At 33.7% G+C, this 280294-nt stretch overlaps 30 protein-coding genes, 1 long non-coding RNA gene and 1 pseudogene across 124 annotated transcripts; 22 read left to right on the top strand and 10 right to left on the bottom strand.

Annotated features, from left to right (window-relative positions):
- Positions 1-2292: 2292 nt before the first annotated feature.
- LOC132799698 (pentatricopeptide repeat-containing protein At4g31850, chloroplastic-like) lies at positions 2293-34501 on the bottom strand. Its single transcript, XM_060812155.1, has 6 exons — positions 34134-34501; positions 30888-30898; positions 30268-30478; positions 28185-28319; positions 2570-3233; positions 2293-2418 (listed from the first exon to the last, which is right to left on the bottom strand). Exons 1-6 carry the CDS (start codon positions 34499-34501, stop codon positions 2293-2295), a joined length of 1515 nt encoding a protein of 504 aa, XP_060668138.1.
- A 2648-nt stretch (positions 34502-37149) lies between these two features.
- On the top strand, positions 37150-49671 carry LOC107412088 (protein BONZAI 3). 3 transcript variants are annotated; one of them, XM_060812330.1, is made up of 17 exons: positions 37610-37749; positions 38211-38546; positions 38899-38946; positions 39212-39360; positions 39475-39523; positions 45582-45638; positions 45833-46012; positions 46117-46251; positions 46367-46428; positions 46562-46658; positions 46750-46864; positions 46989-47065; positions 47257-47394; positions 48005-48169; positions 48262-48375; positions 48480-48576; positions 49126-49671. In XM_060812330.1, the coding sequence occupies exons 2-17, from the start codon at positions 38544-38546 to the stop codon at positions 49242-49244; spliced, it is 1605 nt and encodes a 534-aa protein (XP_060668313.1). In that variant the 5' UTR covers positions 37610-37749; positions 38211-38543; the 3' UTR covers positions 49245-49671. The 3 variants fall into 3 exon arrangements, with proteins under 3 accessions (XP_048325143.2, XP_060668313.1, XP_060668314.1); XM_060812331.1 differs by having other exon boundaries at positions 37636-37749; positions 38199-38546; XM_048469186.2 differs by lacking the exon at positions 38211-38546 and having other exon boundaries at positions 37150-37749.
- Positions 49672-51167: 1496 nt separating this feature from the next.
- LOC107412084 (disease resistance protein At4g27190) lies at positions 51168-58202 on the bottom strand. Its single transcript, XM_060812329.1, is given in 6 exon segments — positions 51168-51796; positions 51956-52919; positions 53039-53521; positions 53718-55180; positions 55183-56641; positions 57987-58202. Coding segments are annotated over 4 exon segments (4218 nt in total). The 5' UTR covers positions 56522-56641; positions 57987-58202; the 3' UTR covers positions 51168-51796; positions 51956-51986.
- Positions 58203-64581: 6379 nt separating this feature from the next.
- On the bottom strand, positions 64582-68327 carry LOC107412075 (cyclin-L1-1). 3 transcript variants are annotated; one of them, XM_048469209.2, is made up of 8 exons: positions 67855-68327; positions 67648-67729; positions 67141-67281; positions 66610-66788; positions 65931-66171; positions 65293-65710; positions 65116-65151; positions 64582-65019 (listed from the first exon to the last, which is right to left on the bottom strand). In XM_048469209.2, exons 1-8 carry the CDS (start codon positions 68004-68006, stop codon positions 64955-64957), a joined length of 1314 nt encoding a protein of 437 aa, XP_048325166.2. In that variant the 5' UTR covers positions 68007-68327; the 3' UTR covers positions 64582-64954. The 3 variants fall into 3 exon arrangements, with proteins under 3 accessions (XP_048325166.2, XP_048325165.2, XP_048325168.2); XM_048469208.2 differs by having other exon boundaries at positions 65931-66201; positions 67855-68326; XM_048469211.2 differs by having other exon boundaries at positions 65931-66201; positions 67141-67300; positions 67855-67872.
- A 500-nt stretch (positions 68328-68827) lies between these two features.
- LOC107412073 (probable protein S-acyltransferase 17) lies at positions 68828-72239 on the bottom strand. 2 transcript variants are annotated; one of them, XM_016019775.4, is made up of 11 exons: positions 72021-72239; positions 71778-71941; positions 71554-71647; positions 71010-71104; positions 70723-70890; positions 70536-70608; positions 70380-70432; positions 70190-70281; positions 70052-70104; positions 69826-69951; positions 68828-69389 (listed from the first exon to the last, which is right to left on the bottom strand). In XM_016019775.4, exons 2-11 carry the CDS (start codon positions 71924-71926, stop codon positions 69111-69113), a joined length of 1182 nt encoding a protein of 393 aa, XP_015875261.3. In that variant the 5' UTR covers positions 71927-71941; positions 72021-72239; the 3' UTR covers positions 68828-69110. The 2 variants fall into 2 exon arrangements, with proteins under 2 accessions (XP_015875261.3, XP_024926072.3); XM_025070304.3 differs by lacking the exons at positions 70052-70104; positions 72021-72239 and having other exon boundaries at positions 69826-69896; positions 71778-72014.
- A 240-nt stretch (positions 72240-72479) lies between these two features.
- LOC107412074 (uncharacterized) lies at positions 72480-76362 on the bottom strand. Of its 3 annotated transcripts, XM_060811869.1 has the most exons (8): positions 76345-76362; positions 75653-75978; positions 75260-75478; positions 74661-74747; positions 74148-74294; positions 73371-73397; positions 73155-73250; positions 72480-73057 (listed from the first exon to the last, which is right to left on the bottom strand). In XM_060811869.1, the coding sequence occupies exons 2-8, from the start codon at positions 75881-75883 to the stop codon at positions 72857-72859; spliced, it is 1008 nt and encodes a 335-aa protein (XP_060667852.1). In that variant the 5' UTR covers positions 75884-75978; positions 76345-76362; the 3' UTR covers positions 72480-72856. The 3 variants fall into 3 exon arrangements, with proteins under 3 accessions (XP_060667852.1, XP_060667853.1, XP_015875263.3); XM_060811870.1 differs by lacking the exon at positions 76345-76362 and having other exon boundaries at positions 74670-74747; positions 75653-76029; XM_016019777.4 differs by lacking the exon at positions 76345-76362 and having other exon boundaries at positions 75653-76026.
- A 528-nt stretch (positions 76363-76890) lies between these two features.
- Positions 76891-78076, bottom strand: LOC107412076 (histone H2AX). Its single transcript, XM_016019781.4, has 2 exons — positions 77721-78076; positions 76891-77298 (listed from the first exon to the last, which is right to left on the bottom strand). Exons 1-2 carry the CDS (start codon positions 77922-77924, stop codon positions 77077-77079), a joined length of 426 nt encoding a protein of 141 aa, XP_015875267.1. The 5' UTR covers positions 77925-78076; the 3' UTR covers positions 76891-77076.
- Positions 78077-84146: 6070 nt separating this feature from the next.
- LOC107412081 (gibberellin receptor GID1C) lies at positions 84147-87093 on the top strand. Of its 2 annotated transcripts, none has more exons than XM_016019786.4 (2): positions 84147-84568; positions 85521-87093. In XM_016019786.4, exons 1-2 carry the CDS (start codon positions 84530-84532, stop codon positions 86517-86519), a joined length of 1038 nt encoding a protein of 345 aa, XP_015875272.3. In that variant the 5' UTR covers positions 84147-84529; the 3' UTR covers positions 86520-87093. The 2 variants fall into 2 exon arrangements, with proteins under 2 accessions (XP_015875272.3, XP_024926082.3); XM_025070314.3 differs by lacking the exon at positions 84147-84568 and adding an exon at positions 84592-84985.
- A 2160-nt stretch (positions 87094-89253) lies between these two features.
- Positions 89254-91574, bottom strand: LOC107412071 (uncharacterized). Its single transcript, XM_016019772.4, has one exon. It carries the CDS (start codon positions 91401-91403, stop codon positions 89484-89486), a length of 1920 nt encoding a protein of 639 aa, XP_015875258.3. The 5' UTR covers positions 91404-91574; the 3' UTR covers positions 89254-89483.
- A 2419-nt stretch (positions 91575-93993) lies between these two features.
- On the top strand, positions 93994-100193 carry LOC107412072 (nucleoside hydrolase 3). The gene is made up of 12 exons (XM_016019773.4): positions 93994-94196; positions 94714-94893; positions 95048-95158; positions 95340-95654; positions 95770-95946; positions 96034-96315; positions 97448-97570; positions 97874-98068; positions 98221-98474; positions 98565-98733; positions 99253-99555; positions 99719-100193. Exons 1-12 carry the CDS (start codon positions 93996-93998, stop codon positions 100022-100024), a joined length of 2616 nt encoding a protein of 871 aa, XP_015875259.2. The 5' UTR covers positions 93994-93995; the 3' UTR covers positions 100025-100193.
- A 5084-nt stretch (positions 100194-105277) lies between these two features.
- LOC107412077 (nucleoside hydrolase 3-like) lies at positions 105278-110703 on the top strand (annotated as a pseudogene).
- Positions 110704-113290: 2587 nt separating this feature from the next.
- On the bottom strand, positions 113291-115343 carry LOC107412065 (histidine-containing phosphotransfer protein 1). 2 transcript variants are annotated; one of them, XM_048468622.2, is made up of 6 exons: positions 115021-115343; positions 114731-114843; positions 114570-114638; positions 113852-113923; positions 113689-113761; positions 113291-113562 (listed from the first exon to the last, which is right to left on the bottom strand). In XM_048468622.2, exons 1-6 carry the CDS (start codon positions 115084-115086, stop codon positions 113515-113517), a joined length of 441 nt encoding a protein of 146 aa, XP_048324579.1. In that variant the 5' UTR covers positions 115087-115343; the 3' UTR covers positions 113291-113514. The 2 variants fall into 2 exon arrangements, with proteins under 2 accessions (XP_048324579.1, XP_048324578.1); XM_048468621.2 differs by having other exon boundaries at positions 114731-114861; positions 115021-115328.
- Positions 115344-125095: 9752 nt separating this feature from the next.
- On the bottom strand, positions 125096-131923 carry LOC107412079 (autophagy-related protein 18h). The gene is made up of 9 exons (XM_016019782.4): positions 131412-131923; positions 129137-129577; positions 128529-128942; positions 128030-128275; positions 127163-127945; positions 126904-127079; positions 126292-126413; positions 125672-126205; positions 125096-125485 (listed from the first exon to the last, which is right to left on the bottom strand). The coding sequence occupies exons 1-9, from the start codon at positions 131589-131591 to the stop codon at positions 125481-125483; spliced, it is 2901 nt and encodes a 966-aa protein (XP_015875268.3). The 5' UTR covers positions 131592-131923; the 3' UTR covers positions 125096-125480.
- Positions 131924-133920: 1997 nt separating this feature from the next.
- Positions 133921-140855, bottom strand: LOC107412080 (receptor-like cytosolic serine/threonine-protein kinase RBK2). Of its 4 annotated transcripts, none has more exons than XM_025070289.3 (9): positions 140096-140855; positions 138740-138881; positions 138262-138624; positions 137796-138047; positions 137558-137715; positions 135562-135641; positions 135354-135489; positions 135102-135251; positions 133921-134506 (listed from the first exon to the last, which is right to left on the bottom strand). In XM_025070289.3, exons 2-9 carry the CDS (start codon positions 138801-138803, stop codon positions 134336-134338), a joined length of 1374 nt encoding a protein of 457 aa, XP_024926057.1. In that variant the 5' UTR covers positions 138804-138881; positions 140096-140855; the 3' UTR covers positions 133921-134335. The 4 variants fall into 4 exon arrangements, with proteins under 4 accessions (XP_024926057.1, XP_024926059.1, XP_015875269.1 ...); XM_025070291.3 differs by having other exon boundaries at positions 138740-138841; XM_016019783.4 differs by having other exon boundaries at positions 138740-138907; positions 140096-140854.
- A 9919-nt stretch (positions 140856-150774) lies between these two features.
- On the top strand, positions 150775-153074 carry LOC107412067 (probable LRR receptor-like serine/threonine-protein kinase RKF3). The gene has a single exon (XM_016019769.4). The coding sequence runs from the start codon at positions 151002-151004 to the stop codon at positions 152928-152930; it is 1929 nt and encodes a 642-aa protein (XP_015875255.3). The 5' UTR covers positions 150775-151001; the 3' UTR covers positions 152931-153074.
- Positions 153075-154920: 1846 nt separating this feature from the next.
- On the top strand, positions 154921-157105 carry LOC107408827 (probable LRR receptor-like serine/threonine-protein kinase RKF3). Its single transcript, XM_016016247.4, has one exon. The coding sequence runs from the start codon at positions 155073-155075 to the stop codon at positions 156990-156992; it is 1920 nt and encodes a 639-aa protein (XP_015871733.3). The 5' UTR covers positions 154921-155072; the 3' UTR covers positions 156993-157105.
- A 2057-nt stretch (positions 157106-159162) lies between these two features.
- LOC107412068 (sugar transporter ERD6-like 5) lies at positions 159163-162975 on the top strand. Of its 3 annotated transcripts, none has more exons than XM_048469070.2 (18): positions 159163-159447; positions 159669-159731; positions 159844-159933; positions 160097-160156; positions 160269-160334; positions 160432-160497; positions 160583-160658; positions 160845-160909; positions 161087-161179; positions 161354-161434; positions 161516-161600; positions 161695-161738; positions 161814-161876; positions 161965-162018; positions 162128-162181; positions 162306-162365; positions 162452-162566; positions 162664-162975. In XM_048469070.2, the coding sequence occupies exons 1-18, from the start codon at positions 159283-159285 to the stop codon at positions 162789-162791; spliced, it is 1428 nt and encodes a 475-aa protein (XP_048325027.2). In that variant the 5' UTR covers positions 159163-159282; the 3' UTR covers positions 162792-162975. The 3 variants fall into 3 exon arrangements, with proteins under 3 accessions (XP_048325027.2, XP_048325026.2, XP_048325028.2); XM_048469069.2 differs by having other exon boundaries at positions 159165-159447; positions 161965-162024; XM_048469071.2 differs by having other exon boundaries at positions 159218-159367; positions 161965-162024.
- Positions 162976-164581: 1606 nt separating this feature from the next.
- LOC107412082 (sugar transporter ESL1) lies at positions 164582-168099 on the top strand. 11 transcript variants are annotated; one of them, XR_007239321.2, is made up of 18 exons: positions 164582-164854; positions 164943-165005; positions 165105-165194; positions 165303-165362; positions 165497-165607; positions 165691-165756; positions 165838-165913; positions 165999-166063; positions 166164-166256; positions 166355-166432; positions 166542-166626; positions 166752-166795; positions 166880-166942; positions 167038-167097; positions 167196-167237; positions 167423-167482; positions 167569-167699; positions 167803-168099. XR_007239321.2 is itself a non-coding variant. In XM_048469064.2 (18 exons), exons 1-18 carry the CDS (start codon positions 164708-164710, stop codon positions 167919-167921), a joined length of 1392 nt encoding a protein of 463 aa, XP_048325021.2. In that variant the 5' UTR covers positions 164582-164707; the 3' UTR covers positions 167922-168099. The 11 variants fall into 11 exon arrangements, 8 of the variants coding, with proteins under 8 accessions (XP_048325021.2, XP_048325020.2, XP_048325019.2 ...); XM_048469064.2 differs by having other exon boundaries at positions 165525-165590; positions 167585-167699; XM_048469063.2 differs by having other exon boundaries at positions 165525-165607; positions 165687-165756; positions 167585-167699.
- A 5489-nt stretch (positions 168100-173588) lies between these two features.
- LOC107412045 (sugar transporter ESL1) lies at positions 173589-177715 on the top strand. Its single transcript, XM_048467899.2, has 17 exons — positions 173589-174004; positions 174122-174184; positions 174543-174632; positions 174735-174794; positions 175009-175074; positions 175153-175218; positions 175305-175380; positions 175465-175529; positions 175697-175789; positions 175940-176017; positions 176130-176214; positions 176434-176477; positions 176561-176623; positions 176714-176773; positions 176865-176918; positions 177181-177240; positions 177334-177715. Exons 1-17 carry the CDS (start codon positions 173840-173842, stop codon positions 177568-177570), a joined length of 1425 nt encoding a protein of 474 aa, XP_048323856.2. The 5' UTR covers positions 173589-173839; the 3' UTR covers positions 177571-177715.
- A 6381-nt stretch (positions 177716-184096) lies between these two features.
- LOC132799054 (sugar transporter ESL1-like) lies at positions 184097-189745 on the top strand. 10 transcript variants are annotated; one of them, XR_009634657.1, is made up of 17 exons: positions 184098-184546; positions 184635-184697; positions 185009-185098; positions 185201-185260; positions 185495-185560; positions 185643-185708; positions 185824-185899; positions 185985-186049; positions 186217-186309; positions 186454-186531; positions 186645-186729; positions 186949-186992; positions 187077-187139; positions 187256-187315; positions 187407-187460; positions 187670-187776; positions 187872-187891. XR_009634657.1 is itself a non-coding variant. In XM_060812374.1 (17 exons), exons 1-17 carry the CDS (start codon positions 184382-184384, stop codon positions 189629-189631), a joined length of 1212 nt encoding a protein of 403 aa, XP_060668357.1. In that variant the 5' UTR covers positions 184098-184381; the 3' UTR covers positions 189632-189745. The 10 variants fall into 10 exon arrangements, 8 of the variants coding, with proteins under 8 accessions (XP_060668357.1, XP_060668358.1, XP_060668352.1 ...); XM_060812374.1 differs by lacking the exon at positions 187872-187891 and adding an exon at positions 189608-189745 and having other exon boundaries at positions 187717-187776; XM_060812368.1 differs by having other exon boundaries at positions 184099-184546; positions 187717-187776; positions 187872-188215.
- LOC107412053 (sugar transporter ERD6-like 5) lies at positions 189547-193627 on the top strand. Of its 9 annotated transcripts, none has more exons than XM_060812361.1 (18): positions 189550-189906; positions 190116-190178; positions 190282-190371; positions 190483-190587; positions 190799-190864; positions 190946-191011; positions 191098-191173; positions 191252-191316; positions 191489-191581; positions 191719-191796; positions 191903-191987; positions 192081-192124; positions 192203-192265; positions 192342-192419; positions 192516-192569; positions 192903-192962; positions 193059-193173; positions 193270-193627. In XM_060812361.1, the coding sequence occupies exons 1-18, from the start codon at positions 189748-189750 to the stop codon at positions 193386-193388; spliced, it is 1479 nt and encodes a 492-aa protein (XP_060668344.1). In that variant the 5' UTR covers positions 189550-189747; the 3' UTR covers positions 193389-193627. The 9 variants fall into 9 exon arrangements, 8 of the variants coding, with proteins under 8 accessions (XP_060668346.1, XP_060668344.1, XP_060668348.1 ...); XM_016019755.4 differs by having other exon boundaries at positions 189551-189906; positions 190483-190542; XM_060812362.1 differs by having other exon boundaries at positions 189551-189906; positions 192360-192419.
- A 1106-nt stretch (positions 193628-194733) lies between these two features.
- Positions 194734-203893, top strand: LOC107412055 (sugar transporter ERD6-like 5). 27 transcript variants are annotated; one of them, XM_060812391.1, is made up of 31 exons: positions 194751-195300; positions 195518-195580; positions 195686-195775; positions 195893-195952; positions 196192-196257; positions 196339-196404; positions 196492-196567; positions 196652-196716; positions 196908-197000; positions 197138-197215; positions 197322-197406; positions 197499-197542; positions 197625-197687; positions 197788-197847; positions 197944-197997; positions 198360-198419; positions 198515-198629; positions 198715-200692; positions 200893-200955; positions 201058-201147; positions 201578-201640; positions 201727-201792; positions 201879-201954; positions 202044-202108; positions 202271-202363; positions 202444-202506; positions 202594-202653; positions 202751-202804; positions 203147-203206; positions 203360-203453; positions 203548-203893. In XM_060812391.1, the coding sequence occupies exons 1-18, from the start codon at positions 195148-195150 to the stop codon at positions 198831-198833; spliced, it is 1410 nt and encodes a 469-aa protein (XP_060668374.1). In that variant the 5' UTR covers positions 194751-195147; the 3' UTR covers positions 198834-200692; positions 200893-200955; positions 201058-201147; positions 201578-201640; positions 201727-201792; positions 201879-201954; positions 202044-202108; positions 202271-202363; positions 202444-202506; positions 202594-202653; positions 202751-202804; positions 203147-203206; positions 203360-203453; positions 203548-203893. The 27 variants fall into 27 exon arrangements, with proteins under 27 accessions (XP_060668383.1, XP_060668382.1, XP_060668374.1 ...); XM_060812393.1 differs by adding an exon at positions 201250-201309 and having other exon boundaries at positions 200893-201147; XM_060812397.1 differs by lacking the exon at positions 201578-201640.
- On the top strand, positions 200397-203681 carry LOC107412046 (sugar transporter ERD6-like 5). The gene is made up of 11 exons (XM_060812154.1): positions 200397-200591; positions 200893-200955; positions 201727-201792; positions 201879-201954; positions 202044-202108; positions 202271-202363; positions 202561-202653; positions 202751-202804; positions 203147-203206; positions 203360-203411; positions 203548-203681. The coding sequence occupies exons 1-11, from the start codon at positions 200397-200399 to the stop codon at positions 203679-203681; spliced, it is 951 nt and encodes a 316-aa protein (XP_060668137.1).
- Positions 203894-205867: 1974 nt separating the features above from the next.
- Positions 205868-210296, top strand: LOC107412047 (sugar transporter ERD6-like 5). Of its 2 annotated transcripts, XM_016019749.4 has the most exons (18): positions 205872-206412; positions 206612-206674; positions 206769-206858; positions 206960-207019; positions 207271-207336; positions 207418-207483; positions 207570-207645; positions 207735-207799; positions 207963-208055; positions 208214-208291; positions 208389-208473; positions 208684-208727; positions 208812-208874; positions 208963-209022; positions 209120-209173; positions 209529-209588; positions 209703-209817; positions 209905-210296. In XM_016019749.4, exons 1-18 carry the CDS (start codon positions 206245-206247, stop codon positions 210021-210023), a joined length of 1425 nt encoding a protein of 474 aa, XP_015875235.3. In that variant the 5' UTR covers positions 205872-206244; the 3' UTR covers positions 210024-210296. The 2 variants fall into 2 exon arrangements, with proteins under 2 accessions (XP_060667760.1, XP_015875235.3); XM_060811777.1 differs by lacking the exon at positions 209120-209173 and having other exon boundaries at positions 205868-206412.
- Positions 210297-212103: 1807 nt separating this feature from the next.
- Positions 212104-212964, top strand: LOC132799697 (sugar transporter ESL1-like). The gene is made up of 4 exons (XM_060812153.1): positions 212104-212290; positions 212474-212536; positions 212610-212697; positions 212828-212964. Exons 1-4 carry the CDS (start codon positions 212117-212119, stop codon positions 212962-212964), a joined length of 462 nt encoding a protein of 153 aa, XP_060668136.1. The 5' UTR covers positions 212104-212116.
- Positions 212965-213112: 148 nt separating this feature from the next.
- Positions 213113-221568, top strand: LOC107412049 (sugar transporter ERD6-like 5; the record flags this gene model as incomplete). Its single annotated transcript, XM_048468737.2, has 11 exons — positions 213113-213187; positions 213274-213339; positions 213427-213502; positions 213596-213679; positions 220235-220278; positions 220366-220428; positions 220519-220578; positions 220690-220743; positions 221086-221145; positions 221271-221322; positions 221378-221568. Coding segments are annotated over 11 exons (825 nt in total), but the record flags the coding sequence as incomplete, so codon positions are not given.
- Positions 221569-222663: 1095 nt separating this feature from the next.
- On the top strand, positions 222664-226805 carry LOC107412050 (sugar transporter ERD6-like 5). 6 transcript variants are annotated; one of them, XM_060811774.1, is made up of 18 exons: positions 222664-223003; positions 223177-223239; positions 223343-223432; positions 223549-223608; positions 223826-223891; positions 223975-224040; positions 224129-224204; positions 224288-224352; positions 224529-224624; positions 224782-224859; positions 224973-225057; positions 225246-225289; positions 225374-225436; positions 225532-225591; positions 225699-225740; positions 225927-225986; positions 226100-226214; positions 226314-226805. In XM_060811774.1, the coding sequence occupies exons 1-18, from the start codon at positions 222839-222841 to the stop codon at positions 226445-226447; spliced, it is 1428 nt and encodes a 475-aa protein (XP_060667757.1). In that variant the 5' UTR covers positions 222664-222838; the 3' UTR covers positions 226448-226805. The 6 variants fall into 6 exon arrangements, with proteins under 6 accessions (XP_060667757.1, XP_060667756.1, XP_060667755.1 ...); XM_060811773.1 differs by having other exon boundaries at positions 225514-225591; XM_060811772.1 differs by having other exon boundaries at positions 225514-225591; positions 225687-225740.
- A 1212-nt stretch (positions 226806-228017) lies between these two features.
- Positions 228018-233012, top strand: LOC107412052 (uncharacterized). Its single transcript, XR_001580916.4, has 5 exons — positions 228018-228338; positions 228467-230931; positions 231033-231096; positions 231686-232494; positions 232622-233012. It is a non-coding gene; the product is annotated as an uncharacterized LOC107412052 (long non-coding RNA).
- Positions 233013-233954: 942 nt separating this feature from the next.
- On the top strand, positions 233955-239367 carry LOC107412044 (disease resistance protein At4g27190). 4 transcript variants are annotated; one of them, XM_025070193.3, is made up of 4 exons: positions 233955-234211; positions 234377-237268; positions 238034-238912; positions 239045-239367. In XM_025070193.3, the coding sequence occupies exons 2-3, from the start codon at positions 234398-234400 to the stop codon at positions 238910-238912; spliced, it is 3750 nt and encodes a 1249-aa protein (XP_024925961.2). In that variant the 5' UTR covers positions 233955-234211; positions 234377-234397; the 3' UTR covers positions 239045-239367. The 4 variants fall into 4 exon arrangements, with proteins under 4 accessions (XP_024925961.2, XP_024925955.2, XP_060667720.1 ...); XM_025070187.3 differs by having other exon boundaries at positions 234367-237268; XM_060811737.1 differs by lacking the exon at positions 233955-234211 and having other exon boundaries at positions 234220-237268.
- Positions 239368-239811: 444 nt separating this feature from the next.
- LOC125418212 (disease resistance protein At4g27190) lies at positions 239812-245169 on the top strand. 4 transcript variants are annotated; one of them, XM_048469348.2, is made up of 4 exons: positions 239812-240324; positions 240492-243390; positions 243839-244681; positions 244801-245169. In XM_048469348.2, exons 2-4 carry the CDS (start codon positions 240523-240525, stop codon positions 244807-244809), a joined length of 3720 nt encoding a protein of 1239 aa, XP_048325305.2. In that variant the 5' UTR covers positions 239812-240324; positions 240492-240522; the 3' UTR covers positions 244810-245169. The 4 variants fall into 4 exon arrangements, with proteins under 4 accessions (XP_048325305.2, XP_048325303.2, XP_048325306.2 ...); XM_048469346.2 differs by having other exon boundaries at positions 239813-240324; positions 240502-243390; XM_048469349.2 differs by having other exon boundaries at positions 239815-240324; positions 240502-243390; positions 244804-245169.
- Positions 245170-248532: 3363 nt separating this feature from the next.
- On the top strand, positions 248533-250180 carry LOC132799696 (putative F-box/LRR-repeat protein At3g28410). Its single transcript, XM_060812152.1, has 3 exons — positions 248533-249315; positions 249408-249569; positions 249992-250180. The coding sequence occupies exons 1-3, from the start codon at positions 248533-248535 to the stop codon at positions 250178-250180; spliced, it is 1134 nt and encodes a 377-aa protein (XP_060668135.1).
- Positions 250181-253312: 3132 nt separating this feature from the next.
- On the top strand, positions 253313-264534 carry LOC125420781 (sugar transporter ERD6-like 5). Of its 15 annotated transcripts, none has more exons than XR_009634642.1 (10): positions 253327-253649; positions 253900-253962; positions 254283-254329; positions 254441-254500; positions 254757-254818; positions 254919-254965; positions 255095-255811; positions 259252-259323; positions 259426-259598; positions 260292-264534. XR_009634642.1 is itself a non-coding variant. In XM_060812344.1 (7 exons), the coding sequence occupies exons 1-6, from the start codon at positions 253439-253441 to the stop codon at positions 254922-254924; spliced, it is 507 nt and encodes a 168-aa protein (XP_060668327.1). In that variant the 5' UTR covers positions 253313-253438; the 3' UTR covers positions 254925-254965; positions 255095-255811. The 15 variants fall into 15 exon arrangements, 11 of the variants coding, with proteins under 11 accessions (XP_060668327.1, XP_060668328.1, XP_048323813.2 ...); XR_009634641.1 differs by having other exon boundaries at positions 253329-253653; positions 254240-254329; positions 260292-264531; XR_009634640.1 differs by having other exon boundaries at positions 253330-253962; positions 254240-254329; positions 260292-264532.
- Positions 264535-280294: the final 15760 nt, after the last annotated feature.

Below are 280294 nucleotides of genomic sequence, written 5' to 3'. Positions count from 1 at the left end.
TGGTGTTTCAGGGTGCAGATGGATTTTTGAATTTGAGGATGACTTTGTTTTCTTCAAATTTTGGTGGCCCTTTTGAGCATGATTTATTTCTTAAAAAAAAAGCCTCAGTTTATTGTAAACCTTATTTTTTGTAAGGTTGTTCTTCAAGGCTTTTTTTTTTTTTTTTTTTTTTTTGTCTTTTTAATTTCCTCCACCTTTTTATTGTTTTTAATAAATTTTTCCTGGATTTCCATGTCACTTTTTCTGATTATTTTGTTACCGTGTGTGGGAGTTTTCTTTTGTATTTATTATTTATTTTTTGTAATATGACCCTTTCATGCAAAAAAAATAAATTATAAAACAAAGAAAAGTGATTTCCTTGCATTTATATGTATAAAAGTACTAGTCCTACAACAGTAGGACTACAAGATCAGAATCAATTTAAGCAAGCAATGCTAGTGAACATATCAGCTTTTTTGTTTTTTTTTTTTTTTTTTTTTGGTTTTTTGTTTTTTTTTTTTTTTTAACTGTCTCTCTTTTCTTGGATTCCTTCAGTTGCCGTACTGTGAACCTTGTACAGAGAAAATAAATTAATTAATGAGTACAAAGGTCTCCCAATTTGATATAATTGTGTCATTCACAATCTCCCTCACAAATATTAAGAAATTGCCATTTCTTGCTTTATTACACCCATATCCAAATATTAATCCTATTGTTTTGATCTAGAATCTGCATCAAATATTAATCCTATTGTTTTGGTTTACAATAATTCTTTGATGTAAATTTGGTCAATGTGATTTAAGGCAATCTATAAAATAATGCATAGTAAATATTATTTAAACAAATTAATAAAATATGTTTATATCTTGTTTTATGAAAAGTTATTAATTGAAAAAATAAAATAAATATTTTATTGAAACTAAGCCTAAATCAAAATTAATAGCTAAATAGATGAAAAAAAATGATATGTTCTTTTAAATTTTTTCCAGGGCACTTTAAATTTTATTTTTTTGTTTACCTTTCTATTTTCATAATCCTAAAATACCTTTGTATCAAAATTAAATATTTTTACATTTTTTTTTTTTTCTTCACCCGGCTTTTCCTTCTCCTTCGTCACTCTTCTCCTAAAGCTGGCTCACCTCTTCTCATTCATGAAGATTTCTTCACTTAGTTGCCTTTTTGCCAAACAACCTGGTTTCATCTCTCAGATCACTAAAATTCCATACATACCTGTTCAATTTGATGGTTCGGAATTCAAAATTAGGGTACTGTGAATAAAGAAGTTTTTAAAAGAATTAGGGTATTGCGTTGCCACCTCATTACAAAAAATTCCTTTTTCTTCCACGCAATCCAATACCCAATAGCCCAAACCCCTCTCCATCGTCTTTTCGTTTCCTCTGCCTTTTGTTTTCTTAAGAAAAAAAAAAACATTACATTACTCAAAATTTTAATTTAATATCCTTTTTCAACCTTCTCGTTGTTATTTCTTTTTGCTCCTTTGGTGTTTCTTCAACCCTTGTTTTATGTTTCCGCGAACCAGAGAATCAGCCAAACTGTTTTTCTAGATTGTTAAGGCTTCAGAAGAAGCTGCGTACGTCAGATACCTCTCAGATGATTTGCTGCAGCCAACTACAAAACGGTCTCACAATGTCTCGACCAAGGAAGTCATATTCTGGAAAATTTTTAAGTGCCAACAATTCAAGTGTTCCCTGCAGCTGCTCTAACACCTGCACTAGCAGCACCAGAGATGAGAATGAGTGAGTGGTCCTGAACCTCCTTTCATTTTGTCGCTTTCCATCATTTTTTGGGTAGAAAATTTGTTAGTATATGCAGACTTTCAATTGTTGCAGTAATTATGATGAAGTATCAAGTCTGTATGCAACTATAATTAGTGCCAGATTAATAAATTCCATAAGCAAGGAAATTTATCTTGTTCTATTGCTTTCTTTAAGTATTCGTCAGAAAATCAGTCTTCAATATTGCAGACTGAGGGAGGAATCAGAAGCCCTTTGTTGGAGAACCCGAATATATCCCCCTAGAAAGGTAACCATGCCGAGTAGATATTGGTAAAATGCATTAGAAGGTTCTTAAATAGTCATGACATGAAGGGGTTAAAAAAAAAAAAAAATGTTTAGAGAAGAAAGAACAAACTTCTGAACAATAATAATTATAATTAATTTCTCAATACCTTTGTCAAAATTTTGTGTTCATCCTTGGTCATAATGAAGGACCTCTGTTTGTGTCAGGAAATCACTCTAGATTTTTTGAATAATTTCTTAGATGCTATATACATAATTTTAAATGTTTTGAGTTTCAGGCCAAGGTGTTATTACTCTTTGTACTGACTCTTTCGAATGTGTTAATGGATGATGCAGGCTTGCCGGACAAGGCATCAACAACAAGATTCGCATTCGGTTGGGTGGGTTCTTCCCTGTGGTACTGTCAAATAGCTGGTGAAAATCTGAGAGTTTTGATATGTTTGCCTGCATTTGGGAAGCTTCACAAAAAAGTATTGCAGATGCCTTCTGTGGGTTTGGGTTATCAAATGTTGAACTAAGCGAGCTTGTCTTGTCCTGTGCGTGTTATGTACTATCAGACCTATCTCTATGCCATGATTCATCATTTTATTCTTAATTCTAAAAGCCTCATCTAGATTTCCTTGTTTTATAAGCCCGTCAATCAAAGAACTGTAGGCAACTACATCAGGCTTCATCCCAGCATCAATCATTTCCGAAAATACCAATTCTGCATCAGTCAATCTCTTTTCCATACAATACCCATTAACAAGAGTCGCATAAGTATAATTGTCAGGGACCAAACCCTCCTCAATCATTGACCTTTTTATCTCGACTGCCTCATCAACACGCCTTGCTCTACACAAACCATTAATAACCAGATTGTAAGTAACCACATTTGGATGGCAATTCTTTTCACCCATTTCCAAGAGGAACCTTTGCGCTTCATCAACATTCCCGGTCTTCAAATGTGCACTGATTAAATTAGAGTAAGTATAAACATCAAAGTTCATCTCCATCTCAGACATTCTATCAAAAACCTTCCAGAACAATTCCATCCTGTTAGTCTTCAACAAGTCCCTCAGCAATAAATTACAGAACAATAAAGTGGGCACAAATTCAAAATCTTTCAGACCCAAAAACACATCGATGGCTTCAACCAACAAACCCATTTTCCTATAACTATCAATCAACGTCTCAAAAAACAAAGAATTAGACCCATCAAACTCCCTATAACACCTACCAATGGAACCCAAAATATCAAACGGTAAGGCAACAAATAAACACAAATCACAAGTTTCAATGTCTCATTGTACTATATTTGTAAGTATTTAAAAATAAAAATAAAAACGCACATAGGTCCACGGCAAGGCTAAAAATCCACACAAAAATAAACCCACACTGGTCCCACGGCAACAAATAAACAAAAATATTCAACCAATTACCTCGGACAGTGCTGAGAGATGAGATGAACTTTTGTTTGGCTTTTCCATGGCAACTTTGGTTTTTTGTATTTGTGTGTATTCGTGTAAAAACAATTTTGTTTAGAAAAAGTAGATTTTTGTTTTATTTAAAATATAACAGGATATGTAAGTAATTTTTTTTTTGTTTTAAAGTTAAAATAGATATTGAAGGGTAAAAAAAAAAAGATATCAAATGAGGGGGCAAAAATCGTTAACCTCGTCCCTATGAGGGTATTGCCCCAAATTCCCCTAATATAAACGTTGCAAAATCAACACCAAATTTTTTCTACCCTAGCTTAGCTTCCTCTATACATTCCCTTCATCGGTCTCAAAAGTTTTCTTGTAAGAAATCCATTGTCCACATTTTTATCTGCCTTCTGGAGCAGGCAAATTGATAAATGTTAACTTCGCTTTTTTTGTTTTTTTGTTTTTTTTTTTTTCATGGATATTCGCATACTGTTGGTGTATGATTAGTAAACAAAGTCAGTCGTGGGAAGAGAGAGAGGGGGGGGGGGGGGTGTGGTGGTGGGGGGTGATGTGTGTGGAAAGAATTATTTTATTGAAAATAAACTTTGGTTCCAAGGCACTTGGAACCAAATAATTTTGGATATTCTTATATGGAATTGAAGATTATGATTTTTGGTGTAAAAAAATGTAGAAGTGTAATAGATTATGGGTGATATGGTAGTTTGTAATGTGAGGAAAACTAGAAATTTTGAGTTGCTGCAACTATCTTTTGATTAATTACTAGACTATTGACTCTAATATTCTGCAAGACTGATCTGGTGTGAAATGAAAATAAGGAAAAAGAAAAGAAAAGAAAGACAAAAATATTTTACGAAGACCTTTCAAAAAAAAGACCATAAGCCAGTTTCTTATACAATATACGTTGATTGTGTAGTTTCCGTTTAAAAGTCAATAACAATTATTTGTCCATAAATATATATATATATATATATATAGTCAATAACTATTTTAATTTGTGTGTGGAAAGAATTATTTTATTGAAAATAAAAGTACAGCAAGTGATGGAAACTTTGGTTCCAAGGCACTTGGAACCAAATAATTTTGGATATTCTTATATGGAGTTGAAGATTATGATTTTTGGTGCAAAAAAATGTAGAAGTGTAATAGATTATGGGTGATATGGTAGTTTGTAATGTGAGGAAAACTAGAAATTTTGAGTTGCTGCAACTATCTTTTGATTAATTACTAGACTATTGACTCTAATATTCTGCAAGACTGATCTGGTGTGAAATGAAAATAAGGAAAAAGAAAAGAAAAGAAAGACAAAAATATTTTACGAAGACCTTTCAAAAAAAACGACCATGAGCCAGTTTCTTATACAATATACGTTGATTGTGTAGTTTCCGTTTAAAAGTCAATGACAATTATTTGCCCATATATATATATATACATAGTCAATAACTATTTTAATTTGACTTGACTAGGCAAACAAATAAAATTATTCACATTTGCTGCCGACACGGAAACTTTTTGGTTTGATCTGATTCTCTTTTTTTTTTTTTTTTTTAATATGTACTTTTACTTTCTTAGTTTTTTTTCTTCGACCAGAAAGTGTTTCATATCTAAGTGGGTATAGAATTATGGTAAATTCTTTTAAATTGCAGTTTGTTATCATCTACTCAAACGAGTACTTACTTTGTTTGTTCGTCTTTTTTATTTTATTTTTTAAATATACTTTAACACAAATAGTTATATAAAGAAGCAAAAATCAATCTGAGCGTTGAAATAGAATATACGTTTTCCATAATTTTTTTTCTTATTTTGAAAAAAAATACTCCTTATATAAATTCCAGGTTTCAGTGTTTAGGCCACGAGACGTGGTGAAAAAGTTGTTCCCGGAATTCTTATCTTTATTATAATATAATATGTCCATAATAATATTATTCAAACTGAAAAGTTGGTCAAGTCTTTGTCAAGTTTTTTTTTTCTCTTCAATTTCTACACAACAGCCCCTTTATACTAATCCAATTTCTATCCAATCCATACAATTATAATATTTGGGGTCATATATACATATATAGCTATTGCCTCAGATTCTGAGTGCCACAAAATCCCTTTCTTCTTCTTCTTCTAGCTCAGCAAGTATGTATGTTTTATATATTTATTTACTTTTCTTTATGGCCTGTCCAAACCAAGCGTCAAACATGGTTGTTGATGGTGGCTTGTAAGATTTTTTTTTTTTTTTTTAAACCTATTATTATATTAAACACACTCCCACACTACCTAACATATGCATATGCGTCTGCATTAGAAGAATAATACCATTAATGAACGTACGTATTACTTACTTGGTAGGAAAAGACAGTCTCAATTAATTCATTTTGATCAAAGTATTTTGAAGTTGATAATTAAATGCTTCTTAATTTTTGTTGCTCATACTCAAATTCAATTCGATAGGTCTTTCACAATGTCTGAAAATGTGCCTTTTCCTTATCGTGGACCTCCATCTCCGACTAAGCTGAGCTACAAGGAGTCGGTCGATGCTGTGACCAAATTAAAGTGTCCCGAATGCGGGGACTCTTTCTCTGGCGGCGACATCATCAGCCGCCCCGGTTGCCCTGGCGACTGTTCGAGCTGGTATCATCTAAGCGTTGCAAGACCATGGCATCAAGCAAACAGCCACGCAGCTGTTCTAATTGTGGAGGCCAACTCTTTTTGAACTCCAGGACAGTACTAAATAAGTTCGAGATAGCAGTTTTGCCGCCGCCGCCGCCGCTTCCGTCCTGCACCACATCCACACCTCCCTCATCACCTGACTCATACGCAGCGGACTCACCACCGCCCACTTCTCCATTTGAACTCCTTTCGAGCAGAAAAAGAAGAAGTGCAACAACCACAGATGGTGTTAATTAGCCTTTTTTTTCTAATATCGTTTCTTTGTTTGTTTGTTTTTTTATTTATTTTGTTAAATCAGATTATTGCTCCTTTAGAGCAGCAACTGTAATTAGTTGGCTTTTATATTCAGTCCATTTATTTTATTATTATTTTTTTTGTGGGGTCAATTTTCCTATTTCACAATCTTTAGTGTTCAGTTTATACTTTCTATTAGGGGTGGGCAAAAATCGAACCGGACCGATCAAACCGACCAAATCGACATATTTGGTTTGGTTTGGGTTGGTTTTAATTTATTAATCGGTTTGGTTTGGTTAAATATATAAAAAAAACCGAAACGGTCGGTTCGGATTGTAGGTTGGATGAAATTTATCTAGCCCAACCCGCACCAAATCGATCATCAATTAAACTAATATTTTATTTTACTTTTATATATAAATATAGTATATAATTATAAAATAAAACTATTATTTTATTTATTGCGAGAATGGGATTGAAGAGTGTGGAAGAAGACTTTTTAAAATAATTTTTATTTTTATGGATTGTTAGTTTATTTAATTATAAGTTCATTTTAAAATTTAAGATTTCAAATATGGATTGTATTCTATTTTATAATTAATAATGGTTGTAGATTTGTTATAGAATTTATTTGTTGGTGTATGATGTATTTGTATAATTAGGTTGTAGTTGTAGACTTATATTATAGTTATATGGTTTTATTTTGTATTATCTTACTTGTATTGTAGTTGTATGGTTTTATGTTGCATTGTAGTTAATAGTTAGTTTATTTGGTATTTTTGCTAATTGAATGTATATTAAAATTATTTAATTTAGATATTATTTAATTTAGATAATAGCTTGAAAAAGATGCTTAATTCAAAATATAATGCATGAATATGATTGAAGATTGATAATTAAAAAGTCCTAAAAAAACTTTATACAATTTTGAACCCAATGTGTATAATTTTTATCTCAAAATAGCATAAATAAAAAAATTTGGGCCGAGATCCAAACCGATCTAAACTGTTAACCCAACCCAAACCGACCAAGGATCATCGGTTTGGTTCGGTTCAAGTTGAACATGGTGGTCGGTTTGGTTTGGTTTCGTATCCAATCCAAACCGAATTGGTCAGTTCGGTTTAAAAAAATCTATAAAATCGAACCAAATCGCACCGAGCCCACCCCTACTTTCTATGAAGGATTGAGAAGTGTGTATGTTTTTATTCTTTATGTTTTATTTATGTTTTTTAAAATTCTGCTGTCCAATAGTTTATATATATTTTTTATTTTTTATATTTTATTGAAACAAAATAAAAATTAAAAAAAAATAATAATAAATAATGCAGCAATTACAAATTTAGTACTCATATTTAATTCGTTATGAAACATATAGTAATAAAAAAAAGCTCCACTTTTTTTTTTTTTCCTTTTTTTCATAGATATGTTGGTGTATCAGTAATCCAAGTCAATTGTTGAAAAGAAATAAAAAAAAAAAAAAGGAATTATTTTATTGAAAATAAAAGTAGAGCAAGAGGTGGAAACATTGGTTTCAGGCAGCTCGACTTAATTTGGTACTTAATTACAAAGAGCGTATTAATTTGGTACTCACTCATGTTTGTCTCCATTTTCACGCTTCTCCAAATGCTGTTGCCTCTTACAGATTCTCAGTCCAACAAAATCCGTTAGCTCTGCTCCTTTGGTCCATAATAATGGACACAGAATTCCAATCATATTAACTTAAAAAAACGCCTAACCTTATCTAATTAAAATACTAGTTAGTGAATTAACCTCACCCTCCCGGCCAAAAAAAAAAAAAAAAAAGAAAGAAAAAAAATACTAGTTAGTGGGTCTTTTTATTTTTATTGGTAATAACCAAAAACAGCAATTTTTTTTTGGAAGGCACAGTTGCGGTATAATATTTTTATCCTGTCTTTGATTTTTTATTTTGTCTATTTTGATTAGGCAATAGATAATCCACACGCTTCGAAAAAGAGTTCCTTTATTCCGCTGCTTGGACTCGAGCCCTATGGCTTTTGTCGTGTAATCATACTTGTCTTTTAAATTAATCACATTTCTTTTTTTTTTTTTTTAATGAATTTGAGTGGTCTTTTTTCACCTTTTTTCTTATATAGCATTCCTGCCCCAACTTATTTATTTATTTATTTCTTCCTTTCTTTTTTAATTTTTATTTTATTTCTTTATTGTTGAAAATATATATATATATAACTATATATCACTACGCGAAAATTGATATCTAGCGACACTTATTTAGCGACGCTACGAAACAAACACGTTTGAAAAAATAAAATCGCGATTCTGAGGTTAATGCGTCAGTAAAAATTTAATAAATATACGACGTACTATATAGATTGTGCGTCGCCTGTTCTCTCCTCCACTTTTTTTTTTAGTTCTTTTAATTAATCTAATTTTAATTTAACAACAAATAACCCATAAAGATATTAGAGCAACATAACTGAGGTTGGTTTTTTTTTTTTTTCTTTTTTGTTATACGTGTAACAGGCGACCCACTAGTAAGATTGTGCGTCGCCTGTTCTCTTTTCACTTAATTTTTTTAGATCTTTTAATCAATCTAATTTTATTTTAATAATAACAATCAATAAAAATATTAGTGCACCAAAACTGAGGTATTTATATATATATATAGTTAACAGGCGACGCACCAATAAGATTGTGCGTCGCCTGTTCTCTCTTCACTATTTTTTTTTTATTTTTTAATAAAATCAAAATAGGACCATAATAAGAATTGAACTCAGATCCTCTTACACTCTCAAGAAATCATCACACCATCAAGTCAAATAACTTGTATGTACAAATGCAACAAAAACTGCTTAATATAATGTTAGGCGACCAATTACTTAAAGAATGCGTCGCCAAATATATGAACAGGCGACGCATTCTTCAACAAATGCGTCGCCTATTCTTTTTTTTTCAATTTTTTTGTTTAAACATTTAAAAAAAAAATCAAAATAGGACCATAACAATAATTGAACCCAAGACCTCCTACACTCTCAAGAAATCACCATACCACTAGGCCAAATCACTTATATGTACTAATACAGCAAAAATTGGCTAATATAGTGTTAGGCGACGCATTATTGAAACAATGCGTCGCCAAATACAAGAACAGGCGACATATTCCTCAACAAATGCGTCCTAAAATCAAAATAGGACCATAACAAGAATTGAACCCAGGACCTCCTACACTCTCAAGAAATCACCACACCACTAGGCCAAATCACTTATATGTACTAATACAGCAAAAATTAACTAATATAGTGTTAGGCGATGCATTATTGAAACAATGCGTCGCCAAATACAAGAACAGGCGACGTATTCCTCAACAAATGCGTCGCCTGTTCTTTTTTTTTTTTCAATTTTTTTGTTTAAACATTAAAAAAAAATAAAATCAAAATAGGACCATAACAAGAATTGAACCCAAGACCTCCTACACTCTCAAGAAATCACCACACCACTAGGCCAAATCACTTATATGTACTAATATAGCAAAAATTGGCTAATATAGTGTTAGGCGACGCATTATCAAATACAAGAACCGACGTATTCCTCAACAAATGCGTCGCCTGTTCTTTTTTTTTTTTTTCAATTTTTTTGTTTAAACATTTTAAAAAAATAAAATCAAAATAGGACCATAACAAGAATTGAACCCAGGACCTTCTACACTCTCAAGAAATCACCACACCACTACGCCAAATCGCTTATATATACTAATACAGCAAAAATTGGCTAATATAGTGTTAGGCGACGCATTATTGAAACAATGCGTCGCCAAATACAAGAACAGGCGACGTATTCCTCAACAAATGCGTCGCTTGTTCTTTTTTTTTTTTCAATTTTTTTGTTTAAACATTTAAAAAAAATAAAATCAAAATAGGACCATAAAAAGAATTGAACCCAGGACCTCCTACACTCTTAAGAAATCACCACACCACTAGACCAAATCGCTTATATGTACTAATACAGCAAAAATTGGTTAATATAGTGTTAGGTGACGCATTATTCAAACAATGCGTCGCCAAATACAAGAACAGGCGACGTATTCCTCAACAAATGCGTCGCTTTTTTCAATTTTTTTGTTTAAACATTTAAAAAAAATAAAATCAAAATAGGACCATAACAAGAATTGAACCCAGGGCCTCCTACACTCTCAAGAAATCACCACACCACTAGGCCAAATCACTTATATGTACTAATACAGCAAAAATTAACTAATATAGTGTTAGGCGATGCATTATTGAAACAATGCGTCGCCAAATACAAGACGTATTCCTCAACAAATGCGTCGCCTGTTCTTTTTTTTTTTTTCAATTTTTTTGTTTAAACATTAAAAAAAAATAAAATCAAAATAGGACCATAACAAGAATTGAAGCCAGGACCTCCTACACTCTCAAGAAATCACCACACCACTAGGCCAAATCACTTATATGTATTAATACAGCAAAAATTGGCTAATATAGTGTTAGGCGACGCATTATTAAAACAATGCGTCGCCAAATGCGTCGCCTGTTCTTTTTTTTTTTTCAATTTTTTTGTTTAAACATTTAAAAAAAATAAAATCTAAATAGGACCATAACAAGAATTGAACCCAGGACCTTCTACACTCTCAAGAAATCACCACACCACTAGGCCAAATCGCTTATATATACTAATACAGCAAAAATTGGTTAATATAGTGTTAGGCGACGCATTATTGAAACAATGCGTCGCCAAATACAAGAACAGACGTATTCCTCAACAAATGCGTTGCCTGTTCTTTTTTTTTTTTCAATTTTTTTGTTTAAACATTTTAAAAAAATAAAATCAAAATAGGATCATAACAAGAATTGAACCCAAGACCTCCTACACTCTCAAGAAATCGCCACACCACTAGGCCAAATCACTTATATGTACTAATACAGCAAAAATTGGTTAATATAGTGTTAGGCGACACATTATTGAAACAATGCGTCGCCAAATACAAGAATAGGCGACGTATTCGTCAACAAATGCGTCGCCTGTTCTTTTTTTTTTCAATTTTTTTGTTTAAACATTTTAAAAAAATAAAATCAAAATAGGACCATAACAAGAATTGAACCTAAGACCTCCTACACTCTCAAGAAATCACCACACCACAGGCGATCCTTCTTGAAGAGAATACGTCGCCTATTCTCTCAATTAACAAAAACAAAAATTTTGAAAGACATGCAAATTTTATAAAGAATAAAGGTGTACTTGAAAAACAGAAAAATAAACAGCAATCTTCGATATTTTGCTTCGCATTTTTAAGAAATATTTTCAGTTTTTATTTGTAGTTGAAAAATAAAAATATTAATCAAAGAAAAAAAATGCAATTGGGAGAAAAGGCGCGTTGTTGCCATTTTTTGAAAATTTTTGGCGCGTTTTTAAATTTTTACGCGCTCCTTTAAATCCATTTTTTCTTTTTTAAAACTACATCAAGTACACCACCTAATCGATATTAGATTTGGAAGCAATCTAAGAGAGACTTGAAGAGTGAGATATTCCAGGTTTCATTTTTCATTTACCTACGTTGTCGTCGGCCGAGAAGCTAGATTTCTCTTTGTCGCCCTTGTGATTTTTTGGTTTTCTTCTTTCTTTATCTCCATCGTTTAGGTGAGTTTCTTTTTTCTTGACATGAGGTGGGTTGTTTTTTTTTTTTTTTTTTCATTTTAACTGCAGCTTAGGTTCATTGGGTTTTATTAATCTTGCTTTTTTAGAAATTATGTTTGTGATATTGCTTGACATTATTTTGCTAAGTTCAACAAGTATTTTGTGTTGAAGATTAACTTGAATCAAGATGATCTATTGTTTTAACTTCACCACAACATTGTACGGTTGTTGAAGAAGATGTTCTTGGAGATACAAAGATGGCTTACAATCCATTTGTCATATAGTTGCCAAGTGTCGATGAAAATGATAATGAGGATGAATGTGAGAGTGACTATGTTTGTAATGACTGTGAGGGGAGAAATGTGATTCGTCAAATCTTAAGAACAATGGTAATATTTTTTAAATTTTCATTTATACTAAATTACAAATTTAATAATGATTAATATTTTATTTATTTTGCATAAGTGCTAATAACTTTTTTAATGTTTCCATCTGCAGTATGAGGATGTAATATCGTCAACAAGAGGTCAACTTCCATCTCAATGAATATGCATTCATGGAAGTTTAATTAATATTAAATTTGTTATGAAAAATACAATAGCTTACAAATTATGTAAAAATATATCAATGAGATGATATTTAATTTATTTGATAATTAATTTGTTATGACAAAATATTTATTTAAAATTTTTGTATTCTATTTATTTTGGATGAAGCTAGTTTTCATTTTTTTGTATTTTAATTATTTATATATTTTTACTATTTTAATCACTTTTCACAAAATTTTAAAAAATTAAAAAAAAAAGAAGGGGCGACGCATTAAGAAATAATGCGTCGCTAAAAGTGTCGATCCGTCGTTAAATAGGCGACTCTATTAATGCGTCTCTAAATAGGCAATTCTACTAATGCGTCGCTAAATAGTCAATTCTATTAATGCGTCGCTAAATAGGCAACTCTATTAATGCGTCGCTAAATAGTCACTTTATTAATGCGTCGCTAAATAGACGACTCTACAAATGCGTCGCTAAATAGTAAACTCTTTTAATGCGTCGCTAAATAGGCGACACTAATAATGCGTCGCTAAATAGTCAACTCTATTAATACGTCGCTAAAAGTAAATATGAGTCGCTAAAAACTCAAAGATAGGCAACTCTTATAATGCGTCGCTTGTTGTCTTACAGATTTAGCGACAAGAAGTTAGGCGACACCGTGCGATACGTCGTTATTTATTTTGTGCGACACATTTATTGCGTCAGTTATCAACGCGATTCTAGTAGTGTATATATATATATATATATATACGCGGTCCTTGTCCTTTGAAGTGGTCTTACATTGTTTTGCTTTTGCTTTGTTTTGTTCACGAAACTAGGTTGCCAGTGGGACTACCGAATATGACCTGGTCTTCCCGGAATTAACTAGCAAAATTTAATTAATTAAAATTCTTCTTTACAATTTTGTAATAAAATCAGGACTTCTTTGTGCTTTTTGAGAGGTTACAAAACTAAATTCTTTTAACCGTTAAAAAACACACACACACACACTAATATTTTTAGCCAAACACTCCAAAATTGCTTTTGTTGTTTTAAAAGGACTTTTTTACGAGCACTCCCGAATAAACTAAATGTTTATAGTGTCCTGGAGCTTGTAAAAGAGGATGTTACTTAGTTTAGTAGTGATGTTATGGAATGAATTTTTTTTTCAGATATGTCTTAAGTTTTGCGACAGTATCTTTTATTTTTTATTGCTCAGAATAGAAAAAAGAATTGAGTTGAGCTTGATCGATAGCATGGATCTAGTGGTATGATTCTCCTTTTATATGATTCTTCTTTTAGGCGAGAGAGATCCGCAGTTGGAATGTGCCCTTTTTCGAGAATCATACCACTAGTCCAAATGCCTATGTTGCTTTTTTAATCTTAAGATATTCTTTTTTATTGTACATTTCCAATCATGACCTTTGCCTTTTCTATTCTTTTATTATTTTTATTTTTATTTTTTATTTTTTGGCATTTCACCATCTTCCTCAAACCCAGCTCACACTAATTGGCGAGGTCCTGAAGAAGATAAAAGAGAGGAGTTGTAGGTCTTTTTCTTTTTAAACTTTTATTTTGAAAGAGAAATAAAGAGGAGGAGAGAGACTATGGAGACGACACTTCTAGAGTTTGTGCTTGGCTTTGAACCCACGTTGTTAGTTCAAAGGCAGCTCAATGGATAAGCCAAGTCAAAGGTCTTCAAGTATGTTGTTCTCACTCACTAACAAATTTTATTTAATCATATGCTGACGGAAAACCAAAATAATTTTTTTTTTTTAATATTTCCATTCTAAAGCTTACTATTTATTTAACCGTTTTAACAAATTTTCTATAGCAAGAAATAATCTTTTTGCAAACACATTAATCTAGCCGTTAGGATTTTTCACTTTAGGACACCAAATTATTGGCTGGGCATGAAATGTAACACCCCGTCCCAAATCGCACCGGAATCCGTGCATGTTGACCGAGGTTGACCGTTGACCGTTGACCGAAGGGGGTCAAAAGTTGACTTTTTGACTCGATGAGAACTTTGAGTTGACTAGGGTACCGTGGCGAAGTGCACGATGCCATGAGTTCGTAGACTGGTAGCACGTCGAAAACGGAGCTACGGTTTGAAAGTTATGAGCAAAACAAGTTGAGGTCCAAACTGTCCAAGGGGTGCCGGAGTTGACTTTTTATTCATGCAAGGTTGAGCTTTGACTCATGCATGGTTGTGAAGTGCTCGTCGATACGAGTCCGTAGACTAGCGGCACGTCCGATTTGGACATGTGGTTTGAAAGTTATGGACCTGTAAAGTTTTTCAAATACTGTATTATTTTAATATTATTTTTACATGCATAACGAGGTGCCACGTGTGATTCAATGAAGGTGGCCATGTGTCACTATGGTGAAATGCCACATATCAACCATGTGAAAAAAAAAATAAAATAAAATAAAATAAAATTATTTTATTATTTTTGAATAATAATACTATTATTAATATTATTTAATTATTTCTTTTTTATTTCTTTTTCTTTTCCTTTTTCTTTTTCTTTTTCTTTTTCTTTCCCCACGTGGGAAAACACCATTCTTTCTTTTTCTTTTTCTTTTTCTTTTTCTTTTCTTTTTCCCTTCTTCCCCGAAATACACACACACACGCAGCTTTTCTTTCTTCTCTCCCGATCGTCCCTCTCTCTCCTGTGTTTCAAATTCCGGCCACCCATAGCCCTCACGCGCCAGCCACCAAGGAAGCCCGCCACCTCGCGAGCTCGGCCGCCAAGTTTCACGGCCATCCGCCGCCGGACGCGCGCCGATCGGGCCGGAGAAGCCGCCGGCCGGCCAAGTTTCTCTCTCCTCTTTTCTTGTGTTTTCCGGCCAGCCCACTCCCAATTGAGCCTCCTATCCCCCTATTTTGGGTCCTCTGAATCCAAAAATGGCCTCCAATCCCAGAAATTCGAAGCGGTTTGCGAGATATGGGGAAGTGAACACCGGCCGAAACTTTCCGACCAAATTCCGGCCACCTCCGGCGGAATTGAGGTCGACGGAGACCGGATTGGTGATCCTCGTCCCACAAGCTTCGATTCGGTATATCATTCGACCATTTTGGTTAAAGTTTGTGTTTGAGCCCCCGGGTACCGGGTATTATTTACCCGAATAAAATATTAATTTATTTGGCTGTCTGTGAATTTTGTTCTAGGAGCACCGGTGAGTCGTAGAATTGATCCCGTAGTGGATCATGGGTTAATTGCGTGCTCCAGGTGAGTGACCCACCTTCAAATTAATTTTGGGAAATTTAATTGATGAATGTATTATGTGTGAATTAAATATTTGGAATTTAATTTCTATGTGCCAAATATTTATTGGATTTATTGTAGAATTATTTATGAATTTATTAGATTTAAGAAAATGCGAATTCTACAAATTTATGCCGTGTGGAATTATTTTATGGTTTTGAGGATTTTGAAATTGGTGTGGTTTTAATGGTAAATTGGGCATGATTTGATTTTCAAATATTTCAAAGAAAATATTTGATTATATTGGTGATTTCAATTTTTATAAAATATGCCCATGGAATATTATGAGATTTGATTATGATATTTCGAGAAATTATTTATGCTATTGGGAAAATGTGGATATTTGAATTGATGGATTTGGAAGTTGGTGGATTTGAAAATCATGGAATTTATGGTATGGATTATAAGGAAATTGTGGGAAAATTCCCGGTTCAAGCGGATGGATTATGCCCGCTATGTTTATGAAAAATGTGAAATTTGTTTTATAATTTAAATTGTGGATTTTATGATTTTTAGATGCACCGTGCACGTACTGGTGTTCTGATTATGTGATATGGTATATGTGATATGGATATTGTGCACACGGATATGATTAGCGCGCAGGTGGGTGTGAGTAGCGCGCAGGTGATATTATGAGGGTGTCCTGTGGATGCCATCGGAGAGGGTGGCCACCCCCCATTGGCCGGGACACCAGGTTAGCAGCGGCGCAGTGGGACGCCACGCGACCGTATGCCGGTTTCTTTCTATAACCTCCTGTCTGGCAGTACCTTGGGACGCTGGGTACTGTTGGCGCCACTGGTATATAGTGGGTGCATCAAATGATTTTCAGAACTGTGTTTTAAAAATAAAATGTTTGGAAACTGTATTGGAAAAATAAAATTAATTATTACTGTTCGGATATTTATTTGATGTCTTGGTTTTCGGGGAATATGAATAAATGGTTTTGTGAAAATGTTTTAAAAGGGGAACCTTTCCAACTGAGAGAATTGTAAGGGTTTTGAGAGAAATTATTATTTCCAAATAATTATTATTTATACTTATTACTGTGATATTATATGGTATAGTAGTAGGGTCGCTCACTGAGATGATTAGCATCTCACACTCTTAAATTCTGTTCCTCTAGGTACCAGGTTGTCGGTGTTCACTCGGAGCGGACTTGATCTTCCTCGCTGTATTAGTTCGTGCAGTACCTTGTTCTTCTTTTATTGCAGTTGTAATATTTCTTCACTCTTGTTGTATTTATCTTGCACTGGGTTGCTGCTGTTGTTTTTTTTTTAAGTGCTGCAATTTGTGGAACCAATTTGTAGTTTGTGGGAGGAATAAGGGGATGTTTTTAGAAGTGTGTTTTCAGTGCAGGTAAATTTGTGGTAAGTAAATCCCTTAGGGGAGGCTCTGCCGGATTTTCCGTTGGAGGGTTCGGTAGGGTTTCCCTGGGATCAGGGCTGTCTAGGGTTCCGGGGAAGGAATTCTGGACGGGTCCTGACATGAAATGAATGTGAAAATTTTACTCTTGGTCAAAATACTTTATTGTGCTGAGACAGGTACTCTTCTTAGTTATATGGCAATATAAGTTGAGTAATTTACCCCTTGACTATAAAGTATTTTGGTAACTTTTTTAATTATTAGGTATATAGATCAAGTTGACTGTTGAATGGGATACACATGCACAATCATTGACGCTGAGCTCTAAGCTTGTACAATGCAAGCAAAAGTTCCTAGATTCATGGAGATATAGAACAACATATAAGTTATCATGCTTGTATATCCACCATTTGAGTCTCCAACAATTATTCCAATAATTACATATCTAATTTGACCTATGGAGGAATATGCAAGTATACGTTTCATGCTTGTTTGAGTAATAGCAATGAGATTCTCCAATATCATGCTAACAATAGCTAGGATTTCAAAAGAAGATGCCATTTGTTTGATAAGAATAAAAAAGAATATCGAAAATTTTACATTTTTAAGCGAAAATTTAAAATCTAATTAGGAGCCAATCTTATACTTTAATTATAAAATAAGTAACTCTCACACTCAGAAGGTCTAGGTGAGCCAACCATTGCAGGGAAGAGCTCCGGTTTAGAATCTGTGCTTGCGAGTTGAACTTGATACAATGTGTAAACGTAAACGAAAACTTTTGATTTGAAAGAAATCTGGATCAAATAGAAGAAAATGCATAGAATTTTTTTTGGTTTTAAAAATGAGAAAAGAAATGTGTTTTAGTTACATCACAAAATTAGGCTTCCATGGTCTCGGCATCAATGGTGTGCATTAATTTATAAAAAATCAGTAATTAATGTGGGCTCACTGGCCTCAATTGAGAGTGACGTTGAATTTTTAATTTATTGACGTAATATATAGATAAGCGAATCACAGAAATTGAAGGAAAAAAATAATACCAAACTCCCATATCATTCCAAACTTGGTGAATAGGAATTGAATTTTATTCCGAAAATTTGGTGCTAACCGAGCGTGCACAGCTACGTCTGCGACTTTCTTTGTTTCGGATGTATGTCATGTGGAAGTGAAAACAGTTAATGCCAAGCTCTATGATTAGATCTGGCAATTTGGATCATGATACGGCGACATGATTTGAAAACAACACGGAATAAATAAGTTTGGATTTATTATAAATGAGTTTGGATCATAATCGGGTCAACCCGTTTAACACGAATATTAATCGTATCATTTTCGGGTTGACCTGTTTAACTCGAAATTGATCCGTTACGACCCATTTATTAAACGTGTCAGTTTCAATCCGACACGATTATACACCTATTACAACCCATTTAAATTTAATTTTAAATTAATATTTTATCACTAATATAATATTTAATAACTAAAAAATATTATAAATTAAAAATTTTATAAAAATAATTTTCTATTACTAATTTTTTAAAAACAAAAAATACATCTTTAATAAAACAAAAACATAAAAATAATAAATAATACAAAAAATTTCGGGTTAATAGGTTAATTTTCAAGTTAACGGGTTAATAAATTAGTTTTCGGATTAATAGGTCAATTTTAGGTTAACGAGTTAATAGGTCAACACGATCCGTTAAAATAATCGTGTTAAACGGATCGTGTCGTGTTGACCTGTTTATAAATAGGTCGGGTTAGTGTTTTAGATATCTGATACGATTAATAAATAGGTCGTATTCGAATTAAATATTTTTGACACGATTATTAAACAAATTAACACGAATACGATCCACAAACGCTAATTGTCAGGTCTATCAATGGTTATGTTCATTGACTATGAAGCGGAGGGTAATTATATAATTTGAGTACACGAAATTTGCGTGTATCTAGTATTAGCCACGTGGTCAGATTGTAGTTTGTACGGCCTGATCTTTATATTTTGCTTGGACCTGGAAAGGACTGTAACAGAATTAACTTGAACAAGCACCTTGCCACGTACCTGATTGAATGGGACCTAGAATGTGCCACGTGGACATGGGTCTTTAATGATGGAGAAAAATATGGTTTTGCTTTTGAACATGGAAAGGGGTGGCCAACAGCAATATCATAACCAAAATATAACTTTCACCCTTAATACAATTTTATGAAATGAAGAAAAAGTTTCAAAAACTAACAAGAATAACAAAACAAACATTTAAATTTATTCATTAATTAAAATAAAAAATAAAAATAAAAGAAAATTTAATGAGCAATGCTTTTATTATCACAGCTGTCCTAATTAATTATAATATTAGAGAAGATAAAAGAAAAATTAATTCTCATTTTACAAAAATTAATTCTCATTTTGTTTTACTTAAAAATTAAACATATATATATATATATATAAAAAAGTGGGGGAAATCAATAAAGAAAAATGCTGAAGATGACCCGCCTGTCTCATGAGTTTTCCCAATATATTGTACATTATTTGACACTTGTCATCAGCCTATGAGAGTATTTTTCCATCAACCTCACCCAGCTGTTTATTAAATTATTGATAAGCTCCTGTTGAGCATACTTGCTGAAATTTAAGCTTTTTTGCTTATGGAGTTTTTCATAATAGATGAACTTCTTTAAAATAATTTAAAGCTATTAATTTATCTACAAGTATTTATTGATGGTTGTCAACCATTTTAATTTACCAAAAAAAAAAAAAAAGCCTTTAACTATATTTGAAAAGAAAAACTTTTGGGTAAAAAATACAGATGCTAAAAAAGCCTTACTAGAAGGTGAATTCAGTTCTTGATTTGTATCTATGTTTGTAGATTTAATCAATATCTTAGATTAATCGCATCTTCAATTATGTCCTTAATGAAATGCTGACAATTTTAAGAGCATTATAAATGAATTTGATTATAAATTTTGAAAAATTCAATATTTAATTTCACCAAAATTCCGTATTTTAAAAATATAGAAATGACAATGTTCGATAATGTTAAGAGCAATGCTCTAGGATTTAATTCTACACCAAATTAAGAAAATACCTTATTATGTATATTCAAATATCAAGATAAGAAAAATCTTCAAAAGGGTGAACGCTATGAACATATATAACCATATATATAATATTTACGAAAAAGAATCAAAGCCATACGCTGCTAAAATTTACATATGCAAGGGATAGAAAAACACAATATACCATATAATTGGTAAAATCCAGGACCTGCTGCTCCTAGTAATCATTGATCATGAACATGTGCAACTCACATGCGCTGTATAATTTGTTTGCTTTTGTTCGATAAAAGGTGCAAAGAATACTTCCCTCCTTCCATTATTATTATTATTTTTTTTGATGAAATAAAAATGAGCCTATGGTGAATATCGTGAGTCTAGGATAATTGAAAATTATGAACCATTAGTAGCGTTTTCAATCCGGTGAAAATCTACGAACTATCCAACCTTCCCAACTTCCCTCCTTCCCTCCTTCCATTATTAGGATTTGTTTGGCGCTCTCTTTTTAATATTAGACCGAAACATGTGCCACGCATGACAAACTTCCCAAAGCTCTTCCCCAATTATTATTAAGCTGACTCCACACATTTGCTAGATGGTGACATTAATTGACCTAACAAGTTCTGACCAACTCAACAAGAGTCCAAAATCCTCTATATTCTTAATTGGTCTACTATGTTTGACACCTTAAGAAAACGTACAGGCCTAACACAACAAAAAAGTTCGGTAGGACTCAAGAAAACCAAAGAAAAAATATAAGGCCAAAATTGGCAATAAAAGTAAACTACTAGCCGATTCAAACGCTTAGAAGCTTCCTTTCATACGTTTTAGAGTTAAATTAGTTCTAAAATCGGACTACTTTGCTTGGCTAAAGCCCATAATACATACCAAATAGTCACGCGGCGTTCTTTCTTTAATTTTCAAAAAAAAAAAAAAAAAAAAAAAAAAAAAAGGAAAAAAAATACTAAAAATCAAAGTGTTGAAATCGCATTGACAGTTTCTTAGTATCGAGTTGACATTAATTAAAGCAAAATTCAAAGACTGACAACCAAGGAAGTTTGCAATAAGATCTAAAGTCAAGATATGGTGTTTTTGTAAAACCACCAGACAAATGAAGTATCTGTTTCTTTTGGGTTAATTAATTAAACGTACGACCTGATTACCAATTGATTTGGATTTTTTACAGGGGACTAAATTGGCAGATTACTGATCACTTCTATGAATTGGATTTGAAAATGAAAGTCTTTTCAAAAACTATGTTCATATCTTTTGCAACTATTTCTACCCCAAAAAGTAAATATATATTTTGCAACTAATTTTAACAAATAGAAACAGCTGCCAAACAGGGCCTAGCCTGCAATGAACCAAAACCAGAGAATAATAAGGAAGCATTTGGCAAATACTTGCTCAATTCTCCGCAGCTCATCAGTTCCTCCATTGCCGTCTCTGCTTAGCGCCTCTTCTTTGGCTTTATCTACTTAATAACAAAACATGTACAGCTGTGAGCTTAGCTTATTCTTTAAGCATATATATATATATATATATATATACACGGAAATTCTATGGTGAGGACGATCCGTATGAGGACCGCAGTATTAGTGACGGTTTTTCATAATATTAACAACGATTTTTTGGAAAATCGTCATCAATACTATAAAAAACCATCACTAATACTGTGGTCCGCATAAGAACCGTCCGTACCATAAACGAACTGTATATATATATATATGTATATATTATTTCCCCGGCATTTTGCTAGTTCTGAAAATGCAATTATAAATCATAATTTCTAGGTTTAGTAGTACTTTGGGAAACAAAAAGGAATGGATTGCATTGTTAAACATTTAGGATATGAAATTATTTTTGCGTCATTCTACAAACTCACTTAATTGAAATTTAAATAATCATCAAGAAGTAATTAAAAATTAAAATAAAGAACCGGAGATTAAAGTTCAACATAATAGAGACAAGCCTTTTTACTCCCACATTTTTCATCAGCGTACATTTACTAAGCAATCCATATATATATATATATATATATATATTATAGAGAATTAAGCAGCCACGTGAAGATGACTGATTGGTTTCTAAGTGGTTATTTTAAGAGATTTTGAAGATCATCCTGTCGCTATTTTCATGTTGCGTATTTCTCATATGCAAACAATGGATGCACCATATAAAAATGTACAAAATTTGTAAATAGTCGAAGTAGTTGAGCAAGTTTGTGTTATGGTTTTTACTTATTGGGCCAAGTGTGAATTATTTTTTAATGGGCTTTGGGTTTTTAATTTTTATTTTCCTTACGGTTTGGTTTTTAGAAATATGTAGGATTTGATCAAAAATTGAAATGTGTATGTTGAGAATTTAATGGTAACACACTCTTTTGAGTGTTGAGAATTTAGAGTTCGTAGGAAACCGGTGAGAAAAAGATCAGTAAGTGTGTTCTTGGAAATATACAAAAATATATTGACTTGCAAGGTGAGTGGTAAAGTAAAAATATGTTGAAAGTTTGAAAAATAAATATTTTAGAGATGCCGTATTCAAAATTTTTGCAGCCATTAAATTTTTGCAGCCATTATATTCTAAGACACGATCGTCATAACATATCTACATCGATGAACGAAAATCATCATAAAAAAACTGTGATACCACACATGACTTGATCAAATTTTTTAGCAAATCATCATTAACAAAGACATACAGATTCTTATTTATATTATTTAATTTTCTGTATTTTATTTATATTAATTTTATCTTATCCCCATATATTTACATATATATTCTATCATATATTTTGATAACAGCTTCCACATGGGCCTCGTTTACAGATAAACCCTCCTTCTTTGGAAAATTTTCAGTTAATTAACCTCTCCCATTTTATAGAAGCATATCACAAGCTCTCCTGTACTACCAACCAGCAGCTTTTGAAAATGATACAAGACCAATCAATAAAAAACAGTCATATACGTGTGGAAAAATCTCGTAATCAAAGGTAATTACTTTTAATAAAGTGGAAGATTGCTTGTTTGTTTCTGAGATTGCTAAGTGATTGATGATGATACCTTGTTTTTATTTTTATTTATTTATTTTTGGTGAATATGGATACCTTAAGTTGTTAGCACATCATCTCAACCAGTCCAAAAACAAAAAAGAAAATTGGAGGAGAAACCGTACACCGATGATTTTTCCAAAGACGTTGCAACTGAATATATTACGTAATTTTTTACTTTTTCTTGTTTAAAAAAATTTGCAACGTACGTGCAATAAAAAAACTCAACTGAATATTATTATTTTTTTCTTTTATAACCATAAAATTTTATATTAAGAATGGGAAATAACTCGAGCTTATTGGGCTTTGTCTACAATTCTTAGCCCAAATCTGCTCTCCCGGCCGAAAAAATCCATTGTGTTCCGGGAGCACAACCCTTTCCTCCCAGATGGGTTCCACCTGGGAGTGCTATTATGGGTCCCACCCCTCTCATTAGAAATTTGTTCCACTTGTTTTTTATTTTGCAGAAAGACAATAGAAAGTGTAGCTTTTTTCCCTTTTTTTTTTTTTTTTTTTTTGGATGAAAAGAAGGAAAAACAGTTATGGAAGTCCTGATAAAGATTATCGCAAGCCTTGATTAAATAAGAGGTTAACAAGTTTTAATCCTATTAAAATGTGTCACAATTCAGTTACATAGTTTAGCACAACTGCCATTGAATTCAATCGTTTAAATATACTTAGGCGGAAAGTAGAAAAAAGTAATTAACTTATAATTTTGATAGTCGTCTCCACTATCCATTTTAGATGGTCAAAGGCTGTCAGATCTCAAATTAGATATGTTTGTGTTGGCAAATAAATAAATAAATAAAAATTAAAAATTAAAAAATAGATATGCTTTGTTTGCAATCATTTTCATTTTTGTTTTGGCACGACCAAACCTTCAAAAAATAAAATAAAATTTTGAGATCCAAAGAGTTCAAGACCGCAACTTGCAGCCAGGATTAACTAGCTGATATAGCCAAGAATTCTCATTTTTATCATTCCCCTCCACTTTAGAGATATATTATATATGCAAGTCCGAAAATCCCTCAAGCAAGGAAACTAAAGTGTTCCCTTATTCATTTACAAGGTAAGCCAAAGTTTAGAAGAGAAAATCTCCAACACATACTAGAAACGGAAATCTGAAAATCACAAGCATGCAAGGGCAAGAGAGTAAGAGATTTGACCAGCCATGTTCTAGCAAATGTACGTCACACAATTGACAGAGAAAAACACAAACACCAAATCAACTAATGTATTTACAAGGACAAAGAGTTGCAAATCTAAACAACTGTCTCTGGTTGTAAGTTCAATCGAGAAGATCGACTGTACTAGCATATCAGCGCAAGGATCACAGAGACACTAATCAACAGAAGAATTCAACAAAAGAATATTCTTCAGAACATTATTAGCCTGCTGTCCTCTATTTGCCAGGTGAACGAGCCAATAAGTTTGTTAGAGTGATTTTCAAGAATCGTACAGCTGAATATAATATGTGATAGATATATATTTATTATCCATTACTAACCTGTAGCACTATAGAAAATATTTTCTCAAATTTACAGAACCTTCCAAACTAGTCTTTCTTCATAACAGATATGCATGTAGACGGGTGCACCTGATCACAAAAGAAACAAGAAAGTTAATATTTTGCACTCAAAATATTTGATTTTCTACTGAAATTTTCAATCTCTAAGTTAGTAATCACTGTATTTATAAACTGCTATAATCCCTGTATTTGGACCCAATTAATTAGTTTGCTCTAACAACATAAATCCAATAGAGCATGGCCATTGTGAAACGAATTGAATCCCTAAAGGAAACCAGAGGTTGTCCCATAAACAAGAGCATCTGGAACCCATAAACAGTAGCATCTGGAACCCATGGAACTGAATATTAAGCAGAGAGGGTAACAAACCACAAAAAGCAGTTGCAAAGGTGAAGTTACTGTTGAAAAATATGTATGAATATATATATATATATATATATAAACATGTGGATAACATAAAACAACGTAAAATAAAATTACATAAAATAATCAAAATAAAATAGAACATGTATGTCCTTGTTAATGGTGATAAGCTCTTTGGAAGTTTGACCGAGGCATGAGCGGTACTACAGTGTCCTTAAGATATTTTTCGCCCACCGATGGAGGTGTTTTGTGACGATACTCTCCCAGGATACAACGGCTGCGAAGATATTGGACACGGCAACTCCAAAATATTTTCTACGAACTTTCAGCGTATCTTCACTTTACCACTGACTCAAAAACTCAATTTTTCTTCTAGAAAAATTATGTTTTTTGTCTGTTTTTCAGGTTCACTTTCTCAAAGGAAAAATTATGTTTTTTGTCTGTTTTTCAGGTTCACTTTCTCAAAATTGAATTTTTTGTGAAAACCCTCTTTCCAACTGATTAGTACGTTGAAAAATCGTGACACCAAAAAGCACTCAACATAGAGTTCTTTTCCCTTAAAATTCTCAACACCTTTTTCAAAAAATTATTTAATTTATTCAAAAAACCATATAAATCTCAAACTCCAAACCGTTTAGGAAAGCAAAATACAAGCCCAAAGCAGGCCCAATACAAATCATTCACTCAAGCCCAAAAACTATAACAATCCGCACATGAATGATTTGACTTCTAAATCAAAACATGACTCTGGTGGTAAAGCTCTGCAGTTGAAACCTATATAGGATAGGTAGATGTTACTTTTTGAACCTTATTTTATGAGACTACATCTACTTTACTGATTAATGGTAGATGCGATATATTTGAACAATTTCATCGTTTGTGTAAATGACAACATAGTTCACACATGATTCCTTCCTGATATACATTAGTTCTCACTGTTGTGTTCATTTTGGCCCTGAACACCTCCCTGGTTCTGCGAGAGTTCTGAACAATTGCACCTTTAACAATTCTCCTTTGAAGTGACCACTCTTCTCTCTTACATACGTGATTCATATTTCCAATGTAATCAGCATAACTATGCGTTGATGACCAAACACACACTTATAGAAATCATTAAAAGCATACTTTATGCTTAACTTTTATCTATCACTGTTTCATCATAGGAATGAGCAAATGATTAACTGTTAGATCTTACGTAGATCTAAATATACATAATAAATTCCATTCAATGCATAAAATACTAACCTCCAAACACAGCTATTGATAAATTAAAACTTTAATCCTGCAAAATACAAAACAACATAAAGTAGTACCTATGGACACACTACTCTCAAACTACTATCAGACCCTTGAAAACCCTAATCTTAAAAAAATACCGTATGGCATGTATCTGTTTGCTTGCCCTAGAGATTTTTTTATAGTTTTTGCAAGTCAAACTTACCCATTAATTTTGACACACACAAAATAATAATAATTTAATAATAATAGTAAAAATATGGATAAGTCAATGGCCTTATAAAGAGGGCTGGTCCTCAAGTCCAATGGGCCAACTGGAGTCTTATAGAGAGTATGTGACCAAGGGCCCTATTACAAAATAATAAAATAAGCCAGTCTCATTAATGGCATAAATAAGCCCTGTCAGTGAGTAATTAATTATACTAAGTCCACAAATTATTTATTTATTTAACATCCTCCCACTTGGACTGCATAATCATAATATATATAATCCAAACTCACTTACTACAGAATCTTCCGAACCGTAATACCATTTCATCTAAATATATAGTATACCGACAGGGCACAACAATATACTAGACTAAGTAGTAGAGATTTTCTCAGTAAATCTCCCAAAAACATGATACAATTTCAACAAAGCACTTTGCATACCATAAACTCAGTCTAGGTAGTAGAGATTTACCTAACCACGTGCAACCGCTCAACACATAATACCATTTCATCCGGACACATTGTGTATCAACAGGATATAACAATAACCCAAACTAGGTAGTAGGGACTCACCATGGTACTTGTGGATCAATATACATATATACATAAACTAAAAGTCTCAACAAACCTGTAAATATAAGGAGCAATAATATGTGTAATAAATCATTTCATAAACAAATAATGATCCACATATATTAATGTATCAAAATACCCAAAGAAATAAATAATACTCAACATGGATATTACTGCAGAAAACATAACAAACTCCCACTGATCCACAGCAGTCTCAACTGCCTAACAATCCCATACGGGACACATGCTCCTCAAATATGCTTACTGATAAGGCCTTGGTTAGTGGATCTGCCACCATACTATAAGTCGGCGTGTGAACAATAGTAATGAGGTTTTCTTCAATTTTCTCCTTTACAACAAAATACTTTACATCAATGTACCTCCCACTAGAGGTACCTTTTAAATTATTAAAGAAAGACACCGCTCCAGTATTGTCACAATACATCATAATAGGCCTCTCAATGGAGTCAACTACTCCTAAATCATGAATAAAATTTTGAAGCCAAACTGCATGACGAGTAGCCTCATAACACGCCACATACTCTACATTCATAGTTGAGGATGATGTCACTGATTGCTTGGCACTCCGCCAAGACATAGGGCTTCTTGCCATGATAAATATATACCTAATGGTAGATTTCTTATCATCCATATAGCCTTTATCAAAAAAGCAGTTATGATATCCATCTGGTGCAACTTCAGGTCATAATGCGCCACATTGCCATAATGATCCTAAAAGAATCTTTTGTGGATACAAGAGAGAATATCTCTGTATAATCAATTCTTTCCTTCTGGCTAATCCTTTTGGCTATAAGTTTAGCCTTATACCTCTCCACTTGACTATTAGAGTCTCTTTTACTCTTAAAGACCCATTTGTACCCTATAGGCTTGTTACCTACTGGTAACTCAACCAAATCCAAACATTATTTGATGCCATGGATTTCATTTCATCTTCCATTGCATCCAACCAAAAATTTAAGTGTGAACTGCTTATGATTTCTTTATAAGTGATTGGATTCGAATCACCACTTTATAAGCTGACCTCCTAGTCTTTTGTGACCTTCTCAAAGACACATTAGCATCTACAATATCCTGCCCTTCAACAACAAGTCCATCTTGATCAACTATTGGTTCATCAACTACTAGATTAATAGCATCTCTATCAGGAATAACAACACTGAGAATGTATACATTTTGTTCTCTAAATTGAGGCTCCCTTGGACCATTACTATCATCAAACCCAAAATCATTTTCAAAATAAACAGCACTGTTTGATTCCACAATTCTGGTGGTGTGAGATGGACAAAAGAATCTTGAACTCCTAGATCCTATACAATAGCCAACAAAATATCCACTTATAGTTTTAGGATCCAACTTCTTAATTTGGGGATTATAAATCCTTACTTTAGCTTTGCAATCCCATACTTGAAAATGATGCAAATTAGGCTTTCTTCCTGACCATAACTCAAAAGGAGTCTTGGGAACAGATTTACTTGGAACTTAATTCAAAACATAAGCCGCCGTCCTTAAACACTCTCCCCACAAGTAATCTGGTAACTATAATTTGCCAACATAGATCGCACCATATCCAACAAAGTGCGATTTTTCCTCTCAACTATGCCATTCTACTGAGGTGTACCAGGTGTTGTATATTGCGTATCAATGCCACACTCACGTAAATATATTGCAAAAGGCCATGGGTTCCGTCCAATCTCATCATATATGTCATAAAACTCACCACCTCTATCAGACCTCACAATCTTTATCTTCTTATTCTTTTGAAGCTCCATCTTTACCTTAAACTCCTTAAAGACAACTAAAGAATCTGACTTCTCATGGATAAGCTCAACATATCCATAACTAGAAAAATTATCAATGAAAGTAATAAAATACCTATAACCACCCAAAGCAGTTGGTGTGAAAGGTCCACATATATCAGTATGAATTAACTCCAAAACACCTCCACACCTTGCTATCTTATCTTTTTTAACCTTGGAAGTTAACTTCCCTTTCACACATTCACTATAAGACAAGTCGGAAAAATCAAGATTAAGAAATATTCTACACTTCATTAATCTTTCCATTCTGTGTCTAGAAATATATCCCAAATGCTTATGCCATAACATTGAGGAATTATTATTAACTCTTGGACGTTTAGAAGCAACAATAGGGGTAACAATAGAATTAATAAAATAATTGAGACTATTATTAAATAAATCAAGTCTATATAAATTGCCATATAAAATTCCAAAACCAACAACTTTACCATCTTTATACATCTCAGCTTTGTTATTTTCAAACAAAAAACTAAATCCTTGACTATCCAAAAATGAAATAGATAATAAGTTCCTCCTAATTGATGGTACATAGGAAACTTTTTGTAATTCTATAACAAATTTAGTGGCAAGTTTCAACTTGATTGTCCCCATGATATCCTCCTTAACTCTTGAGCTATCTCCCATAGAAACATACTGTTCAAAATTGATTGGCCCCTTTTACCTTATCATCCCTTACAATGAATTAGTAACATGAATTGTTACTCTAGTATCAAACCACCAAGTATTTATAGGCACATCAATAATATTGGTCTCAATCATTAAAATATTACCTTTCTTTTATCGCTTTCCTTTTAAATGCCAACAATCTATTTTCTTGTGTCCAACTTTATTGCAGTAGCCACACCTTCCATTGAAGTAGGCTTTCATTTCTTCTATGTGATGAGCTCCATCCTTAGGTCCTTTTGGCTTCATACCAGAAAACTTCTTCCTATTGGGCTTAAATCCTTGTCCAGGCTTGAATCCTTATCTAGGCTTGAATCTTTGTCCATTCTTTTGGAAAACCTTCTCGGACTTATCTACCTGATGTGAAACTATAGCAACAGATCTTGACCTACTTAGCTTAATATCATCGTCCTCATTTACAAGAATAGCAGTCAATTCCTCCAAACTACAACTTTCTTTCTTGGTATTCAAAGTAGACCTTATATTATCAAATTGAGATGGAAAACTCTTCATTATAGAATAGGTCAAAAATTCCTCTCAATGTCCATCTTAAGGTTCCTCAACTTATTATAATAAGAACAAAGTAACATAATATGGTTCCTTACTCCTTTAATTCCACCATACTTCTCATTCATATCAAACTTGATAAACTTCTTTCTTATCTCCTCAAAAAGTTGCTTTGCAGTTTCCACCCTTGGAATACTTGCATAAATAGCTTCATCCATATTATTCTCCATCATCATCGTGCAACACTTGTGAGAATGCCTCCAATCCTCATAAAGTTTCCTAACTGCCTCAGTACTTTCATCAGTTGGTAACTCTGGTGGATCTATCTCTAAAGCCAAATCCAATTTCATAAATGTCAAATTCATAACCAAAGTCTTCTTCCACTTCTGAAAATTTGTCCCATTTAATTTCATCATGGCAGTCATAGGCAGAATATTTGGGGTGCTATTAACTGTGGAAATAGTAAACACAATAAAGTATTTAATATATATAAAACAATAACTATTTTTCAGTCCCTCAACACAAAACAATATCAATATCATTAGGGTCTTTATAGCATTAAAGATACCCTTTCACGGGCCAGAGATAGTCAACCAAATAACCATAGTCAAATGCATTGAACTAAATCACCGGCATGGTAAATTAGAACATACAATTCATGGCATTCAATCAACTTTCACTACCATTCTAGGCGTCATACAAAGCAACTAAAACCACCGACAGGGTAGCCTAGTTACCTATATAGACCCTGTTTAATAAGTAGGAGAAAATAACATTGACAATTTCATGAAATATGTAAATATCAAACATCTCATCCACTATGTCAACATGCATTACATTGGTACACATAATGCAGACAAAATAAGTCTCACGACAGGTGAGTATCTAAAATTTCACACTACTATACCAACTAGGCACAAAACCTCTTTAGGGAAAGCTATCACAATTCAATTTTTAACCATAAATATGTAATTTGATTCAAACAATTTGGAATGGAATAAATAAAAAAATAAAAAAATAATAAATAAATAAATAGGTTGGGTTTCCACCGTATTGACTTTACTCATGGGCTTTAATCCCATTCCCTTCAATAATTTCTCAACTAATTCTCTATTTAATCCTTTGGTTAGCGGATCCATCATGTTATCGTTTAACTTTACATAGCCTATTAATACAACTCTAGTTGAGATTAATTATTTAATAGAATTGTGTCTAAACTTTCATTATACATAATATTTTGTGCCCTGCCAATCGCAGATTGATTATCACAATGTAAACTTATTACCGGCACAGGTTTAGACCATCTCAAATGTCCTTTAAAAATTGGCGTAGCCATTCTGCCTTTTCACCACATTTATCTAATGCGATAAACTTAGATTTCATCGTGGATCGAGCTATCACAGTTTGTTTTGAGGACTTCCACATCACAGTTGGATCCGATAATGTAAACACATAGCCACTAGTGAACTTTGAATGCTTGATATCTGATATCCAATTTGGATCACTGTATCCTTCTAATACAGCAGGATATCTTGTATAATACAGTTCGTATTTACGAGTATATTGTAAATACCTTAGTACTCTAACGTTCCATTTCTAATGATCTTCATTTGGATTACTTGTATATCTACTTAGTCTACTTATTGCGTAGGCTAAGTCTCGTCTAGTACAACTCATCAAGTACATTAAACTTCCAATCACCTTTGCATATTCCACTTGAGATACACTTTCTCCTTCATTCTTGGATAAGTATAAACTCACATCTATGGGTGTTTTGGCTATATTAGTATCATCTTTACTAAACTTAGCCAGTATTTTATCCACATAATGTGTTTCATGAAAAATGATTTCATTCGAAGTTCTCGTGATTTTTATTCCTAAAATCACATCGGTAAACCCCATATTTTTCATGTCAAATTTGGAATTTAACATGGCTTTTGTAGTTTGGACCATATTGCCGTCACAATTTACTATGAGTATGTCATCGACATATAAACATAGATGACATATCCATTCTTTGTATCTTTTATATAGATACATTTGTTACACTTATTTATTTTAAATCCATCTTTTAGCAAGGCATTATTAATTTTTTTTATGCCACTGCTTTGGAGCTTGTTTAAGTCCATATAAGGACTTTACCAATCTACAGACTTTCTTTTCTTGTTCTTACCAATCTACAGAAAGGCTGTTTTCATATCCATTCGATGTACTTCAAAGATTCCGTAAGACAGCGATAGTCAGTACCATCCTTATGGAATTTATCCTCGTTACTGAAAATTAAGTATCAAAATAATCAAGACCTTCTTTTTGCTTGTATCTCTTAATTATAAGCTTCATCTTGTATTTATCTATTGAGCTATCTGCTTTTATTCTCCTTTTAAAAATCTATTTGTAACCCAAAGGTTTACAATCTAAAGGAAGATCTATTAACTCCCAAGTGTGATTTTGCATGATGGAATCAATCTCACTTTTTACAGATTCCCTTCATAAGAATTTACAGCCTCTTGGAAGCTTTGAGGTTCACTTTCTAACATATAAGTAAGAAAATCTAGACCGTAGGATTTTTCGATTCTTACTTTTTTGCTATGTCTAATCTCAACGTCAGTCTTATCTTCATTCTGTTGTTCTCGATCACTATCATTATTATCATCACTAATAGCATCATAAGTTTATTTAGACAAATTCAGTCACTCTTCCACTGTATACGGAAAAATATGTTCGAAAAATAATGCATTTCTCGATTCCATTATTGTGTTCTTGTGTAATTCAGTAATTTTTTACCTATACACAAGAAGCTGATACACACTACTATTCTATGCATATCCTATGAAAATGCAATAAACTATTTTGGGACCTATCTTCACCTTCTTAGGTGTAGGTACTACTACTTTGGCTAGACACCTCCACATTTGTAAATATTTATAGGAATGTTGTCTTCTCTTCCATAGCTCATAGGGTGTCTTTACCTTATTTTTTCGAGACACCTTATTTAAAAGGTCGTTCGCCTGTAAAATGGCTTTCCCCCACAAGTTCTGAGCTAATTAGAACTTATCAGCATTGCATTCATCATTTCTTTCAAAGTTCTATTTTTCCGTTCAGCCATACCATTTGATTGTGGCGAATATGGTATAATAACTTCATGTATAACGCTTTGTTGAGCACAATACTCTCCAAATAGAGTTACATACTCTCTACGACGATCACTTCTAATCACTTTAACTTTTCTTATTGAGTTTATTCTCAATTTCTATTTTATAAATTTCTCTATAGTCTCATCCTTACTCTTAAGCAAGTATACATAGCAATATTTCATGCTATCATCAATAAAGGTGATAAAATACTTATTACCACCTCTTGTTGGTGCAAATTTTAAATTACATACATCACTGTGTATTAAATCCAAAAGTTCATTATTTCTATCAATTGTTTGATATGATGACCTCGTTGATTTTGCTTCCACGCAAATTTCACACTTATGGTTGGAATTAATTTCAAACGTGGGAATATGATTTAAGTTAATTAACATCTGTAAAGAATTAAAATGAACATGTCCTAGTCTACCATACCACAAAATGGAAGACTCAAGCAAGTAAATAGAAGAAGTAGTAGCTTTATTCGTTTCTTTTGGCTTTACAGTCGTTACATTAAGTTTAAATAAACAATTGACTGCATAGCCCTTTCGCATAAACATCTCAAACTTGGACAAAATAACCTGATCTGACTCAAACACTAAAAGAAAATCATGTTTTCTCAGTAGCGATCCAAACACCAAATTATTTCGACTATCCATAACATATAGTACATTATACAAAGTCAGCTCCTTCCTAGAAGTCATCTTTAAGATCACTTTGCCCTCACCTTAGATTTCTAAAGTGGCAAAGTTACCCATGAACAACTTCTTCCCATTCTTCTTTGGTTCGAAGGAAGTGAACATGTTTCTATCTAAACAGACGTGGCAGATCGCACCAGTATCTACCTACCACTCTCTAGGATTAGATTCCACCAAGTACACCTCAAAGGCCACAACGTTAAGGTCAATGTCATCAACCTCTCGAGTGATATGCTCCATCGTTTGTGTCTCTTTGTTCTTCTTTCTTTTTGGCAGCTTACATTCTATAGCTCTATGACCCATCTTGTCACAATTAAAGCACCTGTCTTGAAACTTGATCTTCTTGGAGATTCCTACTTTACACCCCAACTTAGAATCTTTTCTAGTTTTCTTCTTATTCTTGGAGCTCTGACCATGCTCCACAACATTAACTTTCACCACGGCCTTTGAGGATGTTTTATCATATTTTCTGTTATCATCTTCAATGCGAAGCTTGTTAACAAGAACCTCTATATCCATCTCCTTTCTTTTGTGTTTGAGATAATTTTTGAAGTCACTCTAACTTGGAGGTAACTTCTTCAGACCTATTGCCGATACTAAGTAGCAGCCAAAAATTTGTATCCATTTTTCATGATATTATGCGTGGATCAGATATATCGTAACTTCTTAATTATAGAAGCCACTTGTAAGGCTTCATTCATAATCATCCTTTCAACAATAAGTTCTTGAATCAGCACTTGCAACTCATATACTTGACTCATTAATGGCTTCGTATCCATCATCATGTAGTTCAAGAATCGGCCTGTGATAAACTTTCAGGCCCATCATTCTCAGTTTTGTACTTCCGGTTTAGTGTTTCCCACAACTCCTTTACTGATTTCGTGCCACAGTATACTCCGTTCAAGGCATCAAATAAGCCATTCAGGACATAATTCCGACATAAGTAATCAGAATTGTTCCATGCATCCACCGCCATGAGTGTCTCCTTATCACTCTCTTCGTTACTAGGTGGTGCATCTTTAGTTAAGTGCCTCGCAAGTCCCAGCATGGTCAAGTAAAACAGCATCTTCTGCTGCCATCTCTTAAAGTTTGCTCCATTAAACTTCTCAATTCTCTCTGCGTGACTAGCAGGAAGAGGAATCTGAATCTAGAAGTCTAATTGGGCATAGTCCTACTAAGCCATTAAAGCAGTGCTTAGGTCCCGATTAGGTATACCAGCTTGTTTAGCCATTGGTCGGATTTTAGCTAAGAGGGCAAGAGAAGCTGATGTGTATACTGCTTCTTATACGCCAAGGGATAGGGACAAGTTTGAAGGGAAGATTAGAGTAGTAGTTCAATCCCTCATTGATAGTGGGATTGATGTTAAAATTTATCTTGACTGATTAGTTGACTTTCGTTCTAAAATCACACTCTTTTTTTCCAGACCTGTGGGAAGATTTTGTATGCAAGTCATTGACATTTTATGCTGGTCTCATTGCCCCTTCAGTGGTCTGTTGTATTTATGGCACGGTATGTAAAAAAGCCAAAGAAGAAAACTAGAAACGAGCTAGTCACAGAAGAATTAGATGAGTTATTTTTGGAAAAGTACAGTTTCATTCAAGAAAACATAAATCAGGAAAAGATATAGACAGCAAGCATTAATGCAAACCAAAAGCTTACAGATTTGAGCCAATTTGTCTGGATAACCAGAAAAAGCTATTTAATACTCCATCTTGAGTAGACATGAGCTGGTCCATTATCTTACCTCGTAAAAGTCTGAAACCTAGAAGGAGAATCGATTCAATCAGAATTTATCTGGAAAACCTCAACTCTACCATGTAATATCCCTCGCAACTTGCAACAGTCTCAGGATTTCGTTCTTAGCCAAGCCCAAAAGTGTTTTTCAATTGAACAACATATATGTATCTAGCATTGTTAACAACAAGCAGTACTTCCAAACCGATTCTAACACACAAATTCTAAATCCAATCCAACCTAGCAGGCCACTGTAAGATGTGCAACTGCACGTAACACCATTTATAATAGGTTATATTTGTATCTTTTTATTTATAAAGTTTTTATCAAAGAATTTATTTTTGTCAAAATTAAATGGCAATAAATTTGAAGATAAAAAAAAATTCAAAAAGTATATAAATATTAGATGAATATGTATATTTTTGAAAAGAATAGAGTATATTTTTTTGGTAAGGATTTTTTTTTTTAATATTCTTAAGGCCCATATCACAATTAAATATAATCGAACATGATTAAGATAATCTATATAATAATGCATGGTACATATCATTAAAACAAATTAATATAAAAATATTTATATCTTATTTTATGAAAAGTTATTAATTGAAAAAATAAAATAAAAATTTTATTCAAACTAAGCCTAAATCAAAATTAATAGCTTTTTAAAATGGGAAATTATTTTGTGATCTACACTCTGTAGGTTTTTCTATCTTTTTATTTTTTATTTTTTATTTTTTCCTTTTTCCTTTGGGGGTATGTAAAAAGATGTGTGCAGAAAATGGTAAATAATTTTGGATATTCTTATATGGAATTGAAGATTATGATTCTTTGATGCAAAAAAAATGTAGAAGTGTAATAGATTATGGGTGATATGGTAGTTTGTAATTTGAGGCTAGAAAATTTGAGTTACTGCAACTATCTTTTTGATTAATTACTATACAATTGACTCTAATATTCTGCAAGATTGATTTGGTGTATTACGAAGACCTTTCATTCAAAAGAAGACCATGCAGAAAAAAATAGAAAATGAAATTGTATGTATTTTGCATGGAAGTTGATTGATTTCCCGTGAGCCAGTTTCTTATACAATATACGTTGATTGTGTAGTTTCCGTTTCAAATTCAATAACAATTATTTTCCCATTAAAAAAAAAAAATATATATATATATATATATGTATATATATTCAATAACTATTTTAATTGGACTTAGCGTTTAAGCCACGAGACGTGGCGAAAAAGTTGTTCCAGAAATTCTTATCTTTATCTCTTGCCATATATAATATAATATGTCCATTTTAGTATTATTCAAACTGAAAAGTTCCTCAAGTCTTTGTCAAGTTTTTTCTATTCAATTTCTACACAACAACCCCTTTATACTTATCCAATTTCTATCCAATTCATACGATCATATATATATAGCTATTGCCTCTTGCAGATTCTGAGTCCTACAAAAAATCCGTTGGCTGTGCTCCTTTGGTTCATCATAAGGGACATGAAAATTCCAATCTTATTAACATAAAAAAACGCCTTACCTTACCTTTATAAATAACTAGTTAGTGAATTACCCTCCGTATAAAAATAAAAAAATACCAGTTAGTGGGCCTTTTTATTTTTATAGGCAATAAACAAAAACGGCAATTTTTTTTTTTCTGTTTTTTGGAAATTCTAACTAAATAGGCACGGCTTTTTTTTTTTTTTTTTTTTTGGAACGCTTTTAAGTAAATAGTCACGCAGAGACTTGAAAAAAGCCGGTAGCAGAGAGAGAAATTTTGTTAAGGAAAAAGAGGGTTTATAGATTCAGAGTGAAACTGATATTGGGGTTTTTAGATAGGAGAGAGAAAAGAGAAAGAGAAATAGAAAGAGAGAGATGGGAGGGTGCTTTTCGGATGTGAGAGGAGGACAACAAGCCATAGGAGGGACCCAACCCAGGCCCACAGACGCCCATGACAACAAGAACAATGGCGGCCACAACGACGCTATCGATTTCTTCTACAAGTCTCGTGGCTTTAATCCCCTCTTCACACAACTCGAGGTATAATATTTTTATCCGTCTTTGATTTTTATTTTGTCTATTTGTCTTTTTGTTATTTCGATTGTGTTTGATTTTGATTTTGCAATTGATAACCCACACGCTTCGAAAAAGAGTTCCTTTGTCGTCTAATCATACTTCTCTTTTAAATTAATCACATTTCTTTTTCTTTTTTTAATGAATTTGAGCGGTTTTTTTTCATCCTTTTTTTATTTTTAAATTTGCTGTTAGATATCTGGACAGTCTTTTTCTCTATGATTTCTTTGTTTGAATCACTATAGCAGCATTACTGCCTCAATTTATTTATTTATTTCTTCCTTTCTTTTTTAATTTTTATTTTATTTATTTATTATTATTATTTTTTTGTTGTATATATATATATATATATATGCGGTACTTGTCCTTTGAAGTAATCTTATATTGTTTTGCTTTTGCTTTGTTTTGTTGACGAGAATGGATGCTAGTTGGACTACCGAATATGACCTTGTCTTCCCTGAATTAACTAGCAACATTCAATTCAAATTCTTCTTTATAATTTTGTAATAAAATCTGGACTTTTTAGTGCTATCTATATGTGTGGTGATGTGACCGTCATAGATTCCATTGCTTGTACTTGTCCTGGCAAATAAATAATTATCTCTTTGCTACTGTTGTTATCATGGACGAGCAGACACATTTTTGTGATGTGGACTTTTCACGGTTACTATTTGGTATTGTTTGGTTGCATTCCCTAACTACTAAATCATAAATTCTCTCGTATTCTTAAAACCTTGTCTCAAAGAGGTCTAGAGTTAGTTATGGTACGTCCTTTAGAACTGATTGTAAATAATACCTAATCTCATAATTAAAAGGCTTAAAAATGAATTATCAAGATGTGTGTTAATTAAATTAATGCAAACTGGATGAACATGTTGCATTTGGTGTTCAAAATGAACCATTAGATCATCAAGTTGTTGTTTTTTTTTTTTTAATACTTTAATTTGATCCTTGGTATGATATATTATTTAAATGCCTTATCTCAGGGAGGCTTGTATTCTCAACTTTCATCATGTTTCAATGATAGATTATGCATCTAGGTTCACATCCTCTACGTGGTTTTATAGTTTATATTCTCCTTGAAATGTTTTCACGTATTTCAAATCTGTGCTGCAGTTATCTCTATCAGCAGCTAACTTGATTGACCGGGACATCACATCTAAGGTATGTTTCTCCATAACCTTCTAAATTCTAACATATTACCTATGAAATTGGCTTAGAGTTAAGTGAAAAAAAAATTTTAAAAAAAAATTCCAACTAAATAGCTAGTATGCTGCTATATTCTTGCACCACTTTATGAAGGGAAGGTTCTCTTCTCTTCCTTTATATTTGTTTGACTTGTTTTCTTATAATGTCGAGGCTTGCATTAAGTATGATTTGTGCTTAAATAGTTTCTTTCTTTTTTTTTTTTAATGTTATTTCATTACAGAGTGATCCTATGGCTGTTGTGTTTGTGAAGAAAGGTGATGGTAAACTAGAGGAAGTAGGGCGCACTGAGGTAATACTAAATAATTTGAATCCCCAGTGGATAGATAAAATTACAATTGCCTACCAATTTGAGATTGTGCAGCCGTTGGTGTAAGTATTTTGGAATATTGCCGGTACTTACTGTAAAAATATCTTGTTTATTTTATATGGTAGCCTGTTCTGTTTACGTTGCTTAACTCATATTTCACCTTTACTTTTACGCAGATTTCATGTCTATGATGTTGACACTAAATATCACAATATACCAGTGAAGGTATTGTATTTATTGCTTTCTTCCTGTTAGCTCCTGGTCATTTCATTTACTTACATCTTTCTAAATATTTTTATTAAAATCTAGATTTATTTAATTAAATAATAATATAAATTATGTTGAGAGGATTGCCGCTACTCAACTCAGGAAATGCTTAAATCTGGAAGTGCTGAATAATATGTTAAAAGATAATTTCTAATCAAGAGCTAAAATATGAACTCTACTGATCTACACTAAACTAGACCATCCGATATTTCAGTGAATATGCATGTTAGAGATCTTATGGAAAAAATTATCATTAATTAGTTACCTGTATTGAAATCGTTAGAACTATATGTTGTGGTTCTCTGACCACTTTAGAGAAGAAATATGAGAAGAAAATAAAAGAATTCTATTAATCTCTTAAAAATAGAATACAAAAATAAAAACTTCTCTCATGGAGGATTCTCTCGTGGAACCTCTCTCTGCACTCTCCAATTCTCTCTGGAATTGCTCACTCTTCTCTCAAGTTCTCTCTGGAACTTAAACAACTCTCTCTCTTGGAGTTTTCTCTCAATTCTCCTCACTTGGGAGGATTGAGATTGCTCTCTTGGCTTGGTTTTCATGAAATGGTAAGGAGCCTATTTATAGGCTTACAAGGCCACACTTTTCAACATCTTAGCCCACAATTGTTGATCAACAATGGTGGCTGTCAACAATGGTGGCTGTGGTTGGTGAGGCTGTGGTTGGTGAGGTTGTGTGGTTGGTGCGGCTGGACTTCACAATTCTCCCCCTCCAGCCGCATTTAAAACTGATGGTCATCTGCCATCTATTCCAGCTATGTCTCTGCATAGCTTCAGCTTCTCTCGAGCAACAACTTTTGTTAGCATATCTGCTGGATTCTCTTTTGTGTGGATCTTCATCAGTTTCAGCAACTGTTGATCTATTACTTCGCGTATCCAATGATAGCGAATGTCAATGTGCTTTGTACGGGAATGATACATTGAGTTTTTGCTCAAATCCATGGCACTTTGATTATCACAATGTATCTTGTAGTCTTCTTTCTTGATGCCCAATTCTGTGAGAAAACGCTTTAACCACAACATTTCCTTACCCGCTTCCGCTGCGGCAATGTACTCTGCTTCAGTAGTGGATAAAGCAACACACTTCTGCAATCTTGACTGCCATGACACAGCTCCCCCTGCAAAAGTGTAGAGATAACCTGATGTAGATTTTCTATTATCAGGGTCTCCGGCCATATCTGCATCTGTATAGCCTTCTAAGATTGGATCACCTCCCCCGTAGCACAAGCACAGCTTCGATGTACCTTTAAGATACCTGAGAATCCATTTGACTGCTTCCCAATGTTTCTTTCCAAGATTTGAAAGAAATCTGCTCACAACACCTACTGCATGAGCAATGTCTGGTCTGGTACACACCATTGCATACATCAGACTTCCTACCGCTGAAGAATATGGTACTGAAGCCATCTCCTCTATCTCTTCTTTGGATGAGGGGCACAACTTCTTACTCAACTTGAAATGATTTGCAAGTGGAATGCTGACCGGTTTGGCTTTATCCATGTTGAATCTCTTTATCACCCGTTCAACATACTTCTCTTGAGATAGCCATAACCTTCTATTCTTCCTGTCTCGGATTATTTGCATTCCCAAAATTTGTTGAGCTGGTCCTAATTCTTTCATATCAAAAGACTTAGACAATTCTTTCTTCAGCTGACTAATCTTCATTGCATCTTGTCCAACGATCAACATGTCGTCCACATATAGCAAAAGTGCAATGAAGTTTCCACCTGAAAAATTTTTTAATATAAACACACTGGTCTGCTGCAGTCCTTTTATAGCCTTGACTCACCATCAACGAGTCAAACTTCTTATACCATTGTCTTGGTGCTTGCTTGAGGCCATACAAGCTCTTCTTTAGCTTGCATACGAGGTTTTCTTTCCCTGAAACCTCAAATCCTTCTGGCTGCTCCATGTAGATTTCTTCATGTAAATCACCGTGAAGAAATGCTGTCTTCACATCCATCTGCTCAAGCTCTAGGTTTAGACTTGCTACTAAACCAAAAATGACTCGAATTGAAGTCATTTTTACCACTGGTGAAAAAATCTCATCAAAGTCAATTCCTTTCTTCTGAAGAAATCCTTTGACCACCATTCGGGCTTTGTGTTTCACCACCTTTCCGCTGCCATCTTTCTTGAGCTTGAACACCCATTTATTCTTTAGTGCCTTCTTTCCTGTTGGAAGCTTAACCAACTCATAAGTATGATTTTTCTGCAAGGATTCCATCTCATCTTGCATTGCTTGCAGCCACTTTTCCTTCTCTTGAAGAGAAACAGCTTCCTGGAAACTCTCTGGCTCCCCCTCTTCAGTAAGCAGAATATACTCAGATTCTGGAAATCTCTTTGATGGAATTCGGCCTCGCTCAGATCTCCGAACTTGTAAACCACTGGTTTCAGGAGGTGTACCATCATCTGACCGCTGTGATGGCCCTGCAGCTGCTTGAGAGGATTGAGTCTCCCCCTGCTCATTATCCCCTTCTTCCTCCTGGTCTGCTTCTGGTATATCTTCATGCACCTCATTATCCTCTGTGGCTATTTGTGCTGGTGCTGGATTAGGACAAAAATTCTCGGCACTAGAACTATAATTAGGAGACATTCTGGGCTTTTCAATGTCTTCCATTTTCTGGTTTTCTTGGAATACTACATCCCTGCTTCTAATAACCTTCTTGGTTTTCGGGTCCCATAACCTGTATCCGAATTCTTCGTCTCCATATCCTATAAAGATGCATGGAGTAGATCTTGCATCGAGCTTCTGTCTGAGCTCCTTGGATACATGTACATAAGCTATACAACCAAACACTCTTAAATGAGAGTAGGAGGGAATCTTACCCGACCACACTTTCTCCGGAATTTCAAAATTCAACGGTACTGACGGTGATCTGTTGATTAAATAGCGGGCGGCACGAACAGCTTCTCCCCAGAATGGCTTTGGCAGCTTAGCCATACTGAGCATACTTCTGACCTTTTCCATAATGGTTCGGTTCATTCTTTCGGCTATTCCATTATGTTGTGGGGTGCGAGGGACCGTCTTCTCATGTCGAATGCCGTGTCTTCTGCAGTAGGCATCGAACTCCTTGGAAGTATACTCGCCTCCATTATCTGAGCGGAGACATTTCAGCTTCTTTCCTGTTTCACGCTCTACCATGGTATGAAACAGTTTGAAGTAATCCAGTACCTGGTCCTTTGTCTTCAAGAAATATACCCACACCTTCCGTGAAGCATCATCAATGAAGGTCAGGAAATACTTGTTGCCACCTAATGATTCCACCTCCATGGGACCACAAACATCAGAGTGCACCAGACTAAGCAACTCTGATCTTCTCGATGCAGAGGAACTGAAGGAGACTCTATGTTGCTTACCAAACAAGCAGTGATTACAAGGATCTAGCGCAGCATCCTTGCAAACAGTGATAAGCTTCTTCCTTGCCAAAGTGGACAATCCTTTTTCACTCATGTGACCGAGTCTCTGGTGCCACAGATTTTGAGACGCCTCTCCTTCTGCAATATTGAGGCTGTCTGCACATATCTTCACATGAGTCTTGTACAACGTTCCACAAATATGTCCTCGGGCGACAACTATGGCACCTTTCGTCATTTTCCATGTGCCTTTGCTGAAGTAGTTGTCATAGCCTTGCTTGTCTAAGGCTGCTCCCGAAAGTAGATTAAGCCGAAGGTCTGGAACATGACGGACATCCTTCAAAGTGATTGTACAACCAACATTCGTTTTTATCTGAATATCACCAGTTCCCATAATCTTTGCGAAACTGGAATTTCCCATCTTTACTGTACCAAAGTCTCCTGCTTTGTACGTTTTAAAGAAATCTCTGTGTGGAGTGACATGGTAGGATGCTGCAGTATCGACTACCCACTCAACATCTTGGGTTGATATATGAAGGCATGTCTCTTCTTCGGTGGAGCAGAGCGCCACTTCTCCTGTACAAGTGACTAGTGTCTCTCCATCCTTCTTCGGCTGATTACCTTGGAGTCTCTGCTCTCTCAACAACTTTCTGCAGTTCTTCTTCATGTGACCCTCCAGGCCACAATGATAGCACTTATACGATGATTTTCTGCCGTCTGTAGATCTGCCTCTGCTCTTGCTCCTGCCTCTCCCCCTATCTCGACCACCTCTTTGCTGTCTTCCTCTCTCTGTGACGAGGGCATGTGACTGATCCATGCCAATGTCCTTTCTCCTGGCCTCTTCATTAAATAGGGCATCCTTAACCATAGCCATAGTAAGTTTGCCATTCGGGGCCGAATTGCTGAGAGAGACTACCAATGTCTCCCAACTGTCTGGAAGAGAGCTTAGAAGTAGGAGGGCCTGATCCTCATCCCCTAGTTGGTAATCCACAGCAGATAGTTGATTTACCAAGCTCTGGAACTCACTGGTATGCTCGGCTACAGAAGTTCCACTCTGTAATGTGAGATGTACCAATCGCTTAAGCAACAGGGCTTTGTTCCGAGCAGTCTTGGCCTGGTACATGTCCTCCAATTTTGTCCAGAGGGCATATGCATCCGTTTCCTTCGCTACATGATGGAAGACACTGTGGTCGATCCATTGCCTGATCTGACCGATCGTTTTCTTGTTTAATTTCTTCCATTCTGCTACTTTGCTGGGATCGGGGTTTTCGCCTTTAGCTTCTATAGGATCAAATAGATCCTTACAATTGAGGAGATCTTCCATCCGAGGTCTCCAAAGTGTATAATTTGTGGCAGTGAGCTTAACCATAGCTCCCGAAGATGATTCTTCCATTGACATTATGGCTTGACCAAAAATGGAGCTGAATTTGGCAAAACGGAGTTAACCGTTGCGTCCGGAACGGCCGAAAATGGTGGACTTGACTCTTCCGGGGTCAAAATATAATTACCAGAAATTTTGGGGCAAAAATGTAATTTCACAAAATTTCTGAGTCAACCTGCAAATACAGAAACTATAGGGGTCAATCTGTAATTTCCAATAGTTCAGGGGATGCACCGTAATTTCAGAAAACTACAGGGGTCAATCTGTAATTTCCAATAACTCAGGGGCTGTTCCGTAATTTCCGAAACTTCAGGGGCCGTTCCGTAATTTCAGAAAATATTGCTGACGTGGCAGATGATGCTGACGTGGCACCACGTGGCAGATGACGTGGCTGACGACGTGTCGCTGGCGTGGCAGATGACGTGGCAGGGGTTCGCTGACGTGGCTGCTGACGTGGCTGCTGACGTGGTCGTCTTCAACCTCCAGACGGCGCGTGGGCGCGTGGGACGTCCGTTTTCTCTCCGGCGAACTTCGTTGTTCTCCTCTCGTCGGGTACTTTCACCTGGGATTGTCAAATTAATTATTTGAGCAACTTTCCGAAACACCAACTTGAAGAACAGTAGCTTTGTTTCTTCAAATTTTGGACCCAAGCTCTCAACCTGGAGCTTTGATACCACTTGTTGTGGTTCTCTGACCACTTTAGAGAAGAAATATGAGAAGAAAATAAAAGAATTCTATTAATCTCTTAAAAATAGAATACAAAAATAAAAACTTCTCTCATGGAGGATTCTCTCGTGGAACCTCTCTCTGCACTCTCCAATTCTCTCTGGAATTGCTCACTCTTCTCTCAAGTTCTCTCTGGAACTTAAACAACTCTCTCTCTTGGAGTTTTCTCTCAATTCTCCTCACTTGGGAGGATTGAGATTGCTCTCTTGGCTTGGTTTTCATGAAATGGTAAGGAGCCTATTTATAGGCTTACAAGGCCACACTTTTCAACATCTTAGCCCACAATTGTTGATCAACAATGGTGGCTGTCAACAATGGTGGCTGTGGTTGGTGAGGCTGTGGTTGGTGAGGTTGTGTGGTTGGTGCGGCTGGACTTCACACTATAGGTTCAAATTATATTGTGAACTTACTTATATTGTTCTTTTTCCAAATGGGAAAGCTTTTATCTAAGTCCTGAAATTTTTAGCATCTTGTTAAGAGTGGCATAACAAATTTGATGACGGTTTCAAGTTTATGTCTTTCTTCTCTTTGCCTGCAGACGTTGAACTTGAAGGATCAAGATTTTCTTGGAGAAGCCAGTTGTATTCTTTCAATGGTTAGTAGCTTTAGTATCAGTATTGCTAAATAAAAATGTGGTGCAATATGTCATATGTGAGTTTCCTGTATTGTAAATTCAACCAACACTATTTTGCAGCTTGTGTGTATTTTTAATTTCATGAATATTTTCATAAATATGCCAATTTTTTGGGTTTATCCATTGTAATTTTAACATGGTCCTTCCTACGACAGATTGTGACTAAACAAAACCGAAGCCTAACCTTAAATCTACAGAAAGATAATAGGCATGGGGGTTTGAGAAATTTAGGCACGCTAACTGTCCATGCTGAAGAAACTGTTGCTTCAAGGAGTGCTGTTGATATGACATTCCGTTGTTCCCACTTGGATAACAAAGACGTATTTTCTAAAAGCGTATGTTTTCTCAAAGCCACTTTTTTTTTTTATGTCTTCATTCTACTTATGTATGTCGCTGAAAAATTATAAATTTTCTTCCCCTGCCTCTATTTCCCCCTCAGGATCCTTTCCTAAGAATTTCCAGAATGGTTGAGACCGGAGGCACTGTTCCAATTTGCAAGACTGAAGTGGTAGAGAACAATTTAAATCCAATCTGGAAACCAGTATGCCTAAGTATGCAGCAGTTTGGTAGCAAGGCAAGCTTGTGATCTTCTGATACTGGATTAAATTTTTAGTTTACATTATGTTTTTGCCATTGCGAAAGATAGGGTAGCGAAATTCATTGACCTGGTTAAATTTCAAATTTTACAGGATAATCCATTGGTTATCGAGTGTTTTGATTTCAATAGCAGTGGCAATCATGTACTCATTGGGTAATTATTGGATTCAATAGTTTCTAGTTTTGTTTTTTATCTTTTTTTTTTTTTTTCCCTTTTATGGTAATCATTGTTTAGTGTCTGTTGGATGGAAATCGGGAAATATTGATTTTGAAGTTTCACTTTTCAGAAAGCTCCAGAAGTCTGTGGCAGACCTGGAAAAGCTTTATAAAACAAGAACTGGTGCAAATTTTATTTTTCCATCATCTCATCATGGTCATGAAAAGGTGCTGTTTCCTACTTGCGATAATGTTAATAGTTTTTTCAGCTTGTTCTTTAAATTCTCTCTCACTTTTGCTTAATAATCTATCCGCATAGGTTCTGAAGGGTCAGTTGTTTGTGGACCAATACTGTGAGAAGGAAAAATTCAGCTTTCTTGATTACATTTCTAGTGGATTTGAGCTTAACTTTATGGTTGCTGTTGATTTTACTGGTAAGTCTTTTATCTTCATCTCTATCTGCTTCTTCTTCCTTCTTTTTTTCATTTGTTTATTTATTTTTTGGTTGTGGTTATGTATTGGCTGATTTTTTTGCTTGGATTATTTACTTCTATCCAGCGTCAAACGGAAATCCTCACAATACAGATTCCTTGCACTACATTAACCCTCATGGCCAGTTGAATTCTTACCAGAAGGTAAGGCTATGTATCTTGTGGTGCCTTATTGAGCATAGCACATTAAATCTGAAACTTGTATAAATTTGGTTCATTTCATTTTTTTTTGAGCTTTTATTGTTAAGGCCGTATTTTAGTTGATACTTAGGAAAGACAAGGAAATAATTGATCGTGAAAAGGTTTTCTGATTAGTGGATTGCAAATATTTGTAGGCAATTATGGAGGTTGGAGAAGTCATACAGTTTTATGATTCTGATAGGCGCTTTCCTGCATGGGGATTTGGAGGAAGGACTATGGATGGTAGAGTATCACATTGCTTTAACTTGAATGGAGGCACAAGTGACGCTGAGGTAATTGATCTAAGCTCGTAATCTTTGTCATTATTGGTATTGCCTCCAACATATATCGTTTTTTGTTTTCTGTGCTACGTATCATTCACTTCCAACAGTTATGAACCTGGTGCTATTAGTAATCATGTAGTAGTGTGTGATTTGTGTGCAAGTAAATAATAATTTTAATTAAGATTTTATGTGAATGGTTTAGAGGATACCAGTGTCAGATATCTGAAAGATGGATACGGATACAACCTATATTTATATATTATCAGGAAAATTGTTGCTTTGCTTTTGCTTTTATGGCTTTGTAATTTATAGTCTTCTGTTTTCACTTAAGTATTAGTTCCATGAAATGCTTGTTAATTAGAAAGGAGTTCTCCCTTCTCGGTGATACATTTGAAAAGCTCTACTCTAAACTTATGTAGCTCTTTGTATATCCTGACAATATTGGTCTAAAGGGCTACTACTTGCCTAGTTAATGGAGTCGTTCCATTTCTTCTGTATTCTATTTTGTGAGTGCATAATGTGCGAATTGTTCATGAAACTAATTGCTGAAATGTTTAAGAGCCAGCTGCTTGCATTTGAAGTTTTCAATTAGTAACAATCTGTTTTGTTCCTCTGAAAGGTTGGAGGAGTTGAAGGCATCATGGCTGCTTATGCCAATGCTCTACACAATGTTTCTCTGGCAGGACCAACTTTATTTGGCCAAGTGATCAACAGGGCTGCAGAAATTGCAGGCCAGTCCCTCTCAGGCAAAAATAACAAGTACTATGTCTTGCTCATTATAACGGTAAAGACTAGGATTGCCTTTTATATCCATTTCATTTGATATCAACTTAATAGTTATTGTTTGTAATTGCGTAAATGCCACCATATTTTTAGGATGGAGTAATTACCGATCTTCAAGAAACAAAAGATGCACTGGTAAGGGCATCTGATCTTCCACTGTCACTTCTTGTGGTTGGTGTAGGTGGTGCAGATTTTAAACAGATGGAGGTATGCCTTTGCTTGACTAATTTCATAAATATCTTTATGTATTTACTTTTCTACTGTACTGGAGATTGTGAAATTTAAGCTGTCTGAATCTTACATGTGGCAAGATCCTTGATGCTGATAATGGACATCGGTTAGAGAGTTCAACAGGTCGTGTGGCTACTCGAGATATTGTACAGTTTGTTCCCATGCGAGAAGTGCATAGTAAGTGCCTATAATCTGATCTCTTCCAATCTTTTTCCACTTTTTGTTGGTTCGATCTATAACTCCAATCTACAGAAACAGTAACATGATGTGTTCTAAAATGACCTGATGAACTAGATCGAAGTGGTTTTTTAAAGGGATGGGAATGATATGAAGCACTAATGCCTCATATAATCATAATCCAAACTAGATACTGAACCATCGCATCCCATGTTAGGTCCAAATATAGGCCAGAATCTGAATTTGGGACTTGATTGAGTTCTCTGCTCCTGTTACAAGCTGCCTTCTAACACTAGTAAACATGCTTATAATCATCTCAAATATCCAACTCCAGTTTGCTATATTCGAAGACTGCATGCTTAATTTCTCAATCTTTGTGATACTTTCTAAATTTTCTTTTCCATGGAAGCTTTTGTTTTGAGCATTTCACGTTATATATAAAGTGAAAATGATGATTAGTTTCCATTATTTTTTTTTTTTTATTAAAAGATCCTTTTAATCGTTTGGTTGAAATTTGAAGACTAACAAATCCTGTGTGGTTTTGAATAGGTGGACAGATAAATGTTGTTCAAGCTCTTTTGGAAGAGCTGCCCGGACAGTTTCTGACTTACATGCGGAGTAGAGATGTTAAGCCATGCACGACCCGTGCAGCAGCAGCCCAAACGTAATCTTACCGACTTTTAGTTACATATTGGATAAGGAAAAGAACAATGCTAGGGGCACCGAGTATTTTACCAATTTCAAAGTGAGGTGGCAAAATGACATATGGTTATCTTATTAGTTTGTCTTAAATTTCTCACTAATTTTTTTAAAGGTTCACTTATCCTTATACAGACTATTTTATTTTACAACCTTTAGGATAATGATAAGTAGTTTTGCCATATAACTTAGTAATTAAGGTGGTAAAATACACTTGGTGCCTGTAGTCGCTACCTATGGAAAATGGAAAAATATATACCTAGGTTTTGAAACAGTTTATATTAGGTTTGAAATCCAATTCATACATCATGACGGACTGTATAAAGTTTTAGCTCTTGTTTTTTGGTAATTGTATAAAGTTTTAGCTCTAGTAAATGAAAACGAAAGGTTTATATATTTATCATGTACGGTCATCATTATCTGTTTGGTGCCTGGTGTATGTTTTTTTTGCATGCTCTCTCTCTCTGGCTGCCTTGTTAAAATGGTGACGAAAATATTTTCATTTATGTCCAAAATGAACAATGAAGCAAGTACGATGGAGCAAAAGTACACACTTTAATAACAAAAACAAAAGTACACACTTTAATAACAAAAGGAAGTAAGGAAGAAGGGTAAAAAAAACAAAAAAAAAAAAAAAAAAAAAAAAAGAAGTCAATTAAGGTGTCCCACAACCCCAAACGGTCGAAAAGGAAAAGACAGTTATCTCCTGTTTGATCAAATTATGACGTTTGGCTATGTCCCTCTTAAACATCAATATAAAAGTTTTACATCCTTCTTTTACAGCAACAGCCATACATGGATACACTGGAAAAGTGTACAGCATCGGCTTCTGCTACTACAGTTAGTTTCGTCGTCATACTGATCCATGAAAATTAAAATATTTTAAAAAAGTTTACAAAATATAAAAGTTGTATTGCTTCGATAAAGAAATCATTGATGATTTTTCAAAAATTGAAATTCACAAATTATAATATATAATTATAAGATACACCCTCTATGAATGTATAGTGTTGCATCAACTCTGGCAGCATGACTATATATAAATAAATAAAAATTTCTCCTTACGGTGTCCTGTATTTGTCGTAAAAGCAACGGAGTTACTGACGTTCTTTCTAAAGCTGATACTGTAGAACCTTATGTACAATGGTTTTTTCATCTCCTTGCAGTTTGTATTGACTGTCATGTTGATGATTTGTAAGGGGATAAGTCTTTTAGATTTAGTTGGTTTTTTGTATGACTGTGTTACTTTTTTCTTTTCTTTGTTGGTTCCCTCAGAGGTTTCTACTTCAAAGGTTTAAAGGGAGGCCAAATCTTTTGTGTTCTTTTATTTTATTTTTCGATATTATTACTATTATTGTTATTATTCTGCGTCAGCATTGGAAGAGTTGGGTGCGATCTTTATGTTTTGGGGGATGATAGTGTTGTCTTTATTGACTACGTTGATGGCGACACGGAGTGTGTCTCTGCCATCTAATTTGGAGATAGTTTTATGCTTGCTTTCAAAGCGTGGTGTTTCAGGGTGCAGATTGATTTTTGAATTTGAGAATGACTTTGTTTTCTTCATATTTGGTGGCTTGATTTTTGAATTTGAGGATGACTTTGTTTTCTACATATTTGGTGGCTCTTTTGAGCATGATTGATTTCTTTTGATGGTTGAAACTTAGGTTTCTTTGGCCTGAGTTTATTGTAACCCTTATTTTTTGTAAGGTTGTTCTTCAAGATTTTTTTTTTTTTTTTTTTTTTGTCTTTTTAATTTCCTCTAATTTTTTTATTGTTTTTAAAAAATTTGTCCTGAATGTGTGGGAGTTCTCTTTTGTATTTATTATTTATTTTTTGTAATATGACCCTTTAATGCTAAAAAATAAATTAGAAAACAGAGAAAAGTGATTTCCTTGCATTTATATGTATAACTAGTCCTACAACAGTATGACTACAAGATCAGAATCAATTTAACCAAGCAATGCTAGTGAAAATATAAACTTTTTTGTTTTTTACCGACTCTTTTTTCTTGGATTCCTTCAGTTGCCGTACTGTGAAACTTGTATGCATAAAATAAAATAATTAATGAGTGCAAAGGTCTCCCAATTTGATCGAATTGTGTCGTTCACAATCTCTCTCACAAATATTAAGAAATAGTCATTTCTTGCTTTATTACAGCCTTATGCAAACAGCAAAGTGAGCTGAATCGGCACTCAAGAACCTGCAATTTTACACCAAATTTTCATCCACCTTGTTACAGATTACTGCAGTAGGACAAAAGCAGTACAGACTTTTTTAACCAAGTCGATCTTTCGTTGAAAGGCAATATGTAAATGTTTTGATCTAGAATCTGCATCAAATATTAATCCTATTGTTTTGGTTTACAAAAATTCTTTGATGTAAATTTGATATTAATTAATAGAAGAAATTCTAGAATATTGATTGTGATTTTGTTATAAAGTTCATGACACTTACCTATAAAAATCCTGTATGTATTTTCAAATTAGTCAGCTCGCTCATGAAATCACTCAATGCCTGCTTACTACAAACAAACAAACATACAAAAAAAATGAACAAATTAGTATAAGAAAATGATCATTTATCTTTTACATGAAGAAATTTTGAAGTACTTGGAAAAAAAAAAAACATAAAAAAACAAAAAATATATATATATAGAGAAAGAGAATTCGGTGATAAGTACCTACGGAATGAATAATGCATTTCATCTAATGCTAGTCTCGTACAATTTTTTCATCATCTTGTTCTTCACCTTCTTCTGCTATCTGTGCTAGTCTTTGAGCTTGGTTTGTAGGATCAAGAGTTACAATGAGTGTTCCATCAGGGGAAATCTCCATCTCAAGGCAGCACTCAGAAACGCTTAAGGTTTCCAAGGATGGAAGTTTGACATTAAGCATCGAATTTCTGGAGCAAAACCCTGAAAGACTTGGTAGATTTGTAAGTGACAAATCTTTCAAGCGGCTGAGAATGGTTATACTTCCTCCCGCTGCTGCTGCTGCTGATGCTGCTGGTGGGTCTTCATCCCCATCTCCATCCCTTCTGGTGGTGGATACTATTTCTGTCATCCTTTTACAACTTTTAACCGCCAAAGTTTTGAGTTGGTTCAAACCAGTTGCGGCAATGGAACCAGTAAACAAATATCTCATCCCGTCACATAAATCTATAGACAAACATGTTAGATTGTGGAATGAGATTGCTGATGATTGTAGATTCTTCAATCTACGACACTCCTCCACTATCAGAGCTTCCAAGTTTGGGAAAAGTACAAGTGGCCGATGATCATCAGCTGCACGGTGGGAGTGGGAGCTGGAGTTGGAGTTGGACTTGTTGGCATCTGACAGATACACCAGCTTGGGTAATTTAAAAAGCCTCAAGTATGTTAAAGCTGCAAAGTCTCCCCCATTATTAATCTGCCCTTTAGGTGTTTGTTGTTCCATGAATAAAACTTTGTAAAAAGCTCGGTACACATCAATCTTTTGCAGACATGGTAACTTGTCAAGAGAAGCAAATGGAAAATCAGCTGAGGTAAAGTGTACACAAGACAGATTAAGATCTGTTAATGTGGGAAAACACTTTGCTGGAGGGAGTGGACCATACAAAATCTCCTTTCCGCTAAACGACATTACAGTCAACTTGGGGAATGAATCCTGATCAAAATATTCTACACATTATATCATACATGTATACACACGTATCAAAGGCACAAAGTAAGAATTTTTCCAATTTAATAAAAGTGTAAATTTTCCAATTTAATAAAAATGTTTACCTTTTCAATGAAAAAGAAAGGAGTAGTAGTGGTGTGATGGAAAGTTGAAATATGGGCTGCAAAAGTTTCAATTTTCTCACATCCAAAAATCACAAGATAGTCCAATGAGGGCCACTTGGAAGTATACATTCCTGGATAGAACTTTCTAAGTTGTGGCAGCTGTAGAAGTTGAAGGGTTTGTAGTTTTGGGAACATGAACTCAAGGATTAGTTCCTGATTCTGATCATCTTCTTCCTTTGCAATGATTTCCTTTATCGCCATGCAACTTTCTACCTTTAGCTTCACCAGCTGCTCAAGACCTCTGGCCACAGAAGCAGAAAAAACATATTTCAAATTCGTGCACCCCTCGATTTCTACTTTATGCAAATTTCGAAAGTTATCCAACCGATGATCATGAGTGGCTGATAATCTTGAAGAACTCCATATGCTTGCCAGCTTAGACAGGTAATAGATTGACAATTCCTTCAAATTGGGAAATACAACCTGCAAATATCAATATTTTTTCTTAATTAAAACACAGTAAACTTTGTCGCAAAATATAATTTATAGTTAAGACAAGCTAGCTAGCTAGCTAGTTTTAAGTTCTACTTAATTAGAGAACGAAATATATAGCAACAGAATTCCATGCTTAGATAAGCAGATCATCAAATTGAGAGCACATACACATAACCATATTCACCTTCCAATTGAACAGTTGCATAGATGTAGCCGCCATGTTGCTTTCAGAGGAGAAACAGACTAGCTGCGGAAGAGAGGAGAGTTTCAAAGATTGTAATTGACAACATTCAATGGGAAATGTTACTTGATCAATATCGAAATTACTATCTTCTTTTTCCTCTACTAATATCTCCTCCATTATTCCACAAGACTTCACTTCTAGTTCCTGAAGGTGCAAGAAGATATACTTGGCCACATGAACTGGGAAAAGATTCCTCAATCTAGGACAGTTATCAACTTCTATGATTCTTAATTTTCCAAAAGACTCTATTCTGGGCTGAAAATAACATATACTTTCCAAATTGATGAGCTCACTTAGAGATAGTGACTCCAAGTTGAGGAAGCAAGCAGGATGAGAAGAAGAATTCAAATGAGTTGACTCTATGACATGTTTAATACTAGGAGTCCTTTGGATGTCTAGATGTTTCATTTGTGGAAAACCTTCTCCACCGTCCAGTTCAGGAATCATATTAATATTATTAGCATCGTCATCATCTTCCAAAAAAGTCAAGCACACATCTTCAGATTTCTTAACTAGCATCTTCAAACTCTCATCCAATTGATTTCTTGTGAGCCCAAGTTTTAGCATCTTCGAGACATCAGATCGAAGATTGTATATACTCCATCCACTACCAATGGATATTATGAAACTTTCTAACTTGCTAGAGAATAAGTTTGCTGGCAAAAGGCTTGCATCCGGAACATGCACATTCAATGTTGTCAACTGAGACAAGTGCTTTAGCTCTGAAACACTAGCATTTCTTTCTTCCCCTACAGTGACTCCTTCGGCTTTCCATTTGTCAAAGCTTTCTTTCATATTCAACTCTTCTAATATGCTCAAGCTTGATATCACATTCGGTGGAATAACTTCGAGATTAGAGCAATGGCTCAAATCCAACAAGCGCAGACAAGTCAATTGCCCTATTTCCTTGGGCAGCTTATGAAAGCTCAAACTTTTCAAGCTAAGTACTTCTAAATTGCTTAGCCTTCCAACTAGAACTATGTCATTTTCTCCCAAGTTGCTGCATCCATCTAGACATAATGTGTGAAGATTTGTTAAGGAATGAAGAGATGGAGGTAGTGAAAGTTCAGAAAGTTTGGTTAAAACAAGCACTTTGAGCTCTTTCATCTCTTCAAAGAAACTATTTGGGACTTTCGGTTCTGACTGGTAATTATGAAACAAAAACATTTCTAGCTTTGGGCATTGAAACTTTGTAGGAAGCTCAGGGACAGTGCAGAAAGGCAAAGAGATTTTAGTACAATTCTTAAGGAAATCCTCTCTCGGCCATTCTTTCAAATCATTTCCATATGCTAGTGAAAAGACTTGTTGCTCTTTGGAAGCAATGGAGAGAGCAACATCCCTTACAAGATCATGCATTTTGGCATGCTGACTATCATCGCCATCAAGCAACAGACAAGCATCTTGAGGCAATCAACCAGTGAATGCAATCTATCTTGCGCTTCACTCAACGTATCGACATTTTCAAACATATCCAAACCAAAACTGTATTTAAGCAAATCATTGATGAAAATGGTATTTTTGTCCAGAACCATTCCACATAACAAGAACAATAACTTTGTCTCATTATCGCGTAGCTGGCTGTAACTCCACTCTAGAGCAGAGAATGCTTTTTGTTGCATTCCATCCTTATCCAACCTTTTTAGGCATCTCAAGGCATCTTTCCATGAATGTAAGCTTTTATTTCTTAAAGAACTTGCGACAGTGATGATTAGAACCGGCAAACCTCCACATCTTTTGGATACTTCAACCGCTACATTCCTTATAGCGGGATCTTTTACAACAACACCTGCCTGCTTCTCAAATAAACTCCAAGTTTCCTCCTCAGGTAACACTTCAAGCCTAAATTCTTTCTGTGTGCCCATTTCTGACAATATTTCTCGACTTCTTGAAGTAAACAAGATTTTACAATTGCCAATAGGGTCAAGTCCCACATCCACCAAATCAAGTTTTTTCCAAGCATCATCTAAGATTATCAAAATCTTCTTGTCTTTTGAAATCCTATTATTCAAAGCCGATGCTCTTCCAGCTCTGGTTTCTTGTTTTAACTCCAATCCTAGCAGATCAGCAATTTCTCCTTGAATTCTATATGGATCAGGATTTTGTGTCACAACTGCCATAGCTACCTCATCAAATAATTTTCGCACTTGAACTTGCTCGCCAACTTGTTTGGCAAGTGTGGTCTTCCCAACACCACCCAATCCATACACCCCAATCATGTTGATATTAGGATTTGCCAATTCCTCTACGATTCTGTCCACAATTGTGACCCTTGATTCAAGAACACTTGTGATAGATGTTGTCTTTATCCCATGTGGATGAGGAATGTATGAAACAGAAGTAAATCCTGATCCACTTCTATGGAGCTCAGCTACCTCCTCCACGATTCTTGTTGATTTCCTGCTTAGCTCATGTCTTGGCTTTATATTTGGACACAAACCATGGAGACACTTATTATTTGCTCCGCGTTCTTTTTCAAAGAATTTGTTTGCATCTGCAATGACCACATTGACACTTTCGAGCCATTTTTCTACATCAGCTTCGATCATTTCGTTTTTTCTTAGAGCTTCATCAACAGAATGTTGCACCCTATTTTTGAGATTAACCAAGTTGTCAACCTGAGTATGTAGACTTGTTATGTTAGTTTTATATTGAACTACATAACAAACTTGGCGTCCAATTGGTCTAAGTGTGTACTCAGCAACTTCTTGTGCAATCCAAGTCCCAATACTCATAATAAACTCCATATACGCAGGCTTGCTCTTTAGTATATCGACTTTCTATCTCTCTTTTTTTTCTTTTTTTCTTTTTTTTCTGTTTTTTTTTTTTTTTTCTTTTTTTCTTGTGGGGAAAGAATTATCTGGGGTCTGGAAATGTAAACAAAATGACATATTAGAGGATATGTAGCAAAAAATTCCAATTCTATAAAAATCTACCATATGTTTCACACTTTAATTCAATGCTTTGTCCATTTTGGGGGATATATAACTAGAGAATTCGTTTCATGTTAAGTATAATATGATATCTATAATTTTAAAAAAGATGAAAGCATGGCACATTAAGGAATTTATCCAATTGCAAACCAATTAAAGCATTTAGTTTTTTTTCTTTTTCCTTAAAAAATAATTATGATTTTTTTAAATAATAGTAACATTATTATTATTATTATTATTATTATTATTATTATTTGTGAAAAAAAAGTAACATTACTACTTAATAATACCAAAATGAAAAGTCAATTAATAAATATCCAACGGCACAAAAATAATATACATAAACTTTATAGGAGGTTGACTCTACTTTTTATTTTTTTTAATTATTATTATAACAATTTGTGGACGATGAAATTTTACCCAGTGGAGATTTAAATCCTTGATTTGAAAGTGTATCTTCAATTGTTTATTACTGCACCAAGTCTACCGATAGAGAAAGATTCAACTTGAGAACGGTCCATCTAACATCGATATATGGTCTAAGGGTCCAACGGGCTCATGTGTCTTGTTTAAAATGGCCCATTTAAAATAGAAAGAATTATCTTAGGCCCCATTTTGATTGTGTAAAAGTTAATGAATATTTAAGATTTCTTAAAGTGAATTTTTTTAACGTTTGGGACTTTTAAAAGATTCGGAAAACATGAGTTCATGAAAATTAATTAAACTATAAATAAATTTAATTACTTTTATATTCTCAATTTTTCATAACTAACCAAATATTAACAAAATAAACTCTCAGTAAACTAATTTATAGAAAACAAATTCTCTATAAAATGATTTTTAGAAATCAATATCTTTAAAACTTTAACACTACTTTTCAAATAAACCTTAATATTTAATATAAATTATAAAAAAAACTAAATATTTAAAATACCAATATATCGCACAAATTAGATCCTTTACAATGTTTATGTTGAAAATTTACATGAAAAATTTCTTAACGATCAATCATATATTAAAAACGATTGACCATATTTTTTAACATAAAAACTTATCTTCTCTAATATAAAAATGTATAGATGTTTTGTTCATCGTATATAGAATATACACAAGATTGCACAACAAAAAGAAAAAATGAACAACATGTATATTAGGTTTTAAATATCGTGGATGTTCTCTGTTAATATACTTTCTATTGTTTTCTTTTTATGATCCCTCTTTCTAATAACATCACTTTCTCAGCAACCAAACAAAGAGATAGAAAATTAAAGATACATACCCGGGGATTTAGGTGTTGGTACAAACTGGAATGGAAATTAAGAACAAGTCAAAACAAGAAAATGAAGCATTTGGCAAGTCTCTTCTCGATCGGTATCTGTACTATGGCTCAGGCAAAGGACTCAATTGCTGAATGATACAACTTAGAAATGGATGGTAATGACAATCATAAAGGCACCAAAATAATACAAAAGTTATTATTCCTTTTTTTTTCTTTTTTTCTTTTTTTTTGAAATAGCAAAAGATACCCCCTTTAATGGTTAAAAAAATCCTATATATGTATAATATTAATTAACTGGTGTTTTCTTTTTTTAATTAGGAATTATTGTCACTTTAATTGTTAAAAGAATCCTAATTAGTAGTACCATATATCAAAGTCATCAATATTTGACATTTTACCTGATTAATCATTTATCCAGCTACAAAAACAGCCAATTAATTAATTATCAAAAAAGAAAAAAGAACCGATTAATCGATCAACCAGTTATATCAATATATATATATATATATATATATATATATTTTTTTTTTTTTTTTTTTTTTGAGATAAGCTAGTCGTTATCAATATTACCTGTCCTGCACTAAGCTGAATAATCGATCACCCACAAACACGTCGATTATCAATATTTTATCTTTTCTGCTTTTTATATCAACCACGTGGTATCAGCTGCCAGACGCAACTTTTAGGAAAATTATTATTATTTCTTCTTGTAAGAAAAATGCATTTTATAGCACAGGATTCGTGAATTTTAATTTACATTGTTGATAAATAGGGCCATAAGCTGCCCCACATGTAATTGTAGGATCCATGCAGTCCATATGCATTTTTTTTTTTTTTTTTTTTTTGGGGGTTAAATCCATGCAGTCCATATTTGTTCCACTTGTAAACTGCTATATAAATTAATTAATTCTACTTCAATGTCTATACTATTTCTTTAGCCTCCCCTGCATTAATTGGTTACTAGTTTCAAATATTAGTAAATGCTTGAAAATTAAATAATTTTGGGAGTGATATAGTGCAACTCAGTCATCCAGCGCTCAACTTGTGTGGAATGGAATGGATTTCTTTCACATTAATTAATTTATTTGTTTTTAGGGTTAATAGCTTAGGAGTTACAATTTATAACTCTACTTTTAATGCTGAGTTATTAGCATTGTTAGTTCATACATTATATTTATATTTGCATTTTGAATTTTACTTTTAGCTCTTTGGTCCATTCGCATTAAGAAAAAAAATTAGACATGAAATGATCAGAAATAATTTTCTCTATATCTAGAAATTTGGGGGAAGAACAAAATAAAAATAATTACGAATTTAATAAGAAGATCTTACGGTTCAAGTCCATGTTTATTAACTTAGTTGTGATATTCTTCATCTCATCATCACTTCATCATTATTGAAGAATTCTTCTCCTTCATCATCTTTTTCTTGGTCTGCTGAAACAAAAAAAAACGTTTATATATATCCAAATTGGAAGGTCTGATTTGCAAAATTGTGAAACAAAGGGATAATAAAATGCTTAATTTGACCCTGTAATATTTTGATGCCATGTTATTACTCCTTAGTTTTATGAATTTTACTACAATTGCTGTTTTAAATTTAGTAAATGCATTTTTTAACACTAGGAATATAGTGATGTGAGCTTAACGATATATATATATAAATAAAAATATTCAAGGAGGGAAAATTTTACATCTAAGGGGGGGGGAAAAAAAGGTTTCAAGGGGAATTAAAAGAATAATGAAATTAACCACTTGCTCTTCAAATCTCTCTCAGTCCGTACGTATGAAGAAGAAAGAGTACGTATTTCTTTTTTTAATTATGTGTTTATTTATTTACTTTTCTTTTTCGGTCTGATAAGGTATTAAGTGGAAGTATATTCAAAGTAGCAGAAAGAACTGAAATTAAATAAAGGGACAAATGAAAATAATTAAAATAAAGGAAAGGTGTTGACAGGGCAAAGGCATGTTGATTTTTAAGGCCAAAATCATAAATTCGATTCATGAAATGTCCTCCAAACATTCTTTAACAATCAAAAGAAATTATAATATACACCAAAAGTGAACAAAACAAATAATTCAAAACTCAAAAGCGGTTGTAGATGGTAGAGAGCAATTTCCATGGAAAGGCATTTTGCTGATTTATTTGAATTACCATTAATTTTTTGAGCAGTAATCGAAGTCTGAAAGAAGCACAAAACTGATAGGAAATTCATATACCCAAAAATCAAACAACCTTCCAGCTCTATTCTAAGGCTTAAATAAGTTTCATATGTATTTGGTCAAACAAAAAAAATAAAAAAAATAAAAAATTCACATATGTATATATAGAATGATGGTCTGAATAGGATATATTCAACTTAAAAAGTCAATGATTATAGGCTCAATCATTTAAAATTATTAAATTGTGTGATTACATATAATTATAATTGAACAATCTTAAATAAATGAAACTGCTTATTAACAGTTTTCAATAATTGAATCTACTTATTATAAATTTAAAAAGTTAAAAATATTTTTCTGAACTGGATTGTATATATATTTAAGCAAATTTAATTGAAAGGATTTAATTTCTTGACCGTAAAACAAAGAGTTTGTGATCTGCAAAGCCATTTGGTGGCTAAAAACAGAACCAGAAAAGGGTATTTCTTATACGAATGTTAAGTCTAAACACAATAACACACAACAAACATGTTAAACCAAAAAAAAAAAAAAAAAGAGCCAACAAATAGGCTTCCTTTTAGGTACAAGAAGTTCAACTTACAATTTTTTATTTTATTTTATTGGTGGCTAATTAAGACAATACAATTAAGTGTTCATGCATTCAATCACTTTTCTCAAGACTGCCAGTAGTTTGTCAATGGGGCCGGCTGAAGGCGTGGGTCTAGTAATCTGTGGTTCGGGCCCATAAAAGAGGAAAATCTTAAAAATGTTCATATATTATTGCACCAAAAAGAAAATTTATGTATATATATATATATATATATTATCACAAAAAATATCTCACATTAAAATTGCTACATGTAACTTCATACATATATTTATATATATATATATATATATATATATATTAACACTTTTCATTTAGTAAATAAGATAGAATAATTTGCTTTTGGAAACATAACTTTTGACTTTTTAAATTCAATTTTAGTTTTAATTATTTATTTTTATCTTAAATGTTACTTTTTATTATTTATTATTTTTTGTAAAAGAGCATCCATCATATATTAAATTCTTTTAAAAAAAAATTAAATGCTCTATTCTCTATATTTATCTCAAGCTTTAAATATAAAAGAATAATAATAAAAAAAATTGGAAACCTCCATATTAATGAGTTTTTCTATCTTCTCTCACTCTTTTTCTTTTCTTTTACTCATATTTCACATTTAAAAATTTTTAAATTTTATTATATAGTTTACACACTTTGACCCAAAGTGAACATGATCCATTTGTTATTTATTTAATAAATTTATATTCATTGTTCTTATTTTATGTTTATTTTTTGCATGAATTCTTTTCTATAGTTATTTAACGTTTTTGTTGTAGTTCATGGTATAGAACTTTTTTTTTTTCAACGGAAATTCATGGCTTGATCAATCTGTTGTAGCTCTCTTACATGGTTGTTTATGAGTTGAAAAAGATTTTATTATCAAAACTTGAATAAAAATATTTAATTGATAATTTTACATTTTAAAATGAAAAAATAATATAGACAAAAAAAAAATTAATTTTAAAAATTTAATGTTATTTTTGCCTAGGCCTTGATAAGGTTAAGATGACCTGTTTGCCAATGCCTATCTTGATCAATGCAGCCATGGATCCACACATTCAAGTGATTATCATAGAAAGCAGAAAATGATTATCATATTCTTATTCATCGTTTGTTTTCCAATCACAAGAAAACGAGCTAGTAATGCCTTTACAATGCTGATAAACCCATTAACAAGTTCATTAATTAATATATTGTTGGGAATATGTGAAATCTTGATCAGCAAAATTAATTCATATGTAGAGCAGCATATTTTATTTTATTTTCTTAGCTGAGTTACCACCCACCATCACATTAATCATTCATATTTTATTTTCTTATTTACTTGCAAGTCTCTATACCTGTTCATTTTTTCTATACGATTTTTTTTTTTTTTTTTTTTTTATTGTTTGGGTATCCTGAGCTCCTACTCCAATCATATAAGAAATCTGAGGGCTGGGTCCCATTCTAAATTATTTTTTCTTTTTATTTTTTCATTTTTTAAATAGGTTAAAAAAATAATAGTTTGGCTACTCCTACATACATAATATGATGGAGCCTCCAATCCGGATAGTAGGCCAAAGTACAAATTTTTTATCAACCCTGTTATAATCTATAGTAAAGATGAATGAATTATTTTAGAAAAACTAAACCCAAAGGCACAAGCGGAGCATTGGCAGATGGTAGATGTTGATAGAGCCGGCTGCTTGATGCTATCTTATCTCATTGTCTCCTAATCTCTGCTGCATGGTGGCCTAGATCTGTGAACTTCAAAGGTATTGTCTTGTTAATTTTTACCACAAACTGACACACGCACTTTTTTTTTTCCTCTGTCAATCTGTAAAGAGTATTGGTATTTCCGATATCTGGTTAATTGTTTATTTATTAACCAAAAAAAAAATATTTCTGTAGGATTACCATGGTTTTGAAATCATATGGAGATGGATTTCGGAGGGAGAGATATTATTAGAGAAAAAAATGTTTATGAAAATTTTTATTAAGTTGAAAATAAGACAGAAAAGTATTTATATGATAAAGGATAATTTTCAATCATTGAGAAATAATATGTGATAACCACACAAACAAATAACAATCGATCAGCCAAATAATAATAAAAAGCTAAAAGAACAATTACCGCATTTCTAATAATAATAAAAATAATAAAAACAATTATATATCCGTATGATTAAAGAACAAAACTAAAAACTGAAAGGCAAGACGAAAGGAGATTTATTTGCCCTTCCTGTTTTTCCATCTTTATATTTATTGTCATATCCAATTAATAAGTGCGCCCTTTTTCCTAAAGCAACGTAAGTATCGGGGCAGTGCATTTCAATTATCACAATCTTGCCCACTCCTATATTTCAAGGAATACTGTACATAACCAACCGAACAGAAATATTTTTTTCCATCCGAAGAGCTGTTCTTGTAGCCCTAGTGACAAAAGTATAACAAGCAACTAAAGCTAGCACAGTTACCTATGTTACGAACGTACAAGCATAAATAAGAAGTATCACTGGCAGGAAATTAACAAAATGTCGGACAAGAAGGAGCCGATGAATGAAGCCAATCAATGATGCCGAATGCCAGAAGGGATATTTTTTTATTTGATGTTTTTTTTTTTTTTTCCTTTTTAAATCTTTTCTTACAGTTTCTAAAAATTTTTTTTTTTATTGTTTTGATTATTGTCATCATTATTTTTATTTTGTTGGCATAGTTGATTTTGAAGGTGATGAACATGGTACTCTACACCATATGGTCAAGACTCAAAAGCTTGCAATTAATGGTGACAATTAAAACTGACAAACCATGCATATCTTTTGGCTACTTCGACTGCTACATTCCGTATATGCCACCTTCTCAGATAAAATTCAAAAGGAAAAAGAACAGACAAACACTGACACTTTGATTAATAATGTGTATGAGAAAAGGAGTCTGAATAGCACACAAATAAATAGCAAACCTAGAACCACAGGCTCCCTATGACCATGGTATGTATTTTTAATACAAATATATATATATATATATATTCAAAATTTGAGGTTATGTACAACGAGCCTTAACTCCTCTTACTGATTATTTATCTCACTCACAGCTTTTCAAACTTTCTTTTATTTAAAATACATAGCTCCTTTCATATTAACTAATTAATCTATTAATGCTTTATGTATATATGTTTGCGTGTAAAACTGTGACTTAATTTACATCTTCACTTAATCCTTATCTAAACAAAGCCTTCCCATTTCCCAAAGTTCGCATAAAGGATAGGTTCTTGTTTTTCCTCGTCAATATGGAAAAATTAAACCCAAAAGCAAAAGCGGAGCATTGGCAGATGGTAGATGCTGATAGACCCTGCTGCTTGATGCTATCTTATTTCATTGTCTCCAAATCTCTACCGCATGGTGGCCTACATCTATGAACTTCGAAGGTCTTGTTAATTTTTTCCACAAACTGACACATGCACCTTTATTTTTTTTCTTTTTTTCTTTTTTTTGGTTTCCCTCTCTCAATCGGTAAAGAATATTAGCATTTTCGAATATCTAGTTAACTATCTATTTATTAACCAAAAAAAATGTTTATGTGTGATAATGGTTTTGAAGTCAACATTTGAATAAATGAAGGGGTTGGATCGCGGAGAAACACGATTAGAGGGAAAGATATTCATGGGAAGCCTTATCAAGTTGAAAATAAAACTGAAAAACATTTAGATGGTAGAGGGCCATTTTCAATCATTAGATTAATATGAGATAACCATACAAACAAATAACAATCGACCAACAAAATAATACAGAGAACAATTATATCATACAGGCATTTCTTATCAAAACAATAATAATGATAATAATAATGATAAAAACAAAAACAATTGTATGCCTGTATGATTAAATAACAAAGTTCAAAGGTAAAAGGACAAACCGACAGAAATTTATTTGCCTTCTATTTTTGTATTTTTCCCCATCTTTGTATATAATGTCATATCCAATTAGTATTTGCAGCCTTTTTTCTAAAGCAACGTAAGTATCGGGGCAGTATTTTTCAATTATCACAATCTTGTCACTCCTACATTTCAAGGAATACTGTGCATTGCCAACCAAACAGAAATATCTTTTCCAAGTTTCTGGCACTTTTTTTTTTGGGTTGTGGGGACAAATATATATGTCAAGAATGTACCATAGAACTGAAGTACTTCTAATCAACTTTGTAAGTAAAGCAAGAGCGGTTCAAGCGTATGAATGATGTCTATGGCGATCCTTCTCCCATGAAGAATAGCTACGGTAGTCACGATCTGGAATATGAGAAAGGGGGTTAGATGATGCAACTCAATCTACCAACAAAACAAGCTATTATTAATAATACTCGCAATCTAAAGTAATTTGCGTACCTCGTGATGAATGATGTCTTGATTTCTCTGAATTTCCTGCAAACAACATAGAAAATCATACATTCTAAGTCTTCAGTGTAGCAAACAAACAAAATGAGGTAAATTCATAAAGCGAATGTGAAGATTGATATATTTCAAAAGTAGTCCATAAACAAGGAAAGAAACTTATAGACCAACCTAAATCCTTTTTTCTATCCCTAGAACGATGCCCTTGCTCCTTTATTTTATCTCTGTCCATCTCAGATTGCTTTCGTTTTCTTTCCCGATCAGAACCCCTGCCCCTATCACAATCCCGAGCCTTTATACTATTTCCCTCCCGCTCTCTTTCCCTTTCGCTTTCCCTTTCCTTGTTCCTTTCCCCACCGATTTCTGATCTATGATCAGACTTGGATTTCTGCACGGGCTCTTCTTTTAAGTCTCCCTCAACAGGAATACTCTTAGATTCATCGTCACTTTTCTTAGACTCCTTCAGCTTGTTTATAGATACCTTGATAAATGAACCCTTGGATCCATCAGATTCAAGATTAACTGCAACAGGAGGTGCCTTGGAAACAGAGGCATCATCATTAGCTTGTGGGCTACACTGTGACACTTCCTACAGCAGAAAAATGAATGACTACTAAGAAACTATTCTCATAGAGATGATAAATAGCAGCAATATATGATTATCATATTCTATTCACCATGCAGCTACAGTTGGCTTTCCAATGACAGTACACAAGCGTTTCTTCCTCTTCTAACTGAGTAGCAGAAGGATCCACATAATTATGCAATGTAAACCTTAAATTATACATGAGAGAAAGGTAAAGAATTACCTGGACTGGCTGCGACCGTGAATCCCATGACTTGTTAGAAAATGTAAATGAATCCCCATCCTTGCAAACTGGTATATATTGTGCCTCAGGAAGGCTGTACAGGTGAGCCAAAACCCGACAAACTTCATCAATGCCTGATTTATCTGCATTAAATGCTTTCCACCATGGTGGGTTTTCAGGAAGAGGTACCTGAAACCTGCGAGCAGCAGCATATACAACCCCACAAGCCACAACCTCACTCCTGAATCGAACACACAACGTTGTACGCAAACTGCATCCATTAAAGAGTTGGCGTGAAGTAAACAAATTTCTTTTTTTAAAAAATAATAATACTGATAACAATAATAATAATAATGAAAAGAACACCCTTTTAAGGATATTATGGTGAATGCCAAAATCCAATACCCATAAATCAAACCTATCAAACATTAGTAAAAAGTTTTGGGAAACAGAATCATAATATATGTTTCTAAGTAAGTCAAACACAAAAAAAAAATCCTTAACATATATCAAGTTCAACAACTTCCTATCTAACCTAGTGGAACATACAAAAATTGTTTTAAAATGCAAACAACTAAGATTACTAACACTAGAAGAACATATATATTTAAAAAAAAATTTTAAAAAAAATGATAAGTAAATAAACCCAATACCAAGAAAAGAAATAGGCAATACCTACCTATCATTTGCTAGATTCCATGCTTCTTGCCTGAGTTGCCTCAACTCTGGAGGGATTTCAAGAGTGGCAAGGTAATTTGATATGAATTTATGGGGATGTTCCACATGACAAATAAAACCCATCTCTTTCAATATATGTCTTTCTGTTCTACTCAACTCCATCTTTAAGTCTGAATATTTCTGTCAAGAAAGAAAAAATTTTAAGAAAATATAAAAGCGCCTGATGAAGTAATGCATTTAAATATATGCCTTTCTGTTCTACTCAACTCCATCTTTAAGTCTGAATATTTCTGCCAAGAAAGAAAAGACAAATTTTTAAGAAAATATATAAGAGGCATCCACGGGGTAATGTATTTTGGATGCTAAACTAACCAGTCATGCAGAACCAAAAAAATGGTTATTTACATTGATCTCAAATAAGATAATAAAAGTCAGTAAAATTTTCACAGTGGAAGTCTACGGTTTGACTAATCGAATGAAGAAAATAAAAGAAACAGTAGTGCATCACAATGACAAACAAAATGTTCCCAACCTTTGAATAGGGGTCCAAATAGTCAATGGGCAAGTTGTCCCTCCTGCATTCCATTCTGTGGAAAACAATTATCACCTGTCTAGCTTTCCTAGGGCATTCCTCCAGTTTTGAGGCAAGCCACACGCAACTAACAGCAACTTTCTGCAACAAATAACGATTTCTGCAAAAGCATTAGAACTAGCACAAACTCAATGCCATAACGATGCTACTTATACCCAAATCAAACCAAGTTCTACCATCTTCAAAATGTGGGATTAAAACGAAATTAAAGAAAAATGCGATTAATTACAAAAATCGAATTTCAAAAATTCAACACAAGGGCTTGAGGAAGTAAAGCTGTTGAATAAATACAGCATATATACAGGGTTTACATTACCCATCCTTTTACCACCCAAAAATAAATCCCCAATGGTGTAAAAAATTTAGATAAAGTTTGACACTTTCTATGCATCCAAACAAAAGGTTGCCAGAAAAGTATAGAAACAATTACAAAAATAACAAGCCAACCTTGACATTAAAGCGGGCAAACGACTTCTTGCAATAGAAACGGTGGAACAGAACCTGACCGGTCGCCATAACAGCTTGGTCTCTGTTAAAAATTTAAACTTTTTTCTTAAGTAAAACATAAAAAATAAAAATAAAAAAAAGGAAGAAAAATAACATAAACCTATAATTAATTACATAGAAGTAGAAGAAAAGCGGATAAAGGCATACAATTTGAGCAAGATGCCGCTTTCTTGGATGAGATGGCAACCATAGATTCTCAGATTGGTTTCTGTGGCTTCATCTATGCCGTCTTTCCTGGACGGCGAATTCGCGAGCTGCTCATCCGTCAGGTAGAACGTGTCGACTGCCGTGTATATCATAATCCACTTTTCGGCAGTCTAAATTTCCAAAACCTAATTAACAAAAACCCAGAATCCAACCCTTCCCTTTTGTTTCCACTCTCTCTTCCCAATTTAGGGGAACCAAATTCGGATTCTTAATATTCCAACCGAAATATAAAATATAAATAACCACTGATCTGATCTGAGCTCAATAAGCTTCTTCGCTTTTCATTATTCGATTTTCTCAACGATGTTTTCTTTCTTTTTTTTCCTCCTCTTTCCCTCAATTTTCAATTTTCCGTGCCGCCAAACAAAGATCGGCTCGTGACGATACCACACCCGACTACTCCTTTAACGGTGTCGTTTGTTTTTTTATTATTTAGGTCGAATAGAGGGCTTTTTTTTTTTTTTTTTTTTTTTTTTTTTGCCGAAGGCATAGAAAAGTTTTCGAAATGGGTTCTCTTCCGGCCCATCTTCATCATTCACACGGTCCAGAGTAGACCAAAGGCCCTTTTTCATCTTTTTATTTATTTATTTTTTTTTTATCTTCCTAAAATACTAAATTATAATATTATTTTTATTAATTATTTTTCATTTAAATTATTCTACATTTTATTTACAGTTGCGCATGATAAGGAAAACAAAAAAAAAAAAAATTGTTTTTCTACCATATTATTTACAAGAATCAAATTTGGGAAATAGTAATTGCAATTTGCCTACATATTCTTAATCCTTGTTTTGCAATTGATATGGACATTCAATAGTTGAAGGGATCCCAAAACAATAATAACCGAAAGGCATCCTCCAAGTCAAACATTCTTTCTTTACCATATTAAAAGCAAAATAAGAAAAAAAACAAATTCAAATAAAAATATACTGTAAGCATAAATTAATCAAGTATTATTTACATAAAAACACTACAAAAATTAAAACACCCCTATCTTTACTCTCCCAGCCAAAGGCCACAATAGCCCAAGATAGCATCAAAGATCATCAACGATGCTAGAATAGTCCATCAAATATTTGCAAGACATGTATCACAATCCCAAGAAACTCTCTCAGTGGGATCAAGGATTGATATCGTATCAATGGTGGGAGGCAACCATATCCAAAACTAAACATAAAGATGATTCGCAGCAAAATTTAGCCAGACTTCGATTTGGTCTGCGTAAACGATGCTCTTGTTGAAAGGGGGAAGATTATCTCAGAAAGATTTTGAATGAATCCTTTATCATACATGTTACTCTTAACAACAACCTCAACATCTTCCAATGGAGATTTTCGAAAGAAGGATCTCCATTTGCTCTCCGGAGGCTTTCTTTCACTACTCATCCCGTTGAGACTTGCTTTGAGAGCTGCAGCACTTGCCCTTGCTTCATTTAGCTTCTTTTGCCAGCTTACATACTCCTGCCACTTGAAAGTCTGTAGTTCCATAAACAAGTATATCCATGTAAGTTTAAATTTGAGTGTTTCAGCACCAGCTTTACTTCACTTTGGTTACGCTTGCAGCCATACCATCGAATACCAAATTCCAAAGGAACATAAACAGTAATAATAATCACAGTAATGATTTAATCTATTGACAAATCAGCACATCCATTGAGTATAATGTTTTTTTTGCTATAATCTAAAGTATTTTAAGTGAAAATTCAATATCAACATAAGTGTTCTAGTAGATAAGTGCATGGTGTGCCATTTTATAAGCAAAGTCAAATATGCATCCAAAAGTAGCTGCAAAGATTTGAAGCCAATATTTTATATGGCTTTTCTCAAGACAGTGATTATGTTGCAGCAAAAGAAACTTAATGCCTATTCCTAAAGAAAAATGAATAGAACTGTCAAGATAGTAAATACAGACCTCGTTAGTGGTAGTATTTGTGAGACAAAGTTTGGCATGATAACCAAAGAAACCCGCCAACAGCAACGAAACTATTCCAAGAAACACAGTAACAAGAATTTGAGTGTTGTAAGAACTCAGCAACCACTGTTTCCACCAGAAAACCGATTAATCAATACGCAACATGAAAAAGGGTAATCTATAATAACCTCTGATAGAAACATGTCAAAGAACAAAATTAACTCACCTGTACAACATGTGGAGCTAAACTAAAGAAAGAATTTTCTATACCATAATAAACTGCAATGAAGAAAAAGGGTAAACGCTAAATTTAGGTCCACATGCAACAAATCCATGACTGGGTTAAAATGCAAGGAAATTTTACCAGTTAGAATATATATAACTCTCAATTCTTTGGCCCTCCCAACAAGAACCAACACAATGGCTACTGTTCCATACACGCAAATAAGGAAGTGCCTGCAGAAGCACTAAAAGTTAAATGACAGGAAGGGAAAGAAGGCTAGCATGTTGCATCACATCTCCAAAAGCTTGTTGTTGCATAAATTGGAACTCACCATAAAAGAAAAGCCATAAAGTAACGTGTGTTTCTCTCGCCAATGCAATTATTCTGCAATGATGAAAAGTAGAAACCAAAATATAGAATTTAAGATATTTACCAAATAGAATATCCAATCATAAAATCAGGATATGGATTTGAGTTATTTTCAGACCATCCATCCACAGTGATGATCAAAACGAGAAACACAACGATTACATATGCTGCAGTGTTTGGACCTGGCAGGTCTGAATCACAGAAGAAGAAAGAAATGAACAAATTTCCATCAGTATAGATTTCAATAAAAAAAATAATAATAATAATAATCCTCCAGGGATGCACCTGTGAAGAAAGAAACTCACTTTGGTATTTTACAAGTTGAACATTCTTTCTCTGAATAAATAATATTGTCATACGGATAAGCAGAGAGATACTGAGAAACATTCTCAGCCTTCACTGTTCCTGGATCAGAAAAGCTAGTCAATAGAAATAGCAGAAGACCGACACCAACAGCCAACAAGCTTGTGTACCTGCAGGAAAACACATTGCATATAAGGGATTCTTGTAAGAACTGAGAATTATGTCAACAGCGAATCAATACTAAAAAGTTAAAGAATAAAAGAGCAAATCTGTACTCCTCAATATAGACCTGTGAAGTCCACTAAGATAATAACCAGGGATGTAGACAAAGATAGACTTTGCAATTAAGTAATAGATTCCTCCAAGTATTGCAAGATATAATACCTACAGCCAAACAGAAAGACCACATTGAATAATAATCCAAAAGAAAAATAAATAATTAAAGATCAAAATCTTCTCCAAACACAAACATATTCATCATACCCTAAAATCCAATAATTTAGCAAAAACTAAAATACACACACGCACACACACAAAAAAAAAACTGATAACATCTAACATCCCTATCACATAACAACAAAACACACTCAAAAGTGTATGCATCTTCAGAAAAGCTAAACACTTAACCACAAATAGCAAACCCAAACAAGTGAATAAACTCATGATCTCAACAACAATTCAATTCAAAAAAGCAAAAAAAAAAAAACCCTGTATCCAACATATCACAAACCCATATGAACCAAAACCAAAACCAATTAAAACCCAATCCCACATTCCCAAGCAAGACTATACAACACAAAAATCATATAAAGAATGAAACTTTCTCTGTAAACCTGCAAAATTGGATTGGGTCGGTCGCAGCAGAAATACTCAACCGAGAGTACAGCATCGGTTCCCTTGGTGCCAAAAACAACCCCCACAAACCTCCTATGAAAAAAAGACAAAGGAACAAAATGAGAACCGAATCAAATCTAAAAAATCAAAACTAAAATTAAAAAAAAAAAAAAAAAAGGGAAGAAGAAGAAGAAGGCGAGAGAAAAAGAGATAATTGACGTACAGGAAGTAATCGTAAGCGCCGAAGGTGATGAATTGGTGGATGCGTTGGATGGGTGTGCCCTTAAAGATGGGCCAGTGGCCGCAGAGGAAGGAAACCAACACCAGCAATGTAACCAGCCCATGGCAAACCAGAACCCACTGTGGAGCCATTCTTCAAAACTCTCACTTTTTTTTCACAGAAAAGTGAGAGAAAAAACCCAAAAAAAAAAAAAAAAAAAAAAGAGAGAGAGAGATTTTCACATACCACAGGAACAGAGGCAGATTCAGCGATGGTGCTTTCTTGGGTTTTGGTCTTTTGTTTCTGGGTTTTTTATTTTATTTTATTTTATTTATCGGCAGTCGGAAGGTATTGACCTTGACCATATGAATAAATGCAAATTCACCGATTTATTACGAAGCCTTTTATCTCCTCTTGACAGTAGGACTCATAGACGGCACATTCCAACTGACTCTGTTTGTTCCTATTTTTTTTTTTTCCTCCTTCTTACATTGGTTTGTCAGAACTTTTGTACTTTTCAACTTGGATTAAATTTGCCTTTTTCTTTCAATATTGCAAGAGTATCTAATAAATTTAAATTTTATTTTATTTTTATTTTCTATTTTATTTTTCGTTTTGTACTACCATATCTTATAATAATAGCAATAATATTTATAAATAATTAATTAACACGAAAAATGCACTAATTTAATTAGATTGCAAGAATTTTATTTTTTTATTTTTTACATTGAATATTTTCCCATAACTTCTCAAAGTGCAAAACAAAAGCGAAACTGACTGACAAGAGGTACACAGGCTAAGGACAAATGATAGCATACCATAATGGGAATTACTAATTAGATACAAGTTGTTGGAAACTTGGAACGATACTCCTGAGGCAGATAGAATTTTATTTGTAATTGTAAAACTGTTCTGACATTCTATATATAACCCCCAAAAGGTTCTTAACACAAACTGATGTTAAGTTGCCATTCATATGTTATAAATACAGGTTCTTCTGCAGCAAGTGACAAATCTCTACATAACAAAAGAGCAGAGCAGAAAAAAATGTTAGCAGAGCATTAGGAAAACAGCTCATGTTCTTAAATATCTGCATTGCCTATCGTATCCTCAATGGTTTCGATGCAAAATCCCACAGATTTCCCGCTTGACATGGCCTCAGCAAGTTTAGCTCGTGTGGCTTCATGTCGACGCAGTATTAGGACGGTGTTTAGTACAGACCATCTGACTTGAGAGTCAGCTTTCTTTTGTGTGAAGGCCAAGCCTTTAAGCAGCATATCCAACTGTCTCAGGAGCCAACAGATTACATTAGCTACTATTTAAGTTTCATCATATCTGTATTTCATCAAAGAGTAGTCACTTAAGAGAAATCTAGTAGACCTTGTTTATATCAGCAAGACCTCCCTCTGCATGGCCGTATAAAAGATATTCGGAAACCACACCAGCTAGTGCTATACACGAGAATTTGTTGAGTGTCTGGCAAGATAGATAAGTTCCCAGTTATTTTCATTGCCAGCCAAAGTGACACTGTAGGTTATATAACAATATTGAATCTGATTGTTTAGAAGCAGCAGTTTTGAGGGGAAGATAATGTACCGTTGCTGATACTTTTCCACCATTAACCTGCAAGCCACGGAAACAAGTGCTGTGGATCAAAAGATTATAACAAGAATGCCACACCTAAAGTCTGACTTAATCAAAGTTGATCCTACAGAAGAGTCTATTTCATTTGGTACATACAAGCTCGTCAAATCAATAGAACTTTGCAAGGACTTAAGCAATGGCTTTCACAATGATAACTGAAATAATCAAAGTTGATCCTACAGAAAAGTCTATTTCATTTGGTACATACAAGCTCGTCAAATCAATATAACTTTGCGAAGACTTAAGCAATGGCTTTCACAATGATAACTGAAAAGTTATAGCTGAGATCCAAGGCACCAGAAATCCTATGCATTACATTAATGACATGGAAACAAAATAATCTTACTTTTAATAACCAAAATGCAAGTGTCCTATGCTACGTTCCTTAAGATTTCTTTTCCTTGTCACACTTCATAATAAAAGAACACAACCAACCAGTTGAGCTGTTATCCCCAGAACAAAGGCTTTAGATCATATGGTTGACTATGGGTGGCAAGTATTATCTCAATTAAAATAGTTATAACTTCACTTTTGGAGACAATACAGCCAGTCATCAGGCTCCCTTGTAATTGTTTCTTGGCATTACTAACTCTCTCTGAAGATTCCATAACCCTTTCAACATATCAAGGCACTTCCAGTACCAACAAACAAAAAAAATAACAAGACAAGCTTGACGGTATAGACAATGAAAGGAGTAATAACCACTGTCAAACAAAGAAAGGAACATACTTCTTCAAGAAACTCAAAATCCACAAATGCAGTCCCTGCTTGAACATTGAGAGATCCTTCCTTCTTTAAAGCTTCCAGACTAGATAAGGTATATCCCCTGGGAAGAATTCCCACCAAGTAGGCGATTAAAAAGTGGCCAGCTTCATGCTGCATAATGATATCACAAACTGAAGCAATTTGACCTCAATGAAATACGTGAAACGAAAAGAGTGAAGACACACAAACACCCCCCCCCCCCCCCGCCGCGGGGGGCCCCATGGAATATTTAATCGAAAGAAGAAACACAATCCCATTGTTGCCAAATTGGCTATTTCTCCTTTATGAGGATATCAGGGCTCAAAGCATAGAAAGTAAGGAATTCAGAATCAGGTAGAGAAGCAACTAATCCCAGTTTTATATCTTACCATTGTTGTTTGTGAAAAAATTATACGAGATTTAAGACAGTAAAACTATAAGAAACATAAAGTTCAAGTAGGGGGGAGAGAAAGAGAGAGAGAGGGAGAGAGATTTTACTTGAATTACCCTGTTGTGATATTTCTGGCTAAAGGTGTGGGCAATTGTGTCAAGAACCAAGCTACTGAGTCCTCCATTAAACGATGCCTAAGATTTGATGGCACAAAACTGCATATAAGAAACAGTAACCACGGTCCGCTACAGAAGTTAAGCAGTATGTGTGTCAAGCAAAAGTAGAAATACAGAGATAAAGTCATTATAAAGACCAAAAAATGATCAAAACGTAAAACAACTCAAAGACCCATAGCACTTTGGATATAATTGCAACTTCAAGAACCATCCCTTGCAACATAAAACTTTATGTAAAGTTTATAAACATGCTAAAATTTATAGAGAAGGGACCCGAAGTTTGAAACAAAAATATAAGTAGACCATTGGACAGCATATTAGAGGTGAACCTAGGTACAATAAGTGAAGAACAAAAAGATAAATCAACAATGGGCTGAAAATCAGCAAGCAAAATATTATTTAAAAAAAAAAAAAAAACACTCTTAGACATCATGAGTCAGTTTATATAGCTGAATGCCTCAAGAAACACAAGCATTATATAAGATGGATCATAAGAATACTTATAGAAAATATAATAAGTAATTAATTACCACGTCCAAAGTCCAGAGAAACAACAATCCTAAAGAAAGATATAAAACTTGTTGGGGGCTAAACCCAAAAACATTCCATGCAGAAACACCTCCCAAAACAGCAGCAAGCTGAAGATTCCGCTCTATAGAACCAAGAGTCGCATCTACTGGTGATAGAAGAGAAGATGCTTCTATGCCATTCAGCTTTAGCTCATCCAAGGTGTAGAGTCTTTGCGGTACCTGCAAAATGAATTCATTCATTGGACAGAAGATACCCTTGGAACTAATAACTAAATAATACCGAAGAAAATCCATTCAGATAATAAGAACACAAGAGTGACTATTATGCACAAGGAAGAGATAACACCAATAGCAAAAGAAAGAAAATTGAAGGGTCAGAGTCCACAAACTAACCTGCCTAGCAGAACCAAAACAACGAAGGCCACCAGGCTTGCCCTGCAAATCCTTGACGAGTTGAAGTGCCGCCCTCTCATCCCCCTTAGCAAGCACAACATCCACCTGCTCCAACACTTGTCGCCTTGATACACCAACTACCTCAGACGAACATACGATTCCAAAAGAAGGAAACTTCAGTTGGGAATGATATGAAAACCCCGCATAATGATACATCACACTACTCCCCATTCAATGAAAAATCGAATTACATAATACAGTAATTACGAAACCTCTCGGAATTTGAGATGTATTTTGGGACTCGCTGTTAGCAGTCGGCAGTCGTTCTGGACCACACAAAGTGGATTAGATAAAACAGACATAAAACAATTTATTACTAGGAAAAGAAAAATACGTTGAAGGGATAACATACAATATACAATTTATTACTAGGACAAAAAATACGTTGAAGGGGTAACATGCAATATATATATAAATAGAAATTTTATGACGAGGCCGCATAAGAACCGCAGTATTAGTGACAGTTTCTCATAGTATTAACGATGATTTTTTAAAACATCGTCACCAATACTATGAAAAATCGTCACCAATACTATAGTCCACATAAAAACCGTCTGCATTATAGACAGACTGTACATATATCCGTCTATATAAATATATATATATATATATATATGAGATGTGGAGCTTACTGATTTCATCCGTGGTGCTAACTTTTATCTTCAATTTAGAAACAAAGAAAGTTACCCATGCTGATAATGATGTAATGTACTTCTCCCACTTTTATATCAGTAATTGATTCTGCCTGTTTCTGGAGCGGTCAAGAAGATACCTTAGAAAAGTAAAAGAGCACATTAGACTCAAAACTACATTCAAATGTCCCCAATGAAGGTGCATTAAATTTACAAGGGAGATAGAATTTGAATAGCCAGATGAAGACTGACTGAGCACGAGGCAATGGGTCACGGAAGTTAGCTCTTTAACAACCATAATTAGCCTATCCAAGTACACAATAGACTTGGCAGTGATTTCTGTTTGCAATTAGTTTTTTAGGTTAATTAGGTTTAATTGTTCTTTGAATAATTTGAAACACCCCTAGCAGCGAATGCATTCTCATCCATGTTCTAGTCTCCATGCGCAGTGCACTATTGGGTTAGCTCCAAATAACCAAACGCCGAAATTTGCAAAAGTTCGAAAAAAGTTAAATAAAAAAAAAAAGAAAAAGAAAAGAGCAAAGCTACAAAATCAAATTGATCCATTTACCAAAACGCTCAAAGATTCCTAATAGATTCATTTCATTGGCAAAGAAAACCCATGTGCCAAAACATTACAAGGAAGAAAAATGAAAAAAAGAAAAAGAAAATCCATTCATATTACATGTAGTAACAAACCCCGTCCACCAAAAAACTCAAAACTACCCTACACTAAAACTCCTGGGAAGCAGATCCAATGTCTCCCTTCCCTTTTCCCATCTTTTTCGGTAGAAGGGTCTGATGAATATTAGGTAGAACTCCTCCATTAGCGATGGTAACCGAACCCAAAAGCTTGCTCAATTCCTCATCGTTCCTCACCGCAAGCTGAATGTGCCTTGGAACAATACGATTCTTCTTATTATCTCTTGCAGCATTTCCAGCAAGCTCCAATACCTGAATAGAAAAATTATCGAAGACAAAATTAGAACAAAGTTAGAATCTAAATCAATGGAAGAAACAGAAGCAAAAGCATTGTTAGTCGGATTTAACATTTTCATCGATTTCGCACACAGAAAAATTAACACCCAGAAAAAAATAAAATTAAAACTTTTACCCAGTCCAAATACTAACAAATGCAAATGAAAACCCCAAAACAATTCTTTAAAACCCGATCAGATTCAATACTGATTGAATAAAATCCCCCAAATTAATTTTGACTAAAGAATCTTAAAAATCCAAATCCATTTCCAATCAAAGAAACCAAAAACCATGAACAATCAAAACCAACCGAACCTAATTGAAAAACTCAGCAAAAAGGAACCTAATCAAAAACCAAAAAATAAATAATCATAATAATAATAATAATAGAAACACACCTCAGCAGCAAGGTACTCGAGAACAGCAGAGAGATAGACGGGAGCTCCGGCACCGACACGCTCGGCGTACTTTCCAGACTTCAAAAACCTAGCGATCCGACCGACCGGGAACTGAAGCCCCGCCTTGTGCGACCTCGACACAGACTTGGAGGCCTTGGGTTTACCTCTGCCACCCTTTGTAGACCCAGCAGCCGTCGAACTCATTTTTTACGATCTTTAAAGATTATCAACAAATTATACAAGATTCGTATAAAAAAAGAAAACCCTAACCCTAGCTTCTCGCGGACGACAGATCAAAAGCAGTGGGTATGGGACTGAAGAAGATAGGGCGAGCGAGAAAGCCTCTTTGTGAAATGGAACCAGAAGTGGGCTTCTGTTTAAATAGGCATAAAGTCTGTGCTCTGATTGGTCTAGAGGGGTATCACGAGGATTGCCAACGTGGCGACTATATTTGGATTCGCGGGAAATCGGTTTCATTCTGCGATTTTTATTTTTACTTCTTTTTTTTCCCGTTTCGCGGCTTTTCTTCTTAGAAAGGCCGAATTTCCTAAAACGTCACCGTATTGTAAGTTCTTCCAAAATCCAAATCAGAAAGAAGAATTTAATGCGCTTGAATATTCAAACAAACGAAAGAAAAATCCACATAATAATTTGAGATTTGAAATTTCATAGTTTTAGTTTAAAATACTAAAAATGAGAATAAAGTGATTGCTTTATCATGTACTAAAACAATGTTTTCATTCTCTCTTTTTTTTTTTGGAAAAAAAATATGAACAAGTTATTAATTAATTATTTTTCATCAAAAAATTATTTAATTGCTTAATTCAGTTTTTTTAAAAAATATTAAATAATCAAAACAATGTTAAAATACATATTTTTCTTCAGGCCTGGCTAATGAAAAATGAATTGACATTTTTTTATCTAAGGCATAATCGTATAAATTAATGAACTATTTGTTTTTAATTCATATAAAATTTTTTATTTTGTTGTTGTGAATCCAACATTAAATAAATGGTCAAATATATGAAAAATAAAAATAATAATGAGAAGAAGAAGGCAACGGATGGCTTGATGGGTTTGAGAGTTAAAAGACCTAAAAATGAACAATATTTTGAGTAATAACTTTGGTATATGGGCCAGAAACAGCTTATGAGGATGGAATGGGGTTAGTTGGGTTAGGATGCAAACCATCAACAATGTCAAATGATAGTACCAAAGAAAACGAACTATGTTTTCATCAGCACAACGAATTAATTTCTTGTTGCCCAATTGGTTCATGTATTCCATTTATTGCTTTCCCTACCAAAGAAAGATATAATTGCTAAAATTATTGCTTGAGGTGTACGGTTCATTGCATGTAATAATTCAACAATATTGAACCATCGTATCATCACTTTTAGACAACAATCCTAAGTTCACCGAATTAAACTTATAATTTTCAACATCAAGAAAACACTAAAACAAAACAAAAAGCACTTGATGGTTGGAGAAGAAACAAGGGTCATGAAGCATCACATAATTGTGGAGAATGGAAAATTTTCTTCAAATATAAGGGGCTAAAAGTCTAAACATAGTCCATGGGAACAACCATATTCAAAAGTCATTGTGAGATTGGCCAAGAAGCCCATCATATAATTCACCAAAATACACAAAAGCCCATCATATATAACTTTTTTTTCTTCTCCGTTTATTTCATAACATATAGACACAGAAGGATCAGGAATTTTTATCCCATTTTTATATTTTCGTTCCCATTTGTGTCCAATAAGTAATACAATATCATATTTAGCAAGAAAAAGAAAAACTAATAGAATATCATATCATTTTCAAAACAGTTATTCTTTTTATACTTGGTTTATTTAAGTTCTTTATTTTTTGAATTATTTAAGTTATTTATTTCTGGTGTTAAAATAAGATGAGATATTATTAATTAAACAAAAAATAAGAAAATAAAAATTTGAATGGAAGATATTAATGTGAGAGAGAGAGAGAGAGAGAGAGAGAGAGAGAGAGAGAGAGAGAGAGAGAGAGAGTAAATTGAAGAGGGTAGGGCAGGGAAAAGAAAAGTAGGAAAGAACAAAATGCAGAAGAAGACAAAAGAGATTGCAGGGTAAAGAAAATAAAAGAAAAGAAAAAGAAAAGGATGAGGTGTTGAATTATGGGCCATACACATTTGAAGAAAGATGCCCTTATTAGGGGCAATGCGTGAGGAGGATGATACTTTTGCAGTTTGATTGGAAAAGAATTAAAAATTAAATAATAAAAAATAGCCCCATAAAAATCCAAAAACTGTTCCTAGTTGTTGACCTTATTCTAATGCTTCCAAAACCCACCACTGTACCGGGGTGCAATAATAATAGTGAAAGTCCCTCCCCTCGAAAAATAGACTCTATGATAGTTAAGTTCATGGAAAGTGACTTAAGAAATTTGGGTGCTCTAAAAGCACCAGACCACGCCTCTTTGGCTGCTTTGATTCATGACCGAACTGAGAGAAGCTTAATGCTTCCTCACTAAAATAGGCCAATTAAAAAAAAAAGTCTTTCCAAGAACCAAAACCAAAATCAAAACCCACTCAAATTTTATCCTTTTTTTTTTTGGCAATGGAAAGTGGAGCCAAACTGTTGCTTTTGGATTATAGGAAGATAGGTGTGGCAACTTCCATAAACATGACATTAAGTCCTCCTATCTATCTATCAAACCCACATCTATTTACTTTTCTAAAGCTTTTGGCTCTATTAAATTTTAGTCTTTTTCTTTTCTTTTGTATTTTTTAAAGATTACAATATTATTTTTCTTCTTATAATTAAAGAATTTGGTCCACAGAAATTTTTAAAAAAATAATAATAAAATGGCCGATGGGGTAGTATAACTGTATATGTAGTTGGATATTACTGGTATCCCACTACAAGCTTGTTTTATTTTTTTGTGATTGCATAAAATATTTTAAATGAGATTAGTTGCTATTTAAATAATTTTTTATAATTTTATGCATTATGGACAGCATACCAAACCTTCCGTACATATGATATGTTTATGCATATTTTCACTCTAAAAGATATGTAATAATATTATACGATAGAAAGTTAACGACGAATCTTGATTACTCTTCTACTGTCTTTTTCACCACACTTGATACCCACGAACTTACATATTGTCATTTACAAATATCTATATATATATATATATATATGTTCTGCTAGTCCAAAAATAAAAAATAAAAATAAAAACTATATATTATTAAATATGGAAACAAAATTTGGAATAATTACTAGAACAGCCATGGTACGGAAATTGTACCAATACTGAGAAAACAATGTACTTTTTTTATTTTATTAATATTATTATTTTTATTTGTCCTTTAGGCATTCTAAATTTTAGTTTCCGGAAATATGAATTGGTTTCCCCTTTTGCCCAAATCACGCGGTTTTCCGCTTTTGGGCGAACGGCAGAGCATTTGCACACGTGTACAACGAAATAAGAAACACACACACAACTTTCTTGAGTTGGTCCCACTGCCAGTTCATCACTTGGGTTCGAAGACAAAAGCGAGGAGGTCTGATCCTCTGCTTTTGTTCATTTTTTGGTACTCCCCTTAGAAATTCTTTTTTTTTTTTTTTTAACCCTCCGGGATCTGAAAGTCAACACGACCCGTGACAGTTCACGGCCCATATGGCAGCATCATAAAACAAAGCCTTTCTTTGGTTGGCACCAATCATTCGTCGCCACATGTGCTTCTTGGCTCAGAACTCGTGACACGAGACATTATTTTTTTGGGTTAATTACACTACATATTTTTTAAGTTCCTTTAATTGCAACTAGTATATTTAATGTTTCTATGATTATGATTATATGACACACTTTTAAAATTTTTTTTAATTACAACTGAATATTTTTAATTATATCCGTTTAACTTTTGATAAAATTTCATCTATAAAAATATATTATCTTCTCTCTTATATGTCAAGTTAAAATTTTATTAATTACCCTTTGTATATATTAATTAAATATAGATTTTGATTAATTTAAAAAATAAAATTTTTTTAATTTGAAAAAGTTGAAGCTCAATAGATAGTAAGTACAAGAATAACTATCAATTTTTAATGGTACTTTTTTGAATGTTTAAAACATAATTTTTATGTTTTCTACTTTTTTTTTTGTTTTTTTTTTTAATTTGTTTTCAAAACTTGTTTTTGAAAATGAATGGCCAAACAAGTTTTGCCATTTCTGTTTAGTCAAATTTGGATCATCCTTTGGAGTTGGTCATGAAAAAATTTTTAAAAGTTAGCCAAATATGAAAAGATAAGATTGACATATATTTTGCAATAAATGAATGTGGAATTTTAGAACTGAAATTTTTAATTATACATATATATATATAGTTTATTTTCTGTGTGTAACTGTTAAAAGTTGCACAGGCTATCTATGACTATAAAATTTTAAAAATATTTATTGCACTTTATGATATTTAATATGATATATAACTAGTTCTACCAAGAAAAAAAATATGGAAAAGAAAACAGCTACAAACTATAATCACTACGAAAGACATAATTTATAAAAATATGTAATATCATAAGGATGACTCCTGTTATAGCTGTTGAAAACATAAAGTCCACCAATCCCCCAATGCACATATCACAAGTTTGGCCATTTATGTTCAAAAACAAGTTTTGAAAACAAATTAAAAAAAATTAAAAAACATAAAAATTATATTTTAAATATTTTAGAAGATATTGTCGTTATTTTTGTACTTACTATCTGTTGGACTTTAACTTTTTCGAATTAAAAAAATTTTATTTTTCGAATCAATCAAAATTCACATTTAACTAATATATACTAGGAACAATTAATAAAATTTTAACTAATACATAAGAAAGAAAATATATTTTTATGGATAAAATTTTATCAGAAGAGATACAGATATAATTATAAAAATATTAAAATATTCGATTATAATTAAAAAAAAACCTCGAAGATATATGATATAATTATAAAAATATAAAAATATAAAAATATCTAATTATAATTAAAAAAAATTAAAAATATACAATATAATTATAAAAACATTAAAAATATTTAATTATAATTAAAAAAAAATTAAAAAATGCAGAATGAAATTAATCCTACTTTTTTTTCATGGATCGTGAACGTGTTGGATTGGTATTGTACGATGCCACGTGTCACTTCATTAGGTGAATAAACGCATTCATAGTTTTTATTTTATTTATTTATTTTTGGTTCTGGATAACCTAGAGTTGATTTTTCTTTTTATTTATTTATTTACTTTTTACAAGAACAGCTGTTCCATTATGATTTGTTGTGAAGAAAGAGCTGTTGAATTATGATTTGTTGTGAAGAAGCACATTTAACTCTGCCCCTCCGAAAAAATAAATTAAGAAAAGAAAAAAATTCACATATGACGTATTGTTTTCGCTATTCAACTGCATATGACGTTTTATTTTTGGTGGTTTGTGAAAAACAGTTTAATTTTGAAATTTAGATTGAATTAAAATGTTTACTGATAATAATTACATTCGAAAGCAAATGAAAATGATTATTATTATTATTATTATTTTCTCTTTTGGATTTTATCTTTGGTAGGATAGAACGAGGACAATGGTTGGAGAAAAAGACAAACATTTACACAAATATCAGAAGGTGTAGCACTTGCCACGTAAATTAAGTCTCACAGCACACAAGGGTATTGATTTTTAGAGTAAGATGGTACATTAATTATATATATATTTTGCTGGAGTTCAGAGTAGGATGGTCTATCTCGTCGAATTTTGCTATTATTTATATATATTTAAATGTTGCATAGTATATTTTGAGTGTACAATAATTTGTATGAAAGTGTGAAATTTGATTCTTTTTAATTGATAACAATTTAGTGAAACTGGCTGATTGCCGTTGCTTTTCCACTTCTGTTTTTACTTGTTCCCAAGTAACCCCAAAAAACAAAATTGTATGTTTCAGTGGCAGGTTTGTAAATATAGGGTCTAGAAGGGAGTACGAATTGTCATTTAACATCACCGTCAACAGAGTTTAGTCAGACGGACTCCGTTTTGCCCTCACGTGCCATGCCCACCTCCTTCCCACGCCCCCTAACCATTTAATTCACTTATTATTTATTAAATTTTCTTTATTGACAATTTTTTATTTGTTTTTTGTTTTTTAAAAATTTCCAATTAAATATGCATGAATAATAATTAAATTATTACTCAAAATTTACTTTGTCATTTAGACTCAAAAACCCCTCAAAAGAAAAAAAAAAAAAAAAAAAACAATTAACGAAGTTAATTTTTAGATAAGTGGGTCCCACACTACGGTATTTTCTTTCGGCCGATCACTTTGTCTTCTCTACCGTCGCTTGTTCACCCCCTTTGTACTTTAGTAATTTGTCCTTGTTATTCACTAATGTGCGCCACTACTCTTATCGCTCACCTTCCTCCCACCCTTAACACACGCTTCTTCCTCTCTCTTCTCACTCTCTCTTTCTCTCTCCCTCTGTTTTATCGTTGGATTTATCATTTATCGCATATATTGAGGGAGAAAAAGAAACCCAGAGATGATGGATGGATGGTTTCATGGTTCTTAAATAATGAGTTAAGGATGTGATCTTTGGAAGAAGAGGGATAGAATACGAGCTTAAAGCGTTTTCTTTGTTGGTTTTGGTTTTTTTCATGGTTGGGGGTTGAATATGTGAGGATTTTGTCATTTGGTGAAGTGGGTTTTCTCTTGAAGGATCTTTGGTTTTTTAATTTTTTTCCTGAAAGGTTTTGTTTTTTGGGATTTTTGGAACCAGTTTAATGGCTGGAAGTAATGAAGTCAACCTCAATGAGTCGAGGGTATAACATTTCGTTTTCTGTGTTTTATTTTATTTTTTCCATCTGTTTGAGACAGAGTTTGTGTTGGTTATTTGCTATTTTTGCTCAAATATTGAATATTTCGATGGTTTCCTTCTTTTTACTTTTCTTTTTGTTCTGGGTTTTTTCACTTATAATTGAAGTTGGGATTTTGTTTTTGTTCCTAGCTGATTTCGGCTTTGGGTTAGTTCAGATGGGTGTTGATGTTGGACGGGGGATATCTTGGTAGAATTTTTAGTTTAATTTGGTTATGGATTCTGGGGTTTGCAATTGAGTCACTGAAAGTTGAATATTTTTGTGGTTTTAGTTTGGGTTTGGAGCAGTTTTGTTTTGGATTCTGATATCAATAGGGATGTGCTAATGGATTCTCAAACTCGACTTGTTTTGTTACGTTTTTGTGTAAGATTTCGTTTCGAAAGATTTGGCATTTGGTTCACTTTTAGCTTTTGCTTTGAAGCATTCTTTTTAGAGTTTTGATTGGATTTGTTGGTTCAATCTAGGGCTTGGAATCGGTTTGATTCTCTGGTTGAAATTTTGGGATTTGATTAGTTTAATAAGGTTGATTTTCGCTTCATTGTCGAATATTTTTTATGCTATATATGATTTATGTACTTGGTAGACACTTTGAGCGTGTTGTTGACTCTGATCTTTATTCTCTATTGTCGAAGGGCTTGGTTCATTCTTGGTTTTTCCGTGATTTAACTCTGACATGCTTCTTTATTCCATATATTTGTTGTGTATGATTGTTGCAAATCTAGGCAAAAGTTCCTATATTTGTTGTGTATAGTTGTTGCAATCTGGCCAAAAGAACTATTTGGTGCAGATATGATTAGCTGGGTGATATATGAAGTTCTTGATTTTTCTTTTTCATTGTTATATTTTGTTCTGAAAAGATGAGCTTTCTGAATTTTCCCAAACTTGCTGTTCTTTACAGATGGTTGTCCCATTGAATACGTGGGTCCTTATCTCAAACTTCAAGTTAGCATATAATCTTCTTCGACGTCCTGATGGGACTTTCAACCGCCACTTGGCAGAATTCCTGGATCGAAAAGTCCCACCCAATGCGAATTCAATTGATGGGGTTTTTTCGTTTGATGTCATCATTGACCGTGAAACTAGTCTTCTTAGCAGAATATATCGACCAGCCAATGCTGAAGATCCTCAGACCAAATATGTTGATCTTGAGAAGCCTGTGACCTCTGAGGTTGTTCCTGTTATAATTTTCTTTCATGGTGGAAGTTTTGCCCACTCTTCTGCAAATAGTGCTATATATGATACTCTGTGCCGTCGGTTAGTTGGAATATGCAAGGCTGTGGTCGTCTCGGTCAACTATCGTCGCGCCCCTGAAAATCCATATCCTTCTGCCTATGATGATGGATGGACAGCCCTTCAGTGGGTGAACTCAAGATCATGGCTTCAAAGCAAGAGGGACTCAAGAGTTCATATATATTTGGCGGGTGACAGCTCTGGCGGAAACATCGTGCATAACGTTGCTTTAAGAGCAGCAAGAACTGACATTGAAATATTGGGAAATATACTGCTCAACCCAATGTTTGGTGGGCAGGAAAGAACCGAGTCGGAGAAACGATTAGATGGGAGATATTTTGTCACCCTTCAAGACCGAGATTGGTACTGGAGAGCTTTTCTCCCTGAAGGGGAAGATAGGGACCATCCGGCATGTAATCCGTTTGGTCCAAGGGGTGAAAGTCTTGAAGGAATTAAGTTCCCTAAAAGCCTTGTTGTGGTGGCTGGTTTGGATCTTATTCAGGACTGGCAATTGGCTTATGCTAAAGGGCTTGATAAGGCTGGTCAGAAGGTGAAACCTCTATATCTGGAGAACGCAACAATAGGGTTTTACTTGTTGCCTAATAATGACCACTTCTATACTGTAATGAATGAAATAAGTGACTTTGTGAGTTCTGACTGTGCATAGAAATTGACTTTACCAACAAGGCTGCGATACATAACAGAGCTTGACATTATCGCCCGAGGTAATTAAGAGGGTTGTTTACAAGTTTGTGTAAGATTGTGTAGTAATACTACTTACTGTTTTATTGATTGTTGTGGTATTAAGATCCTGCTGGGGGTCTGGTCCTTGGACTACAAAAGGGTCAGGCTTGGTTTTCAGAAGCAGAAGGTATAAATCTGCATCTAGGTGGATCAGGATGCTTTTATTTTGGTGGAATCCAAGTTTCTGATATTGGATATGGATTTGATAAAGCTTTTAGTTGCAGCAGTAGCTGTTTGACTAAGCGTAGCAGTACCACCAAAAACTAAAAGATTACCTATTATTGACTTATGGCCACAAAGAAGAGCAACATAGGGGATTTTGGGGTAACATTTGGTGGCTGATCAATCAGGTCGGTGCCTGGCTAATGATATATATAAAACTATATAATATATTTAGCTAATTTCAAGACATGGATGGAAGAACATCCATGGTATTGTGATCTTTGTAATGTCTATAGATATGTCTTAGACCATATATAAAAATGTTTGTTTTATTATTGGCTTTGGCCCTTGTCTTTGAATTATTTCCTTTTGCTTTTTTAGGCACTTTTCTTTGTAAGGTTCGTGTTTGTTGGTTTACTTGGCAACTGTAAATGTAATATATTTATATAATTTGTGAAATCTTGATAACCCAGTTGCTTATTTTCCTATATCCTATAGGATACTCGTATGTTCAGCAAGAAAGTTTGAATCTCGTTTATACCTTTTTAAAGTTGTGGTTATAAGGGTGAACACAAATGAAAAAGGGAACCCAATGAGAAAATGCACAAGTTTTAATTGGTTAATATGCTTTTTAAGCACACCCTTTTCACACAAAATAAGACCAGTACAATGGGATTGCATGATTGGTAGGCAACAGACATAGACGAATTTTTGCTATTTAATCGAAAATGATTTTGGGTCGTTCTTGTCAGTTCTTGAATGTCTGCTCTACGTGAGAGAGTAGTTTGGAATTTGGAGTGGCAAAAATGTAAAAATTGGCCTGTTTTGAAGAGGAAATAAAAAAATAAAAAAAAGGGTCTCATTATAGTGGTGGGTGGAATTTGGATGTTTTTGTGGGACCACATGAGAATCAAACACGACCCATATAAGCTGGGGAAGTTGCTTTCAGAATGATTTAAGAATTTTAGTATATATATAATGGTAAGCAACAGCTAAGCTTTTGAAAAAGACATCTAGCCCTGCTTTCTAAATTTCCTTTTTAGTCCCTCTATTGGAATTTTGCTCCTTATAGAAAATTAGAACTAATTAACTTTTGAAATTGTCTCATAGTTTTTTTCAGGTTATAATTTAGCTTGTATTAATCTCAAGATTTTGTTTGTTTCCAATAGAAAAGGCTTATACTTTATTAAATAGTAAATACCATTCTTAGAGTTGATGTTTATGTAAATGAATAATAATTAATTTATATTTGCGATATTCAAGGCATTAAATTTTAATCATGAAAAGTTCAAGCAGAGTATTAATCTGGAAACTGAATTAGAATAAGACAAAAGATGATTGATTTAGATGGTTCCTAACTTTTTCTTGCATTTGTACCTCCTTGCATACCTCTTTATGTCACAATCCAACTTTTTTTTTTTTGGGTAAAAACAATCCAACTTGCATATTCTCAAGCATTTATAACATTATAATTATTGTTATTTTTTGTATTTTATGCTATCTATGTCCATTGAAATTCAAATTATACATCCGGTAAATACAAAGAATGTAATTCTTCACTGTAAAAATATTATTTTAAAATTTTCAAAGAAAGTTTGGTAAGAAGTGAGATCCATTTTTTAAGATTCATCTGAAATCACATGTCACTGAAATAACATATGATAAATTGATAGAAAATGTAAGAAAACATATAATTGTGAGGATAGTTATTTATATAAGCCTCCATAATAGGACAACTCATACCGCATACATGGAAGGCCAACGTAGTCAACTTAAAATTTCACACTTTTATATATTGTAATCAAGACTGCAATCAATATGAGTGACCTTACGACCACATACGTTTCTCCACAATATGTGATTTGTAATTTGAAATACAGACATATATATTATGTTTGGAGTCTAAACACCATCAACTAAATAAAAATGAAGACTAAAAATATAATCCTTCCAAAAGTGTTGTATATGCAGAACATTTACATTTTGTTCTATTTCCCATAATCCTTACTGTTTACCATAATTTTCTATTCTAAACCGCAAAGACCAAAAAGGAGTTACAGTAAAACTAGCCCATGTACAGAAAACATGGGAAACAAGAATAAAAAATTATCTACATGGCTCAAATCAGAAAGCACACATTTAAACAATCTGTAATTTTGTCTACAATGTCAAAGATGCCAAACCCAACCAAAACAAAAACAACAATCAATTTCTCGTACAATGAGCATCAAGTTATAATGCCATCATAATCATCTTTGCAGAAACAAAGTAAATGATAACCTAAAAATGATAAATATCACTTTTAAATATGGACCTCAGAACAATCATCCAATTCCATTGGACTAAGATTCCTTCATTTTCTGTAGTTTAAGATATGCCAACTACATGCTTTTCTTCTTGATTTCAGCGTTTTTGTGGACTAAAATCAATTAACTACGAGCAATAAAAATACAATAAGCTAACATCTAAATTTGCATGCAACCAAGCATGAGAAGTAGATAATAGTCAATAGATTCATAGTGCTTCATGTAACAAAGGAACATAGGAATATACCCGCAGGGACTATGGTTTCAGCACTGAAACATTATTTAGACCAAATGAGAAATTAGAAATTACCAACTAGCAGTTTTTGTTTCATCAAGTAGACCTTGATTAGTTAACTTGATCCTAGTAGTAAAAACAACTACGTTTGCTAGTATCAAAATTGACCAGTAAACCAAACCACTTAGCGTCCTTTAGCAACATACGCAACAGATGCGGCGGCAAATATTGTTATTGCTGAAGATACCATAGTCCAAAAGCTCTTCTTCTTATGGGCATCTTTTGCAGAGAGCTGCAGAAGCTCGAGCTGTTGTTTCATGTCTTCCAACATCTTCTCCTTGTTTTTGAAAGCATTCTGAATGGCATCCAACTCTGGTATACATGCTTGAATTACATCATCAAGCTTATGCTCATTGATAACCGCTTCTTTCTTACCATTTCTTTCGAGCTCAGACCCAGAAGAAACAAGGGCTGCAGTGTTCTTCAACATGGTCAATGCCCGTTCCAAATTAATTCCTGCTGATTCAGATTTTGCCTTCCATTCATCAATTCTACTCTGAGCATCAAGGAGGGCACATTGTGCCTTGTCTTTTTCCTTAACCTGCGATTCCAAGCGGCTCTCGGTAACTTTAGTTTTCTCAATGAGAGTCTCACGCTCAATCCTCAGTTTCCGTAAGTCTTCAACAAGTTCTTCAATAGATTTCTCCCTTTCTGAAACAACCAACGTTAAGTTTTCCACTTTTATCTTCTTCTCATCAAAATCTTTCTGAATCTTATCCCTTTGACGAGTAACGCGGTCTAAATCATCTTTGTAGTGACCAATTTCAGAAACCAGATCTTCGTTCTTCCCTTCTCGATCTCTCAATGAATTTCTCAATGTAAATACAGAATCCCTCAGTTCAATTGTTTCATTTTGCAACTCAACAATTACCCTCTCAAGATTAACTTTCGCCTCCTCAACCCCATTTTTCTGCTGAGTTACTTCTTCAATCTTTCGCTGATAATCCTCTGATTCCTGACTGACCGCATCTAAAATTTTCTTAACTCCATCCATTTGAACTTGCAAAAGCTCAATATTGTGTTCTTTCTCCTTCTTCTCTTCCAACCATGACTTGACTTCCATTTCCCTTTCCTTCCTGCTCTCATCAATAAAGTTCTCCAACTCTACAATCTTCCCTTGCAGTGTTTCAACCTCTCTTCTCAAGCGCAAAACAGTTCCATTCAGTTCCTCGACTTCTTTTTCCAACTCACCGACCCTCAATTCTAGCCCACTTTTCTGCTTCTCAATTTCATTTTTCTCCCTTACAATTCCCTCAATATCTCTCTTCAAATTCTCAATCACACTCTCTCTCTCAACCAAGTTCCTCTGGGCCAAGTCTTTCTCCCTCATCAGCGCTTCAACTGCTCTTTGGCTCTCTTCCTTTTCCTCCATTAACCCAGCACATTGCGTTTTCAGATTCTTAACCTCTGCCTTCAACGATCCCTCTCTCTTCTCCAACTCCATCGCTTTCTCTCTGAACCCATCTGTCTCGGCAACAAGTCCATCATAATCTCTTCTAATCGCATCCCTTTCTAGACAAACCAGGCTCAATCTATCTCTCTCGCTTTCAAGGCTACTCACAAGCTCATTCACTTCCCTCTTCAGATATCCAATCTCTGCATCTCTCTCACTCTTCACCCTCTCAATCTCAACTTTCTTCTCTCTAAGCAACCCATAAAACCCAACTCCCATTTCGCTTATCTGGGACTCCCAGAAAACACAAAACACTTCCTTTTCCAAACCCAACCCAACATTCTCCTCAATCGAACTGGTCAATCTAGCCTCCAACTCCTCCTTATCCGCACCAGACCGAGTCAACTCGGCCTCCAGTGCTTTCTTGTCAGTGACCAAGGACTCAATCTGTTGCCTGCGCTCAACAGTCTCCTTGAGAAGCCTGGAGTTGAGGGACTTGAGGGTCTGGACCTTGTCGGAAGAAGGGTCTTCCATGGCCATGGGTGTGGAAATGGGTTCAGCGATTTGGTGGGCGTTGGGAAGAGGCTGCTGATGGGTGGGTTCTTGCTTGTTGGGGTCTCTGGGTTGGTGGGTCAATTTCTTTTTGGCCATTTTCTGAGAGAGGGTGTGGTGGTGATGGGAATGTGGAGATTAAGGACTAGGGTTTTGTGCTAGGGTTTTTATGGTGGAGATGAGAACGCGAGTATGACAAAGCGATAGACACTGTTAGAGAGATAAAGGAGGGGAGAGAGATGTTTTTTGGGGGGATTGGCTGTTTTTGACGATTCAAATTTTGGGGCCCAGAGTTTTATGAATTTTTTGGGAATTTTAAAAAAATTTATTTGGCATACCAAAAGACACGTGGATAGCTTTTATTATTCTATCTTCTTTTACCTCCCACGTGGCATCATGTGGGGCCCTTCTATTAAATTTCCATCAATGTCGATCCTTTTCCTTTTTGTTTTTGTTGCTACCTTGATGTTATCATCATTATCATTATAATTGTAAAATTAAAGTGAATTGGAATTTGATTCATTAATGACCGGATTAGTTTAAGTTGGATATTCAATCAAATATGTTTTATTTTAAATCAGGAATGAGGGATTTTAACACAACTAATTTTCAATTGAGTTGTTTTCAAAAAAACGTATATCTATTTTTATTTTTTATTTTTAAAAATGGTTTCAATCATTTTTCATATTATTAATTTATTAAAAATAATAACTTTAATATAAAATTATGATTTCACAAAATCAAATCAAATATGCTATGAGTTTTTTATTTTTTTATGAACAAGAATTGCAATATAATATTCTATCAGGTTGAAAGTGCGTCTAAACTAATATAAATGTTGTACAGATAAAAACATATCGATTATGTAAATTATATAAAAGATATAACTAATAAATTATCAATTAATTTTCACAAAGACAAAAAAAGATATATCAATTAACCAGAGGAAGATGAAGTAGAAGATGAAGTAGGTAACTCTAAGTAATTTTATTTATGTTTATGAAAATATAAGTTTGAATTACATGAATATAAAATTTTTTTGAATAAATTGTAAATTAAGTAATTTATTAAAAAAATTAACCAAAAAAATTTCATTTCGTTTCTTTCTTTCTTTTTTCTATAATTGTATTTGTAACCAACCAAATACTTCAATACTTTTTTTTTTTTTTGGGCAATACCTCATTTATTTTTTTAAGGTAAACAAATTTTATTAACTAATAATGTTTTTCTATTTTTAAATAATAATAGAAGAACAATAGAAAGGATGAGAGGTTGGAGCCAGCTAAATATCAATAACATCCCTTGTTACCATATATCAAACTAAACAATCAACAACCTCATTTAACTCTCTGAGTAAAAGTACAAACAAAATTACCATGAACCAAAATAACTGCTATTTTAGAATCAATTTCTATTATATCACCCAAATAACTATTTTTTATACTCAATTTGATTTCTATTTTTATAGCCAACAACTCTAAGAGGAGTACATAGCCTCATACCTCAATTTTATTTTATTTTATTTTTTTTGGCTGAAAAGCCTCATACCTCATTTAATTCAATTATTCAATTGTCTTTTATAACACAATCATTCACCTTGTTGTCATTAAACGTTTGGTGATTCATGAGTTAAAAGCGCATATATATACATCCATATAGGTGGAAAGCCATGTGGCCCATATAAAGACACATGGTGTCTTGTTTTATTCACCACCAAAAAAAAAAAAAAAAAAAAAAAACCCTCAAAATATTCTTACTAACATTAAACAGCCACTCGGCTGAAGTTCGAACTCCCTGCTTTATTTTTTTTATTATATATATATATATGCTCACCCAAAATTTTCTTTTAATATTTTTAAAAAAACTTAAACAATATTTGCATACAAACAACTTTCATTTATATATATTTTTTAATTTTGTTGTAATTACATATAAATCTTATATTTTTAAAAAAATATTTTTAATTTCTGTTTTGTATTCTATATTTACTAAAAACAAACTAATCTAATTATTTTTTTTTACCCATTAAATATTAAAAAGGATTAAAAATTCAGTATTTTTTTAATGATTGAATAATATATAAAAATATAATTTTATTTAGCTATTAAAATTGAATGATAAAAACTAACAAATGAGATGTTAGTGATGATTTTTTAAAAATGTGGTATTAATGTACAACTAAAAAAGTAATTCCTATTTATAAATATAAAAATATATAGATATAGTAATAAATCTGTCCTATCAATCAAGAGACACAAGATGTTAACCAAGGTATCTACTTCTCTATGGATATATGTAAAAAAAATTAAGGCTTTTGCTTATTTCTTTACTTGATGATATTAACATTCCAAATTTTGTGAGATTTCGTTAATTTAATATTAGATTTCACAATTATTGTGTATTTAATAATTTTATTTTTCTCCTTTTCCATTCTCTCCCAACTTTATTTCATACTCTACTTATAATTTGAGAGAGATGGCTTATATGCAATATTCCATCCATATTCATCATATTATCGTTCTTTTTTTTTCTTTAACAACCAAACATAAGAAAAGTAATTAGCTTTTTTTCAAAGACAAAACAATAATAACTTTTTTGTTTATTTAATACTCTTTTCCCTTCAATTTGTATTCTCAAGGCAACACCAACATATAACTCAAAGCAAAGCAATAATATTGTCCTGCTGCAGATATGGCTTTGCTTGCAACGATGCTGCTGAAGATACTTGTTTGGTTGCAAATTATGGTGCTACGATTAGATGTTCTAAACTCTGGGGATTATTATGCTCAGGCTCAACCTCGAAGAATTCTGGTGGATACAGATATGGATGGTGACGATGTTTTTGCTCTCCTTTACCTATTGAAGCAAAACAAGACTGAATTCGACCTCCAGGTTTTTATTTGGGATTTTTGCAATAATACCCCCCCCCTTATAGTTTCATCATTTTTGCATTTTACCCTTATTAATATCAAATTTGCATTGACGTCATCGGAGTATGTAAAAAACCTTTATATCGTGGCTTTTTAACTGTTAAATTAAATTAATCAAAACAAAATTTTCAGGAAAAGGGAATACTTTTTATATGCAGTTCACATGCATGGTAACAGACAAAAAGTCCTGGGGTAAAGGTACAGGACCTATGCTGCACTATTTACAAATATAAATTTCCAAAATTTAATACTATGAAAAAGTAAAATATAAAAATGTCAAATTTATTAAGGCATTAGTCCCAAGAATACTTTTTAAAATTTTTAAGCTTTATTCAATTTCCATAAATAGAAAGTGATAATAACTAAAAATAGTGCAATTGTTGTTTAGAATATAAATAAGCTAGGTAGATTCAAGTTTAATGGGTTATCGAAAATGGAAAGAGTTAGTGAATATTATGGTAATATGATGAACTGGGCAGGCAATTACTATAAATGCAAACGGATGGAGCGATGCAGGGCATGCAGTGAATCATTTGTACGACTTACTTTTCATGATGGATAGAGACCATATTCCTGTTGGTGTTGGTGGTGAAGGTGCCATTTTGCCTAACCATACTATCCTTTCTGATGTCGGAGGTTATCTTCCCATTATAGACCAGGTATATATATATATAGAGTATTTAGAGAGGGACCAGGTTCATATACAACCAAAAAAACAAAAATAATAATAATAATTATAAAGTTTGTCCTATGATTCATTAAGTTAATAAATTTGTGAATGATAAATTTATGTTATTGTTTAATGAATAATAGAGGTCGTCCACGGCCGGGAATTGTAGATACAGACAGGCAATACCAGTGGGGCATGGAGGTCGTCTTGGAGTTAATACAAACCATGGCTTACGCAGAGCTTTCCTTCCTCAGGTCACTCGCTCTTTTTCCACTTTTTCATTTCTAATAAGTAATTGTGAACTTTTTTTTTTTGTTTTTTTTTTTTAACACTTCATATGACATATAGACATGATTTTAATTTCAACATTAACAAGATGGTATTCAAAATATATACTTTTATTCTATAAATATAAATAATATGTACATGTAACAGGGTGACAGGAGATATATACCTCTTCAACAACCTAGTACTCAAAAAGTGACGAGAGATGCAATATCTGCTGGTCCTATAACTGTATTTCTTTTGGGTTCCCACACAAATCTGGCCCTTTTTCTTATTGCTCATCCTCACCTTAAGAAAAATATTGAGCATATATATGCTATGGGTGGGGCTGTTAGACCAACTTGCAACAATCCCAACTCTTCCAAGGCAGGGCTATGTGAAGAAGATTTTGGCAACTTGTACCCTCAGGACACCAATCCATATGCAGAATTCAATATCTTTGAAGATCCTTTTGCTGCATACACGGTATATATATATATACATATATATTTGTCTGCAGGTCATGATCATAAATTGATTGCAAGTTCTGTTAGAGTTTATGATTGGCTAACCTCGTTTTGCTAATGTACTAATAAAATAGGTACTTCATTCTGGTATTCCATTCACATTGATTCCACTGGATGCAACAAGAACAATTCCTGTTGATGAGAATTTTTACTTAGCATTTGAAAATAAACAGGACACATATGAGGCACAATACAGCTTCAAGACATTGAAAATTGTCCATGATACATGGCCTAACAGTGACTTTTATAAGGTATTTTCCAAAATACTTTTTGGTTTTGACCAAATTGCGAAAAAATAAAAAATGTAAAAGAAAAGTCAGTGACTGGTAAGCTTGCAGCAATATTGCATGTGGGATTCGTTCATGGTTGGTGTAGCACTATCTCAAATGCGTAATTCACATGGAGAAAATGAATTTGCGGAGATGGAGTATATGAATATCACAGTGATTACTTCCAATGAACCTTATGGAACTTCGGATGGTTCAAATCCACTCATCGATTGGGGTTCATCAAACACAATCTTCAAAATTGAGAAGAATGGGGTACATGGTGGTCATGTTCAGCTAGGAATGCAAGACCAGTTTTGTCTTGTGGAGGGGGGACATAAAGGGAAATGTCAGGTATATTCTTCCAAATTCTACATTTATATTTTGTGCTCTTTTGAAGCAACTTGGTTTACGAAAAATATCTATGGGAAACTTCTAGAAACGATCAACTCAAACAGTTTAGTTCCTTCTTTCCTCTCTGAAAGTTATAAATTTTCTCTTGAAAAGAATCATAGCAAGACACATTACATGCACAATATCACACCAGAAATGCATGGTTGAGTTAAATGCTGAAATATATCACTACCATTCAATCTTCAAAATTGAGAAGAATGGGGTACATGGTGGTCATGTTCAGCTAGGAATGCAAGACCAGTTTTGTCTTGTGGAGGGGGGACATAAAGGGAAATGTCAGGTATATTCTTCCAAATTCTACATTTATATTTTGTGCTCTTTTGAAGCGACTTGGTTTACGAAAAATATCTATGGGAAACTTCTAGAAACGATCAACTCAAACAGTTTAGTTCCTTCTTTCCTCTCTGAAAGTTATAAATTTTCTCTTGAAAAGAATCATAGCAAGACACATTACATGCACAATATCACACCAGAAATGCATGGTTGAGTTAAATGCTGAAATATATCACTACCATTCAATCTTCAAAATTGAGAAGAATGGGGTACATGGTGGTCATGTTCAGCTAGGAATGCAAGACCAGTTTTGTCTTGTGGAGGGGGGACATAAAGGGAAATGTCAGGTATATTCTTCCAAATTCTACATTTATATTTTGTGCTCTTTTGAAGCGACTTGGTTTACGAAAAATATCTATGGGAAACTTCTAGAAACGATCAACTCAAACAGTTTAGTTCCTTCTTTCCTCTCTGAAAGTTATAAATTTTCTCTTGAAAAGAATCATAGCAAGACACATTATATGCACAATATCACACCGGAAATGCATGGTTGAGTTAAATACTGAAATATATCACTGCCATTCAGGACGATAGTGGAGGAAATGGATTTACCTTAACATTCATGTATAGACATATACTGACTGAATTTATGCACAATATCACTACCAGAAACGCATGATTGAGTTAAACGCTGAAATATATCACTACCATTCAGGACGATAGTGGAGGAAATGGATTTACCTTAACATTCATGTATAGACATATACTGAATGACTCTACTATATATTAATATTAACAGGATGGTTACACAAAGGAGGTAAATGGTACTGAAGCAGTGGAAATTCTTGTTGCTACCATAGCTAAACCAAATCAAGATAGTGGCAGTTCACTTGGCAAAGAGTTCTACAAAAGTTTCTTGGATGTAAGTTCCTATACATTGCACTTATGGGGTCACCTTTTGGCCAGTCATTGGATTCCTTTTTAAGTACATCAAATATTAAAGTTATGTTCTGTCCTCATGAAAAGGGATTCTGTGTAAATTTACTAATTATATGTAGCAAGAACATATACCAGCTACAAGATCATGAAACTTGATTATTGACTGTTGCAGGTGGTCAAAAAACTTGAAACTTGGGAATCGATCTAGTTGTGGTTTTATATATGTACATATGTATGCACTCAAAACCGAGTGGTGACTTCATTTTTTTTACCCTATCAAATGCAGGTTTTGAATCAACCTGAGCAAACTGGGCGGTTTAATATAACAACACAATTCCCATACTATGAGGAGATCCTTTACAAACCAGATATGAGAAAATTAAAGGGCAAACCTGTAGTCTTTGACATGGATATGAGCGTTGGAGACTTTGTGGCTCTTTTATATATGCTAAAATTACCTGCAGAGCTGATCAACCTCAAGGTATTATAAGTTGCTTCTAAGATTAATCTGCAAGCCTCGAGTAATAGAACTTTTTTACTATGTTGAAAATTTGAAACCAAGTTGTTTAAGATTTTACTGAATAATCAGTATTACTTTTAATCTTTTTGCATGGCTTGTCATTTTACTTTCAGGGGATACTAATCAGTGGAAACGGCTGGGCAACTTCTGCAACAGTAGATGTAGTATATGACATACTTCATATGATGGGCCGTGATGATATTCCAGTTGGTCTTGGAAATGTATATGCAGTTGGCCATGCTCACCCATTTTACCCTGCAATTGGACACTGTATGTATAGCAAAGCAGTGCCTCAAGGTAGTGGTGGCTTCTTGGACTCTGACACATTATATGGACTTGCTCGTGACTTGCCTCGTAGCCCTAGAAGGTAAGCATTGTCAGTCTCCACTTGAATATTCAGTATAGGTTTTACAGCCTATTTAGTGCTAGAATGACCAGCCTTGAATTTCTATTTCAGATACACAGAAGATACTGATAACCCTGAACTTACAAAGCGAACTGCATTAGATGTTTGGAAGTCCAGTGTAAAATCACTGAATCCAGGAGCTAAGATTACTATACTGACCAGTGCTCCACTGACAAATTTAGCTGAAATTGTTCGTTCTGAGAACACATCAGTGATCCAGGTAATTCTTAGTTCTATATGTTCATAATGTTGTTGTTGGCTGGATTGGCTTAAAGGAATTTAGTAGGTAAACAACTTTAGGTTCACTGGCTGGTTAGTTGTGACTCAAACCATAATAGGATCAGTTATACCTAAATGTTTCAATACATTTTGGCATTGACTTGTTGGAAATAATGATATCAGCTAGGTTTTCCAGGTTTCTGGTCTTTGTAGACAAACTCAACTAAAGAGCTGATCATCATATATCACATTGTATACGTTTTGCACCATCTTTCTCCTGGAATAATTTTATTGGCATCTTCAGGGCATTACATAAAAATAACTACTTATAAGACAATATCAAATGCGGCTAGCTTCTAAAACTAACTACTTATAAGACAATATCAAATGCGGCTAGCTTCTAAAACTATCTTTAATAGTAGAAGAACATTAAAGTAGGAAAATAAGTAAGCCTCAGAGCTTATGTACATCAAATGCTTTTGTTTGATAGTCATTTTCATTACTATAATTCCCTTTGCAGGATATATACATTGTTGGGGGACACATTAGACAGGACAATGAGAAAGGCAATCTTTTCACTGTTCCTTCAAATGAATATGCAGAATTCAACATTTTTCTTGATCCTTTAGCTGCAAAGACAGTTTTTGATTCGAAACTAGATGTCACATTGATTCCATTGCATATACAAAAGCAAGTCAGTTCTTTCCCCAAGATTCTTAATAATTTGAAGCTGGCAAATAGGACTCCCGAAGCTTTATTTGTGCAGCGTCTGCTTTCGAGGCTATGGCGATTGCAACAGAACAATAATAGATATCTTCATGTGGTAAAGTCCTTTATTCATTTTCTGAAATTCACAACAGAGATTGTCGTGTCAAAAATTCTGAAGATGATATTAGAGTCGTGTTGTTATGCCAAGTGCACTTCGTTTGCATTTTATTTTTCACTCTAAAAGTGCTTAGCTTGTTCCCTTTCCATCACCTTGACAGGATACATTTCTTGGAGAAATCCTGGGTGCAGTGATCTTGGCTGGCAATAATCCTGAACTAAACGAAGAATTTAACTATAAGCTTCTCAAGGTCATAGCAGAGGGAGATATATCAGAAATTGGACAGCTTATAATTGATGAAAATCAAGGAAAAAGAGTCAAAGTATTGAAAAATGTAAACGAAGACGCATATTATGACCATTTTACTGGAGTATTTGGTGATCATAAGCAGTCTGCTGTTATAGGAAGCTTTTGGGAGCAAAAAATAATTTGGAGTAATAGTCTAAGTTCAAATAATTCGCACTGATACTATTTAAGCATTATCTTGTTTCTACTTCTTCATGCAGATCATCTTCATGTTATGTAACAAATAAAATTTTTTTTAAACTGCACAGAAAGATTGATTCTCTATATACACAGAAAATTTAATCAGCTTATTGATTCTTTATATACAGAAAATTTATTCTGTTTATTGAGCTGATGATAAATTGAATCCTTTTTTTTTTTTTTACTCTTTGAGATGATTATGATCCATATGAAAACTCAATTACATGCCAAATGCATGAAGGAAAATTTTGAATTGTGCTCCAACATTGCATGGAAGTACATCAGAAATGACATTTTCTTGTCTTAAAATAGTTCTGGGAAAGCAAGGATCACAATGATAAAAGACGTGTACTTCTGCAGTCTTATTTGACATTAACAAATGTCATATCGTACTCTTTCTGGCTTGAACTGTATTGTCCCCTGGAAGTCAAAAACCATGCCTTGTGGCAATGTTTATACTATCAGTATACGGGATCCGATAATTTCCTTACGTAACGGTTAAGGAGTTGACTGTGTGAATCTGGCTGATCCATGAAATAATATTTCTATATACCAAAATAAGTTAAATGATTAAATTAATCAAGCTCAACTACAATATGGGCTAGACAAATAACACCAACTAGCTATATACCATACATATTATACATATATGGTTTATTATTAGAGAAATGAGCAAAGCACCATAATGCATCTCGATAGATAATATATTTATATCATTTATGTTTTAGTATAAAGTAGGATTGCTTCTTGCAATTGAATATGCAGAGCTGGAAACTCTAGGCAGAAAATCTGGAGGATCTTCTATATTGGAATACTTAATCAGAAGCAAAAAGGACATGCATTACAATACATACCAGTTGGAACCCAAATAATGGGGTGGCGTAGTTGCTAAGAAAGAAGATAAAAATGATGTAGAATCGAAACTAGAAAACCTGAACTTAAAGAAGTTGCATTCAGATTTCCAAAGGAATTTTTAAAAAGTAACACGTCTAAAATGTGGTTGATTTTTAGTACATGATGAGTAATGAGATCTTGTGGATTGTAAGCACGAGAGAAGGAAAAAAGAAATTTAGATACCCCAAAACCCAAAGCATTAAAATATTAGATACTCTGCCATTACAGCATGTATTTTCTCCTTTGCTTGATTTCATTTTCATATTATCTGACGAGGAGACATCCCAACACCACCTTTTAAAAAACAGATAAGACTTCATAAAAATTCGTCTTGTTCATTGAATGTAAATAGAGATCATGGAAATGCTGATATAAAATATTCCCAACTTAGAATAATTATAATATATATATATATATATCATCCTCAAAGTGGGGTTTGTTCTCCATTTTCAACGCCACAATATGTCAACCAACCACCCTTTGGCTTCTTTTTATTCTTTTATTTTTTTAATTATATTTTTTAATATGTTAACAACGTATCCGCTTCAAACAACAACATGGTCGGTGGTTTTTACTTTATTTTTGATGGAAAATTGGGGTTATACCCTTTATTCAGTGACTCCACATTGTTCACATGGCCTTGTTCATTAATCCGAATGGGGGTAATTGGCTATTGAATTGGTCATATTCAAAACTTTCCTCATATCTTGAAATGTTTACATTACTGGTATTGGTTTTAGAACCATTGTAGATAATTTTATAAAACTAGAGTTGCTATAAGCATGTTACTATTAGACATAGCTAATGGCCAAAAATAGACAGATAACTCTATGGATAGTTTTTTTATCCTTCTATTCTAGCTCAGCACAATGTCATGAAACCAGTATATTGTATATAATGACCATCAAGCTCCACTGTCAAAAGATTTTTTAGTGGATCTATTTGGTAAATTTAATGATGTTTGAATCTCTATATTCAATTGATTGAATTTGTTATCATAATGTGGTCCTCATTTTCTATCACAAATATTGACAAAGTTCATCGTAAATTTCCACAGCCACCACAGCATTAATTTTCTCAGCCTCACTAATATAGGTCTTCTTCTAGCATGTATAACTTGGGTTTATGATTTTATTTTGCTCAGATGGGTCCTTTTTATATATGATTACTTCATCTGATGAATCCCATGAATATCTGAATTAGCTAGCTTTTCATACACATGCAAATGGAGACCCACTTTACCTAATTTGCCTTCTTACATAGGACAGGGAGCTTCTAATCCATCAAAATGTCAAAAGGCAACCTTTGAAATGTAATATTAGCTACTTAAAAAAACAGAAAAAAAGAAAAAGAGAATTGTAATATTGGCTAGCCACCTAATCGAAAGGTTCATTAGTTAGAAATATTGATCATTAGCTATGTTATACACACACACACAAAAAATCATTCTTTTCATCTTGGTGTTTTTCTTTTCTTTTCCTCTGTAGATCATATATTGTAAAAAAAGTGCACGGAAAGTGTCTGATTGAGAAGAGTTGCTGTGAAAACTGATCTGGTTCTATAAGAATAAGGAAACTGGTTTGTACAAGAAATTCTTGGCGTAAAGTGGAAAAAAAAAATTAAAATAAATAAAGATAGGTAGCAAGAAAGATTTATTCACATTCTTTATGATTGTTCTCACAATGTTTATTCACATTCTAGTTTGATAAGAGCCTTGAATGCCCAACAACTTTTGGCTCTAAACCTGCTGATGGAAGAGGAAAAAGAAAGAAGAAAGAAGAATACTCATCTACAAATACAGAACCAAATCACCAGTGTTATTTTTTGTTTGCTGATTGATATCTGCAATGGCTGATGATCACATTGTTGACATTGACTGCTAGGCGGCCAATAGCTGCTGCTCCAGCTGCATTCAAACATGTAGGAAACTTTATAAGGTTTCAAAACAGAGAATCTCAATCCTATCCAATTAAGGCTTTGATCTTTGGAATATGCACAAAAAATTTTAAAATTACTTGATCTTTTGTCTCACCTTGAACAAGGTTTCAAGCTTATTTTTCACAAGGGTGTACTCTTGTTTCACTTGTTGCAGACATCTTAGACACCTATTAAATCAGAGTCATCATATTGTCTATTAAATCATAGTCATCATATTGTCATTCTTTTTTTCTTTAACAACCAAACATAAGAAAAGTTCCAAATACCATCTGCAACGATCTGGACGCAATGGTCAGAAGATTGTGGTGGGGGGCGAGGACAGACAACAGGCATTATCTAGCTCTCAAGGACAACGGAAGCTTATGCACACCCAAAAATACAGGTGGTGTAGGCTTCAGAAAGTTCAAAAACATTAACTTAGCTCTCCTGGCTAAACTTGGCTGGAAACTAGCTAAAGGAGAGGTAAGCTTACGGACACCGATTTTAAGAGCCAAATATCTAAACAACAAGACCTTTTTTGTGTAGCAGGTTTAAATCCGGGGATTCTTATGTTTGGAGAAGCATTTTAAGCTCTAAAGATGGAGGTTAGAAAAGTTTCTTGTTATAAAATCGGTAACGGTTGTACAGTTGACCCTTGGAAAGATCCTTGGGTCCCTGACATCGTTGGAATAACCCCAAAAATTAAAGATGGAGCTGAAGAATCCCAAGCTTGGAGAGTTGCCGATCTTCTTAACCCTCTATCTCTAATCTGGGACGAATCAAAATTACACCAGCTTTTTTATCAAGAAGCTCTAGAAGCCATCAGAAGAGTGAAGGTTCACGGAGCTGACAGAGAAGATAAATTGTTTTGGACAAGAACCAGCAACGGTGCTTTCTCAGTTAAAAGCTGTTATAGCTTACTTTCTTGCAATGGGACGCATAGTGACAGGCTTTGGAAGGATATCTGGACAGCCAATCTTCATGAGAGACTGAAAGTGTTTTTATGGAGGCTAGCTGCAGATGTACCTCTGAAGGATACCCTGTATGAAAGAACTGGAAAGGGTGACCCAAGTTGCACCCTTTGCGGGTTCAATAAAGAGACTTCTTCCCACCTTTTCCTTGAGTGTCCAGCAGCTAGAGCAGTCGCTTTCAGCAGCAAATGGGGTCTAAAGTTGGATTCAGTTGCTACTAGCAACTCCCAGGACCTAGGCAGATGGTGTGTGTGCCCTTCCACTCTGTTATCCTCAAAGCTTGGAGGAAAAGATTTCACTTCCTTACTTCTTGCCAACTTTCTCTATGCGGTTTGGGAACTATGCAATGATAAACTTTTTGAAAACAAAAGCTCAATTGCCTAGGCCACGGCAAGATGGGAATTACTAGTTGAAGAATTTAATTCAGTTGTTTTAGGAAGAAGTCCTGCAGCTGCCGTGGCTAAAGAGTCTACCTGGCTACCCCTCAAAGTGGTAGAATTTGCTGTTAAAAATATATTATCAAAAATATATTATGCAAATATATGTAATTACATGTGGATCTAATATCTGTAAATAAAAATATCTGTTTCCAAAACACACGTGAGGGGAGGAGACAACATCACTATTCTTGCCAAAAACCCACACCTTTTTCCAAAACTCAAAAACGGAAACAATGAAGGCCCATTAATACTAATTAATGCCCATTAAAAACGAAACCAATCAAATCATTCAAATTCAAACAAAAACGTTACATTTGCATCAACACTAATGCTGCATGTATTCCGGGCAAATCAGCTATTGCTTTGATTGCCAGGGATGACAAAGGTAAGGTTCTTTTACTTGCAGCCAAGCCAGTGCAACCGGTGAGAGTCGACCTTGCTGAACTTAAAGCTATTGAATGGGCTACAACTGTAGCTGAGGAGTTTGCTTGGCAAAATATGGATTGGTATTGTGATGCTCTATCTGTGGTCAAACAGCTTAATGATACTTCAGAGACATGCGATTGGGAAACATGGGAAATAGTTACAGCTCTCAAAGGTAAACTAAAAGATAAGAATTGGTCTGTTTCTTGGACCCCAAGACAGGCCAATAAATGCGCTGATCTAGCAGCCAAGGCAGCGTTGAAGGATAATATTATCTTATTTTGCTATAATGACTATCTTTGTAACTGTCCAGCCGATTTAGTGGCTCAAATCTTCTCTGAAGAAAATTTTGCTTGTTTCGGGGGTAATCAGTTTCTTTTCTGTTTCCCCTCTCCCCTTTTGTGCTTAATGCAGTTTTCTTTACCAAAAAACAAAAAACATAAGAAAAGGAATTAGCTTTTTTCAAAGCCAAAATAATAACAATATAATAATAATAATAATACTAATACTAATAATATCTTTTTTGTTTATTTAATACTCTTTTTCCTTCAATTTGTACTCTCATCGCACACCAACATATAACTCAAGCAAAGCAATAATAGTGTCCTGCTGCAGATATAGCTTTGCTTGCAATGATGCTGCTGAACATACTTGTTTGGTTGCAAATTATGGTGCTACGATTAGATGTTCTAAACTCTGGGGATTATTATGCTCAGGCTCAACCTCGAAGAATTCTGGTGGATACAGATATGGATGGTGACGATGTTTTTGCTCTCCTTTACCTATTGAAGCAAAACAAGACTGAATTCGACCTCCAGGTTTTTATTTGGGTTTTTTCAACACCCCCCCTCTTTCTTATAGTTTCATCATTTTTGTCTTTTACCCTTATTATATCAAATTAGCATTGACGTCATTGCAGTTTGTTAAAAACCTTTATATCATGGCTTTTTTACTGTTAAATTAAATTAATCAAAACAAAATTTTCAGAAAAAAGGAATATTTTTATATGCAGTTCACATGCATGGTAACAGACAAAAAGTCATGGGTAAAAGTTCAGGACTACTGACAAGTATAAACTTCAAAAGCATCGTGCTGGAGCTAATTTAATACTATAAAAAGGTAAAAATATAAAAATGTTGAACTTATTAAGGCATTAGTAGCACGAATACTTTTTTATTTTTAGCTTTGTTCAATTTCCATAAATAGAAAAGTGATAATAACTGAAAATGGTGCAATTGGTGTTTCAAATATAAATAAGCTAGGTAGATTCAAGTTTAATGGGTTTTCCAAAATGGAAAGAGTTAGTGAATATGATGGTAATACGATGAACTGGGCAGGAATTACTACAAATGCAAACGGATGGAGCGATGCAGGGCATGCAGTGAATCATTTGTACGACTTACTTTTCATGATGGATAGAGACCATATTCCTGTTGGTGTTGGTGGTGAAGGTGCCATTTTGCCTAACCATAATATCCTTTCTGATGTCGGAGGATATCTTCCCATTATAGACCAGGTATAAACATTAATATATAACCAAATATATATAGGTTATATATATATATAAAGTATAATATATACTATCGACTAATAGTGATGGTTTAGAGAGAGACCAGGTTCATATATAAACCAAAAAAAAATAATAAAAAAAAATAAAAATTATAAAGTTTGTCCTATGATTCATTAAGTTAATAAATTTATGAATGATAAATTTATGTTATTGTTTAATGAATAATAGAGGTCGTCCACGGCCGGAAATTGTAGATACAGACAGGCAATACCAGTGGGGCATGGAGGTCGTCTTGGAGTAATACAAACCATGGAGAACGCAGAGCTTTCCTTCCTCAGGTCACTCGCTCTTTTTCCACTTTTTCATTTCTATTAAGTAATTGTGAACTTTTTTGTTACACTTCATATGACATATACGCATTATTTTAATTTCAATATTAACAAGATGGTATTCAAAATATATACTTTTATTATATAAATGTAAATGATATGTACATGTAACAGGGTGACAGGAGATATATACCTCTTCAACAACCTAGTACTCAAAAAGTGATGAGAGATGCAATATCTGCAGGTCCTATAACTGTATTTCTTTTGGCTTCCCACACAAATCTAGCCCTTTTTCTTATTACTCATCCTCACCTTAAGAAAAATATTGAGCATATATATGCCATGGGTGGGGCTGTTAGACCAACCTGCAACAATCCCAACTCTTGCAAGGCAGGGCTAGGTGAAGAAGATCTTGGCAACTTGTACCCACAGGACACCAATCTATTGCAGAATTCAATATCTTTGAAGATCCTTTTGCTGCATACACGGTATATGTGTATATATATATATATATTAGTCTGCAGGTCATGATCATAAATTGATTGCAAGTTCTGTTAATGGATTCAAGTATTCTAAGAAAGAGTTGTATGACTGGCTAACCTCGTTTTGCTAATGTACTAATAAAATAGGTACTCCATTCTGGTATTCCATTCACATTGATACCACTGGATGCAACACGAACAATTCCTGTAGATGAGAATTTTTACTTAGCATTTGAAAATAAACAGGACACATATGAGGCACAATACAGCTTCAAGACATTGAAAATTGTTCATGACACATGGCCTAACAGTGACTTTTATAAGGTATTTTCCAAAGTATTTTTTGGTTTTTACCAAGTTGCAAATAAATAAATGTAAAAGAGAAGTCAGTGACTGGTAAGCTTGCAGCAATATTACATGTGGGATTCGTTCATGGTTGGTGTAGCACTATCTCAAATGCGTAATTCACATGGAGAAAATGAATTTGTGGAGATGGAGTATATGAACATCACAGTGGTTACTTCCAATGAACCTTATGGAACTTCGGATGGTTCAAATCCACTCATGGATTGGAGTTCATCAAACACAATCTTCAAAATTGAGAAGAATGGGGTGCATAGTGGTCATGTTCAGCTAGGAATGCAAGACCAGTTTTGCCTTGTGGAGGGGGGTCATAAAGGGAAATATCAGGTATATTCTACCAACTTCTACATTATATTTTGTGCTCTTTTGAAGCAACTTGGTTTACGAAAAATATCTATGGGAAACTTCTAGAAACGATCAACACAAACAGTTTAGTTCCTTCTTTCCTCTCTGAAAGTTACAAATTTTCTCTTAAAAAGAATCATAAAAAGACACATTATATGCACAATATCACAACAGAAACGCATGTAAATGCTGAAATGTATCACTACCATTCAGGAAGATAGTAGAGGAAATGGATTTACCTTAACATTCATGTATAGACATATAGTGACCGAGTTTACCATATGTTAATATTAACAGGATGGTTACACAAAGGAGGTAAATGGTACTGAAGCAGTGGAAATCCTTGTTGCTACCAAAGCTAAACCAAATCATGAAATTGGCAGTTCAGTTGGCAAGGAGTTCTACAAAAGTTTCTCGGATGTAAGTTCCTATACATTGCACTCATGGGGGTCACTTTTTGCTCAGTCATTGGATTCCTTTTTAAGTACATCAAATATTAAAGTTATGTTCGGTCCTCATGAAAAGGGATTCTGTGTAAATTTACAAATTATATGTAGCAAGAAAATATACCAGTTACGAGACCATGAAATTGGATTATTGACTGTTGCACGTGGTAAAAAAACTGTGAAACTTGGGAATCTAGTTATGCTGTTATATATGTACATATATATGCACTCAAACTGAGTGGTGACTTCAACTTTTTTTTTTACCCTATCAAATGAAGGTTTTGAATCAACCTGAGAAAACCGGGCGGTTTAATATAACAACACAATTCCCATACTATGAGGAGATCCTTTACAAACCAGATATGAGAAAATTAAAGGGGAAACCTGTAGTCTTTGACATGGATATGAGCGTTGGAGACTTTGTAGCTCTTTTATATATGCTAAAGTTACCTGCAGAGCTGATTAACCTCAAGGTATTATAAGTTGCTTCTAATATTAATCTACAAGCCTTGAGTAATAGAACTTTTTTACTATGTTGAAAATTTGAAACCAAGTTGTTTGAGATTTTACTGAATAATCAGTATTACTTTTAATCTTTTTGCATGGCTTGTCATTTTACTTTCAGGGGATACTAATTAGTGGAAACGGCTGGGCAACTTCTGCAACAGTAGATGTAGTATATGACATACTTCATATGATGGGCCGTGATGATATTCCAGTTGGTCTTGGAAATGTATATGCAGTTGGCCATGCTCACCCATTTTACCCTGCAATTGGACACTGTATGTATAGCAGAGCCGTGCCCCAAGGTAGTGGTGGCTTCTTGGACTCTGACACATTATATGGACTTGCTCGTGACTTGCCTCGTAGCCCTAGAAGGTAAGCATTCTCAGTCTCCACTTGAATATTCAGTATAGGTTTTACAGCCTATTTAGTGCTAGAATGACCAGCCTTGAATTTCTATTTCAGATACACAGAAGATACTGATAACCCTGAACTTACAAAGCGAACTGCATTAGATGTTTGGAAGTCCAGTGTAAAATCACTGAATCCAGGAGCTAAGATTACTATACTGACCAGTGCTCCACTGACAAATTTAGCCGAAATTATTCCTTCTGAGAACACATCAGCGATCCAGGTAATTCTCAGTTCTATATGTCCATGATGTAGTTGTTAGCTGGATTGGCTTAAAGGAATTTAGTAGGTAAGCAACTTTAGGTTCACCCGCTAGTTAGTTGTGACTCAAACAATAATAGGATCAGTTATGCCTAATTGTTTGATTACATTTTGACATTGACTTGTTGGAAATAATTATATTGGTCAGGTTTTCCATATTTCTGGTCTTTGTAGACAAACTTAACTAGAGAGCTGATCATCATATATCACATTGTATACGTTTTGCTCAATCTTCCTCCTGGAATAATGTTATGGGCATCTTCAGGGCACTTTATAAAAATAACTACTTTTAAGGCAACATCAAATGCGGCTAGCTTCTAAAACTGACTTATCTTTAATGGTAGAAGAACATTAAAGTAGAAGAACATTAAAACTGACTTATCTTTAATGGTAGAAGAACATTAAAGTAGGAAAATAACTAAGCCTCAGAGCCTATGTACATCAAATGCTTTTGTTTGATAGTCATTTTCATTACTATAATTTGCTTAGTAGGATATATACATTGTTGGGGGACACATTAGACAGGACAATGAGAAAGGCAATCTTTTCATTGTTCCTTCAAATGAATATGCAGAATTCAACATTTTTCTTGATCCTTTAGCTGCAAAGACAGTTTTTGATTCGAAACTAGATGTCACATTGATTCCATTGCATATACAAAAGCAAGTCAGTTCTTTCCCCAAGATTCTTAATAATTTGAAGCTGGCAAATAGGACTCCTGAAGCTTTATTTGTGCAGCGTCTGCTTTTGAGGCTATGGCGATTGCAACAGAACAATAATAGATATCTTCATGTGGTAAAGTCCTCTACTCATTTTCTGAAATTCACAACAGAGATTGTCATGTCAAAAATTCTGAAGATGGTATTAGAGTCGTGTTGTTATGCCAAGTCCAGTTCGTTTGCATTTTACTTTTCACTCTAAAAGTGCTTAGCTTGTTCGCTTTCCATCACCTTGACAGGATACATTTCTTGGAGAAATCCTGGGTGCAGTGATCTTGGCTGGCACTCATCCTGAACTAAATGAAGAATTTAACTATAAGCTTCTCAAGGTCATAGCAAAGGGAGATATATCAGAAATTGGACAGCTTATAATTGATGAAAATCAAGGAAAAAAGTAAATTTAAACAAAGAGGCATATTATGACCATTTTACTGGAGTATTTGGTGATCATAAGCAGTCTGCTGTTATAGGAAGCTTTTGGGAGCAAAAAATAATTTGGAGTAATAGTCTAAGTTCAAATAATTCGCACTGATACTATTTAAGCATTATCTTACTTCTACTTCTTCATGCAGATCATCTTCATGTTATGTAACAAATAAAAGTATTTCTAAACTGTACAGAAAGATTGATTCTATATATACACAGAAAATTTATTCTGTTTATTGAGCTGATGATAAATTGAATCCCTTTTTTTTTTTTTTTTTTGGTTTTTAACTCTTTGAGATTATTATGATGCATATGAAAACTCAATTTGATGACAAATGCATGAAGGCAAATTTTGAATTGTGCTCCAACATTACATGGAAGTACATCAGAAATGACATTTTCTTGTCTTGTCTTAAAATTGTTCTGGGAAAGCAAGGATCACAGTGATAAAAAACATGTACTTCTGCAGTCTTATTTGACGTTAACAAATGTCATATCGTACTCTTCTCTGGCTTAAACTATATCGTCCCCTGGAAGTCAAACACCATGCCTTGTGGCAATTTTTATACTATCAATATACGGCATCCGATAATTTCCTTATGTAACGGTTAAGGAGTTGACTGTGTGAATCTGGCTGATCCATGAAATAATATTTCTATATACCAAAATAACTTAAATGATTAAATCAATCAAGCTCAACTACAATATGGGCTAGACAAATAAGACCAACTAGCTATATACATGTATAGTAGATAGCTATCATACACATATGGTTTCTTATTATAGCAATGAGCAAAGCACCACAATTCATCTCGATAGATAATATATATACCATTTATGTTTTATAGACAAATAAGGCCAACTAGCTATATACATGTACAGTAGATAGCTATTATACATATACGGTTTATTATTATAGCAATGAGCAAAGCACCACAATTCATCTCGATAGACAATATGTATATCATTTATGTTTTAATATAAAGTAGGATTTCTTCTTGCAATTGAATATGCAGAGCTGGAAACTCTAGGCAGAAAATCTAGAGGATCTTCTGTATTGGAATACTTAATCAGAAGTAAAAAAAAAGCATGCATTACAATACATACCAGTTGGAACCCAAATAATGGGGTGGCGTAGTTGCTAAGAAAGAAGATAAAAATGATGTAGAAACGCAACTAGAAAACCTGAACTTAAAGAAGATGCATTCAGATTTCCAAAGGAATTTTTAAAAAGTAACATGTCTAAAATATGGTTGGTTTTTAGTACATGATGAGTAATGAGATCTTTTGGATTGTAAGCACGAGAGAAGGAAAAAAGAAATTTAGATACCCCAAAACCCAAAGCATTAAAATATTAGATACTCTGCCATTACAGCATGTATTTTGTCCTTTGCTTGATTTCATTTTCATATTATCTGACCAGGAGACATCCCAATACCACCTTTCAAAAAACAGATAAGACTTTATAAAATTCGTCTTGTTCATTGAATGTACATAGAGATCATGGAAATGCTGATATAAAATATTCCCAACTTAGACTAATTATAATATATATATATATATATATCATCCTAAAGTGGGGTTTGTTCTCCATTTTCAACGCCACAATATGCCAACCAACCACCCTTTGGCTTCTGTTTATTCTTTTATTTTTTTAATTATTATTTTTTTAATATCTTAACAACGTATCCGCTTCAAACAACAACATGGTCGGTGGGTTTTACTTTATTTTTGATGGAAAATTGGGATTATACCCTTTATTCAGTGACCTCCACACTGTTCACGTGGCCTTGTTCATTAATCTGAATGGGGGTAATTGGCTATTGAATTGGTCATATTCAAAACTTTCCTCATATCTTGAAATGTTTACATTACTGGTATAGGTTTTAGAACCATTATAGATAAGTTTATAAAACTAGAGTTGCTATAAGCATGTTACTATTAGACATAGCTAATGGCCAAAAATAGACAGATAACACTATGGATAGTTTTTTAGCTTTCTATTCTAGCTCAGCACAATGTCACGAAACCAGTATGTTGTATACAATGACCATCAAGCTCCACTGTCAAAAGATTTTTTTAGTGGATCTATTTGGTAAATTTAATGATGTTTGAATCTCTATATTCAATTGATTGAATTTGTTATCATAATGTGGTCCTCATTTTCCATCACAAATATTGACAAAGTTCATGATAAATTTCCACAACCACCACAGCATTAATTTTCTCAGCCTCATTGATATTGGTCTTCTTCTAGCATGTATAACTTGGGTTGATGAATTTGTTTTTCTCTGATGGGACCTTTTTATATATGATTTCTTCATCTGATGAATCACATGAATATCTGAATTAACTAGCTTTTCATACGCATGCAAATGGAGACCCACTTTACCTAATTTTGCTTTCTTATATAGGACAGGTAGCTTCTAATCCGTCAAAATGTCAAAAGGCAACCTTTAAAATGTAACATTTGCTACTTAAAATAAATAAATGAATAAATAAATAAAATAAATCAAAAACAAGAATTGTAATATTGGCTAGCCACCTAATCAAATGGTTCATTAGTTAGGAATATTGATCATTAGCTATGTTATATACACACACAAAAAATCATTCTTTTCAACTTGGTGTTTTTCTTTTCTTTTCCTCTGTAGATCAAAATTTTGTGAAAAAAAGTGCACGGAAAGTGTCTGATTGAGAAGAGTTACCGTGAAAACTGATATGGTTCTATCAGAATAAAGGAAACTGATTTGTACAAGAAATTCTTGGCGTAAAGTGAAAAAAAAAATATAAAAAAAATAAAGATTGGTAGCAAGAAAGATTTATTCACATTCTTTATGATTGTTCTCACAATGTTTATTCACATTCTAGTTTGATAAGAGCCTTGAATGCCCAACAACTTTTGGCTCTAAACCTGCTGATGAAAGAGGAAAAAGAAAGAAGAAAGAAGAATACTGATCTACAAATACAGAACCAAACCACCAGTGTTATTGTTTTTTGCTGATTGATATCTGCATTGGCTCTGATGATTAAATTGTTGACATTGACCGCTGGGCGGCCAATAGCTGCTGCTCCAGCTGCATTCAAACATGTAGGAACTTTGTAAGGCTTCAAAACAGAGAATCTCAATCCTATCCAATTAAGGCTTTGTTCTTTGAAATATATACAAAAAGTTTTAAAATTACTTGGGTCTGTTGTCTCACCTTGAACAAGGTTTCAAGCTTATTTTTCACAAGGGTGTACTCTTGTTTCACTTGTTGCAGACATCTTAGACACCTATTAAATCATAGTTTTCCATGAAAATTATCAATAACTTCTCAACTGTATTGTATAGAAGAATGTATGAGTTTGAGAAGAAAAACTGACCCTTCAATGTTCTGCTCCTCACAGTTGTTACGGAAAGGAATGCAAACTCTTTGAACTCTCTGAGCACCAATGCTGTATTATTTCAAAAACCCAATTTCTTCAACAATTACTTGGAATGAAATAATAATAATAATAATAATAATAATAATAATAATAATAAAAAACTTATGCAAACAACAAAAAATCAATTTGAAAATATTCTCCTTCTTATTCTTTCATTGGAATTCACAAAACATGGACTTTAATTGCCAGGGTTCATGTAAGGAAAAACAGAGACAAGAGAACAAATCAGAACAAATCTGCTTGATGAACATGCCCCTAACCTGACCAATCTTTCTTCATAAAGCTAGATTTGTATAATAACTTGTACATTCCAAAAATTTTCATTCACATGTTCAGATTGGATGGATTAATGATTAACAAGTCTGTGGTTATAGATTTGGTTCAAATAGAAACTATCATGATGCTAACAAAATGTATGATTGTAAAAAGAGAAGCAGGCATGAATATATAAATGGTACAAGGTGCTAAATTCTTCTCATGCTAGACATAACAAGTACTTGAAAAAGTACATGAAATAACTATTCCAATAAGCAGAGAGTTTTACACATGGGCCATTCAGGACTATCAAGAAATGATCTTCTTGAAACAAAAAGAGTACAATAATGATAATAATAATAATAAATAAATAAATAAAATAAAATAAAACAGCAAATACCTAGAGCTGCTACCCTTCAACTGGTGAACATGGGCATCAACTTTTCTGAAATCAATGCTCTGCTGATCTCTGTACCCAATTCCAATTACCAAAGAATTATTAATATGCATTTTTTTTCCCTAATGTTTCTGTGAGAAATGATTAGAAAGTTTGAAGCTCACAGAGTTTTGGCAAGTTCATTAAGAAGTCTCTCAGAATCTTCAAAGAAAACATACACAACTTCTACCACAAAATCTGGGTTGCTTTCATCTTGCAATTGCTGAAGTTGGTTGAACTGATCGTCAAGGAATCCCTTATTATAAAAAAGAAAGAAAAAAGAAAAAAAATAAAAACAACTTATTCACCAAAAGCCAACCCAAAGTAAACCATGGTTAATTTGGAAGAGACAGAGAAACTAAGAAACAGATATGAACAAAAACTCATTATCAGATATGTAAATATAAAAACTGACCTCACTGAACAGTGAAGCTGTGTAATCAGTCAATTGCCTCTGCAACTGAAGCACACCAGCTGCCATTGCAGCACTTCAAGGTTTCAGTCCTATGTGTATATAAATTATATATATATATATATATATATATACAGATGTTTAAGACTATTCCATCTCTTTTTCTTTGATTGGGAAAAAAAAGAGTGATACCCAATAAGAGCTTTTATAAAATTTTTCAGTGCTCTTAAGGGGGAATACTTCCTAGATTCCCTCTTTACATCATGCATATAGTATATGAAATAAATAAATGGAAGTTATATAATATATGGTTTTTATTTCAGTACTTGACTAGATTTGTGTTTCAGTTTTTTTTGTTTCCTCTTCCAGCACAGCACATCATTGGTTAAAAAACTGAAACTTAAAAAAATCATCACAAAGATCCAAAACTTGACGCCATTTACCGTCCAATCTTTTTTCTTTAAGTAATAATTGCTCTTTTATTTTTATTTTATTGTTTTTTTTTTTTCCTTCTCTCTCTATCTGTATATAAAATATATAATTTAGGTTTTGGAAGTGGAATTTCTCTTTTGTTTTTCCTCTGACCAAGGTTTTTAACTTGTCTCTGTAAGGGCATGACAATTTTCAAAGTATGACCCCATCAATTCTCCCGTGACTTTGTTGTAAGTAATTTATTTTATTAGTAACCACTAAAGCAGTAGATAATTAGGAGTTCTTCAATCAAACTAAAAAAAAATAAAAAATTAATACCAATACTAAATTAGGATTTTGTATAATTTAATGGTAACTTCATCTAAAACGAAATCAATACACTATAAATATGTAATTAAAAAAAACCATTTACTTATTTAATTTCACATTGCTACGTTTGGGAATTTGTGTGTATATATATATATATATATTTTGATAAACTGGGAATTTTTGAAGATTAAACAAAAAAAAGTATCTCAGATAAGCTTTCTAGGAAAATGATATCATATAAAATGGTGAATTTTCCAAATCCAAACTATTTGACATAACGTTTTTGACAAACCATGATGGTTAATTTTTTTTTTTTTTTAATATTTAACTGCAGTAAGAACCTTATTCATAACTAAGATAATTTATTTATTTATTTTTTGATAAACACAACTAAGATAGTAAGCAAATTTTTGTCAAAAAAATATTTAGCTAATTAAACAATTGCTGCGTCCAAAACATTAAAAAAATAAAAAACTAAACAATTGCTGTAAGTTACATTTCATGAAAATTAAAACATTTATCTACTGATTGGACCCATTTAACTATTAAAATGGTTTGTCAAATATAATGGTACATACAACATATCCATATATATATATATATATCATGTAAAATCGGTATATATGAAAACAGTAAAAATAAAGCGAAAGTTTAACATATATACATGTTTTTTTGGACGAACATATATATGTTTGATGTACAAGGATGGAGTTGTAAATGATTTAACAATAGAAAGTCGTTTATTAAAATGCATATCTAAAAATATTCTTTGCCTTACCTAACTTATCCTTTTCTTTTTCTCCCCTTATCTTTTCACATTTCACGCCTATGCTTTCAACTTTTCAAGATTCTTTCTCAAATTGATGCCTCCTCATTGTTTTTTTTTTTTTTTTTGGTTGTTCTTTTGTGGTGTTGTTGTTCTTTCATTGGTGCCACCTTTGAATGGATGAGTCAATATCAATGGGTAAATTTTAAGTAATTCAAATGGGAAAATTTTTACCACATGGTGTGTATAAATATACATATATATATATATATATATATATATGCCTCCTCAAGAAATTATTAATGTTTGTCTACGTTTTCATGAATACATGTGGTAACTGATATAAAATGTGACACGCATGGCGTGTCATTAAGAGGGATTGCCCACGTGTCAAAAGCTTAGGGCTTTATGGAGGGGCATCTATTTTGTGTGGTACGAGTTGGATGCATTTTGTGAGTACAAAGTGTCCCAAATTTTGATGCATCTTTGGGGACCCCAAACCCAATAAAAGTGTTGGGAGAGGATTCATCTGTATGCAGAATGAGGGTTTCAAATAGGCAATGATTTTATTTTGGAATTTAGTCTCTCAATGCTTCTTTCATGATGGGTTTTACTAAAAACTTCTGGTCACTCTCTCGTCCACAAAATTGAGAAATTTAATATTTGGAATAGAAATTCAATTTCAAATTGATACCATTCTTTTTTAAGTATAGAATCAGACTTTTTTCTTTAATTTGTTAAGAATTTAGATTGGAATTGGTGACTTTATTTATGGCTTTTTTCTTAACTGAATGTGGTGAATATTGTATAAACTAAAACTACATTGAATCCATTGTCGGTCACACTTTTTGTAAGCTGTAGCTTAATTGATTGAAGAAATTATTGTAGGGCCTCGCGTGAGTTAGTGTCCTTTTGTGTTAGATAAGCAAATCTTTATGCACTCTGGAACAATCTCATCTTAGGATGTCCTTTGATATAATGCCCTTATCTTACATTTTACTTGTGTTTGGAGCAAGTTATCTCGTATGGTGCTCAATGTACATCTTGGAAGAATGAACAGGAAGAAAAACTACATTTTGTTAGCAATAAAGAAAGTATTATATGTTCATATTTCCCAGGAGCTACTAAGCTTCAGGCATGAAATTCTCTATATAGGTTGGTTAGAAGTAAATTGCCAGATTTCATTCCTTTGTGGGTTTTACATAAACATTGTAGGTTTGCATTCTCTAAGATATTGGAACTATATCTTGGTTTACTTGTAATATTTGCTTCTACCGGCGCTGTTATTACCAATATGTTTAGTAAGATGACTATATGGTATATGTTTGTAGTGAATTCTGGAAAAAATATTATTGTGTAGATGTTTTTATTGGGAAAATTTATGAGCCATAACTTGTACCCAACAAAATTAATTGCAAAGAAAAAACAAAAACTAACAGTTATCAACTTCTATCGTCTTGATAATTATCTATATAGAAAAATTGGCCATGAATTATAATCCTAACCAGAAAATACATGAATTACCAAAAATAATATATACAATTTGATAAGAAGAAAATAGATAAATAATCAACAAATGATAATATTACCAAAATATATATTGAAATATGCAATGATGTTTATCAAAATTATAAATGCACTCTATTTTTATATCATTATTATAAAAAAAAAAATGGTGCAGTAAATAAGTAATGGTAAACCACCAAGAATTCTATCAAAATTTTACCAAATATACAAATGCGATCGTTTTATTACCTTATGTTTAGTTTAGTTACAATTATCCCTTTAAAACTTTAATTATCAATATTTAGATTATAACAATATGATAACTAATAAAATAATAATATATGTGCACTTCATAAAATATATTGGTAGACTTCTTTACACCTCCAATTCCATCCTAATTAAATAAAACAAATATCAAAATTAAAAATAATATATATATATATATATACAAATTTAAAATAAAAATGCAACCAAACTTTTTTATAACAAATAAAAACAATAAGGACTGAGAAAATATATCATTATCCAAAAATATGACCCACCTATATCCAAAACTAACAAAATAAGTTAATACCTACAATACCATTATCACAAAATAGTTAATTGAACCTTTATGAAAAACATTAAATCATTATTATACCAATCCACATCAACAAAATACTAAAGCATGCAATCATCAAAACTAAAAATAAAAAATGCTCTCGTACATACAATATACTCCAATAATAAAATAAAAAATTATGAATAGATATTCCATTAGAAAAATACAAAATGCATAAAAATTGGTGTTATGGTCGAGAACGCAATCGATGTTATGGGACAAGCCAATAAGAAACATCCTCTATTCGACTACCCTGTAACGACAGCCAAATCCAAGTCGGCATGGGCTTTGGTCAGCTTATCCCTTAATTCCTTTCGATGAAAAAGATGGCAGAAGCTTCTGAAAGTTTGTCTGGTTCAGGCTACCCTCTTTGAGGACAGTGGTGAATGGCAGAAGCTTTTGAAAATCGGTTTGGTTCAGGTCATTTTCTTTGATCAAGACAGTGGTGAAGCATTCTATCCAGGATTCAAACTATACGTAAGAAAGATAGAAATCAAATCATTACTTCATCCTATTTTATTGTTATTGGTATTTAACCCTATTTTCTATGTTAACAAGACATATATTTTTTCAGTACATATCATCAACCTCAGCCTCAGTAGGATCAATGTTCAGTTTGTTTTTCCAAAGCATAAGCACAGAAGTCGCTCTCGACTCCTCCAATGTTAGAGTTTCATTCAAAATTTTGTAACATGAGTGGTATCACAAATTATCATCAAACAAAAATATAGTAAAACAAAACTACCCCCCAAAAAAAAAATAAATAAATAAATAAATAATTGCAGATTATACTGAAAAATAAAAAAATACAGCCTACATATTCAGTAGGAGAATTCGGTGCCTGAACGCGCTAAAACACAGCTTGAGCAAGGACAGACTGAGCAACTGGTTCGTAAATAAGAAATAAAACAATGCAAGGACAAATTGAGCAGCTGGTTCGTAAATAAGAAATAAGACAATCATCACCATTACAGGCTAAAACCATTAATAAGAAGAATTAATGGAATCTTACATAGTAACCCTAAACCTAATTATTATTGTAATCCATTAATTATAAATCATATAACGAAATTAATACTAATTAATGATTATTTCCAAGTTAATATTGATGGTATGGTTTAATTTTAACCCTGGATTTAAAATGTAAACATGACACACGTTGGTTAATCCAAATTGATATCCTTCATTTGCCTATAAATGGAGAGGAGTGTTCCAAAGTCGTTTGTTTCCTATGTCAAAAGAAGAAAAACTGGTACTTCATTAATTTTTCAACAAAAAATAAAAAAAGAAAAGACCGGTTTTATTGAATAAAATATCTGTAGCATCAAAACTTGTGTTACTAAAAATGCTCAAAACTACAATTTTTGTTTTTTACATATCAAAAGGCTAATATTACTTTTAGATGATAATCAAAAAGCAAACAACAACTTAAAAATAATTGATAAATACACAACAATTTAAAAAAGATTTTGGAACCAACAAAATTTAACTGAAATTGGGCTTCACGTAAGTAAGCCCACCAAATATTGGAATAATGGCGAGGTTTTAATATTGGAAGAGAAACTGATAGCTTTCTCGCGTGATGTGGTACAAATGCATTTTAATTTTAATTTTATTTATTTATTTATATTGAGAAGTGTGTTTTAAAGTTTTGACTTAGCATTTCACGCAATTTAATAAATAAAATAATAACTACAATGCTATCAAATAAGTTGTAGTTTATCTAATCTTTCAATCAGGATAAAAAAGATGGAAAATGATATTTTACTTTATATTAATTTGGCTCTGGTAATTTCTTGGAGACCCTGGTTATTCAAATAGATGGGTTACCAAGCTAAACACATACATAATACTTCTACCGATCTATAAATAATATCTTCCTTTCCACAAATTACAACATTCGACTCATTTTAACAGACTTTTAATATGTAAAATTCGTTTCTTTCTGTTCTCGAATTTTCCTTTTGGAATCCTCTTCTCACTCTTTTTAAGTTCTTGTGCTAATGTCATTTTTGTTGCTTTCCTCCCGGGGGTATTGTGTTTCACACATTATTCCCTTTGAAGCCCTTTCACATCTGCGCTTGTCTAACCTTATGCACTTTTGTTGGCCCAAGTGGGTGCAATATTTGATCGCCCTTTTGTGTCTAGGTGGGCTCCAATGGTAGCATCGTTTATAGATGTACCCACTTGTGTTTGTTAATAGGCCCAGGTAGCGGTTCTTGTAGCCCTATTTTTTGTTTTTTTTTTAATTATCTAATTTAAAATTTATGTATTCTGTGTGATTCAAATTCGTTTTTTTAACGGCACAAATAAAAATGCTTAATTATTTAAATTAACCGCTTCATCATCACCTGTGGCCCTTTTTATTTACTGAATTTGGTTAATATTGTATAATATTAAACTATCATTGAATATATCCATTGTCCATGACAGTATTTTTGTAAGCGGTAGCTTGACTGATTCATGAAATTATCTTCTGGCGCCCCAAATCTCTCTCACTTAATTCTTTGGCTTCCATTTGCTGCGCTTCTATGGCTCTTATCTCCTTCTACTTAATCATCAAGTCAAAAAAAAACTTACTCTGCATATTAAGGTATAAGCTTCTGAAAGTATATATGAGATGAAGTCACATATTTATAAGCGAAAAGAAAAGAAAAAAAAGAAAAAATTAAATGCACATGACGTGCAAGTAAATGACGGTGTAGACCCAACAATTACAACAATGGAATCTCATAATTAGGTACCAATTTTTATATTTGAAAATTAATCCAGTCTGGTCCAGTTTAAAATCTTCTCTATGGAAGCATGGAGATTTAGTTGAAATAACAGAATACATGGGCAGCATGAGAACATCCCAAACCCTAGATAAATAACTTGTCTCTGTTGTTGTTGTTGTCTTAATTTTTTTTTTTTTTTTCCCAACCAAAAAAGAAGGAAAAATACATCCCGAAAATGAGGGACACAACCAGGAAATTGTGCATATAACTTCCCATGTGAATTATTATTATATAACAATATAATAATAATTTGTCCGTCCAGTAAAAATAAAAATTAAAAAAAAAAAAAAAAAACGCTGCTTAAGGAAGACAACCCGAATAAATTACCAGATGAAATTCTGGAAATAATTTTGTTTGTTGAGCATGGAAGACGCCGCAAGCATGAGTATCCTTTCTCGGCATTGCAAAAGATTTGGAAGACGTCCCCATTTGAGTACTGAAATTATATGAGGCACCAACTCTGGATGAGTTTTTACTATTACGTTCTACACTGAGAACAGAGGAGGATTGTCATCTTAAGTTATGTAATAAACACATGAATAGATTTGGCTGCCAAAAAAAAAACCAAGTTCAAAAGCTTACTTAATTTGTATCTTCCTTCTGATTATGACCCCACTTCTTGTTTCGCCGTCAATTTTCATTGCCTCAGGGTGGTTCACATGTCACTCAAAACTTTATTCAGCATTTATTCTCCAACTCACCCTTTCTTGAATGTTTTTCTCTTACGAATGCCTGTAAACTTCACATGTTGAAAATTGCTTCTGCTCCCAATCCCAATTACTCGCAAATAGGAAGTTCCATATACTTGCAATGCCTCAGAAATCTCCTCCTCCGTACAGAATCTTAATACATTGGAAATACGAGATGATGTTGACCTTGAAAGCGTCAACATATCTGCCCCAAATCTTTCCTATGCATCTAATTCTTAATATCGTTAGCATTACAAAATTGGACTCTTCTACCACTACCTGCTCAAAATCAAAAGAATTACCCAGCATATTGGGGAAGGTGGTTTTTTTTTTTTTTAATTATTTTTGTTTTGGAATATCAATTTGTTTATGTTGATTTTTTTTGGGTTTAATTTGGTTAATTAGGCTTAACAGACACCATGTTGGCTAAGATTGCTCAACTTCCTAAATTAAGAAAGGTTGAGCATTTGGAATTGTTAACGAGTTTGGGTATGCAAATGCCAATTCACTGTTTGCCGGATATATTCTAAGGGCAGCTCCTGTCCTGAATACTTTCTCATTCCGGGTCTACAAATATTTATTTATTTAGACTAAAATCCCGAACAGCAAGAGTTAATATCTTTCGTCAAATTCTTGCCCAAAAATATTGAGAACGTTTCCATTTGAGCTCCGTTGCTAACTTTTGTTTTGCAAATAATAAATCTATGTTTATTTATGGCAGGTTTACAAACTAGAACATGCCGGTATATTCAATGGCTTGGTCTTAAGTGATACTTACTTGAATAAGGTTTTCACAGTGGTTGGATAAGCACATCCCTTAGAAATTGGAGGTGAATCATAATCATTCATGTCAACGCCGTTGGGTGGTGAAGTTAAATATGTTTGCTGGGTGTCAATATGAAGTTTAGTTTTTGTTACATTTACTCGAGTATGCTGTGTCTGTGGAGAAAATAATCATTCAGATCATTCCTTTAAGAGTTTGGAGAAGGGAATGGTGTGGTGGGGAATGGCGCAAGTATAAATTTATATTTAAAAATAAACATGAAGAACTCTGTCTTGGGTGTACCCAAGTATTGGAAACCAAAGTGCTCCAAATGCATCCTAGTGCAAATGTGATTCTCAAAGGATGCCATCCTAGTGCAAAATTTTGATTATGGATAAATAGTGTTTTTATTATCATCATTGTTATTATTTTTATTTATGATTAGGGTTTATTCGAATGGATCCCTATTAGTTTTGTTATAAAAAAAAATATGATCTTCGAATAATCTTTCTTACGTGCTTCTAACAAGCATAAGATGATGATACAGATAGTTTTTTTATTTTCACTCTCTGTTATTTGTATTAAAAAGACATATATATAGTGCAGATATTTCCCTCATGTTAGAAAAGAGAAATTGATGTTTTATGAAGTAATTTTATAATCCCCAATCTTTATTATGGTATTTTATGCTTATCATCAATGTTTTTACAAATAGATTTTATATAAAATTGGATTTTCATGACCCATATACAAATATTAATGGTAAGGTATATACTATGTTAAATGAAAATTTATATAGTAACATGGTTTACAACGTATAAATTACATCCTAATGATTGTATGAAGATGTAAACGGTAGCAGATTGCATAATATATCATCTAGTATACACGTGTTTTATTAGCAAAATTCTTATGTATTTACTTGTGGAATCAATCATGACAATAAAAGAGTATGTATGCATGTTTGTTAGCTTTATGTAATTGAATAATATATAACTTGATTGACTTGGCTTGTATGTATCATTATATTTAATAACATTTATCTTTTAAGAATTCGGTTATATATTTCTAAATTATATCAATATATTAACTAATTAAATAATAATGTATATATTTTTTTAAAAAATATATTAATAGATTAGATTGTATCTATAATATTATTCTATTTTGTTTTACCACCTTAATCAATAAGCAGGAGATGCTTTTCCGAAATTGGCGTTTGCTTTGGTCATACCATTTGGATTCACCAATATCCCTTGTCACGTTTTCCACCCTCTACAATGAGCTACTCCATCCGTCCTTGGACGATTGGTGGAAAGGATTAAAGCAAACTTCAAATGTGCCACAGGCCCAACCCAGTCGGTTGATCGGAGCGAGTTGAGAAACACTTGGGCTCGCTTTATATAACTACCTGAGCCCAGTAGCGAGATGTTAATCTCTTACCCAATCTGCAGCTAAATATACAAAAGAAAATATACATCCCAAAAACCGACAAAAGAAAGCTTTATTCTTTTGACAAGTGGACCTACGAAAATCTGCACGGAAGCCACCTGCACACTGGTGTCGTGGCTTATCCCCACAATCCAAATCGAGTGTGTGCTTTATTCTCTATCGTTCTACAAATGGATTTTACAGTAAAAAAAAAAAAAGAGAGGACTCTTAACGGAACTATATATGCAAATATAAATATTCAAATTTGTATAGCAACGTTTGGATTACCTATAAATGGCATCCAAATGATTATCCAAAGAAGTAACATCGTAGAAAAGTCTCATTTTCTCATTTAAGAAAAAGTTTATGATATACTTTTTTTCCATCGGATATATACCCGATAAAGAGCATGTAATTGACTTGGCACGCCTTTAAGCTTTTATAGCAAAATTTCCTTTGCATTCACTCTTTTAACATGCAGAGGAATCTCCACCACCAAGTCTTGACCTTTATAAGCAAACAAAACTATAGCAATACACATGACGTGCAAGTAAACGAAATACAAATGGTTCAGTCCCAGCAATAATGGAATCACGCTGCCTCTATTAAGAAAATAAATAATAAAAAATGAAAATCCGAATTGCTCAAGCCAAAATATTTATTTTTAAATTTATTTTATTTTTTATTTTGCTTCAAAGCTCTATATCTCTCAAGAAAAGGTTATTATTTCACCTGAACATAAGTTCACAAATCCAATCACAGATATAAAAGATGAGAAACAATAACAAATTTTGCACAGATATAGAAACTCTCTTTAATTTTTCCACTTTATTTCTTTTTTCTTTTTCTTTGAAGAATGAATAATGTTACACAACATACGAAAGAACCTGTCCACACAAATAATTTCTATTACGTATTTCAATTTACAACATTTACAATAAAATTAGAAGCGTAGGAAGCAGGAATTTGCCCTTTGGCAACACTAGGACGAGCAAGCTTATATATCATTTCTTTTTATCAATCGGTCAGTAGTAGCATTTCAATTGTTGAAAGCAAATAAACTTCAACTTTATCAATTAGATCTCTCACCACTCTAGAGCAAAGCTTTCACAATGCACTTGACAACATATCAAAGCTAAGGGAAAAAAGATTTCACGACTTCAGCATACCTCGGAGGGAGAAAGGTAAACTATCCTGCAAGAGGAGATAGAAAAAAAAAAAAATAAATAAATAAATAAATAAAAAATGCCATAAATCAAAACATCAATTGGCGAGCCGCAAATTCTGAGAAAATGATAAGGCGCTTCAGGACTGGACAATTGAATGATTTGAAGTATCTACATTCGATATAGCAATGAAGTAAAAATTTCAAATTCTTACCTTCTTCAGAGAAGGCAAATACACCACCAAGCATGTCATCATTGTCACCATCTTCCTCGCATTTCTCCCTATCACAAGGGCTGCCACTGCTGTCCGCATCAGTGACAACTCCAGCTGAGTCACGACAGTCACTCAGAGCTGAGGCTTTACAATACCCCTCTTGGAAAAATTGCTCAAAATCCAGTGACTCGTGCACTGGTCCCTCATCGAGAGTGTTCATGCTCAGATCAGAACGGTTAGAACTTACATTTGAATTGTCACTGGGCCCATGACTATTCACTGACTGAACCCCTTTTGCAATAGTTCCGTCAGCAGAAATTGACCCATTTGTTAAAGTGGATAGTTGATTTGAAAAATTACTGTCCTCAACAGGAGAAATATTCGTGGTAGATTGTCTGGAACAAAATGAAACTAAATCTTTATTTGTAGAGCTTTGGTCGAGTAGAGGAGTCATCAAACTGGATCTCCCTCTTTTTTCTTCATTAATTTGGTTTCCAGATTGGAGAATGGATGGATAAGAATTCCCTAAAAATCCTGATAAATAAAGTGAATGACAAGAAAGCATCAGTAAATCCTATGCAGAGAATCAAGAAATAAAATCAGAGTCCAAACAATCTTACCATCATCTGGATTTTCCACAGAGTTAGGTGATGCTGACTTAGCATGGGAAACAACAGCATTTTCTGAAAGCTTCTCTTTAGCTTCATGAGAATCTAAAGATGAGCTTGAGCTGACAAGGCCCCTGGAAAAAGCATCAGCCATATTAATTTATGGTGAAAATATGCCAATTATGTTCAGCAGATGTAAATGCTCATGTGCACCACAGGCATGCCTAAGGAAACAAAGTTACATAACTAATCAAAGCAATCCCTCCCTGCAACAAGTTGACGAGTTCGAAGAATATTGTGTATTTTCAATGCTTTAGCTATTTTTGTTTGTATTGGGATTTTCTCATCCTCTTTAAGTAGCAAGAAACATAAAACAATTCAGCCCCGAGACAAATCATTTATAAGACTAGAGAAATCATACAGGGGGAATAACAAAACTGGTAAAATGCAGTTTATTCCTGAATGTAATCTGAGGTTGAACCAAAAATCAACAAGAAGGAAAATTAAAAATCAAATGCTTTTTGTAAATATATGTTAATGCCTATTTCAACTGCTGCTGATAGTTGACACTTTATACATATAGCAAAGAACAATCCCAAACTTGATATACAACATCGAAATTACCTGTCTTTCCAATTGGACTGCATCCTATGGAAATGATCAAAAACAGGCAGCAGATCCTTACGCCTAATATCAACCTCCTGAACAGGGATATTTTCTATTGCAATCTCGCCACCGGATGGACCCTCAGTCAAGATTTTCTCATTAGCCCCCAGCAGGCTCATTGTATAGAAATTTATCTAAAAGATAATAAAAGGATTAGAAACAAAATTAAGAATGGTGACAAGCAAAAGGATCTCACCAACAAAAATGTAAAACATACCTTAGACTTTTGCCAGAGTGGTATCCTCCCAGAACTTATATGGACCTCTGCATTGGAAAGATACAGATGAGACCTTTCATGGGGCTTCACCAAATCCTTATCACTGGTATCACTATCTTGCAAACCAGAAGAATCTACGACCATGTCCAGAGGTTCTTGCCTGCTTAAAGTTATGCCAGATATGCATTCCTCTCTTTCAGGCCAGTCAGTCCTTCGGCAAACATCCCACCATTGAACTGGTTCAACTTTCACTCTCAACTCCTCATCTTGCATCTGCACTGAAGATCCTGACCCAGTTCCTGATACAGTCTCACTTTGCTCTCCCCCAACTGATGGAAGTAATTTATACTGAATTAAATGGCCAGAAGGAGCATAAACCAATAGGTGCTCCAGAGCATTGACTTTTAAGTCATATGGTACAGAACTATGAAATACAGCAGCAAGAGCCCCAGAGGGAACAGGATTCTTTCCTGCTGCAGAAGATGCAGCATTACTAACAGTATTGAGCCACCCAGAATTGCTTTTTATTCTGCTAACTACAGAAAGGGTAACAGGCGGTGGTGGTGGTGAAGAAAAAGATTGCTGGTTGCTCATGAAATATGGAGTTGACCACCATGGTACAGATAGAACAGGTAAAAGAGTAGGCCCACCGACTCCAGAGTTATGTATTTGGAGAACAGTCTCACCCCCAAAAGGTGACAAAACAAAAACATGGCAAGTTCCCCTGGATGAAACAATGGCAACCCACTGGCTATATGGACTAAAACAGATGTCCTGGATCACCTGTATAGCAAGAACAATGAAAAAGAAAGCATCATGGACATGAAAACATTACAATAAGATGAGAAATTGGTGGCAGGAACATACTGCGGATGTCATGCCACGATGGAGCTTGTAAAGGTGCACGTGAGAAGAGTTCCAATCATAACTTTGAGAGCCTGATCCACTTTGCGAGCAGGATGGCATGATTCGGAAAATATTGATATTGTGCCCATGTATTGATGCAGTTACAAGAAGTGTCCCACTTGGGTCAAAACATAGAGCAGAAATTGGACTGGTATGGGCCCTAAATTGTGACACAACAGCTTTGGAAATAAAGTCTTTAACAACCACCTGAAATAAAAATTCATTTCAATAAACAAACATGCTTAGAAATTATTGCCTGAAACAGAAGTAAATAGCAGATACCATTAAATTTTGACTAGTTCCAGCTGCTATAAGTATAAGAATTTCCAAACTATTAAGTAATAGCAAGTATGTAAAGAGATTCTTACTCTGGTATGAACTGTGTTGTATTTTGCACAGCAATCATAACATTCCAATATAAAGCTACAAAATTATGATTTCTCAATTGTAAACGACTAACCATTCCAGCAATATCTGATTCTCGACCTACTTTCCAGCCACTTGATGATACAGGAGAGCTGGAACCATCAGGTATAAAATCTTGATAGTATTTTGACAAAGTTTTGTACCCCATGTCAAATAACCCAGTAGCTAATTGCTTACTAGATTCCATCGCATATCTAGCCACCAGACTTCCACTTCCAGGTGAAGTTGATGGACTGACACCCGGAGGAGTAAGACTTTGTGGACTCAGGCGCCCTGCATTTGACAGCAACGGGTTATTGGAAGCATAAGCCAACCACTTGGAACCAATGGCCATTGGGCCGTAGCCAATATTAACACCCCCAACTATTCCTTGGACTCCCAATTGAGGGACAGGATAAGTGAGGACACTGAATTTGTTCTCAAGAGTGATAGCATCGAAGCAGTATATCTGCAAACAAATAGAGATAATGAAAAAAGGTTTAAGACAGGTTTCAATTACTTCATTGATCAAAAACTCCAATTAAAATTGAATTCTTCAAATCAAAATGATGAAGCCTTCCTCCAGTACTAATGGCTAAGTATATGCAGACCACAACAAGAAGATTGTGCACTGAGTGCATGCTTAGACAAGGAAATGCTTACTTGTGATGCAAGACCTACTGCCACTATTCGAGGACTGCATCTAATCATATACACTGTTGACCGGAATCTCAGAACATGGACATAATTGTGAGACCTCAGCGAGTAAAACCGCACAGCTGTGGGAGTTAGAGGTTCACTATTACCATCTCTAACCAGTCCATCTCTCCCATTTTGCACCATGCCTAAGTTCTTTGAATCATCACATGCAACAACCAAGAGTAAAGGATGAGATGCTCTGAATCCTTCCTGACCCTCGGACTTTGCAGGCAGTGGCTGCATTTGTAGAAATGTAACTGGATCATCACGCCTTGAAACAAGTTCACCAACATTAGAGGCATCTTCCACATCAAGGACTTGAAAACCATTGGAATAGCCAAGTAAGAGAACATGTTTGAAGGAAGATGGACTAAGCTCTAGTCTATCAAAGCAAGCCCATAAAACCTGTTTGGATACAAATGCAATAAATCATGTTCATACACAGAACATAACCATTGATAAATAGTGTTCTTGCCAAAAGTAATTGTAGAAACAACCAAAACATGAAGCATCCTGGTTATGGAAAAGCAAGTTTTTCTAGAAAATGACATGAATTTACATTGTGCGATTCCCCAGCCATTCAGGCATTTTATCAAAGCACGTACTAGGTTTATCTTTGAGACACTAGAATTTTCTCATTCTGTGTTTATTGTTTTATAATATGCATGCAGCTACCTAAATCAGAGTTCAAATACTCAAAACGCAAATGGATAAGATGCAAAAAATTACATTACATGCATAATTTCCGGGTTCATACTGTGCAGAATGTAACCACCAAAGAAGATAAACACCCTCTTTTTTACTCCTTGCAAAGGCAAAGTTCTTTTCAGGCCAAAATATTTATAGTTAAACTCTATAATAAGAGTAAATTGACATCAAACACATTCTACTATTTATTGTCAATAAAACATGCTGCTATTTCTCATCAGAAGACAATTAGAAATTGGCACAGACATTCTAGATAATAAACTCATTTTTTCACAGAAAAATATTATGATTGATGGCTTATCTTTCCTAAATAAGATTATACATGGGAAAGGTGGCAAGAGCAGAAGTAATTCAACATCTATTCAAAGTAAAAAGAACTAATTATTAATGTGAAAGAAATAAAACCTAAAAAGTTTGCTTTTTAAGTCCTAAATCCTCCTAATAGTCTTAGTTTCTCTCCCTCCTTCTGCTACAGAAATGGCAAGGACTATATGGTTGCCACTTATCTCACTTATTATGACTTATGGCTTATCTTTCCCAAATAAGATTTTACATGGGAAAGGTGGCAAGAGCACAAGCAATTCAACATTTATTCAAAGTAAAGAGAACTAATTTTTAATGTGAAAGAAATAAAACCTAAAAGGTTGCTTTTTAAGTCCTAAATCCTAGTAGTCTTAGTTTCTCTCCCTCCTTCTTGTAAAGAAATGACAAGGACTATATGGTTGCCACTTATCTCACTTTTATTTCTATTTTAATCAAACAATTAATTCCTTAATTGTTGTGCTTATAATTTTTATACTTTCGTCTAGTTTCCAAGAATGCAGAAAAATAAAAATAAAAAATAAAAATGAAAGAAAAAATAATCTCATCATTTTCCCTATCTATAATTTCAGAATACTAATTGCTAAGCTGATAATATAATAGGTTATCTTCGAGTGCAGTATAAAAATAAAAAATACTCTTATCGCATGGGTGAATTAATTCAGTGCTCCACTATTGTCAAGCGTCGAGGTAAATGTAAATCTTCACCAAATTAAACCGTAATAAACTATTTCACTCAGTTAACTAATTATTTTTTAGTTCTGATAATAAAACCAAAATCAAATAAAACTCAATACGCGCACTTCGATTCACTTTCAGTTCTAAACTTTATCAGTAATCAGCCAACTAACCCCAGGCCAAAAGAAACAGGAAAAACCAGCAGAAAGAAAATCCTCGCATTTCGTTGTCTTTGCGTCTACTCAATCTTTTATCAGCAACCAAAACCCCAAAAAAAAAAAAAAGAATTATTAGGTTTTCCGTTTTCTTTCCTTGTTCCTCCAACTTTCTCAATGACCAAACAGTAAATACATCCAAATTACCCATAACTACCCAAAAAAAAAAAATGAAAGAAAAAAGAACGACAAAAATTCCAATTCGAGAACTCAAAGACAGCCCACACTAATAAAAAAATAAAAAAAAATAAAAAAAAAAGAAATTCAAACCAACTTAAAATTTCTTAAGATTTAATAATAATAATAATAAAAAAAACCTGGTCTTTATGGGGATTAGGATCGGCGGAGATAGAGGCAGCGACGGAGGCGCTGGCGGAGCGGACACCGGAAGAGGCAGTCTTAATGCAAGAAGAAATGAACCTCAAAGAATTGGGAAGAAAGCCATTGTGATTATTGGTATGAGTATTGTTGTTAGCCCTGTTGTGGTTGTTCTTCATAGTCAGATACTACCAGTATTTCCGGCCACCGGGGAGTTACCGGGAGATTGGTCCCCGCCGACGATACGATCGTTCATAGCATAAAGAGTCTCCGGTGGAGATATCGAGAGGGAAGAAGAAGATTGGAAAAAAAAAAAAAAAACGATGTCGTTTTGAGGAAAGAGGTGGTATCGTGGTAGTTGTGGGGGTTGTGGGTTGACCCTCAACAGAGAGACACAGACGGTTCCTTCCTTTTCCTGTTTTGCATATAGAAATCAAAAGTTTATGTTTTAGTGAGAGACTCTCTCTTTCTCTCTCTCTCTCTCTCTCTCTCTCTGTGCTTTTTTTTTTTTTTTTTTTTTTAAAGACATCTTCTCTCTCTGTGCTTTGCTTTGGTGTTAATTGCACAGTAACCAAGTTTTAGAAATATGATACTGACCCCTTAAATTTTTCCTAATATTAAACGGACCCCCTTTTGACTATGCGCTGTTGCTCATATCTTTAATCTATTGACTTAATTTACGGATATATCCTCACTTGTCTCCTTGAATTTCAATTTTTAACTAGAGCAAATCTAGCACAGCATCATGAAGTGATTTTTATAAGTTCAATCAAGTTTAAATTGTGATTCTTTTTTAAATTTTAATAGATATGATAAATAAATGGAGCTTGAAAAACGGGAAGATAATTTGATAATAATGGAAACCTTTGCTTTTTATTGTAATTGTAGGTATATAATAATTATTATTGTTATTTGTTGAAAAATAAAAGTTATTATTGTGTTATTAATATACATAACTCATTTAATGAGATAGTTATGAAAATCTTGCTCTATCTCAAAGATTACCCACAAATTTTGTAAAATTAAATGCAAAGCGTGGAAGAATTGTTTAAATAAAGAATTTAGTTACAAAACGATAAGGAGAATAACTTGACGTGTGCATGAAGCAAAAAACATAGCTTTACTGTTGGCTGATTTTTTTCTACATTTATTTAATCATGATTATTACACCAAATTTGAAAAAAAAATAAAATAAAATAAAAGAAACCTCTCAATTTAATTTCAAGTATAATAAAAAAAAGTAGTATTATTTCCTTCTTGTTTCCAAATAAAAAGTAGTATTATTTCCCTTTTTTGGTACGACTGGGGGTTATAGTAGTCTTTTTAAAGCAAATTGATTGTGGATCATTCTTGCGGTTGGGTTAGTACAAGCTAATATTTGGAAAAGTAGAGGGAGTCTAACAATATTATATGAAAGTAGGGGGAGGGAAATGATAATAATGGGAAAACGTGAGGAATAAACAACTGAAAATAAGGGAGCATTTGGTTACGTTACGACAAGGCATGAGAATATCTTAAGACAGATGCGGAACCGCAACTGCTTCAATTTTTTTTTTTTTCTTTTTTTTTTTCAAAAATTGCAGGGACTTCCAATTGTATTTTTTATTTTTCCACATAATTAAACCGAATAATTGATTGCGGATAATTTATTTATTTATTTATTATCTTGTTTTATTCGAATTTGAATTCTGGATCGGATGAGATGAGAAAGAAATAGAAGTTTCAATGCTCTAAACACAATTTATATAAAAGATTGGATTTAACAAAAAGAAATTGTTAGTTTTTGTGATTGTGACAAATTGTCTATTACAAATTTGTCTTAACAACGTACTTAACCAAATAAGATTGAATAAATTAAAACTCTAGTAAATTCAACAAAATTTTAACTATTTGATAGGTCAAGATCGAAACAATTAAGTTTTGTTTTTAAAGTTTGATTGATACATCTCTATGTGAACCATAAAATTCATTAACATATGATACGTATAAAATTTCATGCGTGTCGCTTTTCTTACCTGTTTGAAATGCATTTATATCCTTCAAACTCTTTTCGTTAGGAATAAAGATGTATGATTACGATTCTTGGAAGAAAAAGCAAAATTTTGAAAATGTTGCTCTGGTTGGAAACTTCAATATTTGCATTAAATTTTAGCTCTCACATGATTATCAGGCACCATTGATTGGGACCCAGTTTTACTCATCTAACATGTTTCACAACAAATAACTTTTTGATGCGGTGAAGAACAAGTCAATTGCAAAATATGTTACCCTTTTTATGGGTATAAAGTCTTAAAACAAAGGCTTCTGATTATGCAGCTAATACTGAATTCTTTTGAATAGGATAAGTAGTTGTTCAGCAATCCCATAAATCTCTTTGAAATAGCTACTTTTACAATCTTGGATAGAGAAATCCAATTCCTATTTTGACAAAGAAATGGCCATGTTGCCCGAAAAGGTTGTTATTTTTTTGAGGATCAAAATGACAACCAGAATTTGAATACACCAGAGTAAACAAACCCAACATGGCCTTGTTGGCTTCCATATAAAACCACGTCATTGCAACTGTTAAACTACTGTAAACTGTAGAGAATTCTTTATATATATATATATATATATATCCTCTCTATAAGCTTAAGATTCATCTTCCATGTAAATGTAAACTAAAAACTTTACATATACTGAAGGAATGGAAGAACTGGTTAAGGTGGTCTTTGGCTGTCCTCTGGAGACAAAATCATCCAATTTTTACCGTTTTGCATGGTACTTGAAAAGGATTTCATAGATTACATGCTTTTCAAATGCCATGGAAAACTAAGAACAAGAACTAAAATTTCCATGGAACTTCCAAACACCACTTTGACACAAGTCTTTGACAACTGTTGTTCTAACTTCCATTCTTTTAAATATACCCATTAGTTTGACTTCAAGAACTGAATGCGACCTGCTTGTGTCGGTTGAGGTCGTTCAGATATTTTGTTGAGTTGTATTCATCAGCATCCAACAGCTCTTCCGAATAGGTTCTTTGGAGGGAACTTTTTCGACATTCTTTTGCACATTCTGCAACATATTCATCACCTCTTAGCAGTATCACAACCTGCAATCAATAAAGAATATAAATGATATAAAATTCTGTATATGCTCTAGCTCTAGCATGAATTCTAAGCATTTTCACTGTAGTAAAACAGGTTAAGCTTCAAGAAAACCATGGATGCACAACCTTCCTCGAGAGAGATTTTATGAGAAAGCAGAAATTACCACAGAGCTAGAATATGACAATGTTTTAACTTGTGAAATGACAAAAGTAATATCCTTATATCCTAAATTTTACCCCAGGAAATACTGAAACATTTTCAAATCAGGGTCTAGAAAAGTCAATGGGTTTTATCATGTAACCATGTTGGTTATCTAGTTAAGGCATAGACAAAAGCCTCCTCAAAATGGGAAAAATAAGCAATTATGGTATCAGCAATCCTCAAATTTATTCATCTAAATTTATTAGTTTATACTTTGTATAATTTCAACATCCAGTGTATCAGTCATTTCTGTGGAAACAACAACGACATAACCGGGAAATCACTGTAGTATCCCTTATTAAAAGACCTCCATTATGCCTGCCTGTGATTGTGACATTGAACATCAAGAAAACTGAAGCAAAGAAGAGATAGCCTTTTTGTAAATTTTGTACTTGCCTGGCTCATTCGAGGACGTAAGATTGGAGACTGTTCAATGCACAAAGATGCAGTCAGTACTACACGGTCAATCTCTTCTGAGTCATACTTGTCACCCAGAGCGGGATCAACAAGCTCCTTAATGTTATTGCCATCCAGCAAAGGCTTTGACTATGAGACAATAAAAGGAAAATAAAAGTCAAGCCAAGTTGTAATCACAATCCAAGTTGCCTATGAGATGGCATCAATAAATAGCATGGAAGCAAATTTTACCCAAATCACTAGGCTCTGCTGAAGATCATCTAAGGCTCGACGCCCGGTAATGAGCTCCAATAGTAGAACCCCAAAAGAGTAAACATCAGTTTTCTCATCTACTATTCCATGCATAAAATACTCAGGAGCAAAATACCTGTAGTTGGAAAACATGAATTGATATATATTACTGTACAAACTTTATAATTGAAGGCTTCAACTTACAGACCCAAATGTGCCCTCGAACTTAGAAACATTGTGGTGAGTCAATTGTTCAGGTAGCCACTTTGCAAGTCCAAAATCACAAATCTGGGATAAAATGAAACTTGGCCAATTAGCGAGCCACATTTAACAGATGGGAGAAAAGGGGAACAGGAGAGCAGGTACTAGGGCAGAAGAATACAAAAAACAAAAGACAGGTTTTCGGTGAATGCAAGCCAATAGAAAAGTATAAAATTAGTATAAATAATAGTATTAAAATCATGTCAATCGAAATGGCATTTTTCTCGTGTATCCTACGCAATCTATGATGTCATTATTGTTTAATGTCATTGGTTTTGATCTGTAACCGAAATTGCACCCAAGAGAGTAAAATAAGGTATGAATCAAGCCTCCACAAATTATTAACGGTATGTCTATTAAAACATAGATGTCTAAAAAAGAAGGTAACTTTAAGACCATATGTTGACTTAAGGAAAATTCTAATTGGAAAGTAGTTAAACTTGCCAAACAAAAACCAAAACCAAACATAAACGAACTTTATGTCAACTTCATAACATATTGATGAGGAGTATAGAAAAGAACTTCAAAAGGCAATATAAGGTAAGTAAGAATGAGACATGGAATGATTTGCATCTGCATGGAGAGTACAGAGCAATTACAACGACTGTATCATCTAGGGCTTCAAGGTCTCTTGATGTGACATGCATCTGCAAGCATAACTTTGAAGCTTCTACAAGGCACAAGCTTCATAGGCTTCAATAATGCATGCACTTGATACATAAACCAAAAGAAGGTGTACTTGTTGAAAATGCCAGCGACAAGAAATGAGTTCATGTCATTTGGAAAATGTAAGCTTGATTCTAGATGGTAAATTGTGGGTCAGCAGCTTGAAGTTTTAATTTCACTTTTTTCAACTTATAAAAATAGCATGTTATGACGTCAAAACTGATTGTTATGCTAGGATCATTTCTACCATAACCTATATCTGGTATCTAATTTTCCTGGCTCAAAAGCCGGCATACTCTTTCGTAACTTTTAAGAATAGTACTTCATAATAAGACAAAAATATAATTCATATACAAGTTTGACCAGACAAAGTTTCCAGGTTTTTTAGAAATGAATAATAAACAGAATTTAGTAGAGTTTTCTAAATAGAATTATAGGAATTGGTATGGAATGGGTGTACCATTCAGGATGAGAAATTTAGGATGTATGGCATAGCTGTCTTTATGTTAACTAAATCATCCTTCTGGTGTGGAGGAGAAAAGTTGAATGGTTTAGTTATTGCCGTTGACAAGCACAAAAGAAATTCATGTTCAACAAATGCAAATTTCATTACTAAATTAAGTTGTTAAGTTATGAATAATGATGGAGCTCGCATCACCACCGGGTCAGATAAACACATGGAGCCTAACTCTTATGAAGTGTAATGAATTGCATAAATAACAGCAAAGCATTGATAGAAGAGTAAGACCTGGTTTGATCTTCAAAGAGTCCCATCTCTACTTCTGTTTTGAAAAATGACTTGGTCCAAAAAAAGGATTCATTTCATAGCAGAATTTTATCACCAGTTTATCAAAGACTGCTAAATTGGTTGGGCAGAGACTTGGCATAAGACCATGTTTTCTGCTTAAATGGAATCAAATTTCAAAATTTAAGCTTGTAATTATGACAATCACATATCATATGATTAGGCAATAGCCAAAGCAACTGATAGTATAACAATGTCATGAATTTGTTCTTAACAAAATGATGTCTATGCATCAGGATCATAACTATCCATAAATACAGGATAGACACTACAATAGATACAAAAAGCCATAAGAGATAATGTTGCTGTTTCATGCATTAAGGCACACAAGGCCTAGCAACAGTTAGTATATGAAATTGTTGCAAAACATAAAAAACTAAATAAATAAAATAAAATAAAATAAAGAAATTATTATTGGCATTACGTGAAGATTCAATGTTCAATTGTTCCTGCTTTGAAACTTGAAAAATACCTGAGCCTCATAATCCTGTGTAAGTAGAATATTATCAGCCTTGATATCTCTGTGAATGATACGCCTCTGACAACTCTCATGAAGATATAGCAGACCATCTGCTGTACCTAAAGCAATTTTATACCTTTTACTCCAATCTAGTTTATTATCCTTTGACCCTGGAAAATTGTTGATTCACCTGAGTAACCCATAACCGAAAAAGGCAATGTGAATCAATAACAGTAGATTACAAACAAACCATGTAGGAGGGATCCTAAACTCCCAAATGAAGATAATTGGAAAACAAGGTGCATTCCTCCTTCAATGCAACAACCAAACAACTTGGCAGTATTAGGATGATCTACATGAGCAATGATGCCAAGTTCAGATAAAAAGGCTGCTGTTTTTTCATCTGCTGTTCCTTTTATCAGGCGTTTAACAGCTATCAACTGCCCATTTCTCAAACAACCCCTGTAAACTTTGGCATAACCACCCTTTCCAATTACATTTTCTGCAAAAGACAGGAACCACAAATCATTATTGCCAAACTAATCTCAAAATCAATATCAAAATAACATTTTCCCTAGAAGTACTTATATAAATTGCTATATTTCTCAAGGGTTAACCTCATAATCATTATTAGTACAATTAGATATAAAATGGAAGACGCAAAGTGAGTTGACAATCTTGATAGTAGGTCTAAATTTCTAAAGAAAGTTACAGACCTTCACTAAAATTGTTGGTTGCAGCTTGGAGTTCAGAGAATGTAAAGTTGACCAATGAGGACTTGAAGTTGTATACGTTAGTTAGCAACGGAGACTCTCTTTCATTTTTGCACTTTCTTATTGAGATCTTTGGCACTCCAAGAGGCGGAAAGGATGCTAGGCGCTTAATTGACCTCTTATTCCATAACTTGAAAAATTTTCTCCAGTGAGAAACTGCCCTTGAATTTGGACGGCTTTCTAATTCCGATGTACTATTTTCAGGTGTAACTGTATCAGACTCAAATGCTGTTGCATATGCTTCCAAAACTCCTCTAGGAGATGACACATCTTGTTTCTCCTTTTCCATGTCTAAACATCTCAAATCTACAAGGAAAAACTAGCATTTAGGAAACTGGGAAGCGAGAGCACATAAAAACACATCCATACTTACATGTCGGTCATGCAGGGCTATGAAACAAATTGAGATTGAAATAATTACCTTGGGCAGAAGCACAATGGAAGAGGCTACCTCGTCTTTTGTGTTTTATAACAGTCTCATGCATTGGAATTTTTGTTGTTATCTTTCCTGAAAATTATTGTTCTCCTTGAGCGAAAAATTATTCCAAACGTTAGAACAGAATCTATAATCAGAAAATTGCATGAGTTCCTGTAAAAGGAAAAAAAAAAAAAAAAGAAACCAAAGGGGAAAAAAGGACTGGCATTCAGACCATATGATTGTGGGCGCGCACAATGAAATGCAAGTTCTTGTTTTGTGTATGCATGTGCATGTGTGACCATGAGCAAGATGGACAAAATCAACTAGGCATTGCTGAAGGATTAAACAGGTTAAGATCTAATAAAATATATTCAATAAAATATTAATCACACATACAAAAACAGATTAGTAAGTTTTGAATAACTCTGATATTTCAAACTGCAATGAGTTATAAATAGAAAAAAGCATGAGATGCAACAAAAAAGTTATTTAGAACAAACTGATAACACAATTGAAACATATTAAATAAGAAACAACATATGCTAGATGTGTTAACTTCTGGCAAATCAGTGCATAATCCAGAAAAGATGTGCTAAGACTCAAGAGCACTGAAGGAGGAGAAAAAAAAAAAAAAAAGGCTATATACAAACTCAAAATCAGAACATCCAAAAGCAATACTTGTAAGTTCTAACCGCTTCAAGTAGCAAAAACCCATCAGGCAAATCCAAAACCATATTGAAAAAAACTTATTAGACAAAAGCCGAGGATCTTAAAACACATAGCAGCACCCTCGGCATCTATTTTGTTACTGCATTGCACTTCTAAGTGTAGAATATAGAGAAGACGAAAGACATAATCAAGGGAAGGAAATTGAAGCAGAACAAATGCATATCATATTAAGGAAAAGACTAACGCAGTGGCATATATGATAAATCCCCGAGTCCTCTCCCCCAACCCATTAAAAAAAATAATAATAATAAATAAATAAATAAAACAATGATAAAGAAGGCAAATAGACCAAAGGAACACAAATAGAAAACTACAAAACGGAAGAGAAGATTAGACATTAGAATCTTTATTTACTCTACGATTTGTCAAAAATACAAAGAAACCATTAGCTCAAAAGTTAAAAAAAAAAAAATAAAATAAAAGATGGCTATAAACAAATAATCAGAGAAACCACATAAATACCAAAGTTTCCTAACATGCTAATGTGAAAAAAATAAAAATAAAATAAAATAAAAATTCAAAAATCCATAAACCACCCACAAGCTCAAGAAGCTCAAGCTCAAAGGTAGAATTTTTCAAGGATTCAAAGCATACCCAAAAGAGAGAAAATGAAGAAGAAAAGATGCGTACCATGAAAAAAGAGTTTTCTGCTCTCCAGCAGTCACCAGGGGCTCAGAAATGGGAAAGAAGAGCCATGAGCGAGCAAAGAGAAAAAAAGCAGAACCGAACAAAAAACCAAACCAGCTACAATGTCATAAATAGGAGACCCAAAAAAACAGAAAAAAACAATATAGCAGTTTTCGAATATCAATGTGCTTCAACAAAAACCCCGTTTTTTTGCTTCTAACTATATTGTTTTCTTTCTTTGAATTTATTTTTTGGAGCTTGAAAGAATTAAAAAAAAAAAATCTTAATTGTTATTATCTATAGTCAAAGAGAAGGGAATCTAGAACCCAAATGTGGGAATTGGAAAACAGCCTCATTATAGTTTTTTTTTTTTTTGGCTCTTCCCTGAGGGAGAGAGTATTAGTACGGTTTCACTCTCTCTCTCTGTCTTACATGGGTCCGAAAGAATCGCTGCTCTGTTCAACTGGGTTGCTGACAAGTGGTGAGAGCTGTACAGCGACTTCCGCTCTCAACCTTAAAACACCCCACGGAAAATGAGAGAAAGTTTCATTGAACGTTTTTTCTCCTTCACCAAACTCTGTAAAGTTTCTTTCTTTAAATTTTATGTTTGGTCTAGTTTGGCAAATTACTCTTCTATTGCATAGTTGAAATTATTAATTTTTTTTGTTGAATTTTTTTTTTTTTTGGGTCTCATTCATTGTTAAAAACATTTTTCCGATTACACGAAAAATAGTAAAGAGTGGATTTCTTTTTTTATGTTCCCAAAAATAAGAAAACTTTAATACATATATGGGTTTGAATTTAGTTCACCATGCTTGAACTACAACAACTGAATAATTAAAACCCCATGATAGAGCAAGTTTGAAACTGAAGAGTGTTAAAGTAATATAATAATTGAGATTAGAGATTATGGGTTAGAGAATAAAGAAAGCATTAATTAGGGTGGTATTTTTGTATTTGCACCTCTTCCTTTACTATATTTGCATTTTACCAACTGCATTTCTCATATTTGTTGCAACAGTTGCTTCCCCAAATGTATGTGTTCTATTTTCCATTCAGATCTTTATGAGTAATTTGAAATCATAGTTATGTTTTGATTATTAATAATGTGTGGCTATTATTACCCGTTTTAAACAATAGATTGACTGTAGCTTAATGTATTTACAATTAAACGTGAAAACATAAAAATTTATTATTATCCTTCGTTAACAACTTCTTCTATCCCATTATCCATCAAGAAAATAATTAACGCCTCTCTTTTTTTTTTTTTTTTTTTTTTGGGTCATCCTATCTAACTATCTATATATAGAAAGACATATATCTTTCAACCGGTTTTGCCATTGATCAAAGTAAAACTAATTATTCATATTTTGACCAAATTATGAGACTATATATGGTCTATAAAAGTGATTAGACGCATAAATTATCTTACCATCTTGCTTGGTTAATTTTATCCATATATGGGTTTGCTATATATGGTCTAAATTTGTCAAAGAGTGCCATTGGCAATGGCAATTTGTCAAAGAGTGCCATTGGCAATGGCTAAATCTAACAGTTCCACATGCAAGGTTGTAGAATTTTATTTTATTTTTATTTTTTATTTTTTGAAGAAAAGGTATAGATAGGTTTTGTTAAAGAATTTTTTTTTTTTTTTTCTTTTGTCAATGTATCTTTGTTAAATGTTTGACCAAGAAAAAAAAAAAAAAATCTGAATAACTTAGTTTGGGAATCGGAGCCCGATAGTTGTCTGAGCCATCAGTGTTAGAAAAAACAATAAGAAAAAGAAGCATTATAACCCAACATAAAAATATATATATATATATACACTGTCCCCAATGTCGTCTTCTTCATTTTTTATTTATTTATTTATTTTTTTTCTGTTTTGGCTGGAACACTGTCTCCAATGTCACCCACACCTTTGAGAGATATAGAAGAATGTCGTTTTGTTCATGGGGTAAGTAGCCACATAACTATCAACACCCTATAATTATAAATTTCATAAACATTTTTTTTTTTTTTATAATCATATGATTACCTCATAGAATATTTCATGATATGTCGTATCATTTTCCATTCGTATCATTAGATTATTTAAAAATAAAATAAAAATGCTAAAATGACTCTCTTTTTTTTTTATCATAATACTAAAATTACTTAACATATATATTATATATAATTTTTTATACAGTAAAGCTTCTTAAAAACTCCCCACCTAATCCATATTAGCTTCTTTTTTTTTTTTTTTTAACACCTTATAACCACTTAATAGATATTTAATACAAATACAAAGTAATCCACCCTAACCAAAATTCTTTAATACACCAATCATTTTAATGCCTTACAAGTCAACAATAGCCCTAACAGGATATATAGGAAAACATTTTTCCAATCAATCGGGGATAACAATTGTCAGTGGATCACGTGTGAATCTTATGAGGTGTTCAATTTCCTAGTTTAATCAGATTAGTGATATGGGGTTTGTAATTGGGGGTTACTACTAGCTTATCCCTTTAGTTTGTGTTTAGATTAGTAAATGAAGAGGATATTCTCATAATAAAGAATAGCCATTTGAAAATTCACCAAAAAAAAAAAAATGCCATTTGAAAAGAAAGAAGTGAAATATAAATTAAATGTATGATGGTGTTTTGTTATGTTACGTTAGGTATGTTTTTGGCAGTGAGATCTAATCCTGCTATGTTGGTTGCTGATTGACATGCTCAACCGGCTTGATAGCAAAATAAGTGCCCGCTAAAGGCATAGGGCAGTAAAAAGGCTTATGCCTAGGTACCTCCTTATTTTATTTATTATAATATATTTATGGTATTTAATGATTAGGGTGTAGTGTTTTACACAAAAAAAAAAAAAAAAAAAAGATTTGGTGCAATGCTTTTTTTTTATATATATATTTATATTCATTAGATAATTATTAGAAATAATTTTTATATAAAATTTGAAACATGATTTTGTATAATTTTAATTATTAAAATCATTATGCACACATGGAATAAAATGCATACAAATTGAGATTCTTTATCTCTATAAAAATGTCAGTGTCTAATGGTGAATCTAGTCTAATCAATTATACTGATTTTTGAATAATAGGAAACAAAAAAAAAAATTATTACAAATTTAGATCCTTTAATTCTATAAAAATATTAATATACCTAGTTGAAATCTATTAGAATTTTGAATAAAATGGTTTTTGAATAATGCAATAAAATTATGAATAATGCTATAAGTATTAAATTTTTTTATTAAAATTTTAAAAATTAATTATATAATAATTTTTTAATAATGTTAAATTGACATTATTTTATACTGTTTAAAAATTATCAAATTATAAAAACTAAAATTTTAATAGAAAAATTTTATTACTTTATATTTATTCTAAAATTATTAAAATTATACAAATTTGAAAACATAACGGTAAGTGCTGTCAGCCTAGGCCTCATTTATCGCATTCTTAGCCTCATTGCCATAGGCAAAAGTACATCAGATATAAAAAACATATTTTTTTAATTTTTTTTTTTATAAAACCCGATATATAAACATATTGGAATTTGGAAATGATGGTTTTGTGCGTAAGCTAGAATAGCTTCTTCTTCAATATATATATATATATATATATGTATATAATAGCTTCTTCTTCTTCTTCTTTATTTATTTATTTATTTATTATTATTATTATTATTATTTTCTTTTTGCTTTCGGTATTATTTTCTTTTTGCTTTCGGCTTTTCAAATTATATTGGCTAGCTTAGCTATCATATGTCCCAAGAATAATAATAATAATAAAAAAAAGAGGGTCATAGTTCTTCATCTATTATTCTTGTTAGGGTACGTTACAATTATATTTTTTAAAATTTGCACTAATTATAATTTAGTTGTTTTAAAATTTAAAACTCAAAACTGGTATTTATATAGAGATATGAATAAAATAAATTAAAAGTTTATAAATAAAAGCATATGAGAGGAAGATGATAATTTTTTTTTTAAATATAAAAGGAAATTGATGATATTTTTTCAAAATAAAAAAATATAATTGTACTTAAATTAAAAATAACTGTGAAAAATATTTATTAACCATTGTTGCTATTATTTAAAATTAAAAAAATTTAATATTATTGTCAACAAAAGAGGAAATGGTAGTACATATCACAGGCATGCTAAATTTAAAGAAGGAATATATCATTCTATCAAAATCTATAATATATATCCTTTTAATCAAAAAGCTCTTATCAAATTGACTTAATAATATGCTAATATTGTTGATTATAATTGTTGATTTTGTTTGAGTTTGTTTAATTGGAGATTAATTTTCAAAATTAAATAGTTTTGTAAAAAGTATAATACCATTAAGTTGATTTGATAGCAAATTTGTTGCTATTTTTAAATATAGATTTCCATATTATGTAACACAGCATATACATTTTCGGAGGATTTGATATCAGATGTTTATGGACTTGTTTGGGTCTGTCGGATTTTGAGGAAAGAGGGCGTATAACCCCGAAAAAGAAAGTCCCCAGTGTCACCCACACTTACGAGAGACATGGAAGAATCAAGAATGTAGTTTTGTCCATGGTGTACCCACAAGACTCCATTTGACCCAAAAAAAAAAAAAAAAAAAAAAAAAAAAACAAAGCCACAAGACTCCCCACACCTCTATAAATATAAAATTACATAAACATTTTTATTTATTTATATATTTTCCCTGATATAATATATCATGAACTCATATCGTTTTTCAATCATTCAATCATATATAGTTTATTTTTTTCTTTTTCCATGTCAATTGCATTGTTACAATATTGATAAAAATTAATTCTAATTCATTAAATTACTTAAAAAAAATAAAGCATGTTATATATAATTTTGATATGGTTAGAATTCCATTAAAAATTAATGATAAAAAAACATTTTATGTGGCATCCCGATTTTCCTTAAAATAATCCATATTAGCCGCACCATATAGGAAAGTTTCATAAAAAATCTGCCATATAGGAAAACATTTTTTTAAATCAAGTTCATTTTCAATTTTAGTTATTAAGTTTAATTAGAATAGTGCCATGGGATTTTCCAATCAAGTCCATTTGCCATTCTAGATGTCGGTGACTATACTACCTCATTCTATTACTTTAGCGCCTAGATTATTAAACGAAGAAGAAGTTTTTTTTTTTTTTTTTTAAATTTTTTTATGTTTTTACTTTTATTTTTCTATGAAGAGGAAGTTTCAACAATAACGAAAAGACAGTTGAAAAGAAAGAAGTGAAATATGAATGGAATGTATGATGGTGGTCATGTTTTGTTAGGTTGTGTTTTGAGTAGTGAAATGAAGAGCGCAGAGATGGAACAACCTGCTATGCTGGTTGCTGAGTTTACAGACTCACTGTTTGGAGTCATCAATATATGGCAATAATGGAGGAAATTTTCTGCTCTTCTGGAGTACCGTTCTTCTAAGAGAGTAGCACCTGGATTGTGGAACCCACACCATATGGATCCCACATATTTGTCTACCATGACTGTCGGTACAGACTTTTTTCTTTTTTTAAAAAATAAAATAAAAATAATGGTGTGTTTATGAAAAGTAATCGGCTCAAAGACGTGGACATTCATGCTCAAAGTATTAAACTTGGCTTATAATTTGGGAAAAACTTTCTGATACTTACAGTATGTTGTAGTTTTTTTCCTGATTTAGACGGGTATAATTGTTTGATAATCATTAACAAATCTATATTAAAATAATGAAAAATATAAAATAAAAAAAATTAAAAATGGAGGGCAAGAGAAATGGGCTCTTGGGTGTGACAAATTAATCCATGCCATTGTGCAGAATTCATGCACGTCTTTCTGGTTTTGTTTTGGTAAACTATATAATATTAACAATAATTAGAAAAAAGAAGCAAAAGCTATCGTTTTCTTATTTTTACTGGTCCATGTTTTAAACATTTGGATATGCAAGAAATTTCCATATATCTTCACAATAACGTACGTATGAATGGTTATATATGTAAACGGAGAAAAAGTCTTTTCTTTTTTTCTTTTTTTCAAACTACTGCTGCTGCTACTACTAATAATAATAATAAAATTAATGGTAGCTTTCTAGACTTATTTTGGTAATAATTTTGGGAGTCTTATGAAAAATTTATTTACCATTTAGATGTTTGATGAAAATATAATAGAGTTGATTATTTGAAAAGTTTGACAGATATAAAAGAGATTCTATAATTAATTTCTAGAATAATTTTAAAAATCTAATTATTCTATAATCAAGTCATATAAATTTAGATTTTTAAAATATTCTTAATTAATTTATATAATACTATACTATATCTATTTTTTATCCTATCAAACAATCATACTCAAATTAAAACTTTCTAAATAAAAACTCAAATAAAATTATAAAAGAAGTATCATTTATTAGATTTTTTTTTAATTTTAACATAAAAAGTCTCGTAATATAATTACATATAAATTATTATTTTTTTGTTAAAAAAAAAACAATAAAAATAACTTATATACACCATTTCTATTTTAATAATTACAAAATTTATAATAATTCAATTTAATAAATTATTACATACTTATTTATAATTTTTTTTATTAAGTATCAAAGACTCTACTGATTTTTTTTTTTTCAACATAATAGAAACTGATTCTTTATTTAACATAATTACGGTTGAGTCTTTTAAAATTTAGGTATCACTAAACTAGACTCTAGACTAATTTAATTCTAAGAATTTAAGCCCCATCGGATTTTTGAGCAGGACCTGTGGACGGGCATGCCCATGACAGAGGCTATACACTTTGCACATTAGAATATATTAATTTAATACAACTGAATCTTGATACTTTTTATATGTATATGTGTGTGTATATATATATATATATATATTAAAAATAATAACAATTAGTAGTGATCTATTTATATATTTTTTCTTTTAAAAGTAAATTATATTGTTTAATAGATCTTCTCAAATAAACATTCTTTTGATTATAATTTTTTTTTTAACCATATCAGTTCGGTAAAACAAACAAATATAATCATTAAAAATTTAAAAAAAAAGGACAAAATCATTAAAGAAGTTTTTAATTTTTTTAATCTCTGTCTATATTTTTGATATAACAATAAAAATATAACAATTTACAAACAATTAGAAATGCTCTAAATTATCTAGAATGATATTAACATTAACTAATAATTATGCTCAAAACTGATTCATTAATTTTAATATTCAAATCTCTTTTGATCTCCCTTTGCACAACTATTTGAACATTAAAATAGTAGATTATAGGCCTACCTTCCAGATATAAGATCATTCATTGTTACCTTCTCTACAAGTTTTGGATTTATGCTATTCTCAGCAGTCCATAAAACATAGCAAAAAGAAATACAGTCATTAAAAAAAAAAAAAAAAAAAACTATGTATTTAATCAGCCTTTCTTCTTTTTCCGATCTCATGGTAGAAAAACAAAGAAAATGGGACCATTTCAAACGTCTAAACTTCTTCGATCATGAAGGGGTGCATTATGAAACGCAAGCTTAAATTAGATAATACAACTATAACTGTATTATAATTTAGAATGTTTTAATCGAATTACATTTTAGTTTTAGAGTCTAATTAATCGATCCTTATTGCTTGAAATTGAATGTTCTTTGAATCGGTGTTTTGATTACATTCTTCGATTTCAATTTGTGATTTTAGGGTTTAAAGTATGTGCTTTGTCAATGGATGTGTCACCAAAGTACAAATCCCTCATGGGGTTTGAGATTTTCCTACATGTCTTGATGGAGAAGGATGTTCATTCTCCGTCTTAAGAGTCTCTGTTACGCTGAAATAATGGCCATTATTCATTTACTCTGCCACCTCCTCCATCATTTGTTCATCCAGATTCAATTCCACAAATAGCAATAGGAGTTAGAATGGGATGAGGTGATTTTTTTTTTTTTTTTTTTTTTGGGTTTCTTTTTTGGATTCCTGATTTTTTGAATTTTAAATTTTGTGTTTGTTTGTTTTTTTCTTTTATTAGTATTATTATTATTTTTTGTTTGTTTGTGAAGTTGGTTTTCAATGTTTAGATAACCTTGCAAGCTTGTACAATACTTCACACTATATTATATTGTGAAGCAATCAAGTGTAGGATTGACTGAAGGCTATCTGAAAGTTCCTTTAGCTCATTTCAATCCTAATTCCCTTTTTGACTATGTGGAAAGGTTCCATTAATTAAGCTTTAATTTTCAATAAACTATAATGAATTGTATTGAAATATGTATATGTTGTGTTGCATCATGTTTGTGGTAAATTTTATTAATTAAAATCCAATCCGTTTAGTTAATAAGAAGAAAAGAAAAAATCCAAACTTATTTGTAAAAAATAACATGTTACTTGTTTATCCCAATAAAAATATAGTTAAAAAATAAATAGTTAAATAAATTTCATAATAAAAATAAATAAATAGATAAATAAAACTACGTAATAATGTATGTTTAATGCATATATTAACCAATTTTACAACTGCTTAAAATTGGCAAAAAAAATAAAATAAAAACACAAGTTAATAATCTATGGTTAATTATATATTCTTTTTTGGTGAATGGTTAATTATATATTCTCTTACGAGTACACATATCACCAAAAACACTCCATGAGTGCACATTTGAACTTAAGCAATCTATTTGAATGTTATTCTGGTTTTATGTGTAATTTTGGGAAACTGTATTTTAGTTGGATTAAGTGATGTCGAAACATAATCCATAATTAAATTGAAAGAGTATTGAAGTGTGTGTGCATTGGTGATAGTGCCTTACCTGCCTACGTAGTAAGGTTCCATGAACAGCTCGTCTTGTTCATCTTTGTTTAGACAGTTTGTCAATTGTAAATGACACCGACTTTGGTGGTCTAGTAATGCATTAAACCGTACTGGGTATCCGTCTATATATGCTGGAGCCGTTGCTAATTCCTATGTTCAGGTGCTCATTCCTATGCTGGGTTTTAGTTCCGATATGAATCCTGGGCTTTGGGTTTCAAACATAGTCCTGAATTTAGATCTCAAAATTTGATTTTTTTTTTTTTTCCCTAATATCTTGAAAATACTTTTTTTTTTCCTAATACCTTGAATAATAAAATAAAAATAACAACTTATCTTATGATGATAATCAAATATAAAATATGACAAATAATAAGCAAATACAACTTAAAATATAATAAATATTTGACAATAAATTGAATGAAAATAGAAAAAAATTATAAAATTATAAATTTTATCTAACTAGTTAATTAGGTTGGATTCATATTGGCCTGACTTGGTAGCCCAATGGGCCAAACCTATATTAAAAATCTAAAACTTGGGCCTAACTCAAAAAGAAATTTGACTGGCTTGAGCTCAGACCATATTAGGCCCATGCTCAATGTGGATCAGATTTTGGAATTTTGTTTTTTTTTTTATGTGTTTCAGATGGGTTGACCAAGTTCGAGCTCTTAAGTTTTTTTATTATTTTTTAAAATTTTAGTTTTTTTATAATTATATATATATTATTTTTAGTTTCTTTTGACAATATTTAATATATTCATTTAATATGATGAAAGAAAGGAATATTTTATTTTTAGTTTATTTTGATAATATTTAATATATTCATTTAACATGATGAAAGAAAGGAATATATATATATATATATATATATAAATATATATATGAAGAAATTGTATATAATGTTTCGGAATAATATGAGGGGTTATTTCAAAAAATAAAAAAAAAGATTAATATTTTAAATAATGCTAAAGCTACTAAATAGATCTATCAAATTATAATAAATATTATGTGTTAATATTTTATTGTTTTATTTTAATTATACTTATTACTTTTAGAGTTCACATATTTATAATTAAATTATATTATTATTGTGTGAAACTGATAACATTTAGTATACAAATATAGCATTTTGTATACATATTGATAGATTTAGTTGATAATTTAGTATTATTCTAGTGATTTAATTTTTTTCTATTAATTACATTAAGATGTCGTTGATGTGCTCAAAGAAAACCAGAAATATGACCTTTAAAACACAAAATATTATTGAAAGAAAAATAAGGCAAGTCAGGCAAACTATGACATGTCATTAATTATGATCTAATTATACGATTAACTCATGTTACATCATGTACTTAATTTCATGTTCTCTAAAATTCTGCTACATATAGAAGGCTCATACCTGTGTTGACATTCAAACTTTTTGCTGCAAAATATTTGGAATAATGTACAATTTCTTGACCAACTCATTTTTTTCCCTTCATATTTTATGTTATTCCTTGTAGGTTAAGTTGTTCTTCAAGCTCATTCTAAAACCCAAATGTCAAACGTTAATTTTAAATTTTTGCTCATAAAATCAAAAAGAAAGAAAGATGTAATCCATCCAATATGTCAAATTCAACATTCTAATATTCAACGACAAATTATATTGGTTGACTGACTAGTTAGAACTCTTAGATAACAATTTTAAAACTAATATTGAGAAGCTTTTCAACGGTTTATAATTCATTCAAAATGAGACATTAATAAAGCACACAAAAACTAAAGAACGAGTCAAACTCCACAACAAAGTTCCTTTTATTAATAACCATCCGATTCATATATTTTATCAAACTTTCACTCATCTGAGGGTCCTGATTCATCTGACCATATATCCCTCTATCTGAAGAAGTGCTTATATACGTATGATTAATCATACACAAACATTCCAAATTTTAAAAATCAGTGGAAGTCATCGTCCTCTATATTTGGAAGTAGAAAAAACCAGGTGAAGCGTGGAATTTTCTGATCAAATATTAAGTTATGATTTGGAATGAAGCAGAACCCAATGATTATCATCAAATTTCCCATCATAAAAAAAAAGACATAGTTCCAATTCCAAATGCCTTTCTTCGTTTTCCTCTTTCTTGTGTTAGTCTCTGTCTCTCCCAATCTCACTTTCTCCATTGTTGCGGACCATGCGACCCCAACTAGAAAACTGGGTTCTTCTTCTTCTTCTTCTTCTCTTTGTCCCTTGGACATCGATGGGTTTCGCAAAATCATCCATGAAAGCAATTTACGCCTCGTGTTTCTTGACGTCCAAACAGAGTGCCACTACATGTTTCAAGCAATTCGCTTGCTTCACTCCCAATACCTCCAAACCACAGGCTACTTCTTCCCACCTCCGGCTGCTTCAGATGCCTGCTGGGTTGCTTATGAGGGTTTGGTCGATGAATTGTTACCCGGGTTCAGAGTCCGATCCACCTGTGGATTCAAGGACAGTTTGATGTGGGAGAGTTGCTTGAATATCACAACGCGGTCGCAGTTCGAAAAACTTATCTCTCAATCCGACTTGCAGAAGATTTGGAGCTCTTGCAATCAGTCTTTGAGCAACAGCTCGTCTTGTTCATCGTGTCTAGACAGTTTGTCAACTGTAAGTGAGTCTTACTTCAGAGGTGTTAATGATGGCAATGCATCTGACTGTACTGGGTATCCATCTATATACGCTGCAGCTGTTGCCAATCCCTACGGACCGACTAATTTCGACACCGCCAAGTGTTTGTTTTCCATAGATTTGCTCCCAACTCATAAGAAGAAGAAGAAGCACGTAGTTTTTAGGGCTGTGGTAACAGGTAGTGTCTGTGGCTTCATTGGGGCAATTGGGGTGGTATGGATTTTCTGGAGAAGGCACAGAAAGATGAAGAAGAAGAATATGGTTGAAAATGAGATGGGTTTTACTCCAAAGAGGGACTTTATTGGTGGAAATACAAAACTTTTCAAGCTGACATTTCAGGAAATTAAGAAAAGTACTAATAATTTCTCAAGGGAAAATATAATTGGAATGGGAGGATATGGGAATGTGTACAGAGGGATATTACCAGATGGGTCTGAAGTCGCATTTAAAAGGTTCAAGAACTGCTCCGTTGCAGCTGATAAAACTTTTGCACATGAAGTGGAGGTTATTGCCAGCATTAGGCATGTGAATCTTGTGGCGTTGAGAGGATATTGTACCGAAACTGTCCCTTTGGAAGGCCACCAGAGGATAATTGTTTGTGACTTGGTACACAATAGAAGTCTCTATGATCATCTTTTTGGATCAGGGGCAGAGAAAAAGAAGCTTAGTTGGCCTACTCGTCAAAAGATTGCACTTGGTGTGGCACGTGGATTGGCTTATTTACACTATGGGGTGCAACCTGGTATCATTCACAGAGATGTTAAACCAAGCAATATACTTTTGGATGAGACTTTTGAGCCGAAACTGGTCGATTTCGGCCTTGCAAAGTTTGCTCCTGAGGGGTATTCACATTTGAGCACCGGGGTTGCTGGGACATTGGGCTATGTTGCACCAGAATATGCTCTATATGGACAATTATCTGAGAGAAGTGATGTGTACAGTTTTGGGGTTGTTCTTCTTGAGCTTTTGAGCGGGAAAAAAGCAGTGATCGAATTCGACGGTGTGAATACTTTGCTGTTGACAGATTGGGCTTGGTCACTAGTAAAACAAGGTAGAGTGTTGGATATCATTGATGAAGGCATGCCTGAATTAGGCCTTCAAGATGAAATGGAGAAATATGTTTTGGCTGCACTTGTTTCTTCTCATCCTATAGTACAAGCTAGGCCAACAATGGACCAGATTGTGAATATACTCGAAGCAAATTTTCCGGTTCCTCCGATCCCAGATCGACCATTATCTCTTGTAGAAAGTATTGCTGACACAGAGCAGTCAATAGGGTTTAATAATTTAAATTACTTTCCTAGCCCTGAAACATTTATTTGTAACAGTGACCATCCCATTCTAGATCAATATGGGAACGGAAGACGTTTGAAATAAGACTTGTTGATTTTCCCCTGCCTCTGCTAAACTTTGTTTCTTGTTGATTTGGGTTTAGTTTCATTCTATACAAGATATTGATGTATAAAAATTGAGACCTCAATTCTTTTCGAACTATATCATAGCAATAGAACTTGATAATTCCATTTCTGTACATAAAAAGTTCAGTATTCAACTTATTACTGACTTGAAATTTGAAATATCGCCATTGCAAACTGCTTCAGGGATTGTGAGGAGCCTGGAGGATGCTAAAACAGTAATTGGAATTTTTGATGTTCATAAAAATTTTGTCTGAAAACTTTTACACTTTGTCTCTCTCAAAACTGGTAAATATATGACTTTTGCCATTTCCTAGACGTGTAACAAGGGATATGAAAGCTTAATTAGCAGAGCAAAAGGTGGAATGTTAGAAAGTGAAAGTTATAAATATTCATTGTTGCTGTACAGTCAAAGTCTAAGCAAATTAGCAAAAAAAAAAAAAAAGCCAAACTCTAAGAACGAGTGGGTTAGGTCATATGCATTTATTTAGTTCCTTTGCAGAAAAGTCTATGGTTGCATTCCAACCAAACAAATAGAAGTCTATAGTAGATAGTACATGATGCTTCACATGTAACTTGCAAGTTCGCATATAACCTAATGGGAACAGGTGACCAGGCAATGTTTCCCTTCTAGTATGTCTGATTGTGTATTTTAATAAATATATCTTTTATTATGATTTTTGTATTAAAAATTGATTATCTTAATTAATTCTTCTAGTTTTAGTTTGATTTAAAATTATAAACTAACAAATAATACTCAATTACATTTTTCAAAATTTCACTAATTTAAATTGTTCACATATATATATATATATATATATATATATTTTTTTTTTACGACATAATTTTTTAGTTTGATAGGATACTTTTTTGATTGTTAATAATTAATTCACTATTTAAGTTTCTTCAGTTAAATGATTCCTAACGAAATTATCTATTTTTGCATAAATTTGTTGATAATTTTTAAATATATTTGCATTAATCTTAATTTATAAGATTCATTATATCACATGGAATTAGTTTATTCTTCATTGAAAATATACCTTTTTGAAATGAATTATTGAAAATATTTTAAAATGAAAATCAACATGAAAATTGGAAATGCCTCAAAATAAATATTGATTTTTTCATTAATTACTTTATGAATAATAATTTTTTGTGTTTTATTATTTATATTAATATATATTTTTTTAAAAAAATATTATCTAACGGTGCCTCCTTTGGAAAGAAATTATGGGTCCACTATTAAATCAAAGAATGCCATTCAACAATTTTTATTTATTTTTTATAAAAAAAAAAAGAGGTAAAAACAAAAGAATGTCATTGCCTTGTTTTTTTGGGTTAAAGTTTGTCACTGGGTCAAAGAAAATCATTATTCACGTCCCTAAGTGGACCTAGTCAAATTATCCCTTAAGATCCGAAATATGGATTAGGTCAACAATTGATGATTCCAATAGGACAGAACTAAAAGCAGAATAGGTTGAATTTCATTTTCTGAATATTGGAAATAATGCAATTGGGAAAAAAGACAGATTGAGAAAAGAACATTAGCAATATTCCAAGCCAGGATATATAGGACAAGTTTTGAAACAGAAGCCAGCAAGAGGGAATATCATTCAGCATATTATTAAGAAACTCCTATATGGTCGCACAAAAGCCCAAATTTGATGTTTAATAATTATTGATCATCTAATTTAATTAATTTCCAAATACATCATGATTCATGATGCTATATTCACACACTAATGGTCGTGCTGTTTTATTCAACAAGTTGTAGCTACAAAACAAAGGGTGCTTATAGGTGCGAGTATAACATACCCAAAAGACTCATTTTTCAAAAGCTTGTTAATCACGTGTCTCATGACTAAAGTTGTAAATTTCCCCATATGCTTCCCTCCAAGAGGAACTGTCAAACCCACACCAAATATGAAAAATGGAAATGTTAAAACCACACCTTAAAGTTTCCAAAAAGGCATGCCAAAAATTGAATTTGCAGTCCACCATCGAAAGGAAGAAAAAAATAAAAAAAGAAAAGAAAAAAAGATAGACCATTTGTGGGCATCAATGCAAGTCTTCCCAAAACCCTTAGCTCTCAAATACCGAAATGTCCCATCTTTTCTTCTTCCTCTTTCTTGGGTTAAACTTAGTGTTCCCAAACTCCATAGTCAGTAGTACCCATGAAGCTTTGGGTAAAGCAGTTTGTCCACTGAATATAAACCATTTCAGAAAACTCATCATCCAAAGCTCTCAACCACTTCAATTGCTAAGTGAAGCAGCTGAATGCCAGTATGTGCTTCAAGGAATCCGTCTCCTTCGGTCTCAGTATCTTCGAGTCAGTGGCAACTTTACTCTTCCTCCGGATGTAGCCGAGGTTTGCTGGGACTTGTTTGGTAATCTATTTGACGAATTCATGCCAAGGTTGAGGATTGAATCCACTTGTGGGTTCAAAAGGAGTTTGCTTTCACAGGTTTGTAATAATATCAAAAATAGTTCCCAGTTTGAACGCCTGCTTTCGCCAAATGAATTGAATCAAATAAGGGGGTCTTGTTATAAGTCTTTGGGGAATACTTCTCTTTGCCATTTGTGTGTGGATCCATTGTTGAGTATCAACAAGGCTTACTTTAATGTACCTGATGGTGGGAATGTTACAGATTGTGAAGGATATCCATTTATATATGCTGCTGCATTTGCTAACAGGTTTGGTCCAACTGATTTAGGGACCGCCAAGTGTTTGTTTTTGCTCGATTTCAGTAGGACAAGCGCCAGATCCGAACCCCACAAGGCGGTGATTCTCGGGGTTCTGGTGGGCTGTTTGCATGGCTTTGTTGGGGCTGTCTTGGTGGTGTGGTGTGTTTGGATGTGGCACAGTAGAAGGACCAAGAGGAAGAGGACAAATTTGACTCAACTTGGGACAACCTCACTTCCAGGGATGGAAATGGTTGATGGAAATACTGCTTTACGAAGGTTCACTCTTGATGAAATAAAAAGAGCTACAAGGAATTTCTCAAGGGATAACATTATTGGGATGGGAGGATATGGGAATGTTTACAAAGGGATATTGGAAGATGGGTCTGAAGTTGCATTCAAAAGGTTCAAGAACTGCTCTGCTGCTGGGGAGGAAGCTTTTGTCCATGAAGTGGAGGTCATTGCCAGTGTTAAGCATGTAAATCTTCTAGCTTTGAGAGGCTACTGTACGGTGACAGGGCCTTTTGAAGCACACCAGAGAATAATAGTGTGTGATTTGATGCGAAATGGTAGCCTTTATGACCATCTTTTCGGATCAGGGATGAAGAAGCTTAGTTGGCCTATTCGTCAAAAGATTACTCTTGGAATGGCTCGTGGATTAGCTTATTTACATCATGGTGTGCAGCCTGCTATCATACATAGAGATATCAAAGCTAGCAACATACTTGTAGATGAAACATTTGAGCCAAAACTGGCTGATTTTGGCCTCGCAAAGTTTACTGCTGAGGGATTGACACATTTGAGCACCAGAGTAGCTGGAACACTTGGTTATGTTGCTCCAGAATATGCCTTGTATGGGCAGCTATCCGAAAGAAGCGATGTTTACAGTTTTGGGGTTGTGCTTCTTGAGATTTTGAGTGGTAAAAAGGCAATTATCCCGAATGACCATAGCTATGAAACTTTGCTTTTGACAGATTGGGCTTGGTCACTAGTAAGAGAAGGTAGATTATTGGATGTCATTGAGGAAGCCATGCCCGAGTTAGGCGCAAAGGATGAAATAGAGAAATATGTTCTTGTGGCAATTCTTTGTTCTCATCCGGTGGCATACGCTAGGCCAACAATGGACCAGCTCGTAAAGATATTGGAGAATGATTGTCCAGTTCCCTCAATCCCTGATCGTCCATTTCCTCTTTTAGCCCATTTTGATGATAAGGAGATGTCAATGAGCATCACTGGCTTAAGGGACACGCCTAAGTCTGCTGAGCAGCATACACTTGTCCATAAGAGTGATCACCCTGTTCAAAATGACGGGGATAAAGGGGTTATTTCAGAATCATAGATTTCTTTGAATAAGAAAGGTTTGATTTTTTACCTATGGCATACCAAATCTGTGCTTCTATATGTTAAGAAACAAGTGACTGAAAATATATTATTTTTTAAATCAACTTATACTCGGATTATAGATTTCAGAATTATTTTTTATTTTTTATTTTTTATTTTTATTTTAAATGCTGAAGAAGAGATTTGATAAATTCTTCTAGTTTTCTCGGGCCAAGCCTTCTTTTTTCCATGCTATCTATTGACGTTGGACGTTCAGAAACTAACAAATGGAAAACCATAACTTGACTCGATTGAATCACCTAGAAGTAAATCCTATGCCAGCAGATAACCACAAATGATGAAGTTATAGAATAAAGTATGCCCTTAACGTGGGCTACTTTCACTGCCAGTTACTTCCCATTTTTATGCTTTCTCAAAAAGCCTCTGACCTCTGTTTTGTTACAGTTTTTTTTCAATGAATGAATTGAACTTGTATGATGTTTGATGAACTGCATTATTCTGGCACTTTTGCGGGCTCATTTTGACATGGGTATGGAAAAGAAATACCATGGATTACATTTTGTTGGCACTTAGGTTTCCCTTCTCACTTTCCTGTTTTTTTGCTAGCTCTTGCTTTTCTCCCCGTTTTATTCTCTGTCACCTCGTCTCTTCATGTAATTTTACTTCACTTGTATTGGGCCCGCTGAATTTGGTCAAATGATAAGAGGGTGTTCGTCTTCCATTCACCTTTGCAGCCCATATGGTATAAGGAGGTCAAAAAGTCTTTTATTGGGTTTTTCTTCTTTTTGTCTATGGCCTCTTCTTATATTGGGCCATATGTTTTTTCACGGCCTTTATCCCTTGAACATTTGTGTATGTGGGGCTATCTCATTGATGGGTCATTTTGGGTATTAACAACAATGTCAGAGGTGAGCATCTTTTTTTAATCTCAGTTTTTACTGCCTTTCATAGGAATATATAGTTTGAGCTTAACAGGTCAACTTATAAGGTTGATCCGCTGATGATTTCTTCAGAGATTTCCTATAACAGAAAAAGGGTCCTTGGATTGTTTCCTTACCTTTTAAATATAGTTCAGCGGATGATGCAATTCCCTTCAAATTTCCTATATCTCCTATGAAATTACCTTTTCAGTTTTGCTATGAAATTTGTACAAAATACTATTGAGAGTGACAGTTTATTCACATCTCCAATTCCGAAAATTGAGATTCGAATCTTAATAAATTTTGTTTTTTTTTGGGAGAAAAGTAAAGATATATATATATATATATATATTTTTTTTTTTAATTATTTACAGGAATTTGTGTTGCTGATGTATTTTTCATTTTAAAGGTGGGGACCCCAAGACCGAATCACGCGAAGAAGTAGGGCATCAAATACTTGTACTCTCAAAAGTCAATAGTACATATAAGAATTTACAGTCTACGTGGAATATTAAGTTCTACCAGTCAATGATACTATTACCAGTAAAAAAAAAAAAAAAAACCAAAAAAAGAAAAAAGAAAAAAATAGAAGAAGTTCTACCAATCAATAATTTATTTTCTATAAGCAAAGTCGTGGATAAATGCTTGTGTGACAACGGAGTCATTCATGGGTTCTTTTGAAAATAATAATAATAAAAAATACTAACGATTCGAGACATAAGATATATTTTATAAAGTTTCATACTTTAAAATTAAATGACATTGTTCAAATAATTATATCTTATAACTATTATATTGCTATTATTTGATACAAAGTAAATAAATAAATAAAATGATCACAAATTTCATTTCAGGATGATTATTGGTGCAGCGGCCAAGATGATGATCAAAATATCATTGTACCATTCCCCATGTGGAACTAAATGTTCATGTGGTATAAGAACACACGAATATGAAATTTCTCAATTAAAATTTTTAAGTGGGCAAAAAAGAGGGCCACAATTACTTTCAAATTTTCAATCATTCTCTCCAACCTGTCCTCCCTTTCAAGCCAGCTTGGAAGGTGACAAAAAGAAAACAGTTCAATTCTATTGGCAAATTTTCCTTACTTCATTGTTAGATTACTTTCATTGTTTGTAAAAGTTTTTTAAGTACAAAAATTTTATTACTACAATTTACATGTGAAGCCTTGTGGAAGTGCAATATGAATGGTAAGTTCAACCAATATTCGTCCTCGTTCTAGTCACATGCTCTTTTGTCTTTTTTGGTAGATGAAAAGAAAAAAAAAAAAATTATCTACAAAGATAGAATTTTGCTTTCAATCTCTTTTTGTATCTTCCTTGGTTTTTCCAAAGAAATTAAGCAGACATGGAGGAGCAACAAATAGAAATATTGGCAAGCTCACTGCTAATACAAGAAAATCAGAGGGAAGTTGGTGATGGTGGGCAGCCAAGTGAGTCTTCCTCAGTTACACTTACTGTTGTCCTCAGCTCCTTAGTTGCTTTGTGTGCCTCCTTTGTTGCAGGATATGCCGTGAGTATAAATTTAGTGAAAATAAAATTCTTTCTACTGGCAAACAATTACGTGGGTTGAAATTCTACATGTTGTGTAGAAGTCTGCTGCTTTTGATGAGGAAATGTAGCTGTACATTTTTTTTTTTCCAAAACTATTTTTGGGCTTCTTTTTTAAATTTTCAAGTATTTGTTAATGGAATGGAATAAGCTGAGAACTTGATTATTCATGATATTTTGTAGGTGGGATATACATCACCTTCTCAGTCAGCAATTATGAATGACCTGGGCCTTTCTTCGGCAGAGGTATTTGTTTATAATTCTTTTGTCATCATTATTATTTTTTATTTATTTCAAGAAGTGTGGGTTGCATACATTACCCATTTCCTCACTGCATTGTATCTGGTATCTTTTGCAGTACTCGGTGTTTGGTTCAATATTGACAATTGGAGGACTGCTAGGGGCAGCATGGAGTGGCAAAATAGCAGATTTGGCTGGCCGGAAAGGTGTAGGTTCTTCTGTTTATCCTTTAAAAATTCTCTAAATCTTATACCAAAGCTTAATTTTTTGGAGTAGTAAATACAAGCTTTTGTTATTGTTGTTTTGTTTGTTAGCCTTTTCTAAATTGTGCAGATATTGCTTAAACACGATTTTAAGTTTTCTTAATGCAGGCATTGTGGGTTACGAGTACACTTTGCATTGTGGGGTGGCTTGCTATAATATTCTCCGAGGTCTCTTATCCTTTTTAAAATTGATTCTGTAAAAAATAGGCGAATTTTATTTATTTAATATTGGTTCTGAGTTCTGACTCATGCTAAGAAATTTTTAATTTCTTGTTGAAAGGGTGCTTGGTCACTTGACATTGGAAGACTGTCACTGGGGTTTGGACTTGGGCTTGGTTGTTATGTGGTAAACAACTGTGTGAACCAGAGTACCCACATTCCATTTACTAACCTATATATGCCATGACCTTATAAAATGTTTATACTCCCTCGCCAAAGTGCAGGCACCTGTTTATGTAGCAGAAATCACACCCAAGGATATTAGGGGAGGCTTTACATCTTTTTATCAGGTAATGTTTTAGTAGGTCCAATTTCAGATAAATTAAAGAAGTTTTCTTTCTATGTTTATGTGCCTTTGTCCTATCCATTCTACAGCTAGCAACTGGTTGCGGTTCGTCAATTGCATATCTTTTCGGTTCCTTTGTCAATTGGCGTGTCTTGGCTTTACTAGGTAGTGTTTTTGTTATTAAAAATTTTCTCCGTACTATATTACTTTTCCAACCGAAAATGCTTTATGAAGTTTATTTTTTTTGGTACTCTACTTTTACAACACAAGTTGACATGAAGGTTTTCCTTTCTTTTTTTTTTTTTTTTTTTTTTTTTTTTTTTTTTTTGAAAATATAAATTTTATTTTCAGGAGCTTTTCCATGCCTAGTACAGATCCTGGGCCTGTTTCTGATTCCTGAGTCTCCAAGATGGCTAGTGAGTACAATCCAAGATCCTAACTAACGATGATTTTAAAACCCAATATGACAAATAGCTTTTGAATGTTATTGCTATTGAATTTCTTAACTTAAGGGATGAGACCACTGGATCATTTTTCTTTTTATTGGAAACTTGTGTCATTCTATAGTCTTTGAGGATGGGAGTAATGTACAGGCAAAGGTTGGTCGAGAAAAAGAGTTTGAGGCTGCTCTGCAACGCCTTAGGGGACAGAATGCTGACATTTTTCAAGAAGCAACTGAAATCAAAGTAACACACCAATTGAATACTATTATGCTTTGAATAATTAATGACTAATTGAAGTTTGAAGGTTGAATTTCTTTAAAAGTGCTTCTAAAATGGTTTACATATTTATGTTTATAGTTTATACTTTATTTGCCCTGTAAGCAAGAAGTAAGAAGATGGGCCTGTTAATTTTTCCAGGACTATACTGAAAACCTCAAAAGAATCTCAAAGGATGGAATTTTTCATTTGTTTCAGAAGAAATATGCATGGGCATTGACAGTAAGCTCCAAGAATTTAATCCCAAGTTTCCCTTTTCGTTACTGTCTGTTTGGTTACTGGAGGTGGTCAGAATTTTTTCAGGTTGGTATTGGGTTAATGGCATTGCAGCAATTTGGAGGACTCAATGGATATGCATTCTATATGAGTAGTATATTTGATTCAGCTGGTAAATTTTGCATTTGATTATAATATTATGTAACATATAGATATCATACAACGTTAAGTTTATATAAAATATGAATACATTTGGTTTGTGACAGGTTTTCCTAGTAGTGTTGGATATGTAGCAGTAGCTATTATTCAGGTTCTATACCATTTTCCATCTGTAATTGGTGCAATGTTCTTCTTTGTTAATGTCTAAGATGGAAACTTTTTGCAGCCAATGATGGGTATAGTGAGTGTAATCTTAATGGATAAATCTGGAAGACGACCCCTCGTAATGGTCAGTTAGTACGCTTTTGAAGAAGAAATTATCAAGTTTGAAAGACTGTTTATACTGAACTTGAATTTACATAAATTATTTGCTGCAGGTATCTGCAGCTGGAATGTGCTTGGGGTCCTTCCTCACGGGAGTGTCATTCTATGTACAGGTTCTTATATAAAATAATTTGTTTATGCTTACTACATTTATGTGTTTATTCCTAGTTGTAGATTTCCTTGCCTAAATAAAACATTAAGAATTAGTATGTGCAGGACCATAATCAGTCAAATGAAGTCACCCCTGCTATGGTTTTCATTGGTGTTATGGTAATGCAATTTTAACCATGAAGTTATTTATTGCTATTACTGCTCTTACGAATATATAAATTCATAAACTTGTCTAGTGAATCCATAAAACTGAAATGTTACTTCTATTCTGTTCTTGAATCAGGTATTTCTTGGATCTTATTCATTAGGGATGGGTGTAATACCATGGATTATATTGTCAGAGGTACCCCAACATTTTCTGTGCCCATTTCACTTGGTCATCTACATGTAGTTGAGACTGAAATGAAGTATTTTGTCTTTGTGAACCAGATATTTCCAATAAACATAAAGGGTTCAGCCGGAAGCTTAGCAAGTATGGTTTCTTGGATTGGAGCTTGGTTTGTTTCCTACAGTTTCAACTTCTTGTTTGAATGGAGCTCAGCAGGTAAAAAGTTTCTATTATCTCTGCCTCTCTGATCTTCTTCTTCCTCCTTCCAGTCCAATAATATTTATGTGTTAGTTTTCTGTAAAAATCTTTTCAGGGGTATTCTTTATATATTCAAGTATTTGCTGCTTTGGTTTTATATTTGTTGCAAAAATGGTACCAGAAACTAAAGGCAGAACACTGGAGGAAATACAAGCATCAGTTACTCACACAGCTCTGCACTAAGACATATGTAAGAAGCGGCCCAACAATGTATATGGAACATATTTTTCAATGAAATTATAATGAGAACAATGACAACACTTAGATCGAGAAAGTTGATCCATTATTATTATTATTCCATATGTTAGAATATTGAACATTAATTATTAAGTTGATTAAGTTAATAAAGTAAACAGATTAATCATGATGTTTGTTTGTGCACTGCATTATTGTAATGCAATCTCTTATGAACATTTATTTTTACAGTGAATAAATGCCAAATGAAACCTTTGTTTGTTTTTTCCAATCAAAATCTTTTTTGAAACACAAGCTATAAGTCAAAATGGACATAGTTCAAAAACGGCAATCCCCTAAGCGTTTTTTACCATATTATTTTTTTCCCCCTCATGAACAACCTTGTTTTTACGGAAAACCACAAGGTTCTCTGTATACTGGGCTCCAGCTAAGTTCAGTCCAGGCTACCAGCAAGTGTAAGCTGGGCTTTTCAAGATATTGTTGGTTGGGCTTTTAGCTTTAAATTAAAAGTGCATTAGACGTAAATAAATTTAAGAACTTTATGCAATTTTATCTTTCTTAATTTACAAAGACTCGGTATTAAATATTGATATGAGAATTGGTACGTGTTTTAAATTGATTTTTTTTGGTATTAAATTTCATTTTACAATAACATATAATTTTAAATTGGCATCTATTTTTTTATTTTAATTTTTTTGGGCGAATATGAAGTTTCATTAAAAGCACAAAAGACACCTCGAAAGAGGATTTACAAGGTTGCTCCAGCAGCCAGCACGTCCAAAGAACATTGATTAACAAAAGCAAATGGGAAAGAGTCCCCCTTCCTGCTGTCAAAAGAAAAAGAGGTGCTAGATCTCAAAGCAACTAAGTCAGCTAAAATATTAGTGGATCTAGGAGTAGATCCAATGCTGCATATATATCAAATTTAGTAATTAAATTTTGGTCAGCAATAATGTGATAATTTATTAATGGCTGTTAAATTAATAATAATCTATAATAATATTGAAAGACAAAATCAATGAAACAAAGCTAAATTATTCCATATCAAAATTTTGGTTAAAAATCTTGATCACTCTAGAATTGCTTAGGCCACTGAAAATGTATTAGAACAGGTGCATCGCATATGTCGGACAAACCTACTATTTTTCAAAAACTTGTCCTCATATCCTTTGTTTTCAAGATAATAAACATTCTCACATATCCTCGATCTACGTTATAACAATTAATTTTGCTTTCTGATAACAAATTAGAATTATACATTCTGAATTAGCTTTATATATTGTTGAAAAATAAAAAATAGCTATATGTTATTCGGTGTCACTGTTAATTTATTAATTATTTAATGAGAAAATTAATTGTGAAGTTATTTTGTGTTATTCTTTTTTCAAAGAAGTGAAGACTAATAACTGTCGTGTATTTGCCAAATAATAATAATAATAATAATAATAGTAATAACAATAATGATGACAGTTTATCCGTGGAATTGGAGAAATTATTCAATAATTTTCTCTTCGAATTAACAGTCATTTAACTTTTCTTAATTTTTGGTGAATAATTTAACTTTCTTTATAAACAAGGCAACAGCCTTATTATTGATTTTCATAAAAGAAGAGGGTATAATTGTCAATTTGAAAAAAAGACCGGTGCGGGATTAGGTAACGTTTGTCAGAGGAAAGACGTTAAAATGTAGAATACCCCACAAAAATAAATAAATAAATAAATAAAATAAAATAAAATAATAATAATAATAATAATAATAATAATAATAAAAACACACACACACACACACTCAGAGAAGAAAATTTAGGGCGATTCATTGTATATTGAAAGTCCACTCTGCATTTGAATGAATTAGCCTCCAGAAGTTCTGCCCAGTTTCATTGTGGGTCTCACTAAGCCCGAGCATGGAAGAGGACAAAGTGCTACTGACAAGGTCTATGCTTGAAGAAGCAAAGTGCAAGACTACTAGCCAAAATGGCTCCCCTGCCACCATTTGTGTTGTTTACAGCGCCATGGTCGCCCTCTGTGGCTCTCTCTGCATCGGCTACATTGTGAGAAACATACTTACTGAGACCATGTCCAAATATACCACAAAGTATGGCTTTTGACAAATTATGTATAATTTGTGTTACTATGCAGCTTGGATATTCTTCACCTGCTGAAGCTGGAATCATCGAAGACTTGGACCTTTCTGTTGCAGCTGTAAGTATCTATATCATATATATTTGTTATCTACTTTAATTCATTATTTTGAAATTTGAATAATAATTCACTGAACCCTTTTGAATTTGGACCATGCAGTACTCAGTTTTCGGTTCAATAGTGACAATTGGAGGGCTGGTAGGTGGACTGGCAAACGGAATGATAATTGATCTCCTAGGTCGAAGAGGAGTAAGTTTTTTTGTGCATTTACCCTTTTAGTATACTTGAAATGTGAATGTTCATTTTGATATAAACTTATAAGTTTGTGGATCATTTTTCGTGTTGGTATGGGGGCAGTCAATGTGGATCTCTGAAATTTTCAGTTTGGCCGGGTGGTTTTCAATAGCTTATGCAAAGGTTTTCTCTTCCTACTCAATAATAATTCTAATCTATTGGAAATGTCCAATTTATCATCCATATTAGCCCTTTCAAGCAGCATAAAAGGGAATTTACTAATTAATTTTGTGCCAACATTTATTCACACCAATTAGTTAATTCAAGAAGCAATGCTTGTCACAGAATGCTTGGTGGCTGGATTTTGGAAGGCTCTTGCTGGGGTTTGCGTATGCACTGCTTCACTATGTGGTAGTTGCAATACAAAGGTTCTGGTCATCAGTTTTTTACTTTTATATGCTTGATGCATATTCGTTAATCCTTTTTTTTTTTTTTTTTTTTTTCTAGACAGATACCTGTATATATTGCTGAAATAACACCAAAAGGTCTTCGAGGAAGATTTACTTCTGCTAATCAGGTATCTATATCTAGTTTCATCACTATGACAATGACAAAAATCTCTATATACTGATTTTCTTTAATTTTGTCAAGTAAACAGTTGATGGTTTCTTTAGGCATTTCACTAATTTACTTCACTGGAAATCTTGTTTCCTGGCGCACTTTGGCAGCATTTGGTAATCATCTGTTTGATTGTACTCTGTACCAATTTGACATAGAATAGAAGTTAGAGACTTTTCTATTAAGTGATATTGTTTCCAGGGGCAATTCCATCTCTGCTACAAATTTTTGGATTATTTTTCGTTCCAGAGTCTCCTAGATGGCTTGTGAGTTTAAAATATATACCATTGTCATGAAGACAGCAAAGAAAATTAAGAACCTTTAATACTTGTGTTCTTATAAATGTTTATCCGAAACTTTTTGTAGGCACAACTCGGTAAACATAAGGAGCTTGAAGCTGCTCTGCAGCTTCTTAGAGGAAAAGATGCTGACATTTCTCAAGAAGCAACTGATATCATAGTATATATACTTTTATTTTTGGAAATATCTTTGTTTGTGGAGCTTAAATGATCTTTTGGCACATAATATATATAAATATGCCCCTCATCTTTTGGCAGCATTTTACAGAAACATTTCAGAAGCAAACAAAAAGAGTTCTGGACTTGTTCCAGTGGAGATATGCTCATTCACTCACTGTAAGATGCCTTAATTAGAAATGAAATAATGACTTAATATAAATCATAGTTTGACCCTTTCTATTCATGTGCTTTTCTCACTTTTTCCACACAACTTCTATCGTTTTAGATTGGAGTTGGACTCCTCGTGCTGCAACAACTAGCGGGGAGCAATGCCATTGTTTCTTATTCAAGCTCTATATTTACAGATGCTGGTAAATCAACTACTTTTTATAATTTTTTCTTGCAAGTTGAAATCGACATAAATACATGCACATTTGGCTTTTCAAGTAGTATTGTGAATATTTTATGAACACAATTTGAACCTCTTGTTTGTCAGGCTTTTCAAGTAGCATTGGGACTATTTCAATGGCTATTATCCAGGTAGTTTGGGTTTTGTTACAACTCCATATGAATGAGACTATTGTTTTCCACGGATGTCTCAAATGTGCAGTGGATCATTTACAGATACCTTCTGTTACATTGAGTATGCTCTTGACAGATAAATTGGGAAGACGACCACTTCTATTGGTAAGAATGGAAAATGATTTGGTTATACAATTTATAGATGATTGGAAGGCTGATAGTCAGGGTATAACAATATATATATATATATATATATGCAGATATCTGCAGCGGGAATGTGCTTGAGTTGCATTCTTCTAGGCTTGTCATTCTGCTTTCAGGTCTAATCCCCAAAAATCTTTTTTAATTTCTCCATTTGTGGTGGGATTTCAAATGCTTTACATACTCTAATAGTACCTGTTAATTTTCTTATGGGCAGTTCAAGGAGCTCACTCCTATATTGGTGTATATCGGCATGCTGGTATAATAAAAATACAACATCAAACTAAAACTAGACTAAAATCTTAGCTAAAGATATGCACTTTATCTTTTTGGTGAGGTCAAGTGTATATATATATATATATATATATTTACTGAGATGGTAGTTTAAATAATCACTTATTTTAATTATTTAATGATGATAAAATTGTTATATATTGGATTTAGGGGTATTGTGTTGCAATAACAAGTGGGATGGGAGGGCTACCATGGGTTATAATATCAGAGGTAATATAATTTTATTTGTAGTTTGATGCCTAATTTACAAACTTATTAGCAAAAAGTATGAGATGGAAGTTGACAAAGCAATAAAGTTTATGAGTTTTGCAGATATTCCCTATAAATGTTAAGGGTTCAGCTGGAAGCCTTGTGACTATGGCAAACTTCTCAAGTTCTTTGATTGTAACTTTCACTTTCAAATTTATGATGGAATGGAGCTCAGCTGGTGTAACACCCTTTCCCCTGCTCTTTTTTATTTATTTTTCACCATTTCGTGCTCTTCCTAGAATACAGTTAACACAAATGTCTGTTATATGATACTACAACAGTAACTTTCTCCATTTTCTCGGGAGTTTGCGGATTAACAGTTGTTTTCATTGCGAAGCTGGTACCAGAGACTAAAGGGAGAAGTTTAGAAGAAATACAGGCCTCAATAACTGAGATTTAACTCTTTAATGAAATGAATTTCCCTTTATATTATGGACCATGTATTTATGCTCAAAGGGTTCTTCTAGGCTACATATTTGGTACACTACATTTCCATCTTTTTGGAGGAAACAAATATTAGTTTTTATATTCTTATACAGAAGTAGTGTTAAACGTTATAAATCCATCTCTTTGTTCTATCCTTAATGTGTTCTAAGAACTGCAGTGCAGGAATAGTCCATCTCCTGTGCAATTATATGGCATAGTTTGTATATTGTAGAAGAATGTTCCTGTTTTGAATTTTGATATGTTTCTGGCTTTCTAGTGAGTGAAAAACAAAAATGAGATAGATAAATAATTCTGAATAAGTTAGTGCATGATCAAATTTCCAAATAGTTATTAAGGGTTTATTTCATTTTTCTATTTATTTTTTTTGTTTCTGCAATGAGTTTTTAATATAATATGAAACATTTTAACTAATATTCCTGTACGGATAGTCTACTGGTAAAAAACATTATTTTTTCAGATAATTATCTATGCTCGAGTTCCCCCACTTCTAATATATATTAAAAAAAAAAAAATTCATAAATAACATAATCGATATCCCTACTTGAAACAGTCGATGATTGACATATAGTTCGTGTTCTCTCATACAATAATTTGAGTTGGAATTCCTATGTACGATTTGGATCGTTAGAAAAATTCAGGGTGCTACAAACAAAATCCAATGTTACAATAATGAAAGCAATAATCGCAAGTTATAAAAAACAGTAGGGAATGTGATATTGTTTGACTTGCAAGTTGCAATTACCAACTTAATTTCATAATCACATTAGAAGTCTTCATTTAGTCTTCAGGTGTTATCCATTAATATAGCTGATTGAACGAGTTTTTCTGTTTTCTTACATTCCCTGTAAATGTCAAGGCTCTATCAGGAAGCCTATTGAATTCGGCAAATTGATCATTTTCGTGGATTGTTACTTATACTTTCAATTTTACCCTGGAATGGAGCTCATCTGGTACAAAAACCATTTTCCCCCTTCTTTTTTGTTACTATATTTTTGGCTTATTTCTATATTCTAATATCTCATATTTACTAATACTTCAGGAACATTTTTTTTATTTTCTGTGTCATTTGCGGTTCAGCTGTTGTGTTCCTTGCATAGTTAGTACCAGAGACTAAAGGGAGAACTTTAAAAGAAATACAAGACTTAATAACATATATTTATTAATTAATTGTACTTTTAACAATATGAACTTTCTGACTAATAATTTTTTTGAATATATATATATATATATATTTTGGTTAAATTTACATTTTCATTTCTTTCGTTTATGGCCATGGAACTGGAATTGGATAGAAGAATTATCTGTTAAAATGTACTAAAAGTCGGTGGAAATTGTTATTGAATGTTATATAATCCATCTAAACAAATCTAAAAAGTCTCTTATTTTTATCTTCTTGATGCGCTCAGTAAAAGCAAGTAGGAAGTTTTTGTTCCAGCCCGGATGGTATAAAATATGAATCCGATGGAAATAAATTACATGAGATTTAATTTACCCCTCCCCAAATTCATCAGAGAAAAAAAAAAAAAAAAAAAAGGAAAGAAAAACCTTTCGAGATTTGTTTTTATTTATCAACGAGAGTTCCTATTAAATCCATATGCCTAAAGTGAGTGGAACTCACATGAAAAGATGATGAGGCCTAAGGTCAGATTTGGGCCATATGGGCTCAAGTTTTGAATTGAAGAGAACATAGTTGTCCATTTGGAAGTCTTTGGGTTGGGTGGACTCAACTGGGAGGCCTCGTGGTGTGAGATTGCATGTATTGGTCATTTCACTTGTATGGTAAATTCACATGTAAGTAAAAGTAAATAAATAAAATAAAATTCACCTGTGACATTCTTATATATATATATATATATATATATAAAATATTAAAAAATTATTATTATTGTTATTTTTTTAAACTATCTGCAGATGACATGATGAATAGGAAGGAATATACTTCACCATAAAGTGGAAGACAATTCGAGATTAAATTTTAATTTGACAATTCCTAAAGGGGGAGAATTTATGCATGATTTCTCGACGAAATTAGATTAGAGAAATATATATATATATATATATATATATATTTTTTTTTTTTAAAAAAAAAAATTGCTTCTCTTTTCTGCAAAGTTTTTTATACATTGTTCACAAAGAAAAAAAGCTATGTAAGAAATGCTTGGTGCTTAGTATTTTTTTTAAAAAAAAGAAAGAAAGAAAGAAAGAAATGATGTTTGTTTCTCATTCTTAATATAAATGATTTTTTTTTTTTTTTGAAAAAAAGAAATGCTTGATGCTTGCGAAACAAATGACAGTGTCAAAAATCAACGCTGTTCTTTTTATTATTATTATTATTATTATTATTTTTTACTAAAATTTTCAATGCTTTTAAAATACAAAACATGCGATGTTTTCTTATAGATTAGAGACGAGCCAACGGTACGCGCATGCAGGAATCTCGCTTTTCTTTATTAGAGCTTGGAGGATGACCGATTTTCTTCCAAGATTAGATCAGGTATTATAGTGGTAATATTGACCTAATTACATTAAATGATTTATTATTAGTTCTAAAACTACAATTAAACCACTGTGATTTGAGAATTATAGTATATGTATTATATAGTTCGTATCTTTTATTCCCTAATTTATAGAGTCTATATGTGGCAAAAGTATCTTCAAATATTCAGTTGTGACAGTGTAAATATAAACCTGTGTCATCAATAATAGAATTGATTCCTTTTCCATCATAATTCTACAACTACAGGTCAACGGTGACTCCCAAAACTTGAATCAATAGTTGTTCATTTTCAAAGGATATGTATGATTTCGTTACTTCAATTCTTTAGATCAGTAGGTAATTTTGATTTTTTGTTTATTAAGCTAGCTAACCTTTTTATTTTCCCCCCTTTTCTGTCATCTAGTTCATTGGCAAAGTCTTATTTCTTTATCCATTTTTATTTTAAGTCAATCAAAAAATACCCCCAAAAAATAAAGAAGAATACTTATTGATTACTTTTTGTAATCTGGGATGTATAATATCAACTACAAACATTTTCTTTTGGAATCAACTAAAAACATGAACGATCCTTTTTTTTTTTTTTTTGGGGGGTAAGATACAAACATGAATGATCAGAAGGTACTTAAATTTTCATTTCTATAAAGTAGAAGGACAATTGATCCAATTGATTAGTTTTAAAATTTAATCCATCCCTTTATTCTATCCTTATTGTGTTCTAAGTATTGCAATTGGGAATAGTTCATCTCCTGCGCAATTATATTTATGTCCTAAGCTTTGAAGGTTAAAAAGAAAAGAAAAATCCAAGCACCATTTAGCAAAGTTGTTATAAAGATTTATGAACTACTACGCAGAATGGTCCTAGCTATATATGTGTCTAGCTTTCTATAGAATAAAAAGGGAAAATTAGAGAGAAATAAGTTAATGCATGACCAAATATCTCAATGTTTTTCGAGGAATTTCTAAAACTTTTCTTTTTCTTTTAGTTTTTGCAATTAGTTTCTAATATCATTTGAACAATCTCGAATAGGATGTTAGATGACCCTAAGAAAAAAAGTCCATCGACTATTACCCCAAAAAAAAAAAAAAAAAAAATGGTCCAGTGACATATAATCCTTGCTGTCTTCTACAATAATTTGAGTTGGATTTCATTTATGATTTTTATAAGCATGGTTCAACCAAGCAAATTGATCAATCATTTTTATTAAAGATTGAGGTTTAATTCAATGGTAAAACCATTCAGAATATACTTTTAGATTCAAAATTCAAATTTTAATCTGGATGAAATTTTTTTCTCTTCAATTATAGTGGGAATAATATTAGCAAAAGAAAAAAATCATTCTTATTATAATAATGATAGAATTATAAAAATATTTATCAAATACTGATATCATGAATATGTCAACACTTATCATTTGGCAAACATTTTAATGTCTATAGTTTTACTATTTTAATTATCAACACACTTAAGTGCACTAGGAAAATTTCAAATTCAAATTAAAAAAAATAAAAAAATCATGGTTGGTGAAGCGGTCAGAACAATTTGTCAGCGAGCAAGTTGCTAGATTCAAGAACATATTCGATTCGAGTTGTTAGAAAAATTCAAGAGTGCTAGACAAAATCTAGTGTTACAATGTTGGAAGCAACAATTACAAGTAACAGTACGGAATGTGATATTATTTGACTTTCAGGTTGCAAATATATACTACCAACTTAATTTCATAACCACATGTAAAAAAGTCTTCATTTCGTAGGTTTAATTTAGGTGTTAACCGCTAATGACTTTACAAAGTTCAACTTCCACCTCACACAGTTTATGTTTTCGATTGGAACCAATCAATATCGCTTTTTAATTCCTAAATATTATATTTAAGGGGATTGATTTTGGTTTTGATTAGGCTTATGTAGGTGAACAAAATGACACTAATTTTTTGAATGTGTAAAAATATTGAAAATATTAGAAATTGATAAATAAATCATTTCAAAAAGATGAAGACTAAATAAATGAAGCATTTTTATAATTAAAAAGAAAATAATTAATTATTCAAACTATATGTGTTAGAGTTAGTGACCCGAATTCTTATTGACCCGATCCGAAAAGTTCGCGGTGCGACCCATTTGGTGAAACTAATTTTGGAGAAAAATTTGGGGCTCTATGGTGGAAACGGAGGTTTCGGGCCGATTTTAGGGTTTCTTCTGTACTATATATTTTTGGTTTTCGGCTGTAATTTGGGGTTTTTAGGGTATCACGAAATTTAGCTCACCTTTGTACCAATTTTTCGATATTGGATTTGCTTCTCCCTTTCCGTGGTTTTTCCCGTCAAAAATTTTCACATAAATTGTATATTTGTTCTTCACTTTCTTTGTTTCCATTGCCTCTCAATTCCGTAACAATATGCGATGAATCATGATGTAAATGGAACATATTTGACAATTTGATAATAAAAGTTAGAAACAAGGCTCGTGACTATGACTTGCACTTGGAAATATAAATCAATAATTTCGAGTCGCGTCAGCTTTTTGTCATTAATAATGGCCATTTTATTCTCCACCAAAAAAAATAATTAAATAAAATAATTGCTATCTCGTATTTTATTTTATTCATATAATTTTAAGAAAGAAAATCCACTTGTCTCTTTCTTCTCCTTTTCGCTTTTAGAAGAGAGAGATTCATATACTATACATTTCCTCTCTCTCTCTTCCAAATTATTGGTTTCAATGGACTTGGTTCCATACACTGCAAAAAATGGTTCACTGGTATGGTCCGCTATAAATAACAATGAATGTTTACAAATATATAATAATAAACATTAATTATTTCATGAAGTATGCACCATCATGTGCATTATAGTATTATATGTGCATAATTACCCTGTTGTACCGTTTTATCGATCATCTTCTTATTAGAGTTAAGTTGGTCCTACATAATAAATTATGTGTACATTTTTTTCACCTAGTATTATTGCATTCCATGTTACTACAATATAATAAGTATATCCTTTCCTCATATTTTTATACTTTAATCCTATATTACTCTTTATTTTTTTTTGAGATTAAAGTCAGTTTTATTAATTAACGAGAAGAATCCGCCACATTTTTCTTATATAAGTCTCTGCATGACGTTAATTGCACACTAAAATTCCACTAACCGGCCGCAGTGACTGTGATACCATACACCAGAATATTATAATAGCTAGCTTTTCATGTCCTCTTTCGAAACATAATTGATTGATTTGGCCTCAATTTCCCCGTTTGTCTCGCCAATTGCTCAACGAAGCACCATCAATCTCGGACTTCTCTCATTCAGTCATTCTTTGACTGTTTGTTTTTCATTTTTTTTCTTCCTCATTTTATATACCAAAGAAACTAATTAGAGAATGAGAGAAAACATGGAAGAGGGGCTACTGACAAGGTCTCCTCTGCTTGAAGAATCAAAGTCTGAGGCTGATGATGACACACAGACGAATGACTCCCCAGCAACCATTGTTGTTGTTCTTAGCACCTTGGTCGCACTCTGCGGCTCTCTCTCCTGCGGCTGCATTGTAAGTACCATGGTAATACGTATAACGTATATTTTACCATGGTAATACATATAATATATTTTTATCTTTTTGGCTCATCATCATCGTCTACTTAGTTTATAATTATGTTAAATGCAGTTAGGATATACCTCACCTGCTGAATCTGGGATCATTCAGGACTTGAGCCTTTCAGTTTCAACTGTAAGCATCAACTACTTACTTGTCACGTATTAATCACAAATTTTATAAGCTGGAAAGCAATTTAGCACAATTTAATTATTTCTATAAGCCGGGTGAGAGAAAGAAGAATGTCTAAGCAGCTTGTGTCATCGTGTCTTTTGCAATTGCAAAAGTAGTTCTGCAGCATCTAGAATTCTAGTATTCAACAAATATGATTACCATGTTTTGTGTGTGCTTGTGGATCAAAATTTTGTACATCTAGAACTTAGTCTATCATCTCCTTAAATATTAAGTAACTTATAAAAAATTTGCTGAACTCAAATGAAATTATTTTTATCCCCTGCTTCTGGATTAACCCTATTGAATTTGGGTTGTGCAGTACTCAGTTTTTGGTTCGATAGTGACAGTTGGAGGAGTGGTAGGTGGACTAGTAAATGGAAGGATAACAGACCGCATAGGTCGTAGAGGTGTAAGTTTTTGTATTACCCTTAATTCCATTCCTGATATAAAACGTTTAATTTCATATAACTAAACAAATGTCAACTCCTTTCCTATTGATATTTTGATACAGACAATGTGGTTCTCTGAAATAGTCAGTATGGCAGGGTGGTTTTCAATAGCATTTGCAAAGGTTTTCTCTGCCTTCTCCATAAAAGTTGTAATTCATTTGATGTGGTATCGTGTTCAATTTATCTTTCTTGCTCAATTAAGATCTTCAAAGCTGCATAAGGAGTGAGAATTTTGCAAACACAGTTTTGCAAAGAATGTATTTGACTGTTTTGGCTCTCTCTACCCCTGCCTTACTGTGTTCGACTAATATATTCTAGAATTAATACTTTTCACAGAATGCTTGGTGGCTGGACTTAGGAAGAGTATTATTGGGGTTTGGAATGGGGGTCTTTTACTATGTGGTAATTGAAATAAGGTTTTTAACAGTTACTGCTATGCAGAATGCACAATACAATAATTAAATTCTCGTTCCCTATCAGGTTCCTGTATATATTGCTGAAATAACACCTACAAATCTTCGAGGAACATTTACTTCGGCTAATCAGGTATAATTCAATGACAATGAATTTGACAGGAAGAATTTGTCTATTGATTTCTAATATCACAATCCTTTATTTTGTCAAGTGAACAGTTTATGAATTGTTTTGGAATTTTACTAATGTACTGCATTGGAAATTCTGTGACCTGGCGTGCCTTGGCTGTAATTGGTAAATCATTTGTTTGATTCCATTCTGTATAATTTTATAGATCTAAAATTATGGTGCACTACTAATAAGTGATTTTCTTTCCAGGTGCTATTCCATCTCTGCTCCAAATTCTAGGACTGTTTTTCATTCCAGAGTCTCCCAGGTGGTTGGTGAGTCCGATATATATACCTTTCAGTTGAAGGCAACGAAGAAAGAAGAATGCAAAATACGTGTTCCTTTTTAATTTTCATGAGTGACTACTCAAATATAAAAAAAAGAATTTAAAGCTATGAAACATTGGGCAGAATCTTCATATGATTGTTTCTAATTTTTATAGGCAAAAGTTGGTAAACATGAAGAGCTTGAAGCCAGCTTGCAGTCTCTCAGGGGAAAGAATGCTGACATTTCTCAAGAAGCAGCCGATATCATAGTAATCAACAATTTCTTGTTCTTATGGAAGAGCAGCTATTTTTTGATGTCAGCTGGCAGAAAATTCTGACGTTTAGTAAATATTTAACTTGTGCTTAAACATGTTCTGGAACTAAATTAAGAAATCAAATTTGCTTTCACTTTGTTGCAGGATCATACAAAAACCTCTCAGAAGCACTCAGAAAGATTTCTGGACTTGTTTCAACGAAGATATGCTCTTTCGCTCATTGTGAGCTGTTAAAACCATAAAAGAAGTAATGACCTAAATAATATAGAGTTTTGCATCTTGCTAATCATAAAGGTCGATCCTTCTTTTCTATGTATATATTGGATTTTTTTAGGTTGGAGTAGGGCTCATGATACTGCAACAACTTGGAGGGAGCAGTGCAATTGTTTATTATGCAAGCTCTATATTTTCAGATGGTTGTAAATTAAATAAATTATATTAGTATGCTTCTGTGTGTTAAACTTGATACTGAATTGGAACCATTTCCTAGTAGCTTAACATCCAAGCTAAGATTCTCTTTTGACTTAAGCTTCTGGGTTTGATATTAACTTAACACAACAGTTTTATAATGGTTTCATATCTTAGAGTGACAAAAAATTAATCAAAAAAACATAGTCTAAGTTTCTGAAATTTGACAGGTTTTTCAAGTAGTATTGGGACTTTAACAATGGCTATTATCCAGGTACTTGATTGTTGTAATAATTGCTTGTAAATTAAGAACTATACTACATTCATGTCTAAATATCTGTATGATTCATTTTCTAGATACCTGCCAATGGTTTGAGTTTGCTTTTGACGGATAAATTAGGAAGACGACCTCTTCTAATGGTGAGAATGGAAAATAATTTTGTCTCATATGTGTGATGTAGAAGATAAAAAAGTTTTTCTTTATAAATCCATATCTACCTATGTATACAGATATCTGCAGCTGGAATGTGCTTTGGTAATTTTCTTCTAGGCTTGGCGTTCTGCTTTGAGGTACAAGCCCAAAATCCTGATACTTGTCCATATATGGTAGGGTTGGCTTTATCCATAAGTTATCCCATATACTTGAGTTTGTTAAATTCAGGGCATCGACCAGTTGAAGAAGCTAACTCCGATTATTGTGTTTATCGGCATCCAGGTATATACAAATGAAAAAAAAACACTAAATAACTCACTAGATAGACTAACACATGTGTTGCTCTTCTCAAGATCAATTATGCTAACAATAAGATAGGAGTTCTGCGCTTATTTAAATTATATATGCACAAAGATTGTGTTACACTGTTATCTTTTTGGGCACAGTGCATACAAATTTGCAATTTGGTTATTATTCTTTCCCACATGCAACCTTAGGATGATAAAGGACTCTAGTAATATTGATAGATTGCTGTTGACTTCAGGGGTGTTGTGTAGCGTATCCACTGGGCATGGCAGGATTACCATGGGTTATAATGTCAGAGGTATACATACAGCTTTGTTACTCTTGTCTAATTTACATATTTTATCATGATTAAGTATGATATAGCTTACTTAATGAGTTTTTCCATATTTAGATATTCCCTGTAAATGTAAAGGGTTCAGCTGGAAGCCTAGTGAGCTTGGCAAATTGGTCATTTTCTTGGATAGTTACATACACTTTCAATTTTATGATGGAATGGAGTTCATCAGGAACATTTTTCATATACTCTGTCATTTGCTGTTCAGCTGTTGTGTTTATTGCAAAGCTAGTTCCAGAGACTAAAGGACGAACTTTAGAAGAAATACAAGACTCAATAACACAGATTGATTAATTGTACACTAAACAATGTGAACTTCCTGTTGTATTTGGTAATATGTATTGGTTCAAAAGGGCTAGCTATTATGTGCCACAATCTAAAACTACTAATTTTTGCTGACTTTGCATTTTCATTGCCTTCCTTTTTATGTATTAAATTTACAGGTCCTTGGTTTTATATTTATTTATTGTTATTTTTTATTAAACAGGACATTGTTACTTAATGTTTTCAAATCCAACTAATTTTGCATTCTCCTTACCGAGTTGTTTTTAATTTTTTTTTTTTTTTAAGTCCGTATATTAATAATTAGCTACTGGCTGCAGATATAAAACTCAACCATAAATAAGCTTATTCCCGAATCTTTTGTACCAGAGTTGGTATTGAATATTTGTAACGCCTTCAAAACGCCATGCCATATTTCATATTCCCACATCTGATTTTCTTCTACTTCAACAACAATTGTTGGTATATATCTAATTCTCAACTTCTCCATCTCTTGGAATTATTTTTTTTTTCCAGAAAAAATATATTTTTTTTTTCTAATTTCTTTGCAGAGGATGTATTTGGAAATTTATGAATACCTTTTTTTTTTTAATTTATTACTATTTAGGATATGAAAGATTTTCAACCTAGATCAGGATTTAACCATAAACTTGAAGGTATATTTTTTAATAATTTTACTACTAAATCGAACCTACAAATATAAAATTCAAGGATGCCCCAGACAAGGTCCAACAAAGTTTTAGGTGTATTACAATAATGAAAGCAATAATCCTAATAAATAACAATACGCATGTTATATGATTAATGATAAATGACTTGCAAAGATATATTACAAACTTGCATAATCACATTAAAATTCATCATTCAAACAAAGTAAAGCATATATAATTTAGATGTTGACCATTATGACTTGCAAAAAGTTTCAACTTCCATGTTACACTTATGTTTTGAGTTGGAAGCTATATTCATTTTTTTGGGGTAAATCTATTTGTATCACCAAACAATCCCACTTTTTTAATTTAATAATATATTAAAAGGGTTTGACTTGGGATTTGGGTTAAGATTAAAGAGGTGATCGCAAAATGACCAAAAAAAATATGTCGAATTAACGCATAAAATAAAAAAATGCAAAAATTAGAAACTGATGAACAAATCATTTCAAGCAAAAATAACAATAATTAAAAAAAGAAATGGATGAATAAATGGAACATTTCCTAATTACAAAAATAATAATAATTTTTCTAACAAAAGGTTCTCAGCACCATGGTTGCCCTCTGCGGCTCTCTATGCAGTGGTTGTGTTGTAAGTATAATCAATATTATTTTACAAAAGATTCCCATCTTTTTCCCCCTAATTAAATAAAGAAGAAAACAGCTTTGGGATATTGGTCATGTTTCCTTATAGAATCATGGACCCAAAAAACTGTCAACCGTTAAATATTGCTGATTGAATGAGTTTTTCCTTTTTCAGATATTCTCTGTAAATATCTTTGGCTCATTTCTATAGTCTAATATGTCATATTTACTAATACTTCAGGAACATTTTTTATTTTCTGTGTCATTTGCTGTTCAGCTGTTGTGTTTGTTGCAAAGTTAGTATCAGATACTAAAAGGAAAACTATAGAAGAAATGCAAGAGTTAATAACATATTTATTAGTTAACTGTACTCTTAACATTATGAACTTTCTTACTATTGACTTTTTTGTATATATATATATATATATATTGGTTAATTTTTACATTTTCGTTGCCTTCTTTTATGGCCATGGAACTGGAATTGGATAGAAGAAATATCTGTTAAAATGTACCAAAAGTCGGTGGAAATTGTTATTGAATGTTATACAATCCATCTAAATAAATCTAAAAAGTCTCTTATTTTTATATTCTTCATGTGCTCGGTAAATTTTGACTCTTACCCCATATTTATATATGTGTTATGTGTTTGTTACTTTATACATGTCAACAAATCGAACAACTCTTGACCCAGAAAAAAAAAAAGAACAACAACTAGGAAGTTTTTTTTACAGTCCGGATGGTATAAAATATGAATCCGATGGAATAAAATTATATGAGATTTACCCTTCCCCCAATTCATCATCATTCAAAAAAATTAAAAAAATAAATAAATAATAAATAAAAACTTTGTGAGATTTGTTGTTATATAACAATTAACAACGAGAGTTCCTATTCAACCCATATGCCCAAAATGAATGAACTCACAAGAAAAGATCATGAGGCCCAAGGGCTCGTATTTGGGCCATATGAGCTCAGGTTTTATATAGAAGAGAACGTTGTTGTCCAATTGGAATGCTTCGGGTTGGGTCTTAAACGTGGCCGTAGAAAGTGATAAGGATTCAGCTGGAAAGGCTTGTGGTGTGAGATTACATATATTGGTCACTTCAGTTATGTATTAAATTCACATGTTAACAGTACTCCAAGGAAAAATGGATAAATAAAATAAAATAAAATAAAATAAAATAGAATAAAATAAAATTCACATGTAACATTCTATATATGTATATGTATTTTAAAAAATTATTTTCTTTGAAACTATCTCCGGATGACATGATGAATAGCTGGGCATATACTTCACTATAAAGTGGAAGACAATTCCTGATTAAATTTTAATTTTACAATTCTTAAAGGGGGAGAATTTATGCATAATTTCTGGACGAATTTAAATTAGAAAAATATATATTTAAAAAATTACTTCTCTTTTCTGGAAAGTTTGTAACATTGTACATTATTCACAAAAACAAAAAGCTATGTAAGAAATGCTTGGTGCTTAATATAAAATCAAAAAAAAAAAAAAAGATTTTTGTTTCTCATTCTTAATATAAATGATTTTTTTTAATCAAATAGTATAATTGATGTTTTTTTTAAAAGAAATGCTTGGTATTTGAGAATCAAATGGCAGTTTCAAAAATCAAGTCTGTTCTTTTTTTTTTTTTTTTTCCTTTCTTTTAAACTAAATTTTCAATGCATTTAAAATACAAAACATGCAATGTTTTGTTATAGATCAAGATGGGATAATTTCGTTAATCTTCCTTTATTTTTTCTTTTTTTATATTACAACTTGGATTGGAGGATTATGTCTTTTTCATTCAAGATTTGAACCTATGGTAATATTGACATAATTACAGTAAATGATTTATTATTAGTTTATTTGTTCCTTTACAATTTAAAACTCATCAATTAAACCCCCCTTTTTTTTTTTTGCTGTATCAATTAACCCCCTTATTGCTAATGAAATTGTTTTCGGTCCATGAAATTAACCGCCCAAACGGTTATAGTTAGTAATCCTTAAAAAAAAAAAAAAAAAAAAAAGGGTTATCGTTAACCCTAGATAGTTCAATTAATAAATAAATTCCGAAATCACAGTGGTGTAATTGTAATTATACAAAACATCAATATGAAAGGAAATAATCTGTCATTATTTCCCATATCTCATATCTGTATTATTGTATATGTATTATACAGTTCGTATATTTTATATCCAAGTTTATAGTGTCTATATGTAGCAAGAGTATCTGTAAATATTCAATTGTAACAGTGTACATATATACACATATATATACTTGTATCATGAATAATAGAATTAATCTCTTTTCCATCATAATTCTATAAATACAGGTCAATGGTAACTTGAAAGAGTAGTTGTTGACTTTTAAAGGATATGTATGATTTCGTTACTTCAATTCTTTTCATCAGAAAGTAATTTGGATGTTTAGCTAAGATAAAATTCCACATTAAGGTTTTGCCATTTTTTATTCATTGGAAAAGTCCTTTTTCTTTTTTTTTTTTAATATAAATAAATAAATCAAAAAATACCCCAAAAAATATAAATAATACTTATTGATTGCTTTTTGTAATCTGAGATTTATAATATCAAATGCATTTTTTTTTTGGACAATCGACTAAAAACATGAATGATCTTTTTTTTTCTTTTTTTTTTTTTTTGTGTGGTTATGATATAATCATGAATAATCAGAAGGTAATAAAATTTTCATTCTATAAAGTGAGACAATAGATCCGATAATTCCAATTGATTAATTTTGTTATATTCAACAATCATCAGAATTTAATCCATCCCTTTGTTCTATTCTTATTATTATTATTATTATTATTTTTAAGCTTAGAAATGGGGTTGTATTAACCAAAAAAGGAGGCAAAAATACAGCAACATAAAGGCCTAAATCAGGTAGTAGCAGTAGAGCCACTTTCCTGATTCAAAACCTCAGCAAAATATCCAGAATACAAAAGATGGTGTAAGCCAACACTACGAACATTCAAAAGGTCCCACCTAGACACTATATGAGCTAACTTGTTGTTGTTTCTTGGGACACAAGCAAAACAGATAAAATGAAAAAAAGAACGCAAGTCTAGGATTTTATTAATGAACCCGGAGATAGACCAGTAGCTAGAGGCGTTAATCGGGTGGTTGAGACTTTGAATGACAGCTTTGGCATCACTTTCACAGCAGATACTGAGGTATCCGTCTTCGATGGCCACATAAACTGCTTTGAGAATGGCAGCCGCTTCTGCTGCTTCGGGAATGTCAATATTTAGCTTGAGCGACTTAACTTTAACAACTCTGCGCTCATAATTCCTCATCACCACTCCAATGCCCGCAGCACCATTGTGTTCTGAGTATCGCAATATAAGAACAGTTCATCTCCTGCTCAATTATATTTAAATGTCCTAAGCTCTGAAGGTCAAAAAGAAAAAAAAAAAATTAAAAAAAAATAAAATTCAAGCACCATTCAGCACAGTTGGCACTAAGATTTCTGAAGTATTACAGAAGAATGGTCCTAGCTATATGTGTGTCTGGCTTTCTAGAGAGTAAAAGGGAATATTAGAGAGAAAAATATTGGAAATAAGTTAGTGCATGACCAAATTTGTGAATTTTTATCAAGGAGCTTCTAGTACAATTCTTTTTCTTTTTATTTTTGCAACAAGCTTCTAATATCATTTGAACAATCTTCTTTTTTTTGTTTTTCCTCTCCCTCTTGAAATAATCATTTGAACAATCCTAACTTTCATGTTTGAGTTGGATTTTCCTTATGATTTTTAGACGCGTGGTTCAATGAAGCAAATTGATCAATCATTCTTATTACAAGTATTCAAAGACAGTCAATAGGCAATACCACTAAAATTATATCTTTAGATTTAGAGTTTAAATTATCTTAATTTAGGTCAAATTTTTTGTGCTTAATTGTAGTGAATTTAATATTAAAAAAATTTATTTTTATTACAATAATACTAAAATTATAAAAATACTTACCAAATATTTTTATAAATAAGTTAACAGTTGTCATTTCATAAATGTTTCGGCGTTATAATATTATTATTCTTATTATTAACACATTTAACAGATTCACTATGCAAGTTCCAAATTTGAAAAAAAAAAAAATTATTGATGGTTGGTGAAGTGCTCAGAACAATTTTCAGCGAGTAAGTAGCAAGATTAATATATTCCATTCGGGTTGTTAAAAAACATTCAAGGATGCTACACAAAATCCAATGTTACAACAGTGGAAGCGACAATCTCAAGTAATTATAAAAGTACAAAGAGTGATATTATTTGAGTTGCAGCTTGCGAATATATATTACCAACTTAATTTCATAATCATATTTTAAAAAGTCTTCATTTAGTAGGTATAATTTAGGTGTCAACAGGTAATGACTTAAAAAAGTCCAACTTACATCTCACACAAGTTATATTTTCGGTTGGAAGGTATTAATGATTTGTGACCAGTCAATGTCACTTTTTAATTTCTAAATATTATATTTATAAGGGATTGATGTGGGTTTGATTAGGATCATATAGGTGTACAAAATGATACAAATTTTTTTGTATGTGTAAGAATAAAGAAAATATTAGAAATTGATGAATAAATCATTTTAAAAAAAAAGAATAAATAAATGAATAACTGAAGCATTTTTCTAATTAAAAAGAAAATAATTAATTATTCTAATTATATGTCATGAATCATGATGTAAAAGGAACAAATTTGACAGTGTGGTTTGATATAAAAGGTAGAAACGAGGCTTGTGACTATGACTTGCATTTGCAAACCAATAATTTCAAGTCATATACAGTGCGTCAACCTTTTGTCATTCATAACCACCGTTTTAATCTTCACCTAAAAAATAAACAACAACAACAACAACAATAATAATAATTATTATAATTAAATAAAATAATCGCCATTTTAATTTTAAATTTATTCATATAATTTGAAGAACAAAATCCTCTTGTCTCTTTCTTCTCCCTTAAAACTTTTAGAAGAGAGAGATTCATACACTATCCATATAATAAACATTAATTATTCATAAAATATGTACCACTCTATGCATTAGACTATTAGATCTGAAAACATGTGCGCAATTACCATTTTATGGACCATCTCCTTATTGGTATTAGGTTGGTCCTACATAATGAATTATGTATACGTTTTCACCTAATATTATTGCATTCCATGTTACTATAATATAAGTATATCCTTTCCTCATATTTGTATAAGAACCATTTTTTTTAATCTTAACGTTTCTGCATTACGTAAACGACACACTAAAATTCCACAAACCGGCCTCACAGTCAGTGATACCACACCACAAGAGCATAAATATATTAAGCTAACCTTTCCTTTCCTCTTTCAAAATATAATTAATTGATTTGGCCTTAATTTCCCCTTTTGTCTCGCCAATTTGATCAACCAAACACCATCAATCTTTCACTTCTCTCATTCAGTCATTCCTTGTCTGTTTGTTTTTCATTTTTCTTCTTCCTCATTTTATATACCAAAGAAACTAATTAGAGAATGAGAGAAAACATGGAAGAGGGGCTACTGACAAGGTCTCCAATGCTTGAAGAATCAAAGTCTGAGGCTGATGATGACACACAGTCGAATGACTCCCCAGCTACCATTGTTGTTGTTCTTAGCACCTTGGTCGCACTCTGCGGCTCTATCTCCTGCGGCTGCATTGTAAGTACCATGGTGATCCATATAATATATTTTTATCTTTTTAGCTCATCATCATCATCTACTTGGTTTATGATGGTGTTAAATTCAGTTAGGATATACCTCACCTGCTGAATCTGGAATCATTCAAGACCTGGGCCTTTCATTTGCAACTGTAAGCACCAACCACTTACTTGATACTTGTTAGTTACAAATTTTATAAGTTGCGAAAGCAATCAAGCACATTTTAGTTATTTCTATAAGCAGAGTGAGTGAAAGAAGAATGTCGTCTAAGCAGGCTTATATCTCTGTGTCTAGAATTCTACCATGTTTTGTGTGTCCTGGTGGATCATAATTTTATACACCTAGAATTTAGTCTGTCATCTCTTTAAATATAAAGTAACTTACAAGGAATTTGCTGAACTCAAATAGAATAATTTTTGCCCCCTGCTTTCTGACCAACTCTATTGAATTTGGGTTGTGCAGTACTCAGTTTTTGGTTCAATAGTGACAGTTGGAGGAGTGGTGGGTGGATTAGTAAATGGAAGGATAACCGACCTCATAGGTCGTAGAGGTGTAAGTTTTTGTATTACCCTTTATCCCATTCCTGATATAAAATGTTTAATTTCATATAATTAAGCAAATGTCCATTCCTTTCCTATTGATATTTTGATGCAGACAATGTGGTTCTCTGAAATAGTCTGCATGGCTGGGTGGTTTTTAATAGCATTTGCAAAGGTTTTCTCTACCTTCTCCATAAAAAAAATTGTAATTCATTTGATGTGGGGACATGTTCAATTTTTTCTTTCTTATTTCATTAAGATCTTCAAAGCTGTATAAGAAGTGAGAATTTTTGCAAACACAGTTTTGTAAAGAATGTATTTTAACTGTTTTGGCTCTCTCTCTCTCTCTCTCCCCCCCACCCTGCCTTACTGTGCTTGATTAATATTCTAGAATTAATGCTTTTCACAGAATGCTCGGTGGCTGGACTTAGGAAGAGTATTATTGGGGTTTGGAATGGGGGTCTTATACTATGTGGTAATTGAAATAAGGTCTTTGACCATCAATTTACTACTATGCAGAATGCACATACAATAATTAAATTCTTGTTCCCTATCAGGTTCCTGTATATATTGCTGAAATAACACCAACAAATCTTAGAGGAACATTTACTACGGGTAATCAGGTATAATTCAATGACTATGAATACGACAGGAAGATTTTATCCATTGATTTCACGACAGGAAGATTTTATCCATTGATTTCTCATAATACACTCCTATATTTTTTCAAGTGAACAGTTCATGAATTGTTTTGGAATTCTACTAATGTACTGCATTGGAGATTCTGTGACCTGGCGTGCCTTGGCTGTAATTGGTAAATCATTTGTTTGATTCCATCCTGTATAATTTTATAGATATTAAAACTACAGTGCACTACTAATAAGTGATTTTCTTTGCAGGTGCTATTCCATGTATGCTCCAAATTTTAGGACTGTTTTTCATTCCAGAGTCTCCCAGATGGTTGGTGAGTCCAATATATATACCTTTCAGTTGAAGGCAACAAAGAAAGAAGCATGCAAAATACTTGTCGCTTTTTAATTTTCATGAGTGACCATCAAATATAAAAAAAGATAATTTAAAGCTATGAAACATTGGGTAGGATCTTCATATGATTGTTTCTAATTTTTATAGGCAAAAGTTGGTAAACATGAAGAGCTTGAAGCCAGCTTGCAGTCTCTTAGGGGAAAGAATGCTGACATTTCTCAAGAAGCAGCCAATATCATAGTAACCAGCAGCTTTCGCTCTTATGGAAGAGCATCTATTTTTTGACATCAGCTAGCGAAAAATTCTTAGGTTTAGTAACTTGGAAGGCTTAAACATGTTCTGGAACTAAACTGAGAAATCAAATTTGTTTTCATTTTGTTGCAGGATCATACAAAAACCTATCAGAAGCACTCAGAAAGATTTCTAGACTTGTTTCAACGAAGATATGCTCTTTCTCTCACTGTGAGCTGTTAAAACAATAGAAGCAATAATGAACTAAATAATATAGAGTTTTGCATCTTGCTAATCATAAAGGTCCATCCTTTCTTTTCTATGTACATATTGGATTTGTTTAGGTTGGAGTAGGGCTCATGGTACTGCAACAACTTGGAGGGAGCAGTGCAATTGTTTTTTATGCAAGCTCTATATTTTCAGATGGTGGTAAATTAAATAAATTATATTAGCATGCTTGTGTGTGTTAAACTTGATACTAAATAGGAACAATTTCCTAATAGCTTAACATCCAAGCTAACGCTCTCTTTTGGCTTAAGTTTCTGGGTTTCATATTAACTTAACACATTGGTTTTATAATGGTTTCACATCTTAGAGTAACATAAAATTAAAAAATGTAACACAGTTTAAGATTCCAAAATTTGGCAGGTTTTTCAAGTAGTATTGGGACTATAACAGTGGCTATTATGCAGGTACTTAATTGTTGTAATAATTGCTTGTAAATTAAGGATTATGCTACATTCATGTCTCAAATATCTGTATGATTCATTTTCTAGATACCTGCCAATGGTTTGAGTTTGCTTTTGACGGATAAATTAGGAAGACGACCTCTTCTAATGGTGAGAATGTAAAATAATCTTGTCTCATATGTGTGATGTAGAAGATAAAAATGTTTTTTTTTTTTTTTTTTTTTTTTTTTGCTCTTATAGAAATCCATATCTACCTATGTATACAGATATCTGCAGCTGGAATGTGCTTTAGTAACTTTCTTCTAGGCTTGGCTTTCTGCTTTCAGGTACATCCCCAAACTCCTGATACTTTTACATATAGGGTGGGGTTGGCTTTGTGTACAAGTTATCCCATATACTTGAGTTTGTTACATTCAGGGCATCGACCAGTTGAAGAAGCTAACTCCCATTATGGTGTTTATCGGCATCCAGGTATCTATACACGTACAATAAAACCAAATAGCTCACTAGATAGACTAACACATGTGCTCTTCTCAATATCGATTAAGCTAACAATATGATGGGAGTTCTGTGCTTATTTAAATGATATATGCACAAAGATTGTGTTACAATGTAATATTTTTGGGCAAAATGCGTACAAATTAGATTGGTTATGTTTCTTTTTCCACATGCAACCTTAGGATGATAAAGGGCTCTAGCAATATTGATAGATTGCTATTGACTTCAGGGGTGTGGTGTAGCATATCCATTAGGGATGGCAGGATTACCATGGGTTATAATGTCAGAGGTATGTATATACAACTCTGTTACTCTTGTGTAATTTACATATTTTATTATGTTTAAGTATGATATAGCTTAGTTAATGAGTTTTTCCATTTTTAGATATTCCCCGTAAATATAAAGGGTTCAGCTGGAAGCCTAGTGAGCTTGGCAAATTGGTCATTTTCTTGGATAGTTACATACACTTTCAATTTTATGATGGAGTGGAGTTCATCAGGAACATTTTTCATATACTCTGTTATTTGCTGTTCAGCTGTTGTGTTTGTTGCAAAGTTAGTGCCAGAGACTAAAGGACGAACTTTAGAAGAAATACAGGACTCAATAACACAGATTTATTAGTTGTAGTCTAAACAATGTGAACTTCCTGTTTTATTTAGGAATATGTATCGGGTTCAAAGGGCTAGCTATTCTATGCCACAATCTACTACTAATTTTTGGTGACTTTACTTTTTCATTGCCTTCCTTTTATGACCATGGGATTGGATGAAAGAATTATAGGTTTTTATGTATTAAAACTACAGGACCTTGTTTTTATTTTTATTTATTATTTTTTTTATTAAACATGACATTGTTACTTAATGTTATCAAATCCAACTAATTTTTCATTCTGCTTACCGAGTTTTTTTTTTTTTAAGTCCATAGATTGATAAATGGCTATTGGATTCGGATATATAACTCAACCATAAATAAGCTTATTCCCAAATCTTTAATACCAGAGTTGGCATTGAATATTTGTAACGCCTGCAAAATGCCATGCCATGTTTCATATTCCCAAAACCGATTTTCTTCTACTTCAACAACAATTATTGGTATATATCTAATTTTCAACTTCTCATCCCATGGAATTATTTTTTTTCCAGAAAAGAATTTTTTTTTTCCTAATTTCTTTGCAGAGGATTTATTTGAAAATTTATGGATACTTTTTTTTTTTTTTTTCTCAAACCACAATTTAGGAGATGAGAGATTTTCATCTGAATCAGGATTGAACCGTAAACTTACAAATATAAAATTCAAAAGTGCTCGAGACAAGTTGCAAAAAAGTTTTAGGTATGTTACAATAATGAAAGCAATAATCCTAATAAATAACAATACGCATGTGATATGATTAACGATCAATTACTTTCAAAGATACATTACAAACTTTCATAATCACATTAAAATTCTTCATTCAAATAAAGTGAAGCATATATAATTTAGATGTTGACCATTAATGACTTGCAAGAAGTTTCAACTTCCATCTCACACTTATGTTTTGAGCTGGAAGCTATATTATTCATTTGTATCACCTAACAATACCACTTTTTTAATTTAATAATATATTAAAAGGGTTTGATTTGGGTTTTGAGTTGAGAGTAAAAAGTTGATCACAAAATGACCAAAAAAACCCTGTCGAACTATACGCATAAAATAAAATAACGAAAATATTAGAAACTTATGAATAAATCATTTCAAGCAAAAATAACAATAATTAAAAAAAGAAATGGATGAATAAATGGAACATTTCCTAATTACGAAAATAATAATAATTTTTCTAACTAAGTTTCAAAAAATAATGAAAAGATTCCATCTTTCTTTCTTTTTCTTTTTTTTTTTTTTTTTTTTGGGGTAAAAGAAAACAAAAAATTCCATGTCATGATGGTGTGAAAGGAAAGCATTTGGCAATTTGGCCTTTTCGGTTTTTTTGGTATTTTATGGTTAAGTAACGTGTGACACATGACTTCCTCACTCAAGTTCCTTTTTTCTTTTGATCAATGACTTTTTCCGAAGTTATTCTCATCATTGCATCAACGGCTTCTTTTTTTTCTTTTTTCTTTTTTGTTTTTTCCTCAAAATATTAGAGACAAAAACCCATGCTGAAGTAGTGAGTTCCCAGCCGGAGAAAACAGAGCATCAATCTCTCTGCGAACATTCAACTTTCAAATCATTCTCCACAATCCGCCGAGAAGTTGACTAAGGTGTCGTAGGGGGGATTAGAAACATGGAAGAAAATGGGATACTGACAAGGCCTATGCTTGATGATGAAGAAGCACGGTCCAAGAATACTGATGGGGTTGGTGGGTCCTCCCCAGCGGCCACCATTGTTGCTGTTCTCAGCACCATGGTTGCCCTCTGCGGCTCTCTATGCAGTGGTTGTGTTGTAAGTATATACAAAATTATTCTATCCAAAAGATCCTCATCTTCTTAGAATATATAATTTTTTTTCCCCTAATTAAACAAACAAAAACAACTTTGGGATATTGTCATGTCTGCTTATAGAATCATGGACCAAAAACACTGGTCCTTAAATGGGGCAGATATAGAGTAAAAATTAATGATACATATATATATATAATTGTGTTAATGCAGGTGGGATATTCCTCACCTGCTGAATCTGGAATCATGGAAGACCTGGACCTTTCTGTTGCAGCTGTAAGTATCTATTATTAATGATTTGCTTTCATTATTTCAAAAAGATTAATACCCAAATCCTCCATTTTAGTTTGTTGACACCCTCTTGAATTGAATTGGGCAGTACTCGGTTTTCGGTTCAATAGTAACAATTGGCGGATTGGTAGGTGGGCTTGTAAATGGAAGGATAACTGATCTTACAGGTCGTAGAGCTGTGAGTTTTTGCATTGCCCTTTATTCTACACCAAATCTTAATTCTTTTGATATGAAATTTATACCAACATGTGTGTTTTTTTTTATGTTTCCTGTTGACATTTTGAGGCAGACTATGTGGGTCACTGGAATCTTCAGTGTGGCTGGGTGGTTTTCAATAGCATTTGCGAAGGTTTTTCTCTTCCTTCTCTGGACAAATGTGGTACATTTGATTTTAGTACGTTCCACTTCATTCTCCATATTTTGGTTAGCTTATAAATCTGTATAAGAGGTAAGAATTCAACCTAGATTTTTAACGTAATGCCTTCTGACTTATTAACTTCTATCTACCGTCAACATATATATATGATTTTTTTTAGAGTTATATAGCCATATTTCTTGCTGGGTCTGAATTAATTAATTAGTTTGGGAATCAATGCTTGTCACAGAATGATTGGTGGTTGGATCTTGGAAGGCTGTCACTGGGGTTTGCAAATGGACTAATTCACTATGTGGTAGTTGCAATAAGGTCCTGAGCATCAGTTTATTTCCACACAGCATGCATATACAATAATGAAATTCTTGTTCCTTGACAGGTACCTGTTTATATTGCTGAAATAACACCAAAAGATCTTCGTGGAAGATTTACTTCGGCTAATCAGGTAATAAGATCACAGTTATGAACATAAAAGGAACCTTTATTTACTGATTTCTTAGATCACAATACTACATTTTTTCAAGTGAACAGTTACTGACTTGTTGCGGCATTTCACTTATGTACTTCATTGGAAATGTTGTTGCTTGGCGCTCCTTGGCAGTAATTGGTAATCATCTGTTTGATTATATCATGTACTAATTTGATCTAGAATGAAATTATTGACTTTCTGTGATTTCATTTTCAGGGGCTATTCCATCTCTGCTACAAATTTTTGGGGTGTTTTTCATTCCAGAGTCTCCTAGATGGCTGGTGAGTTAAATATACCATTTTCACAGGATCCTTTTTGAGCCCCAACCTCTCCCACACCCCAATAATAAAATCAAGATGAAAACACAAATCTCCAAATTATTTCCTTTTGTACATACCAGCAAAGAAAGAAACCTTCTTGAGATCTTCAAATGATTATCAAAACCTTTTGTAGGCGAAAATTGGTAAGCAGAAAGAGCTTGAAGCCAGTCTGCAGTATCTTAGGGGGAAGAATGCTGATATTTCTCAAGAAGCTGCTGATATCATAGTAATCTTCTTATTTTGTTTCCGTACATATGAAAGAATAGCAGAAGATCCTCTTACTATTAGAAATATCTTTCTTTATGAAGCTTAAATAATCTTTTGGCAACTAAGAAATAAAATTATTTTCCAATTTTTTGGCAGGATTATACAGAAGCGTTTCAGCAGCAGTCAGAAGGAATTCTAGACTTGTTCCAGTGGAAATATGCTCGTTCACTCATTGTGAGCTGCCTTGACTAGAGACGAAACAATGGATCAAATGAAATATAGTTTTTCACCTTCCTATTCATTTGTCTGATCTTTTAATTCATAATTTGAATATGCTTAGATTGGAGTTGGGCTGATAATGCTGCAACAACTAGGGGGGAGCAATGCAATTGTTGCTTATTCAAGCTCTATATTTACAGAAGCTGGTAAATCAAAAGCCTTTTTAGGATTAATTTATATAAGTAAAAAATTAACAAAAAACTCATTAAAAAACACAATTTGAATTCCCAACTTGACAGGTTTTTCAAGTAGCGTTGGGACTATATCAATGGCAATTATCCAGGTAAGTGGGTCTTGTTACAACTACATGTGAATGACTCTATTACATGGACATCTCAAGTGTCTACCAGTTCTTTTGTAGATACCTGCTGTTACATTGAGTATGCTCTTGACAGATAAATCTGGGAGACGACCACTTTTATTGGTGAGAATTTCAAAGAATATTAAAAAAAGCAAGTTTGTGATTTTACCATTTGTCATGTAGATGAATAAAAGGTCAGGTATACCAATATATGCAGATATCTGCAGTTGGAATGTGCTTGAGTTGCTTTCTTCTAGGCTTGTCATTCTGCTTTCATGTATGTCCTCAAAATCCTTTTACTACTCTGGTTGAAGTGGAATTGTCTCTTTATAAAAATTATCAAACTTCAAATGCTTCATTTTGTTATTGGCAGGGACTACATCAGTTCAAGGAGCTCACCCCCATATTAGTTTTTATTGGCATAATGGTACAAAAATACAATTTAATTAAGTACATAAAAAAAAAAAAAGCACTAAATGCATGCACTCTTCTGCTTGACAAGGGCAAATTTTGTTCAAGGGTGACATAGGAGTCTAAATATTTTTAACAAGTTTACTTGCTATTTCTAGATGATTTTTGCACGAAAATTGCATCCATTTTTCCTGTGACTGTTATAAGTTGTCCGGCAAACTATGAAATTTCTTATGCTTCTTTTTCTCCTGTATTCTTAGCATGATAAGGATTTGGAATTATTAACCATTTGTAATATAATGATAAATTAACTCGAGTATACTGTTTGACATATTGTTACTGAATTCAGGGGTATAGCGTGGCATACACAGGGGGTATGGCAGGACTACCCTGGGTTATATTATCAGAGGTATGTAACTTTATTGTTCTTGATGCAAAACATACAGATTTATTAGGAAATGGATAACAAAATTGGTGACTAATTAGATAAGTTTTCCCTTTTCAGATATTTTCTATAAATGTCAAAGGTTCGGCTGGAAGCCTTGTGACAGTGGCATGCTTTTCATGTTCTTGGATAGTTACTTACACTTTCAAGTTTTTGATGGAGTGGAGCTCTTATGGTATAACTCTCCCTTCTCCATTTTTTTTTTCCTACAATTTCTTTGCTCTTCCTGAATAATAATAAAACCTGCTAAATAATAACAATAACACAACAGGAACGTTTTTCATTTTCTCGGGGTTTTGCGGATTAACTGTGGTTTTCATTGCAAAGCTGGTACCAGAGACCAAAGGGAGAAGTTTAGAAGAAATACAAACATCAATAACCCAGATTTAATCTCTTTAATAGCATGAGCATAATTCCCTTTTAATTAGAGACGTATTTGATTCAAAGGACTGGTCTACATTCTACTACTACTATACATATTTGGTAAATTATGTTGACATTTATGAGTAGACTGATAAAAAAGAAATATCAGTTTACAGCATTGTTAAAATGTTATAAATACAATTAAAAAGAAAAATTAACAAAAAAATGGAAAAGAAAGCAGAATTGTTTTCTTTTTCTGTTCTCTATATTTTTCTGTGCTGTGTTCTTAGTACTGCAATAATTTAAGGAATATGTACTCCTCCTGTGCAATTATGGCCTAATTAAGCTCTTAAGTTATTTACCCAAAAAAAAAAAACATGTTAAGCTCTTAAGTCTGTAGGTTATAAAAAATGGTGAAAAGGGAAAGCGAAATCAAGCCAATCCATTCCACTTTGTTGGAAGTCGGGACAAGGATTTCTGAGCTAGAGAAGTAATTGTGTTTATGGGTTTGGCATCCAGTCTTTCCTGGTTGTCAGAAAGAAAGAAGAAAGTAATTTTTATTTTTTATTTTATTTATTTATTTATTATTATTATTATTTTTTTGCTGTGGTAATAATCGTAATATAGAAGAAAGTAAACTTGGACAGAAAAGCGTCTTCAAATAATATACTCGAAAAATGTCACAGTCTGTAATAAAAACTTGACTTTTCAACTTTGAGATAACGAAAAGTTATTTTTTTATAATTAGAGTTAAGTCCGTGTCTCTTTCTCATCATGGTGAGAAAAGCATCTTAAGAAAAGCTGAAACCAAATCATCATAAAGGAGCCAGTTTTACTTCCACTTTTTAATGATAGATTCATCATTCGCTCTCCTTTTTCCGTGAGATTTACTTTTGTCCAGATTGTATTTTTGAAATATGATGAATATCTAAAATAGAAAATCCAGAAAAGAAAGTAATCTTGCCGAATCAGTGTTTATATGTGCTTTATAGATTGTATACAGTAAATAAGCCTGTACCTTTTATATGCCTACCTCACAGGATCATGAGGCCTAAGAAACCGTATTTGGGCCATATGGGCTCAGTTTTTGCATTGGAGCGAACTTTGTTGTATATTGGGAATGTATTGGGTTGGGTTTTAAACAGGGTCGAACATGTAATCTGTAGATTACCTGTTTTATTTATTTATTTATTTTTTGTCTTGTATAGTTAAACATACGAGTTGTTCTCATCGTTTCTTATGGTGAGGTTTACCAGCAAAAGAAAAAAAAATCTCACATGCTCATAAAATCATAATTATATTTCTACTTAAAATGACTAAAATTACCTTTATAAATAAATGTTATTAATGCTTATAAATTTACACATGAGATTTGTAAGCAAATTAAAATATTTACAGTGTTCTTGAAGGGATTAACTAAGTGACAATGTGCATATTTTTTAATTTATAATACAATTTTTTAAGCCAAAACAAAAAGAAAGAAAAAAACAGAGTGATTACTCACCTTATCGTCATCATACGCAAGCAAAAATATGTAGTAAAAAAGAGAGCTACCTAACACTGTTAATCATTTCAACAATAACTTTTGTAAGCATTTTCGATATTAATTAATTATAAAATGTTAAAAACCACGTTGAAAATGATGACCCCGAATGGGTCCCAGGCTTGAGCAAATAGAACGTGAAAATCTCTCCTTTCTTTTCTTTTCAAGCGTACAACTTTTCTGTCGTTTCTTCACTATCTCTGCAGAAATTGACTGTGGTCTATTAAGAAGGGCGATTGAAGTATGGAAGAGGAAGGGCTGCTAACAAGGCCTATGCTTGATAATGAAGCGCAGTCCAGAAATACAGATAGGGTTGGTGGGTCCTCCCCAGCCACCATTATTGTTGTTCTCAGCTCCATGGTCGCCCTCTGCGGCTCTCTATGCAGTGGTTGTATTGTAAGTAGCAGTATAAAATATAATCAAGATTCCTTTTTTTTTTGAAAGTATATATGTATGTGATATTCTTCAATGAAACAAAAAAAAAAAGAAACAACTTTTGAGTTATCGCTATGTCTGCTTATAGAAATGATGGACCAAATAAATATACTATATAATACTCTCAGAGAAAAACCATAGAATTAATACTCATTTTACATAAATTGTGTTAATGCAGGTAGGATATTCATCACCTGCTGAATCTGGAATCATGATAGACCTGGACCTTTCTATTGCAGATGTAAGTATCTATCATTAATGGGTAGCTTTCATTATTCTAAATGAATTGATACTCAAAATCCTGCATTTAGTTCGTTGACCCTCTTGAATTTTTTATTTTGGGTAGTATTCATTTTTTGGCTCAATAGTGACAATCGGAGCCCTGCTTGGTGGGCTTGTAAATGGAAAGATTACTGATCTTATTGGTCGCAGATCTGTAAGTTTTTGCATTTCCCTTTACTCAACATCCGATCTGAATCTCTTAGTTTGAAATTAATGTATACCCAAATGTTGGGTTTTTATTGTATTTTCTTCTGTTGATATGTTAAGGTAGACAATGTGTGTCTCTGGAATCTTCAGTGTGGCTGGTTGGTTTGCAATTGCATTTGCAAAGGTTTTTCTCTTCCTTCTCCATAATAAGTGTAATTCATTTGACTTGAAGATGTTCCACTTCGCTGTCTATATTTCTCTTAGCTCTTGAATCTGTATAAGAAGCAAGTATTCGAACTTAAATATTCAACATAACACAGTCTGACTTGTTAACTTTCATCTACTGTCAAATTTTTAGAGTTACATAGCCATATTTCTTGCTGGGTCTGAACTAATCAGTTTGAGAATCAATGCTTGTCACAGAATGATTGGTGGTTGGATTCTGGAAGGCTGTCACTGGGGATTGCAAATGGACTAATTCACTACGTGGTAATTGCAATAAGGTCCTGACTATCTGTTTATTCCTACACAGGATGCATGTACAATAATCAAATTCTTGTTGCTACACAGGTACCTGTATATATTGCTGAAATAACACCAAAAAATTTTCGAGGAAGATTTACTTCTGCTAATCAGGTATAAGATCACAGTAATGAATATAATAGGAGCTTTGTTGAATGATTTCTTAGGTCATAATACTTCATTTTTTTTTCAAGTGAACAGTTGATGAGTAGTTGTGGCATTGCTCTAATGTACTTAATAGGAAATGTTGTTACCTGGCGCTACTTGGCAGTTATTGGTAATCATCTGTTTGATTGCATCCTGTACTAATTTAATCCAGACTGAAATTACTGGCTTTTTTATTATGTGATTTTATTTTCAGGGGCTATTCCATCTCTGCTTCAAATTTTTGGATTACTTTTCATTCCAGAGTCTCCTAGGTGGCTGGTGAGTGGAGTATTCTATTTTTCCTAGGATGCTTTTGAGTGCCAACCTTCCCAATCCTAAAGAATAAAAAAATAAAATAAATGTAAAAAGATAAAGATAAAGCTCTAAGGTTATTTCCAATTGACATCCAAAAAGAGAGAATCTTTGAGCTTTGTTTGGATCTTCAAATGATTATCAAAACTTTTTTGTAGGCAAAAATTGGTAAACAGAAAGAGCTTGAAGCCAGTCTGCAATATCTTAGGGGGAAGAATGCTGATATTTCTCAAGAAGCTGCTGATATCATAGTAATTCTAATATTTCCTCTTCTTAAATATGAAAAGAGTAACGGCAGATCCTTTTACTCCTAGAAATATATTTATATATCAAGCTTAATTAACCTTTTGGCACATAAGAAATAAAATTTCTCCAATTTTTCTGGCAGGACTACACAGAAGCATTTGAGCAGCAGTCATACAGAATTCTAGACTTGTTCCAGCAGAAATATGCTCGTTCACTAATTGTGAGCTGCCTTGACTAGAGAAGAAATGATGAATTAAATGAACTATAGTTTGTCACCTTCCTATGCATTAGTCTAATGTTTCAATACATAATTTGGATATGCTTAGATTGGAGTTGGGCTGATGGTACTGCAACAACTAGGGGGAACCAATGCAATTCTTTTTTATTCAAGCTCTATATTTACAGAAGCCGGTACATCAAAATCCTTTTTAGAATTATTTCATATAATTTGAAACTTACAAAAAATACATTAAACAACACAATTTGAATTCCCAACTTGACAGGTTTTTCAACTAGGATTGGGACTATATCAATGGCTATTATACAGGTAAGAGAGTCTTGTAACAACGGCATGTGAAAGAAGGATTATGTTACATGGATATCTCAATAGTTTACTTGTTCTTTTGTAGATACCAACTGTTACATTGAGCGTGCTCTTGACAGATAAATCAGGAAGACAACCACTTCTACTGGTGAGAATTTTAAAAATATATATATATATATATATATATATTTAAGTTTGTGATTTTGTCATGTCAATTATTAAAAAGTTGGGTATACCAATATATGCAGATATCTGCAGCTGGAATGTGCTTGAGTTGCTTTCTTCTAGGCTTGTCATTCTGCTTTCAGGTATATCCCCAGAATCCTTTTACTTCTCTAGTTGCAATGGGACCGCCTCTGTATAATAATTATCAAACTTTAAATACTTCATTTCGTTATTGGCAGGGAATAGTCCAGTTCAAGGAGCTTTCACCCATATTGGTGTTTATTGGCATACTGGTTGGTACAAAAATTACGACAAACTAAATACATAAAAATGTAAAACAAAAAACATAAAGACATGTACTCCTCCGCTCAACAAGGTCTGATTTTCTTAAACAGTAACATAGGAGTTTAAATATTTTTAACAAGTTGACAGTTGTTTTAGATGGTTTGTGCATGAAAATTGTATCCATTTTGCTGGAGACTTTTATAAGTTGTCTGGCAAGCTATGCAATCTCTTATGTTTCTTTTCCTTATGTATTCTTAGCATGACAAAGGACTTAGAATAATTATCCATTCATTTTTTTTTTTCGTTTTTATTTTAACAGAATGATAAATCAACTTGATTATAATGTTGGCAAATTGCTACTGAATTTCAGGGGTATATTGTGACATTCCCAGTGGGTATGGCAGGATTACCTTGGGTTATAATATCAGAGGTATATGAGTTTACTATTCTTGATGCATAATTTACATATGCATTAGGAAATAGATAATACAGTTGGTAACTGGTTTGATAAATTTTCCATTTTAGATATTCCCTATAAATGTCAAGGGTTCAGCTGGAAGCCTTGTGACCGTAGCATGCTTTTCAAGTTCTTGGATAGTTACTTACACTTTCAAATTTATGATGGACTGGAGCTCTTCTGGTATGACTATACCTTCCCCACTTCTTTTTCCTACACTTCTTTGCTACTGGATAATAATACATCTGCTATAATAATAATACAACAGGAACATTTTTCATTTTCTCGAGTATTTGCGGATTAACTGTGGTTTTCATTGCAAAGCTGGTACCAGAGACTAAAGGGAGAAGTTTAGAAGAAATACAAGCGTCAATAACCCAGATATAAGCTCTAATAACATGAGCATAATTCCCTTTTAATTAGAAAGAAAATGTATTTGGGTCAAAGGGTGGCGTACAATCTAGTACTACTACATATTTGGTAAATTATATTAACATTTTTGTGTAGACTGGAAGAAAGAAATATCAGTTTACATACGCTGGTCGGTTTACAGCATTGTTAAATGTTATAAATCCAATTAAATGGAAAAACAAGGGGGGAAAAAAAAAAGGAATTGTTTTCTTTTATGCCCTGTTGAGCTGTGTTCTTATTACTGCAATAATTTAAGGATTATATACATCGTTGCATCTATGGCCTAAGCTCTGAAGTCTGAAGGTTTAAAAAAAGTCAAAAAAACAAAAAAAAAAAAAAAAAAGAAAAAGAAAATCAAGCACCGTTCCTCCAAATTGGAAGTTGGAAAAATGATTTCTGAATTGTGTTATACTGCTTTCAAGTCTCCAGATGGTCAAAAAGCAAAAGAACATCGACAGAGAGATAGGGAAAAAAGAATTGGATGCCAAATAATTTCAACTAATTTTTTTGACAAATGTTGCTGTCTGAAATCCAAAACTTGGCTTACTTTCCAAAGTTTAACTTTTTTGTATTTACACCAAATTTTTTTCTCAAATTTTAACTTTTTTGTATTTACACTGCATTTTTTTTTTCTCAAATTTGTTTCCATTCCCCGGTTTTCATGATAAAAAGCCATGGAATGGTTTTGCTTGGCAATGATATGTCTTGACTTTTGTTGTTCACAGTTTTAATTATTTGATTTATTTTTTCAGAGCAAATCCACGTCTCTTTCTCATGACGAGAGGATATCTTATGAAAATGATGGCATGGCATCATAAAATAAGCCAGTTTTACTTTCTTTTGTAATGATAGATTAATCGCTCATCTGCCTTTCCTCTGTCTTCCTAGGTTTTCCTTCAGCTTTTCCTTTCCTTTCTCCGTCAGAATCTTCATCCCACTCCCACCATATATTTTAATGCTTTTTATGGAAACTCATTTGGCCAACATGGAAATTTTTGAGAGATAATGCTTTTTATGGAAACTCATTTGGCCAACATGGAAATTTTTGCCTCTCAAACACTGTCAATTTGCCAGCATCCATGAGAAGTTGCATTTGGCTGTTCAAACAAACCAAACAGAAAAGCCTTTCAAGCTAACTTTTTGATTAATTGGTAGGAATGGAATTTAGAATATGGTTTTTTCTCTCTATCTGTTTGAGCTATCAATGGAGTCCCTAGATGAGGAGAATAACACTTTTAGAAAGACAGTCACAGGGTTCATGGCAAAACCAAAAAGAGAAAAAAGTTGAGGACAGAGAGTGAGCAACCTGACCTGACAGAAGTTTAGCCGGCTAAACAGAAGATATCATGGTAGAAAAATAATTTATATTTTTTGGACTGTGGTACTAGTTCCAGATTACTTCTTAATTTATAAAAACAATCATTGACTTTGAAAGTATTCAATAATTGCATTTAAAAAAGTATATATATATATATATATATATCTAAATAAAAAAGCAAAAAAAACCAACCACGTTGAAGCTGGGACCTGAAATTTTTAATGGAATTGAAGGCACCTGAAAGTCTGGCTACTTTGCCTGTTGGTCTTACAAATCTCAAGCAAATAATACCAATATCTCTCGTTTCTGTTTGCTTTCAATTTTCTTCCCATTTTTCACTAAGACGCAGAGAGAACATGGAAGATAGGCTACTAGCAAGGTCTGTTATGGTTGATCATGATGCCAAGCTCGAGTTGGTGAATGCAGTGACACACTGCCAAATGACTCCCCAGCAACATTTGTTGTTGTTCGAAGCACCTTAGTTGCTGTTTGCGGCTCTCTCTGCTGTGGCTACAATGTTAGTTCCTTCACATTCATTTTTTTCTTTTTTTGTTTTTTTTTGTTTTTGTCCCTTTTTAATATTCTATCATCTACTTAGATATGCTGCAATAGTGTACAAATATCCAATTAAAGGAAAAGAAACAAAACAGGTTCCATGCTCAGTACCATGGAATTTTCAATGTCTATGAGAAACTATTTTTAACTGTGTTGATACAGATTGGATATTCCTCAGCTGCTCAATCTGGAATCATGGAAGAATTGGACCTTTCTATTGCATCTGTAAGCATCTATTTTATGTTACCTTTCATTATCTTGTAAAATTCCGTCTCCTTTTATCTATTATTTGGGTTTGACTTACCTTCTTAAATTTGGATTGCCAAGTACTCTATTTTCAGTTCAATAGGGATAGTTGGATCAGTGGGAGGCGGACTGGTAAATGGAATGATAACTGACCTCATAGGTCGTAGAGGTGTAAGTTTTTGCAGTACTCGTTTATTCTTATCCTGATGTAAATGTATAATTTGATATAACTACTCAAACGTTGTTTCTGTTTATATATATATTTTGAGGCAGACAATGTGGTTCTCTGAAATCTTCAGTATGGTTGGATGGATTTTAATAGCATTTGCCAAGGTTTTCGCTTCCTTCCTCATGACAGATTTAAATCATTTGATGCAAGGATGTTCAATCTATCCTCAATATGTTGTTTAGTTATTCAATCTGGCAAAATAAGAATTTATCCTGGATTTTCATGGATTGTTTCTAACTGTTGAACTTCCATCTGCATTCTATTTTATTGAGTTGCACACCCATATTTCACTTTTACATTTTCGCTCCCTCTCTTACTCTTCCACTGCTGTGTTTATTGAAGAACTGATCATAGAACCAATGCTTTTCACAGCATGATTGGTGGTTGGAATTAGGAAGACTATTATGGGGGTTTGGAATGGCCCTCCTTTACTAGGTGGTAATTGAAATAAGGTTTTTGACCAATCAATTTACTACTGTAAAGCATGCATATACAATTATTAAATTTCTTGCTCCATACAGGTTCCTGTATATATTGCTGAAAGAGCACCAACAAAACTTCGAGGTAGATTTACTTCGGCTAATCAGGTATATTTTGATCACAATGAATATGACACAAACGTTGATCTATCAAATTCATGCATCAGAGTCTTGATATTTTGTCAACTGAGCAGTTGATGGTATGTTTTGGACTTTCACTGATGTACGTCATTGGAAATGTTGTGACCTGGCCAACTTTGGCTGTAATTGGTAAACCAGTTTGTCTATTCTACCTGCATATATAATCTTATAAATGATCAAATTTATAGCTCATCTACCCTACTTGGTTTTCTTTTCAGGTGCTATTCCAGCTCTGCTACATGTTCTAGGATTGTTTTTCATCCTAGAATCTCCCAGATGGCTGGTGAGTCCAGTGTACCTTTATCTTGAAGGTGGCAAAAAATGAATAACCTTAAGTCCTTGATCCCTTATGAATTTTCATGAGTGGTTCCAGAATATTTAAAAGTGCACTTCAAACTATGTCCAATAAGTAGGATTTTCATATGATTATAACAATTGTTTGTAGGCAAAAGTTGGTAAACATAAGGAGCTTGAAGCCACTCTGCAGTCTCTCAGGGGAAAGAATGCTGACATTTGTCTAGAAGCAGCTGATATTATAGTAATCCTCCAACTGCTTTTTCCTATGAAAGGGATTCTGTTATACATTCATATCTCAAATGTGTACTTACTCATCCGTAGGTACCTGCTGTTACTTGGAGTGTGCTCTTGACTGATAAATCAGGAAGATGACCATTTCTACTGGTGAGAATGGAAAACATTTTGTTTCAACTCTTGAATGTGTAATGCAAACAACAGAAGGTTGATAATCTTTCTGCCAAATATATACAGATATCTGCTGCTGGAATGTGCTTGAGTAGTTTTATTCTAGGCTTGGCATTCGCTTTTCAGGTCTATCTCCAACTTCCTGATATTTCTCTATTGTTGATGGTGTTGGCTTTGTATACAAATTATGAAAAACTCTGATACTAAAATTTGTTATGGGCAGGGCCTCCACCAGTTGAAGGAGCTTACTCCCATAATGGTGTTTATTGGCATACTGGTATGAAAATTACAAAGAAAACACTAAATACACACTAGATAAGCTATAAGACATGGGTTTCTCTTCTAAACGTCAAATTTTGTTTACGGTGACATGGAAATCTAAGTACTTCTTTATCATATGCCCCAAGTTTTCTATTTATTCAGATGATTTTTTGGCAAAATTTTGTATTACAATATCATCTTGAAGGGCACAATACCTACGAACTCCACTATAACTGCTATAAGTAGTCTGGCAAACTAAGCAATTGCTTATGTTCCTTTTCTACCTATATTTTTCTCTCTGAAATTTACTAGCCATTTTATACAGAGTATAATATTGACAGATTGCTATTGAATTCAGGGATATAGTGTAGCATTCTCATTTGGCTTAGCAGGATTACCATGGGTTATAATGTCAGAGGTATACATACAGCTTTGATACTCTTGATATTATATATATATATATTTTTGTTTTTATATTACCTAAAGCATATGGTAGATGACAATTTAGAAAGTTGATAGATAACTGATTGAATGAGTTTTCCATTTTCATATATTCCCTGTAAATGTGAAGGGTTCGGCTGGAAGCATAGTGAGTTTGGCAAATTGGACATTGTCTTGGACGGGTACATACACTTTCAATTTTATGATAGAATGGAGCTCGTCTGGTAAAAAACCGGTCTTTCCTTGTATTATTATTATTATTGTTGTTGTTGTTGTTGTTATTATTTGTATATTAATATTGTATATATGATCCTCCAGGAACATTTTTGATCTTCTCAGTCCTTTGTGGTTCAACTGTCGTTTTTATTGCAAAGCTAGTACCAGAGACTAAAGGGAAAACTTTAGAAGAAATACAAGCCTCAATTACGCAGTTTAATTCTCTAATAAGATGAATCTCCCATTCTATTTTGGAACGTGGATTTGGTTTCAAAGAGCTAGCTACTCTACAATCTGACATTACATATTTTTGTTATATTATATGGTCACCGAGTGTTTCACAGGACTGGATAAAAAAAAATTTCAGACTGATATAATAAAATCAGTGTCAATCACTGTTGCTAAATGTTATTTATCCAATTAAATATATCACAGAAGTTTTGCTTTCTTTCTTATTCTTATGTACTCCTATCCATTCTATCCCTGCTACTCAATTGTTGATAATCAATTCCAACGAAGTAGAAAAAAGGAAAAAAGCAACTCACTTTTTTTCAGTAAATATGCTTCTTCTTCTTCAGGGTTTTACAAATTAATTAAAATTCTGAAGAACTAAGGAGGAAGAAAGGAAACTTTTCACATGGGATTGTTTTTTAGTAACCCTTTGCTATGATTTTGTTAATTTTTGGTTATTTAATAGTCCTTGTTTAAACTCGATTTCCTTGTCTCTTGTTTTTTTTGGGTCATCAAGTATTTGATTAGCACATGATGCAATAAAAGAAGCAGGTTGTATGGAGGCTTTAGATGCAAATATCAATAATTTATTACGCTTCAGGACCACAATTATACTTTAATTAGGACAGTGGCAAAGCACAAGCATGCAGATTAAGACTCACTTTTCTTAAAGCATGTTCAAACACTCACTTTTTTCTTCAATTAAACAATAAAATAGTATAGCTTTGTGCTTCTCTTCAATTGTAACTTGTCGTTTTCAATTTAGCATATATGTGTATAATAATACAACAGGATCGTTTTTCATTTATTTATTTATTTTATTTTATTTTATATATATATATATATTTTTTTTGTGTGTGTATTTGTGATTTAACTGTGGTTTTCGTTGCAAAGCTGGTACCAGAGAGTAAGGGAGAAGTTTAGAAGAAACAAAAGCATCAATAATGAAGAAAACAAAATAAATAAATAAATAAATAAAAATGCAGATTTAATATGAACATAATTCCCTTTTAATTAGGGGAAAATGTATTTGGGTTCGAAAGGCTGTTGTACAGTCTGATACTACTACATATTTGGTAAATCATATAAACATTTAAGGTGTAGTCTGGAAAAAAAAGAAAAATCAGTTTACATATGTTAGTCAGTTTACAGCACTGTTAAAATGTTATAAATCCACCTAAAAAGTAAAAGAAAAGAAAAGAAAAGAAAAGAAAAAAGGAATTGTTTTCTTTTCTGTCCTGCTGTGTTGTGTTCTTGCTTCGTAGTACTGCAATAATTTAGGGGTTATGTACATCTGTGCAATTATGGTCTAAGCTCTGAAGTCTGAAGGTTTAAAAACAGAGTAAAAAGAAGAGAAATCAAGCATCATTCCACCATGTTGGAAGTTGGAAAAAAGATTTATGAATTATCTTATTTGGTTCTGCCTTAAAGTCTCCAGATAGTTATAAAAAATAAGAAAATACAAACACACACACACACACACACACACACACTCACACACTCACACACACTTGTATGCCAAATAACTTCAAGTAATATTATTTGACAAATGTGGCTGCCTGAAATACAAAACTTGACCTATTATAGATCCCCTGGATCTGGCTTTTCAAAGTTGACGCTTTCAACTTTATGATAACCCCAAGTTAACTTTTTATATTCATGCCAAATTTTATTCTTTACCATATATATATATATATATATATATATATTTTTTTTTTTCCCTCTTGGGGAGGCATTCGTCATTCTATCCTTTTTCTTTCAAATTTGCTTCTGACTCCACATATTTCATAATAAAAAGCCACCCAATCGTTTTGCTGAAAATGACATGTGTTTTACTTTTGTTGTTTACAATTCCCATTTTATTTCATTTGCTTACTTAAATTTTTCCAGAGCAAAATTCACGTCTCTTTCTCATGATGATAAAAGTATGTTATGAAAAGCTTGTACCATGGCATCATAAAATAGCCAGTTTTAATTTCTTATTACGAATGATAGATTTAATCATTCATCTGCCTTTCCTTTGTCTTCCTAGTTTTCCTTCAGATCTTCCTTCCTTTCTCACTTTCTCTTCCTCTACCAGAATCTTCATCCTAAACCATATTTTAGTACTTCCTATGAATACCCATATGACCAAAATGGAACTTTGGCCTCTCACACTGTGTGAGTCTGCCTGTATGATCCATGAAAAAGTTGGCATTGGCTATTCAAAGAAATCAAGTATAAAGCCTAAATTTACATAAGCCAAGGTTTTGATGAGTTGGTAAAATTTTTCTCTGTTATTCCAACTAACTTAATTTATAAAAAAGAATCATTGACTTTGTATGGTATTCAATAATTGCGTTTCAAATAATATATAAAAAAAAAAAGCAAAAAAAAAAAGCAAAAAAACGAAAACAGAAAGAATCTCCTTGAAGCTGATAACCTTTATTTTCAATGGAATAGAGAGCACTTGAAAGTCTGTTGGTTACTTTCCTCTGCTTGTCTCACCAATCTCTCTGTTTCTGTTTGCTTTCAATTTTTTTTTTTTTTCCTCGTTCTTTGCTGACCAGAAAGACGTAGAGAGAAAACATGGAAGAAGGGCTACTAACAAGGTCTGTTATGGTTGATCATGATGCCAATTTCAAGACTGATGGGCTTGGTGACTGCACTGACAAACTGCCGAATGACTCGGCCACACTTGTTGCTGTTCTAAGCACCTTGGTGGCTGTTTGCGGTTCTCTCTGCTGCGGCTTCGGTGTAAGTGCCATCAGATTCTATCTTTGTGAAACTTTTTTTTTTTTTTTTTTTTTAAATCCTCTTATCTTCTTAGTATCTGCTACAATACTATATTTCTCCAACAAAAAGAATAGACACAAAATAGATCCCCTACTCAATACCATGAAAAGATTTTCAATGTCTATCAACAAGTTCTTTATACTTAATTCTGTTCATGCAGTTTGGATATAGTTCACCTGTTGAGTATGGAATCATGGAAGACTTGAACCTTTCTGTTGCATCTGTAAGTATCTATTGTATTGTTACCTTTCATTATCTTGTAAAATACCCTCTCTCTTTCTTTACATGAGTGACCCTTTTGAATTCGGAAATGGTAGTACTCAGTGTTCAGTTCAATATTGACGGTTGGAGGAGCGGTTGGTGGACTGGCAAATGGAAGGATAACTGACCTCATAGGTCGCAGAGGTGTAAGTTTCTGCATTACCCTTTTATTCTTATCCTGAAGTAAAATGCTTAATTTGATATGACTACTGAAACGTCAATCATGTTGATATGTATTTTGAGGCAGACAATGTGGTTCTCTGAAATCTTCTGTATGGCCGGGTGGTTTTCAATAGTATTTGCCAAGGTTTTTCTCTACCTTCTACATAACAGTTCTAATTCATTTGATGTGAGGATGTTCAATCTACACTCCATATTTCATTTAGCTTTCTATTCAAGCAGGGAAAATAAGTAAGAATTTTAACCTGGATTTTTCATAGAATGTTTCCGACTGTTGTAACTTCCATCTGCCATCTATTTTATTGAGTTACACAACTATACTTTTAGTCTTACATTTTGGCACATTCTTTCACCCTTCCACTGCTGTGTTTATCGCAGAATGATTGGTGGTTGGAATTCGGAAGAGTATTACTGGGTTTTGGAATGGGAATTCTTTACTATGTGGTAATTGAAATAAGGTTTTTGACCATCAATTTACTACCATACAGCATGCATATACAATAATTAAATTGTTGATCCAAACAGGTTCCTGTATATATAGCTGAAATAGCACCAACAAATCTTCGAGGTAGATTTACTTCGGCTCATCAGGTATATTTTGATCACCATGGATATGATGCAAATGTTGATCTATCAATTTGATTCATCAGAATCTTGATGTTTTGTCAAGTGAACAGTTGATGTCATGTTATGGAACTTCATTAATGTTCTTCATGGGAAATGCTGTAACCTGGCGAACTTTGGCTGTAATTGGTAAACCAATTTGTCTACACAACCTGCACATATAATTTTATACAAGATCAAATTTATGGCTCATCTACACTACATTGTTTTCTTTTCAGGTGCTATTCCATCTGTACTACATATTTTAGGATTGTTTTTCATCCCAGAGTCTCCCAGATGGCTGGTAAGTCCAATATACCTTTCTGTTGAAGGAAACTAAAAAGGAAGAACCTCAAATCCTGGTCCCCTTAAGAATTTTCATGAGTGACTCTAGAATATTTTAAAAGTGAACTTCAAACTATGTCCAATATGTAGGTTTTTCATATGATTATTACAACTGTTTGTAGGCAAAAGTTGGTAAACGTAAAGAGCTTGAAGCCACTCTGCAGTCTCTCAGGGGAAAGAATACTGACATTTGTCAGGAAGCAGCTGATATTATGGTAATCTTCCAACTTCTGGTTCTTATGAAAAAAGGATCTGTTTCTTGACATTGACAATCAGAAGATCCTTTTATTGTTACAAAATACTTTTACTTGTGAAGATTCAACAATTTTCTGGCATGAAATAAGAAACAAAACTTGCTTCTCTCATCTTGTAGGATTGCACAGAAATATTTCAGAAGCACTCGGAAAGGTTTTTAGATTTGTTCCAGTGGAGATATGCGTATTCACTCACTGTGAGCTGTCTAAACCAATATATAAAAATAATTTAAAGTTTGCACCTTTCTTTTGGTTAGTGTCTGATCTCCTACCTCTATTTTGAATTTGGTTTAGGTCGCAGTTGGGCTTGTGGTACTTCCACAGCTTGGAGGGTCCAGTGGAATTTTTTGCTATGCAAGCTCTATATTTGCTGATGCTGGTAAAATAAGATGTGTTAACATATGTTTTCAGTTAACTTGGTATGCATAATTAAACCAACTTCCTAACTGTTTATCATGATATCCAAGTCTAATTTTCTGTTTGTATTGAGCTTTTAGATTGATATTAACTCACAAAAATGGTTTTGTAATTGTTTAATGTATGCAAGGAACAAAATATTTCAACAGTTTGAATATGTTAATTTTGACAGGTTTTTCAAGAAGCATTGGGACAATAGCAGTGGCAATTATCCAGGTACTTATTTTTTGTAATAACTGCATGTCAATGAAGGGATTCTGTATACATTCATATCTCAAATTCGTACTTATTCATCTGTAGATACCTGCTGTTACTTGGAGTGTGCTCTTGATCGATAAATCAGGAAGACGACCACTTCTACTGGTGAGAATGGAAAACATTTTGTCTCAACTCTCAAATGTGTAATGCAAACAACATCAAGTTGAAAATCTTGTCTGCCAAATATTGACAGATATCTGCAGCTGGAATGTGCCTGTGTAGTTTTCTTCTAAGCTTGGCATTCTACTTTCAGGTCTATCTCCAAATTCCTAATATTTCTCTATTGTTGATGGTGTTGGCTGTTATATGCAAATGATGAAACGTCCGATGCTAAAGTTTGTTATTTACAGGGCCTCCACCAGTTGAAGGAGCTTACTCCCATGATGGTGTTTATTGGCATACTGGTATAAAAACTACTAAGAAAACACTAAATACAAACCAGATAAGCTATAAGACATGCGTTTCTCTTCTATAGGTCAAAGTTTGTTAACGGTGACATGGAAATTTAAGTACATTATATACGTCAAGTTTTCCACTTATTCAAATGATTTGTTATTAAATTTTTGTATTACAATATTTCTCTTTTTGGGAACAATGCCTACCAACTCCACTGTAACTGGTCTAAGTAGTCTGGTGAACTAAGCAATTGCTTATGTTTGTTTTCTACCTTTATTTTTCTCTCCTAAACTTACAAGCCTTTTTCTGCATAGAGATAAATCAAATTTGAGTATAATATTGACATACTGCTACTGAATTCAGGGATATATTGTAGCATTCTCATTTGGGTTAGCAGGACTACCATGGGTTATAATGTCAGAGGTACAGCTTTGATACTCTTGATATCTAATATAAATATTTATGACCTGAAGTATGTGGCAGATGACAATTTAGAAAGCTGATAGATAACTGATTGAATGAGTTTTCCATTTTCAGATATTCCCTGTAAATGTCAAGGGTTCAGCTGGAAGTGTAATGAGTTTTGCAAATTGGACATTGTCCTGGATAGTTGTATTTACTTTCAATTTTATGATGGAATGGAGCTCATCTGGTACAAAACCCATCTTCCCTTGTGTTTTCCCTAGTACATTTTTTTTTTTTTTTTTGGTATATTAATATTGCATATATAATATTTCAGGAACATTTTTCATCTTCTCAGTCCTTTGTGGTTCAGCTGTAGTTTTCGTTGCAAAGCTAGTACCAGAGACTAAAGGAAAAACTTTAGAAGAAATACACGCTTCAATTACACATTTTTAATTCTGTAATAAGATGAACCTCCCATTTATTTGGGAATATGTGTTTAAACTCGATATTCTTTGCCTCTTGGTTTATGGGGGCATCATCAGTTATTCGGTTTAGAAACTTAGAATATAATACAATAAAGAAGCATGTTTTATCGAGTATTTAGATGTAAATATCAATATTTTATTACGATTCAGGACCACATTATAGGACAATGGCAAAGCATAAGCATGAAGATTAAGACTCGCTTTTCTTAAAGCATGTTTCAAACACTCACTTTTTCTTTAATAAAACGATAAAAATTATAGCTTTGTGATTCTAGTTAATTCTAATTGCTTTTCCAATTTAGCATATATGTGTGTGTGTGTGTGTGTGTGTATATTAATTAGTAAGGATGAATTCGGAATAATTTTATCGATATATTGTGGGGCGTTACATTTTGATTAAGAGGGTTCATGGCAATGAAAAAAGAAAATAAATAAATAAAGATAGGAGGAGACACGTGATTTTGCACTGTAAAGCATATAGACAAAAGCTTAACAGGGCTAATGGTTATAATGGTAGAAAAATAATATTTATATATATATATATATATATATTAATTCCACGATGGACCACCGTATCATAGAAAAATATTAATTTTTGCTGTGTATATTTTGTAAGTTTTTTTTTTAAAAAGATTAATTTTAATGTGATCTCTACAGTAAAATTTTCATATATGTTTTAAATCGTGGCATTCATACCAAATTTACTTAATTTATAAAACAACAAATCATTGATTTTGAAGGTATTCGATAATTGCACTCCCTGCTGGTCTCACCAGGCGCAAACAAATGTTACTAAAGTTTCCTTAAAAATAAATAAATAAATAAATAAATAACAAAAAATAAATAAATGAAACACTTATTTTTATTTTTATTTTTATTTTTATATATATTAAATAACAATGAAACAATTTTAACCTAACACACACACGCGCGCGCGCACACACATAAATCACTCTTTAAGATTATAGGCTTATTCCTTTTCCTGAGTTAGGAAAATTAATTAAATTTTTTAAAAATTCCTCATGGGATTTTTTTAAAAAAAAGAAACCCTTTCATATGCTTTTGTTAATTTTTTTTTTTTTTTTGGATCATATATGCTTTTGTTAATTAATTTATAGTAATTTAACAATGAGACTCTTTTTTTTTTCCCCCTAATTTTGCAATCGTAATTTAAATAATTAATTTTTATAGCAATTTTAAGTTATTTATTGATTTTGTCTTTTTCAGAGCAAAATCCATGTCCTTTTCCATGTTAGGAAATAAATACGTATATTCCACGTCTCTTTCCAAATAATAAACAGCAAAAAAAAAAAAAAAATCCTCGTCATCAGAAACTATCTTATTATGGAAACGTACTGATACCATGTCAGCATCAAAATTTGCTGGTTCTACTTCTCTTTCATGGTTTAAAATACCTTGTACTTTTCCTCTGTCTTACTTGTTTTGTTTTCTTCCTTTATCAGAATCCTCCATCCCAAACCATATTCTAATGCTTTTTAAGGATACCCATCTGTCCAAAATTTTTTTCTCCCCCCCCGGCCCCCTCTCAAACTGTGTGTCAATTTTCCTATATCTATGGAAAAAGATAAATTTGGGAGTCTATTCAACAAAAGAAGAGAAATTTAATCCGTTTGACGACATGGGTTTAGATGCAGAGGATTCATGGCAATGGGAAGAAAGAAAGAGAAAAGGACTGGAGAAAGTAGTGAGAGAAAAGTTTGGATTTTGCAATGTGAAGGATCATCTTTTCCAAGATATCATGGCAGAAAAATAATATATATGTTTTGGAATGTGGCGTCCGTGCCAAATCACTAAATTTATAAAACAATCATCTACTTTGAAGGTATTCAATAATTGCACTTGAAATCATTTATAATAAAACATCAAGTGGAAGTTGTGAACCAGCATTTTTAATGGAATGGAACCCACCTGAAAAAGATTCTAGAGACTTTCATTGTTGCTCTCACCAAGCTCGAGCAAATAACACCAGTCTTTCTCTATTTATGTTTTGCTTTCAATTTTCTTCTCTTTTCTTAACTGACTAAGAAGCAGAGAGATAACATGGAAGAGGGGCTGCTAACGAGGTCTATTACGGTTGATCATGATGCCAAGTCCAAGAGTCGTGGGCTTGGTGGTGACTGCACTGACACACAGCCAAATGACTCCCCAGCAACCTTTGTTGTTGTTCTAAGCACCTTGGTAGCTCTTTGTGGCTCTCTTTGCTGCGGCTGTATTGTAAGTACCATCAGATTCTCCGTTTTTTTGACCTCTTTTATGTTCTCTCATCTGCTCAGGATATATTAGAATGGTATAAAACTTTCTTCAATAAAATGAAAAAGAAAAAAGAGTCCCCTGCTTAATACCCAGAAAAGGTTTTCAGCACCTATATACAAGTACTTTATGACTGTGTTGATGCAGATTGGATATTCATCACCTGCTGAATCTGGAATAATTGAAGACTTGGACCTCTCTATTGCAGCTGTAAGAATGGATTGTTTGTTATCTTTTTTATCTTGAAAAATTCCCACTTTCTTTTTGATTTTGGGTTGGGCAGTATTTGGTTTTCGGTTCAATAGCAACAGTTGGAGGACTGGCAGGTGCACTGGTAAATGGAAGGATAACCGACCTCACAGGTTGTAGAGGTGTAAATGTTTACATTACCCTTTTATTCTTCACCTGATGTAAATGTTAAATTTGATATAACTTCTCAAAGGTCGTTCCTGTTTGATTTGTATTTTTGAGGCAGACAATGTGGTTGTCTGAAATCTTCAGTATTGCTGGGTGGATGGATATCAACAGCATTTGCCAAGGTTCTTTTCTCTTTCTTCCACATAGCAGTTGTAATTCATTTTGATGTGAGGATGTTCAATCCATCCTCCATATTTCATTTGGCTATTCAAGCAGCATAAGAAGTAAGAATTGAAACTGGAATTTTCTAAGAATGTCTTTCAACTATTGAAATTCCATCTACCTTCTAGATTATTGAGTTTCTCACCCATATTTCTCTCTTACTCTTCTACCTGTTGGGTTTGATTTATTGATTCTGGACTTCTATGATTTTCACAGAATGAAAAGTGGTTGAATTTAGGAAGAGTCTTAATGGGGTTCGTAATGGCGCTCCTTTACTATGTGGCAATTCAAATAAGGGTTTACTGCTATAATAGTTAAAGTCTTATACAACACACATATACAAGAACTAAATTATTGTTCCCATACAGGTTCTAGTATATATTGCCAAAATAACACCAACTAAGATTCGAGGTAGATTTACTTCGGCTATTCAGGTATTGGACCACAAATGAATGTGTCATGACCCATGACCCTATACATATCAGTTTCGTGGATCAGAATTCTTTGTGAAGTGAATGCAGTTGATGGTTTGTTTGGGAATTTTACTCATGTACATCATTGGTAATGCTGTGACCTGGCGGACTTTGGCTGTAATTGGTAAATCATTTCTTTGATTCTAACCCTGCATATTCATTTTATACATGATCAAATTTATACATTTACATTAGCCTTAGGTGATTATCGTTGTAGGCACTACTCCATCTCTGCTACATATTTTAGGATTGTTTTTCATTCCAGAGTCTCCAAGATGGTTGTTGAGTCCAATATGTTGTGGTTCTCTAACCACTTTAGAGAAGAAATATGAGAAGAAAAATAAAAATTAATTCTATTACTCACTTGGAAATAGATTACAAAAATAAAAACTTCTCTCGTGGAGGATTCTCATGTGGAACCTTTCTCTACACTGTCAAATTCTCTCTGGAATTGCTCACTCTTCTCTCAAGCTTTCTCTGGAACTTAAACACCCTCTCTCGGAGTTTACTCTTAATACTCCTCACTTGGAATGATACTGAGCTTGCTCGACTTGGCTTGGCTTGCATGCAACGGGATGGAGCCTATTTATAGGCTTACAAATTCGATGCATGTCCTCCATTTTCAACCTCTTCTGACGTTCAGCACCGGCCTTCTGACATTGCCCACAATTGTTAAGCAAGTTGGAGTTCGGTGTTAAATGCAGCAATGGCCATTGTCAAAAATGGTGAGCTGTTGGTTTCACACTGCCGGTGCAGTGTGGTGCGGCTGGACTTCACAATTCTCCCCCTCCAGCTCATTTAAACTGATGGTCATCTGCCATCCATTCCAGCTATGTCTCTGCACAGCTTCAGCTTCTCTTGAGCAACAAATTTTGTTACCATGTCTACTGGATTCTCCTTTGTGTGGATCTTCATCAGTTTCAGCAACTGTTGATCTATTACTTCGCGTATCCAATAATAGCGGATGTTAATGTGCTTTGTACGGGAATGATACATTAAGTTTTTGCTCAAATCCATGGCACTTTGGTTATTACAATGTATCTTGTAGTCTTCTTGCTTGATGCCCAATTCTGTGAAAAAATGCTTTAACCACAACATTTCCTTACCCGCTTCCTCTGCGGCAATGTAATCTGCTTCAGTAGTGGATAAAGCAACACACTTCTGCAATTTTGACTGCCATGACACAGCTCTCCCCGCAAAAATGTAGAGATAACCTGATGTAGATGTTTTATTATCAAGATCTCCGGCTATATCTGCATCTGTATAGCCTTCTAAGATTGGATCACCTCCCTCGTAGCACAAACACAGCTTCGATGTACATTTAAGATACCTGAGAATCCATTTGACTGCTTCCCAGTGTTTCTTTCCAGGATTTGAAAGAAATCTGCTCACAACACCTACTGCATAAGTAATGTCTGGTCTGGTACACACCATTGCATACATCAGACTTTCTACCGCTGAAGAATATGGTATTGAAGCCATCTCCTCTATCTCTTCTTTGGATGAGGGGCACAATCTCTTGCTCAACTTGAAATGATTTGCAAGTGGAATGCTGATCGGTTTGGCTTTATCCATGTTGAATCTCTTTATCACCCGTTCAACATACTTCTCTTGAGATAGTTATAACCTTCTATTCTTCTTGTCTCAGATTATTTGCATTCCCAAAATTTGTTGAGCTGGTCTTAAGTCTTTCATATCAAAGGACTTAGACAATTCTTTCTTCAGCTGACTAATCTTCATTGCATCTTGTCCAACGATCAACATGTTGTCCACATATAGCAAAAGTGCAATAAAGTTTCCACCTGAAAATTTTTAAATATAAACACACTGGTCTGCTGCAGTCCTTTTATAGCCTTGACTCACCATAAACGAGTCAAACTTCTTATACCATTGTCTTGGTGCTTGCTTGAGGCCATACAAGCTCTTCTTCAGCTTGCATATGAGGTTTTCTTTCTCTGAAACCTCAAATCCTTCTGGCTGCTCCATGTAGATTTCCTCATGTAAATCATCGTGAAGAAATGCTGTCTTCACATCCATCTGTTCAAGCTCTAGGTTTAGACTTGCTACTAAACCAAAAATGACTCGAATTGAAGTCATTTTTACCACTGGTGAAAAAATCTCATCAAAGTCAATTCCTTTCTTCTGAAGAAATCCTTTGACCACCAATTGGGCTTTGTGTTTCACCACCCTTCCGCTGCCATCTTTCTTGAGCTTGAACACCCATTTATTCTTTAGTTCCTTCTTTCCTGTTGGAAGCTCAACCAACTCATAAGTATGATTTTTTTGCAAGGATTCCATCTCATCTTGTATTGCTTGCAGCCACTTTTTCTTGTCTTGATGAGAAACAGCTTCCTGGAAACTCTCTGGCTCCCCCTATTCAGTAAGCAGAATATTTTCAGATTCTGGAAATCTATTTGATGGAATTCGGCCTCGCTCAGATCTCTGAACTTGTAAACCACTGGTTTCAGGAGGTGTACCATCATCTGACCGCTGTGATGGCCCTACAGCTGCTTGAAAGGATTGAGTCTCCCCTGCTCAATATCCCCTTCTTCCTCCTGGTCTGCTTCTGGTATATCTTCATGCACCTCATTATCCTCTGTGCCTATTTGTGCTGATGCTGGATTAGGACCAAAATTCTCGGCACTAGAACTACAATTAGGAGACATTCTGGGCTTTTCAATGTCTTCCATTGTTTGGTTTTCATGGAATACTACATCCCTGCTTCTAATAACCTTCTTTGTTTTCAGGTCCCATAACCTGTATCCAAATTCTTCATCTCCATATCCTATAAAAATGTATGGAGTAGATTTTGTATCGAGCTTTTGTCTGAACTCCTTGGATATATGTACATAAGCTAAACAACCGAACACTCTTAAATGAGAGTAGGAGGGAATCTTACCCGACCACACATTCTCCAAAATTTCAAAATTCAATGGTATTGACGGTGATCTGTTGATTAAATAGCAGGCGGCACAAATAGCTTCTCCCCATAATGTCTTTGGCAGCTTAGCCATACTGATCATACTTCTGACCTTTTTCCATAATGGTTCGGTTCATTCTTTCGGCTACTTCGTTATGTTGTGGGGTATGAGGGACCGTCTTCTCATGTCGAATGCCATATCTTCTGCAGTAGGCATCGAACTCCTTGGAAGTATACTTGCCTCCATTATCTGAAACAGTTTCTTTCCTGTTTCAAGCTCTACCATGGTATGAAACAGTTTGAAATAATCCAATAACTGGTTCTTTGTCTTTAAGAAATATACCCACACCTTCCGAGAAGCATCATCAATGAAGGTTAGGAAATACTTGTTACCACCTAATGATTCCACCTCCATGGGACCACAAACATCAGAGTGCACCAGACTAAGCAACTCTGATCTTCTCAATGCAGAGGAACTGAAGGAGACTCTATGTTGCTTACCAAACAAGCAGCGACTACAAGGATCTAGTGCAGCATCCTTGCAAACAGTGATAAGCTTCTTCCTTGCCAAGTGGACAATCCTTTTTCACTTATGTGACCGAGTCTCTGGTGCCACAGATTTTGAGACGCCTCTCCTTCTGCAATATTGAGGCTATCTGCACATATCTTCACATGAGTCTTGTACAGGGTTCCACAAATATGTCCTCGGGCGACAACTATAGCACCTTTCGTCATTTTCCATATGCCTTTGCTGAAATAGTTACCATAGCCTTGCTTGTCTAAGGCTACTCCCAAAAGTAGATTAAGCCGAAGATCTGGAACATGACAGACATCCTTCAAAGTGATTGTATAACCAACATTCGTTTTTACCTGAATATCACCAGTTTCCATAATCTTTGCAAAACTGGAATTTTCCATCTTTACCGTACCAAAGTCTCCTGCTTTGTACGTTTTGAAAAAATCTCTGTGTGGAGTGACATGGTAGGATGCTGTAATATCGACTACCCACTTAACATCTTGGGTTGATATATGAAGGCATGTCTCTTCTTCGGTGGAGAAGAGCACCATTTCTCCTGTAACAGTGACTAGTGTCTCTCCATCCTTCTTCGGCTGATTACCTTGGAGTCTCTGCTCTCTTAACAATTTTTTGCAGTTTTTCTTCATGTGACCCTCCAGGCCACAATGATAGCACTTATATGATGATTTTCTGCCGTCTGTAGATCTGCCTCTGCTCTTGCTCCTACCTCTCCCCATATCTTGACCACCTCTTTGCTGTCTTCCTTTCTCTGTGACAAGGGCATGTGACTGATCCATGCCACTGTCCTTTTTCCTAGCCTCTTCATTAAATAGGACATCCTTAACCATAGACATAGTAAGTTTGCCATTCGGGGCCGAATTGCTGAGAGAGACTACCAATGTCTCCCAACTATCTGGAAGAGAGCTTAGAAGTAGGAGGGTTTAATCCTCATCCCCTAGTTGGTAATCCACAGCAGATAGTTGATTTACCAAACTCTGGAACTCACTGGTATGCTCGGCTACAGAAGTTCCACTTTGTAATTTTAGATTTACCAATCGCTTAAGCAACAGGGCTTTGTTCCAAGCAATCTTGGCTTGGTACATGTCCTCCAATTTTTTTCAGAGGGCATATGCATCCATTTCCTTCGCTACATGGTGGAAGACACTGTGGTCGATCCATTGCGTGATCTGACCGATCGTTTTCTTGTTTAATTTCTTCCGTTCTACTTCTTTGCTAGGATTGGGGTTTTCTCCTTTAGCTTCTATAGGATCAAACAGATCCTTACAGTTGAGGAGATCTTCCATCCGAGGTCTCCAAAATGTATAATTTATGGTAGTGAGCTTAACCATAGCTCCCGAAGGTGATTCTTCCATTAACATTATGGTTTGACCAAAAATGGAGCCGAATGTGGCAAAATGGAGTTAACCGTTGCATCCGGAATGGCCGAAAATGATGGACTTGACTCTTCCGGGGTCAAAATATAATTACCAGAATTTTTGGGGGAAAATGTAATTACCAGAATTTTGGGTCAACCTGTAAATACAGAAACTATAGGGGTTAATCTGTAATTTTCAACAATTCAGGGTCTGTTTTGTAATTTCAGAAACTTTTGATGATGTGGCAGATTGTGTTGACATGTCAACACATGGCAGATGACGTGGTGATTGCATGGCTGATGACGTGTCGGTCGCATGGCAGATGACATGGCTGCGTGCGATGACGTGTCTGCTGACGTGGTCGTCTTCAACCTCCAGACGGCGCGTGCAGCGCGTGAGGTGCATGATCTACTGTAGAAAATTTCAGGCGGTGCATAAGGGCGCGTTAGGATCGTCTTTCTCTGTGACGAACTTGGTTGTTCTCTTCTCGTCGAGTAATTTCACCTGGTATTGTCAAATTATTGATTTGAGCAACTTTTCGAAACACCAACTTGAAAAACAGAGGCTCTGTTTCTTCAAATTTTGAACCCAAGCTCTCAACCGAAGCTCTGATACCACTTGTTGTGGTTCTCTGACCACTTTAGAGAAGAAATGTGAGAAGAAAAATAAAAATTAATTTTATTACTCACTTGGAAATAAATTACAAAAATAAAAACTTCTCTCGTGCAGGATTCTCACGTGGAACCTCTCTCTACACTGTCAAATTCTCTCTGGAATTGCTCACTCTTCTCTCAAGCTCTCTCTGGAGCTTAAACACTCTCTCTCGGAGTTTACTCTCAATACTCCTCATTTGGGATGATATTGAGCTTGCTCAACTTGGCTTGGCTTGCATGCAACGGGATGGAGCCTATTTATAGGCTTACAAATTCGGTGCATGTCCTCCATTTTCAACCTCTTCTGACGTTCAGCACCGGCCTTCTGACATTGCCCACAATTGTTGAGCAAGTTGGAGTTCGATGTTAAATGCAGCAATGGCCATTGTCAAAAATGGTGAGCTGCTGGTTTCACACTGTCGGTGCAGTGTGGTGCGGCTGGACTTCACACAATATACTTTTTTGTTGAAGGCAACAAAGAAAAGGAAGACCCTTAAGTACTTGTTCCTTTATACATCTTCTTGAGCGAGCCCAAAATATAAAAAAGGGAACTCCAAACTGTGTCCAACATGTAAGATCTTCATATGGTTATTACAATTGTTTCTAGGCAAAAGTTGGCAAACATAAAGCGCTTGAACCCAGCCTGCAGTCTCTCAGGGGAAAGAATGCTGACATTTCAGTAGAAGCAGCTAAGATCATTGTAATTTTCCTCCCAATTGATTCTTATGAAAGAGAAGCTGTTTCTTGACATTCACAACCAGAGATCCTTATATTGTAGGGAAATAACTTTACTTTTTGAAGATTCAATAATGATCTGGCATGTAAACAAGAAACAAAACTTGCCTTGGTTATTGCAGGCTTACGCAGAAACCTTTCAAAAGCACTCAGAAAGGATTTTAGACTTGCTTCAGTGGAGATATGCTCATGCACTCATTGTGAGCTTTCTAAACCTATAGTCTGCAGCTTTCAAGTGTCTGACCTTGTCTACTTATATTTTGACTGGTTTAGGTTGCACTTGGGCTCGTAGTGCTTGCACCAATTGGGGGGGGGAGGGGGGGGGGGGAGGGGGGGGGGGGGGGGGGGTGGTGTGGGGCGGGGGCGCACTTCAGTTGTTGGTTATGCAGGCTCTATATTTGCAGATGCTGGTAAATCAGATGTGCTAATATATGTTTTTTCTGTTAATTTGATGCACATAATTGAGACTACTTCCTAACATCTTACCTTGATATCCAAGTTTAAGTCTATGTTTGGCTTGAGCTTTGAGATTGATGTTAAAGTAAAGACAATGGATTGATGTTAAGTAGAGAAAATAGTTTTGTTATTATTTAATGTGTTAAACTAACAAAATATTTCAATTTAAACGCATTTTGAGCTCTCTTAAGTGTGACAGGTTTTTCAAGTGGTATTGGGACTATATCAATGGGTATTATCCAGGTACTAGATTTTTATATGATAATTGTATGTAAATGAAGGGATTCTGTTATACATCCATATCTCAAATGTGTACATATTCATCTGTAGATACCTGCTGTTACTTTGACCGTGCTCTTGACGGATAGATTAGGAAGACGACCACTTCTACTGGTGAGAATGGAATACATTTTTTCTCAACTTTAAAAGTGTGTATTGGCAACGACAATAGGTAGATAATCTGGTCTACCAAAATATATACAGATATCTGCAGCTGGAACGTGCTTGAGTTGTTTTCTGTTAGCCTTAGCATTCTGCTTTCAGGTCTATCCCAAAACTTGATACTTTTCAACTTATGGTAGATTTTGCTTTACATATAGATGATCAAAACTAAATACATACAAGATACTAAATACTACAGTTTGTTTTGGACAGGGCCTCCACCAGTTGAAGGAGCTCACTCCCAAAATGGTGTCAATTGAGGTACTGGTATGTAAAATTTCAACAAAAACTATAGACATACAAGATAAGCTATAGATAGGTGCTCCTTTTCTCAAGGTCAAATTTTGTTAGTGGCATGGAAATTAGATACTTTTTTCCTATATATTTCAAGCTTTTCATTTGTTCAGACAATTTATTTGGCAGATATTGTTATCTTTAGGGAAACAATACCTACAAATTCAACTGTGACTGGTATATGTAGTCTAGCAAACTAAGCAATAGCTTATGTTACTTCTCCTCCTGTACTTTTCCCTCCTAAATTTACAAGCCCTTTTCTTAGGGTGATAAATCAACTTAATCATAATATTGACAGATTGCTACTGAATGCAGGGGTACAGTGCATCATTCCCGTTGGGCATGGAAGGATTACCATGGGTTTTAATGTCAGAGGTGTACATACAGCTTTGTTATTCTTGATATCTAATTTAAAATATTTATTAGCAAAAGTATGAGAGATGGCAATCAAGAAAGCCGGGTAGCTAACTGATTGATTGAATTGGTTTTTCCATTTTCAGATATTCCCTATAAATGTCAAGGGTTCAGCTGGAAGCCTTGTGGGTTTGTCAAGTTTGTCATCCTCTTGGAATGGAGTTCATCTGGTATAACACCCCTCTTCCTTTCTATTATTTTCTTTCTTGGTTCCTTGTGTGTATTAATATCTTAGAAATAATTACTTCAGGAACTTTCTTCATCTTCTCGGTCATTTGTGGTTCGGCTGTTGTTTTCATTGCAAAGCTAGTACCAGAGACCAAAGGGCGAACATTAGAAGAAATACAAGCCTCGACTACACAGTTTACTTCTCAGATAAGATGAAGTTGTCATTATGTAAGGGAATATGTGTTTGGGTTGAAAGGGCTAGCTAGTCTACAGTCAAATTAATTTCATATTTTTTTGTTAAATTATATTGTCCTTTGTACGTTTTGATTGGATAAAAGAAATATAGGTTTAAAAGAAAAAAAAAAAAATCAAGTATCAATATTCCACTATATAAGGATTTCTGAACTAATGCAAAAAAATGGTGCGCCTGTGATATTGGTCCGGCTTTATGTTAATTACATTTACATATGCTTATGCCTGCCAATATTTTTGCTTTTGGAATACTTCTCTTTTAGTAATCTAAAAATCTACGTTCTATTGGCCACCTAACTCTGATGTTTTAAAATATTCATGAACAATGATATTATTCAGCATAATTTTTGTACATATCTATGTGATTTCATTCTTTTCAAATTTTTTTTTTTTTTACTTTTTTGTTTTTAACAGTAATAATAATAATAATAATAATACAAACAATTATCCATTTTTATACCAAAAATTTTTGCCGCAATAAGATGGAATTACTAACTAATAATTTATGCTATACTGACATAACAAAATGATATAATTTTTAATAAATTTCTACATCATAAGCTTACTGTATTAGCCACATTTAAAAAATAAAATTTAAAAAGAAGGATAGGAATAAGGTAATGGCACAGTAGATATGTGTTGGTTGCCAAACTTCCCGCCTCCCGACTTGGATGCGGATTTGAAGTGAAAGACTCGAACCCGCAAAAACAGGGATGGGAGAGAGTCCGCCGGATTTCCTCCTTCTCTTCTGCCCTATGGGCTTGGGCTCACTTTAAATTCTACTTTATGGCCCAACATGAGGTTTCAAACTATGCCCTACTGTAAAATGGGCCTTGGGCCTTTGATGGAAATAAGAGATACTTTAGCCATTGGCTTTGGGCTTGGTCAGAGGGATGAGATGTACATCAATATGGATACCATAATTTCCAAGAAAATATCATTACAAAAAGAGAAATACATTTAATATCTTTGCTGGATTTTGTTTTTATTGGGCACAAAATTACCTAATTAGGAAAACAAAAAGTTACTAGGAAGATATTCAATAATTGCACCAGAACATTAAAAGCCAATGTTGAAAGCATGAATGATGGAACCTGCCTTTTATAAGGAATCGAGCGTTATCTGAACGTGTGCCTGCTTTCTTTTTCTGTTGGCATTCAATTTTCTTCTTATTCTTTCACTGTTTTTCGTTTTTGTTTTTCTTATTATAATTAGACATTGAGAAAGAGAGAGAATGGAAGAGGGACTACTAGCAATGTTAGTGCATGAAGAAGAAAAGTTTATGGTTGATGAGGTTGGCAGCTGCAGTGACACACTGCCAAATGACTCCCCAGCCACCTTTTCTGTTGTTCTAAGCACCTTGGTTGCCCTCTGTGGCTCTCTCTGCTGTGGCTTTATTGTAAGTATACCATCAAATTCACCTTGATGCTATGGAACTGAATAAATTTTTCCAGTAGAAGGTAGAGAAATAAAAACAGATTTCCTTTGTGGCTGTACTGTACATATATACCATGAAATGAAAAAGGTTTTGAGTGTTTGTGATCAAGTATCTTTATTATTGTGTTAGTTCAGGTAGGATATGTATCACCTGCTGAATCTGGAATCATGGAGGATTTGAACCCTTCTGTTGCAGATGTAAGTAAGAAGATTAGACTGGACTAGTGGTTATCTTCCTTCGTGTTGAAGAAATTCTCCCCCCTGCATTTGATTGACCCTCTTAAATTTGCACTTGGTTTAGTATTCAGTTTTCAGTTCAATAGGAACAGTAGGAGGAATGCTAGGTGGACTAGTAAACGGAAGAACAAGCGATCTCATAGGTCGTAAAGGTGTAAGTTTCTGTCTTTAACTCTTTATTCTACCCTTGATGTAAAACTGTTCAAATTTGATACGAACAACTAAAATGTTGGTTCTTTTTCTATTGATGTATATACATTTTTGAGGCAGACAATGTGGCTCTCTGAAATCTTCAGTTTGGCTGGTTGGTTTTCAATAGCATTTTCAAAGGTTTTCTCTTCCTTCTCCGTAACAATTGTACATCTTTTGATGTGAAGATGTTCAATTTACCCTCCATATTTAAATTTAATTTTCAGGCTGCATAAGAAGTAGGAATTCAAACTCGATTTTTAAGAGAACGTCATCCTGAATGTTGAATTCCATCTACTATGTATGCAAATGTCTATTCTCCAGAGTTACAAATTCAATTTTCTCATGCATTTCGCAGAATGTTTGGTGGCTGAAACTTGGAAGAGTGTTGCAGGGGTTTGCAATTGGGCTTCTTTACTATGTGGTAATTGAAATAAGGTTTTTGACCATCAATTTATTGCCATGCATCATGCATATGCAATTAATTAAGTTATTGTTCCCCAACAGGTTCCCGTATATATTGCTGAAATAACACCTGCAAATCTTCGGGGAAGATTTACTTCAGCTAATCAGGTATATGTTTTGATCATTATGAATGTGTCAGGAACCTTTATACATTAGTTTCTTGGATCAAGATCCTGATATTTTGTCAAGTGAACAGTTGATTATTTGTTATGGCATTTCACTAATGTACTTCATTGGAAATGCTATGACTTGGCGCTCCTTGGCTGTAATTGGTAAGTCATTTCTTTGATTCTACCTCGTATAATATACGCATTATAAATTATAGCACAATTAGACTAACTGATTTACATTCCAGGTGCTATTCCATCTATGCTTCATATTTTAGGATTGTTTTTCATTCCTGAGTCTCCTAGATGGCTGGTGAGTCCAAAATTCCTTAGTTTCTGTTGCAGGCAACAAAGAAAAGGAAGAAACTTAAATACTTGTTCCTCTTTAATTTTCTTGAGCTACCCACCAATGATAATAAAGAGAACTTCAAAACTTCAAACTGTGCTTAATAGATAGGGTCTTCGTATGCTTGTTACAAATTTTTGTAGGCAAAAGTTGGTAAAGAGAAGAAGGAGCTTGAAGCCACTCTGCAGTGTCTTAGGGGAAAGAAGGCAGACATTTCTCAAGAAGCAGATGATATCATAGTAATCTTCCAGCCTTTTGTTCTTACGAATGATTAGCTGTTTCTTGACATAAACAAGGAGAAGATTCTATCATTTTTAGGAAATATTATTACTTCGAAGATTAAATAATGTTCTGGCACAGAAACAAGAAACAAAATTTGCTTACATTTCGTTGCAGGATTATACAGAGACCTTTGAGAAGAATTCGGAAGGAATTCTAGACTTGTTTCAGCAGAGATATGCTCATTCACTCATTGTGAGCTTTATAAACCAGAATAGAAACAATGAAAAAACTTGGATAGTTGGCATCTTGCATTTTGAAGCTGTCTGACCTTTCCTACATATATTTTGGAATTTGGATGAATTTAGGTTGGAGTTGGGCTCATGGCACTACCAGAACTTGGGGGGAATAGTGCCATTATTTATTACGCAAGCTCTATATTTGCAGATGCTGGTAATAAAATGTGCTTGAATTTTTCATGTTAAGTTGATATATATATAGTTGAATCCGCTTCCTCACAAATGTTGACTTTTTTTTTTGGTTGAATTACAGATGTTGAATTATGGTTTTTACAAACTTTCATATGTTTAAGCAGCTAAATAAATCAATAAAACACAATTTGAATCTCGGAAATTTGACAGGTTTTTCGAGTACAATTGGGACTATATCACTGGCTGCCATCCAGGTTCTTGGTTTTTCCATATCAACTGCTTGTGATGGAAGGATTTTGTTGCATTCATACCTTAAATGTAAATGTATCCATTTGTAGATTCCTGCTGTTACTTTTAGTGTGCTGTTGACGGATAAATCAGGAAGACGACCACTTCTAATGGTGAGAATGGAAAATAACTTTGTCTTAAAATTGTGACGTAGAATATATATGAAATAGAAAAAGTTGATAACTATCAGGTCTACCGATATATGCAGATATCAGCAGCCGGAATGTGCTTTTGTAGTTTTCTTCTAGGCTTGGCATTCTTCTTTAAGGTCTATCCCCAAAATCCTGATGCTTCTCCATTGATGATGGGGTTGGCTTCATTCACAAATTATCAAACTCTAATAGTTCAGCTTGTTATGGCCAGGGCCTCCACCAGTTAAAGGTGCTCACTCCCATAATGGTCTTTATTGCGATACTGGTATGTGAAAAGTACTGCGAAAACTAAATACTCACCATACATGACAAGACTGGTGTTCCTTATTTCAAAGACTTAAACAACATTTTTCCACTTATTTTCTTCTTAATTGCAAATCGGTTTTTACAGAATGATAAATCGATTGGAGTATATAATACTGACATATTGCTTCTGATTCACTGAACTCAGGGTTACACTGTAGCATTCCCATTGGGCATGGCAGGCCTACCATGGGTTATAGTATCAGAGGTTATACATACAGCTTTGTTATATCTAATTTAAATATTTATTGGCTAAGTATGAGAGATGACAATTTAGAGAAAGCTGATAGATAATTGATTGAATGAGTTTTCCATTTTCAGATATTCCCTATAAATGTCAAGGGTTCAGCTGGAAGCCTTGTGAGTTTGTCAAGTTGGTCATTTTCTTGGATAGTTACATACAGTTTCAATTTTATGATGAAATGGAGCTCATCTGGTACAATTACAAAACCCCAACTTCCCATTTTTCTTTCTTTTGCTCATCGCTATTTTTTGGTTCCTTCTGTATACTAATGTATCTAATATAATAAATCAGGAACATTTTTTATCTACTCAATCGTGTGTGGTTCAGCTGTTGTTTTCATTGCAAAGTTAGTACCAGAGACCAAAGGACAATCTTTAGAAGAAATACAAGCATCAATAACACAGTTAAACTCCATAAGCAGATGAAGTTCCCATTGAATTTGGGAACTTGGGTATAAAGAGCAAGAAAGTCTGCAATACAAAATTACACATTTACTCAACATGTGTGGTTCAGCTGTTGTTTTTATTTCAGAGTTTGTACCAGAGACCAAAAGGACAATCCTTAGAAGTAACACAAGCATCAGTAGCACAGTTAAACTCTATAAGAAGATGAAGCTCCCATTGAGTTTGGTTGGTTTAGATTAATAATGAATTCGTCGGAACAAAGTTTAATTGTCCTGCAAATGATACAGTTTAATATTTAGTTAATTTGTATAAAAAATCTTAATGACGAAAAAGTTTTTGTTTATAAATAATTAGTCTTTCACAAACTTCGATGTGAAAAGCAGTTTTCCTTGTCATGCAAGAAAAACCCCCTACTAGGCTTCTACCTTTGCTCTTCAGATTTTGTTTCTGTAAAAAAGCTGCAAAAAGGAACAACATGCTTCTGGTATTATCTTATTAATTAATAATCCTTCAATGTTTTTGTTAATTTTATAGTAAGTACTAGATGTTTGAACTCAACAATATTCGTTGCTTTGTTTTATAAAGGATTTGATTTAGCGTGCAATGCAGTAAAAGAAGCTAGCTTTATCCATCATTTTCAAATAATTATTAGTTAAAAATATACTTGGACAATGGCAAACCATATAGCATGCAAATTAAAACCCACATAAACAACAAAAAAATAATGTTTGTGGCTTTGTGCTCTTCTTCGATCATATACATATATAACTTATATATATATATATTGAATCTTACTCAATTTCTGATACTCTTTCATACTTTGACATACTTTGCTTTCTGTGATTAAACTTTAAATCCTGAAAGTTCTTGTTTGTAATCCACACACTTTCATTTCCTCGTTTTCATTTGTCCTTCTTACTTGGAGTCCACTTGCAGTTTCTTAATTGTTGCACAAAAAATAATCCTCCTTCTTTTGGGTAGATATTGGTTTGTTCCTTTTTGATTTGATATCGATTCCATCTTTTTCGTGCAATTAAATTATACTACTTTGCAAAAATATTCCAAGCCAAAAAAAATTAAAAAAAAAGAAATAGTATAAACCCAGAAGTACTTGAAGCTACTCTTTCCATTTATACTTACAGCCAATCAGGTCCCTCCCTTATGTTTTCATTTTCTTTGCTGTGTGATTATTTTGGTTTATTTCCATTCCTTTCATGGTGTTTTTGAGACTAATTTGCATCTTTTTTCTGTCACTGAAGCTTGCAAATGAAGTATATCTGCCAACATTAATCTGAAACAATATTTTATGTGTAAATTACTATATATATATATTGCAAATGATGTTTACCAATTGTGCAATTACAGAATATATTCTTAGCAAATAAGTAAAAGGTCGACGACCCCAGAAAAAATAAATAAATAAAAACTACTGCTCAATCCCATTTGAAAATCACTATAATATTACAAATGCAATTTTTTTTATTATTATTAAAAGAATAATAATATGTAATATTCAATAAAACAGCCAACGAAACGCTGCGTTTTCAATATCTCCTTTCTCGTCCTTAACCCGTTGACTTCTTTGTCGTGTAGACGTGTGTATAGGTCAGATTTTGGTCTGCGAATCCAAACCCAAGCTTCAGCAAATCATTTCTTCTGCTCTTTGATATCGAAAAGAGATTTTTGGCACTTGGGTTTCTTCTTTGCTTTTGAGTTCCATTAGCGGTTCGTTTCTTGCAGCTAAAGCTTTCCTGGTTTTACTCTCTCTCTCTCTCTCTCTGTGGATCCGGTTTTATTACCATCACTATTCCTGTTCTTTCACAACGAACAAGATCCGATATCGAAAGGAAAGAAAGAAAATTTTACACACTCTTGAAGCTAGGCTACTCCATTTATATCCATCACAGATCAGGTATGCTATACTTTTGCTTTACTTCCATATCCATCACAGACCAGGTATGCTATAATTTTGCTTTGCTTCCATTTTTTATTTTTTATTTTTATTTTTTATAATTCTGGTTTCATTTTATTGTGTTGAAGTCTCGCTGGGCCATTTTCAATATTTGCAAATTGCAAAATGATTAAGCATGGAGATAGTTATTGTCATAGCCGCATAGGGGTCAAAGATCAGTGAGTTCACTGTCGAACCTATTGCCCATCAGTTGGGGTTACCTCTTTTAAATACAAAAGTAATTTTAGAGATGCTGACAGCCCAAGTTCAGAATTTGAAGTATGCTAAAAAAATATAAGCTTCAGCATCCCATTGATGAGGCTAAGAGAATCGGTGAAGAAATTGAAGCTGATGTTCTCAACCGGCTGAGCAGAGTAAATAGGATCTTTACGTTGAATCTTTTGAGAAGTGAAGGCCAAGCAAATGGCAAGCGGTTCAGTGGCCAGTTTCCAGATTTGGGATCCCTCCATTGGATCAGCAGGAAAGCCAAGAAGATGGCCTCGGAAGTTGCTGGTGAAATTCACTCTGCAGGGTGGTTGCAGAAGGTTTTTTACCCTCCCATTCTACAAAGTGTTTTTGAAGTCAAAGGTTATGCGGCTTTTCAATCAAGAACGCTCACGTTGAACATAATTATAGAGGCTTTGAGGAACCCAATGTATGGTATGGGTGGGGTAGGAAAGAGTATGCTCTTTATAGAGATTGCTACACAAGCAAATGAGAAAATGCAATTCGCTAAAGCCATCATAGTTGCTGCATCCTAGAATCCAAGCCATAAAAACATTCAACAAGAAATTGCAGGAAAGCTAAGATAAGAACTACAAAAGAAAACTATACCTGCAAAAGCAAATTGGCTACAACACCAGTCAAGGCAAGGAATAAAAATCCTTGTAATTTTGGATGATATTTGAGAAAAACTTGAGTTAGAGGATATTGGAATATCTTTTGAGAATGATTGCAAAGGATGTAAGATATTACTTACCTCGAGATCTCAAAAATGTGTTATACAATGATATCAGTGTTGAGCATAATTTCTTAGTGGGAGTTTTATCTAGGATGGAAGCATAGAATTTTTTCAATACATTAGCGAGTGACATAAGAAATACGGTGGTTGTATTGATTCAAAATCTCAAGATCTATTGTTTGTTGTTGGATTAAAATGCATGACGTCATTCGTGACGTAACGATATCAACCCCATCCAAAGATAGGCATGTGTATAATCTTAGAAACATTGCTGAGTTGGATGAATGCTTCAATGATAGAAGATTCAAAGATGCAGTTTTCGCTATCAGAAATTGACCATGATTGTCAGCTTCGCTTGGAATTTCTATAATTTTGCATGAGATATAAAAGTGTAAGTTGTTGGAATATTTTTATGCATTATCAAAATATGGAAGTCCCAAATCATTTCTTTGAAGAAATGAAGAAGTTAGAGTTTTGGAGTTGAATTCTCTATGTTTAAAAACCATTAGCTGCATTTTTTAGTTTCTTTCAAAATCTTCAAATATTATGTTTGTGATACTGTGATATGGGAGATATAGTTATAATTGGAGAGTTGAAGAATTCAAAATTCTTGACCCTTCAGGATCTTTTATTGAAGAGCTTACCAAAACAAGTAGATCAACTTAATTGTCTACAATTGTTAGATTTGAAGTATTGTTCCAAACATTAACTTATCCAACCCCATATCGGATCGAATTTGACAAGTTTACAAGAGTTAACTACTTGAATATGCAAGGGAGTTTTTAGAGACTAGAATGCGAAAGAAGATGCTGGTGAAAGAAGTAATGCAAGTCTTATCGAGTTAAAGATTTGCATAAACTTGACACTTTACATTTACATGTACCAGATGCCAGCATTCTGCCTAAAGACATTTTTTGTCAGGTACATTGATATTGGAATTTCTAGAAAGTTGAACCTCAATCTCAATGAAAATGATGAATTCAACAAGAATGGTCCTGAAACATACTGAAAAAGTCCAAAGTGTTGTATTTATGTGGATTAGGGGGTTTGAACAATGTTTTTCATGAATTTGAGGGGGAAGTTTTTCAAAATTGAAGCATCTCTACTTCCAAAATAATATTGGAATTTGATATATTGTCAGCTCGATGGAAGATATTCATACTTCTAGTACATTTGTAAGTTTGGAGCTTTTGCATCTCCAAAAGTTAATGGATCTCAAAAAGATATGTCTTGAACACTTTCAGAGAACTCTTTTGGTAAATTAAAAGATATAGAAGTGGATGAGTGTGATAAACTGAAGAACCTATTTTCATTTTCTGTTGGTAAATGCCTTGCCTTTTGCAACTTGAAAAGATTAAAGTGACCAGCTGCAAAATGATGGGGGAGCTAATTACCTATGAAAGCGAAGATGATTCTCAAATAATTAGTGATGAAACTGTCACAAGATTCAATTTCCTCAATTCCGCACCTTGAAGCTGTGTTTTCTAGCAAAACTTCTACATTTCTACACTCTGAGTAGAAACAATTTGCACAAACCAAAGGGAAGGCAAGTAGTTGATTGCAGATTCTGCAGTATCCTTTCTTAATGAAAAGGTATAGTACATTTAATTAAATTTGAATATACTGTTTTTGGTCCTTGATCTTTGGTCTTTGGTAATTGCATCAATAGTAATGGTTTGACATGACTCATGCAGTGGCAATGGCTTGAAATTGACCAGCCCATCTACCCAGGGCATTGGCCTAGGAATTGTAACTCTGGTGAGGCTTGGACTTCAAATACAATGAACGAAGTCCAAACAAAATGTTTTACCCTTGCTTTATGCTATATGTACTTTTGTTTTAAAAAAAAATTATTTGGGTGCATTATGTGGATTTTGAGTATTAAAAGCCTACAGAGCATAAAAGAGCGTATCTTTCCAGGATTCATGAAATTCATTCTAAAGTAGTTGTTATCCATTTTACCATGACATGTGAGTTTTGTCTTATTCAACTGCTATGGAGTAGCTCTCTAGTAAGGAACCATGAGCTCTGCCAAGAATTTTCATGCATTTAAGGATTTTAAGTAGATATGATTCATCATTTTTTGAAAACATATTTGACATGTTCGATTTGAGTGATTGCAAACATATTTGATGTTTCCTCTGGCTACAATTCAGGTTACTTATCAATTTGGTTTGCCAGCATATTATCTCATTGCAACTTGTCTTAGAATTGTAGGGAATATTTTGCATAACTTTTTTTTTTTTTTTTTTAATTCCCTTTTTGTCTTGCTAGAATCTTTCTCCGAAAGTCATTGAGGGGGAATCCATTCTGCTTGTTTTTAATGCTTAGATAATTGTTTTCCCAGGTCACATGTCCGAAGCTGAAAAGTTCTTCCCTGAATGAGGTATGGCATGGTCAATCTGAAGGCCTACCTGGTGATTAAGAACCTGCATGCATATTTTCAGGTTTGAGAGGAATGACACTATCCCAACTGGCCAAGCTGATGCACATGTGGGATGAGAACTACCAAACAGACATAGCCTTCCTGGATTTGATGAGTCCCAGAGTAGTCTAATGTGACCTATTAAAGAATTTAGTGTCATCCTGGATATCTATCCAAAACTTAAAATCTCTTCTAGTGTTGAGTTCCTATGGCATGTTAAATCTATTGACTTCCTCATTAGCTAAAAGTCTGATGCAGCTGAGACTAATGGGCATTAATGGATGCGAGAACATAACCAAAATAATTACCACTGAAGGAAGTGAAACGGGAGGTGAAATTGTTTTTAACCAATCAGTAGCTTTGGAATGTTGCAATTTACCAAGCCTTGCAAGCTTCTATTCAGGAAACTTTACAATGAATTTCCAAAACTGATATATGTAGGCATATTAGTCACTGCCCTGGGATGAGTAGTTCCTCTCATGGAAAGGTAAACACTCCCCAGCTTGAAAAATTAACCCTACTTGATGAAGAGTGGGATGATGAAGAAGTACATCATTTTGATGATGGTATGGAATGGCCAGGATATTGATGTGTTGATGATTGGTGATAATGAGATATGCAGTAATAAGAGCAAAATAGAGTTGATAGAGGGTGATATTAACACCACCATAAGACAGCTTCGGGAGAAGGACCAATATGGTCCCGCATTACGACAATTGTTCTCACAACAGGTATAAACACAACACATTTTCCTTTTTATGTATGCTCTTCTTGTACTTTTACCTCCTTTTTTTTGGGGTTCCATTGAACTGCAACAACTTTCCTACTCTCTAACACAATAAAATATTCATATAATAGATTACGTAGAAGATTATGAAGGTGTACTTTGAAGAGCAGTGGATCTTCCTTTCCTATCAAGTTTGCTTGCATCAATCCACACTGGTTTTGTTTTATGAGTTTCTTTGTAAATGTACACCTACTATCAAAAGATATGAAGCTATTTTGGGATATTCTCTCATGTAAATACTTGGTAGTTGGGAGGTTTCTATAAGTTGAAGTAGCTCCTCTGTAGGGAAGAAGGAAGCTCATCATGATCATCACTCCCAGCTAATGACTTTTAATTCTTTCATTATATTACAACTATTTTACCCAAAATAAGTTTTAATCATGAGTTGCATTTGTATATAATTTCGCTTTTAGTACCATACAAAAATGTGAAAGTAGAATTCCAAGTTCTTCTTGGTTGTTTGATGGCAAGTATTTGGTCTTAAAAGTCTTCTTCCGACATAGTTGTTGTTGTTGTTTTAAATTTTTTCCCAATAAGTTATCGAATTATCTATAGTGAGAATTGACTGTTATAATTGATGGAATTTGTATCTTTTTGATAGAACAGGTTGTAAACATCCTATAAATTTAAACCCCTATGTACTTGAAAATTTTCTAGTATTTTTTTTAATTGTTTCACTTCTTTTGCTAAGAGGATTCTATAAAACCAAAAACAATCAATAAAATAAATAGGATGGTACAGAATGGGAGTGTCTATGGTGAGACTGATCTTATGGTAAATCCGGTAACAATAGTCCATAAAAAATATAATATGATTCATAAATGGGTAATATTAAACCATAAAATGGGTAACATTTAAAATTTTTGAATATTATTTATTTTATGGTTAAAAGTTACATATTTATAGATTATATTATACATTTTTTGGACCACCATAAAATCAATTTCACCATAGAAATTTTCGAAATAACAAGAACCCTGGCATAATGTTGACAAAAGAATCAGTTACCTCAAACAAATGCTATATTTCATTTTTTAGCAAAATTGTGGGCACCTTTAAGTAGCCCATGGATTTTATATGGAATATAACATGTACCAATAATTGGGTTCAGTTTAGCTAGTAATGGATGTGATATGTAAACATAAACTTTTGCAAAAGACAACATATTAATGAAATGCTTTCATACAGTAATGTATATATGCATATAACAAAAATAATATATGTATATATATAGCTTTTATTTATCAAAAAAAAAAAAAAGATTATTCATCAGAGAGAAGAAAAAAAGATAAAACATATATATATATATATATATATATATATATATACATATATATAAAGCTATTAAAATAATAACAATAATAATATATAAAGATTTGACTTTGTCCTTTACGAAAGTTCGCAGCAATTTCCAATTGCTAATCTAGGTGTTACTCTCTCCACTAGCCCGCTGACTCACAGTCAACTTCTGATTAGTCCTCGGTCTACCCACTATCACAGAGCTGCTGAAAAGTATTTTCTATGTCTTTGATATCCAAAGGAGACTTTATACACTCTTGGGTTTCTTGTTTAATTCAGTCACACCCCTGTTTTAATTTACGAAACTCAGCAAACTCAGCTCTTGGATTGAAGCTATTCCTCTTATATTCATAAGGAATCAGGTACGCCAACTTACTTTGCAATTCCCTTCCTCGTTTATCATTTCCATTTGTTGCATGTGATTTTCATTCTTTTTTTTTTTCACTTCAGTGTATTGAATCTCATTGCATCTCTTTTCCTGCTGTTGCCATTGCCTTTTTTTGTTTTACTTTGGAAGAAAATATTAGAAAATTGCAAGTGATTTAAGCATGGAGATACTTGTTACCTTTGGGGCAAAAATTAGTGAATGCATGATTGAACCTGTTGCCCGTCAACTGGGTTATTTCTTTTACTACAAAAGCAATGTAGAGAAGCTAAGAACCCAAGTTCAGAATTTGGAGGATGCAAAAGATAGACTGCAGCATTCCATTGATGAGGCTACGAGAAATGGTGACGAAATTGAAGCTGGTGTTCTGAATTGGATGAGCAGAGTTGATGGTATCTTGGAGCAGATACACAAGTTTTTAGGAGATCATGATGACCAAGCAAATACTAGGTGTGGGCAGTTTCCTGATCTGTCATCTCGCAATCGGTTGAGCAAAAAAGCAAAGAAGTTGGCTCTGGAAATTGGTAGTAAAATCCAAACTGCAGGGGGATTCCACAAGGTTTCTTACCTTCCTGTTCTACAAAGTACTTTTGATGTCAATGGTTATGTGGCTTTTCAATCTAGAATGTCCACCTTCAGCAGAATTATGGAGGCTCTAAGGAATCCAAGTTTTGACATGATTGGGGTGTATGGTATGGGTGGTGTCGGAAAGACTATCCTTTGTAAAGAGGTTGCCAAAAAGGCCAAGGAACAGATGCTTTTCAGTAAGGCTATTATGGTTACTATATCCCAGAATCCAAAGCTGGAAAACATTCAACAGGAAATCGCAGAGAGGCTTGGACTGAGATTGAAAGAGAAATGCATACCTGTAAGAGCAGATCGGCTAAGACATCGATTGAGGCAAGAAAAGAAAATTCTTGTAATTTTGGATGACATTTGGGAGAAACTTGAGTTGCATGATATTGGAATATCTTTTGGAGATGATAGTAAGGGATGCAAGATATTACTCACCTCAAGATCTCAAGATGTGTTATATAATGATATGGGTGCTGAGAAGAATTTCTTTGTTGGACTTTTACCAATGAGGGAAGCAACGAATTTGTTCAACACAATAGTGGGCCATACAATTAAGAATCTAAGCTTCCAAACTTTGGCAACTGAAATTATTAAAGAATGTGCATGTTTACCCATTGCGATTGCGATAGTAGCAAATGCATTGAGAAATAAAAGTTATCCTGTTTGGAATAATGCATTGCAAGAGCTAAGAATGGCCAGCCCAACTAACATCAAAGGAATGCATGAAAAAGTTTACTCTAGTATAAAGTTGAGTTATAATTGTTTAAGAAGTGAGGAAGCAAGGTCATTGTTGTTGCTTTGTGGTCTATTTCATGAAGATGCTAACATAGATGGTGAGCACTTGTTGAGACTGGGTATGGGTTGGGGTTTGTTTCAACGCATCCAAAAATTGGAAGGGGCAAGAAATAAGTTGCTTACATTGATTGAAGATCTCAAGAGTTGCTGTTTGTTGTTGGATGGTGACTATAATGGCTGTGTTAAAATGCATGATATCGTTCGTGATGTTGTCATTTCAATTGCATCCAAAGATAGACATATGTATAATCTTAGAAGCATTGCTAAGATGGATGAGTGCTTCAATGGTAGAAAACTCAAGGACGCAATTGCAGTTTCACTATCAGAGCTTGACCAAGATTGTCAACTTCCTGAAAGGTTGGAATTTCCAAAAGTTCAATTATTTTGCATGAGATATAAAAGTTTATGCATTCAGAATATTTTTAGGCATTGGATGTATCCATATTTTCCGTATGGTCAAAATTTGGAAATCCCACATCACTTTTTTGAAGAAATGAAGGAGCTTAGGGTTTTGGAGTTGAATTCCATATGTTTGAAACCATTGGCTTCTTGTTTTGGTGTCTTTCAAAATCTTCAAACGCTTTGTTTGTGGTATTGTGATATGGGAGATATAGCTATAATTGGAGAGTTGGAGAATTTAAAAATTCTTGACCTTTCGGGATCTTCTATTGAAGAGCTACCAAAACAAATAGGTAAACTTACTCGTTTACAATTGTTAGGTTTGAAGCATTGTTCCAACCTTAAACCGATCCAGCCCAGTACCATATCAAACTTGATAAATTTACAAGAGTTAGATATGGAAGAGAGTTTTAGAGACTGGGATGTGGAAGGAGATGGTGGTGAAAGGAGTAATGCAAGTCTTATTGAGTTAAAGAGTTTGCATAAACTTACCACTTTACATATACAGATACCAGATGCCAGCATTCTGCCTAAAGAAATTTTTAGTGAGAAATTGGAAAGGTATAACATAGTAATTGGAGATGTACGTGTTAGATATGTTGATTTTGGAATTTCAAGAAAGTTGAACCTCAAGCTCAATAAGAGCGATGTATTTAATGGGAATGGTCTTCAAATGTTACTGAAAAAGTCTGAAGTGCTGTATCTCAATGGATTAGAGGGTTTGAACAATGTTGTTCAAGAATTAGATGTGGAAGGTTTTCCACAATTGAAGCATCTCCACTTCCAAAATAATTTTGGAATTCAATACATCATCAACTCAATGGAAGAGATTCATACTTGCTGTGCCTTTGTAAGTTTGGAACTATTACAACTTCAAAATTTAATGCATCTGGAAAAGATATATCATGGAAAACTTGCAGAAAATTCTTTTGGCAGATTAAAAGATATTAAAGTGGGTAAATGTGATAAACTGAAGAACCTTTTTTCACTTTCCATTGCTAAAGGCCTTTTGCAACTTAAAAAGATTGAAGTTACTAGTTGCAGAATGATGGAGGAGATAATTATTTATGAAAGAGAAAATGGATCTCAAAACATTGGTGACGAAGCTGTCCAAAAGATTCAATTTCCTCAATTGTGCACCTTGAAGCTGTGTTTTTTACCAAAACTTCTAGACTTCTACTCGCAAGTAGAGACAAATTGCACGAGCCAGGGGGAAGGCAGGCAATTGATTGCAGACTCTGCCAAGTCCCTTTTCAATGAAAAGGTACAGGCCATTAAGTTAAATTCAATTTCAAAATATGGTTTTAGTCTTTGGTAATTGCATTAATAGTAATGGTTTGACATGACTCATGCAGTGGCAATGGCTTGGAATTGATCAGCCCATCTAGCCAAGGCATTGACCGAGGAATTTTAGCTTATAGGAACGGGCTTAGTTAGATATTATTGTCCACAGAATTTTGTTGAGGCTTGGACTTCAACTATCAAGTTATTTGATATCTGTTTTTTTTGTCAGAAAAATACTTTTTTGTTTGGTACAATATGTGGATTTTGAGTACTACAAGCCCTCATTAGTATAAAAGAAGATATCTTTCCAGGACACACAAAAGTCAGTCTAAAAGTAGCCATCATCAATTTTCCTTAGCCATGTTAAGTGCTGTCATATTCAACTGCTATGGAGTAACTCTCTATTAAGGAACCATAAGCCCTCCCACCTAAGTTATCATACATTTGAGGATTTTAATGTAGATATGAATCATCACTTCTTGAAAATTTATTTGACCTGTTTGATTTGAGTGATTGCAAAAATATTAGATGTTTGTCTACGATTCAGGTTGCTTATTTTTAACTTGCGTTGCGCGCACATTATTTGATTCCAATTTGTCTTAGAATTGTTGGGAAATTTTTCATAGCTTTATTATTATTATTATTATTATTATTATTTTCCTTTTTGTGTTGCTAGAATCATTCTTCCGAAGCGGTTGAGGATTCATTCAATTATATTTTTAATGCTTTGATGATTGTTTCCCAGGTAGTAAGTCCTAATTTAAGAAATTTGACACTGAAAGGGATTGATTCACTAAATGAGATATGGCATGGTCAATCGGAAGGCATACGTGGTGATGAAGAAGCTACATGCATGTTTTCAGGTTTGAGAGGATTGGCACTATTACAACTGCCCAATCTGTTGCACATATGGGATGAAAACTGCCAAACAGACATAGCCTTCCTGGATCTGATGGGCCTGAGTGTAGTCAAATGTGACAGGTTAAAGAACTTAGCACCATCCTGGATATCTTTCCAAAACTTGATAATACTGCACGTGTCAAGTTGCTATGGAATGGTAAATTTATTAACTTCCTCAATTGCTAAAAAAAGTCTGGTGCAGCTGAGAGGAATGAGCATTAGTGGATGCAAGAACGTAACAGAAATAATTAAAAATGAAGGAAGTGAAACAGGAGGTGAAATTGTTTTTAACCGATTACAAGTTTTGGAATGTTGCCATTTACCAAGCCTCACAAGCTTCTATTCAGGAAACTTTATGATGGGATTTCCAAAACCGAAATATGTAGGCATTAGTCACTGCCCTGAGATGAGTAGTTTCTCAAGGGGGGTGGTAAAAACTCCACAATTAGAAAAATTAACCTTAATTGATGAAGAGTGGGACGATGAAAGAATATGTAGTTTGGATGATGGTATGGAATGGCCAGAGGGTGGTTACAAAGAACAGTATTTTGCTGAACTGGATTTTTCTGAACAGGAAATCGATGAGTTGATGATCAGCGATGATGAGATGTACAGTAAGAAGAGCAAAATAGAGTTGATAGAGGGTGATATTAATGCCACAATAAGACAGCTTTGGGAGAAGGACCAATATGGTCCGGCATTACAACAATTGTTCTCACAATAGGTATGAACACATTCACGTTTTTATGTTTGCTCGTCTTGTACTTTTACTCCCTTTTTTATTTTTTATTTTTTTAAATTACATTGAACTGCAACAACTTTCCTACTCTAACATTACAAAATATTCATATAATAGATTCTGGAGAAGATTGTGAAGGTTTACTTTGAAGAGCACAGGATCTTCGTTTCCTATCAAGTTTGCTTGCATCAATCAAAACTGGTTTTGTTTCATGCTTTTCGTTGTAAATGTACACTTACTATTAGAAGATATGCTCTTTTGGGATATTCTCTCATGTAGATTCTTGGGAGGTCAATGTAAGTTAAAGTAGCTCCTCTACAGAGAAGAATGGAGCTCACCTATACCCAAAATATGTTTACTCGTAAGGTGCATCTGTAAATTGTAATATATACATTTTCACTTTTAGTACCATATAAAAAACGTTAAGGTGGAATTCCATATTCTTCTTGGTTCTTTGATGGCAACTACTAGATCTTAAAAGTCACCTTCAGGTGGTTTTTATTTATTTATTTATTTTTATTTTTTTCCTCCATTAATTTATCAGATTATCTGTTGTGAAAAGTGTCCGTTATAATTGATAGAATATATAACATTTTGATGGAAATAGGTTGCAAACATTCTACAAACTTAAACCCCTCTATACTTGAAAATTGATATTTTTTTATTTTATTTATTTTGATAATCATATATTGTGTGGTACAGATAAACTACTATTTAACAAGAATGCTGACAAATAATGTTGACAAAAGAATCAGGGACCTCAAACAAATTCTATATATATATATATATATATATTTTTTTTTTTTTCCCTCTTTTCAGCAAAATCTAAGTTCACCTTGACTAGCAAACAGATTTTATATGGAATGTAACGTGTACCAATAAATGGGTTTCACTTTACTACTTTAGCTAGTATGTGACATGTAAACATAAACTTTTTCAAACAGACAACATAATATGCTTCACCATCTTAAAATATATAATAAAGTTGAACCATACAATAATATTTATATACAAAGCTTTGCGCTTTGTCTTCCATGAAAGTTCGCTGCTTTTTCCAATTGCCATCCAGCTGTTTTACCATCTCTACTAGCTCGTTGACTCGCAGTCAACTTCCGATACGCGTCGTCTTCATCGGTCAGCCCACCAACCAAAGCTGCTGAAAAGCATTTTCTCTGCCTTTGGTATCCAAAAGAGACTTATACATTCTTGGTTTTCTTCTTTAATTCAGTCACCCTCTTCGTTTTGGTTGATTTTCGGGTTTTTCTTTTGGATTTTGTTATTGCCACCCTACTTGTTATTTTTACTTACAAGAAGATCATCCCATATAAAGAAATCAAAGTATACAAACTCTGCCTTCGTTTTGAAGCTATATTCCTTTTATATTCATAAGAGATCAGGTACGCCAACTTGCAATTCCTTTTCTTGCTTTTCATTTCCATTTACTGCATGTGATTTTCATTCTCTTTTTTTTACTTCATTATACTGAATCTCATTGTTTTTTTTTTTTTTTTTTTTTTTTTTTCTCCTGCTGTTGCCTTTTCCTTTTCTTGTTTTACTTTGGAAGAAAATATTAGAAAATTGCAAGTGATTTAAGCATGGAGATATTTGTTTCGATAGGCGCAAAAATTAGTGAATGCTTGGTTGAACCTATTGCCCATCAACTGGGTTATCTCTTTTACTACAAAAGCAATGTAGAGAAGCTGAGAACCCAAGTTCAGAATTTGAAGGTTGTAAAAGATAAACTGCAGCATTCCATTGATGAGGCTAATAGAAATGGTGAAGAAATTGAAGCTGATGTTCTGAGTTGGATGAGCAGAGTTGATGGTATCTTGGAACAGATACACAAGTTTTTAGGAGATCTTGAGGCCCAAACAAATACTAGGTGTGGGCAGTTTCCTGATTTTCCATCACGGAATCGATTGAGCAGAAAAGCAAGGAAGTTGGCTCTGGAAATTGCTAGTGAAATCCAAACTTCTGGGGGATTCCACAAGGTTTCTTACCTTCCTGTTCTACAAAGTACTTTTGATGTCAATGGTTATGAGGCTTTTCAATCTAGAATGTCCACCTTCTGCAGAATTATGGAGGCTTTAAGGAATCCAAGTTTCGACATGGTTGGGGTGTATGGTATGGGTGGTGTCGGAAAGACTATGCTTTGTAAAGAGGTTGCCAAAAGGGCCAAGGAACAGATGCTTTTCAGTAAGGCTATTATGGTTACTATATCCCAGAATCCAAAGCTGGAAAACATTCAACAAGAAATCGCAGAGAGGCTTGGACTGAAATTGAAAGAGAAATGCATACCTGTAAGAGCAGATCGGCTTAGACATCGATTGAGGCAAGAAAAGAAAATTCTGGTAATTTTGGATGATATCTGGGAGAATCTTGAGTTACATGATATTGGAATATCTTTTGGAGATGATAAAAGGGGATGCAAGATTTTGCTCACCTCGAGATCTCAAGATGTATTATGTAATGATATGGGTGTTGAGAAGAATTTCTTGGTGGGAGTTTTATCTGTGAGGGAAGCAACAAATTTGTTCAAGACAATAGTGGGTGATACAATTAAAAATCTAAGCATCCAACCTTTGGCAACCGAGATTATCAAAGAATGTGCAGGTTTACCCATCGCAATTGCAACAGTTGCAAATGCGTTGAGAAAAAAAAGTCTTCCTGTTTGGAATAATGCATTGCAAGAGCTAAGAATGTCCACCCCAACTAACATCAAAGGAATGCATGAAAAAGTTTACTCCAGTATAAAGTTGAGTTATGATTGCTTAAGTGAGGAATCAAAGTCATTGTTGTTGCTTTGTGGTCTATTTCATGAAGATGCTAACATAGATGGTGAGCACTTGTTGAGACTGGGTATGGGTTGGGGTTTGTTTCAATGCATCCCAAAATTGGAAGGGGCAAGAAATAAGTTGCTTACATTGATTGAAGATCTCAAGAGTTGCTGTTTGTTGTTGGATGGTGACTATAATGGCTGTGTTAAAATGCATGATATCGTTCGTGATGTTGTCATTTCAATTGCATCCAAAGATAGACATATGTATAATCTTAGAAGCATTGCTGAGATGGATGAGTGCTTCAATGGTAGAAAACTGAAGGACGCAATTGCAGTTTCACTATCAGAGCTTGACTATGATTGTCAACTTCCTGAAAGGTTGGAATTTCCAAAAGTTCAATTATTTTGCATGAGATATAAAAGTTTATGCATTCAGAATATTTTTAGGCATTGGATGTATCCATATTTTCCATATGGTCAAAATTTGGAAATCCCACATCACTTTCTTGAAGAAATGAAGGAGCTTAGAGTTTTGGAGTTGAATTTTATACGTTTGAAACCATTGGCTTCTTGTTTTGGTTTCTTTCAGAATCTTCAAACGCTATGTTTGTGGTATTGTGATATGAGTGATATAGCTATGATTGGAGAGTTGAAGAATTTAAAAATCCTTGACCTTTCGGGATCTTATATTAAAGAGCTACCAAATCAGATAGGTCAACTTACTCATCTACAATTGTTAGGTTTGAAGCATTGTTCCAGCCTTAAACTGATCCAACCCGGTACCATATCAAACTTGATAAATTTACAAGAGTTAGATATGGAAGAGAGTTTTAGAGACTGGGATGTAGAAGGAGATGGTGGTGAAAGGAGTAATGCAAGTCTTATTGAGTTAAAGAGTTTGCATAAACTTACCACTTTACATATACAGATACCAGATGCCAGCATTCTGTCTGAAGAAATTTTTAGTGAGAAATTGGAAAGGTATAACATAGTAATTGGAGATGTCCTTGTTAGATACGTTGATTTTGGAATTGCAAGAAAGTTGAACCTCAAGCTCAATAAGAGCGATGTATTTAATGGGAATGGTCTTCAAATGTTACTGAAAAAGTCCGAAGTGCTGTATCTCAATGGATTAGCAGGTTTTAACAATGTTGTTCAAGAATTAGATGTGGAAGGTCTTCCACAATTGAAGCATCTCCACTTCCGAAATAATTTTGGAATTCAATACATCATCAACTCGATGGAAGAGATTCATACTTGTTGTGCCTTCGTAAGTTTGGAGCTATTACAACTTACAAAATTGATGGATCTCGAAAAGATATGTCATGGAAAACTTGCAGAAAATTCTTTTGGTAGATTAAAAGATATTGAAATTCATGAGTGTAATAAACTGAAGAACCTTTTTTCATTTTCCATTGCTAAGGGCCTTTTGCAACTTGAAAAGATTGAAGTTACAAGCTGTGAAATGATGGAGGAGATAATTATTTGTGAAAGAGATGATAGATCTCAAAACATTGATGATGAAACTGTCCAAAAGATTCAATTTCCTCAACTGCGCACCTTGAAGCTGTGTAATCTACCAAGGCTTAAACAATTTTACTCTGTAGTGAAGACAAATTGTAGAAACCAATGGAAAGGCAAGCAATTAATTTCAGACTTTGCCATGTCCTTTTTTAACAAAAAGGTATAGTACATTATGTTCAATTTGAAATGGTTCATCTTCATACCAAAAATGTAAATAAAATAGTTCATCTTTCTCGTATTTATCACAGAACTATAATAGAGATCTAAAGCAGTACATATGTTGCTACCAATTTATATGATTTCTTACTTGTACTTATATTGCTATGCTACCAACTTATATGATTCTAACTTGTCTGAGAATTGCTGGAAACTTACCACTTTACATTTAGATGTACCAATTTATATGATATCAACTTGTACTTATGTTGCCACCAACTTATATGATTCTAACTTGTCTGCGAATTGGTGGGAAAAAAAAACGTTTTTCTGTTTATATTTCCTTTTTTTTTTTTTTTTTTTTCCTCTTTTGCTAAAAATGTTCTCACATGCTTTTTGTGACTTGAGAGAATTAATTCAATTGTCTAATGCTTGGATACTTGTTTTCTCAGGTCAGCTTTCCTAAGCTGAAAAACTTGACACTAGAAGGGTGTGCTACCAATAATGTGTTATGGCATGGTAAATCTGAAGGCTTACATGGTGGTGATGACGAACTGACATGTATATTTTCAGGCTTGAGAGGATTGACGCTATCTGAACTGCCCAACTTGGTGCACGTATGGGATGAGAACTGCCAAATAGACAGAGCCTTCCTGAATTTGCTTAGCTTAGAAGTATTGAAATGTGATAGGTTAAAGAACTTGGCACCATCTTGGATATCTTTCAGAAATTTGATGATGCTGAAAGTGTCAAAATGCCATGGAATGGTAAATTTATTGACTTACTCAACAGCTAAAAGTCTACCACAGTTGAAAATAATGTGCATTGGCATATGCAATAGCATGACAGAAATAATTGCAAATGAGGAAAATGAACCAGAAGGTGAAATTGTTTTCAGTCAATTGGAAGCTTTGGATATCTGTCGTTTACCCCGCCTCGCAAGCTTCTATTCAGGAAACTTTATGATGGGATTTCCGAAACTGAAATATGTAGGCATTAGCCACTGCCCTGAGATGAAAAGTTTCTCTCAAAGAGCTCTGAGCACTCCACAGCTGCATAAGTTGGCACTACTTGATGAAGAATGGGAAGATGCAGGGTACCATAGAGCTGATGATTTGGAATGGCCAGATGATTCTATAGCATCGGATTTTGATGAGGAGATGTTTGATGACAATATGTACAGAAATAAACCTGTACAAGAGTTGATGGAGTGTGATATTAATACAACCATAAGACATCTTTGGGAGAGGGACCAAATTGGTCTGGCATTACAGCAATTATTCACAGAAGAACAGGTATAAAACATATACAGCCCAATTAATTTCTGTTTTGTTCCACTTTTTTCAATTTTATTGCATTATGGTGCAATGCAACAAAGCTCCCGTCTTTCTCATGCAGTAAAATCTATATGTAGCAGATTTGAGGAAGATTCTTGAAAGAAGATTATGAAGGTTTGAAGGAGAGGAGAGGATCTATCATTCTTATCCAGTTTGCAGCCATCCAATTCCAAACTGGTTTCTTTTTTCTTTTTTTTTTTTTCTTTTTTCCTCATAAATATAGGACTTGTGTATGGTACTATTCTTTATTTCTTATCAAATGCCAAATAGTGGCACTACGTTTGCTAGAATGGGCGGCCTCTCACTTGTGTTGGTGACTAGACTTTTTTGAGGCTCCTTTGAACCAAGGATATTAGTTTCTGTGTTCTTAATTCATATTCATGTATACAAACAGTGTACAGATCAATACAAGTGCAAATTTACACACAAGCACGACCATTATTTTAGTAGTTCTTGTTGATTTCGGGTTGTTTGACAATGTCTTTCGTCCAGTATTTTGGAGGGTATGAATTTAGAAGTATCATTGAAGATTTCTCGCTAATAATGACTAAAAACAAGTAACCGAGATTTTTTATTTTTATTTTTTAAATATTTTTTTGGAGGCCATTATTTTCTATGAATTCACTTGTTTTTTTTGAAATCAAAGAATAAATTTGCATTAGAACTGAAAAGCAGGATACATCAAAATCAAGGTGAGGTTGGATCCAATGCGGACCATTTTCAAGCCACAAAGCACAATCAGTACTTTGAATGGCATAACCAGTGTCCATATATTTTAATTTCAAATGTCTGAAATATTCATAACCAAGTGTCAACTGTTAATAGCAGACCTTATCATATATAAATGGACAATTTTGATATGGTGAAGACCTTGTAAAAAACTTATAGAAACGGATATGTTATATCAGCTTGGTGATAGAAAATTCATATCCAAGTGATAAAAAAAACTTATTACATATAAATGTAAGTTCATCATTTATCATATATCACACAAAAAAAAAAAAAAAAAAAAAAAAAAAACACGTAAAATAAATAAATAAAACTAACATCTGTCATTTTTACTCAACATCCCATAAATGGAAGCTCATTATTATTTTTTTTATACCAAAAATAAATTAAATGAATGGCATTGTTATTGATTTTATAGCAGATAAATTTCTTCCTTGTGCAAATTGACTTTTACAATTGATGGCCAAAAACAAAAAAAAATAAAAAATAAAAAATAAAAAAATTAGCAATATCATATTACAAAATTGTCCCAAAAAAACGATAAGTTATAAAATCTCTTATAGAAAAAAAGAAACTGTAAAAATTCAACGTGTCACTGACCAGCCTACCAAATAAATTAGAATATCTTTCCAGTTTTTCCGTCAACTTTCAATATGCGAAAAAAAAAAAATAAATAAATAAATAAAATAAACGGAAACTGACAAATCCGGGGCGATTTATGTAACGGGCAAGAAAGAGAGAGTGACATGGCATGGACGTGGTTGGATATTTGTTGTTACACAGTAAATTGACAGAGAATTGTCGAGATGACATGGAATTTTGAAAGTAAATATTAAAAAAATCTGAAAATTCAAAGAAGGATCAAGAACTTTATCTAAACTTAATTTGAAATTACTTAGATTTTTTAAAAAAAAAATAAAATAAAAACCTGTATCGGTAATGTAAAGTGCAAAACTTATAAATAAGTATTTGGTAATTTATTAAATTTTATTAATTAAATTTTACAATACTAAAATAGATATAATGTATATAAGTATTGATAAGAATTTATATGTAGTTATGATATTTCTTATACTAAAATTGAATTCAATTTAAAAATAAAAAATTTATCAATAATTACATTAAATTTACTTTTAAAAAGATTCAAAAAATATAATAAAACTTAAAAAAAAAAAACTTAAGGTTGTTATTTTATAGGAAAGCTTTATTTATTTATTTATTTTTTGTCATTTATAATAATACGCCACTTCAATTCCTCAAATCCACCATATTTTAAATATAAACGTGAATTGCTAACTAATTAAGCGCACCTTATTTTAGATAGAAGAGTTTTAATTGAAAATAGTATTTTGTAGGGTAGATGGTAATATAAATGGAATTTTAATTAAATAATGGTATTTTGAGAATTTTGATTTTTTTTTTATCTGCCTATTAAAGAATCATATTTTTTTAAAAGAATCGTACCTAACTTTAAAAGCTCGTTTGTAATGATCCAAATTATAAATAATCAAGAAAATTATTATTTTATTAAGCTTGTTAATGCTTCTAAATTATAGGATAATTGATACTTCTAAATTATAGGATAATTGATTTTAACACTCCCCAAAGCAATCCCAAACTTGTGTTCACAATCTTCCTGCTATTATATATATATAAATATGTATGATCAATTACTAGCTCACTCTTTGTTTCCAATTAAAATCTTCGTGTATTGCTTGAGTGCATATACTTGGTTCAGCTATAAATTCAACATTATTCTTAAAAAATAATAATCATGAGGATAGGTTTAATGGTGTAGTGGAAATTGTTATATTTAACTAAATAAAATATAAAATCAGATTTTTTTGTATGTAGAAGATTTAAAAAGAATATAGTTACCATAATGGGGTATGGATCGACAAGCTATCAGATTTTAAAAACTGCTTGTTAAATAAAACATGACAAATATGTAATACACCAAAGTCCCTGACATGGTGTTTGTGCTCTTACAAATATGTTTTCCTCTTTTCTAGGTGTAACTTCTCAGCAATTTCTTTTTGAATCTTTTTAAGGTCTTGATTTTGAGATACAGTGACTATAATTACATTATTTAAAAAAAAAAAAAAAAAAACCTTTTCTTCTTTTGGCTTGTCTACAAACCTGTTTAGCAAGGATGGTTTTGCCAAAACCACCCATGCCATACACATGCATAAAATCTATGCATATATATATATATATATAAATAATACTAATAATAATAATTATACTATTAAAAACAATTTAACTCTTTTTCATCTTGTCAGGATCTTGGAGAGGATTGAGATTAAAGGTAAACCCAAACTTGTAATTTCTCACAACAGATTAAGAGAGTAGAAAGAGCGGATAGGAGAGAGAGAGAGAAAATTGTTAGATAAGGGGGTTAGAAGAGAGATTGATGGTTGGCCAACTAATTTTACACAAATATGAATATCTTTTTTTTTTTTTTTTTTTTTTTTTTTTTTGGGTGAAATAATGAATATCTCTTATCTAAGCCGAACTCGGAGACCAACTGATTGGGTGGAAAGAATTTGGAATAGAATCCAACAGAGGCTTCATTTGAGCCCAATTTCTTGGGTCTGGCCCAGACTGGGCAGACGGAATTTACGCACCCCTTCGTAGTTACCAACGAACCAAGCATGTACTCTTATTCAAGCGTGCAGGTTTTGTTGAAATAAAGAGGATAGAATACCTCTAGCAAAAAAAAAAAAAAAAAAAGAGGATAGAATACGTGGCGGGCATGAGTGCATGAGAGTACAAAACCCTATTTCCTAGCAATAACATGCTTGTGTATAATATATATAATATATAAGTTAGGTACATAAAAAACTTTGTATTATCTTGTCTGTTTAAATTTTCTTTCTCCTCCAGGCCAAACAGAAAGCAAAATTACATAACATGGCGAAAAGTAAGAGAGTGAAGAAGGGAAGGAATTTGATTTTCTCCGTCCACCCAAAAAAATACTACATGATGATGATGATGTTGAACAGGAGGAGGCCTATGATGTCCAGTGGAAAAAGAAGAAGAAGAGGCCGCCACCGCTGCTGAAAGAGAAAGACGAGGAGATGAGCAAATTACCAGTTGAAATTCTGGTATCAATTATGTGTTTGTTGACGACAGATGAAGCAGCAAGAATGAGTGTGCTTTCTCGGCGATGGCATAAGATTTGGAACCTTTCGATTCGGATTACACCTAGGTTATGTTTTTTTCTGGACAGAGGGTGGTCCTCGGATATAAAGCTACGTGATTTGAGAAAGAAGAGGAGGAAGAGGATAATAGAGGTGTATCAAGTATTGAAATTGCATAAGGCACCTACTCTGCACGAGTTTTCAGTAATTGCTGTGGACTTGAGATCAGACGACCATCATCATATTGAGGCACGGATGGATTTCGCTGCTGAGAAACATGTCAAAGAGCTCACTCTGAAACTTAATTCTCTTATGTTTTATGATGCTAGTTTCATAGCTGATAATTTTCATTCGCTCAGGGTTTTGTATTTGGAGGGAATAAATATCACTGCAGACCTTGTTCACCGTTTATTCTCCAACTCTCCCATTCTTGAACGTTTCTCTCTTTTGAGTTTCAATAAACTTCACAGGTTGAGCATTGTATCTGCTCCCAATCTCAATTCCTTGTATATAGGAAGATGCAGGGGCCTGCAACATCTCGAAATCTCCTCCTCTGCCGAAAACCTTAATACAATACAAATAATTTACGGTGTTAATTTCGAAAGCGTCAACGTATCTGCCCCAAATCTCTCCCACATAATTCTTGCCATCCATGGTCGGGCCTTCAAACTCGACGCTTATGTCACCCTGCTTAGTCAAATCAAAAGACTTACTTTTGATGTAGGTAGCTTACAATTATAATTATTGTTTTTTTTCTTCCTAATTATTTTTGTTTTTCGGTTGAAATATAAAATTTTAATTTGGTTACTTAGGTCTACACGGAAATTATTTCGGCTGCATTTCCTCAATTTCCTGAGTTTAGCAAGCTTGAGCATTTGGAATTGATAATGGATCATTGTTCCAAAATAATACCAGTTTGCCGTTTGCTGGATATTCTAAAGGCAGCTCCTTTCTTGAACACTTTCTCATTCAAGGTGCCTTGCGAATCTACATATATATATATATATATATATTTATTTATTTTACCTAAAATTCCAAAATACAGTTTGTAATGAAGTCTTCTTGCCAAGAAACATTGTTGCGACGTTCCCCATTATACTTTTATTGCTAATTTATAATAATCCTTTGTTAAGTGAATTTATCTTATACTATATGTTGACAAAAATTATGAGTGAATCTGTAATGCCATATGGTAGGATTACAAACTTTCAGAACATCCCGCTAGAGATAATGCCTTAAAGTTATTAATTTTTTATTTTTAATAATATATATATTTTTTTATTATGGAAATTGTTTTGAGTGATATTTATTTGAATATGGTTTTGGTTTTTGTTTTGATCTGTATATACCTAAAGAAGTGGAGGTGAATCAGAACCACGCATGTAAATATCTTAAGGTGGTGAAGTTGAATAACTTTGCTGGGAGCCAATATGAAGTTGAGTTTTTGTTGGATTTACTTGAGTACGCTGTGTCAGTGGAGAAAATATTCATTGGCTTTATGGGTTCAAGTATTTGGGGGCGTCACTATGAAGATAAATTGATAATCAATATGAAGAACTCTGCATTGAGTGTGCCCAGCAACTGAAAACCAAAATAATCCAAATGCATCCTAATGCAGAGGTAATTATATCTTAATTTAATTAAATTTTGATTATGGACAAATTGTATCTTTTATATTATTATTTAAGACTAGCATCGATCCAAATACACCCTATTAGATTGTTATAAAAAAATATTCTAATTCTATATGGATCTTCTTGTAATCTTTTACATGATATCTATCTAAAAATCATAAGTTGATGCAACAGATAGTTTCTTCTGAGATTTAATAATTCATTTTATACTTTTCACGGATGGGGAGTCATTTGGGTCTGTGTCACTGTGGCCGCCATTAATCATCAGCCTTAGGAGGAGACCTTGTTAGTAGCCTCTCTTCCATGCTTTATTCCTCTCAATGTGTAATTAGTTTCTTATTTGGTACATACTATATAATGTATTATACTTATAGGAATGCTTAGAAGAGACTGGAATGCCAATAGAAAACGAGAAAGACTGATGCTTTTCAGATAGTTTGGTGAATAGCCAAATCCATCAGTTTCAAGGATTTAAGCAAATTGACACCAGTTTGAAGATAGGGGAAATAATAAATATAGTGAATTTATAATCTTGTGTGTACTTAGTGCACCATCCTTTACATAATGCAATTGCTCTGAGAGAGAGAGAGCGAGAGAGAGAGAGAGAGAGAGAGAGAGAGAGAGATAAGAAATGGAAATGGTGGGTGAATATCTCTCAGCTACGTAATCTATTGGACTTGCAAAGAGTTAAGGACAAGAAAGAGACCAGGATTTTTCTTTTATGTTTTTTTTTTTTTTTTTTTGGGGTGATAATTAAGATTTCTTTGTTAATATGATATCAATGAATTAAATTAAAACTCCATTTGAAAAATAAAAACAAAAACAAAATGGAGATTTTCTTTGTTAAGATTATATCAATCAATAATTAAATCAACAAGAAGGATCAATAAAAATATTTTGAATCTTTTAAATTGAAGATAAATAAATTCTATCATTTGAATCCATTAAATTTGATATGATCTATTTCAATTTATTAAATTTAAATATTTTAAATGATTGGCCTTATTTATTTTCAGCTTAAAAAATTAAAATTATACTAATTTAAGCCTTATTGATTAAATTAAATCTTTTTTTGAACAATAAAAAACAAAATTAAAATGGAGATTATTATAAAAGTTGACACGGTATAAAATTATGGGTCAGTATTTGCAATTGCAACAGCAATGTCATTGTCAACAGAGTACTCAACAAAATACGTTGTCAAATAGTCGTTGACAAAAAATTGGTCGCTCCTCCATTCAACGCGTGTTTTTTTTTTTTTTTAAACATTAGAGAATAACATAAGCCTCGTTTCTACCTTTATATATATATATATATATTTTCTTTTTGTCATTTTGTGCTCATTCTGAAACTTACTTCTCTTATGTATTACGATGCTAGTTTCATAGCTGATAATATTCATTCCCTATTTGGAGGGAATATATGTCACTGAAGACGTCGTTCACCGTTTATTCTCCAACTCTCCCTTTCTAGAACGTTTCTCTCTTTTGAATTCCAATAAACTTCACAGGTTGAGCATTGTATCTGCTCCCAATCTTTAACTGCTTGTATATAGAAAGATGCAGGGGCCTGCAACGTCTCCAAATCTTCTCCTCCGCTGAAAATCTTAATACAATATAAATAAATGGTGGTGTTAATTTCTAAAGCGTCAACGTATCTGCCCCAATTCTCTCCCACATAATTCTGGCCATCCATTCTCACGTCTTCAAGATCGACTCTTATGTCACCCTGCTTAATCAAATCAACGGGCTTACTATTGATGTAGGTAGCTTACTATTATTATTAATTTTTTTTTCTGCTTCCTAATTATTAATTTTTGTTTTTTTTTGTTGGAATTTAAAATTTTAATTTTTTTTTTTCTGTTTGGAAGTTAAAATTTTAATTTGGTTACTTAGGTCTACACGGATATGATTTCAGCATCATTCCGTCAAATTCCTGAGTTTAGCAAGCTTGAGCATTAATTTGGAATTGATAATGGATCATTGTTTCCAAAATAATACAAATTCACCGTTTGCTGAATATTTTAAAAGCAGCTCCTACCTTGAATTTTCATATACAAAGACAAATATTGATGATGTACATATATATATATATATATTTTTTTTTAAAAAATCTTCACTAATATTTATGGTCCACCGTAGTATATCCTCTATATATATATATATATATTAACAAACAAAGATCTACCAACCATAATTGTAACAAAGAAAAATAAACTTAGCTTTATTATCTTATTATTTTTAAAATATTAATAAACATTCATAAAAATATATACAATTATTATTATTCCAACTAGGCCAAATATATACAAACATTTATAAAATACACTAACCTGACAGATCTACTATGATTATAACAAAGAAAAATAAACTAATTACCTTATTATTATTATTAGAAGATGATTTCTTTCTTGAGCAAATTGACTTTTACAATTGATGCCACAAAATATATATATATATATATATATATATAGTAACATCAAATTACAAAATTTTTTTAAGACAAAAGAATAATAGTTATACATCTAAAAATTCAACGTGTCACTAACACAGCTGCCAAATAGATTAGATTAGAATAATTTGAAATGTGTTTTACTAAATAATATTGAAATGTTTTCAAATTTTCTGTTTTCCATCAACTTTCCGTACACAAATAAACTCAAACTGAGAATCCCCAGAAATTCTAAAGGTCCTTATTTGTGCTATTGTTTTATTTTATTTCATTTTATTATTATTAAAAAAAAATTCTATTTTTAATGGAAATTTAATGGGTGACCATCACCATTTCCAAATTTGAATTTTAATTTTGAAAATTTTAAAAAATGAAAAAGAAAAAAATGAAAAAGAAAAAAACAAGTAAAGCCAATTGATATAACAAATAAGCATGGTATGACGAATAAGAAAACGCACTGCGCCAATTACCAAAGAAGGAATTTTAACAGGCAATCAGGAGAGAGTGACATGGCATGGACGTGGTTAATTAATTATTACCAGACCAAGGTTGACAAAGAGTTGTCAGAGATGACATGGAACTCGAAAGAAATTAAAAAAGAGTCTGAAAATTCAACAGAAAAACGACAAACTTACCTTCACAGCATTTCTATATCACACCCAAATCCCTCTCTCTCCTTTTTTTTTATTTATTTTTCACACTCCACAGTCTTTCACTTTCGACTTCCATTTTCAGAGACCTGGTTTGCAAAGAAAAAGATGGGTAGAGAAAGCATAGAAAAAGGAGGAGGGTTATTAAATGATCCTCTGCTGCCTGTTAAACGTAGTGATGGGTCTTCTGGTGCTGTGGAATGTAGTATCAGCAGCAGAGACAGTGCTGGTACAAATGAAAATCGATCTTCTTTTTCATCAGCTACAACTATGGTTGTCGTCACCTCCTTGGTTGCTGTGTGTGGATCCTATGTTTTTGGTCTGTAAGTATTTTTCTGTTTTTGTTTTATTACTTTTTAATTCTAGTTTTCTTTTTTTTCTGATTGCCGTATGTATGTTGCAAATTTGCAATTAGTTGGTCGGTGGATTTTCTCCTAAATATGATGTAATTATATATGTTCCTATGAAAAAGGCATTTAGAAACTGTTCTGATTCTTTAAGATAGTTCTAGCAGTAGGATTGACCCACTATTGGATATCGAAGGACCAGTTTATGATATTGATTTGCAGATTCGATATTCCTCACCGGCTCAATCTGGAATTAGTGCTGACCTGGGCCTCACTGTGGCTGGGGTTTGTATATACCTTTTTCCTTCTCTTTTCATCTTTGTTTTCATAATTTCAGGTTTATATACAATTGCGCATAGCAAAAAGAATTTTAGTTTTTTGGACATACAGTATGTGAATTGCTGTATCTATATTGTTTGAGCTGTCTAATTGCCTCAAATGTTAATGTTGCAATAAAGACATGTAAAATTAGAATTCATTTTATCAAAATTATATATATATATATATATATTTCTTTTCTTTGCCATAGTCTATACCTTTGATCATATTATCTCACATGCAGTATTCGCTCTTTGGTTCAATATTGACAATTGGAGCAATGATAGGTGCTATAGCGAGTGGGAAAATAGCAGATTACCTAGGAAGAAGATGTGTAAGTTTTTCTATTGCCCTGTTTTTGTTTCTCTATGTATGGTAAGATTTTCAATCTGAATCGAATCAAAACTCTTCAAATTTATTCCAATTTGTTTGTTCTGTGTGGCAGACAATGGGCATTTCCGAGATAATCTGTATTTGAGGATGGCTTGCCATAGTTTTCTCAAAGGTTTTACATCTTCTCTCTGTCTCTCTGGTTTTCTACCATTTCAATGATTTTGTTTTCTATATCTGGTACAATATGTAGAAGTTTGCAATCAACTCCACAGAGTGTAATTTTTATGTCCAACTTTTGTCACGTGCAACTTTCAAGGATAAGCTTTCACATCGTAGATTTTCACTTTAAAAGAGATGTTCAGAATAAAATAAACACCTTTGTTGTTGGTGTTCTGTTCCTATTGTAAGTGTTTAGTTATGGTTGAAAGGTTTCTTGGTGGCTGAACCTTGGAAGACTTCTGGTAGGATGTGGGATGGGGCTTCCTATGTAGTAAGTTATCCGAATATATCCATTTACTTCCAGCTTTTAGTGATGTGCCAGATGGAAATATTTGTGTTCCAATTGCCAATTATGTATCTAAACATAGCAGAAATAACACCCAAGAATCTTCGAGGAGGATTTACAGCAGCTCATCAGGTAAAAGCATAAACATCCTGAATTTGGATATCAATTAACACGATCACCTGAGAAGCTACTTACCATCAATATACAGTTGATGAGATGTTGTGGCGTGTCAATGACATTTTTTTTTTTTTTTTTTTGGAGGATGTATATATTGGTTGGAGAGCAACTAACACCTGCCTATATTGGTTGGAAAGAATTTGGAAGAGAATCCGACAAAGGCCTCATTTGAGCCCAATTTGTTGGGCTTGGACCGGACTGGGCTGAAAGAATTGTTGAAATAAAGAGAATGGAATGCGTGGTGGGCAGGGGTTTTATTGAAAACTAACCACTTTACAAATCACTTTTCGAAAAATAGCAAATTTTTTTTTTTTTTTAAATTTTAGCCAACTTTTTGGTATATCAGGATCAAAATACCCTTTGTACTTTTTTTTTTTGGGTCTTTTTTTTCTACCGAAATGCAACTTTTTTTTATTTTGTTGTTTTTTGTTTTTTTTTCCTTCTTTCCCTTTTCCTTTCAAAACACAACTAGGGCTTTCGAACAAAGCTAAGCTTTCCCTTTCCCTTTAGAAACACACCAGCGCCATTTTCACTTCAAGCAAAATTGTCCTCCCATTCGCCGATGTCATAGAAGAACCAGTTTTTGGAAAATTGTCCTCCCTCCCCATGCCCATGCGATGTTGTTTGATTTTTGTCTTTGAGCAGAGAGACAAGTTTTTGGAAAATCAAAATTAGCTTGCAAATTTCTCTAGAAGATCCACATTTTCGTCAGTTAGTTTGCCAAAGAAGAAAGTGAAGGAATCGTGAAAGAAGAAAGTGAAGGAATCGCTGAAGAAGAAAGTGAAGGAATAGCTAAAAGAGGTAAGAGTTTCAAGAACTTTTTTTTGACTAAAAATATGGACTGAAAATCAGATTGTGGAATGTAGGGGCCACGTGAAGCCGATTTTCTTCTACATACTGTCTCTCTCTCTTTCTTTTTCTCTCTGCCTTTGCTAGCTTCTATCACTCTCACAAGAACACTAAGCTTAGAGGCTTACACACTTAGATCTGAAATCCACAAACCCCAAAATTTCTTAGTTCCTAGGATGATCTGGGTAAGCATTTTTCTCTTCTATACTAGCAGTTTTGTTTTTGTTTTTTTTTTTTTTTTGTTGTTGTTAATTCGCTGTATATGGTTCTGTGGAATTGTTTACTTGTCTTTGATTTGGGAAATGGTAGGCAATCTAAAAAGTAGAGCTTTGGTCCTGCTCTTGGCTTTTAAATGTGGCATTTTTGGGGGCTCTATGTTTGTTGATGCTTGAGTTTGAAATGAGTTTAATGTGATTATGTTGATGGAAGCTTATAGTTGCTATTGAGTTTGTGATCTTGTTCATGTAATCTATGATTTAGTGTTTTAATTTTGTCAATTAAGTGATTTAAGTGGAATGAGCTACTAGTTCTTTGTGGGGTGAATATTTGTGGGGTTCCGCTAAATTGAGTTAATGCTCTGTTCGGGTCGAGAGAAAATGTGAGAAAAGAAAATGTAATCTTGTTCATGTAATCTTCATCAACTGCATGTAGTTACCTCATATCCTGACATCTAAAGTATTGTCATTTTGTTGGATGTTTGGATAGAAAGAAAAGAAAAAGAAAATGAAAATAGAAAGGATGTTTCTCTTTTTCATTATTGTAGAGTTATTAGTTAAGCATTTCTGATCCTAGTTTTTGAAAATTTTGTGCAACCCCATTTCTGATCTTTAGGTTGCTGTAAGGTTTCTCTTCTTTCTTGCAAACTTTTTGTTCTTAGTTTTGGAGCTTTTGTATTATTAGTTAATATATTTTTTATCATTGAATTTGTTTTGTTCGATTTTGATTTCCTATTAATGAGTTCTGTTCTTTCTCTTTGTTTTGGACTACGGCAAGAAAATTTCAGTTACTTTGACAAATCATATTCTCCTCCAACTCCAAACATTAGGCTAAAAAAATATCAGCTACATTAAATATAATCAAAACAGTATAATAGTACAAACTCAAGAAGAAAATACATTTAATAATATATAGGGAATACAAATTGAAAAGCAAAAAGCTGTGGATGATATAGGGCATAGTTAAGTAGAATGTCTAAATCAATACCTGATTAACAAAGTAGCATTCACCAGCTTTATCAACTTGATGGTTGATGCACAGTGCATTCTAAATTATTTTACAAGAAATTAATGTCCAAGTGAAGGTTTGACTTCTCATTAGCATCATTGAATAGAACTTATTATGGGACAGCTTTATAATTTTCATTAAATTTGGACTTTATAAGCACCATAAAAAGTTATAGATATATGTGCGAAAATCATCAAACCTCACTTGTTTTGAGCTTACTGACCCATCTCATTAAAGTTTATGTTACAACAATGCATGATCGGATTATATATATATATATATATTAAGAGTCAAATATAGTATCCAAAGGACCATAGAACCATAATGTTTCAATCAAACCATGTTGCTCTTGTTCTATTATACAAAATGTAATTTTTAGGCGGATATAGGGAATTTTTTTTAGTTCCTTTTTAGCGATATTCATATTGATCATAAATGATACACAATTAATGCTAAAGATGATTGTTAGTAGGACCTATGTATCATACGATAATCTAAGTTGTTACTAGTAAAATATTTATTTTTAAAGATTTTACTGTAAAAAATAATATAATATATTAATTAAAATTTATCAGGTAAGCTAATAATTATCATCAATAATATCAAATAGTAGGATTCGATTATTTAGTATATAAAATATTTTTAAATCAAAACAAATTTTTATAAGAATTATTATATTTAATTTTTTTTTTAAACCAATATTGAAGAAATTCCAGTAGCACATTAGTCTTTCTCATTTCAACTACAAGTTATTTAATGGTTCAACGAAAAAGGAAGTGGAAAAATGAAAAAGCCTTTCTCTCTTCCCTCCTAAGTAAGAACTTACAGAATGAAAAAGAAAAATGAAGTCCACAATCAATAATAGTACTGCACCCCATTCTATACCCTTCAAAAATACATGCCTCTAAGTCACTAACTATTATTATTATTTTTTTTTTTGGGTAAACTCCAAGTCACTAACTTAAGTCAAAATTAAAACTGTCTTTAAAAAAAAAAAAAAATGCTTGATCTTCCAAAACCTTATTGCAAAAAATACAACATTGAATTTAAATCTTATTTTCATTATTATGTGCTCAAAACTTAAGGGGAAAAAAACTCTAACTTTTCATATATCTATTAAGCATTTGTTTATCATGCAAACTAAGTTAGTATCTTTTTTTTTTTTTTTAATAATTTAACTCTTTCTCTAGCAAACAATTCGTAATTTTCATAAGGAGAATATTAAAATACATTGAAATTTATTTGCAGTTGAAGCTGTTATGTATGGATTTTAGTAGACTACATATATATATATATATATATAGGTTAAAACAACTGTATTTAGAACACGCAATTTTGATTGGCCATTGACTAGGCATAGCTTAGAAAATATGTAACAGTAGTGCTTTGATTAGATTTACGAGATACACTTGAGCTAGCTTGCCATTTCTTGCCACCAAAAGGAATAAATAAATTCCTTATAGCTATCAACAGACGAAATTAAACAAATTAATAAGACAAGTAATGGAATATATATAAAATGAAATGTTATATACATAGGAAGAAGTAAGAACTATCATCATCTTCATTTCTTTATCCTAGTTTGGAAAACCAATACAAAAACTTGAAAGAGCTAGCCACAACCCATTATCAAAAAAAAAAAAAAAAAAAAACGCCAAGGCAATCCTTCGTTGTTCGTCTTGTAAATGTCATTTGTAAATAATTCACCTTTATTTTATTCATGTTATTGGGGATGATGATGGTCAGCTTGCAATCCTTAATTTATATCTATAAATATAACAAGGGGACAGATTGTCTAGTCCAAAACAGCAAAATTAATATATTGCAAATAATTTTTTTTATGCTATACTAGTGAGTGAGTGTTATTATGGCTGCATAAAAAAGAAATAGAGAGAAATGGCAATGGGGATTGGTGTTATGGTTTAATATTCCTACTTCAGTATTCCTACTTCTTGATCCAAGAAACAAAATAAAACCTTTTATATTGCCCTTTAAAATATATAAAAAGTGAGGAAATCTGGAAATTTTATGCAATGATTTTGTCCTTAATTTATTTTTTTATTATTTTGTATATTTTTGTAATTATTTAGTTGTTAGTAGTTCTTGTGGTTTTTTTCTATCGGTGGAAAATTTCTAAATTTCTCATATGCTCTTGTTCATTTGAATAGAAATCAAAGAAAGAATATACAAGGAGACATTTATCTATTTGAACCTCCAGGCTCCATCTTATCATTAGCTAGGTAAGCAGTATTCTGTGTCCTTTCATATGCACATCTTACACATATAATATGCTAAGTTTGATTGCTGCATGGTTACTAATATTGATTTTCTATTTTTTTCAGCATTGGAGGAGCAAGTGATGGACCGAGCAGAAAATTAAAGCACAAAATTTGCGATCGTAGAGTTACAAGTGCAAGCTGATAAAATTACACATACACTCACAGAGATAGAGAAAGAGATAGAGAGATATATAAATAGATAGAGAAGCACTGCTGGTGGTTTGTCCCCCATTAATGTAAGTTGCTTCTCTGAACAACATAGAAAATATTTTGCAAACTAATTCCGCTTTAATGTAACGAACTTATCTGAAAACCTTTAATTGTGTTGTATTGAATGAGTTTTAGAATTATTGATAATTTCCATGATGGATTTTTTAAGAGATGATAAGTCATCTCTTTATAAATTGCTCAATTTTGAACCTTTGTCATTATGCGCTATGCTTATAAATTGTGTTATTTGGTGTGATGGAAATGTTTGTGTTGCATGGTTAGAATATGAAATGTGAAATTAAAATTATTGTGAAGTTGTGTTTTTGTTTGAATATAATGGGAGGTTTGAATGTAAAACCATAATATATCCATAGGTTATCCTTAGGAAGCAATGTCTAATGTACACCACTAATGTATAATGTACAATACTATATAGAAGATATTGTTGCTTTTAAATCCACATATACGCTGGTTCGAAAAGATTCTTTAGCCAGTTTCATTATATTGTTGCACAAATCCCATTAGGTGTATGTCATTTAGGTTCTGGAAAATTTTCCACCTGAAGGAAAATATTTCCTCTTTTTTTCCTCCTGGAGGAAATTTTTTCCTCGAGGCGGAAAATGTTTTCCTCCAGGCAGAAAATTTTTTCCTCCAGGCTTTCCCCGTGTCGGAAAAATCGTTTCCTCCATCTGTTATGCTTTGTTGTATTTGATTTGCAGATAAATGGATTCAGATTACCAACGAAAGTTTTGGGATTCGGAGATATCGAGGGCAAAGGTTAATTGTAGATCGAACTTCTGGAAAGCCGTGTCGGATATTAAGTTCAAGCTGACTCCAGTCCAAATAAAGAAGTTTGAGGATAGCTGTTTTGGCCACTTTTTGAAGGCCAAAGAGATACAATTTAGTGGCCACATCGTCAAAAGCATGCTGTACAGGCAGTGTTTTTGCGACGACAAGGATTCTATGGTATTCAATTTTGGAGGGCGTGGTGCTAGATTTACACAGAGAGACTTCACCATAATTACAAGTCTAGGGTTTGGTTACAAAGCCAATAGGCGAGTGAACATCTCTACTCGTATTAGTGACACATATTTTGGCGGAAAGCGAAAGGTCACTAACTCGGAGATAACCGAAGCTTTCATGACTGCACAGTGTCAAGATGATGATGAAGCCGACGATGATAGCTTGAAGTTGGTTTTATTATATTTCCGAAAGACGGTTCTTCTAGGCAAAGAAAGCATGGCCACCGCATCTCATAATCACTTGGAGATGGTGGATGATTTAGAGTACTTCAATAACTATCCATGGGGTATACATTGAGCAGTGTTATGGAAAGTTCCTCGCCAATCCATCTAAGTTCCAATTCTCATACGCAATGCAAGAATATGTGCCGGGGATTCGAATGAAGGAGTCCAAGCCATGGAAATGGGTAAATCATGTAAAATATATATGTTCAAATTGTGTAATGTTAACTATTCATTTATTCATGTGACTTCCTTTATTTATTGTGCTAACTGAAATCCTATAATGTATTAACAGTTGTTGATTCCACTAAACAAGTGCAACATACATTGGCTGGTAGGGCACGTGGACTTGAAAGAGCGTTGTGTGACTGTATATGACTCAGATAAGGCTGGTAACCGAAACAGGGGAGAAAGTTATTTTCAGAAATTATGCATAATGTTACCATACTTACTGCGGTCTGCATCCTTTTATGAGCAGCGGCCGGATCTTGTAGACTCCGTTGATGAGTTTACATGTGAATTGGCACAAAATACCCCTCAGCAAAGTAACTGGTAAAACCCCTTAATACGTACATGTTTGTTGAATAAATATTAACTATTGAATATGGTTCTAATAATACTAATATATGTTATAATAATTGTGTTTTTGTAGTGGTGACTGTGGCATGTTTACACTCAAGACTATCGAGTTTTTACATACTAGATTACCAGTGACATTCACACAAGATGACATGGAGTTCTTTAGGGAAAAATATGCATATGAGGTTTACAACAAAGAACTAAACATATAAGCTGAGTGGTGATGCATTTTTCTTTCTTTTTGTCATCACCACTCAGCTTATATGCTTAGTTCTTTGTTGTAAGCCTCATATGCATACTTCTTCCTAAAGAACTCCATGTCATCTTGTGTGAATGTCACTGGTAATTTAGCATGTAAAAACTCGATGTTCTTGAGTATAAACATGCCACAATCACCACTATAAAAAAACAATTATTATAACATATATTAGTATTATTAGAACCATATTCAATAGTTAATATTTATTCAACAAACATGTATGTATTAAGGGGTTTTACCTGTTACTTTGTTGAGGGGTATTTTGTGCCAATTCACATGTAAACTCATCAACGGAGTTTACAAGATCCTACCGCTGCTCATAAAAGGATGCAGACCGTAGTAAGTATGGTAACATTATGCATAATTTCTAGAAATAAATTTCTCCCATGTTTCGGTTACCAGCCTTATCTGAACCATATACAGTCATACGATGCTCTTTCAAGTCCACGTGCCCTACCAGCCAATGTATGTTGCGCTTGTTTAGTGGAATCAACAACTGTCAATACATTACAGGATTTCAGTTAGCACAACAAATAAAGGACGGCACATGATTAAATGAATAGTTAATATTACACAATTTGGACATGTATATTTTACATGATTTACGCATTTCCATGGCTTGGATTCCTTCATTCGAATCCCCAGTACATATTCTTGCATTGCGTATGAGAATTGGAACTTAGATGGATTGGCGAGGAACTTTCCATAACACTGGTCAATGTATACCCCATGGATAGTTATTGAAGTATTCTAAATCGTCCACCATCTCCAAGTGATTATGAGGTGCAGTGGCCATGCTTTCTTTGCCTAGAAGAACCGTCTCTAGGAAATATAATAAAGCCAACTTCAATCTATCATCGTCGGCTTCATCATCTTCTTGACACTATGCGGTCATGAAAGCTTCGATTATCTCCGCGTTAGTGACCTTTTGCTTTCCACCAAAATACGTGTCACTAATACGAGTAGAGATGTTAACTCGTCTATTGGGTTCGTAACCAAACCCTAGACCTGTAATTATGGTGAAGTCTCTCGTGTAAATCTAGCACCACGCCTTCCAAAATTGAATACCATAGAATCTTTGTCTTCGCAAACACACTACCTATACAGCATGCTGCTGACAATGTGGCCACTAAATTGTATCTCATTGGCCTTCAAAAAGTGGCCAAAATAGCTATCCTCAACCTTCTTTATTTGGGCTGGAGTCAGCTTGAACTTAATATCCGACACAGCTTTCCAGAAGTTCGATCTACAATTAACCTTTATCCTCGATATCTCCGAGTCCCAAAACCTTCGTTGGTAATCTGAATCCATTTATCTGCAAATCAAATACGACAAAGCATAATAGATGGAGGAAACGTTTTTTCCTACATGAGCAAAGCCTGGAGGAAAATTTTTCCTCGAGGCGAAAAAAGTTTTTCGCCTGGAGGAAAAATTTTGCTCCTGGAGGAAAAAGTTTCCTCCAGGAGGAAAACATTTTCTGCCTCGAGGAAAAATTTTCCTCCAGCAGGAAAAAAAGAGGAAATATTTTCCTCCGGGTGGAAAATTTTTCAGAACCTAAATGACATACACCTAATGGGATTTGTGCAACAATATAATGAAAATGGCTAAAGAATCTTTTTGAACCAGCGCATATGTGGATTTAAAAGCTACAATATCTTCTATATAGTATTGTACATTATACGTTAGTAGTGTACATTATACATTGCTTCCTAAGGATAACCTATAGATATATTATGGTTTCACATTCAAACCTCCCATTATATTCAAACAAAAACACAACTTTACAATAGTTTTAATTTCACATTTCACATTCTAACCATGCAATACAAACATTTCCGTCACACCAAATAACACAATTTATAAGCATAGCGCATAATGACAAAGGTTCAAAATTGAGCAATTTATAAAGAGATGACTTATCATCTCTAAAATAATCCATCATGGAAATTATGAACAATTCTAAAACTCATTCAAAGCAATTTATAAAGAGATGACTTATCATCTCTAAAATAATCCATCATGGAAATTATGAACAATTCTAAAACTCATTCAATACAGCACAACTAAAGGTTTTCAGATAAGTTCGTTACATTAAAGCAAAATTAGTTTGCAAAATATTTTCTATGTTGTTCAGAGAAGCAACTTATATTAATGGGGGACAAACCACCACCAATGCTTCTCTATCTATTTATATATATATCTCTCTCTCTTTCTCTATCTCTATGAGTGTATGTGTAATTTTATTAGCTTGCATTTGTAACTCTACGATCGTAAATTTTGTGCTTCAATTTTCTGCTCGGTCCATCACTTGCTCCTCCAATACTGAAAGAAATAGAAAATCAATATTAGTAACCATGCAGCAATCAAACTTAGCATATTATGTGTAAGATGTGCATATGAAAGGGCACAGAATACTGCTTACCTAGCTAATGATAAGATGGAGCCTGGAGGTTCAAATAGATAAATGTCTCCTTGTATATTCTTTCTTTGATTTCTATTCAAATGAACAAGAGCATATGAGAAATTTGGAAATTTTCCACCAATAGAAAAAAACCACAAAAACTACTAACAACTAAATAACTACAAAAATGTACAAAATAATAAAAAAATAAATTAAGGACATAATCATTACATAAAATTTCCAGATTTCCTCACTTTTTATATATTTCAAAGGGCAATATAAAAGGTTTTATTTTGTTTCTTGGATCAAAAAGTAGGAATATTAAACCATAACACCAATCCCCATTGCCATTTCTCTCTATTTCTTTTTTATGCAGCCATAATAACACTCACTCATTAGCATAGCATAAAAAAAATTATTTGCAATATTTTAATTTTGTTGTTTTGGACCTGACAATCTGTCCCCTTATTATATTTATAGATATAAATTAAGGATTGCAAGCTGACCATCATCATCTCCAATAACATGAATAAAATAAAGGTGAATTATTTACAAATGACATTTACAAGACGAACAAAGAAGGATTGCCTTGGCGTTTTTTTTTTTTTTTTTTTTTGATAATGGGTTGTGGCTAGCTCTTTCAAGTTTTTGTATTGGTTTTCCAAACTAGGATAAAGAAATGAAGATGATGATAGTTCTTACTTCTTCCTATGTATATAATATTTCATTTTATATATATTCTATTACTTGTCTTATTAATTTGTTTAATTTCGTCTGCTGATAGCTATAAGGAATTTATTTATTCCTTTTGGTGGCAAGAAATGGCAAGCTAGCTCAAGTGTATCTCGTAAATCTAATCAAAGCACTACTGTTACATATTTTCTAAGCTATGCCTAGTCGATGGCCAATCAAAATTGCGTGTTCTGAATACAGTTGTTTTAACATATATATATATATATATATATATATATGTAGTCTACTAAAATCCATACATAACAGCTTCAACTGCAAATAAATTTTAATCTATTTTAATCTTCTCCTTATGAAAATTACGAATTGTTTGCTAGAGAAAGAGTTAAATTATAAAAAAAAGAAAAGAAAAGATACTAACTAAGTTTGCATGATAAACAAATGCTTAATAGATATATGAAAAGTTAGAGTTTTTTTTACCCTTAAGTTTTGAGCACATAATAATAAAAATAAGATTTAAATTCAATGTTGTATTTTTTGCAATAAGGATTTGGAAGATCAAGCATGTTTTATTATTATTATTTTTTTAAAGGCAGTTTTAGTTTTGACTTAAGTTAGTGACTTGGAGTTTACCCAAAAAAAGAAAAAAAAGAAAAAGAAAAAATAGTTAGTGACTTGGAAGCGTGTATTTTTGAAGGGTATATAATGGGGTGCAGTACTATTATTGATTGTGGACTTCATTTTTCTTTTTCATTCTGTAAGTTCTTACTTAGGAGGGAAGAGAGAAAGGCTTTTTCATTTTTCCACTTCCTTTTTCGTTGAACCATTGAATAACTTGTAGTTGAAATGAGAAAGACTAATGTGCTACTGGAATTTCTTCAATATTAGTTTAAAAAAATCAAATTAAATATAATAATTCTTATAAAAATTTGTTTTGATTTAAAAATATTTTATATACTAAATAATCGAATCCTACTATTTGATGATAATTATTAGCTTACCTGATAAATTTTAATTAATATATTTAATTATATTATTTTTTACAGTAAAATCTTTAAAAATAAATATTTTACTAGTAACAACTTAGATTACCGTATGATACATAGGTCCTACTAACAATCATCTTTAGCATTAATTGTGTATCATTTATGATCAATATGAATATCGCTAAAAAGGAACTAAAAAAAATTCCCTATATCCGCCTAAAAAATACATTTTGTATAATAGAACAAGAGCAACATGGTTTGATTGAAACATTATGGTTCTATGGTCCTTTGGATAATATATTTGACTCTTAATATATATATATATATAATCCGATCATGCATTGTTGTAACATAAACTTTAATGAGATGGGTCAGTAAGCTCAAAACAAGTGAGGTTTGATGATTTTCGTACATATATCTATAACTTTTTATGGTGCTTATGAAGTCCAAATTTAATGAAAATTATAAAGCTATCCCATAATAAGTTCTATTCGATGATGCTAATGAGAAGTCAAACCTTCACTTGGATATTAATTTCTTGTAAAATAATTTAGAATGCACTGTGCATCATCCATCAAGTTGATAAAGCTGGTGAATGCTACTTTGTTAATCTGGCATTGATTTAGACATCCTACTTAACTATGCACTATATCATCCACAACTTTTTGCTTTTCAATTTGTATTCCCTATATATTATTAAATGTATTTTCTTCTTGAGTTTGTACTATTATACTGTTTTGATTATATTTAATGTAGCTGATATTTTTTGAGCCCAATGTTTGGAGTTGGAGGAGAATATAATTTGTCAAAGTAACTGAAATTTTCTTGTCGTAGTCCAAAACAAAGAGAAAGAACAGAACTCATTAATAGGAAATCAAAATCGAACAAAACAAATTCAATGATCAAAAATATATTAACTAATAGTACAAAAGCTTCAAAACTAAGAACAAAAAGTTTGCAAGAAAAAGAGAAACCTTACAGCAACCTAAAGAACAAAAAGTTTGCAAGAAAGAAGAGAAACCTTACGGCAACCTAAAGATCAGAAATGGGGTTGCACAAAATTTTCAAAAACTAGGATAAAAAATGCTTAACTAATAACTCTACAATAATGAAAAAGAGAAACATCCTTTGTATTTTCTTTTTCTTTTTCTTTTCTTTCTATACAAACATCCAAAAAAATGACAATACTTTAGATGTCAGGATATGAGGTAACTACATGCAGTTGACGAAGATTACATGAACAAGATTACATTTTCTTTTCTCACATTTTCTCTCGACCCGAACAGAGCATTAACTCAATTTAGCAGAACCCCACAAATATTCACCCCACAAAGAACTAGTAGCTCATTCCACTTAAATCACTTAATTGACAAAATTAAAGCACTAAATCATAGATTACATGAACAAGATCACAAACCCAATAGCAACTATAAGCTTCCATCAACATAATCACATTAAACTCATTTCAAACTCGAGCATCGACAAACATAGAGCCCCCAAAAATGCAGCACCACCACCCTAAACCCAAAAACGCCACATTTAAAAGCCAAGAGCAGGACCAAAGCTCTACTTCTTAGATTGCCTACCATTTCCCGAATCAAAGACAAGTAAACAATTCCACAAAACCATAAACAGCGAATTAACAACGAAAAAAAACAAAAACAAAACTGCTAGTATAGAAGAGAAAAATGCTTACCCAGATCATCCTAGGAACTCAGAAATTTTGGGGTTTGTGGATTTCAGATCTAAGTGTGTGAGTCTCTGAGCTTAGTGTTATTGTGAGAGTGATAGAACCTAGCAAAGGCAGAGAGAAAAAGAAAGAGAGAGAGACAGTATGTAGAAGAAAATCTGTCAGGACCCGTCCAGAATTCCTCCTCCGGAACCCTAGACAGCCCTGATCCCAGGGAAATACCACCGAACCTTCCAACGGAAAATCCGGCAGCACCTCCCCTAAGGGATTTACTTACCACAAATTTACCTGCACTGAAAACACACTTCAAAAATATCCCCTTATTCCTCCCACAAACTACAAATTGGTTCCACAAATTGCAGTACTTAAAAAAATAAATACAGTAATCCAGTGCAAAATAACTACAACAAGAGTGAAAGAAATATTACAACTGCAATAAAAGAATAACAGGGTACTTCACGAAGTAAAACAGCGATGAAGATCAAGTCCGCTCTGGATGAACACCGACAACCTGGTACCTAGAGGAACGGAATTTAAGAGTGTGAGATGCTAATCATCTCAGTGAGCGACCCTACTACTATACCATATAATATCACAGTAATAAGTATAAATAATAATTATTTGGAAATAATATTTTCTCTCAAAACCCTTACAATTCTCTCAGTTGGAAAGGTTCCCCTTTTAAAACAATTTCACAAAACCCTTTATCCATATTCCCCGAAAACCAAGACATCAATTAAATACCAGAAGCGGTAACAATTATATTTTTAATTCCAATTCAGTTTCCAAACATTTTATTTTTAAAACACAGTTCTGTAAATCATTTGATGCACCCACTATATACCAGTGGCGCCAACAGTACCCAGCGTCCCAAGGTACCGCCAGACAGGAGGTTATAGAAAGAAACCGGCATACGGTCGCGTGGCGTCCCACTGCGCCGCTGCTAACCTGGTGTCCCGGCCAAAGGGGGGTGGCCGCCCTCTCCGATGGCATCCACAGGACACCCTCATAATATCAACCGCGCGCTACTCACACCCACCTGCGCGCTAATCACATCACCTGCGCGCTAATCACACCCACCTGCGCGCTAATCACAACCGTGTGCACACTAACCATATCACATATACCATATCACATAATCAGAACACCAGTACGTGCACGGTGCATCTAAAAATTATAAAATCCATAAATTTAAATCATAAAACAAATTTCACATTTTTCATAAGCATAGCGGGCATAATCCATCCGCTTGAACCGGAAAATTCTCCACAATTTCCTTATAATCCATACCGTAAATTCCATGATTTTCAAATCCACCAACTCCCAAATCCATCAATTCAAATATCCACATTTTTTCCAAGCATAAATAATTTCTCGAAATATCATAATCAAATCTCATAATATTCCATGGGCATATTTTATAAAAATTGAAATCACCAATATAACCAAATATTTTTCTTGAAATATTTGAAAATCAAATCGTGCCCAATTTACCATTAAAACCACACCAATTTCAAAATCCTCAAAACCATAAAATAATTCCACATGGCATAAATTGTAGAATTCATATTTTCTTAAATCCAATAAATTCATAAATAATTCTACAATAAATCCAATAAATATTTGGCACATAGAAATTAAATTCCAAATATTTAATTCACACATAATATATTCATCAATTAAATTCCCCAAAATTAATTTGAAGGTGGGTCACTCACTTGGAGCACGCAATTAACCCATGATCCACTACGGGATCAATTCTACGACTCACCGGTGCTCCTAGAACAAAATTCACAGACAGTCAAATAAATTAATATTTTATTCGGGTAAATAATACCCGGTACCCGGGGGGTCAAAACACAAACGATAACTAAAATTTACGAATCATATACCGAATCGAAGCTCGAGTGATGCTAATCACAGATCCGGTCTTAATTTTCGATGATCGTACCCGACGGGGTTTGAATTTTATCGAGAAGCTTTTCGGGTTTCGGCTCCGCAATTCTCCCAAACCGTCGCGAATTGGTGGAAACGGAAGTCGGATTTGGGTTCAGGAGGTCGAACACTGCAGACTGGAGCTGGCCGGAAATTTTCGGGTACTCGCCGGAACAGTAATTTCCGGCGGGCCGCCACATCACCGGCAACCGTCGCCGGAACAGTATTTTCCGGCGGTGGCCGTTTGCTGTGAAACTTTGCAGATTTGTAGATCGTGAGGAGAGCAATCCAACGGGACCGACGGTGAGCAAAACGGAGGTCGGACGGCGGAGAAATCACCGTTTGAAGATTTTCGACCCCTCGCCGGAAAACGCTCCGATCCCGGCGCGTCGGTGGTCCGATGGCCGTGATTTTTGGTGGGTAGGCCGGACTTGAGGAGAGGATGCTGGGTGTATGGCGCGTGTACTGTATATCGGCCGGAATAGTGCCGATTCGCGGTGGCCGGCGGTGGAGGGGGAAAAATCGCCGCCAAACTTCGGACGTCCGATCCGGGCGCGTCCGGCGGCCGTTCGCCGTGAAATTTGGAGGTTTTGCCGGAAATGAGGTGGGCAATCTGGCTGGCCGGCGCATGTACAGTAAATAGGCCGGAAAAACGTGAAAATGACCGGCGGCCGGCGGGTCCTCTCTCTCTCTTTCTCTCTCCTCTCTCTCTTTCTCTCTCTTCTCTCTCTTTCTCTCTCTTCCCCGAGAGTTTTTCAAAATTAAAACCCTGCACGACACTGTTCATGCCACGTGGACCACTTAGAAGCTGACACGTGGCATTTCACTGTTCACGACCCAAAAACATTAAAATAATACGGTATCCGGTAAACTTCAAACGTCCATAACTTTTTAACCACAAGTCCGATTTAAGCGTGCCGCTAGTCTATGAACTCGTATCGACGAGTACTTTACAACCATACAAGAGTCAACTCACAATTACATCACAAGAAAAAGTCAACTCCCGGCACCTTTTAGACAGTTTACACTTCAACTTGTTTTGCCCATAACTTTCAAACCGTAGCTCCGTTTGCGACGTGCTACTAGTCTACGAACTCAGGGCGTCATGCACTTCGCCACGGTACCCTAGTCAACTCAAAATTCTCACCGAGTCAAAAAGTCAACTTTTGACCCCCTTCGGTCAACGGTCAACGGCCAACCTCGGTCAACGTGCACGGATTCCGGTGCGATTTGGGACGGGGTGTTACAGCCTTCCCCCCTTACAAAAATTTCGTCCTCGAAATTTCCGCACGTCACTGGAACAGATACGGGTACTGCTCACGCATCTGTGCTTCGGGTTCCCACGTTGCTTCCTCGACTAAGTAGTTCCTTGCCAACCAATCCATGCCCAACACTACTTCAAGTCCGGATAGATCCAACAGGATCAGGTCTGCTTCCATCCCTTGATCTGTGAAATCGTCGGGCGTAGTCCTGGCTCCCTGCTGCGTCATAGCAAACACCCGGCCTTGACTTGTCTGCTGGGTTCTCCTTCCTCTACCTCGACTTGATCCTGCAGACGGCTGTACTGATCCCGAAGAAACTCCTACTGGCTGACTCCCCTGGGAACTCTATCCTGGAAATACCCTTGTATGCTGTGTCCGTCGACCTGCTTCTAGCACACTGCCACTACCATAAGGGCAATCCCTCCTTATGTGACCTGGCTGCCCACACCGAAAGCATAAACCATCCATCTGACACTGCCCAGAATGATTCCCCCTACAAAGTGGACAAATCCGCGGAGAACTAATGCGTGACTGCTGATACGAGCTTGTATCCACACTGATCGAATGGCGAGCTGGCTGGGGCATACGATAACTATCTCTCCTCTGGAATCTGCCTCGTGGGCTTAACCCATCACTGTCTGAGCCTGAGCTATGGCCTTTCTTAGCTGCCCCCTGTCAAGGTACTCCGCTATACGAACCTTCGAAAGATCTGCGCCTCGAGGGTCTGTGTATCTCCTCCTGTCTCTCTAGCTCGAGCGCTGCATCCCTGGCGAACTGATAGGTGGGATGTACTGATCAAGAAAGGGTGTAGCTGATGCTCTCTTTCAATCCGTCTATGAACCTCACCTTCTTCGTGTGATCGTCGGGAATTAGGTGCATGTAGAATTCTGATAGTTCTCGGAATCTCCTCTCGTACTCTGTCACTGTCATGTTCCCCTGTCGTAGTTCTTCGAACTCTCTCCTTCTTGCTTCACGGTAGGTAGGAGGACAAAACTCAGTAGAGAAGGCCATTTTGAACTGATCCCACGTATGCCTTGCACGAACAACTGGGCTAACTTCTCGGGTGAAAAACGTTCTCGCACCGGTAGGAAGTGTGCCGACTTGGTGAGACGATCAATGATTACCCAAATGCCGTCGTACCTTCTAGGTGTGGAAGGAAGCTTGAATACGAAGTCCATGTTGAGTTCTTCCCACTTCCACACGGGAATCGGTAAAGGTTGGAGTAGTCCCGAAGGCTTCTGTCTTTCTGCTTTCACTTGTTGACAAATCAAACACTTTAATACGAAGTCTGCCACTTCTCTCTTCATACCAATCCACCAATAATACTTAACAAGCGTCCGGTACATCTTGGTACTCCCCGGATGCATCGCATACATCGAGCTATGCGCCTCCTCCAAAATCTCCTTCTTGAGTCCTGGGATATCCGGAACGCAAAGTCGTCCTTTATACACGAGGGCTCCATCCCTCCTTATGGAAAATTCCGGATCAAGACCTTCTTGTACCTTGCCCTTAATTGTCCTCAACTTAGGATCTTCCATTTGGGTCTCTACTATACGATCCACCAACACCGGTCGTACCTGGAAGCTAGCCATGAGAACTCCTGAAGGATGCATATGCATTAACACCCCCATCTTCTTCAACTCCACCATGAGAGGTAGTTGGATGACTTGGATGTGAGCAAGGGATCCAGTAGCCTTCCTACTCAAAGCATCTGCCACTACATTCGCCTAATAGTGACTTTAACTTCCCTCTTGTGCAACTTTCCTTCTCATGCCCACTAATTAAGGATAGTCAAATTGGTCCACGAGAACACGATCTACAAGTCTTGGTCATAGTCGAATGCTAACCATAAGGTGCTTCTAAAGCATGCATCCTTAAACCAACAACCAACTCTCGTGACTCGATCAGCACTTTAAAAGGTTAGATTAGAACTTAAGTCTAATTTCCTCAAATACTGGTATCACCAAGTTAAGGTTGAGATTAATTCACTTGTCTTCGATTACCCTCCTAGTACTTACAATTATAAAACCCTTGCTCCTCATTGATTAACCAATAGTCTTAACCTCGACAAACATCAATCTTTCTTTTAACTAAATTCATCAAGGTCATGAATAAAATTCTCAACATCCAAATACCATTCTTGAAAACCCTAAGTTTCCCCCATTTCAAATAGATTCCATGAATCCACACCTCAAGCAATAAGAAATTTAAATCTTAATTCTAGCATCACCACCAATACTATGAACAAATCACTAGATCCTTAACCCAATAAAGTATTCCACACTTCTTAAATTCTAACTCCGTCCCAAAAATCATACTCCTTATCATTGTAAATTATCACCAACAATATCAACCACCTTGAATCGATGAAGCACCATCAATACGAACCTTAAATCTCCAAGGAAATAAGATATCAAGATCTTAGCTTCTAGAATGAAAAATAACCATGCTTAAACATCCAACCATGCCTAAGGAATCATCCTCATCTCATTAACCTCATCAACCACCAAGTAGAACTTTAGTCGCTATCCGGAGCTTGCTTGATTCTCTAAACGCTGTCGTACCTTCTCTTTGTGAATGATAGTTTAAGCACGAAATCCATGTTTACATCTCCCTACTTTACTTGTCGGTGACTTAAGTACCTTTATTCGGATCTTGCAACTTCCTTTATCGTGCCAAACCACCATGTCATCCAGTGAGCATTCCATACGTCTTGGTACCCTTGGGGTGTATCGCATACTTTGAATCGCGTGCTTCCTTTAAGATCTCCTTTTTGAACTCAACGATACCCTGCTTTGGATTCTCGACTGGCGATACTTAACCTTAAGTCGCTTTTGGAAAAACCATAACATAAAACAAATAATAAAATATATTTTTCAACTATACCTAACTTGCATAGGCAATTGTTAAAACTCCACATTGAAAATCATATCTTAAAATCCATAGCATAAAATAAAATATGCACGCTTGTAATGGAGGTACGTACGACACCTTCTACATGTTACGTAATCCATGATTCCAACTGTCGCCGACACTCTGCTACCAATACAAACCAGGGTGGTTGCCTATATTGGCCGTCCAATCCCCTAGACTCGTAGGCAACATGATCATGGGGCTAGCTCTACATGGACCACATTGGTTCGCCGCCTCCATATGGTGCAGTATAATATCAAACAATATAACATACAGATACATGTATGAACACAAACCAAAAATACTTGAATAAAACACCTTTAATTTCAAATACCACTTTGAAAAGCATTTAAATTTTGATAATCGATCGGGAAAATATTTTGACGCCTTGAAATCGATCAACACACATCCTTAGGCAATCATCATTCTTCTCCATGAACGAAACGGATACCATTCACGATGATAAGCTTGACCTTCAAAAAGAAAAGGCATCCTCGACCATCGACTAGGCCATAGGAATTTCCCGTTAGGCTAGATGATCCTAATTGACACCCTCGAAGATTAGAGTTATTCAAACTCGGGCAACGAATTTACTTCGAGACAAACAGAAAGAACGCTTTCACACGGGTAAAACGAGAGATTAAACACGGATAGGATGCACAACAATGCACAGTCCCTTAGGAATACTAGAACCTAGAGCTCTGATACCAACTGTCAGGACCCGTCCAGAATTCCTCCTCCGGAACCCTAGACAGCCCTGATCCCAGGGAAATACCACCGAACCTTCCAACGGAAAATCCGGCAGCACCTCCCCTAAGGGATTTACTTACCACAAATTTACCTGCACTGAAAACACACTTCAAAAATATCCCCTTATTCCTCCCACAAACTACAAATTGGTTCCACAAATTGCAGTACTTAAAAAAATAAATACAGTAATCCAGTGCAAAATAACTACAACAAGAGTGAAAGAAATATTACAACTGCAATAAAAGAATAACAGGGTACTTCACGAAGTAAAACAGCGATGAAGATCAAGTCCGCTCTGGATGAACACCGACAACCTGGTACCTAGAGGAACGGAATTTAAGAGTGTGAGATGCTAATCATCTCAGTGAGCGACCCTACTACTATACCATATAATATCACAGTAATAAGTATAAATAATAATTATTTGGAAATAATATTTTCTCTCAAAACCCTTACAATTCTCTCAGTTGGAAAGGTTCCCCTTTTAAAACAATTTCACAAAACCCTTTATCCATATTCCCCGAAAACCAAGACATCAATTAAATACCAGAAGCGGTAACAATTATATTTTTAATTCCAATTCAGTTTCCAAACATTTTATTTTTAAAACACAGTTCTGTAAATCATTTGATGCACCCACTATATACCAGTGGCGCCAACAGTACCCAGCGTCCCAAGGTACCGCCAGACAGGAGGTTATAGAAAGAAACCGGCATACGGTCGCGTGGCGTCCCACTGCGCCGCTGCTAACCTGGTGTCCCGGCCAAAGGGGGGTGGCCGCCCTCTCCGATGGCATCCACAGGACACCCTCATAATATCAACCGCGCGCTACTCACACCCACCTGCGCGCTAATCACATCACCTGCGCGCTAATCACACCCACCTGCGCGCTAATCACAACCGTGTGCACACTAACCATATCACATATACCATATCACATAATCAGAACACCAGTACGTGCACGGTGCATCTAAAAATTATAAAATCCATAAATTTAAATCATAAAACAAATTTCACATTTTTCATAAGCATAGCGGGCATAATCCATCCGCTTGAACCGGAAAATTCTCCACAATTTCCTTATAATCCATACCGTAAATTCCATGATTTTCAAATCCACCAACTCCCAAATCCATCAATTCAAATATCCACATTTTTTCCAAGCATAAATAATTTCTCGAAATATCATAATCAAATCTCATAATATTCCATGGGCATATTTTATAAAAATTGAAATCACCAATATAACCAAATATTTTTCTTGAAATATTTGAAAATCAAATCGTGCCCAATTTACCATTAAAACCACACCAATTTCAAAATCCTCAAAACCATAAAATAATTCCACATGGCATAAATTGTAGAATTCATATTTTCTTAAATCCAATAAATTCATAAATAATTCTACAATAAATCCAATAAATATTTGGCACATAGAAATTAAATTCCAAATATTTAATTCACACATAATATATTCATCAATTAAATTCCCCAAAATTAATTTGAAGGTGGGTCACTCACTTGGAGCACGCAATTAACCCATGATCCACTACGGGATCAATTCTACGACTCACCGGTGCTCCTAGAACAAAATTCACAGACAGTCAAATAAATTAATATTTTATTCGGGTAAATAATACCCGGTACCCGGGGGGTCAAAACACAAACGATAACTAAAATTTACGAATCATATACCGAATCGAAGCTCGAGTGATGCTAATCACAGATCCGGTCTTAATTTTCGATGATCGTACCCGACGGGGTTTGAATTTTATCGAGAAGCTTTTCGGGTTTCGGCTCCGCAATTCTCCCAAACCGTCGCGAATTGGTGGAAACGGAAGTCGGATTTGGGTTCAGGAGGTCGAACACTGCAGACTGGAGCTGGCCGGAAATTTTCGGGTACTCGCCGGAACAGTAATTTCCGGCGGGCCGCCACATCACCGGCAACCGTCGCCGGAACAGTATTTTCCGGCGGTGGCCGTTTGCTGTGAAACTTTGCAGATTTGTAGATCGTGAGGAGAGCAATCCAACGGGACCGACGGTGAGCAAAACGGAGGTCGGACGGCGGAGAAATCACCGTTTGAAGATTTTCGACCCCTCGCCGGAAAACGCTCCGATCCCGGCGCGTCGGTGGTCCGATGGCCGTGATTTTTGGTGGGTAGGCCGGACTTGAGGAGAGGATGCTGGGTGTATGGCGCGTGTACTGTATATCGGCCGGAATAGTGCCGATTCGCGGTGGCCGGCGGTGGAGGGGGAAAAATCGCCGCCAAACTTCGGACGTCCGATCCGGGCGCGTCCGGCGGCCGTTCGCCGTGAAATTTGGAGGTTTTGCCGGAAATGAGGTGGGCAATCTGGCTGGCCGGCGCATGTACAGTAAATAGGCCGGAAAAACGTGAAAATGACCGGCGGCCGGCGGGTCCTCTCTCTCTCTTTCTCTCTCCTCTCTCTCTTTCTCTCTCTTCTCTCTCTTTCTCTCTCTTCCCCGAGAGTTTTTCAAAATTAAAACCCTGCACGACACTGTTCATGCCACGTGGACCACTTAGAAGCTGACACGTGGCATTTCACTGTTCACGACCCAAAAACATTAAAATAATACGGTATCCGGTAAACTTCAAACGTCCATAACTTTTTAACCACAAGTCCGATTTAAGCGTGCCGCTAGTCTATGAACTCGTATCGACGAGTACTTTACAACCATACAAGAGTCAACTCACAATTACATCACAAGAAAAAGTCAACTCCCGGCACCTTTTAGACAGTTTACACTTCAACTTGTTTTGCCCATAACTTTCAAACCGTAGCTCCGTTTGCGACGTGCTACTAGTCTACGAACTCAGGGCGTCATGCACTTCGCCACGGTACCCTAGTCAACTCAAAATTCTCACCGAGTCAAAAAGTCAACTTTTGACCCCCTTCGGTCAACGGTCAACGGCCAACCTCGGTCAACGTGCACGGATTCCGGTGCGATTTGGGACGGGGTGTTACAGCCTTCCCCCCTTACAAAAATTTCGTCCTCGAAATTTCCGCACGTCACTGGAACAGATACGGGTACTGCTCACGCATCTGTGCTTCGGGTTCCCACGTTGCTTCCTCGACTAAGTAGTTCCTTGCCAACCAATCCATGCCCAACACTACTTCAAGTCCGGATAGATCCAACAGGATCAGGTCTGCTTCCATCCCTTGATCTGTGAAATCGTCGGGCGTAGTCCTGGCTCCCTGCTGCGTCATAGCAAACACCCGGCCTTGACTTGTCTGCTGGGTTCTCCTTCCTCTACCTCGACTTGATCCTGCAGACGGCTGTACTGATCCCGAAGAAACTCCTACTGGCTGACTCCCCTGGGAACTCTATCCTGGAAATACCCTTGTATGCTGTGTCCGTCGACCTGCTTCTAGCACACTGCCACTACCATAAGGGCAATCCCTCCTTATGTGACCTGGCTGCCCACACCGAAAGCATAAACCATCCATCTGACACTGCCCAGAATGATTCCCCCTACAAAGTGGACAAATCCGCGGAGAACTAATGCGTGACTGCTGATACGAGCTTGTATCCACACTGATCGAATGGCGAGCTGGCTGGGGCATACGATAACTATCTCTCCTCTGGAATCTGCCTCGTGGGCTTAACCCATCACTGTCTGAGCCTGAGCTATGGCCTTTCTTAGCTGCCCCCTGTCAAGGTACTCCGCTATACGAACCTTCGAAAGATCTGCGCCTCGAGGGTCTGTGTATCTCCTCCTGTCTCTCTAGCTCGAGCGCTGCATCCCTGGCGAACTGATAGGTGGGATGTACTGATCAAGAAAGGGTGTAGCTGATGCTCTCTTTCAATCCGTCTATGAACCTCACCTTCTTCGTGTGATCGTCGGGAATTAGGTGCATGTAGAATTCTGATAGTTCTCGGAATCTCCTCTCGTACTCTGTCACTGTCATGTTCCCCTGTCGTAGTTCTTCGAACTCTCTCCTTCTTGCTTCACGGTAGGTAGGAGGACAAAACTCAGTAGAGAAGGCCATTTTGAACTGATCCCACGTATGCCTTGCACGAACAACTGGGCTAACTTCTCGGGTGAAAAACGTTCTCGCACCGGTAGGAAGTGTGCCGACTTGGTGAGACGATCAATGATTACCCAAATGCCGTCGTACCTTCTAGGTGTGGAAGGAAGCTTGAATACGAAGTCCATGTTGAGTTCTTCCCACTTCCACACGGGAATCGGTAAAGGTTGGAGTAGTCCCGAAGGCTTCTGTCTTTCTGCTTTCACTTGTTGACAAATCAAACACTTTAATACGAAGTCTGCCACTTCTCTCTTCATACCAATCCACCAATAATACTTAACAAGCGTCCGGTACATCTTGGTACTCCCCGGATGCATCGCATACATCGAGCTATGCGCCTCCTCCAAAATCTCCTTCTTGAGTCCTGGGATATCCGGAACGCAAAGTCGTCCTTTATACACGAGGGCTCCATCCCTCCTTATGGAAAATTCCGGATCAAGACCTTCTTGTACCTTGCCCTTAATTGTCCTCAACTTAGGATCTTCCATTTGGGTCTCTACTATACGATCCACCAACACCGGTCGTACCTGGAAGCTAGCCATGAGAACTCCTGAAGGATGCATATGCATTAACACCCCCATCTTCTTCAACTCCACCATGAGAGGTAGTTGGATGACTTGGATGTGAGCAAGGGATCCAGTAGCCTTCCTACTCAAAGCATCTGCCACTACATTCGCCTAATAGTGACTTTAACTTCCCTCTTGTGCAACTTTCCTTCTCATGCCCACTAATTAAGGATAGTCAAATTGGTCCACGAGAACACGATCTACAAGTCTTGGTCATAGTCGAATGCTAACCATAAGGTGCTTCTAAAGCATGCATCCTTAAACCAACAACCAACTCTCGTGACTCGATCAGCACTTTAAAAGGTTAGATTAGAACTTAAGTCTAATTTCCTCAAATACTGGTATCACCAAGTTAAGGTTGAGATTAATTCACTTGTCTTCGATTACCCTCCTAGTACTTACAATTATAAAACCCTTGCTCCTCATTGATTAACCAATAGTCTTAACCTCGACAAACATCAATCTTTCTTTTAACTAAATTCATCAAGGTCATGAATAAAATTCTCAACATCCAAATACCATTCTTGAAAACCCTAAGTTTCCCCCATTTCAAATAGATTCCATGAATCCACACCTCAAGCAATAAGAAATTTAAATCTTAATTCTAGCATCACCACCAATACTATGAACAAATCACTAGATCCTTAACCCAATAAAGTATTCCACACTTCTTAAATTCTAACTCCGTCCCAAAAATCATACTCCTTATCATTGTAAATTATCACCAACAATATCAACCACCTTGAATCGATGAAGCACCATCAATACGAACCTTAAATCTCCAAGGAAATAAGATATCAAGATCTTAGCTTCTAGAATGAAAAATAACCATGCTTAAACATCCAACCATGCCTAAGGAATCATCCTCATCTCATTAACCTCATCAACCACCAAGTAGAACTTTAGTCGCTATCCGGAGCTTGCTTGATTCTCTAAACGCTGTCGTACCTTCTCTTTGTGAATGATAGTTTAAGCACGAAATCCATGTTTACATCTCCCTACTTTACTTGTCGGTGACTTAAGTACCTTTATTCGGATCTTGCAACTTCCTTTATCGTGCCAAACCACCATGTCATCCAGTGAGCATTCCATACGTCTTGGTACCTTTGGGGTGTATCGCATACTTTGAATCGCGTGCTTCCTTTAAGATCTCCTTTTTGAACTCAACGATACCCTGCTTTGGATTCTCGACTGGCGATACTTAACCTTAAGTCGCTTTTGGAAAAACCATAACATAAAACAAATAATAAAATATATTTTTCAACTATACCTAACTTGCATAGGCAATTGTTAAAACTCCACATTGAAAATCATATCTTAAAATCCATAGCATAAAATAAAATATGCACGCTTGTAATGGAGGTACGTACGACACCTTCTACATGTTACGTAATCCA

The sequence above is a fragment of the Ziziphus jujuba genome, chromosome 10 (genome assembly GCF_031755915.1).
Source record: "Ziziphus jujuba cultivar Dongzao chromosome 10, ASM3175591v1".
Taxonomy (NCBI): Eukaryota; Viridiplantae; Streptophyta; class Magnoliopsida; order Rosales; family Rhamnaceae; genus Ziziphus; species Ziziphus jujuba.
Note: the sequence above shows the minus strand (reverse complement) of the source record. Positions and strands in the feature narration are given on the sequence as shown.

Bases quoted from the DNA above. Each gene is read 5' to 3' on its own strand.
- LOC107412088 (XM_048469186.2), top strand. From the start codon at position 37,585: ATGGGAGGGTGCTTTTCGGATGTGAGAGGAGGACAACAAGCCATAGGA. The intron at 47,395-48,004 runs GTAATTGATCTA...TTCCTCTGAAAG, and splicing joins GAGGCACAAGTGACGCTGAG to GTTGGAGGAGTTGAAGGCAT. The intron at 48,577-49,125 runs GTAAGTGCCTAT...GGTTTTGAATAG, and splicing joins TCCCATGCGAGAAGTGCATA to GTGGACAGATAAATGTTGTT.
- LOC125420781 (XM_048467856.2), top strand. From the start codon at position 253,479: ATGATCCTCTGCTGCCTGTTAAACGTAGTGATGGGTCTTCTGGTGCTG. The intron at 253,654-253,835 runs GTAAGTATTTTT...TCTTTAAGATAG, and splicing joins GGATCCTATGTTTTTGGTCT to TTCTAGCAGTAGGATTGACC. The intron at 254,966-255,094 runs GTAAAAGCATAA...TTTTTTTTGGAG, and splicing joins GATTTACAGCAGCTCATCAG to GATGTATATATTGGTTGGAG.
- LOC107412073 (XM_016019775.4), bottom strand. From the start codon at position 71,926: ATGGCTCCACAGTGGGTTCTGGTTTGCCATGGGCTGGTTACATTGCTG. The intron at 71,648-71,777 runs GTACGTCAATTA...TTTTTTTCATAG, and splicing joins GGCGCTTACGATTACTTCCT to GAGGTTTGTGGGGGTTGTTT. The intron at 70,433-70,535 runs GTCTGAAAATAA...TCATCATTGCAG, and splicing joins ATCATCACTGTGGATGGATG to AATAATTGCATTGGCGAGAG.
- LOC132799054 (XM_060812368.1), top strand. From the start codon at position 184,382: ATGAGAGAAAACATGGAAGAGGGGCTACTGACAAGGTCTCCAATGCTT. The intron at 186,050-186,216 runs GTGAGTCCAATA...TAATTTTTATAG, and splicing joins CAGAGTCTCCCAGATGGTTG to GCAAAAGTTGGTAAACATGA. The intron at 187,461-187,716 runs GTATCTATACAC...TATTGACTTCAG, and splicing joins TGGTGTTTATCGGCATCCAG to GGGTGTGGTGTAGCATATCC.
- LOC132799698 (XM_060812155.1), bottom strand. From the start codon at position 34,501: ATGGATATAGAGGTTCTTGTTAACAAGCTTCGCATTGAAGATGATAAC. The intron at 28,320-30,267 runs GTATGGTGGAAT...ATACATTCTCAG, and splicing joins AAGTTTGATATGAATGAGAA to TGTTGTTATTCCTGATAGAG. The intron at 2,419-2,569 runs GTACATAACACG...GCTATTTGACAG, and splicing joins GCATAGAGATAGGTCTGATA to TACCACAGGGAAGAACCCAC.
- LOC107412046 (XM_060812154.1), top strand. From the start codon at position 200,397: ATGGAATTGAAGGCACCTGAAAGTCTGGCTACTTTGCCTGTTGGTCTT. The intron at 202,364-202,560 runs GTAATCCTCCAA...TGCAAACAACAG, and splicing joins TAGAAGCAGCTGATATTATA to AAGGTTGATAATCTTTCTGC. The intron at 202,805-203,146 runs GTATGAAAATTA...TATTGAATTCAG, and splicing joins TGGTGTTTATTGGCATACTG to GGATATAGTGTAGCATTCTC.
- LOC107412071 (XM_016019772.4), bottom strand. From the start codon at position 91,403: ATGGCCAAAAAGAAATTGACCCACCAACCCAGAGACCCCAACAAGCAA.
- LOC107412055 (XM_060812394.1), top strand. From the start codon at position 195,148: ATGGAAGAGGAAGGGCTGCTAACAAGGCCTATGCTTGATAATGAAGCG. The intron at 195,776-195,892 runs GTAAGTTTTTGC...ATGTTAAGGTAG, and splicing joins ATCTTATTGGTCGCAGATCT to ACAATGTGTGTCTCTGGAAT. The intron at 197,543-197,624 runs GTAAGAGAGTCT...GTTCTTTTGTAG, and splicing joins TATCAATGGCTATTATACAG to ATACCAACTGTTACATTGAG.
- LOC107412074 (XM_060811869.1), bottom strand. From the start codon at position 75,883: ATGGGGAGTAGTGTGATGTATCATTATGCGGGGTTTTCATATCATTCC. The intron at 75,479-75,652 runs GTTAGTTTGTGG...TTCATTTTGCAG, and splicing joins GTTTTGGTTCTGCTAGGCAG to GTACCGCAAAGACTCTACAC. The intron at 74,748-75,259 runs GTAATTAATTAC...ATCAAATCTTAG, and splicing joins TTCTCTGGACTTTGGACGTG to GCATCGTTTAATGGAGGACT.
- LOC107412068 (XM_048469069.2), top strand. From the start codon at position 159,283: ATGGAGGAGCAACAAATAGAAATATTGGCAAGCTCACTGCTAATACAA. The intron at 160,498-160,582 runs GTAATGTTTTAG...TCCATTCTACAG, and splicing joins GCTTTACATCTTTTTATCAG to CTAGCAACTGGTTGCGGTTC. The intron at 161,739-161,813 runs GTTCTATACCAT...AACTTTTTGCAG, and splicing joins TAGCAGTAGCTATTATTCAG to CCAATGATGGGTATAGTGAG.
- LOC107412080 (XM_025070289.3), bottom strand. From the start codon at position 138,803: ATGCATGAGACTGTTATAAAACACAAAAGACGAGGTAGCCTCTTCCAT. The intron at 138,625-138,739 runs GTAATTATTTCA...TTTTCCTTGTAG, and splicing joins CCATTGTGCTTCTGCCCAAG to ATTTGAGATGTTTAGACATG. The intron at 135,252-135,353 runs GTAAAATTTGCT...ATTGTCTCATAG, and splicing joins AGCAGAGCCTAGTGATTTGG to TCAAAGCCTTTGCTGGATGG.
- LOC107412082 (XM_048469062.2), top strand. From the start codon at position 164,708: ATGGAAGAGGACAAAGTGCTACTGACAAGGTCTATGCTTGAAGAAGCA. The intron at 165,363-165,496 runs GTTTTCTCTTCC...CACACCAATTAG, and splicing joins TTTCAATAGCTTATGCAAAG to TTAATTCAAGAAGCAATGCT. The intron at 167,098-167,195 runs GTCTAATCCCCA...TCTTATGGGCAG, and splicing joins GCTTGTCATTCTGCTTTCAG to TTCAAGGAGCTCACTCCTAT.
- LOC107412053 (XM_060812361.1), top strand. From the start codon at position 189,748: ATGGAAGAAAATGGGATACTGACAAGGCCTATGCTTGATGATGAAGAA. The intron at 190,372-190,482 runs GTGAGTTTTTGC...ATTTTGAGGCAG, and splicing joins ATCTTACAGGTCGTAGAGCT to ACTATGTGGGTCACTGGAAT. The intron at 192,420-192,515 runs GTATGTCCTCAA...TGTTATTGGCAG, and splicing joins GCTTGTCATTCTGCTTTCAT to GGACTACATCAGTTCAAGGA.
- LOC107412045 (XM_048467899.2), top strand. From the start codon at position 173,840: ATGAGAGAAAACATGGAAGAGGGGCTACTGACAAGGTCTCCTCTGCTT. The intron at 175,530-175,696 runs GTGAGTCCGATA...TAATTTTTATAG, and splicing joins CAGAGTCTCCCAGGTGGTTG to GCAAAAGTTGGTAAACATGA. The intron at 176,774-176,864 runs GTACAAGCCCAA...TGTTAAATTCAG, and splicing joins GCTTGGCGTTCTGCTTTGAG to GGCATCGACCAGTTGAAGAA.
- LOC107412050 (XM_060811772.1), top strand. From the start codon at position 222,839: ATGGAAGAGGGACTACTAGCAATGTTAGTGCATGAAGAAGAAAAGTTT. The intron at 223,004-223,176 runs GTAAGTATACCA...GTGTTAGTTCAG, and splicing joins CTCTCTGCTGTGGCTTTATT to GTAGGATATGTATCACCTGC. The intron at 224,205-224,287 runs GTAAGTCATTTC...TTTACATTCCAG, and splicing joins GCGCTCCTTGGCTGTAATTG to GTGCTATTCCATCTATGCTT.
- LOC132799696 (XM_060812152.1), top strand. From the start codon at position 248,533: ATGAGCAAATTACCAGTTGAAATTCTGGTATCAATTATGTGTTTGTTG. The intron at 249,316-249,407 runs GTAGGTAGCTTA...TTGGTTACTTAG, and splicing joins TCAAAAGACTTACTTTTGAT to GTCTACACGGAAATTATTTC. The intron at 249,570-249,991 runs GTGCCTTGCGAA...AAATATCTTAAG, and splicing joins TGAACACTTTCTCATTCAAG to GTGGTGAAGTTGAATAACTT.
- LOC125418212 (XM_048469348.2), top strand. From the start codon at position 240,523: ATGGAGATATTTGTTTCGATAGGCGCAAAAATTAGTGAATGCTTGGTT. The intron at 243,391-243,838 runs GTATAGTACATT...TTGTTTTCTCAG, and splicing joins TGTCCTTTTTTAACAAAAAG to GTCAGCTTTCCTAAGCTGAA.
- LOC107408827 (XM_016016247.4), top strand. From the start codon at position 155,073: ATGTCCCATCTTTTCTTCTTCCTCTTTCTTGGGTTAAACTTAGTGTTC.
- LOC107412076 (XM_016019781.4), bottom strand. From the start codon at position 77,924: ATGAGTTCGACGGCTGCTGGGTCTACAAAGGGTGGCAGAGGTAAACCC. The intron at 77,299-77,720 runs GTGTGTTTCTAT...TTTTCTATTCAG, and splicing joins TCGAGTACCTTGCTGCTGAG to GTATTGGAGCTTGCTGGAAA.
- LOC107412075 (XM_048469208.2), bottom strand. From the start codon at position 68,006: ATGATATACACGGCAGTCGACACGTTCTACCTGACGGATGAGCAGCTC. The intron at 67,282-67,647 runs GTTGGCTTGTTA...TATTTGTTGCAG, and splicing joins TTGCCCGCTTTAATGTCAAG to AAAGTTGCTGTTAGTTGCGT. The intron at 66,202-66,609 runs GTAGGTATTGCC...TAATGGATGCAG, and splicing joins TGGAATCTAGCAAATGATAG to TTTGCGTACAACGTTGTGTG.
- LOC107412081 (XM_016019786.4), top strand. From the start codon at position 84,530: ATGGCTGGAAGTAATGAAGTCAACCTCAATGAGTCGAGG. The intron at 84,569-85,520 runs GTATAACATTTC...TGTTCTTTACAG, and splicing joins TCAACCTCAATGAGTCGAGG to ATGGTTGTCCCATTGAATAC.
- LOC107412047 (XM_016019749.4), top strand. From the start codon at position 206,245: ATGGAAGAAGGGCTACTAACAAGGTCTGTTATGGTTGATCATGATGCC. The intron at 208,728-208,811 runs GTACTTATTTTT...ATTCATCTGTAG, and splicing joins TAGCAGTGGCAATTATCCAG to ATACCTGCTGTTACTTGGAG. The intron at 208,875-208,962 runs GTGAGAATGGAA...AAATATTGACAG, and splicing joins GAAGACGACCACTTCTACTG to ATATCTGCAGCTGGAATGTG.
- LOC107412044 (XM_025070193.3), top strand. From the start codon at position 234,398: ATGGAGATACTTGTTACCTTTGGGGCAAAAATTAGTGAATGCATGATT. The intron at 237,269-238,033 runs GTACAGGCCATT...ATTGTTTCCCAG, and splicing joins AGTCCCTTTTCAATGAAAAG to GTAGTAAGTCCTAATTTAAG.
- LOC107412079 (XM_016019782.4), bottom strand. From the start codon at position 131,591: ATGAAGAACAACCACAACAGGGCTAACAACAATACTCATACCAATAAT. The intron at 129,578-131,411 runs GTTTTTTTTATT...GTATCCAAACAG, and splicing joins CTAATCCCCATAAAGACCAG to GTTTTATGGGCTTGCTTTGA. The intron at 126,206-126,291 runs GTAAGATTGTTT...TTTATTTATCAG, and splicing joins TGTGGAAAATCCAGATGATG to GATTTTTAGGGAATTCTTAT.
- LOC107412065 (XM_048468621.2), bottom strand. From the start codon at position 115,086: ATGGCAGCTGGTGTGCTTCAGTTGCAGAGGCAATTGACTGATTACACA. The intron at 113,762-113,851 runs GTCAGTTTTTCT...ATGATTTAATAG, and splicing joins GAGGAGCAGAACATTGAAGG to GTGTCTAAGATGTCTGCAAC. The intron at 113,563-113,688 runs GTGAGACAACAG...GTTTGAATGCAG, and splicing joins AGCTTGAAACCTTGTTCAAG to CTGGAGCAGCAGCTATTGGC.
- LOC132799697 (XM_060812153.1), top strand. From the start codon at position 212,117: ATGGAAGAGGGGCTGCTAACGAGGTCTATTACGGTTGATCATGATGCC. The intron at 212,537-212,609 runs GTAAGAATGGAT...TGGGTTGGGCAG, and splicing joins TGGACCTCTCTATTGCAGCT to TATTTGGTTTTCGGTTCAAT. The intron at 212,698-212,827 runs GTGTAAATGTTT...TGAAATCTTCAG, and splicing joins CGACCTCACAGGTTGTAGAG to TATTGCTGGGTGGATGGATA.
- LOC107412072 (XM_016019773.4), top strand. From the start codon at position 93,996: ATGGCTTTGCTTGCAACGATGCTGCTGAAGATACTTGTTTGGTTGCAA. The intron at 94,894-95,047 runs GTATATATATAT...AATGAATAATAG, and splicing joins ATCTTCCCATTATAGACCAG to AGGTCGTCCACGGCCGGGAA. The intron at 97,571-97,873 runs GTAAGTTCCTAT...TATCAAATGCAG, and splicing joins TCTACAAAAGTTTCTTGGAT to GTTTTGAATCAACCTGAGCA.
- LOC107412067 (XM_016019769.4), top strand. From the start codon at position 151,002: ATGCCTTTCTTCGTTTTCCTCTTTCTTGTGTTAGTCTCTGTCTCTCCC.